We start from the raw sequence: 288,358 nt of genomic DNA on the forward strand, positions 1-288,358 counted from the left end.
TTAACATATAATCAGATGCTATATGTTGTTGAGTTTTTCTGAATTATTTTTTCCTCTTTTAAAAAATATATATTAGGTCCTAGAACTAGGAGAGAGATATTCAGAAGTGAATGGAATATAATAACAAAAAGTTCTAATAATTTTAAAATAATGTTTAATTTTTTATAAGAAAAATAACTTTGGAAAGAGAGAAAAGACTTTTTTTGGTTAACAATTCAGGGTCTGATTTGCAGAATATATTTGAGAATTGTAATTGACTCAAGAATATAGCAAAATCTCTTCAGCCAGTGAAAAGAAGATAAATTATAACAGAGACTTAAGACAAGAGGATCAATTAGAAAGCAATTATAATAGTGAAGACAAGAGGGCTGAAGGATTGATAGTGGCCATGAGAGGAGAAAGAAGGCAGTGGGATGATAACTAGTAGAGATGATCAAACCAAGTGAAAAGGTTTGTTTGTTTGTTTGTTTGTTTATTAAGAATGAGGAGACTTGCTTGTGCTTTCAGACAAAAGGAAGACCCCATTGATAAAGAGAGACTAAAGTTAAAGAGAATGAGGACAGTGGAAGCAATCTATTTGAAAAAAAAAAAGAATAGATGGGATTAAGAAATGGGCAATGAGATATGGAGGGGTAGGCAAAAAAATGTCATGGAGGTAAGTAGGAGGCAGATATGTATAAAAACTGGTCTTGACAAAGAAAAGGGTAACCTCTTTTTATCCAAGTCTGGGGTAAAGGAGGAAATAGTGGGAAAAGATATCTGAGTGGTATGAGATGAGAAAAACAGAACTTTCAATGAATGATCTCAGTTTTTTTAGCGAAGTATGAGATATGCAGAAATGATTCAAGGAAGGATGCTGTAAGGGGCTTGAGGAGAGACCAAAGATTTAGAACAACCTCTGTGGAGAGTGTCATGATGAATTGACTAGGGAGGAGTATGATTACCTTTCTACAATGATGGTTCAATTGGGATAAGATAAGATAAAATTGTAGTGGACCTAGTTAGCATAGCTTCATGATTTTCTCTGGCTTTTTTCAGCAGCATATGAATGAGTAAAGGAGGAGATGGTAGGATAATATGCCCTTGGAGTTTAGGAAGATATGATCAGCAATAGCAAAAGGGATGAAAGAATTCTAGAACTGAAGATGGTACAAGTTGAACTGATTCAAAAAAAGGTTGAAATAAGGGAAAAAAGGAGAATATAATCAGTGCAGACATGAAAGTACTGAGAAGTGGAGGGAACAGAAGTCATCGTGAGGTCAGTGACCAGGGTCTTAAGGAAAGGTAGATTGATAGCATATTCTTGAACATATAAAGAAAATTTTAAGTTCAGGAATAGAAGGCATCTCTCTTATAGATAATATATATTTATTGTATGCTATGTACATATGTGTGTGTGCATATAAGGAGAATACTATGCTAGAATGGTTGAATCTATTTGTCATTATCTCTCCAAAAGTTTATAGTTCCTTATGGGAAAAAATTTAACTCTCCTAAAGAGGATAGATTAGAATTTTACATGGTCAAGGTCAAATATTCCTCATATGCTCTCCATTGTTTGCAATTCAGAGAGGCCAAGACCCAAAGTAAGCAGAGTCCTAATGTAACTTACCATTAAAAGTTCTTTCTCTCTCTCTCTCTCTCTTTTTAAAACTAGTGTCTAAATGACGTTGTAGGAATCCATACTGTTCTTTTCTGCTAGGAAACTGGAAATTCATGTTACCAGTCCATGTGTATTATACATCTTAAAATATTTCCATCTGCTTCTGAAGTTTCCATGAGGGGATGCCAAAAAGTCTTTTACAGATTAACAAGAAAGTAAATTGAGAGTTTTGATGGAGCTTTTCTCCGACCACATCTTTCCATTGCCACCACTGCCCCACCCCCTTCCTATGAACACACCTAGTAAATGTTCAGTATCGGCTCTGAAAGTTTTCTCTTGACATGCAAAAGATATTAACTGTAAATATTACAGACTTACTCTTACTATTCCATCAAAAAGGGCAGGTTCTCTACTAAACTGTGAGTCCTTGCATCCAGAACAAAGTAGGCAAATGCTTCTATGATATAATTTGAAAGATGCCAAACACCCTGTTTATCACTCACCACAATCTCCACATATCCTACTGGCTTATCAGCAGATCTAAAGATGCCCTGTTGCCTTCACTCTAGAAAGACTATTAAAATGCACTCATTCTGTTCAAGCTTGGTGAAACTTAAACCCATTAGTACCTATTGAATGAATTTAGATTAGTTTATCAGGTTACCTAACTACTTGACCTACCTAAAACAGAAAGTTCAGTCTTTAAGAAGTTTTATTCAGAAAGGTATATTTTGATAGGGCACAGGAAAGAAAAATCCCTTTAAAATATAGGGAGTTGCCTAGAGCAGATAGGCCTAGTTGGAATCATTGGTGGAAAGCCCTGGCTTTCCTGGAAATCCAAGGTGGGCATAAATCCACTCCTGGGAGGAAAAAATCAACAGAGAGAGTAGGCATTGATGAGAGGTAGAAAAGAAAAAGTATAAATTTTGTCTCTTTCACAGTTAGGGCTGGTTCTGCTTAAGTAATCATAAATTCATAACAATAATGCTTCTGAACATTTGGATAATATTTTGAGGTTTGGCTCAAAATGCCTAGGACATAAATTTCTGAGCTATTGAAATTATTTTATTTATTTATAAGGTTTTGTATACAATATGAAAAGTTCAGAAAGAGAACATACTATTTGTAATTATGCATCATGACAGAGTTTCTCATTTACCTTCAAAACAGAAATAGAACCCAAATTCTACCTTGAGTCTTGGAAATAAATTTGTGAGTGACAAAATATTAGAGGAAAGCCATTATTATACCCTGGGGACAGGATTATGATTTGCTGGAGGAGGGAATACTTCTCTGGTTGTTGTTGTTTTTCTATCTTAATAGGAGTAATTATTTCCCCAGGTTAGATTATTTTACCTACAAGATCAAAGGCCACTAGAGGTCACCAACCTAAATACCTGAATTACTATGGTTGGGAAAGATGGGGTGGAGGAAGAACACAGCATTCAGGTTACTTTTATACTAAAGGATTCTTAGTAACTTTATTGAGATACTACAGCTTCTATGGGAAAGGAAACAGCTAGATTATGCAATGGATTGATAGGAAGACCTGAATTCATAATCCAGCCTCAGGCATTCATAAACTGAAGGAACTTAGGGAAGATGCTTAACCCAGCTTGCTTGAGTTTCCTCATCTGTAGAATGAGCTAGAGAAGGAAATTACAAACCACTCCAGTATCTTTGCCAAAAAAACTTCAAATGGAATTTCAGAGTTGCACATGACTGAATAATGACAAAATTTCTATAGAGAGGTTGGAAGGGAAAATAACCAAAGGAAAGAATATCTATGCTCATGTGGAGATGACTAGAAGATCCCCTATTTTAGTCTAAATTGTGTTGCCTGACTAGGGGGACTTCATTATAGAAAAGGATACTATAAGTTTTTAAGACTAAATGAAAATCCTTGTAATTGTCAGAAGTGTCATGTATGGTTAATATTAAGCAACTTGGAATGGGGGGTAGTAATACATATCTTCTCCCTAATAATGGAGATCAAGGAATCTTTAGTTCTTAACTATATAAACTCCCTTCGTAAAAACCTTTCTTGATTCATGAAGGTGGCAGTTTCTTTCAATTGATGATATATTATTGGGAGCTGAATAGAGTCATTAGGTTGATTTCTGAGTTCATTCATGAATTTACCTCTTTGAAGGACCAGAGAGTCCACGCTTCAGGTGAGCAGTATAAGCTTTTAAATTATTTCTATGATGCCTTTTCCATTTCTGTCACTGATTCTAGTCAGCCAAAATTTGCTTTCACTTAGGAAAGAATTTAATATTCCTTCACAATCCTTCTTCAAGGTTATTAAAATATTCTTTCAGTTGCTACAGTTTACTGAGATTTAGGACCTCATGTTTTTGTTTTCTTTTTGGTGAAGAAAGTATGTTTCAATCTTCACTCAGGGTTTTTATCAGTTCTCTGTCAGGACCTTTGGAATTACCTTGTATCACTGTCTTGATCAAAGTAGTCATTTCTTTCACATTTGATCATCATTACTATATTGCTCTAACTGTGTACAATGTTCTTCTGGTTCTGTTCACTTCACTTTCCATCTTATAAGAATTTCCAAGGATCTTCTGAAACCATTCTGTTCATCATGCACAATAGCATTCCATCACAGTATACACTATATCATTTAGGTGAAAATAGAATACTTGAAAATTGACTTGGTTTTTATGTAACTTTTACATTCAAGCTTTAAAAATATTGTTCCAATATTATTCAAACAAAACACTAATGTTAATCCTAATAAGTTACATCAAATGAATTACCACTATGTCTTTATTTCTCAGAATGTGAGGTAATGACTTTGTCTCATGTCTTAGGGCATATGACCATAACAGTAACTCATATTTACTTAATGTTGTGGTTTGCAAAGTGCTTTCCCTCACATTATCTCTGTGAGGCAAGTGCCGGTAATCATCAAAATTCATGCTGTTTGACACAGTCACATATAGAAACCAGCTCCCAGGAAGGATGGAAACATCCACAGAAACCCCCTTAAGTGACTTTCCTTATCAACATCCCCTTATTATTGGAATTGCTATGATTATTATTCTTACTTAGCCTGAGGAAAAATAGATGAGAGCAACATGCTTGCAGGGTTAATACAGATATCTCACTCTGTCCCCTCACAATATTACCAGGAGATCCCACTGACAGAATTAAACCTAAGGATTCTTATATACCCACTTAGTTAGGACCCTCTTTTCTAGGCATAAAAACTTCTAGCATATCTGTGCTCAGCATTCCCCAACCTAAATCTGAGTCACATCGATTCTACCCTTTGATCCCACATTTAGCAACATTATTTTTGTTGACTATCTCCTTAGGCTTCATGCCTGTTGTTAGGCTCTATGGAAACATGTATGTTGAAAAATGATTGTACACCAGAAAAGTATGTAGTCACTGAAGTGATAAAATAAACAAACCCTGTGCAATGGCAGAATGCTGAGTGATGCCTAAGCACAGGTTTGAGCACTCAGTTGTCTCTTATCTCTTATTCACCTCACTGCTCCACCTAGTCAGAAGGGCCCTACGCTTTGGGAGACCACAGGCTTGGCTCTCAAATGGCAAGTAGGACAATATTTATTGTTATTATCTCTATTTTATGGATGAAGAACTTAGAACTTAGTGAGAACACATGAGTTGCCCAGAGACACAAAGATATTAAATGACAGTTTGCCTACTCAAGGATTCTTTTCCATATGTGTTAGATAATAAATCTCTACTCTGTAAACAGAGAATGAAGCCATAAACTTAGCCATATATATTATAAATATGTGCATACAAAAGCTCTGGGGCAAGAGAGTATATGTGGTTCAGTTCAACCTATCATTTATTTGGAAAACTTAAAATACAAGTTTAACTAACAATAGGATCAATAGGAGTATCATAGAATTTAGAGGTGATGGGCCCCTGAAAGAACATTCAATTCCAGTTTCTCATTTTTGAGGTACAAAACAGAATAGCAATTTGGTCAATATAACTTATGAAGGACAACATTTTTCCCCACTATCAAAGTCTTCTCAAGGATTTATTAATGAGACATTGAATTATTTTTCTAGGTGAACCTTCCTCCAGATTGCCTCTGAAGGAGAATTAGATTTACCAAGATCAATAAGTATTTAACAAACTAGGCCCAAAAAACAAGCAATTAAAACTTTGAGGATTATATATTAGAGCCTTTTTCCAAAGCCAATAAACCCCCAAACAAAGTCTACAACTTTGCTTCTGTTTACAATTTGGAACCTTGAGGAGTCTGGTTTCAGTGAAGCACAAGGTAAGACCACCAGAGGCTACAAATAGAAAGAAGATTCCAAAATGCAATAGATTGCTGTCAAATAACAATAGTAATAATAGTAAGCATTTATATAGAGCTTTCAGATTTGAAAAGTGCTCTACACATATCTCAAAGTATTATAGGTGATATGTTGAGCATTCTTGTCATTTCAAATGTTTTCTCTAGAGATAAATGCTCTATTTTGTGTGTGTGTGTGTACTTTCTTACCATGTCATATTGATCCTGGAGAATTTCTCTAAGAGTCAAAAAAAAAAAAGGAAATTCATAACTCCTTGATATCTATATTTTTAAAGCCTTTGAAATCTAAATAAGAGAATTTCTGAACTTAAGAGATTTAGGGGAAAGAGTAATAATTTTTTATTTTATAGTATACACAGGTCTATAATGAAAATTTTATTCAAAACAACATTGTTTTCTTCCTAGAGAATGTGTAAGCTTGTATCAGAATATTTAATCAGTTCTTTTCTCTAAATGATAATTGACTACATTCTCATTTTGTTGACTAGTCTGGTAATGTATTTTTAAAAATCAAACATAAATATTCCCCTTGATACAGATCATAACCCACCCAAGTCAGCTGAAACTATGAAACTCTTGCCTATGCTCTTATAGTTTTACCACAAGGGACACATTTGATACACAGAGGCTTTCTCATAATATCTCACATAGTTGGGGATACCAATAGAGCACACCACTGATTATAAATAAGGTATGATAGTTTTGTTTTAATTTGGTAAGCCAAGACTAGTAGAAATACAACTGAAGTTTTTACATGCTATGCCAAAGAGGTCTAAGACACTTTTTAAAAAAAAAGTGAAAAACCACCTAGTTTTCTTCTCAGGAGTATTGGTATAGAATGAATTGTCCCCTGGCTCAGCTGGTGCTTTGGTTGGCTCCTCACCAGACTGCTTTTGCTGCTAACAGCTTTCAGCTCCAGTGATCTCTGCTATCAACGCTAGTTTCTAAGGGGGACTTCTGCTGGTTCTTCTGACCTTTTAAAACTCACAAAATTGTAGACTGGCTGGTTCTGTCTCCAAATACTCATTCAGCAAAGCTCAGGAAAGAATAAACAAAAGACCAGAGAAACAAAACAAGTATTCTTGGATGGTAGTGCCCACACAATAGAATATAATTTACTGTTGCCTTTCTTCCACCTGGCAACTCACAGAAGTCTTCCCCACTCAAAAGCTACCAGGGAAGAGCAAGAGAGGTCATCCTTTCCTATGAATAATCAATTCTGACTAGGCCTCTCCTTTGTTATCAGTCCTTCCAGTTACATAGCCAATTAATCAGAAGACTTTAATTCTATGACTAAATCTTCATGGCAGAAGGCAGCTTCTGATGTTCTAAACACTGGGTTGGCCCCAGGCAGGAGGTATAGTACCACATATGAGTAAGAGCAAACTTATACATGCTTTCATGACAGCTCTTTTGGACCAGTCCTCCCATCAAATTTGCAATTATGACTCTCTTTTGATTGTTTTGATGCAACTTGTCACTTATGATTCCATTAACTTTGTAAAATCATATTTCCAAAAAGCTTATATCAAAAAGCTCTGCCATGAATCATTAGCAATTTTGTTTATGGACACAAATTAATCATACGCAAAACTGTTGTCATGTCACTTCACTCTCAACACTTCATGATCCACATTTAGGATTTTCATGGCAAAGATACTAGAGTGGTTTGTTATTTCCTTCTCCAGCTCATTTAGCAGATGAGTAAAATGAGGTAAACAGAGTTAAGTGACTTGCCCACAGCTAGTAAGTGTTTGGGCTGGATTTGAACTCAGGTCTTCCTAACTCCAGGTCCAATACTCTATCCACTCTATCCACTAGCTATCTATATGCAAAAATGCAAGTAAATAAAAGCAAGCATTACTAGACTTCCACAAAGTAATGGAATGAATGGAATAGATAGAGAGACAAATGAAATAGCAGGCCAAACAACAGACCACATTCGCTATTTAAAAAAAATTTTTCCCCATAGAATCAAGAATTTTTGCATTTGTAAGGGACTATAGAAGCAATATATTCCAATCTGTACCTGAATATTTCTGTCAATAAAAGGTTGTACAGGCATTTGTAAAATACCTCTGGTGGAGGAAAACCCAATTGTACCTTTGAATGTAGCTGATCCACCTTTGAAAAATTCTAAAAATGAAAGTTCTCTTTGCATAAAGCTTATGTAATTTCCAATCATTGTTCCTTCCTCTGGCTTCTGGGTCAAACCAAACAAATCTAAACTCTCTTTACAGTCTAGTCCTTCAAATACTTTAAGAGGAGCTGTTAAAGTCACCTCTTCCCAAGTCTTCTCTAGTATAAACGTTCAAAATTCCTTCTATAGACTTTATTTGATGGGAGGATGTCACTGACCTGAGCTGAGTCGTAAAAATGAACCCAAAAGGGTATTATGTTTTTGATAAGTAGCTATAGAGCTATTGAAAAGGTCAAGTGGTTTCCAAATTCTCATTTTTAGTTTGGTATCCCCAACAATTGTCATAAGAGTTTGTATATGGTAGGTACTTAGAAAATGCTTGTGAAATTTAATTATATTGAAGTTAGGGGCTTCAGCTTTGGCTCTAGGTGCTCTACTAACTTGCTATGTAACTTGGAACAAATAATTTCCTCTCTTTGGTACTTAACCTACTATTTCACAAAATGATAAGTTTAGAGTAGATAAACTTGAAATTTGGTTATAATGTGGTAGCATAATGGATAAAGAGGCAGGCCTGGAGTCAGGAAGATGCACATTAGAAACAATTTCAGATACTTACTACTGTGTGACCCTGGACAAATTACTTAACCACTGTCTGCCTCAGTTTCTTCAGTTATAAAATAACGATGAAAAAAATAGCATCCAATTCCCAAGGCTGTTGTGAATATCAAATGAAATAATATAAAGTACTTAGCATATAGTACCTGGAAGGTAGTAGGTGTTTAATAGGAGCTTATTTCCTTCTATCCTTCTATAGATCACCTTTTTTGTTACTATTTGTAAGTTTTAAATTAATATCCAATAACTCCAAGTATTATATTTTATAGGATTTATTAATAATAACTTGAAATAGAAGAAATAAAGAGACAAAAGTATAAGTCTGAATAAAGAAAAGTTTTCCCAGCCCCATTTGCAGGAAAAGAGAGAGAGAGGGGTGAGGTCATATACAAACTTTTTCCCCAAAATGTAAGGACATACCATGAGAATGAAAGTGGGATTCTGGGATTTAGAGTCCTGGGGAGCAAATTCAAATTACATACATTCAAGAATATATATTGGAATTTGCACTAGGCTAGTTGTTCTTGAAAGGTCACCTCTTGTTCTTTTATGGGATTAAGTGTTGGGAGATAAGAAGTCTTTCCTGAGTTGGTATCTATCTTTTAAAAAAATAAATAAAGAGGTGGTATGTGATTCCAGTAAAAACAAAAACAAACAAAAAAACTTCAACAGTTATTTCAAGCAAAGCTGATGATGGACTGACTGGGACAAATTTAGACAGTAGAGTGGAAGTAGAGAATTGTTTGGAGACTTTATAAGACCCACAATGTCACTGGTCTGAACACGGGTGCCAAAAATGATGATCCAAAATGGGTGGCATGCAGTTTCACAGCTACTGAAAAGGTCAAGTGATTTAACACATTCTCATCTAAGGACCACTCTATCTCTAACTTCCAGTGTGATCTCAAAACTAAGATATAGTCTTCTGAACTAGGCTGGCTAGTCTTAGGTGAAACTATCTTTAGTCTATGGGTCTGACCTTTTTCAGAGGTGTAGAATTGTTATTTGGTATGAAAGTGTTTAGAGTCACCCAGTAAATCACAGTAGGAGGCTTTTTATTGCACAGAAGGCCACACAAACACTAACTACTACAAAATATTGAGCTTTGGAAACTGATTATTATCTAAGTTACCATCTCCTAAATCTCCTTTTCCTAATTAACCTTCCTTGATCAAGACTATTCATTAATGTCATTTCCCTGAGGCATTTGGCAGTGTAATTTCAATTTGTATGTTATTTTGTAAATTAAGCTTATTTGGATGTTTATATTCTGCTTGTATCCCTAATGAGAATGTAGCATTTTTAAGGTTCAAAGACCAGGTCCTCATTTTCTCCTATTTCATACAATCCAATAAGTATCTGTGATATAAAGAACTACTAGGCCCTGGGAGATACCAAGACAAATTTTTAAATAGTCCCTACCCTTAAAGAGCTTTGCAATCTAGTGAAGAGTTGATCTGTCACTCAACATGAATTTTTAAAGTACATTTTATGTGCCTGGCACCATGCTAGTTTACAAAGTAGGAGGAAAAAAAAGAAAGTCTTTGTCCTCCAGGAGTATATACTCTAATTCTAATAGAGTGATAACATGCAAACAACTAGATACATATAAGATATACAATGTAGATGAAGATAGCCTTGGAGAGATATAATGAATAAATAGAAACATCTATAAACAATAATTTAAAAACAGGAGAACACTTACAAGTAAAGGCATAAGCAAAGGCTTCCTGTAGCAAGTTGCACATAAGTGGAAACAAGGGATTCTAGTAAGTAAAGGAAAGGAGAGAGTGAAGTCTAGGTGAGAGACAATCTGGGCAACAGAAGAGAGAAGATGGAATACTAAGCTGTATAAATGGAGATTTTTGAGCCTTTGGACTTCATCTCCCAGAAATCCCTTAGAATTTCCCAAATTTCCATTTTTCCTGCATCCCCACGTTTTGGGTAATGATATTTAAGTGGCTGTAACTCCTCCCTCATTTCTCTTTTGAACCTGCAACCGGGCTGAAGTCAGGCAGTTCTTTTGTTTTAGTTATTATTAATAAAACTTTATAAAATATAATAGTTATTTATTATTAATCTTAAAACCCACAAAGCTCAGGAATGAGAAAAAAAAACTTGACATAGTTGAAACATTGTGTGTGCATTTAGGACAGTCATGTAAAATTATATTGAAGGCAGATGGCCACAAATGAGTCACACAATATTAGAGTTTGAAAGAAATTTAGCTCTCTGGTATCATCCCATTTCTTTTATAAATAAGGAAACTAATATCAAGAAAGGAAAACTGACTTTCCCAAGAAATAGAGTCAGGCATAGCACCCAGTTTCCTGAATATCCGCACAATACCGTTTTCAATATACCATGGAGCCAGTATTGGACTTAGGTATACTTTTTTTTTTACTTCTTCCATCTCCTCTACTCCCCATCTCCACATAGTACCTACTATGAGATAATTCACTCAGAGGAGACATTCAGGAAGTATTCAGGACATTCAGGATTGAGTGCTGACTTATACATGATTTAAGATTAAGTTTAAGACAATATGTGTATGAGGTTAGAAGTAATAAAACTATTGATTCCCTTAATCACCTATAAAGGAGGAGAAAGGAAACAAACATTTATTAAGCAACTACTATGTGCCAGCCACCATACTAAGTACTTTATAAATATTTCTTCTAATCTATCTATAACATATAATGGCAAAGTTTATCATCTAAAGCAGGGGTTTTTAACCTGGGGTCTGTGAACCTTTTAAAAATATATTTTGATAACTCAGTGTAATTGGTCTCCTTTACTTTATACATCTAAAAATGTGATTCTGATAAGAGGTCAAGGTTAAGATCCCCTTGTCTAAATGAAGTGAGATTGTACCTAAAATAAAATTTTAATATATGTTCCCACCCTGAGGCCAGTGCTTGCTTGTATTATGCTTTTTCAGCCCAGTGCCAGTTACTGACAGGGTCATTCTTTTTTGTGATGCTAATAAAAGTGGAAAGGACTAGGTCAGTGTTGGAGGACTGCTGGTTCTAAGGCTGGAATTAATGTAGAAAGATAACTAGCATCCAATATGTGCCAGATATTGTCAAAGATAAAATTTATAAAAACATTTTTCATTGTGTTAAAATCCATTGTGCATATAAGCATTATTGTTGTGTACATTTGTTGACCTTGTTTAATTTAAACCTCAAGTTTCTAAATCATAGAATTTGAGTGTTTAATCTTCACATATTCAAAAAATGCTCTATCAAATTCTGCATGATAGGAATATCTGTTCTTCCTAGAAGGGGAAATCTACCAAGTCTCAATGCAAACATTCTACTTTTAGACCTTTCTAAATGGTGGGAAGGTTTTCCTTACATGAACCTAAAATTGACTATTTCCAATTTCCACTAACTGCTCCTAGTTTTCTCCTCTTAGGCAAAAGAGAAAGTCTAATCTTTACTCCATGTGACAATCTTTCAAATTTTTGATAGATGTCATACCCTCCTGAAATTTCTCTTATTCATACTAAATATCTCCAGTTCCTTCATCTAATCTTTTTATGACATAAATTCTGTTCATAATTCTGATTGCCCTCCTCTAAACATCCTCTAATTTACCAGTTTCTTTCTTAAACCATGCCATCTAAAACTAAATTAAATACTCCAGATGAGTCTTGGCAATGTCTGAATATATTGGGACAGTATTCTGAGACATCAGTAGATTAACTTTTTTGGTTGCCACTCACATTGATGACCTTGTAGCCCATTAACAGCCCAAGATCTTTTTTTTTTTTCAGAATGATTGATAATTATGTCTTTCTCATCTTTCCTTCTGAAAAAAATTTTTTTTGTCCAGGTATATGACTTTACATTTGTTTTTAATTAATCTAATGTAATTAGAGTCAGCTCAGGACTCAGCCTGTCAAAATCCTTTTGGATTCTGGCTCATATCCCTCTCAGCTTTGTGTCACCTTCAAGTTTGATGAGCTGTCTGTTCCTTTGACCAAGTCATTGATAAAAATCTTAAATAGCAGAAGGCCAAACACAGATCCTTGAAGCAGTAAATCTTTGGATGGTACAGATTTAATTGTGTTCTGGCCATACAGCCTCAAAACTGAAATGTAGGAAGTCTCAATAACTGAGAAACTGATAAAAATTTTCTGCCTTACCAGGGGGGAAATAATATTAAAAAAGAACTCTCCTATGGCCATCAAGTTCCCAGTTTCATGATCTTACTAGCCATAATCCCTTTGTCATTTCTGAAATTATATCCTCAAAGACTATTTATAGCTAAAGAAACTGACCTTTACCCAATAGACAATTAGAAACAAATCATGCAAGTCAGAATTTCTTCAACAGCAAGAAATTTTAAAGGATCAAATATATTAACTGAAGCCAAAATGTAATAATAATAGACATTTAGATAAGAGTTTTAAGGTTTGCTAGGCACTTTTACATATAGTTCTCATTTGTATTGTGTACTTTTGTCCTTTGGATCAATAACCACAAATTACCATTATGAATTCTCTTGCTTGCAGCCAGAGTCTTAAAGACTAATCAAAATATTCTAGACTCACACAATTCTCTTTTTCCAAAGAAATCAAACATAGATAAGAAGAAAATGTATTTTTGCAACAAAATGTCTTCTAAAATAATTCATGTACTATAAGACTACAAATACTCTTGGATTGTTGCTATCCAGTGGTCAAGTGTTGGGGGGCAAAGTTGTCCCTTTACAGTGTTTAGAGATATGAGGGAGTTGGGTAATCACTTAGCCTTCCATGATCTAATGCCTATTTACTTTTCCAACCTTATTTAATGTTGCCTCATAGGTACTCTAAATTCCAACTAAACAGTTCTATTTGTTGCTCCCCAGATTCAGCATTCCACTCCTACTTTGCACAGGATGTCTCCTATAATCTTTAATATAGATGCCACATTTTCCACTAAACTGTCCCCATCCCTGCAAAGGTTAATGTTCTTTCTTTGATTTACTATTAACTTATCCCTGACCACACTGTATTCTACCCCACTCTAATCCCCAAGCATGTAACCTCCTTGAATAGAGACTTCTTCATTTCTATCTTTGTATCTCCAAAGCCTAGCACAGAATCTTTCATGTAGCATATACTTAATATTTGCTGAACTGAAAACTAGATTCAGTTGAGGATTGAAAGAAAAACAATGAGGCCTCAATGTCACAAGATTTAAAGTTTTAAACTGCACTAAGTTTTTTGGGACACCTTGTATAAGAGAGGAGTCCTTATATAAAGGCCTATCATTCTAAAAAGGGAAATAGAACAGAGAAGCATAAGCCACAATGCAAATGTGAGATCGTGTGCGAAATCAACAGTGAAATCTATATTACTATTAATTAATACTAGGAATCATATGAATAGGGATGATTAAAGAAAATAAGGATAAAGTAGCAAAGAATGCTCTAAAGGCTATTGCACAGTTTTAGATGATTAAGGTTCCTCATGTGCTGAACTGGCAACATGGTCTATTTCTGCTTTCCAAATACTAGGAGATTTGAAGTATGTACCTCTGATTATTTCCAAGATATGTAAGCAATTGATTCAGCTTCCTAAAAATAAGGGACTTCTCCAATGATAAATGGACAAAGGATATGAAAAGGCATTTCCCAAGGGAAGAAACCTAACTTCTTTATATTATATGAAAAGAAAGTGTTCCAAATAACTAATAAGTAGAGAAATGCAAATTAAAGCAACTTGAAGTTTCATCTCACACCCATCATATTGGCAAAGGACAAAAAAAAACAGAAAATGACAGATGTTAAAGGAGTTGTGAGAAAATAGGCATATCAATGTCATATTGGTAGAGCTGTGCATTAATACAGCCATTCTGGAAAGCAATTGGGAATTGTGGCCAAAAGTTACTAACCTGTGTATATTCTATGACCCAATAATGACAACGAATAAATAAATGAACATTTGTTAAATGCCATCTATGTGTAAGGCACTGCTTTAATGATATTAGGCTTATACCCCAAGGAGTTCAGAGCCTACATTCAGTAGAACTCACCATAGAGGATGCTATTTACACATGAAAAGACAGCATCCTCTCACTGTCACAGTAGCATGTTAGAACTACAATTGTTAGGCTCTAATCTTGATGCCCAATTATACACATTTAGACACACATCTCTCTCTCTCTCTTTCTCTCTGTGTGTGTGTGTGTGTGTGTGTGTGTCTTTTGTCTCCTCGCCCTTTCTCACTTTCCTCAGGACAAGGAATTCCTAAAACCTAAATACTTGCCCTATGGCTTAGCAGATATATCTTAGAGAGTTCCCTGAGGTGCACAGGAGTAAACTGACTTGCTCAGTAGAGCAATAACCCAGACTATCAATGTCAGAGGGTGGATGTATATCACTTTTTATATAAGACAGAATAATAGAGTGGAAAAAGCACTGACTCCAGAGTCAACGGTTCTAATCCCTTCTCTGACATTTACTATCTATGTGACATTAGGCAAGACAGTATTCCTGGAAATTCATTCATCTGTAAATTGAAAGGGATAGACTTTGAATACACACAGTAAATGTGTATACACACACACACACATATACACGTATAGTAAATTGATGATTTTCAATCAAGGGTTCATAATTTAAAAGAAATCAGGTTACAACACAAAAGAATGGCAAATAACTTAAAATAAATGAAAAAGGAACTTATTCTCTTTTTTATTTTTTTTGTTCCCCTAAAAATTCTTTCATATGGCTACAAGAAGATACTTATTCTCTTAGCTTATTAAGAGAGGGAACTGCAAGAAGAATAAAAAAGACTAGGGCAATGAAATTTGGCAAATAAAGGTTGAGTCAATGTAGATTTTGTGAATCTGATAAAAGTTGCTCAAGGCCAGGAGATTGATTAAAACTCTTTGGAGGTCTTTATAAAATCATGGATATTTGGCCTTCCTGACTCATTTTAATTCTAAATAATGGGTTGAATTTTCCAGGATTTCCTTATAACATGAATGGCCAAGATTCAATTATTGGTCAAGAAATTCTAGATGGATTCACTTGTGCTACTTTGCTTTTCTATTAGAAATTTTAGATGGCCTAACATGTAAACTAAACTTTCCACTAACTTTAATGAAGGCAACATAATATAATTATAAGATAATGGATGTGGAGTCAGGAAAATTTAAGTTTCAATCTTGCCTACTATATACTATATACTAGCTATGTAAACCTGGACAAGTCACTGAATCTTTGTGTTTAAGCACTTCCTTAAAATTCCTCTAATAAGACATATATACCCAGAGTTTATGAACATTGGAGGAAGGATTTCTAAACCTTAGAATTTATTAATCTGTAAGTCTCCTACACTGATAAAATCAGAGATTCCTTATATATTATTATGTAATTCAGGATTGCCTTACTTAGGGAAATAGGAATAGGATGCAATCTCTGATTTAGGTGAGGGGAATTCTTATGCTAATAGAATAAAAATACTAAAATATAAAAAAAACATAATCTGATTTACTTTCTCTAACTCTAACTTGAAATCTCAGCAAAGATAAAAGAGGGTGCCTGCAGAAATGAACCTATGCTTTTGTTGGTATCAGAGAAGTCTTGGATAAGAAAAATTCTACCAATGAAGGACTACGCAACTTCTATTATTAAAGAATTAGCTAGAACATTGAAGAAGCAGTAGGTGCCACAGTGGATAATAGAGTACCTTGCCTGGAGTCAGGAAGACTTAGTTCAAATTTAAAAAAGTTTCCTTAGTTCAAATCTGGCCTCAGACACTTACTAGCTGCATAACCCTGGGCAACTCACCTAATCCTGTTTGCATCAGTTTTCTCATTTGTAAAATGAGCTGGAGAAGGAAATGGCAAACCACTCTGTATCTTTGCCAAGAAAACCTCAAATCAGGTCAAGAAGAGTCAGACATGGCTGAAATAAATGAACAACAAAAAAGGACATTGAAAAGTTAAGGGACTTGCCCACGATTACATAGCCATTATGTGTCAGAAAGAACACTTGAACCCAGATCTTTATGACTCTGAGACAGTTCTCTAGCCACTGTCATGTAGCTTCTCATAGGATCATAAATTTAGAGCCTGAATAAACAGGCCTTTTTAAGAAAGTTGAGTTGATGGCTAAGGCAATACTGGAAGTTTACAAAAAGGAAACTTGCTATTTGATAAAGGAAAGAAATATTTTTAAAAGATTATGAAAAGAAAGCATTAATTAAAAAAAAGTGGTGCAGAGAAAGGAAAGTTGAAAATGAAAAACATGCCAAATTTGGAATACTACCATTGTCTTCCTTTTCAATTTTTAGACTACCTAAAAAAAAAAAAGGAAGGACTCAGGGGAGCACAGGAACCTAGTCCTAAGTATAACTGTAAGCACTAATATTTGTGATATAATTTTCAAAAAGAGGTCTTTAATAATCTATAGTCACAACAAAGAAAGAAAAATAGATAAAAAAAAAGAAATTGAAAGACTCCACATAACTAAATGAGTAGGTAGAGGGAAGAAATTATGTCTGTTTGTTTTAATTTCCCTAGCTCCAGCTATAGTATGGTAGAATGCTGAACTCAAAGTCTGGAAGACCTAGTTTCAAATCCCACCTCTGAAACATAGCATATGACTTTGTAACCCTGAGCAAATCACACAAATTCCCAATGTTCTAGGCAACTCTTTAAGGCTATAAATTACAGAGAATAGGCTGAACTGTATTAATCTAGGAATTTCCTGTCAGTGAAATCACAAGTCCAGTCACTGATATTGACCCCATAGTTCTAAACTATTTATTCTGGTCAAAGAGCCCTAAGGCTCTCAGTAGAAGCTCTGAATTTCCATATTATGATCAACTTGTTCTATCTGATCAACTGGGAGTTCTATCTCAGCCTTCCCCACATGCCTTCCCACCTTCCTCTTAGCACAGATTCAGCACTTCATATTTTACAGTGACATAGCCTCTAAAACAGTGATGGTGAACCTATGATTCAGGTGCCAAAGATGGCACACAGAGCACTCTCTCTGGGCACATGGCCTCTTCTTCCCCTGCCCCCAGAGTTTGTGACTAGAAAGGCAGAGGGACTCAGGAGGAGCTGCTTCCTTCTCCCTCTCCACTGTGCCTGATGACATTTTTTTCACATCACCCACCCCTGGGAGTACACAGGTGGTAGGGTGGGCAGCTCACAGGCAGCATAGCTGAAGGGGAGCAGAGCACTGAGGTCACTCCCCTCCCCCTCTCTATACACACTGAGGACATTCCTCACTTCATCCTTCCCTCTGCTTAGGAGCCCAATGGGAGCACTTTATCCCTCCTCTACATGGGATAAAGGTGGGGGCAGGGCATACTCAACATTCAATGGGGGGAGGGGCACAGCATTTGGTCTGGGGGGTGGGCATGGCAGTTTGTCTCTAAAAGGTTTGCCATCACTGCTGTAAAGTCATTTTAAACTGACAAAGAAAAGTGATAGCTGCATCCATCAGATGGTCCTTCAAATACTTGAAGAAGGATTGCATTTGTTGCAGCCTTGAAGTGAAAAACTAGAAGCATGGGATGATATTGCATTGAAATAAATTTAGGCTTGATGTAAAAAAAAAATTCTCCTAACAATTAGAGCTATCCAATTTGGCAGGTTCAGGATATCTTCAAAGCAAAGCTACAGGACCAATTGGCAAGGATATTGCAGAATGGATTCCTATTCAGATATTGTTGGGACCAGCTAGTCTCAAAGGCCCTTTCCATTTCTGAAGCTCTGTGAACCTCATGGGCAATCCACATAAAACTTGCTTTTCTCTAGTCTTGAGTTGGATCAGGACAAGTAAGGCTAGTTAGTCAAAAACAGCTTAAATCAAAGCAATTTAGGGCCCGATATTAGTCTAACATTCTTTTGCCCTTTATCTTTCCCTCCAAGAGCATCTGGGTTGTACTGTTGTCTGAACCTACAAATAAAAATTGGTAACATTATACATATATAACCAGAGAAAACTCATTATGAACAGTTGGCCTATAGTTCAAATTGGGGAACAGCCAAAGAGAAGCAAAAGAAGGGGGTGGAAAGGCCTGGGCTCAGACTCTTCAGTTAAGTCATCTGGATACCTCCTAGCCACAAGCCATCTGATCTCAATCAAGAAATCTTGGCCTTTCCCTTCTAATATTAGATGGGAATCAGAACATTAAATCTAAAGTACATTACAGATAATACGCCTTACTAATGATTTCTCCAAGAAGTTTATTTATGGAGAAGGGGTTCTTCAGATGGTCATAGGGTAGATGTAGAAAATAGAAGGTCAATTCATATAAAGCTCATACCTGGTGGACAAAAAACAATTAGCAGCAATCGTGGTAGAAAAGATTTCTGTGGCCTCCATTTCAATTAATGCATACAGACTAAATGCTTTTTAAAACAATATTTATTTGTTTTACATTTTCTTTATGAGATCAACACACCATCACTTTAAGGACACCTTACTCTTGAATACTTAATGCAAAATTATTTTGAAAAGTATCACTCTACTTTGCCAGAAAAAAGTGGCTGAGTGTTTTGGCTGAATTTTGTTTTTCCTTTCTTATTTCAAATTTTTGTTTGAACCAGTTCACAGAGTAACATGATAATGAAATAAACACACAATGTGATTTTTAGCTTACATAACATACACATTGAGAAACCAGTTCAACTATTCAAGGTTTGAGAAATGGCGCACCATCTCATCTTCCTAAGCAGCAATATTGAACTAAAGAATATCCTGAGATATAAGATCAGAATAAAGGCTTCTTCACTAATGCCAGGAGTTACAGTGTCAATTAATCTCTTTCTACACCACCCCCCTCACCTTTCTCCCATTTTTGAGATGTGGAAAGGTGAACCAGGGAAATAGCCATGTAACCATCACTTGTTTCAAGACCACATCTATTTCTTTAGCCAACAAGAACAGCGATTCAAAGAAATATTCAATGATGATATCCCCAATGTCATGGAAAAACATTAATTCTTTCCATTGATACACTAGGTTTACATGGGGAAAAGGTGGAAGGAAATGGAATTTCTACATGATCTTCTGTTTGGGATAAGTGGCACTTTGATTTAAGTCTGTACATTTTTAGTCAAAATTGATATGCCTTTGGTAAATATCAATAGTACTTGTATAGAGATGGATTGATAAAAACAGATTGTCAAGGACAAGTGTCATTCAAAAGCAAAAAACAATCCTCTATAAGGCCAACTTCAATGGTAAGGTGAACATGTATGTGATAGGAGCCTAGAGTAGAAATATTCCCTAAATGCTAAAAAAAAAAATTGAAGGCTATATTGAAGATAATACTTCAAAAACTTTTGATTTCATTGGTGTGGGAACTCATACTGATGCAAATTGTAACACATTGATCATTTATTGTCTTATGCAGTCTGCTGGTTCTCAGAGGGGTTGTGTCTTGCCAATGGTCACATAGCCAGAAAATGACAGAGACAGGATTTCAACTCAGATTTTCCCCCCTCATGTCAGCACTCTATTTACTACATTACCCAACCTCTCTTAAAGACATTTTTTTATTTAATGTTTTTCCTGAAAATGTAGCAAGATTTGAGGATTTCTTCTGACCCATAATCCCTTGGCAACATCCTTATTTCAGAACAAGACAAAAAAAAAAATCACATTTATATTAAACAGTCTTTCAAAGCCCCACCACCTAGATAACAAACAGGAGGCATAAGCTAACAAACGGATTAATCAAGATAAGCAAAGATGGGTAGTGAAGGCAATTCAGATGTGCTTTTCATGAAGTCTCAGCTAATTTTTAATTAAAAAAAATACAATCTATTGGTTTGTTTTACTAAACTTATTTGATACTTGTTATTTCCTGTTTATTATTTATATATACATACAGATATGTACACCTACATGTGTATATGCTCATGTGCATAACACATGTGAACTGCATATCTGTATGTACTTGTATCGTGTACACATATACATATGTGTATACATGTATATATATGTACAAGTAAAGAAAGTATGCATGTGTACAAGTACAGAGTGTTCCAAAAGTTTTGGAATATCCTTTATATCCACATGTGTTTTCCTTTCTATATGATTATAAATATATGTGTATGCCATTAAAGCATATATAAACATATGTGGGTATATTCATGTACCTTTAAAAGACTTTCAGAACACCCTGAAAAGATATGTACACATACACACAAATATACACACATATTATATATATATATACATATATATATACACATATCTCATATATTTCAAGGCTGGAAGAAACAAAGTTCAGTATATATCCCATGGCTTCTCTCTCATGGCAATTGAAGAACACAAAGCCTTAAGGATATAGTTGAAATTGGACATTCACTTCAGATTTATTGAATCATCTTATCCATGTCCTATTGAGATCCTTACCTAACAAAGTTCTAATGAATTCCATATTAACGGACCCAAATACGATACTTAAGCAGAAGACAGAATAGAACATGTGAAGAAGAAAAATAACCACATCAATTGTTTTAGGTAGAAAGCATTGTTAAGTAACTCCACCAGAAAGTACTACATTACAAATGCCAAGATGATTAAAGGGGGCAAAAACCTACAAGAAGGGGTTATTTAAACATTTCAAATTTCTATCATTTCAGAGATGGTATATTTAATCTGGCTTGCATTTGGGTAATGGAGAGTCATGGCTCTTCATAAGAGAAGAGAGCATTTCAAGTACCATGGCTAAGTTTGCAGGAGTCTCTATTTATCTTATGAAATTATTACCATCTAGGCTATGGATTTTTAAAGCACTCTGACCCATAGCTTTCTTTGCATTAGATTTGGGATTAAAAATAAAATTTAGAAGAAACATGGAGAGTTAATTAATCACATATAGTAATTTTATCTTTACCTTAAAATACCAAATAATTGAAGAACATTTAGAATACATATCCATTGTGATAGCAAGCAACTCATAAAATGTTAACTAAAAAAAGTATTACCTTGTTTCTTTACTGATAAAACAAAAGGATTAGAAATCGGTCACTTCTAAGGCCCTTTCACAATTGAAAATTCTATAAATTTGTGGATTAAAAATGTATCTAAATTATGTGTCTTCTATGAAGAACAATAACTGCACTCTCCAAAATGTAATATGAAATAGCCTTAATTATATGCAGGAGAATAAGTAATATTGGTAGACAAATCTGAGATTAAAAGACATATTAAAAACAAGTGAATGGAATTGCTAGATTATCAAACCACCTGGAATTTTAATTAAACCTTGTGAAAAGATGTTGACTGTGTCTATAGAACTTAATAAAAATACCTTCTTCATATATGCATCATCTCTAAAATGCCAACATATAAATCTAATATGGTGGCAGATTACTTTTGGAGAACTGTCTATCTAGACTCTATTGATGCCAGCATGACAGGTACTGAAATGGTTCAGTTGGTATTTCATTGCCCCTTTCTCTCTACTCTACCCAATTACATAATACAGTTTGTAGTCAACACCAGCTTTGCAAACATTCCAATCCAGCTTTCCTCCTTCCCTTTTCTATTTAAACACCAGCAATGCTGGTGATGATGCAATTCTAGCACAGATAGCTGGAGATTTCAGACATCAGGTTTCCCTGTACAAAAATGATTTGAGGCAATTTCACTTTCTAATATTGTCCAATCAATAGAAGTCATAATTGCTCTGCCTACAAAAGAAGTCAATAAAAGATGTTATCCTTATCAAGTAATCAGTTTCATCATTCATAGTTCCTGATAAGGTAAAACAAGCATAATTATTTCCAAAACCAGTTCTGAAAAATCTATTCTTATAGACATTCCATTTCAAATAAGAATATATCTAAACACCTGTGTCCAGTACATATAAATTTATTTTTAGTATATATTTCTCCAAATTACTCATTCTTATAGAGCCCATTTTTTTAAAAAAGGGAAAATAAAACTTTATTTTTTAACCTGCAACCCCAACCACCCATGACCTTCCTTTCAATAACAAGGTCATTGGAATTGTTAGATTCCTTGAATTGGTAAGGGACCATATCTGGCCCAACTCCTGATCTCTAGGAAGGAAGGAAGGAAGGGGAAGAGGAAGAGAGAGACAGAGACAGAGACAGAGACAGAGACAGAGAGTCAGAGAGACAGAGTGTATTTCCTGAAATTCATTGCTGATGAACATCAAGATTGATTGAGTATTCCATCTAGAGACTGGAGGTTGTAGGTCTTCAGGTGGGGATGCGAAGTATATTTTAATTAAATATTTCTTTTAAAAAAGCAGTTCTTAATTGAGTAACTCTTCTGATTACTTGGAATACAAAATGATCCAAAGTTTATTCTACCCTCTTCCCAGCTAAATTTTTTACTACCAGCACACCAAGCCTTCTATGGTAATATGAAACAAAACGAATTCATGTTTTAACATACATGTTTTGTCAAAAGAGGAGGTTTGTGGCAGTTGGGTGCTCAGACTTATGCCTTCTTCCTTTTCCAAACAACCAGAACAATTCTTTCTCTTCACTTTTTTTGTGGTATTGTCCATCAATTCAGGGTCAAAATCAGTAAAGATACCAGAAACAAGACAACAACCCAATATGCAAATTGATGGTTATCTCTATATCACATATTGTTCTTATTAGGAATACAAAGGATATCCAAAGCTTGAATTTTCCATGTCAGCTCTGCTAGGATAGCTTCACAAATAAATGAGGCAAAGTACCAGCCCACAAACCTCTTTTAGCAGTTTCCTTTTCTGATACTGCTGTTGATTCCAACTTCTCTCTCAGCCCCCAAACAAAACATCTTATGTTCCATTTATTAAAATTCATAGAAGTCAAAAAACTGTGATTAACTTTAGGAGCACAGATGGAAAGATGAAAGGGGCCACAAAAGTCAACTCTGTTATTTTACAGATAAAAAAAGAGACTGAGAGATATTAAGTGATTCACTCAAAGTCATACAAGCAATTAATAAGTATTTATTAAGTGCTTACTATGTAGTAAACACTTAGGCAATAAACACTAGAGTTGAACAGTTATACCCACAAGTAGATTCTTAATGTCATTAGGTAATGATATTGCTAATGACTACCCTACTTTCCTCCTGGCCACAAGAATCTGGAAAAAAAAAAGAAACAAATTTAGGAAAACTAGAAATGGGGAGAGGGATTCCATCTTTATTTTTAGTAATCTCTAATTAAAATTTAGCATATCCTTCAATTGTGGTTTTAAAACACATTCTTCTAAGAAGTGATCCATAGATTCACTAGACTATCAAAGGGATACCAGAAAAGGCTAAGAATTCCCAATTTAGATGTATACAAAACTATCAAGGTCAGTGTATACCCAAGTTCCACCTTTTATTTCTGAAGTTTTTAAAAGGATTAAATCTGCTTATTTCCACTAAGAAATCAGGCCATTCCCTCTCACCTGTTTGATTCTGAGCCTGGGAGTAAAGGTGTCTGTGTTTGTTTATTTGTTTGAAGAAAGGAACTGCTGGGCCTGTGATTTTGCAAATATAGAAACTCTTCCCAGTGCAGAAACTCCTTCATTAGCCTGAATGCTGAATGGCAACTCAGTTGCAATTTATAACTTCAGAGTTGCACAGAACATGATGTTAAATGAATTGTCCATGGTGTCACAGCTAATTTGTATCAAAGGCTGGATTTGAACTCAAATTTTCATTCCTATATACTACAGCATTCTATCTAATTCTATCTAGCAAGCCATACCGCCTTTTAGGGAAAGGGAATAAGGACAGAAGTATAAAAATGCACAACATGAAGGAAGATAGACCAGGTGTTATGATCTTGTTCAAGTACCCAAGAAGGGGAATCATAAGAAAAAGTACATATCTAACCCTGCTCTGAGCCTCAGATTAGCTCCTTTACCTTCTTTCGTTTTCTATGACGCTTATGTGTGAGCTATTTGATATTATAGCCCACCCCTAAGAATAAAATCTTCAAGAGGAAGCAAGATAATTCCCTAGGAAAATATTAAGATAAAATTATTCTTAAAGTTACCACCTGCTCAGTAAATACTGGTGAGGAAGACAGAGGAGAAAGAGGATAAGAGAATGGCGAGGGAAGAAGAGGTGGTTTTGATTGCTTTGTAAAAATAAATCCACTACCAAAAAGTCCTTGACCTGGCTATCATGCTTCAATTTAGGCTTTTAGTACATTGTGAGACAAAGAAAAATAGTTCTCATTTTCATAGGAATTCTGTCTGGAAGGAGTAGGGGGGGAGGGAAGGAATCTGAAATCATGTCTCCTTGGTTAAGACCTGAAAAGTCAAACCCAGGCCAAAGTGTAATTTCTAGTTACCACATCAGAAGAGCTTCCAATTGGATTTGTGTGCTTATAAACAACAATTCTCAAAAAAAAATGTAGAAAAATATGTCTCTCTGGTATACATGAACAAGAATACATGGTGGGTAATATATTAAGTAACAATTTCCCTACATGAATAAATTTCATCTTGGTAGTTCTGGAATTCAAGGTTTGTTTTTCAGGGAAAGAAAAGCATTTTTGGTGGGGTTTTTTGTTTTTGTTTGTGTGGTTTTTTTGTTTGTTTTTTAAGTAAATCTCAAGTCAATATGCCAAAAGGTTCACCTATGAAGCAGCTGCCAAATAATATCTATAAAAGTGCAATTTATGTTTGCTTGATGATTCAGGGACAAATTTATCAAAAAGATAATAAAGAAACTCCTGTTTTCATCAGCATCTGTTCTATTGCTCTAGGACTGAAATGATAAAAGGGGACTAGGCAAAAATAATTGTACCTAGTACAGTTATTAGCAGGGTATTTATGTTAAGTAGACAAAAGAGAACAGAGAGACCAAAATAAGGCAAGCAAGATGTCCAATGCTACTTATTTTCTCCCACAATGAGAGAACAAAGTCCAATAGAGAGGAACCAACTTTATATAAAATTGTCCTGTATTGTACTTCCCTAAGTAATTCCCCAAGTAGATGAGATATAGAAGTCAGAAGATTTTCCTCATAACATCTATCTTCCACTTTTGAGGTAGTGGCAGCCTCACAAATTCACATACTAAGGGAGAAGAAGCAGAACCACACACAAAATAGTAAATTATCTAATTTTGTTTGTTTTGTCTTGCTTTTTTTAAAGTCAAAGAGGCAGTGAACTTTTGATAAAAAAAAAGATGTATTTCTAAGGTAAAATAAGTTACTGCATAGAAAAGAGAGAATGAAATTGCCTGTGCAAAAACTCCAGGTACATTTTTTTTCCTTCAAGGACTTTTTATTCCTTGACAACTTAATTACTTATTTGAGAGAAATGAAAGGAAAATATGATGGAATTGAGAAATCTCCAACATTGTCAAGTTCAAATATTTCTAATTCTATGGAATTCATCTGTCTCAAGAACTGATGAATTAAATCATCTTCCTGCATCTTCCTGAAGTGAGAAACTATTTCAATCATTATTATACCTGAAGATAAAGTGTAATTATAGATTCATTTTCTATAAAATATCCCATTCTGCAAGCTAAATAGTATACTGATTTATCTTCTATCCAATTTGGAATATATTCTTCCAGTACATTTGGTTCTGGCATATTTTCTTTTGAATATATTAAGATGTGGGACTAGAAAAGAATAATAGAAAAAAATAGCATTTCCATTTTGAAACAAAAGAACTGAAGGTGAATTTAACTATCAAATTACTATCTGCCTGCCATACATAAATAGAAGAAGAAGATTCACTAAATCATCAAAGCATTAGCTGTGGCAAACTAATTACTACTATGGAATTTTCATTTATCTCACTAACTTTGTCCCACTGGTTCTGAAGAGCTCTATGGATACCCTGATATGACTTCTGAAGTCCAATGAGAGTTTATAAAGCTATGAAAATCTAACTCAAATCTTGGGTATGATAGATGTCAAAATCATTGGATTATTATACAATGCATTTCCAAACCCAAGATAAGGGGTTTTATTATATTCTCTTAGCCCACTGTCTTAGCAAAACTAATAAGCCTCTTCTATCATAAAAAGACATTTTCAGGGTTGTTTTAAAATATAAAAAACATATCCTTCTCCTCCTTGGTGGTTATGCTGCAATGATACTAAATCAAATGCATTTAGAGAAACCAGGATCTACTTTATTGTGTGTACCCTGCTTCCTCCAATTCTGTGACCTGTGGGTTGTTTCATTTTCTAGACCACAACATCTGGTAACACAATATTGACAGTAGTAAAGGAGGTTGTGACCTCAATTAAAAAGATAAATGGCAAGAATCAAGGGGGAAGAAAAAAGAGCAAAGCTGTATGTAGTTTCAAACCACAAAGAATTCAGTTTTTAGGGTTACTAACTACAAACAATACAAACATTAGTATTTCACTGTAATGAAGTCAATAATATTAATATTCTCCAATTAAACTGATAATTAGCAGTATCATATAAAGCCATCCCAATAGTTGCCATGGCACCTAAATAAAGGTGTTCTGAGGTCAAAGGGATATGGTGTCCAAGTGAGGCATGTATTCCAGGAGGAAAGACACAAAAACAATCTTTAACAAAACCATCAGATCCATATGTAGAAAAACCAAAGGCTGGTTTTAAATGTCATGTTTTTCAAAGTGAGAATTGATGCTGGAACTAGGTCTATAAACCGGCTGGCTGGCCTTCAGCTGCAGCTGAAGACAATCAATCAGAACAGTTCAGGCTCTGTGAGAAAAAGAAAAAGAAAACACACACATACAAACATTTGTGGAAAAGAAGAGGGGGCTAAAAATGAGCCCTGTAAGGCCTTTAAAATTACATTTAAGGATGCAGGAAAAAAGGGAGTTTTCATCTCTAACAAAACTGTTCTTAGTCTCCTCAGGGAAGTATGTCAGTTGATACATGGTATATGATGTTAAATTTGGATTCGAGCCAAGAAATAAGGAGGTGCCTGACACATTTCCCCAAAGAAAATCTATGTAGTGTTATGTTTTTCAAGACACATTACTGTAATTAAGCCTAGCTGATGAGAGCATTATCTAGTCTCCTTCATAAATTAGACTGACAATACAAAAGGAAAAGTAATTCCAACCTGGTGTCAAAGCCTACTGAATTCTCAGCAACCAGGAAAAAAAACAGTTTCAGATCTGTACATGTGCACTTAGATATGCATAGCATTGTGTGTGCTAAAAATCCCCCATAAAGTCTGGTGAGAGTTTAGTGAATGATTAGGGAGACAAAACCAGCTGCAGGGACTGAAGCTTTGAAAAAGGACCATTACTATTGCAGATGTCAAGACACCTAACCAGAGCTAAAAAGAACAAAACAAATAATCCATTAGGATGCAAGATATGCAAGTTTCCAAAACTTTTCTTTGATCACTTTGGAATGAAAAAGACAACCAAATTAGTATTCACTTAGACATGTTTATTCTACTTGACTCAAATAAAAATGAATGACTGATGGTTTTGAACAGCTCCATGTAAATCCTACAGATTCAGGCAAAAGCTTGTTGGTTAATGGGGAGACATTACATATGGTCTGATTAAATGTCCCCTATACATGTGTATGTTTGTGTACCTTTTATGTCCAAGCACATATTTCAACAGGAAAGAACAAAGAGCTTATTCATTGTGTAAACATTTATATTTTTAACTATTAAGAAAAATTATTTAATTAAAATTTCTTGCTTTGATCAGATGTGTTAGTTTGGATCCCTTCTGTGAAATGAGGAAATAGTTAAAGACAAACACATTTTCATTTTCTAATAGTTTAACTATGGTAGTCACTCAAAATAAGTTTTCTTGAGGCATATAATCATAAATCAATGTACAATCTATCCATGATAAGGATAAAGACTGAAGTTGTTATTTCAAAAGTAGCAGCTCTCAAAGCACAGTCCAGGACCTATCTTGGGGTCTCTGAGACCCTTTCAGGAAGTCAATAAAGATAAAAATAATTTTCATAATAATACAAAATATTTTCATTTGTAATATGGAAGATATTGATAGATATAAATCACATAAACAAACCTTTTTTGGAAGTCCTCAATATTTTTTAATAGAGTAAAGTGGTCCTGAGACCAAAACGTTTGAGAACTACTAAGACAGAAAATTATGGGATGAATTGTCTAATAATTCAAGCCAGCACCTTCTCTGCAACTAAGGAGTCTAAACAGAATTACTAAGAGAATAGAGTTTAAGTGATTTGCACAAAATCATAGCCAGTATGTGTCAGAAGCTGGACTTCTCAGAGTTTTTTGCCTCCACAGCTAGCTATCTAACACCTCATGCTGTTTCTAATGAATCACAATTCATAATGTTACTATTTTGTAAGATATCATCTATGAAGTTTGAGCCCAGACTCCTATAACTACAACAATTAACTTGTGTAAGTTTGATCAGATCACTTACTCTCACTGAACTTATATTCTCATCTGTAAAATGAAGATAACACCACTTATCTATCTCACAAGCCACAGTGTTATAAAGATCAAATGAAATATTTATGAAAGCAATCTGAAAATTACAAGGTGTCATACAAACTTAAAGCACTGTTTTTAAGGCCTTACACATGTTTAGACATTCAATATTTACTGAACTGGAAAATGACATATGACCAATTGCAATGAGTCATTTTTTAAACCTTTATCAACAGTAGGGATTGATTCCAAGCAGAAGAATAAGGACTAGGCAAAAGGGGTTAAGTAACTTGCTAGGGTCACACAGCTAGAAAGTGTCTGAAGTCAATTTTGAACCCAAGACCTCTAGTTTCTAGGCTTGGCTCTCAATCCACTGAGCCACCTATCTGCCCCCATGAATCATTTTTAAGTAAGCAGACTAGGTAGTATATATCAGAATAAGTACTGTCCCTTTCAAAGTAGTTGCCTTAGAAGATTAGCCACATTTCAATAAAGCTATTTACCTTACTCAAATCATTCATTAAATTTCTATTTCAGAATCTACAGCATATTCTTTTGAAATACCTCAATAGTAACAAATCATTTTTCTTTGAAAATAAAGTTTGCTTTTGGGGGAAATAGTCAAATGTCATTTTGGAGAGAAGTTCTAGAAATACCAGGGATAGGACAGGTCAAATAAAATCAAATCCCACTCAAAAACAAGAGCTGATTATAAAAAATGCTTGAGAATGCTTTTCTTCTGACTCTGCAGGCTTTTCTACAAGAAAGTCCCAACAATAGAAGTAGCATCATAGCATGTGTATAACCTCCCAAAGTAAAAAAAATTGGAGGGAATCTCTCATTTGAATATCAAGTTCATCAATCTTGATTTTTTAAGCCACACATCATGAATCAAATAAGATATCTCATTTTACCTAGATATGACACTGACTTAAATTATGAACACTTTCTTTTGATTTCATAATCTGTATACTGAGAATTATGCAGGGATATAGCTATCTGTACGCATACATATACATTTATGTACTTGGGGAGGAGGGTTGCTTATATCTATACATATGTGATTAAAGTCAAAATATCTAACATCAGGACATTAAATATATGACTATGTGTATTATGTGTATGTAGAGAATGTGTGTGTGTTACAAGCAGTCTCCAGCTTATTAGCAATTTGTGATTCAAATTTTATATGTAGTTAAAAGGCTGGAATTTGGAACATATTTCCCAATGAAAATAATTTAATACATGGTGGTTAGGTTGCCAGGCTGACCTACAAATACCTATTTAACTAATAACATGATGGAAACATGGTGCTTTTCATCTACACCTAATCACCACTCATAACATTGTTTCTCAGGGTAAATACATTTCATGTTCTAATTTAGAATGCTAGGAACATAGCTGCCCAATAGCAGTAGTATCCAAGACTCCTACTTAGAGGGCACAGAGGGTAAATGGTAATTGACTATTAGTCTCTTAAGTCTATGTATCTGGATTAGAAATGGCATCTTAAAAAGCAAAGAATTTTAAAAAAAGACTAGAAAGGGCAGAGCTAAAATGGATAAATGGAAGCTGATACTCAAGATAAATGAGGTGGTACCCAATGAAATACACCCTAGAAACTGTCTCAATTTTATATGCACCTTCAGTACTTTAACAAAGTCTCATATATAAGTGTCTAATAAAGGATTCTATTATTTGATTCATTCACTTAGACAACTAGACCACATAAACTGCCAAACTCCTGGCAGTGACCAACCAGTCAAAGGTCATGGACCTAAAGGCTACAAATATTGTGATGATTTTAATTAAATGGAAGAAAATTGACTCTACAAACCATTGTCAAATTAGCAAACTTTCATTCCTGACAAGATAATAGAAATCTTAAAAAAGAAGCAGGTATAATGAATAACCTGCATGTTCTTATCCAGAACAGATCATGAAACATTAATCTTATTTCCTCTTTTAATAGGATTTGCTATACTAGTAGATCTAATGAATGCAAGAGATAGTTTACCCAGATCTCTCCCTCATTAGATTATAAGATCATTGAGGGTAAAGTCTATCCTTTGTCTCTTTTTATATTCTAACCACAGCACAGTATCTGACATATTCTAGATATTTAAATGTTTACTAATGGATTAAATGAAGGTATTTAACAAAGTATATCATGCTCTTCTTGTGGCAAAGATAGAATGATATGGCTTAGGATTAGACTATATTACAGTTACACAGATTTGGCACTACTTTAATGGCTAGACCGAGTTGGGAATGGTTTGAATTCCATTTGAAAGAAAAGTGTAAGTGAACTGACCAAGGTATTTATGCTTGGATATATTCTTAACATTTTTACCAAAGACATCCTTAACATTTTTACCAATGACCTCATAAAGATCTAGAAAGTATATCACATTTGTAGAAGTCATGAAAACTAAGAGGAATAGCTAATGCATTGTAGGACAGAATCAAGATTTTAAAAGATACTGACAAGTTAGGACATTGGTTCAAATTTACTAATATGCAATTTAATAGAATTTTTTAAGAAGTCAAAAGGGTTAAAAAAATCAACATTTTAAGTATAATGTATGGGGAGACATGGCTAGATAAAAGAAAAAGGTTGAAGGAAGTTTAGTTGGCTTTAGCTTCAATGTAGGAATCAATATATATATAGCTATGAAAGGTAATAAAAGCTTTAAGAGAATCATAATGTCTAGTGAAAGTAAAGTGATAGTACTACATCATTCTCCCTTTGCTAGACCACTTCTAGAGTGTCAAGCTACTTCTAAATGCCATATTTTAGGAAGTTTATCAACAACCTAGTTTATCAACAACCTTACTGAAGACAACAATCAAAATGGTGAAGGGTCTCAAGATTGTGTCATATGAGCATCAACTGAATGAATTAGAGATAACTAGATGCAAAAAAAATATTTGGGGAGAAACAATGGCTATCTTTTATGTAAGAGTCATCTGTGCATCTGGATTAGAAATGGCACCTAAAAAGCTAAGAATTAAAAAAAAGGAGTAGGGTAGATAGTTGGGAAAAAGAAAAAAGATGAAAGTGGAGCTAGGATGCTTCTAAAGATGGTCATCATTTAGAAGAGAAATTTGTCTTGTTTTTCCTGGTCCCAAAAGGAGGACCTAGGAGCAAAGGGCAGAAGTTGCTAATAGGAAAATGTAGAATTAACATAAGGCAAAACCTCCTTATAATTAGATCAATATGAAAGCAGAATGGGCTACTTCATGAGGTAGTGAAATATCCTTTCACTGGACATCTTTAGGCAAAAACCATGTGACCATTCACCACGTAGAAAGGATTCTAGGTCAGAAATGAAATGGACTAAATGGTCTCTGAGTTCCTTTTAGCTTTAGCATTCTATGATTCAATATTTGTTGAAGGTACCTCTCAGATGTCAATTATTCTGAAGTGTTCTGAATTTACAGGAAAGGGGAAGTTGTGTTCATCAAGGGGCTGAGCCCACATGCTCTCCTATTGCCCCTTTGTATGAATGGGTAATTCACAAATCAAGTGCTTATATAGCAGGGACTATACATGTAAAGGTATGTATTTCATACATGTATGTATACATATGTGTATATATCAACATATGGAAAATCAGAACTGTAGAGAACTGTTGGTAAAAGTTGTTTGACTCAGATCTTTTATGAGTTGATGTTTTATTTTAAAAAGAAAACCTTCACACTTTACCTAAAGATGTAATCAAAACTGTTTCTAGTCAAGCCCTCTGTTTCCCACCCACCCTCCAATAATTTTTATTCTCACAAGGCAGAAAACATTACAAGCCATAGTAAACATTGACAAGTATTTTTTTTCTGACCATATGCTTCAGCCTCTTGTTTTATTAGAAGGCATTTGCCCCTTCTAGCAGAACCATTTAAGGCTATTCAAAGCCATAAGGGTTGATAGCTCTGTTTTAAACTAAGCAGAATAAACAGTCCTCTGTCTAAATAAAAACTTGCAGAGCTAGGTGCATGGTGATATTTTGTCTTTTTTCTCCATATATCTTCTCAAGGTACCACAGATATAACTTCTCAAATTGGGGAGACAGAGAAAGTTTTATATACTCATTGGCCCGATGTTCCTCTTCCAAATGTGGAAAAGTATATTGGCAACAATAATATATGCAATAAAAGCAGAAGGAAACACAGATCTTCTTTCACATGAAGTAGACACAAAGAAAGATGGCCCTTGCATGCACCAAACACTACTGCACTTAGAAGGCAACAAGTGAAAGAGATCAAAGAAACAACAGCAACTTCCAAATGTGTAGTAGAGCTAATCATTGCCTCCTAGTGCTTCTCCCTGTTGAAGATCAGCATTGTGAGAAATCGTAATCAATACTTTTCATTAAAACCCCAGATGTCCTCATACTTCAGGAGCATGCTCTGAGCATGAATTATGTCCAAGGCCAATAAGTGTTCCTGGGTTATAGCAGATCTGAAATTTACCTGGAACCTTTGACCATTCTTGGTCTTATGACCACCCAGAGTCCAACATCACAGAGTCTAAATCCAGAGGCAGCCACAGGAAAGAATTAGATTCGTTGAATCAGACTGTGTACCCTCCTTAGAGTTCCAATGGAACTAGCCGCCTGTGTCCAATGATAATGAATTGCCAGCGGGAAACTTCTTCCTGTTTGCAGCCTGTGGAAACTTGGAGTCAGCACAAGGGCACTAACTTATCTTCCTGATTCTCCTCATCTTATCCAAGAAACCACAAGCTTCCCCTAATTTTTTCCTGATAGAGCTCCTCCATTAAGAAGAAAAATGATTAATGGTGAAACTCCTTCACTGAGTAGGGGGTTGAGAAGAAGAATAAACACTCCATTAGCCACAAAGATAAAGAAATAATACCTGTGGTATTTCAGAACACACTTCAGAACAGATAGAACCAGAAGAAGGCACCAGTTCCCTGATTGGTTGGATATATAATATCCCTCCATGACCCCCTAAGACATTGATAAGGAATCATCCTTACTGAATACAGAATAATATAAATAGAAGACCCTTGGCAAGACTCACAGCTTACCAAAAACAAATACACATACACACACATACACACATGTACATATATGCCCTCCTTCTGTAGGGGGGTAGGTATATATCACAATCAAGTTAAAAGTGTCATAAATGCCATGAGAAGCAAGCTGTGTCTCCACTTTGAGCCATGATAAAGTGATTTTACTTCTTCCAAAGTCAGAAAAGTAGTACTAGGATGCCTTATCACATCACACCAAATAGTTAATGAATACCCAGTATTGGACAAGGTATTTGGGAAGGTGGCAGCAGCAGCAACAATGGTTGGAATAGGCTCTTGGGAAGAAAAGATTGTTATCATTCTTAAAGATGCATATTAAATTGTTCCTTTTAGAGCCCAAAAGTTCTTTAACCCTTTCCCCTGCAAAGCCCCATAAATATTGCCATCATAGCCTTCTCGTTCACAAGGTCTCCCTCACATAAAACAGAATCTATTCAAATCAAGCATTTAAACATAAATATTAAAATAATAGGAGGAACAAAATATAAATCTACATAGGACTTCATAACTACCATAGCACCTATTAACCCAGACAAATGTATTCTCCTTGGAAAGGAACAGGAAAAGGCTGAGAAGGTTAAGGAGTCTTGTGACATGTCATTAAATATTTAATCACCTTTTCAAAGTTGTAAAGTCTGAGCCTTATATTTCATCTGACTAGACAGTTCATTCTATACACTATAGATTCCAAGACCCTTTTAGGAAAAAAAATAAAAATAAACAAACAAACAACCTTCGGAGAGGCAGGGTTAAAAAATAGCATCATCTCAATGCCAAGTTTCTATTGATGCTTTAGTGAAGAAGATCCACCCCCTAAACCCACCAATCCACAGGAGGGTCAAGTGATTGAGTCCAATGGTTTTTAGTCTCCAAGAATCAGTTTTACAAAAGATGCTGCATCTGTTGCTTTGGATTCATGCAGAGTGAAAAACTGATGTTGCTGGGGGGAAAAAAAAACAGAAATACACATTAATATAAGCCACCTTTACAGCAGGTTAACAAAACTGCAGATTTGGAGAGGAAGCTGATTATGTGGGTCTATTAGGGGTAGATATTTATATTTCTACCATTACTATACAATGCCCAACACATAATAGAACTTCATAAGTAATAATAGCTTATTATTTTTCTTTATCAAATTTTTTATTTTAACAACAAATTCCCACTTAAGTTTTCCAAAGTCATAAGATCCATTTTGTTTCCTTCCCTTTTTCTCTCCCCCCCTCCCAGAGCTGACAAGCAATTCGATCTGGGTTATTATGTATCACCACACAAAACATATTTCCATAGAATAACCTTAATAATAAAAGCTAATATGTATATAATTCTGTAAGATGGGCAAAGCAATGTACAAATATTATCTTGATTTTTTACTAATAATAGTCATGGAAGGTAGGTGCTGTTATTAGCCACCCTTTTACAAATGAAGAAATTGAGATAGGGCAAAGTTAAATGACATACCCAGGGTTAAACAGCTAGTAATGTCCCTGAGGCTGGTTTTGAACGTGGGACTTCCTAACTCTTACTATTCGTTAACTTACTGATATACGATATATTTTTAAGTTTAAGGCATTATCCCGTTAAAGTACTATTCTTTCATGGGGGGCAGGTTGGGTACTGAAAGTGGTAGAAAAAATACTTCTGCATAAAGAAAAAAATTAAGACAATTGGTAAAGGATGTAAGGTATAGCCTCTTTCCTAAGTGAAAAGTTTGGTGCCTGAAAAGAGTAGAAAACAGTTGTAGTTTAATTTTTTTAACTGCTAAAATAAGTATGTAATGAGAGTGAATGATGACAGAAATTATGTAGGTATCCACACACCTGTATGAGAAATGCATCCTGCCTGCATTGGGTGTGGGGTGGGGAGTTAGTCTGGATCTAGCTATGTAGAATCATTGAGGGTATATACTTCACCAGTTTCAAAATATTCAGATTCCAATGTGCTTCATTTAGAACAATAAAAGTGTACCATTTTGTGACACAGATCTCACCTACATTTAACAATTGTGGAGTGGGGTAACAATTAGAGAGGTACAAACACTCCAGTTTGTCCTGCTTATCCTATTATTGATTTATTATTTACATGGATTTCCCAATATAAAACCCCATTCTCTTCCAATCAATTGCTAAGCTCTGCCCATTCTACTTTCAGAACAAATCTCACAGATTCCCTTTTCTCTCCTCTGACACTGCTACTAGCCTTCATCACTTCAAGCCTAGACTATTATAATAGCCTACTAGTTGCTCTGCCTGCTTAAGTCTCTCCCTAGTCTATCCTCCAGTTCACTATTAAAATCATTTTCCTAAAGAGCAGGTCCAAATATTTATATCTCCTTTTAAAAATAATATCCAGCATTTTCCCTCAACTATAAAATGAAGATAATAAGAAAGAACACCTACCCCTCAGGGTTGTTGTAAAGATCAAATGAGATACTATTTCTAAAAGCACTTAGGACAGTGTCTGACACAAAAAGTACTAAGTGTTTAATATATTTTCCCTTTTTCTTCCCTTCCTTTCCCTTTAGACTTCCTCTGGGAAAAGGTGATAGAAGAGAAAAATGATTCAATAAATTATTAAATTTATGACACTGCCATTAATATTTGACAGTGAGGCAATCTAGATTGCCTTGAAATTGGTAAAGCTTTTGGCTTTATAGTAATGTTAAAATACAGGTCAAATCCCATCAATAGTCATTATTTGTATTCATGTCTGTGAAGGGCTGTTCCTTCCAGGAAGAAATGTATTTTGCCTATATACTGGGTGTGTTTGAGGTTAAAACAACTTTAGAGGTTAGAGATGGAAAAAGAAAAATAAATATTCAGGCATTTCATATCAAATTAACTGAACTTAGAAAAACATCTAGTCTAGCTCCTCTACCAAGAAAAATCACAAAGAGACTTCAGAACAATTCTGAATTAAAGTTAAGCATTTTTCCATGTACATGAATTCTACAATTCTCTGATTCCTTCAGTTATATTCCTGATAAGTGCACTGCTTTCAAAGTGTGAGTACTGCATCTCTACACAGAAGAAATATTTGTTCCTATCCTATTTCAAATGAAATAATACCCAGACAAGGAACAGAGTCCATTACTTTTCAGGTGTATCAAAACCACTTCTGATCCTCACTACTCTCTATCCTGAATGTCTGCTAATATTATTTTAAATAACAAGTCAAGGAGCTAAAAATGTTCTCCTTTTACTTCATGGCATAGCTGAGTCACTTCATGTTTCCCTTACTTTTGAGATTTTGGTTTTCAATTTTCACGTAGCCTGGTAGGATGTTTTTCCCATTATACTTATTTTAAACCTGACAGCAAAGGGTAGAGTGAGTCACCTTATGTAGAACCCAAAGTTTGCCCAAGGAAGTCTTTATAAAGAGCATAAAGATCAGGTGAAGGAAAAACAAAACAAAACAAGAAGTAGGTTGTCCCCCAATGGTCTCCCAATAACATTCCCTTCAAGTTACTCTTTCAGAATCAGCCTGGGCATTGTTAGCTTACAAACCAAAGGGGAATAATTAATCTGTGTTAACATCTAGCTGAGTCTTAAAATTTCTATATGTCATCAAGAGAAGTCATTCTTCTGTGAAGCTAAGAAGCAGGGTTGATTCTTAGGTTCCAAGCCACCTCATTTCCATCCCTAGGTATGACATACAGTGCTGCTCTCTGGACTGAAAAGCACTCAAATGTCAATTTACACTGACCAAATTATTTAAAATTATTTTATTACATTTATTTAGGTTTTCCCCTGCATTTCCTAGATACTTAGGAAATTTCTCAAAGTAGTTAAGATGGAGGGGAACAGAAAGTTATATCCTGAAGCAAATCTACACCTTCCAGCCCCCACCTCTTTGCCCAGTCTCTTTGTTCAGGAGATCTGGGCATGAAATCCAACAAATGCCTTGAAGTCATTCTTCCAAAATCAGTTTGGGTGTGTTTTCCTCCCTACTTACTTTTTTTTTTAAAATTAACCAGCTAGAAAAGTGTTGTAGGAACCACAGGGGGAGAGGGAAACCAAGGAAGTCAGTCATGGGTAGTCACTGTCAAAATAGAAAGTCTGGCTCACCCTCTTGTGTGGGATTTGAGGCTATAAAAGGTTGGGAAGGAACCCATTTCTTTTGCAAGCAATGGGCTAAGAATAACAGAGACAGCAATGCATTCTGAAAATTCACCAGCTTACAGTTTGAAATTAAGACTTTGAGATATGGAGTGCTAGAAGCAAGATGGAGATTTGCATCCACCTTTTAGGAGGCCCCACAGTACACAGGATGCAACAGACCTAGCAAAACGGTGTGAGATTATGCCATCATGAATATGGGGTGTCCTACACAATAAATTACCCATCATGTGCTATATGAACTCAATAGCTACACAATCTACCTTCTTTTTCCAACCACCACCACTACCTCTTTGCATTACTTCTAAATCAAGGCACCATGTCACAACTATGCATATGCACATGGCCTGCCAATCATATATAAGATATACAGGCACATATGTGTAGGTGTACATATATGCATACATATATACATATGTGTATATCTATATAGCTATATTTCTCAGTATATAACTATATATATGTATATATATATATATATATATATATATATATATATATATATATATATATATATATAATCAGTGACAGTCTGTCAACACAAACCACTGAAGCACCTGTTGTGGTAGGAGCACCACCTGGTTTCTGTGGGTTAGACTTAAAATGGGAAAATGTCCTCTGGATTTGGTTGGCCTAGAAGACTTGGGCTTGAATTATAGGTTTGACTTCCCTTCCCCCTAAAGCATAAAAGGCACAGTCTATGGGGAATAGGCACTGGTGAGGTTTTAATGAAACTTCTACTGCATTATGCAGATGCTTTTATGACTTAGCATTTTGTTTTGTCCTGCTCAAGTGGCTGAAGAGTTCTTTAGATTTGGACATGCAGAAGACCAATTATTTCTACAGTTAGTTCCCCAATAGGAGACAGTAAGGAAGGGGTAAATTTTTTAAAAGAGATCTGTTTGATAGACTGGATGTATTATCTCTAATAAGAACCCTCAATTTCCTCTGATCTAGCTGCTTCAAGTGCAATTAGAGCTTGACTTTTGGGTAGTATCCCACCTGAATGGCATCGCCCTTCCCTGGCACCATTATGCCAGACAAAGGCAGATCAAATGATGAGATTTGATCAGGATAATGGTACAGCTCTAGCAGACAAATAGGGTTGGTCCACACAAATAGGTGCTCAAGGAATAAGCATTGTGTTCATTGCCACATTAGGTAGATTGAAAGATTCTTTCCCAGGAAGACATTGGAGTATAGCTTTTGAAACAGGGTAGATCAGAAGATTCTAGCCTATGGAAATGGTGAGGGGAGGTTAGTAAAGTTGTATCTGGTCTGGAACAATATGAATTCCTCCTGCCCCAGATAAAATCAGGATAGCCTTGAAAGTCCCTGTCCTACTTGGTTATTGCCCCCACCACTGATCTTTCAAAACTCCTTTGTCTTAGTATGAATGAGTCTCCGTCACCATCCTCAAGGGATAAAGGCCAAAGATCTCCTCTAGGCTCAGGTTGTTGGCATTGTAGGGCCACAAGGAGATGAGAAAACATATCCATGGGTTACTATGGCTTGGACCTTTCCAATATCAAATATATGAGTCTGCTAAATACTGGCAACCAAATTACTATGAGGTCTCTGTTTCAGAGAGGAAACGATCACTGGAAGGACCACCATTATTCAAACACCCTATTGTTGCTTCAGTTATGGTAGTCAACTGGGAGAGTGCACTAAAAGCATAGATATTAATTGTTCTTGCAAGATTATCTATACAAGAAGCTTCCAGGAGTGCTCAGGAAAGGTACATTAAAGATCATGCTTACTCCGGGATCAGGCAGAGTCTCTGGCAGCTTGGACTCCTATTTTCCCAACCCCAGTACTTTGTTTTCTCTGGTAACTCAGTGAGCATTCACCTAAAAAAACTTAGCTCTTAAGGAATACTATTTTGTCTGGGCCACTGATGGCTCTGTTTAATGAGAGAGGAATATTCAACTGGAACTTAGTGGCCACTATTCTAGTAATGGGGGGCATCCTGAGTTATAGATGATGGACGTTCCTAGCAAGTGTTTATGGTGGACACATTGTGATAGTATATGAGCAAGTCCTAAGAGGTGATATACACACACTTTTAATTTTTATTGACTCCTGGGTAGTTGCTATAGATCTGACAAGGTAGTATGAGGCTCAGAGAAAACAGAATTGCTTAATTGAAGACTCTTCACTTTGGGGGCAAGACCAAAGGAGGAATTTTGCTGATGACTCACTACATATAGTTGCTTGTGGGGCATATTACTGCTCAGTGGAGACTTCCTATACCCTCTGTTAAAAGGAATAATCATGTTGGTGCCCTTATTAGAGCAAGAGAGATTAGAAATTGGGCTCATCATCAATCTAGTTATGGGAGCCATGATGCTATGTTGCATTGGGCATAGACACATATAACCCCCTTAATAAGAGATGATGCAGTTATGCTCAGTGATACTTTATGCTCACCAGTGCCCACCTTTAAAAGATAGGTATGGTAGGATCCCATGTGATACTTGACCTGCCTCTGATGGGTAAATTGATTATCTTGGCCATATTCTACCATTTCAGGGCAAGATGTCTGCCTTCTCTGCAATTGATATTTATTTGTCAAATGGGATTACAGTGCCAATTCACTCCCTTGGAAACCACTATAAAGGCTCCTTTAGAATGTGTTCTTTTTCAATATGGGTTCACTCCAAAATTGCCTCTGATCAGGGAATCCATTTTATCATGTAGAAGGTCCAAGACTTTGCCCGTCACCAACACATTCTTCGGATTTTCTATCACCCATATTATTCACAGGCAGTTGGAATTGCTAAATACTGGTATGGGCTTTTAAAAAAGAGATTCCCTCTTTACATTCTAGATTTATGAGGTTGGGTTTTCTGGTCTCTCAGAAGCTGTGTCTTTGGTAAGTCAATATTCCCCAAAGAAGGGGGAGGAATCTCTGGTCCAGCCTTAGATCTGGCCTTTAGGAAGACTCATGCCATCAGGCTTGATTAATTAAAAATATAATCCTAATTAGCCCTCTCCAGCCCTCCCTATTCCATTTTCTATTCAGAGTCACCAAGGCCTTGAGATTTTTGCCTGAACAGCAAGGAGGAACAGGTTCCCCTTAATCAGTAGTTTTACTTTCCCCCAAGATGACTCAGACAACTCCTTCCTAAAAAGTATTTGAAAGACCAAAAGTAGAATTGGAGAAATTGAGGCTCTCAGATATAGTGAACTTGCCCAAAGTTACACAATTGGCAAGTATCTGAGACAGGATTTGAAGCCAGTCTTTCCTGACCTTGAACCAATTCTAACTGGTGTACCATAACATCTTTTTTAAACCCTTCCCTTCCTTCTTGGAATCATTTCTGTGTATTGGTTCCAATATTAATAGAATTTTTTTGAGGCAGTTAGATGATATATTGGAACTGGAACAAGGAAGACCTGAATTCAAATCTGGTCTTAGAAACTTATTAGCTGTGTGACCCTAAGGAAGGCACTTAACCTCTATTTATCCTAATCCACAAAAGAAGGAAAAGCCAAAGAACTCCAATATCTTTGCTTAGAAAGCCCCATGGTCAATATTGAAATGCTATGGTCCATGGGTCATGAAGAGTCAGATATGATTGAAGAACAATTTCACTTTTTAATTATGCCAGGGAGTTGAAATTGTCTTTTTATACTCTTAGAGGCAAGAATTTGCCTTGAGAAAAAGGAACTTTTAACTGACTGATTGGTAACATTGAGCCCCTGTAATAGGGTGAGGGAGAATCTCCAAACAATCCTGGACATAAAAAGGAAGTAGTATTAAAGAACTTATGAAGGGCTTCAAATTTAGTGCCAGTGCCATTTGTTGGAGTTCCTAGGAAGAAGGACGTTTTGGTTACTGGGATAGGAACCATAAGTGGATAGTGCTATGGGATAAGTAGTATGGGCTTAGTCTCTGGGAGAAATAGCATGTAAATGGCTTAAAATCTTTTAAATACTTTGATAATATACTTATGGTGGGTTTTGGTGAGGGTGTTGGAGATATATCAGTTGTGCTTTGATTCTGATATTCCTGGTGTTATCACTGGTTATCACTACATCAGGAGGCTTATGCTGAGCAACGGTTGCCATTACCCTTACTATACCCAGTTTATACTTTTTAGAAGATTGTATGGGAATCTAGGTAGCTTAGTGGATAGAGTGCCAGGTCTGGAGAGGTAAGGACCTGGGTTCAAATATGACCTCACACACTTTTCAGCTGTGTGATCCTGAACAAGTCACTTAACCCTGCTTGTCTAGCCTTGGCTCTTCTGTCTTAGAGCTGTTACTAAAACAGAAATTAAAGGTTAAAAAAAAAAGACTGCATTATTTTGTTTTTATTATTTGTTTATATTTGTGAAGTTTTATAAAGTCAGATGTTTTATTAGTAGCAAATCACCTAAATTTGGGGACTTGACTACAAAAATGTGATAGGAACATCATCTACTTTGTATGAGAAAAACTGGTTACAAAGTAAGCATAAGGTTAGCACAATGGATAGAGTTCTGGGCCAGGAGTCAGGAAACCTGAGTTCAAATCTAACTTCAGACATTTACTAGCACCAGGCAAGTCACCTAACCCTGCTTGCCTCAGTTTCCTCATCTGTAAAATAAGTTTAAGAAGGAAATGACAAAACACTCTTGTATCTTTGCATCTATAAAATGGGGACAACATCCTTGGGATTTGGTTGGCCTGAGACTAAGGCTTGAATAATTGATTTGACTTCCCTGCCTCCAAAAGTGTAAATGGACTCACATATGGTCAGTGGATGACTGAGAGGTTTTAGTGACATGCCTACCACCTTGTGAGGATGTCTTTCTGATCCAGCTCTGATTCTGGTGGTGAATGTGGAAGCGGAAGGGTGTAGTGTTTTATTGTTTTATTTAAATGAGTAACCTTGAGAACAGTAAACTCTTTATCCTTTGTGATTAATAAAGTTATTTTATTCTGTTTTATGGTCCACAAGGATTTCACTGCATTCTAACCCCAGGCTTAAATCATTATTGATTTAGATCTACCCCTCATTACTGATCAGCATGATCTCTTTGAGGCAAACCCTACTGAATCATGTGAACTGATGATAGTTTGAAAGTGTAGATAATTTATCTTAGAGGTCTTATGGAGCATGACTTATTTGTTCATCCTTGAGTTCAACCTAAATAAAGAAGAAAGGAACTTGGGAGTCTTCTAGAAGTCAAAAACAGACCATCTCAGCACCCTACTTTCCCTGCATCAGACAGAAAAAGCAAACTGTGGGTAGTGCTTTCTGTTCGTGCTCCATTTCATCTGGAATGGGATTCTTCCCTTCAGACCCTCCAGTCTTCAAACGTGAACAATAGTATCTCAGCATCTGTTTTCCCAATGCTAGAGTCAGGGAGTTCGGACTCAGATTTTCCATTAAAAACCTCAACTCCACAGGAAAGCAGGGAGCAGTTATGGTCTTAAAAGAGAAGTCCATTCCAGTACCGCAAAGACTAAAGCCATAAGAAAAAGAAGAAAAAAAACCACAAGACCTCACAACATTAATATGTCAGCCATAAAATACCACAGTGTTAAGATATTCTGGAAAGGTAGCTTAATAGAAATGAACACAGCTGCCAGTGGGTATTAAGTTGGAAACAAACATCTTTCCTCAAATGTGCTCCAGTGAACCTTTATGATAAGAGGCCACTTGGAAGGAAAATGCATTGCTCTTTAAAAACACCCAGACACATAGGAATAAACTAGAGCCTTTTGCCTGACAACTGGTGTCAGAGCAAAATCATATTCAAATTGTATTTCAGAGTCCAAAAGAACCCCCTAGAGCCTACTCCTACTGTCAAAATTAATTTTTAATCAATATTAGGTCTTATACGTCTCTGGCACTTAAATATTTGTTGAACTAAAACTTTTGCTGAATACATAAAATAAGATATGAAGAATAACAAGGACCTTCCAAACAGGTAATTAAACTGCCCATAAATGGAGTAAGGAAAGAAGGCCATATACAGAATGAAACTTTTTCATGAATCAACCCATCTCTTGGACCATATCAGAAACCTTAAGCCCTAATGTAAAACTGCTCTTAGAGTTCTGGAATATTGGGAACTACCTCATTAATGGGGATGGCAAAAATTCTACACGGACTAAATCACTGAGAGAAAAAGGGCCCAGACTACCTTCAGGGCCAGGAAAAAATGAATAAATGATGAAGGAACACAAAGAGAAAAGTTAAGGTCAATCAGGGCTAGAGTAAGACCATTTATCCCTTCTCAGGTCACAATGCTACCATGAATTCTTCCCTGTTTTCTTTTGGGGTCATCCAGCTGAAGAGAATACAATTCAATTGCTACAGTAGAGTTGGATCTCTAGCCAGGATATAAATCTTAGGTTTAAACCACAGAAACTGAAAGGTGCCCCATGATTTCTTGCCAATCTGAAACATCTCCCTCATCAGTTTCCTGTATCTAAAATAAGGAGATTAAGTTCAAACCTGGTTGACCCACTTCCTAGCTATGCTCTGAGACTAGGGTTCCCCATCTGTAAAATGGGGATGACACTTTCACTATCTACCTTTTGGAAGGAAAGTGCTTTGTAATATTTTGTTGTTCAATTGTTTTAGTCATGTTGAAATCCTTGAGACCCCACTTGGGGTTCTCTTTGAAAAAATACTAGAGAGGTTTTCTATTTCCTTCTCTAGATCATTTTATAGATAAGGAAATGGAGGCAAACAGGATTAAGTGACTTCCCCAAGGTCACACAGTTAGTCAATATCTGAGGTCAGATTTGAAATCAGATTTCTTAACTTCTGGTCTAGGATTCTATCCATTGTGCCAACTAGCTGCTTATTCTGTAAGAAATTTGCTATAAAAATGAGTTATTATCATCATTAGTATCTGAACTTTTTTTTTAATCACCAAGTAATCTTATTTTTCATTTGGTTAAAGTTCTCTAGAACACTGTCTTTAGAACTACACTAGGGAAGACTTTGGAGAATGTGGTAGATTCAGTGTAAGAGAAAGTGGCAAAGATGGAAAATCTCATTTCTTACTTATAAACTGGGATATTGGCAAGAAATTGGGTCATTTTTTTCTTAGTCTGTCTAAATAGCTGAACCTAATGGAAAAATTTTAGGAAAGTCATGTCTGAATTAGTGAACAGTTTGAAATATAGAATGTTTTTAAAGAAAAGCATTTCTGTTATTAAATGTATACAGCTACAAAAGCTGACTGCCAAATGTTGCAAAGAAGTTCTCCTAAATTTTTTGTGATTAAAATATGGTTATGAATGTATTCCTAATAAATCATTAAAGTTATCTAAATAAGCTAACCATTTGTAATAGGATTTTTCTTACCTTGTGGATTAACTAAGAAATGACTTTATTTTATGGTGAGTGCAAAAGGTAACATGAATTCTTATCGAATGGGATGCAAACTAATGAAGTTTTACCAAACTTTTTTAGGCTAATAGTATTCTAGAAGAGGGGCTATATTCTTAACCAAGAAAAGAATAAATATTTTTCCAGACATAAAAAAAACAGGATTTTTATCAACAAAATTGACTAATGCTGGATATTTTGTCTAAAATAATTAATCCATGCCCATTTTTCTGAATCTCTTTTATCATTTTTTTCTAGATTTTTTTATTCTATAAATACATTTTGCAATAGATATGTAGGGTCCTAAACACCTCTTCATTTGAGGATAACAAAGATCTCAAAGCACTTTACAAATACAACAGTGTGCTGCATAACTCTGTTAGTTTTCCATAAAAGTAGTCAGGAATGGTAATTAAGTGATCTTTAACAAGATTATAGTATTAATATCAGTACTCAGACTAGAAATAAAACATAGTCCCATGAATTCTTCATTTAAAAAAATCAATCATTCATGTCTTGGTGTATTCACTATTTCAATAATATTGTTTGATGACAATTTATATTTGACTCATTTAACCTTCACTACATGTTAGTTTGAATATGTTTATATTAGTAACAATACTTACCATAAGTTCTGCATATGTTGGCCGTTCTTTGGAATTCTTCTTCAAGCTTAAAAAAGGGAAGAATTAAACACATTAAAATCAAGAAACCATCTGACCTTTCACTAGAGTAGGATTGCAGAACTTGCAGAAGTCTAAACATAACCAATTTGAAAAATAATATTGAAAATATAAGATTTCCAATGTTGACTTGCCTCTTCCATTCCACTTCTAAATCAACTTTTAAATCAACAATGGACATAAATTCATGGAAAGAAAGTATATATACTTTCCTTGGAGATGCCATACCTATGACATAAAAGCTTACCCTTCAAATTTATAGTCATTATAAATCAAAATATATCTACTTCCCTTTTTCAATCCACCTCCGACAGTTCTCTGCAACAAGTAAAGTTTGGCAGCGAGATCTTAAAATTATATTTGCTATGGAACAATCTGAAGACTCTGGAGTCACTACATCTCAACTAATCTGTTCACTCTTCTGCTTTCTTCTGTTTTCCTAGAAATGTTTCTTTTTTGCCTGTCATTAATATGAGTTATGAGCAAAAAATTTCTAAGGCAGTGCAACTTATATATGGTAGATTAATTTCTCAATTAAAGGGTATATTCATTCAATATTATAGTAATTATTCTTAGTCATACTGAATAGGAATACATTAGTTTATGATATGCACAGCCATGTCTAGCCATTGCTCAGTCCATAATAATGACTCCTGTGAAAAGAGGGGGAAAAGAATGGTTAATGAAAGACCTATCAATTTAATCAGTCCATGTTGTGATATCAGAGACAAATGCTAACTATATTTCAAGAATGAGTATAGCAATAGTTCTATCATTTTCTGCCTGTATCAGAACTTCTTGGGGCCTTTGTGTGAAGTTCTAGCTGAGACATGTTAGGAAGAATATTGACAAGATAAAGAATGACTGGAGGACTATGAATGGGGATGGTAAAGGAATTGGAAACCATAATATAAAGAATCACCTAAAAGAACTAGGGAAGGATAGTCTGAAAAAGAGAAGAGTTAGGGGAGGTATGTGAGAGCCAGTCTCGAGAATATAAAGGGCTATCATGTAGAAGAGAGATTAGTCTTGTTCATAGGACAGAACCAGGTACAATGAGTGGAAGTTGTTAAAAAAAAAAAAAGTAGAACAAAGTCTAATATAAGTTGACACTTCATAAGAATTAACACTCTCCAAAGGTGGGGTGTTGCCTGGAGAGGTTTCCTCTCTCTGGATGCATTCAAATAGATATCACATGACTACCTGTTGAGTATTATGTAAAAGATATTTTCATTCCACTAAGGGTTGAACTAGATGTCCTCCAATTTCCCTTCTAACTCAGGTTCTGTTGCTTAAACTAAGCACATTTTAGCAAAATTTGGTTTCTGGATTAAAGAGGACAATATAAAGAGACAAAAAATTTTAAAGAACTCATAGAATCAGTCAAAAAGCACTTATTAAACACCTTTATAAGCCAGACATTGTGCTAAGCTCTCATAGACAAAGAAAGGCAAAACAGTCTCTCCTCTCAAAGAAAGAAAAGATATAGAAAATTTTCTATTTGGACATAAAAGTTTTGAATTACAAAACAAAGAGAAAGAACTTATATAACCATATGCAGAGCAGCTAGTAGTGACACCATTTCCTCTACCTCTCAAAAGCCTATAGTGCATGGTTTGAAAACAGATCCTCTGGCTAAGACCAGAGGAACCAGGACGTAACTGAACTTTAATTATAGCCAATATATGTTCTAACAGCAGCAAGACACCTAAAAATCTGGAAATAACACCAAAACCACTTAAGTGGCCTGGTAACAACAAAGGAAAATGTAGTTAGTTATGAAGAAACTTTGTTCATTTTAAAGATTCTTTTTTTAAACCCTTACCTTCCATCTTAGAATCCATACTGTGTATTTATTCTAAGACAGAATAGTTGTAAGGACTAGGCAATGAGTGTCAAGTGACTTGCCCAGGGTCACACAATTAGGAAGTCTCTGAGGCCAGATTTAAACTCATGACTTCCCGTCACTGGGCCTGGCTCTCAATCCACTGAGCCAACCAGCTGCCCCCCCCCACCCATTTTAAAGATTCTAGACTCTAAATATAAGATAATTTAGAGTACTGAATAGCAATGGAAACTGTAAAGTCAAATTTGACCCCAAATTTGATGGTGTGGATTACTGAATCTAGAGTAGAAAGAGATCTTAGAAATAATTAGTGTAGCCAATCCCCTTCATATTTCAGGGGAAGAAATTGAGGTTCAGAAATGTGAGATATTTTGCCCAAAGTCACATGTAGCAACCATAAGATTTTCTACCTAGTTTTATTGTTAAGTAACTTTCTTCCTTCTCCTCTTCTTTTCTTTTTCCCACCCTCACTTTGAGATCAGTACAACTTCCTCAAAGGCCAGTGTACAAAAAATATTTTGATTCCAGAATGTATTCCAATGTATGAATGTTATAGCTATGATCCAATCAGGTCGGAAACATAAGTATCATGGAGTAGATTATTCACACAAGAGAGTCTAGGAAGAGGGAGCCCAAGTCAATGAGGAAAAATACAATCACAAATACAAAGGCTGCATTCAAACTTCAATTGGGAGTTCTATGAGGTTTCTGTTTCCATTGAATATTTACAAATTTTTCAGGCTCATTTCTCTTATAATACTCTTCCATGTATGTAGAATCCTCCTATTTATGGCAAGACACTTTTCTATTCTTGACTTTCCTGCATGGTAAACAGTCTAACAAAATTATGACTCCAAACTAGGTAAATCACACTTCAAAATGAGCTACAAAATGGTATCATTTCAACAAAAAAAGTCCCTTTTAATTTCTTGTGTGTTTTTTTTTTACATATTTAACAATGAAAAAATAAGCAAGTTTCTCCTCAGACTTATTAGGAGTACTTAATGATTTTTCTTAGTAAAAGGAATTGTTTTTTTAAAAAAAGAAGTTATTTACTCACTTCCTGTGTAGACAATTTATGGGAAAATTCCCATATGAACTTTAAACTGACCTTGAAATTAATACATTGTGGAAAGATTCCAAAGAGTGACTCAAAGAAAAGTGCCATCATGAACTGCAACAGACATGTCATGTAAAGGGATGCTTGAAAAATCAGGAAATACAGGATGTTGGCCAACCGGATATTTTCTGTTTTCTTGTCCCTCATTAGCAAGTTCAATTTTACTGTAAGTGTAAGCCTTGGTAATATAGAAAATACTCACACAGCAAACCAACATTGTTTGGGGTATCAACATAGTCCATTCTTTATCTTTTAAATCTATAAGACTTCAAAACATGGACTGAGAATAGCACAGTACTCAGGGGGATAGGAAACAAACTTTCCATCTTTAATGGGAAGCACTTGAAATTCAATATAAAATAACAACTGTCAAGTTCAAAGCTACATCAATTTCTTGTTGGGATTGATTCAGGCTTTTGAGTTTTCAAGTGGCTTGCCATTTCCAAGCGTGCAATTAGTTAACTGCTCTAATTCCTCTTCCAAATGCCACAACACATGCTCCTGACCGTAGCTGACACTAAAAAACGGCTTCCTGCTGCCTTAAGAATTGCTAGTTTGGTGTTTGTGCTGACCAGAGGATTTCTGCCTATTTGAACTCACCCTAACTGATTCCAAGGCGGACTATTTGGTGCATCCGCAGAATAAAAACATATTACGCCTTTGTAACCATGCATTTGTCATAAGCAAAATAAATATGCCCTGTCTCTACTCACTGCCTGCCAAGATGGAGAACGTGATTGACTCCATTTGGTACCATTCACCTACTGCTGGAAAGCATATGCACCTGTGGAGGCTTCCAAAAACCAGCCTAACGTATAGTATATCAAGATGTGTAGGATCAAAGTCCATCTGACGTGTTTCTAATATTATAAGAGACTCTAGGAAGCAGAAAAATAATCTAGTTTTTTTCCCTTTTTTTGCAGCCTTAGATCTGATTTCAGTGGTACTATTTCATACATTAGGTTTATATCCTAATGAATTATGCAGAAAAAGAAACCCCCTCCCCATACTGCCATTATTGAGAAACTTCATTTGTTGGTCTCTTGACAAAATTTCCCATTTTTGAGGTTTCTTTCCTCTTCCATTAACCAACACACCCAAGTTACAATTCTTGAAGCCACCATCTAAATAGAGCTCCCAACCCCAAGGAGTCTGTACTTTTAAAAAAAAATGATAGGCCTAAAATTAAAAGAAAAAGTTTAAAGTTGTTCAGAATTCAAAATTTTAAAACAAGTTTAGAAAAGTGGTTATGGATTTACTTTTGTAAAAAATGATAAAAGTAGTCATTAAAAGAAGCTTCAAAAGTATAATGTCAAATGATCCCCATCTTTACCACTATTACCATTCACCTTAAAACAAACACAAAATAATAATTAACTCATTCAAATTGGTAAAAATCAGGTCTTGGAAATGGAACAAAACAGGTTACATTTTGAGTCAACAGATCTGGCTTTGAGGCATAACTTTGTTTTCCTTTAGCATTATATTCCAAGTGCTACCTTCTGTATCTCCCAAATATTCACAGACTGAGGCAACATAGCAATGATTGTACTTATCAGCTAAGAAAGAAGAGCTCTCAAGGAGATGCAAAGGATATAAATATAAGGTGTGTAACAGCCCTAGAATGCCAGTAAAATATCCCAACAAAATGTTTTCCACAAAATAAAGAGACAAATACTGAAATAGGCCACCAAGGACTCTTCCTTCTCCCAGGCTAGATCCTCCTCCCACAACCTATACTCACACTTAAGAGTTCTCCATGGTTAGGAAAATAATATGTAGCTATATCAATTACAGCAATAAAAAGATTAGAGCTGCTAATCAACAATGTAAACTTTTAATTTTCCCAGATTTTGTTCTCTTTTTGCTCAACCGCAAAGGATTGCATGAATTCCTAAGAAATCTAAAGGGTTTTTAGGTAATCATAGCCTGGTATATCCTGGAAAACACAGGAAGTAGGCATTCTTGAGTTGTCCTTGAAACTCCATAAACTCATCACTGGATCTTGCATGCCAGTTCTATTCAAATATAGCTTTCTATTGAAGAAAAAGGGCTTAGCAATTAATGTGAAGGTTGTTAGAAGGTCGTATAGCTTATACCCCTCTGAGGATAAAGATTATAAAGCAACTACTATTTAGAAACATCTCTCCCAGCCTAAATTCCACACTACTAACCCTTTTTGAAATGGATCCATTTTGGAAAACACAAGTAAGTCTACAAAGTCATAAACCTAGAAGCTATTTCTAAACAATGTTTAGTGCAATGCTGGATCATTAATGAGGCAGAGAAGTCTGGGTGTCCACATCTTATACCTATAAACAAGTAAATACTAGAGAAAATTAGATTATCTCCATAAAAAGACAAGTCAAGAAAAGATTTAGGATTTTCCTTTAAAGCATGAAGGCCCATTAAATAATTATATGAGTAGAAAAGGAGATAGGATTGTCAAAGAACAAGAACCAAGACTAACAGATGAGAAGCCCAAGTTGTGCTGATATCAACAATATATTTTAAAAGATGTAGGAGAAGGCCTCTAGTAAATTGGCTAAATATTCTATAGAATATTTGTTAAATGATATGGAAAAAAAGAACTATGCAGAATAATAAGGAATGAACAAATGATGATCTATATGCACCTTCGCGGTACCCACAGAGAAGAGAGCACAGATTTAATGATGAATGAAATTGGCCTCACTTTATATTTTATCCATGTTAAGACCATCATTGTCTTTTTTTTTCAAATTACTCATGACATATAGCATCAGATTTATCATTGTTATGACATTTGAAATTTCAGGAAAGCCTAGGAAACATTTTATGATTGAGTAAAAATGTATGCAAAGTTGGCAATCTTTTCCCTCATATCTAGGAAGCTCTAAGAGTTCTTATGCCTAGGAATCATTTCCAAGGAACACAAAAAATCCACTTCAGTGAAGTAGACATGAGTGTGTAAATTAATGTATGGAACATGAATTTTCTGAAGGAGTCATGATCAGTTCAAAGTGATTTTTCTTTAAACCATTCATATGATCATGAATTTAGGGTTGAGAAGAATATTTGAGATCACTTAGTTCTTAACTATACAAGATAGGAAATTGAGGTCCAAAGAGATAGTTATTTGCCCAAGGACACAAAGGCAATAAATAACAGAGGTAGGATTTGACCCATGTCTTGTAAGACTCCAAATCAATGTTTTTCATAGTACACCAAACTGAAGAACCAAAATTAGGGCAGGACAACAGGGTCTTTCCTTAGGGAACCAAATTTGAGGGTTCTGATAGCAGCACAGAAAAATCAGAAGTTAGTATATAGTTAGCAAGAATAATTCATTAAGTCAAGTGAATCAATATTTATTAAGTACTTAATACATACTAAGAACTGGAGATACAAAAAAAGGCAAAAACTAACAAACCCCAAACAAGGAACTGATAGTCCAGAGGAAGAGGCAGCATGCAAACTACTACATATCAATAAGATATAAACAAGATAAATTGTGAGAAAGTCTCAGGGAGAAGGCACTAATATTATGGAGCACTGAGAATGGCCTCTTGTACAAAGAAAGGATTTCAGACTACTAGACAGCAGGTTGGAGTGAGCTCATTCCCCACTGTAGTTATAAGCAGTGAACAGGGAACTTAGGATTCCTCCAAAGGACCAGTCCTTCCTTTAATTAAGGGCGAGACTGTCCTAGGGACAAAAATTCCTAATACCGAGCTTCAAACAGTTTAGGACAAGAATCCAGAACACCAACATATTCTCAATCCAAAGTTCTCTTATCTTGGAAGAAAAAACAGAACATACTACCTATTATTTCAGCATCAGCACAATAGAATAACACACTGAATATACAGAGAATGTCTCATAAGGAAGGCCTGGAAAGAATAATTTACTGTGAGAATGGATCTTCGTGGTTGTGGTAGGATCAGCACAGTTTTTATGTAAGCAGAACTGTCTTTCTTTTAAGAGGGAAGAGAGGTTATCCTCAGGATTTGGTTGGCCTGGGAGATTAGAGCATGAAATATTGGTTTGGCTTCCTTTCTCCTAAAAGCCCAAAAGGCCCAGTCTATGATCAGTTGTTGTTCAGGAGGGTGTTGCAAAACTCCTACAGACAGACAAGAATGCCCTTCTGATTTATCATTGCAGAATGCCATGGCAAATATGGAAGCAGAGGAGAAAAGCATCTTTTAAACATCAGGAATTTTGTCTTTCTTAGCCTTTGTTGTTATTAAATTTTTTAAATTAGTAATTAAATATTTTAATTCTAAGATAAGAGAACTTTGGATTGAGAATATGTCGGTGTTTTGGATTCTTGTCCTAAACTGTTTGAAGCTTAGTAGGATTGAAAAATTAACCTTTTCAATTTGGCAAAATCAGACATAGGAATTAATTAATAAATTAAATATTTTATTGGATGGTCAGTTGCAGTCTAATCTTGATGTTGAATCACTGGGGTTGCCTATGCTAGGCCTACTATAGAATAGTGATTAACTAGTCCACTGTCTTCAGCAAAAACTGAGGAAACTTTGGTAAAAAGTTTAAATAGATTTTTCAGATATACAGGTTTCTAGCTGTTCTTCATCCTTATTCAAGAGAAATTCACTAAGGTGATCCTCACTTACTAACAGTATAATCAAGTATCTAAGTAGTATCCTTAAAGTAAAATCAGTCAGAAAGGCCTCTTTTTACAATTAGTCTCACATCATTACATATCAAGAAAGTTACATACAAAGGCACAATTAATTGGATTTAGGAGAACAAAGTACCTAAAGTCTTTCCAATAGTATCCTTTAAATAATATTTTGTGTTCTACTCCCTACCATAGTCTTGTCAATTATTCCTTTAATTTCAGAAACAACAGCATCCCTCCAGACTTCTTATTTTTTTTACACACACAAAATTTTTCTTCTTATGCAATGTTCCACTTCTCTCCACTCTCCACTCTCTCACAGTAACAATCCTAAGTATCCAAGATACTGTTGCAATGATAACTTGCCACAAGCCATATCAGAAACAATCCAATATATGTTATTTTGTGGAGACTCCCAGTGATGATATGCCTGAACTTTCCAGCAAATTATCTAAACCCATTCTTTACCTCAAAACAGCAAGAAATACAGGTGGGGGGAAAACAACTACCCCCCCAAAAAGACAAAGGCAATAAATATAAGTAGAGGGGAGGAAACATGCAAAAATATTAAGTAAGCAATGAAAAGGGGGAAAAGCCCCCAAAATTAATAAATATAAGAGATCAAAAGAAAGAAAAATCTCATGAGGAAGAGCAAAATGTTATAGTAAAAAGAATTACAATTCTCAAAAGAGAATTAGCACTAGAGTTTCCAGAAATTAGAATCTCAATTAAAGAATTAAAGAAAATATTTGAAATTTGAAATTTGAGTGCTTAAGGAATAATACAGCTAGGTACCAATTAGTGTGAACAATGCATCCCATTCACATTGCATATTTGACATTGGGCTGGAATAAATTACCATACTCTACACCATTATAACTTCAAATAGTACAAATTTAAACACATGGGATCCCTTCATAGGATTTATTATTTGAAATAATCAGGACCTAGCTGTAAAAAAAACAAAAACAAAAGTCAAGAGAGTCAACTGCTAAGAAGAGATGATAAAAATGTTAATAAAGCATTAGACTGAAAAAAAAAAAGAATGGTAGAAAGAACACAAATATGTAATGATAGAAAAAAATGGAGCAAAATGATATGACAGCAACACTGTAAGAACTGGAATAAGATCTGTGCAAATGTAAACAACTGAACTCGAAGCCAGAGCTATTTGTTTCTCTCTAAAAACTGCTGTCCTGGTAGGAGGAAAAATATTTTTTTAAATGATAAAATAGTCTAAATATATTTCAAGAAATTTCAAAAGAGAATTGTCCAGAAGTATTGGGAACAGAGAAGAAAATGTAGACCAAACAAACAGAATTCATAAGCTGGAGTCTGAGAAGAAACCCAAAATTAACTCACCCATAAATGTAGTGACCAAGTTCCAGAATGGCAGTATCAAAGAGAATCTTGCAAGCATCCAGGAAAAAGGAAATTCACATATGAAAAACCAGTAGGTTCAAGTCGCATAACATTAATTAGCATTAAAGAGGGAAAAGGCCAGAATATGTTTTATTGAAAAATAAATCTCTTTGCACCCCCAAAATAACACAGCCACTAAAGCTGAGCATGCTGTATTTCATGATAAAAGATGAATCTTCAACAGGATCAAAGACTTTCAGTCATTGTTCTTGAAGAAATGAGACTTGGGCAGGGCCTCTGACATGCAAATCCAAGGAAGGGGCAGGAGAGAGATTGAACAAGGTAGGCCCATAGAGCATGAAATGAAGACTTAATGAAGAGTTAATGTTTACATGTTATAAGAAGAAGCTTTTGCAACACATTGAAGTTCTTTATTGAGATAAGTTCTTTGAGAAAACAAAGAACATACATTTGAGGAGACAATATCATATATAGGGATAAAACAGAAGTAAAATGTAAGAAAGAGGAAGGAATTTGGAGGGGGAAGGAAAGAAAATGAATTATTATTTCTTAGAATGGGAAGTCATAGATGAAAGTGGAATTAAGTGGGGAAGAGACTAACTCACATTTTAAAAATCTGGGCTAGGTTAGGAAAGAACAAAGCATATTATACCAATAAAAGTAGAATCTAAATCTCATATGGGCAGTGAAAGGGAGGTGACTATGGTTTGTAGACAGCAAGGTTGGCTTATTTTAAGCAAAATAAGCTACATGGTATTTTATGATGACTTTATTAAGTTACAATAACAGGAGTAGATGGAAGTAAAAGCAAATAATTATAATCTTAAATATTAAAGGATTGAACTCACCTATAAAATGGGATAGAGTTGCAGAATAAAAATAAAAGAGAGAATACAGATTTGAATAAAATGTTGCCAAAAAAATGAAGTAAAAGACATGACAATTATTGAATGGGAATCTGTAGTAATATTATTTTTCAGGATCTCAGTATCTTCATATAAATTATCTAATTCAGTGGCATTAAGGATTCATGAATAAAAAAAGAATTCATGAATAAATAGAGAAAGGGAAGATATTTAAAAACATTATTTACTTGCAAGCTATACTATATATTACTATATCTATTATAAAATTATAATTCATATAGAAAAAAATGCTGATCCTAATTGACCAAATAATAGTGTTAAAGATCATCAGTATAGTAAAGAACAAACCACTGAAAAAAATTAAATTATATCAAAAAGATTAATGACAATAAAGTAATAGAGTAAATGTATTGTTTATAATAACAAAAAAGAAAAAGACAAGTGGTGAATTGAATCTATATTTGAAAGAACTATCATATTAATAATCTAATATAAGAACAAGAGAAATTTTGAAAATCAGTGAAATAAAACTGTACAGAAACAACTGAATTAATAAACAAATAAAAGAATTGTATTTTAGGGAGAAAAGAGTCTAAAAAGTAGAGAAAGGAAACACAATTGTCAAAATCAAAAATAAATTATTAATAAAATTCATAATGAATAAAAAGTAAATAAAGTTTTCACAAACAAAGGTAGGTGTAAGTGAATTCTAGAAAATATCTAAAGATGAACATAAACTCTTCTCAAAAATACATTTAAAATGTATAAAACTCTTTCTATGAGGCATTTATTATTCTCAAACTAATGCCAGAGAAGGATAACGTGGAGAAAAAGAAATATAGACAAGAATCACTAATGAATATTAATGCAAAAACTTAAAATGCTGACAAATGTAAGGGTTAAAATGGGGGTTTTGACAAAATAATAGAGCAGTTTTTAATAATTTGAGTTTTAACAAGAATATAGTAGAGTTGTAAATTAATATTATCCCTTTAAGCCAGAGAAAACTTCTAGCAGCTTTTAACAATTAACAATTTAGTTTTATTAAAATAGGGATAGTAAAAGAACATAGTAAAATGAATATAGTAAAGGAGAGAAATATAGGAAAGAAGCAGAGAAAGGAATTGCCAAATACCTAACTAGCTATCCTATAACTATCTATAACTGCCTATAATTACTATCTAAAACTGCCTATATTTACCTATAACTAACTATAACTACTGCTAATAACAACCATCCCACAAAGTTCCTACCCAATCAAAACCAACCCAATCAGTGTTTAATCCGACCCCAATTAGGTCCGTCGGTGAAGACCAGCAACCTTCCCAAAAATTCAACAAAGGGGAAAAAACCCTAACAGCCCAAACCAAGAGCCCAAAACCCAAAAGCCAAAAAGCCATTGTAAAGGCTAAAGCCAAAAGTCCTCTCAGTAAACTCAGACCCATCTTTATATTCCAGCAACTAAAAACCAACCACCAACTAATCAGCAATCCACACCACCAGCAGCCAACACCCAACATCCAACTCACGCCCAGCAGCCAACTTCCCTACAACTGCCAGCTCTAACTCTCAGCAACTCACTGATCTGTCTCTCAGCATTTAAGCTCCTGACCAACTGAAGCTGGCCCCTTTTCTAACATCCTCCTACTTCACTTCCTGTCTCTATGGTTCCTCCTTCCTATCTTTCTGATTTCTTCTTACTGTTTTTATGGTTTCTACTTCCTGTCACTGTGCATTGGTTAATCCCTACACATCTCTATGGTAAGAGGACCTCCAGGTTCCTCCTCAAATTAAAAAAGGAATGAAGAATTCCTTTTTACACAAAGAAATCACATATCAAAAACTTACCTATTATACTCAGTATAACAAAGCAATAAAAATGAAAATATAACAATAATAGATGCAGGAAAAGTCTGAAAAAAACATAGCATTTACATTTCTAAATGCCAAAAAAGAATAGGAATGAAAGGTCTTTTCTTTAATATGAAAAAAAAGTATTTATTTAGTTAAGAGGTAATATTTAGGAAAAAATTTTCTATAAAAAATATTTGTAGCAAATTACTCTCAGAAATGTCTTATTTCCAAGCTATATGAGGAAATGGTTGTAAATTAAAGATAAAAAATGTGACCTAATTTATGAATGGGTAAAGATAGACAATTCTCAAAGGAAGAAATCCAAGGTATCTATAGCTATGTGAATATTTTTAAGTGCTCAAAGTTACTAATAATCAGAGAAATGCACATTAAAAGTACTCTGAGATTCCAATGCATACTCATTAGATTAGTAAAGTTGATCAAAAAAAGGGAAAATTATACATTTTGGAGGAGCTATCAGACAACAGGTATGTTGATATACTCTTTGTGGAGCCATGAACTGATATTGTTATTCTTGAAAGTAATTTAGAACTATGTACAAAATTGGGCACACCCTTAGGCCCAGCAATACTACAACTTGGCCAATACCCCAAGAAGATGAAGGAAATAGAAAAAGGACCCATATGTGCAAAAATATTCATAGTAGCTCTTTTTGTAATTTTGGAAAAAAAGTTGAACAAATTATGGAATATAAATTTAATGAAATATTATTTGGCTGTACAATATGAAGAAAGATAAGTTTTTATGGAAATTTTAGAAAACTTTTATGAACGGATGCAGAATGAAGTAAGCAGAAACAGGAGAATGATTTGCACAGTAACAACACTGTAAAAGCAAACAAATTTGAAAGACTGAAGAACTCTGATCAATGCAATGATCAATCATAGTTTCAGATGACAAATGATGAAGAAATATACCCATATCATGGCAGAGAGGTATTTTGACAGGGAGATATTATAAACAGTATGAAGAATGAGACATTTTTTAGACATGAATTGTATGGCAATTTCTTTTGTTGACAATGTTTATTTTTTTAAGCATTGATTTAATTTTTTTCTAGTGGTAGGAAGAGAGAATGAGAGAAAATATACATTATGCTTAATAAATAAAAAATAACAATTTAAAAAGCAAGAGCTGGTATTATTTTTTTATTATGATGAAATGATGAAAGCCTGGGTGAAGCAAGGTTTATACAGTGTCTTATCAAGTATTTGGCATAATACTAAAAATGGTAATTATAGCAATAGGACAAGAAAATAAGTTAATGAAATATGCATTCATAAAATGGTAGCAAAATTATCTCTGTATATAATATAGAAGGATTTATTTGGAAAACCCTAGAGAATCAACAAAAATAGGGGATATGGACAACTAAGAGCTTTAGGAATGTAGCAGGATACAAATTAATTCACAAATCATTAACATTTCTCTTTATTATTATAAAAATACAGGAACAAAAGACATAAAGATGTATAAAATAACAAAAAAATTCATTAAATATTTGGGATTTAACCTACCAAGACATGTCTGTGTTTTATATAATTTCAATTCATTTTCACAGTAATAATTAAAGCAATTATTGTATTCAAGGCTAGGCCATGGTAATATAGTAAATATTTATATATTTATAATTTAATTAAATCTACATAAATTTAACATTATGCCAACCAACTGCCAAGAGAATACAGAAGTAGAGAAGAAAATAGAATTCATATGGGGAAGGACAAAATTGTCATTAGGGTTTAAGAGATTAGATGGTTATAACATTGAAATTATGGGGCAACTAGGTGGTTGAGTGGATAGACAGCTGGACCTGAATTTGAGAGGTCCTGGGCTCAAATCTGACCTCAGACACTTCCTAGCTGTGTGACCCTAGGCAAATCACAACTCCAATTGCCCAACTCTTATTGCTTTTCTGCCTTGGAACTGATACTTAATATTAATTATAAGAGGGAAGGTAAGGGTTTTAAAAAATAACATATTGTAATTACTAGATCTACAGTTCTATTATAAAGTAGTAATCACCAAAACTATCTAGATCAGTGAAAGAGATTAGATAGGAAATACCTAAGAACAAATATAGAAGTGTAATGTTTAAGAAATCCATGATTAAAATCTATTGGGAAAGAGACATTATAATAAAAACTGCTGGTTGGATGACAGTTTAGTAGAAAATGGATTAGACACAACTTATACCATAAACAGAACTATATACCATATAACCATATAACAGAAAAAAAAAAACTATTTCTAATGAGAGACCTATGAATTTTTTCTTTCTCCAACCAATCCTCATTCCCCCAAGTTTCCACCAAGGAGAGAATATCCACTCCTAGATGGATGTTGACCCCTGGATCTCTCTACCTATGCTGAAAAGATCCCATAGCCTTACTCTGCTCTACCCTTTATTCTATCTTCTCATGAGGAGACTGACCATCAGCCCTACCATTATACCTTTCCACCCCTCTGGGCTTTGTTACTTTCTATGCCTATGGATCTTCCCATCTTTTATGAACTCACCCTAAACATGCCCCCTGTACTGTTGTCTCCTCCAATTCTTTGCAGGCCATGACTGTTTCCATTTTCTATTTGATTCTCTAGTTGCATAGTGGTTGATACATTATACAAATGTAATACTTTTCTGCTCCATTTCATTAGAGGAAAATAAGTTATATCTCCCACAACTGTGAATAGGGGGTAAGGCTAATTAAAGAAAAAAGAGGCATATTGTCCCATATAAAATTTTAAAACTTTTGAGCCCTCAAAGTAATTGAATTAGAAGAAAAGATATCAGTGGGAACAAAACTTTACATTAAAGTCTCTCTGACATCAAACATTTAGAGGAAATTGGCCCAAATGCATAAATTCTTAAGAATTCTTATGATTATTCATCAGTAATCAAACAATATAGTTTTCACTAAAAATGTAATTTGTAAACTATGTGAAAAATGTTCAAAATCAGTAACAAATCAGAGAATTCTATCATGTGGGGTTATTATAGCCTCATAAGGCAAAAATGTAATATTAAATGAGAAGAGCAACTATAGGAAAACAAGTATGCCAAATCACTCCTAGTAATGTCAAACTTTTCTGGCAAAATGATCTGGATTCATATAGGAAATGCTAGTGTTTATACCTTTGATCTAGAGAATCCATTACTAGGGAGACCCAAAAGGGGTGATGCCCTCTATGGGACAGCAAGAAAGGATCCATATATATGAAAATAGTAATGGCTTGATTATTTAAAATAGCAAAAAGCTGAAACAAATTATGTACCCAATGAGAAATAGATGCAAAAAACTGTGACATATGGATGTAATAGAATATTATTCAACTGTAAGGACTAAAACATGAAAAATTCAGAAAATATGGGAAGACATATGATACATAGTGAAGAAAGCATAAGCAAAGTAAATATATACAAGAACTATAATAATAAACATGAAGAAAACACTAAAAGGCAGCAAAACTCAAGATTAATATAATGGACAGTGTTAGTAACAAATTAAAGTGCATGTTGTTCTTTTCTGTTAATTAACATCAAAATACCAAATGTAAAACAACATGTACTATCAGTTTCAGTCACTCTGTTAGGTGCTTAATTATTTGGAGTAAATGCGCTGGCAGCTTAGGGAAATAAAGGGGGAGAGGAGTGTTGGTTGTCATGACAACTTGAAAAACAGAGAGAACATACCCGCTGTAGAGGTAATAGGGGAGAAGGGGAGGAGAAGGAATTCATACAGAACATCTTATTCTCAGAAGTCTGACAATCCTTAAGCAAATCAGAGTCAAATGAAGTTATGTTGACAGGAATGACCAGATTTCCTGGGATAAATGCCACTTTGCTAAGATTACCTCATTTTCTGAGTTCTTTGACACTGATGAGGATTTTTAGGAAAACCAGAAGATAGTACCACCATTGTATGGACCAAATTTCTTCCTATTTTCTATTCCCATTTGTTGTTTCCCTTCTCTGATCCCTAAAACTGTCCATAGCACTAACTGGGCATATATCCCAATTTATATACATTTAGTATAACAGCGTAAATATTGACTTTCCGGTAGAACTTCTAGATTTACAAATAGTGCTCTAATCAATAGAAACATTAATCAGACCAAAAATAATCTGCCTTCCTTCTATTAATAGAAGATCATTCACTTCATCTATAGACATTACAGTGGTATGATCAAGATTCAACCCTTTGTCCAAACCTGAAAGAACCGTCCTCCTCCCTGGGGATGGAACCTAAGAAGAGAAGTTGCTTACCACTGTGAGGTAAAGTCGACAAACTCTGCTGAGAACTTGTCTGCTGGAAGTTGAGGTGATGGTTCTTCCACCACCTGCTTGAGCTGCTGAAATGGTGTCCCCCAGGAATCATAGGGGAACCTAAGGATTGCCAGTTCAATCTAAGAGGAGAAAGAAGAAAACAATATATTGATTTAATTATGGAAGCAATTGCTTTTCACTTTGAAGAACTAGAGGAAATTCTAGTGCTGGAGAAAGAACGGCATTTGATTCCCTCATTCTCTCACCATGACCGTCAATGACATTTATCTATCTGATATTGGCTCCTATTCGGTAGTGCAAAGTTCCTAGTTTTTTTTTTTTTAATTAACTGTATTACACACTACATTTGAAAGATTCATAATTTAGAATAGCCAGTCTCAAACAACTATTATCAAAAGGAATTCTTCATTCACTAAATTCTTTATAAATATGTATATTTGCTGCCATCTACTGGTTCTTTGCAGATTAACTCAGGACCAAATAAGGCCACTTTTGCCATTATAGTGGCTGGCATGTGCTGCCTGGACAAAAGAAATGAAAAGAACTAAACTATAATACTTGAGATGCTTTTAGGAATAGCCATACAGATTATCTCAGACTCTGTATGTTTTGTAAGAAGATTATGGAATATTCCATTTTCTATAGGAATTATAGATTCCTAGTATGTTTCAGATGTGAGACATCATATCAATTCATAAGCCCATATGAGACCTGGAGATGATCTAAGAGATAACAGAACTTGTTTTCAAGATGATTTAGGCAAGTCAACGGCAAAACTAGAAACTCAAATCCAGTTCTTCATATGCCTGGCTAATGCAGTCTGATTATTGTCTCAAAAACATCCAGAGAAATATTTTTAACCAGTCTCAATGACATGACCCTACTGGAATATCCCAATAGAGCTACATATTTTAGATTAAATCTAGTTACCAGGGTTGTCAGAGCTAGAAAAGATTTAAGAACTCCCTCTAATTTAATCCCTCAATTTACAGATGAGGAGAATGGATCAAAATTGTACACTTAGTTAATGGAAGAGCAAGAAATAAAATACAATGTCTCCTTCTTTTGGTCCAATGTTTTTTCCACTACCCAAACAAATATTCAGTTCACCTATTCACCTTTTTCATGCCCTCTGTGTCAATCTTCATGATTTCTAGGTTAAAAGTAAAGAACGTACAGTATCGCCTCAAAGACTGGAGGAAACTGGCCAAAATCAACCAAGAATATTGTGCTTCAATTCTAGTGCTAGCTCAATCCACCAACTTCAGTCTCAGGCACTGAACCTTCAGGTATGTGAATAATATCATACAGTACCATTGTGATGCCCAGGCTCCAAATGTCAGATTTCACATTGTACCCCTTCTGATTTAGTTCTGGATTTATTCTTTCAGGCTAGAAAGAAAAACAGAAGTGGGAAAGTCATTATTACCAGGAAAGCCTTCATACAAATGCCCCACTGAACAAAAGAGCTCATTAGTAACTATAAGCATCAACATCTCAATATGGGATCATCTGATAGTTTTCTTTAAATGATTTCACTGATTCAGGAAAAATGCTTATGGATGTATTCACTCAATGAGTTCAGAGAGTGAAGTATCACAGAGCCAGTGTGTCCATTCATAGCCTAAATTCCAAAAGGATAATATGATTCAACATGGCCCACTGAAGCTGTCATCTTGATGTAGGACTTTAATTTTATTAAGCCTTGATGAACTACTTTTTCAAGATATTGTGCAAATTCATTTATTTAAAAAAATTTAAACCCTTACCTTCTGTTTTAGAATTGATATTAAGTATTGGTTCCAAAGCAGTGGTAAGGGTGGTAAGGGAGGCAATTGGAGCTAAGTGATTTGCCCAGGTTCACAGCTAGGAAGTATCTGAGGCCACTTTTGAACCTAGGTCTTCCCAATTCCAGCCTTCGTTCTCAATCCACTAAGCTTCCTATCAGCTCCACAAATTCATTTTAAAGAGAAGCAAATGACAAGTCATTTAACTTAGAAAGGATCTAAGGATCCTGATTATAGAAATTAAACCTCACAACCAGGAGGTTCTTTAATGTCTAATCCTTATTTCTTATTGTGATGTCACTTCAATTCATTCCTTCCTGCTCAGTACTCAGCATGGGAAACAGTTCCAAGAACTCATCTTGGAAGACTGTCAAGGCTTTGCTATTCTAAGCTAGTATTTAAAAACATCATTGTTCTGTCCATTTAACTTTTAATTATTTTTGATAACTTGATGAACTTAACTTTTCTAAGTGTTAACACATTGGCTAAAACTCATAGCAAAATAGAAAGTCAGAGGGCTATGAGTGACAAATGCATGCATTCACTGTGCTGATTTGCTTTAACTGTTTTCTTTGTTTTAAGAGAGGATTATATAGAGAACAATATTGGGAAATTACTATAGTGTAAAAGTAAGAATAAAATGATAAAATTTTTAAAATAAACTTAAAAGTTTAAAATAACAAGTCAAGTCATAAGAAGAGAAGAGATTTAGGAGAATGAATTAGTAAGTGATTCAATGAGCCTCAGGAAACATTAATAACTTAGTGGAAATAAAAGCCAATTCTCCCTGTGATGGGATCCTTTCCTATTTTTTGGAGAATTTTATAGCCCTTTTTCCTGTAGAGGAAAAATTTCAGATATGAGACTTACAGCCATGTAGGGTTTACATCCTGCATCCATAGTTTTGGCCACAGAGTCCACCAGGTAACCACTAATACCAAAATCACACATCTTCACTTGACCCAGTGTATTGATCAATACATTAGATGGCTTCACATCTGAAAGAAAAAAATAGACCATGTTCCACTACTGCTAGTCTACCTTCCTAGTTTATCTCAATTGCATTAAAGAAAACTAACAGAAAATAAAGTGATATATATACACAAATATTTATCCTATATTGGCTTTCACAAATTCATACATTCTCATCCCCAGTGAGCTTACCTACACCAGTGGATGTAGCACCATTGCAGCTTCCTCCTCTGAAATATCATACTCTACACTAACCTTTAACTCAACTAAATTCCCTTAGTATTTATGCATGGTTTTTCCTTTCATGTCCTATCTTTCTGTTCTTGATAAGATTATAAGCAACTCAAGGTCTTTATTTTCTACATATTCTTTATAGCTCAAGGCAAATAATAAATATTTAATAAGCACTTGCAGAATTTACAAATTCACCACAACTTAAAGATAAAATGGATCATTTAGTGGAAAACCCTATTTTACAGAAGAGAAAATTAAGACCTGGAGAGACAAGGGAGTTATCCAAAATCACAATCATCTCTGAGGCCCAACTTGAAAGAATTTAAAATACTTAATATAAGAACAGAATGTTAAGAACTTTGTAAGTTGCTGGAACCAAATTTAATTGAGTAAAAGTATTAAATACTTATTGAAAAGTCTTAAATTATGAATAAAAGTTGCAACAGTGGTGAATCCTCGTGCTGGAATAAATAAATCTCAAATTCAGATTCTCACTATTGCATGATCAGAGATGTTTGAGCTAAAACAGATCAGGGATCACATTTTGCAGATGCAGAACCCATGATCCAGTCTGTGTGACTTGCTCAAATTCACAAAGATGACTAACATCATAGGTGAGATTTGAATCCAAGTTCTTTGATGCTATAGGCAGGGCTCTTTCTACTGTACCATGCCATGACCTTTCTTAAAATTTACATTTGGACAGAAATGGACCATTATTTAACATTTTAACAAGGAGCCTTTGCTCCAATAAGGCTAGGGTCCTGCCTTGTTCATCCTCCCCTCCATGCCTTTACTCATGCCATACTCCCAGCCTGCTATGTACTAATAGCTACTCTCTTGTCTTTTCAATGTCTATGATTTTCTTTATGATTCAGTTTTGAAATGCATCTTTTTCAAAGGATCTTCTCTTACTAATCTTATATGTGTCTTGGCCAGTCCATTTCTCTAATTTCTACAGAACTTGTTTTATACAATTCAGCTTAACATATATGTTTTCTAGTTGTTTCTTGTATTTACATCTTAGGTTCCCAAATAGTCTAGAAATTTCTTGAATGTAAAAACTATTTCTTCAATTAATATGAAGAATACTTGGAATAGCGCCTTTACCAAAGTAGTCTAATCGACTTATACGTACTGAATGAAGGAACTAGGACTACTCGGACTTAATGTTACTCCCAGAATCATCTTGTTCCATTTCTTTCGTCTTGGGAAAACTATATGTATATTGATGGATTTCTACCCTGTTTTTAAAGTAGAAATTCCAACCACCTGATGGAGTTATTGGTCTTCATTCTCTTCATTAATTTATTCCTACCCTAAATCCTTCCCACTTTAATTTAGGCCTATCTCTTATTGTTCTATTTTTGTCCCAGACAAAAAAAGTTGTTTAAATAGGCTGCTAGCCAATCCCAAAGAAAGCTTCTCCATTCCTTTATCTGGCTTAATCCCACGTCTACCACAGACAACAACTCATGTGTACTGGCTAATAATCTGGTACAGGGTGTACAGCAGAAAAGACACATGCTTACCTCGATGAATGACAGAAAGTTTACTGTGTAAATGTTCTAGGGCTTTTACAATCTACAAAGGAAAAACAACAGAAACTGATTACACAGCTATTGGAGAGAAACAGAACCTGAAATAATTCAGCACCTTCCTACACATTCTTTCTTCCTAACATGAGATTCCTATGGATTTGCCCAAGTAGACAATATTCCAGGAAAAGTAACATTGCAATACAGAAAAGGTTATATGAACTGTATTCCAAAACTTTTAGAGGGCCAAATCCAATATTGCTAAGACTTTGATTATTATATTAATTTTCCTCTCTCATCAATCCTCCATAATCTTAGCATCTTTCCTCTGAGATTATTTCCATTTTATTTTATATATATGTTGCTTACATGTAGTCTCCCCCCATTAGAATATAAGTGCCTTGAAAGAAGGGACTGTTTTTTTTTAAATTTCTTTGTATCCTCAGTACTAAGTACAGTATCTGGCAAAGAGCAGGTACTTAACAATTGCTTATTGGCTTGACTTTTCTTGATTAACTTTCTGGATTTTCCCAGTTTTTGGTGCTGCCCAACACATCACTCCATTAGTACATTTATATAAAAGTATGCATATATATATATATATACATTCTCTATCAATAACCATACATGTTACTCCCCACCCCCACTAGTAGAATGAAAGGTTCTTGAAGGCAGAGATTCTTTTTTTTCTTTTTTTTTCTCAGTATCTAGCCTGGTTCTTTGGAAGGCATTAGAATGTGTTTTTTTTTAATTGAATTGAATCTAATTCTATATTTTTGCTCTTTCTCTTGTCTATATTTCGCCCTCCAGAATTTTTGTCTTCTCTTCAGTCCTGTTGTCACTCTTCTTGATTCTCACTTTTAAACCCTCCATGCCCTTATTTCCAGAGAAATGATGGTAGAAGAGTGAGAAAGGGAAAAGGAAGATAGTATCACAATGCCAAACGTGGTCTTGACAAACAAATGCACTTCTAATAAGCACTGTATTATGGGCAAAACCAATCAAGTCAGTGGTATAATAATTATCTCTTTTGCACTAACACTAAAAGTAGAAAATAAAACCAGGCCAAGACTGAGCTACCTTTTCACTCCTTCCTTTCAATGACTTTCCATTACATAAATTTTCTACTCACAGAAACTGCAATTTTCCCTAAGATGTCCTCTGGGATTGTTAAACCCTTATCAATGACTTGTTTGTAGAACTTATCCAGTGAGGTATCCATGAGTTCCATACAGATCCACACATCACCCTGGAAAAGAGAAAGAGAGAAATAACTTCTTAAATCCATCCAGGGATGGGCAGTAAACATGTTGTTACTTGATCCTTCCAGTTGATGGTGCTCTCTATCTCCTTTAATATTCCTAGAACATTTTTGGTTGTTCTTTGCTTTCTTTAGTCCCTATTGTATAAAATGTAGAATTCTGCTCATCCCCAGGAGAATATTTATTGAGAAATCTGAAATACTTGGGGCAAGGATTGTTTCATTGTCATTGTTTGTCTACCTCTCTCTAGTTCCTATGATAATATTATATATAGAGTAGGTATTTAATTCACATTCATGGAATTAAGTTTTATTAGATTCAATTCTAAGTACCATCTCTCAGGATATTAGAGACTTATAACAAGGTAGAATTATTTATAAGGTCCAAACCCATAAGAAGCAAAGTTGGAAGTCACAGGAGAATTTATATACCACCTATAGTGTAATGTATAGAAGAGCTTAATCATTAAAAGTTGTAATCAGAAAATCAATAATCAAAACTTAATCAATGCTTGGAGTGTGATCAAAATATAATAGTAGAGGCAATCTTTCAAACCGTGGATATCTCTACTTCTAACCTCAGCAAATGAGTATGTGTTTGGGGGGAAGATATATTTTCATATCTCTTCTTTTAGGTCAAGCTTAATTTTTATCATTTTACAATATTCAGTTTCAGCTTACATTTAATTCTAGTATAAGCTTGAAGTTCAAGTCTGAGATATTCCTTCCAGGGTTGCCATCTGTATCTGAGGATCAGAGATGTCCACTTAACCAAAATAACTGGCATAAAGAATGATATATTGTAACCAAAAATTATATTACGCCTACCTTTTAGAATAAAAAAAAGAGGAACAATTTAAAAAAAAAGAAGGGTGGGGGCAATTAGGTGTCTAAGTTTCAAATAGATTATTTAGACTGCCAGTAAAATGATGACAACATCAGGGAGTCTAAAGTTGTCTAAAGTTTCATTTTGGCAGCCTGGCTAAATCAGACTCTGCAGTAAAGTAATATAGCTAGAAAAGGCCAAGCCTAGAAGAGGGTGTATCATCAGTAACTACAGTAATTATCCAGGCTAACACTGGAGCTTGGCCACAAAAATAAAAATATATTTACTGAAAAAAATGATAATGGTTATGAGTGTTCTCTCTATGTAGACAAATTTCTGGCTATCTACTCCTTTAATCCCTGACATCAAAACTCCAACAGGTAGATTACTCACCTCCCGAAAGAGTGCACCATAAAAGGTGACTGTGAAAGGGCAATCCACTGTCCTCATGGAGATATCCAGGTCCATCAGTAGCCTCTTCTGTTCCTGGCTATTCACAGTTGCTCGGATTCGCTTAATGAAAACATATAGGGAAAACTCAAAATTATTCTTCTTGGTGACAATTGAGGCATGCAACTTGAGTTTTTTCCATTCTAAAATAACAGATGGATGAGCTTTCTAAACACAGGCTTGCAAGGAGCTCCTCATTCTAAGTTACTTATGATGACATAGAATTGAGTCATATACTCTGTCATTCATTTGTCTCACTGGAGTAACTCATTATGGAAAAACTGGCTGGTAATATCTTTTGTAGAACTGACTAGTAAGTAGTAGTTTGTATTTCCATCTAAAGGTTTTTTTTTTAATTGTTCCAAAAACTGGGAAAACATTTGTGTTGTGCCTCAAAAACTTTAAGAATTTTTAAAAGGGTTAATGCTTTCTAAGTAAGCAATTGTCATTGTAATTGTAAAGTAATTGTAAAGACAATTATAAAAGGGGAAATAGAGTTTAAATCAAATTAGGGTTCTAGGAGGCTATATATTTTTTCTACAATTTATCCCTTACATGGAAAAAATTTATCTATGTAATGAATATAGGGAGGGATTCAGTCAGCACTCGAATTTTTATAGACATCAAAAACCTCTGATTTCTGAGGTGCTAATGAAAAAAAAACAGATCTTTCATATATTAGATACAAGAAAATGTGTAAAATGTGTAAAAAATGTGTAAAAAGATTCAAAAGTTAGGTAAGGAATCAGTCTAATATTAAAGAAATGACAAAAATAAGCATAAGCATCCATGTTTTTCAGAGACTTTGGACCTCATATTCTTTTGAATATTTAGTCAAAACAGTCATAGTCTGTAGGCTGAAGCCCTTGTTATAATAAAGAATTCTGTCACTTTTCATAACTTGGGTGAAGACAAATGGATTGTCTGACTATAGACAATTTTTTATGATATCTCTATAATATTATATACTAGATGCACTGTTCTCAAATTTTCCTGATTTCCTGATCTTAAGTTAAATGGAAAAATAAACATACACAATCTCACTTTATCTTCATTATCATTATCAATGAACATATCAGTGATTCTAAAAACTACATTTTTAGGGGGCAGTTGGGTGGCTCAGTGGATTGAGAGCCAGGCCTAGACACAGGAAGTCTTGGGTTCAAATCTAGCCCCAGACACTTCCTAGCTGGGTGACCCTGGGCAAGTCACTTAACTCCCATTGCCTAGCCTTTACCACTCTTTTACCTTGGAAAGGAACTACAGGCCCCCTGAAGTATGCCAGTAGTCATGTAATCACCTACCCTTCATGTTTGTCCAAGAGCCCACCTGATATGCCCACCTTTCATGTCTGTCCAACATCACCCACCTGTTATGCTACACTAGCCAATATCATTAACAGAATGTTCCAGGTGTCCCCCATCAAGTAACTCAACTATGACTGCTTTAACCAATATAAACTCCACTCTGCCTCTGCCTCTTTGGAACCCCTTGATTGGGCTCCCCCTAGCATTGCTAGTAATAAACTTCCCCTTGCCTGAATTGCATTGTCTCTGTATGCTCCTTGGGGTGGTCTTCCACTCAGACCCTAACATAATGACCTACTCTGCCATCTTCCCATCCTCCCATTTCTTTTTTCATAAAGTGGCAGGTAGGTTGCACAGTGAATAGAGCCCTGGTTCCACAGACACTAATTGCATGACTGGACAAGTAATTCAGCCTCAAGTAACAACACTTAGTTGGCAGGATTGTTGTGAGGATCAAATGAGATTTTTTAATATATATGTATATTTGTTTGTGTGATTATCCTTTGACTATATGGGGGTCGCCATCCGGTCCTCGACCCCTGGTGAACCAGGGCCTTGCTCACCCAGCATGTGAAGACTGCTTCGGCGGAACAGACGGAAGAAACCAATAAGAAGCTTCAACGGCTGAGAGGGCGACGCAGCAAGGCACTGTGGAGTGCTTAGGGCATGTTGGAGCACAAAAGACAACACAGCCATCCAATGCAGCTGAGGAAGTCTCCAGGTGTAATGACTTTTCGTGCCACTGGACCCAGGCTTCCAACGCCGAGAGAGTGGGACTGTCTCTGTGCATTGACTCTTTCACTTAAATCTCCTTCACGCACAAGTGTCTTTGTGCACACTCATCTATCATAGATGAAAACGCACAAAGACAATCGTCATCCTCGGTTACCGAGAGACTACCACTACTACCTTGGAACCAATACACAGTAATGATTCTAAGATGGAAGGTAAGGGTTTAAAAAAAAACCCTACATTTTAAGAAGAATTTTTTACATTTGAATTTTACATTTTAAAAGATAATTGTCTGCATAAAATTTCTACAAATTATGGTCTCCTTCCACACCATGCCCACCTTTTCTTCATCACTTTTAGTACTAAATTTTATAATAATGACATAACTAAGATTTATAAATTGCTTTGTGTACATTTCAAATGAGAATTTTTTACAAATGAGAATTTGATTCTCACAACAATCTGTGAAGTAGATACCATTATTATTCTCATTTTACAAATGAGGAAACTAAGACTTGGACAAATGACTTGCCCAGGATCACTCAGCTTCATAACTCCAAGAGCAGTAGTGTATCCTCTATCCATTACACCATAATACCTTTCATATTACATTCTACCCTGCCAAGTGATTGTTGTTTTGTTTTTTCAAGTCCAATAATTGCTGAAACCCAGTTCAAAGATGATTGAAGACACATTTTCTAAACATATGCCAGTCCTCTTGAGAAGTCAAAGATTCTTTGTTTTAAACATTCTCAAGGCACAATTATTCCTGTAAAACGAATAGATTTTTAGTTAAATGGAAAAGTAAGTATACATAAATCATCTAGGTAATCTCATGCTACCTTCACTGCCATGATCTGCCCACTAGGCATGTGTCGCATCTTCTCCACCACCCCATATGCACCTCGTCCCAGTTCTGCTATAGGCTCCAAGTCATCAGCCTTCACTTCAAAATTCTAGAAGAGAAGAAAAGCAAACTGTAATGAAAAATGGACTGGAGAAAAGAAGATTCCCTTCTGTCCAATTTCTTCAAGAATGGAAGAAAAGACTCCTGAACAGAATGTTTTCTAGGAGAATGAAAAAGCAGCTGAGATAGCCTCAAGCAAGAAGCACCAAATGAGAATTTGGTTACAGATCATTTCAGGACCTATCACAGGGACCACCATACTCCACAGAATATTCAGATTATCTAATTTTACTTAGTTAATTCTAGAAAAAGGAAGGGGATGAGGGGTTTCTCATCCCCTCCCCCTAACACACAACTACAATTTTCTGACAGCACTATAATTGCTGTGTTCTGACTCACCGTACATAGTATAAACATTTCTTTATATACTGCTTCTCTTCCCACACAAGCCTCTCAGGATCTGGTCTGCTATTGTTATTGTTCAGTTGTTTTAATCATATCCAACTCTTCTTGACCTCATTTGAATTTTTTTTACAAAGATATTGGGGTGGTTTGCCATTTCCTTCTCCACATTTTTTACAGATGAGGAAACTGAGGAAAGCAGGGTTAAGTGACTTGGCCAGGGTCACATTGCTAGTAAATGCCTAAGGCCAGATTTAAATTTAGAAAGATGAATCTTCCTGACTTCAGGCCTGCTACTCTCTATCCATTGCATCATCTAGTTGTCCCTCCAGTGTGTTATAGTTTTCAATGAAAAACTTTCAATTTCAATCAAAAGCTAGACCTACTAGCTATTCTCCATACTCCAACATTCTCCTAATTCTATGCCTTTATATAAGGGGTAACCCATATCTAAAACACACCCTCTTTTCACCTCTGCCTTGTAGATCCTATCTCCCTTCAAAGTATGGCTCAGGTGCCACCTTCTCTTTGAGTTCTCTCTTCATCCTCCCTGCTCCAAGTCCTTCAGTTATGGGAGCTCTTCCTTACTTGGTAAAGACTTTGTTCTTGCTTATGTAGATGCTGCATCTCCCAACAGAAGCTAAATTTCTTGAGGGTGTGTATTGTTTTGTTTCAATCTTTGTATCCTCAGCATCTAGCACGGTGCTTAATAAATGTTTGTGGAATTGAAATTCTCATTTGGAAAGTATACATGTTTTCCCACACATCCACATTTTTCCACCTAAGTCCAGGAATTACCTGGACTATATGACTTCCTCTCACCTTATCTCCAATTGAGATGCAAGCCTTGGAATCTAAATCCCGAGGAGGTCTATGAAAAAAAGAACATAAAATGTTAAAAGTCTTCACAACATACATAATTCCTAAAAAGGAGAAACATTGTGTCATCAAAGCAAAAGAGGACAAACAACAATGAAGAGTTTTAAGTCCATTCCATAAAAGGAAAGTTGAAGGAATGAGGTTGTTTAGTCTAAAGAAGAAAAGATTCAGGAGGTACACAATAATTGTTTTCAAATATTAAAAAGCATCACTGTGGAAAATGAAATAACCTTATTTTATTTGATCCAAAAAAGAAGAACAAAAAGTGATGGGTGGAAATGGCAAATAGGCATATGGAATCTTTATGCTAGGAAAAAAATTCCTAACCAATACAGCTGTGCCAAAGTGAAATAGGTACCTCTAGAAAGCAGATAACTGGAAATCTTCAAGTAAAAGCTAGCTAACCACTTGCTAGATATGTTGCATAGTGCAAACTCTTCTTCTAAGAGTTCTTCTTGGAGTACAGAGCCAATGAAGTCATCCATTCCAAATCTGAAATTCTGTGATTATTCGAAATTCTGGCTTCCAGATTTCTCATGATACATAAAACATCTGTGTTAATATTTTCTGAGAATAAGTTGTATGCCTATGGTAATTAATAATCAAAATAGATAGATAACTTCCAATCTTCCTACCAAGAGCACCAATGTTCCCTCCAAGGATGGTTATAAAAAAAAGATTTAGGCCAAGAAACTTGGGTTTCATTTAGTCTAATTTCCATATTTTCAAGATGAGGAAACTAAGGCCTTGGAGCTGACTTGTTTTCCCAAGGTCATACAAATGACATATGGCAAATGTTGGATTAGAATGTTGGAAATAACTACCTGAAATTAAGTATGAAAAAAGAAAGAAATGAGCAGAACCAAAAGAACATCACATACAGCATAATTTGCATATGTCCACCTCCAGAGACAGAACTGATAAATAGAAATAAGTAAGAAAAAGTTTTATATATATATATATGTTATATATATCTATAAATCTCTCTCTCTCTCTCTCTCTCTCTATCTCTCTCTCTCTCTCTCTCTCTCTCTCTATATATATATATATAGTCAAATGCTGTATTCTTTAGTGTGGGGAAGGGATAAAAGGGACAGAGTCATCTGAGAATTTTAATGTAACACAAATAAATAATTTTAAAATAAGAAAAGGATTGTTAGTTTTCTGATTTCCAGAACAGTACTTTGTCTAGTTGTGGAGCTTGCTGCCTCAAATCTAATCAAAAGGCATTTAAGATTTTGGATTTGGAAGTGTAGATCATTTGAATCCAACATCATTAATTTACAAATGAGAAAAGTGACTCTTGGTGATGTTAAATTACTTGATAAGGTCTCCAACTTTCTCCAAACTCAGCATCCTATTTATTCAATACCTACTGTGAGAATTTATTTTTCATATAACTGAACCAATTCCTATATTTCAGGAAGAATTATTATGTATTTCTGAGTATGGGATCTAGATCAGAGATATCATCCAGTGTATTTTCTTTTTTTCTTTAACAGAATTTGGTTAACAAATGAAGGGGGCAAGTTTTTTTTTTTTCTGAGTATGTGTTCCCCATGATGTAGGCTGATGGACCATCTCTTAATTAGCTATCACCAATTAAAGATATCTTGAGATGTTCAAGGGAAGTGCTGAATAATGAACTAATAAAATCTATTTATTAAGCTATCTGATCCAGCTCAAGTTTTCCTTGGTCCTGAAAGAGCCATGGAGACCTATATCACTTTATCGGTTATGATGTTGGCCTAATCAATAAATCTGATATGATCAATAAACATATTCTCATCCAAAAATCAGTCTCTCAAGAGAATTTTAATTGTAACACTACCATCCAAGAAATTTACCCAAGCTAAAAAACACCTGCTAGTTTCTTTAATTTTCTCCATTACAGATAACATGAAACCTCCATCATCCCTTCAAGTCCTTTTCCACTAACTAAAAAGTACTTATCTAAGATAACTATAACTATCTTTCAACCTCAAAACTCACATCTATAGGTTAACATTTCTCTATTTATAAAGAAAATAAACTGATTTTCAGTATCCTCATAATTAACTAAAAAATATGGGTGTATGTTTGGATTCAGAGACACACAGGTTTGTAACAGATATAATTTGAAAATTATGGGAATTCTTTAGAAGATTTTGATGTATGGCTTACATTTTTTAAAATTTAAATAGTCAATTTATAACATTATTTCTTGGTTATAAGAATCATATTATTTCCCTCCCTCCCCTGCACCCACTCTTCCTATAGCTGATGTGCAATTTCATTGCATATTACATGTGTCCTTGGTCAAAACCTATTTCCATGTTGTTGATATTTGCACCAGGGTGATCATTTAGAGTCTACATCCCCAACTATATCCCTTCAACCCATGTATTCAAGCAGTTGTTTTTCTTCTGTGTTTCTACTCCCATAGTTTTTCCTCTGAATGTGGATAGTGTTTTTTCTCATAGATCCCTCCAAGTTGTTCAGGATCACTGCATTGCCACTAATGGAGAAGTCCATTACATTTGATTGTACCACAGTGTATCAGTCTCTGTGTACAATGTTCTCTCCTTTCACTCTGCATCAATTCCTGGAGGTCATTCTAGTTCACATGGAATTCCTCCAGTTCATTATTCCTTTTAGCATAATAGTATTCCATCACCAACATATACCACAATTTGTCCAGTCATTCCCCAATTGGAGGGCATCCCCTCGTTTTCCAAATTTTTATAGAACAAAGCTATGAATATTCTTGTACAAGTTTTCCTTATTATCTCTTTGGGGTGCAAACCCAGCAGTGCTATGACTGGATCAAAGGGCAGACAGTCTTTTAGTGCTCTTTGGACATAGTTCCAAATTGCCCTCCAGAATGGTTGGATTAATTCATAACTCCACCAGCAATGCATTAATGTCCTGACTTTGTCACATCCCCTCCAGCATTCATTATTTTCCTTTGCTGTAATGTTAGCCAATCTGCTAGGTGTGAGGTGATACCTCAGAGTTGTTTTGATTTGCATCTCTCTGATTATAAGAGATTTAGAACATTTTTATGTGTTTATTGATAGTTTTGATTTCTTTATCTGAAAATTGCCTATTCATGTTCCTTACCCATTTATCAATTAGGGAATGGCTTGATTTTTGTGGTGATAAGACTCTTAAAATCTTTTTTCCAAGTAATAGTCTGGCCAATTCTAGATAGAATCATTACCAGTTTTTCCCTGAAGTGATAACATTTTTTGTGTGTATAGTAGCCCTTTAACACTATATACAAATAAAAAAACGCTATCTACATTTAGAGAAAGAACTGTGGGAATAGAAATACAGAAGAAAAACTCTAAACGATCACCCTAGTACAAATATCATAATATGGAAATAGGTCTTGATCAATGACACAAGTAAAACCCAGTAGAATTGCATGTCAGCTATGGGGGTGGGGGAGTGGAGGGAAAGAATATGAATCATGTAACCATGGAAAAATATTCTAAATTAATTAAATAAAAATTTTCATTAAAAAAAAAGAACCATGGAAGTAGAAACACTGAAGAAAAACATTTGCTTGATCACATGGCTTGTTGGGGATATGATTGGCGATGTAGACTCTAAAGAATCACCTTAGTGCAAATATAATAATATGGAAATAGGTCTTGATCAATGATACATGTAAAGCCCAGTGGAATTGCTCTTTGGCTATGGGAGGGGGTGGGAGGAGGGCAAGTAAAGAACAGGAATCATGTAACCATGGAAAAATATTCTAAATCAATTAATTAAATAAAAATTTTCAAATAAAAAAAAACACTATATACTAATAACATCACTCAATCCATACTGGCAAAAGAAGTTCTTCACTGATTGAATCACATGGATTTGAAATAGTGAAGTAACCAGTTGAGCACCCAATACACTCTGTAGTAGAATAAACCTTTCTAAGAGCAATCTAGTGTCAGCAGATCACCCATAAATGCACAAATTATCCATTTATCTCTAGGTACTTGTGACCTGTAAGGAACGGGTTCTAAAGACTTACGCTGAGCTGGTCTGAGGTTGTTCAAATGCTTCCTTTGGAATCTTCAACCCAGGGTTCCGCTTCCTGCCTATGGGGAAGAAAACAAGGAGACAGTGAAGACATTGGAAAATAAGAGAAATAGGGGCAAAAGTAGGTGGAGGAGAAGCAAGACAACCTCTTTATAAAAACTGCTTTGGCTGGCTACCCCCATGGTAAGAGAATCATCACCTTTCCTCTATTTTGACTATTGAATTCCTAACCCAACCAAGAAGCCTTCCTCCTTCCATCCTCAGTCCACAGCTGATAACAATCTTTCCTTGTCCTGTAGATCTAATATAGTATGTGGTTCATTATGTGGTTTTTTTGGAATTTAATTATTTGTTTCTGATTCACCTCTGCCCCCTATGCTGTATTCTCCCAAGAGTGAAGGAAACATGTCTTATCTAGACTCATGATCTCACCCAGGGTTTAGCAGAGTCTTCTATATACAGGAGGCTCTTATTAATGTTAGTCTAATTCAATTGTTAGCTTTGTCCTCCTCTTATAGCTGCTATGGGTAAGGCAGGCAAGTTTACACACACACACACACACACACACACACACACACACACACACCCCTACCTCTGCCCCCCACCCCTGAATTTGAAGTATTTTGTAGAACATTGGATTTCACATCAGGAAAAGTAGGTTCAAATCATAGCTCTCCTACTTAATATGTTATTTTAGGCATTGTTATCTTAGGAACATTTTCCTGCTGCCATTCTCAACCTCTTCCATAAAAGAGCAAACCCATTGAAAAGTGTGATGTAGAAGTCCCAGCCAAGATGGCAGAGTAAAAGAGAGAATTCAGTGAGCATCTCTTTATAAATTCCTTCTAATGATACAGAAAATGCACCAGGCTGAATCCTGATGGGGAAACCCAGAAAAAAAGTCACCATGAGCCCTTAATCCAGGCCATCTCAGCCTGATAGAAATGGAGTCCTACAGCAATTTATTCCTTTTTTTATTCTTTAATAAACTGTACCTTCCATCTTATAATTAATAATAAGTAGGGGTTCTGAGGCAGAAGAGTGGGAAGGACTAGGCAATTAGGATTATTTGATTTGTCCAGGGTCATACGACTAGGCAATGTCTGAGGTCAATTTGAACCCAAGACCTCCTGTCTCTGGGCATGGCTCTCAATCAACTAGGTCACCTAGCTGCCCCACTAATCTACTTTTACATAGACCCAAATGAGTCAGTAACTTGAAGAATTAGGACCAGAGGTGCAGCAATCAGATTTTGCCCTAGATCAGACCACTTTGGGAAGACAGAAATTTTGCAGTTCTCTAATCCGGTATAAGGCAAAACCCCCAAGAAAGTTGTAACAGGCCCAGGCCATACCCTTCTGAAGTGCTACAGAAAGAAGGAAAATCAAAAGAAGGAAGAAAACACACATACACAAAGTTGGATACAGAAATACATTTCACTCAATAATGAAATAGAAAGGGTAGGGCAAATAAAAGGAGGGATTCATTGTTCAACACATTCAGTCATATACAACTTTTTGTTATCCTATTTGGGATTTTCTTGGCAGAGATCCTGGAGTTGTTTGCCATTTCCTTTTCTAATTCATTTTGCAGATAAGGAAATTGAGGCAAACAGAGATAAGTGACTTGCTCAGGGTCACACAGCTATTAAGTGTCTGAGACCAGATTTGAACTCAGGAAGATGAGTCTTCCTGACTCCAAGCCTGGCACTTTATCACAACTATGCCACATAGTTGCCCCAAAAGGGGGGTTATTCCTAAACAAAACAAATTCTAAGGATGTACAAAAATATTGAAAACTCTTTTTGAGGTGGCAAAGAATGGAAATTAGAGGGGTTGCCCATAAGTTAGGGAATGGATAAACACGTTATGGCATTATAAATAAGATGGACTCTTATTGTCATAAACTCTTATCAGCATGATAACCAATTAAGATTCCAGAGAACTAATGAAAAATACATTACCCATCTCCTATTTGAGAGGTGAAAGACTTGGAATGCAAAATAAGAAAAATTGTTTTTTTAGAATATAGTTAATGAGGAAATTTGTTCTAATTGACTATACCAATGTGTGTGTGACCAACCAATTTACTATCTGTATGACTTTGGATACCACTTAGCTTCTCTCAATCTAAGTTTCCTCCTCTGTAAAATGACAGAACTGGACTAGATAAACTCTGAGATCTTTTCCAATTCAAAATCGATACTATTATGATCCCTGTGACTTCTCAAGCTTGAAAACACCCTTCCCTGGCTTCCACTTCCCTATATGTTGACTTCCCATATTACAAAAAGTTCCCTGAAAACAAGGACTCTTGCTTTTTTGTATTTATATCCAAAATTACTAACATATTCCATCTTTAATAAATGTTTTTTCATAATTCATCCATTAAAGAAAAGGAAAAAAGTGTTGCCTATGAAAAGAAACACAACTACCTCTTAGAAAGTTACATGCTATTATTTTTTTATCTTTTGTTTTAATACCAAACTCATTTTTAAGTATTGTTAGGTTGAAAAAGTCGAAGGGGGGACTAAAAGGGAGTACTGGGAGTAATGATGATGGATGGAGAGACCTAGGTTGTGGGATAGAGATGAACAGTGGCTAGTAAAATCCTATTTAGTTCTCCCTCCCCCTCACTAATGGATTCACAATGTGAATGACTTTACAAACAGGGATGGACAGGGACCAATATCCAGGTAAGGGGCTTCTATGGGTGAGGTACAGATTTTTCACCAGGGCTTTGCATAATGCCTGGGTCTCTAGAAGCCTCTTCTGGACACAGTCCTTGTTGGGAAAGACTGAATGACTTTCAGCTTTGGATTTGACATGACCAAAGCTTTCTAGACAGTCTTTCTCCAGTTCCCTCTTTCTGATCTTATTTCTCTTCTTAATCCTCCAAAAGAAAATCCTTTTCTGACTGCATTTTCTCATAAACAGGAACAGGGAAGGTTAGGATGGAGGGATTAGGCGTCCCTGAGAGACACACACAATCAGTTTGTGTCTTCTCTGCTCAGCTGAGTCAAACAGCTGTAGCTTCTGTGATCTTCCTCCTTTTCCCTAAAGTAACTGCTTGTCTAATCTAAAAGCAAGTTGCTAGTGTCTTTCTTGGGAAGGCACCGATTGGGACAGGTCTTCGGAGTGACCCCGGGAGGTTTCGGGGTTGAACACCCCTCACATGGCAAATGATGCTCACTCTGCCCCTTTGCTAAATGTTCAGGTAAATTCAGGAATGATGTCTGATCCTCCAATATACGGGGAAGATAAGGAAATCCTGAGGTATCCCAGAGTTGGGTCCTGAGCTCAGGTCTCTATTTCCCCTCTCTCACAGAGACCAGCAAGCCAAGACCTTCTTCTCCATTCTACTTCCCACAAGCTCCTTTGCTCCTCCCAAATGTCACACTCCTGTCCTTCAAACTTGCTTGCAATGTTCCCCAAAGGGTCTCTTTTTGCTCCAAGCTTATTCCTACAGTATAATACATACAAGCCTAGAATTGAACCCTCTCTTATACCAAAAAAGCAAATAGTTAAGAAAAAATAATTAATACAGTTATTATAGCTAACAATCTGTGTGATATTCTGTCCTTGTAGTCTGCTACTTGGGAATGGATGGCTTTACATTACTCAGTCTGGCTTCCTTTTAATAATTTCTTCATTTACATTTTTACAGTCATTGTGCACATTGTTCTTTTGATTATGTTTATTTATTTAAAACACTGCATTTTTCTCAACTCCTCATTAATCATTTTTATATTTCAGTTATATTGTCACATCCACATGCCAAAATTTCTTCAGTCATTCTCCAACTGAGGGCACTCACTTTGTTTCCAGCTCTTTGCTATCACAAAGAGAACTGCTATCCATGTTTTTATATATATGGTACCTCTCTTTTTGGGGATCAGATATTATTTAAGCAGAGATAAGCTACTCTGGGGAGGGAATTTACTAAAGACATACAACTGAAGTCCTTTCTCTTTCCCCAATTCAATTTGTGATCTATCTAAACTCCTGACTAAAGAGAAAAAGTCACTTACTGAGCAAATGTGTTGATAAACTCTTTCTTACAGAACAATTAGTCCCTTCACTATGTCAAATAAATGAAAATCCAACACAAGGGAACATTCACCAAAGGGCAATTTTTTGGCAGACAGCTGAAGTACATACAACCAAAACACCAATGACTTGTACAACTGGTATGCGTGACATCTCATTTCTCTTTTCCTTTTCCTTTTCACTTCCCAACTAACTCTAACACCATCTTCCTTTGCCTATTTCACTTTCCTTCCTTTCAGTTTATAAACATTTATCAAGACCCTATTATGCACCAGGCACTGTGCCAAGTCCTGGAGATAGAAAGATTAAAAGACAGTCTCTGCTTTTAAAGAGCTCAACAGTATAATGAGAGAGACAACATTCAAACAACTACATACAAACAAGATATAGGCAGGAGAAATTGGAGATAATTAATCTCCAGAGAGAAGGCAAAAGACTGCATGGAATAGTAGATAGAGTGCTCATCTGGTAGTTAAGATCTAAGTTCATATCTAACCCATGACAAATAATTATGTAGCATCTCTAACCTCAGGTTCCTTAACTGTCAAGTGGGAATATCATACCTGTGTTATGTATCTCAAAGAGATGCAAAATGGTACCATTTACATTCTTTAATTTTAAAGTGTTAACATTTTAAACACCTTGAAATTATAACTAGGGTTTCATAACATCTCAAATCTGGCAATCAGCCCTGACTTATATATTCTTATTTAAAAAGAAAAAAAAAAAAAGCTTGCAAAGAAAGCCAATACAGCACAAATATCTAACCCCACATCATTTACTTATTAGTTGCCTATTCTATCCTATATCTTAAGAAATCAGAAGTGACAACAGCTCTACTGGCGTTTGGAAGATGCAAAAAGACTAAGCAAAGGGAATTCAAAAAAGTGATTATTTATCTCTCTCCAGACACTGTGCCTCAGAAGGTGGTACTGAAAAATCAGTTAAGAAGCACATATCGCCTGCCTCCTATGCTCCAGGCATGTAAATTCAGAAGTGAGATAGTCCCTGACTTAAAATCTATTGCCTATCCAGAGAAGATAATATGAACATATATAGGTAGATTCAAAATAAACACAGGATCATATTGGAGAGAGGGCACCAGTAGCATTATCAAGAAGCATCAGGAAAGGCTTTAGGTAAAAGGCTGTGTTGAGCTGAACCAGGAAAGGGACTAGTTTCCTAGAGTTGGAAGAAAAGAGGAAGAGCATTCCAGACATGAGGAGAAACCAGAGTAAAAACTCAAAGAGGAGAGATCAAGTGAATTTTAAAAGGAACAGTGAGGCCATTTTCGCTGAACTGTAGAGTGTGTAAGGGGGAATAAATTGCAAAAGACTGGAAAGATAAATTAAAGCCAAGATGTGAAGAGCTTTAAACACCAGAGGAGATTGCATTTTATAACAAAAGAAAAAGGGAGAAACTGCAGTTTATTGAATAGGAGAATAATATGATCAGACCTGGACTTAAGGGAAATCAGTTTGGCCGTTGTAGAGAGCATGGATTAGAATGAGCCAAGACTTGAGGACCAATTAGAAGTCTATCATAATTGGCCAGGACTGAAATAGAGTGATGGTTAGGTGAGTAGAGAGAAGGGCATGAATAGGAGAGAGATTTTGGAGGCCAAATTAGCAAGAATTTGCCACTGATTGGTTAAGTGGCATCAATCATAGTCAAGAGCCATGGATTGACACACTGAGGTTGCAAAGATGGGTGACTGACTGGAAAGATGGTGATGCTATATTTCCAGTTTGAAAAAGAGACAGTCTTGGGGCTGGGAGGAAGTAATAATTTCTTCTTAGGATACTTTGAATTTGGGATGTCTAAGAGACACTGAGTTTGAGATATCCAAATGGGCATTGATGATGCAGGATTGGAGCTAGGAAAGATATAGGATAGCTCAATAGATTTTAAAAAGAATGTGTCTGGAGAAAGCAGGAGACGTTCTGGGACAATACCCACAGTTAGATTGTGGGATATGGATGATTACCCAGCAATAGAGACTGAGTAGGAGCAGTCAGATATGTAGAAAAAACAAGAGAAAATATTGTCACGAAAACCCAGAGAAAAGAAAATATCCAGGAAGAAAAGCATGGTCAAGATACCACATGCTTCACAGGAATGGAATGAATGTGTTTTGAGGAAAAATCCATCAGATTTGGCAACTGGTAAATTTAGAGGTCAGTAATTTCATTTGACAATGAATTTGAAAGCCAGATTATAAATGTCTGAAAAGTGAAAAGATTGGAAGGAGGGGCACTGAGAGTAGACAGCTTTTGTTTTCTTTTTCCTTAAAACTCAGGATATCAGGGGGCAGCTGGGTAGCTCAGTGGATTGAAAGCCAGGCCTAGAGATGGGAGGTCCTAGGTTTAAATCTAGCCTCATACACTTCCCAGCTGTGTGACCCTGGGTAAGTCACTTGACCCCCATTGCCTAGCCCTTACCACTCTTCTACCTTGCAACCAATACACAGTATTGACTCCAAGATGGAAGGTAAGGGTTTTAAATAAAAAATAAAAAAAAGTCAGGATATGAACATGAGGAGAGATAAGGGATGTCAACTTGAGGAGGAGGTAAAGTCAAGTGACTTTTCCCCCAGCATGAGAGAGAGTTGAGCATATTGGTAGGTAGTGGAGAATGTTAATAAATAGAGAGAGGCTGAAGATTTGAGAAAGACTGGGGGTCAATCAATTAGAAGAGATTCTACCTGCTATGTACCTGAGGGTACATTCCCTAGCTGTTGCTGAAAAATGTACAGACTTGGTCATCCCTACATAAAATCAAATACTCTCCCACCCTCTCTCATCTGCCCAGTATTTCTGAATTTAACAGTTTTTCTCCTTCTTTTCCATAGCTAAAATTCTTTTTATAAGAAAGAAAAGTAATAAGCTGTCCACCTTTCAGCTAAGTTAATTTCAAAGCAATCTGTTTTCCAGGAAGAGTGCCAAAAACTGATTTCCTAGCATTTAATGTTGGATTTAAAGAACATATGCACATGCCTGTGCACATATGAACACATGCACACACATGTGCATGAGACAGAACAATATCATTTAAAAGCCAAGTGACCAAAATAAGTCACTCCTTATGTTCTCTTTCTAGTCATTTCCAAAAGGCAGAAAAAAAAGAATGTGAAAAATTTAGGCACTAAACTCTATATGCAACTCTATGTACCTTCTATGTGCAACTATGTTGTATCATGTGTTCTCCTACTTCAGAAGATGATGACAAGCCTCTTTGAAAGGATGAATTCTAGGCTTTTCAGTGAATCTTTACTTTCTGTCCAAAACTGCACAATGGGGATATTTGTTAGGTGTCTGAACAGAGCCATAAATACAGTGATATGTGAGTCATTTGGGACCTGAATAATTTTGATCCTCTCATTTTGTTACACATGTTATGGTCATACATGTGTGCTTCTATTAATTTAAGGCCAACTCAGAATATCTAATCTTAACCAGATGAAAACAGTTTTCCCCACCTTTTAGTTAATTCAAAGTTGGTTGTGTTGGAGTGATGCTATACACTTGCGATAAAGTTGTTGCTGTCTTTTATTGTTTTTAATTCTGTGGTTTTTAAGAATGAATTGTACTTGTGCACATTTCATTGACCTGCTTTCATTGTTCAAGGGATGAGTGTTAATTTTTGATGTGCTATATAATTTATACATGGTTAATTAGCAGCAGAACTTGATATAATGCTGCTAGTTCTTTCAAACAAACGCAGTACCTAGAAGTAGGGGAAAAAAACAAAAAAAACATTTCTTATCCCAGTTTTTTCTAAAACCGGTGAAAATGCAACTATAAAAGTTTCTTCTGTTAAGGTTTTGTGGAAGCAAAATGAAAAAAAAAAGAATGAATTTTACTCAAGAAAGGAAATGTTCAAAATCTATATCTCTAGGACATTTAAAGATATTGCAGTAATTATTGGTCTGTGGAAGTTAAACATTTCAAGGATCATTCAAACTGAAAACAGTATTAGTTTCACTAACACACAAACTAAGATAAAAAATGAAAAAGAACACTAAGAACTTATATACCTTTGCTTTGAAATAGCCTAATTAATCCTCAGAACTACAACAACAAAAGACCTTCAGAGGGTCCTGACATCTAGAGGGGTTAATAATACTCCTCTTAAGCTAAAAGAACAGCAAAAACATCAGCATAGTTCCAGAGTATCTGAAAATTTATAAGCTCTTGCTAATTCCAGTAGACCATGCAGAAGATTGGAGGGAGTCCTAGTCACGTGTGACATAGAAGCTTGCAATGGAAGCTCAAATTGGTAATTGAAGCAGTATAAGAGATGGACATGGACCTTTTAGTTTGATTTTATTCTTTGAGTGCTGCCAGCATGCTGTGGGGAGGAGCCCAAAGAAGGACCCCTCTCCCTGTGTTTCTATGTGGGTCGGTGAGGACGAGGAAGGGAGGGATTGATGACCTGACCAGCCTCCCACTCCCACCCCAGACCTCTGCAACTCTTCTTCCTTCCTAAACTCTTTCTCTGTCCCCTCCCAAAATGGTGTGGAGAGGGTGGTAGCTAATTTGGGTCATCTTGGGCATATTTTTTGGGTAGCCAGATAGGATTCAAGTAATGGCAGCAGAAAGAGAAATTCTTTCCCTCTCCCAATATCATGATGATTCCTCCCACCAGCTGCTAAAATCAGGTAATTATTCAGGAAATTTTGTGACAGGGACCCCTTTACCTCACTTTAGGTTCTTTCCTGATTTTAGGTGAACAAGTAGCCCGAAGATGGGAATCTCCATATTTAGAAGCGATCTTTTGAGTTTAAAAGGCCATGAGGCCCTTCAATTGGGGAATGGCTGAACAAATTGTGGTATATGTTGGTGATGGAATACTATTGTGCCGAAAGGAATGATAAAGTGGAAGAATTCCATGGGAACTGGAACAACCTCCAGGAAGAAGAGCGAAAGGAGCAGAACCAGTATAGAACATTATACACAGAGACTGATACACTGTGGTACAGTCGAATGTAATGGACTTCTCCATTAGTGGCAATGCAGTGATCCTGAATAACTTGGAGGAACCTATGAGAAAAACCACTATCCACATTCAGAGGAAAAACTGTGCGAGTAAAAAGACCGAAGAAAAACAACTGCTTAACTACAGGGATAAAGGTTATATGATTGGGGAGGTAGACTCTAATTGAACATCCTAGTGCAAATACCAATAACATGGAAATGGATTTGGATCAAGGACACATGTAATACCCAGTGGAATTGTGCATCGGCTATGGGAGGAGGGATGGCAGGAAGGGAGGAATAGAAAATGATTTTTGTATCCAAGGAATAACGTTTGAAATGGACCAAATAAAAATTTTATTCATTTAAAAAATAAATAAATAAAAGGCCATGAGGTTTGCAAGTAGCATAGTATCACAGTGGGGTACACCTGAACTGTTGGTTTCAGAAAATGTCCTTAAATGAAGAAAATGAGGAAACTTCCAGAAAACAGACCAAAGGCTGATCCACTTTACCAGCCAAAAGATCAAGTGAACTATAGATAAAAAAGTAAAATGGCTAATGAGCAGCCTCAGACTGCTTTATATGCAGACTGGAATTAACTAACAATTTTCCAGGAGATTGTAACAATGATAAGAAATCTTTGAATTCAGTTTATATTGTTCTATTACTGTGAATTGTGATCCTTTCCATGCTTAATATTTCCTTCTCTGTAAGAATAAACTATTAATACCATACTTGATTCATGTTACATGTTAGGTACATATTTTTTTCCCTTTTTGACAGAAACTCCAGATGTTTGAACCCTAACTTTTACTATCATTAGCATCATCTACAGGGTAAAAATGTGATAAGCTAAGAGGTGTATAATATGAAACCTCAACCTCCATAAGTTGAGGCCAAACTTCTTCAGCACTGAACCTAGTCGAGGACCATATGTCCAAATAGAGAACAGGGAGTGAGTAGTACAGGACTTCAACCCCAAAGACTCCTAGGAGTGGTACCTCTAATTTACCAGTAAGTTTTTTGTTATTGCTATTCTGTTTGGTTTTAGAGTTTTTGTCATTAGTTATTGCTATGGAGTGGGGGGGGGACTTGTCAAGGGCAGGACAAAAAGACTAGATTATTAAAAATTGGACAAGCATAATCTTTACTGAAGATAATGACTTTTTCATTCATGATTATACCAAAGCCATTCTCAGTAAAAGTCTAGGTGAGACTATGAGATCTGAGTATCTTCATTAAACTACAAAACATCCACCTAAAAACATTTTAGGGAACTTTTTTACTTCCATTGAGCTAGGAAGTTTTGTCCCCACTGAAGAACTGATGAATATACCAAGAAGCAAAGTTATTTTGGAATTGCAGAAATTCCCACATGGATCTTACACCATGCTAAATTTCATAAATGGTTAGGAAATTCATCTAAGAGATAAGGCATGCCTCCATAGCTTAAGTTGCTTGAAACTCAAATCCCTATGAGCTATAATCAAGGATAAAATTGAAAAAATGGACTGTTCTTCAAAGGTACATTTAATATCCAATGTAATTAAATATAGTTTCATGTGAAGAATTAAAATTCAAAATCATATTTAATAAGTAACTGCAAGAAAAGATGTTACATGTTAAAATGTTTTTGAGATGTAAATAGTTATAAAGCTTATTGTATAATATATTTATGTTATATATGTATTTAATTAATTACTTGATTTTGTCTCAGTTCATTTGTATTTTATTATATCATGAGGCAACCAGGAATTTCCAAGATGCCAATATGCCAGAGTAGAGTATACTTGTACTATAGCCCTCTGATGAATTGTTCTCAGCTTTGCAAAGTCTCACACCACTTGGTCAGACCCCTACTCTCTCATCTTCCCTCAGTAAAGCCCAGGAATCTAAGAATCTGAGGACCATAATTTTCCAGTATGCTTCTAGGGTACTCACCTCCACCTCATATGCTTATGGAACTGGGAGGGTTGGGTAGAATTTGGCTGTGAGCAACATCACATTTTCTGAGGAATAGGTTTTCCCTTTTCCTAGAATGTCTCTCCCCATCCTCTATACACAAAATCAACTGAATTTGTCCTAAATATAAACATTCCTAGTTATGGTTCTTCTCTTTCAAATTGACCCATCTAGGACAATAATGGAAAAATTCTATTCTATTCAATAAATATTTATTATGTGCCTACTATGTGCCAGGCATTATGCAAAGCAGTAAGAAAGAAAAGATAGTCCCTGTCCATGAGGGGGAATATATACATAATACATAAAGGGGGAAAGGGAGAAGACAACACACAAAACAGAGACTTTGGAGCTCTAAGTATAGGATTCTATAAAGTTATTTTTAAAACACTTACACATTAGTATGAGGTGTGAAAGCCCCAAATAAATAAATGTATTGTGTTTTGTTTTGTTTTTTGCCCTATGTCTTATGAAGTATTCTTGGCATGTGTGTGTGTGTATGTGTGTGTATGTGTGTGTGTGTGTGTGTGTGTGTGTGTGTGTGTTCAGGTACATGTGCATTTAGTCTATTCTCACTGCTCAAACCATCAACCAAAAAAACATCCTGAGAGGCACATCTAAAAGGTCAGTTAGTGAATCCTTGAACCACAAACCTTAATAATCTCCTTAGTAACAATCTCCCTGGGAATTTATTGGTAGGTAAGGTCTCAATCGTGCTATATGATCCTAGGCTATATCTTATGCCTCAGAAATACTTGCTTTAATTAGAAACATTAGCTTCCCACAGAAGACAACTAATGTTAACATGGATTTGTAAAAACAGGAGTCAAACAAGAGTGGAGTTGTGATAACCCTAGATGGGAATAAAACAGCTTTGAAACAGTTGTTTGAATAGCTTAGGAATATCAACCATCCTAGCCAACAGAATGCTAACCAGTTTTTTTTTTCTCTGCTAGAAATGATGGCAGGCAAGACTATATACCCCAACCCACCAATATGTTCAGCATGCATTGAAAGATGGCATATTCTTTTTTTTTAATAAAATCAAGAAATTATATAACGAAGCAGCAAAAGCCACCACAGAATTCCACAGTAGGTACTGGGAAGGTCACATCATATTAAGAGGCTTAAATATTTATCAGACTGGCTTAGTTTTTCAGATACCTAGATCATTCAAGTACTAGATTATTTATGTCTGCCCTCACTACAGCCTCACAAAGGATGGTGAACATTTCTGATGCCAAACTTATTCAAATATCCATTTCCCACTGTGAATGGTAGTCCCAGCCAAGTAACCAGCAAATTGAAGGGCTTGGCAGCCATCTTCATAGCACTCATGTTTATGCTTGAGCACCAGCAATTTGGGGCATTGAATCCCACAGAGGCAAGTTATTTAATCACTCTAATAAGAAAAGAAATGAAAGAGCAAAATAGTTTTAGCTTTATAATTTCATTAGAAAGAAAAAGAAGATGGTCCTGAGATGAAGGCATTTTAAGTGTCTGACAGAACAGATGCCAGAGAAGAAAACTAATGGTTCTGTACATTACAGGCTTCATGTTAGACACATAATCTCAAAATGCAATACCATGTTACATATTATCATAGCTTAGAGGTCATCTGGTCTAACTCTCCCATTTTGCAGATGAAAGAACAAGGGCCCTGAGAGGTTAGGAAATTAAGTCATGGTCACAAAGGGAGAAACCAGTAGAATAATCTTGATGCTTCCACTCTCCACTGAATCATTATACAGAATAACTCAAATTTATTTTGTAATCCAATAAAACAGTCACATTTTTTCAAATGAACTGCTATCTAGCCACACTTACTCCATCTTGTGAGTTTAATACTGAGTTTTTAATACAAATGTAGGATTTATTTCAAATTACTATTATTAATAATAATAGTTAACATCTATGTAGCATCTTAAGGGTTACAAAGCATTTTACAAATAATATCTCATTTTATTCTCATGACATTCCTGGAGTTATAACTATTCCCTCTTTACCAAAACCGTGGCAAATAGTCTAGGGTCACACAATTAGTGAGCTTCTGGAGCTAGATTTGAACTTAGGTCTTCCTGTCTCTAGAGTCAATCCTCTACCCATTGTGTCATGGATATTGTCTCATGATAAGTTTCATTTGAACAGACTCAACATAGCATTCTTTTATTTAAAAAAAAAATTTTTTTAAGGCGGCAGCTAACTGTCATGGTGAGTAAAGCATTGGAACCGGAACCAGGAAACATGTTAAGTTTCATTTGAAAAGGCTCAACACAGCATCCTTTTATTTTTAGATTTTTTTTTTAAGAGGAAGCTAACCAGGATGGTAGGTAAAGCATTGGAACAAGAATCAGTGTGGAAAGGAAAACGTAATCAAGCTTTGGGTCTTTCTGTCACTGAGGTTGAACTGACAGCAGTTGGAATGTTGGAGTGAAGATACTGACAACAATGACAGTTGGTGGGAGGAGGGACAACTGGGAGAGTGACAGTTGCTCTTGAGGACTCTCTTTCTTGGCCCTCGGACTGGAAGGAACGCTCTCTTCCTGTCTCTGGATAGAAGTACGTCTATTCCTGGATTTTCCCAACAGTGTGCTCTACCTGGATTTCTGTGATCGGGTCATTTAACAAAATGATTTAAGGGGAGCAGTTTGAACTGTAAGGCCAGTCTTTAGGGGCACTAGCCCAAAGAGACAGGCTCAACCAGCTCTGAAGGTCAGAACCTTTTCTTCCTCTTGCTGTCAACTGCTAAGACTCTGAACTTAAGAAAGCTAGCATAGATTAGCATAGACAGGAATAAAAGAAACCCTCCACCAGCCTGTGAAGTCTGGCCTCAGTGCAAAAGCTGAGACTCAACCCAATCTGGGGAAAAGTATAGGGAACCCCTCTTCCCTCTACCCTGATATCTTCCCAATCTAAACTTGTTATTCAATTAAATTAGTGGTAGTCTCTCAGTAACCGAGGATGACGATTGTCTTTGTGCGTTTTCATCTATGGTGTATAGATGAGTGTGCACAAAGACACTTGTGCGTGAAGGAGATTTAAGTGGAAAAGTCGATGCACAGAGACAGTCCCACTCTCGTGGCATTCGAAGCCTGGGTCCAGTGGCATGAAAGGTTGTTACACCTGGAGACTTCCTCAGTTGCATTGGATGGCCATGTTGTCCTTTGTGCTCCAAAACGACCTACTCTGCCATCTTCCCATCCTCCCATTTCTTTTTTCATAAAGTGGCAGGTAGGTTGCACAGTGAATAGAGCCCTGGTTCCACAGACACTAATTGTATGACTGGACAAGTAATTCAGCCTCAAGTAACAACACTTAGTTGGCACGATTGTTGTGAGGATCAAATGAGATTTTTTAATATATATGTATATGTATATTTGTTTGTGTGATTATCCTTTGAATATATGAGGGTAGCCATCCGGTTGTCGACCCCTGGTGAACCAGGGCTTTGCTCACCCAGCATGTGAAGACTGCTTTGGGGGAACAGATGGAATAAACCAATAAATTAAATTAATTAAAGTATTAAATTCATCTTCAGTTAAATAACCCACCATCTCATTTCAGGGGAACAAAAGAAGCAGAACCTAAGGACAGCCATTCAACCATAAATGGTCCTTATTGGACCCCTACTGGGTAACCTTGGTCCAGGGGGGGAAGGCTTATCCCTCCGGAGGGTCCATGCTTACCTGCCCTGGGGTACCTTCAACATCAATCAATAGAGAAGACATCCCCTCAGGCTATCATAGTTGGCCCATTTCTCAGGAATCCCATTTTTCAAAGCCAGCCTCTCAGCAGGGGGTATCTCTCTCCTTTTACCTTACCAGAATCCATATTCCCTCTATCCCTTCAACTACTCCATTCCATATTATAAAACATTCTTTATTACCTGGACCTCTTCAATCTTCTACATTTCCTTTAACTATTACATCAGGAAGCCATGAATTAAAATAGCTTCACGTACTGTGTGACCTTGGGTAAGTCATTTAATCTCCACTGTATTTCATCTCTCAGTACTCAAAATAAGTCTATGATCTTATCAGTGTGAGAGCCTTCTCCAAGGATAACACAATCCTTCCCCTCCTGCCCATCCTTTGTGACTCTTCTCCACATGCCCCTATAGGTTTACCAAAGGATGTGGTGAACAACCATCATCCAAGAGGTCTTCCTTGCTATCCCTTGCCATTGGGAAGCTATGAATGGGGAACTCTTTCCATTTGTCATCTTTAATCCTCACCACATGACAATTCCATCTTCTCTTCCTATCAAACATTTCCTTAATACCTTTTACAAATATTCTTTGAGGTTCCTCATTTTTTTTTCTATTTTTTACTCTGCTCACACTTACTGCTATGCACTTTTCAATGTCCTCTGTGTCATATTAATTTCACTGCCATAAAGCAACATTGGTAGGATATAGAATGTTTGTATTAAGCATATTGGGGTGTATGGGGTGCTCAGGGAGGGGTAGTATCTCTGGTATGGAGGGCTAGTCGTGCCCTCCTAGGGCAGCTCTCCAGCCTCTGACCCCCACCTGACACCCAGCTCTCACTTGTGGCTCCCAGTAGCTGCTAGCATGTGGCAGCGTCCACACCCCGCCCAAAGGCTTCTACAGGCCGACTAAACCTTGTGAGGGTAGCCATCAGGTCGTAGACCCCTGGTGAACCAGGGCTTTGTTCACCCAGCATGTGAAGACTGCTTTGGCCAAACAGACGGAAGAAACCAATAAGAAGGTTCAACAGCTGAGAGGGCGACACAGCAAAGCACTGTGGAGTGCTTAGGGCATGTTGGAGCACAAAAGACAACATGGCCATCCAATGCCACTGAGGAAGTCTCCAGGTGTAACGATTTTTCTTGCCACTGGACCCAGGCTTCCAACGCCGAGAGAGTGGGACTGTCTCTGTGCATCGACTTTTCCACTTAAATCTCCTTCACACACAAGTGTCTTTGTGCACACTCATCTATCATAGATGAAAACGCACAAAGACAATCATCATCCTTGGTTACCGAGAGCCTACTACTAATTAGACATATTAGACTTTATTTCCATTAGTAGCTTGGAGTCATTAAAAAAAGCTTTTAAATTTCCCAAAGGCAACCCACTCTACTTTCTACCTCCTGTTAAATTCTAGGACCAGGTCATTGTTTATTTATACTGTCTGTTCATATATATATATATATATATATATATGTATATGTATATATATATTCATAGACAAATTCTATAATTCTTCCATCAAAATGTATTCCATAATGCAAGCAGAAGACATTCTTCTTTCACTTGTTCTTTCCTGTGTAGATGGTCAGGTCAAACTCTTTGGATTAATTATCAATCTTTTCCTAGAAGTGTTATGGTGTTCCTGGACTTGATCCAATCATCACAGGGTTATAAATAGTATTATTTGATCAATCTCATTATCCATAAATAAACAAATTCTTTACTACTTGGCTTTGTGCTGGATCTCCTCTATCACAAGAGTGAATAATTGGGGCAAGAATATATCTTTCTGGTTTTTGTTTTACTTAAACTGTATTATCAAAGATGACCATTGAATAGGGTTATTTCTAGTGTTGCCTCTTTCAAGGAATCTTGAATAACTTTGATATATGGATGGGGGGGCAAATTGGAGGAGAATCTTTAAAACTCTACTGAATGAAATACTTTTTCATAATCAATAAATAAAGAGCACAGTGGGCGAATTATAGACTCTATATATTTCATTCAATTGCAAAATGGAAAAGACATTATCCACTATTGAGTATTATTTATAAAAATCTGCTTGTTCCCCATTAACCCCTAATATCTTCCCTTCCTTGACATACTTTGCTTATCAATGCCACAATTCTCTTACAGCTGTGTCTTTTCTGTCATGGATCTCTTCTAAATACATATGGTTTGATCCAGCCATTTTTCTCCTTCTTATTTCTGTTTATTGCTATTTCTACCTTCCCTATAGTGTATTTAGTTCTCTGATATTAGGATACAAGTTTGGTCATTCCATTGTCCTATAACAATATAATTATCTTTATAGATATTTTTTGTGTCTGATTATTTCTTTCAATTTTCATTCTTAAATACCTTTGAAATGACTTTGGTTATCTCTCTTGTGAAATTTTCTTTAAACTGGTTTAAACTTCCACTGCATCTTTCTACTTTATAAGATGATTTTGCCCATAATTAGTCATTATTTTTTTAAGATCCTACAAATAAGCTTATGTTCCAAACCAATTTTGCCTTCAGTCACCATATCTCTCCCTTTTTTCAAGTAAATCCAATTTTGCTCATGAATTTCTGAGCTCTTTTGGTTTAGACATAGTTAAAATAGCCAATGGTACAACTTTTATGTGAATTATTATAATTAGTGTTTATCTGGTTCCATTTCCTATTTATTATTGCTTATTATTTGCTTAAATAGTTCAAGACTCCGTTTTTTAAAATGTAGGGCATATTTTTTTCTCATCATTATGTCTCAGTGTCCTACTTATCATTTATGTTGCCCAGGGTAAATCATAGTCTGATGGAGGAGAATAGCAACAAATATATACAAACAAGTTAAATACAGGAAAAATAGGAAATAATTACCAGAGGAAATACACTCGATATGCAATTGGTAAGGAAGGACTTCCTGCAGAAAGTGGGTTGTTAGTTGAGACTGGCAGGAATCCAGGACACTTAGGAGGTAGAAATGAGAAAGAAGAGTATTACAGACATGATGTGGGGGGCATGGGGGCAGCCAGAGAAAATGCCCAGACCCAAAAGACGGAAGATCTTATTTGTGGAACAGCCAGGAGGTCAGTCCCATTAGATTGAAGAGTATGCAACAGGGAATAAAGTATAAGAAAATGGAAAAATAGGGGTAGGGCTCAGTTATGAAGGGCTCTGAATGCCAAACAGTGAACATTTTTCACTTTTTTTCAGTATTTCATTCTGAAGTTATGAGGGAGCTACTGGAGTTTACTGATTAAGAATATGATTAGACTAGTGCTTTAATCAAAATCACTTTGGCAGCTAAATGGAGGATGGATTAGAGTGAGGAGACGCTTGTTACACACAGACCCTTCAGTAGGCAGGAGTCCAAAAATGAAGTGACAAGAGCCTGTTCCAAAGTTGTGGCAAAATCAGAGAAGAAAAGGGGGCATATCCAAGAGATGTTTCAAAGGTGAAACTGATAGATCTTTGCAATATGTAGGCTATATTGAGGGGAAGGGAATGAGAGACTGCAAGGAGTTGAGGATGACTACCTTGCAAGCCTGGGCAACTTAGGAAGAAAATGGTAACCTCAAAAATAATACCCTCTATGATTCTATTTCTTCACGTACAAAAGGAAGGTGTTTGACTTGAAATAATTCAATTCTACAAATATTCATTAAGTTATAAACACTATTCCTGTCAAATTTATCAATTATACAAAGCTAGAAGAGATAATTAGTACTTTATATGTCAGTTTCTAAAAGCATCTTAAAAAGTTACAGAAGTGATATATGAAAATTGAAAAAGGCTAAATTTAATTAGGATAATTGTTAAGTTCAACACACATTAAACAAATCAGCTCCCCAATACAGAATATTGGATCTGTGGTTATGCAACAGTTCCTATGGGGGGAATAAATTGGTGTTTTTATGAACTTCAAGCTCAATATAATTCAATAGTGCAGCAAGGCAGTGAAAGGATTAGTAATGTTAGTCTACCTTGCTTTGAAAGACATAGTATCTAGAAGGAGGGAAGTAAGAATTATTTTATATCCTCTTTTAGATCAAATCTGTAGTACAATCTAGGTTCAATTCTAGGTAACACATTTTAAGAAAGATAGAAACAAATTAGAAAAAGTTAAGAAGTGATGAATCAAGATGGTGATAGGAATAGAGAACATGCAATATGAGCTAAAGAAAATAAAATAAAGAAAATTTTGGAATAGAAAAAATGCTTTAAAATAGCATTTTTCTGCTATTTGAAGGGCTATTATGTATCAGTCAAATTAGGTTTTCTTTGGGTTTATTTTTTTTCCATTTGGCGCATCAAGTAAAAGCTTGCAATGGGTGGAATTCTTAGCAAGAAAGATAAAATCCTGATGTGAGGAAAAACGTCCAGACAATTAACATTATTTCCAAAGTGGAAGTATAGGCTGCATAAAGGAGCAGTGGTATTCAAGCAGACATTAAATAATCACTTGTTAATGATGTTGTAGAAAGGATTCATGCTGAGGTACAGGTTCAACCAGATGGCCTCTGAGATCCCTTTAGATTCTTGGAGTCAATTCTATTTTTTTGTGTGTAAGTAGGAAAACAGTATAATAATGACTGTGTCCTGGGCAAGCAAGAAACAAGAAATGTCAGGCAAGTGTTTGAAGAAACTGGGTGTGAAAAAAGGTTTAAGCAAGAGCAAAGACTTCATATACAATTTGTTTCACTAAATGTGGAATATATATCAGTGTTCTAAACACTGAAATATGAATTCTTCATTCTTTATTTCTCTGAACAAGATATAATGTTATTTTAATAGCTTAAGCTATATTTATCACCAAGAGGTCACCATTATTATTTCCCACATATGAAACAGCCATGTCAAAGCAATAATTCACAGTCAGGAAAGATAGGTTTTAAGGGAAATATGATTAATTTAGCTTCAAACATGTTAAATTTAAGATGCTGGCAATATATCTCAATAGTGATATCCAAAAGACAATTGGAAATATGAGTATAGAGCTTGGGAGGGACATTGAATTCCAACTGCAATTCTTACTAGCTGCATTTCCATGATCAAGTCATTAAACCAATCTGAGCTTATATATATGTACTTATATATATATATATGAATTCATAAAATGGGAGTAATAATTCTTGAGGTAACTACCTCACAGAGTTGGTATGAAAAAAGTATTTTCAAGATATTACTGTTCAATATAAGTTATAATTATAAATCATACTGTTCTGACTTCAATTTGGTTAAACATTTATTAAAAACTTCTAGTATGTGGAAAAGATGTTGCTAAGCATGGATATACCAAATAAAGTCCTACTATTTTGTCCTCAAGGAATTTACAGTTTAATATATAAAATTATTCTAAAAATAGAATTTTTAAATGAATTTATTAATATAAAGATGACCAAAATGCCATAAATCAACACTGTAACATTATTCTTCAATAATTAACCCTTTTATTGATATGAAACTAAGTATACTCAATAAGGTCCTTTAACCTGACATCTTATTGTTATTATGTACTGTTAAATGTAAGGAGTTGAAGATGGTATCTTGAAAGAAGGAGCAAATTCCAAAAGAGAGATATGGGAAAGGGATGAGTCAATTCTAGACTATGTGAACAAAGACATAGAAATGAGGGGTGAGTGAGGCATATGATAGGGACAAGAAATAGTTGATAGACCAGTTTGATTAAAAAGTAAAATATGTGAAAGAGAAGCATGCTGGAGCCAGATTGTGGATGGTTCAAAATGAGATCATACTGTTGGCTGAGTTCATATGCCTATCAATCAGGGAGGGTCTTTTGATCACACTCTTGAATCATAGTCATTTCACAAACTCCAACCAGAGATAAAACTACTTACAGTTACATTCCAAAAATCCAGTGGCATACACCTGTTACTAGCCTTACTACACACAAAGCATGAAGTGAGGTCTTTCTGTTCTAAAAGTAGTAGTAGTCTCTCAGTAACCGAGGATGAGGATTGTCTTTGTGCGTTTTCATCTATGATAGATGAGTGTGCACAAAGACACTTGTGCGTGAAGGAGATTTAAGTGGAAAAGTCGATGCACAGAGACAGTCCCACTCTCTCGGCATTGGAAGCCTGGGTCCAGTGGCACGAAAAGTCGTTACACCTGGAGACTTCCTCAGCTGCCTTGGATGGCCGTGTTGTCTTTTGTGCTCCAACATGCCCTAAGCACTCCACAGTGCTTTGCTGTGTCTCCATCTCAGCCATTAAACCTTCTTTTAGCAGTACTCAGGGGGAAATTTATATCCTTGAGTTCATATATAAACAAATTAAGAAGGGCAGAGGTCAATGAATTGGGCATGGAAATTAAAAAACTAGAAAGTGAACAAGGATACAATTATGAAAATAAACAGTCCTTTTGTCTAATAGGCATTTATAGATATCCAAAACAAGATCATCCCCCAAAAGAAGAAGCTTGGTGCAAAGGAATGGAGAGCTAATGATTTAGCTCTTCCTACACATGGTTTCTAGAGGTCCAGTTTGGAAGATGGAACAACAGCAGAAGAAGAATTGAGTTACATCTGCACCAATATATTTTCCCAGAAAAAAAATGTCCTTGAGTAGTCTATTATTGAAATCTACTCCTAAGTTGCTCCACTGGATGAATCCCTCACTGTGATATAACCCTAGGGCTCTTTTATTATTACCACAGCTAACGGAATATTGGACCAAGTAGTAAATTTATTGCATCTTTTTTCATCTCGAGGCTTTTGTGCTGGTAAAGGCTAATATTTATTTGGAAGCTGATTTATTTTATTATCCTCAAACATTTTGTTTTCTTCTGGTTATATTTTTGTACAAACCTAAAACAGTATCTCAGTTCAAGCATATTTCATGTTCAAACATTTTTTTGTCCTTTATTGAATATATAAAACAAGGTTTCTTAACCTGGAGTTCTCAGACTTCCCAGGAATTCCATGGATAGATTTTAAGAGGGCCATAAACTTGGACAAAACACACACACACACACACACACACACACACACATATATATATATGTTTATATATATATATCTTTATTTTCACTAAACTTATTAAAATTTAGCATTTCCTTTAGTTTAAAAAACTCACCATTCTGAAAAGGATCCATATGCTTCACTAAATGGTTAAAAGAGGTTAAAAAAGGTTAAGAACCACTGATAAAGAATGCATAGTATTGTACCAGACTAGTAGGCAACCCATTGAGAGGAAACTCCTTATTCTACAATTTATAATATTAGAAAATTATCTGGGTCACCAAAGCATTAAGTGACTCAGTAAAAGCTCCAAAGACAGTATGTGTTAGAGGTAGATGTGTTCACCATGCTGCAGATTATAGACATGTTTTGTATGTGTATGTGTATTTCTGAGATGGAATTAGAAGTCTTTTTCCTGACTCAAGATGATGAACTTGAATTCTACCCTCATTATGTTTTGTCAAAATTGATGGAAAAGTCACTGAACATCTCCAGATAGCAGTTTCTTCATCAGTAAAATAATACCAATAATATTATCTAACTGGCTTAGGTCACAGAATTGTTGTGAAGTTCAAATGACATAATATGTAATCAGTACTATTTGGTCACTTAAAGGATTTTCCATTAAATTTGACTCAGCAGATGTTGATTAAGTCCTGATAAATAAGTGTTGATGACCATTCAAAGATGAATAAAATAAAGTTCTGGCATCAAGAAGGTCACAGTATAATAGGGGAATAGGAAAGCAAAAAAAAAATGAATAAAATAAAGAGATCCAATGAATGAATCCAAAAAATGTTTTTAAAACAAAATTAATGACACATACCAAGGTAACGTCAAAATGGATTCATAATTTAGAAATAAAGGATGATACTCTAAACAAATTAGGGGATGACAAAATAGTTTACCTGTCAGACCTATTTATAAGGGAAGAATTTAGGTCAAAACAATAATAGAGAATTATAAGGTTGTCAAATAAATAACTTAGACTCCATTCATTTGAAAAGTTTCTGCATAAGCAAAAGCAATGCAACCAAGACTAAAAGGCAAACAACTGGGGGGGGGGGGGATCCTTACAAAATCCAACTAACCTTCCATGTTGTGAGGTGTGGGTAATAGCAAAGAAAGAGATTGTCAGAAGTTGATATAGAGCAGGTTCATTACATGTCATGAGACTACTTGAGGAAATGGGAAGTTTCACTGGAAGGAACCCTAAAACTGTGCTCTGGTGATATCACTGATTGAGTTAAGATCCTCATCAGTAGATAGCTTCAGTTCTTAAGCAAGTCTCTTTGACTCAAACCTATAGAGAATTGAGTCAAATCTACAAGAATACAAAGCATTTCTCAATTGACCATTGGTCAAAGGATATGAATGGGTAATTCTCAGGTGAAGAAATTAAAACTATCTTTTTTTTTTACTTGTTTTTTTTTTAAATTTTAATATTATTTTATTTGGTCGTTTTCATACATTATTAACTGGAAACAAAGATTGTTTTCTTTTCCTCCCCTCCCCTCCCCCCCCCCCCCCCCCCCCCGCCTTTCCCTCTCCCATAGCCGATGCATGATTCCACTGGTTATCATATGTGTTCTTGACTCGAACCCATTTCCCTGTTGTTGGAGTTTGCATTATAGTGTTCATTTAGAGTCTCTCCTCAGTCTTATCTCCTCCAACCCTGTAGTCAAGCAGTTGCTTTTCAGCGGTGTTTTTACTCCCACAGTTTATCCTCTGCTTGTGGGTAGTATTTTTTTTTAGATCCCTGCAGATTGTTCAGGGATTGCATTGATACTAATGGAGAAGTCCATCACCTTGGATTGTACCACAATGTATCAGTCTCTGTGTACAATGTTCTCCTGGTTCTGCTCCTCTCGCTCTGCATTACTTCCTGGAGGTTGTTCCAGTCTCCATGGAACTTCTCCACTTTATTATTCCTTTTAGCACAATAGTATTCCATCACCAACATATACCACAATTTGTTCAGCCATTCCCCAATTGAGGGGCATCCCCTCATTTTCCAATTTTTGGCCACCACAAAGAGCACAGCTATGAATATTCTTGTACAAGTCTTTTTGTCCATTATCTCTTTGGGGTACAAGCCCAGCAGTGCTATGGCTGGATCAAAGGGCAGACAGTCTTTTATCGCCCTTTGGACATAGTTCCATATTGCCCTCCAGAATGGTTGGATCAATTCATAACTCCACCAGCAATGAATTAATGTCCCCACTTTGCCACATCCCCTCCAGCATTCATTACTTTGCATAGCTGTCATGTTAGCCAATCTGCTAGGTGTGAGATGATACCTCAGAGTTGTTTTGATTTGCATCTCTCTGATTATAAGAGATGTAGAGCACTTTTTCATGTGCTTATTAATAGTTTTGATTTCTTTGGCTGAGAATTGCCTGTTCATGTCCCTTGCCCATTTGTCAATTGGAGAATGGCTTGATTTTTTGTACAATTGATTTAGTTCTTTATAAATTTTAGTAATTAAACCCTTGTCAGAGGTTTTTATGAAGATTGTTTCCCAATTTGTTGCTACCCTTCTGATTTTGGTTACATTGGTTTTGTTTGTACAAAAACTTTTTAATTTGATGTAATCCAGATTATTTATTTTGCATTTTGTAATTCTTTCTAATTCTTGCTTGGTTTTGAAGTATTTCCCTTCCCAAAGGTCTGACATGTATACTATTCTGTGTTCGCCTAATTTTCTTATAGTTTCCTTCTTTATGTTCAAGTCATTCATCCATTTTGAATTTATCTTGGTGTAGGGTGTGAGGTGTTGATCTAAGCCTAATCTTTCCCACACTGTCCTCCAATTTTCCCAACAGTTTTTATGAAATAGTGGATTTTTGTCCCAAAAGCTGGGATCTTTGGGTTTGTCATATACTGTCTTGCTGAGGTTGCTTGCCCCCAATCTATTCCACTGATCCTCCTTTCTGTCTCTTAGCCAGTACCAAATTGTTTTGATGACCGCTGCTTTATAATATAGTCTGAGATCTGGGACTGCAAGACCCCCTTCCTTTGTATTTTTTTTCATTAATTCCCTGGATATCCTTGGTCTTTTGTTCTTCCAAATGAACTTTGTTATGTTTTTTTCTAAATCAGTAAAAAAAATTTTTGGAAGTTCCATGGGTATGGCACTAAATAGATAGATGAGTTTGGGTAGGATGGTCATTTTTATTATATTGGCTCGTCCTACCCATGAGCAGTTAATGTTCTTCCAATTGTTCAAGTCTAGTTTTAGTTGTGTGGAAAGTGTTTTGAAGTTGTGTTCATATAGATCCTGTGTTTGTCTCAGGAGATAGATTCCTAAGTATTTTATTTTGTCTTGGGTAATTTTGAATGGGATTTCTCTTTCTAGTTCTTGCTGCTGAGCTGTGTTGGAATTATATAGAAATGCTGATGACTTATGTGGGTTTATTTTGTATCCTGCAACTTTGCTAAAGTTGTTGATTATTTCAATTAGCTTTTTGGTTGAGTCTCTAGGATTCTTTAAGTAGACCATCATGTCATCTGCAAAGAGTGATAATTTGGTCTCCTCCTTGCCTATTTTGATGCCTTCAATTTCTAATTGCTTAAAACTATCTTTAGTCATGTGAAAACAATGGTCCAAATCACTATTGATTAAAGAAATGAAAATTAAAACAACTTTGAGGTACCACCTCACACCCATCAGGCTGGCTAAGATAACAACAACAAAAAAAAGAAATAATGAAGGCTGAAGGGATGTAGGAAATTTAGGACACTAACACACTGCTGGCGGAGCTGCAAACTGATAAAAGCATTCTGGAGAGAAGTCTGGAATCCTGGCCAAAGGACTATCAAACTATGCATATACTCTTTTGACCCAGCAAATACTACTACTATATCTGTATTCCAAAGAGATTAAAGATAGGGGGAAAGAACCTACCAGTACAAAAATGTTTATAGCAACTCTTTTTGTGGTATCAAAGAATTGGAAAGTGAAGGAATGTCCATTGATTCGGTAATGGCTGAACAAGTTGTAGTATATGATTGTAATGGATTACTATTATAACTTAAGAAATGACAAAAGCCTGGAAATGCTTATAAGTGAGCAGAACCAAGAGAACATTGTACACAGTAATAATAATAATAATAATAATAATATATGATGATCAGCTATGAATGACTTAACTATTATCCATAAGGCAAGGATCCAGAATAACTGAAAGGGGCTCATGACAAAAAACAAAAAAAACAAACAAAAAAAAGGATATCTACCACCATAGAAGTAACAGATGGAGTACAAATGGAAATTGAAATATATTATTCTTTATTTCCTCTATGCCTTTTTGTCTAGTGTAAACAATATGTGTCTTATTCCACAACATGATGAACATGGAAATATCTATTATATGATAATATATGTACAAGCTATATCACATTACCTGACTTCTTTGGGAGGGGAGAGAGAACACATTGCAAAATATCAGAAAATAAATATTAAGAAATTGTATTGACATGTAATCTGGAAAAATAAAATTTCTAATCAAAAGAAATTAGTGCATCCAAAGTTTAAAACAGCATTATTGTTAATGCTGATTCAAGCAAATCTTTCCTATAAAAATGTATCACTGAATGGTTTTCACTTGCCCATTTGGGAAAGATTCTTCATTACAGAAGTTGAAACTTTATGAGAATGGAGGTAGAAACGCACATTCCCTAAAATCTTGGCACTTACAGTTCTCTGCCACTATCATCTCATTTGTTCCTCTCTTTCCTTTTATCTCACCTAAACAGGAAAAAAAAAGCCAACTTAAATAAGAGAATCCCAGAGAGGTTCTAAAGATCTACCCAGTTATGAAGAAGATAAATTTGTGGTAGGTTTTGATTGCTAGATATTTCTTTCCTCTTCTCCAAAGAACAACTATGGAAACATTCTGGGTTTAGAATCACAAAAGCTATCTCTGTCACTTAAGAGTGATGTGTCCTTAGGTATGTCACTAAGTTTATGATCCTATTATCTAATCCTGGCACAAGTCTGAAATATTATGGGGGCAGAATAAGGTGGTACTTGCTAGGTCAATGATGGAAAACCCATGGATTGGGTGCCAAAGACGGCACACAGCCACCCCTCCCCTGTTCATTACTAGAAAGGCAGAGGGACTCTGATAGAAGTTCTCCCCTCCCCGTCTTCACCATGTCTGATGACATTTTTTCACATCCCCCACCCCTCTGCCCAGCAGCCAATGGGAGCACACAGGGGGTAAGGTGGGTGGCTCACAGGTGGCAGAGCTGGAGGGGATTGGAGCACTTGGGCCACTCCCCTACCCCTCTCTATTTGATGAGGACACTCCTCACTTCACCCATCCCTCCACCCAGGAGCCCAATGAAAGCACTTCCTCCTTCCCCTGTGTGTATGTGTGTGTGGGGGGAGGAAGGTGGCACACCCAGGACTGGGTAGGGGGAGGGGCATGGGCACTCAGTAGGGGAGGGTGGAGCCTGGCACTCCTCTAAAAGGTTCACCATCACTGAGCTAGGTAGAATATTGTCTAAAGTACAGGATTTATTAGGGAGACCTTAATTCAAATACTGCCTTAGACACTTTACAGCTCTGTGACTCTGAGCAAGTCACATAACCTCCCTGCCTTAGTTTCCTCATCTAGAAATTAGAAATCATAAGAATAGCACCTACTGTATCAGTTTATTACAAGGACAAACTTTTGTTTGAAGACAAAATGAGTTAACAAATATAAAGTACTTCACAAACTTTAAAGAGCTATGTAGATGGGAGCTGTTTATTATTCTCCCTCATTTCCTCTGTTTCTTAGCATCTCTAATTATTCTTAAGGCTCAACTCAGATATCACCATTTTATACAAAGTCTTTCCTAAACACTCCAGTTGTGAGTACCTCCCCTTCATTCCAACTAAAATGTATTTCCATATAATATATCCTTCCCCACTAACCCCCAGGCATTTGTAAGCTTCATGGGTGAGATTATTTTGTTTTTATCTTTATATCCCCAGAATCTATCCAGCACAGTGCCTGGCACATAGCAGGAACTTATTAATCAATGCTTATTGAATTAGATTGAATTGTTATGAGTATGCATCCTAAAAATACTTTTTAACATGAATCATATAAAATTACACAGGGCCCCAAAGTTTTTCCCATGGCACAAACATTCTGCCTTTGCAACATCAAGGATTTTTGATTCTCTACTTACTATCACAATATAGGCTAGACCAGAAGTAGACAGCTTAAAGAACAAGGCCCTAAATGAATGATCTGGCTCTACTATAGTTAATTTTTTGTTTTTCCTTTTTGGCCTTTTCTGATCTTGCCTCGTCGTTTTTTTTCTTGGTTTCTCTTCCTGTCACTCTCTTCCTTTGTCTTCCTTTCTTTTCTTTTCTGCCTCAATGAGTTACTTAGGCCAGTTGATATTAACTTAAAATTGATGGCCTCCTGATGGTATCTAAGAAAGGGAAAAACAAGATACAAACTGAACAAAAGCACAAAGTAGTGATTCTTCTTATCATTTTTTAACACTCCCCATTTGAAGCTATATTGGAGAAAACAATGTTGATCTAATTCTTTGTGTTTCAAATCAATCTCTAAAGAAACCTTTAAAGAAGAATATGGTAATTTACTTCTTGACCCATAGTCATTCCAAAATACTTATTCTTTAACAGCAGGAATGAAGTGTAAAGAAACATGGCCAAAAAATGCAAAGAAATGGTCACAACTGAAGAATTCTTTACCATGAAAACAAAGCTTCTCAACTGCAAAAATCACAACCTACTTTATTCCCTTGGAGATTCCACCAATATTTAGTCACTTGATATGCATTAGAGAGGGACAACCCTAAAAGCCTTACCTCCCTCCCAATAATGTTTCCCTGATTAGGAAGAGATGAGATTACAAAGAAGGAAGTGGTTCTTATTATGAAGCAATGCAAGGAGCTCAAAATTATCAGCTGAGTAGTTCTGTCTAGAACTTAGCACAGTCTGGATTGTCATTAAGCAAAAGCACAACATTTAAAAACAAATTTTCCCTCTCTCTCTCTCTTCCCCTCCCCCAGAAAGCAGGTAATATGGTATAGATTGTATACATATTATTGTAAAATACATATTTCTGTGTTTATCATGTTGTGAAAGAAGACACATGGCTTACAGAATGAAGCTTGGTAGAGAGAAAAATCATGGAGGAGATAAAGTGAAGAACAATATGTTTCAATCTGTAGTCAGTCTCTGTCTCCTCTTTCTTTACTGGTGGATATCCATTTTTGAAATGAATGAGTCCTTTGGAGTTTCCTGCATCCTTGTCTTGTTGATAATAAAGTCATTCACAGTTGATCATCATAATTGTTGTTGTTACTATGTTCTGCTCACTTCACTTTGCATCATTTCACATAAGTTTTTCCATATTTTTGTGATTATCTTTTTTTAAATGATCTTAAAATCTACCCTTGGAAGTACCTCTTTTTAACTTTGGAGTTAACTTTGGAAACGTACATATTTTCCCTTTGGAAAAGCAATTTAATGATCAGAATAGCATTCTAGTTTGAAAATTAGGAAGAGCTAAGTTCAAGTCTTTTCTCTGACTTTTGCTAGCTATGAGACCATAGGCAAGCCTTTAATATCAAAGTATCCATTCCTTGAACTTTCAAAGACTATAAATTTTAAAAAGTGTTGTTCATTTGTATTGAGAGAAGGAATTCCTTAAAACTGATCAATTCACAGCTCCTGATAGGGGAAAAAAAAAAACCTTGATGCTAACTGGCTGCAAATCACAGTGTTCTACAATTTCAGAAAAACAGAATTAGAAGGTGACCCAAAGGACAAAGAACAGATGGATGGATGATAAGTGTAAATATGCTGTAGTGTATTAGCAACAATGATTTATATGCAAGAAATATATTAAGTAGCATTAAATTGCTTCTCAAAAGGGAAAATATGTACTTTTCTAAAGTTAACTCCAAAGTTAATTAAATGGGAAATAGTGGAAAGAGCCACAGAAGAGACTTGGGTTTGAATCCAGCCTCTGAGACTCAGTAGTTGCCTATGGACAAGTCAATTAACTCCTCTGCCTCCCAGGATTCTCTTATATAAAATGGACATAATTATACATATATAGTACACTTAATGGGGTCTGAGACTGAAATAAGTCTACAAAAACCTTGTAAACTTTAGAATTCTATTCAATTACTGGCTGTTATTATAAATTACCAAGCATTCACATGACTGGAAAAAAGAGATGAATTGGTCACATAGCAAGAGCAAGAGAGACACTGATTCCCAAGTGCCATCCACTCCTAGATTTTAAAAGCCCTCGAGTAGATTCTTAACCTGTTTTATATCCTAGACTATTCTGGCAGTTTGGGGATACCTATTGACCCCTTCTCAGAATAAAATATTTAAATGCACGAAATGGAATATATCAGTTACAAAGGAAATTGATTATATTGAAATAGTCATCAAAAATATTGTGGGAAAAATTCATAAACCTCCAGAAATACATCCACACATTCCCCAGATCAAGACATCCTGTCCTAAAAGGCAGTCTTGAATAGCTCTCCTATGGAGGATTTTGAAAGGGTGCAAATAAGAATCACATAGCATGAAAAGGATTGATCTTCTCCCCTGACCTCACTGGTGGAATCATGGATCCATTCAAGGATCAAAATAAGCATCATCAAAGGATAACATAAAGATCATTGGTCTATAGATTTCAGAAACCATATCTTTTTCCAAAACTGGGATTCTTGCCAATCTCTAATTCTATGGAATCTTTGCAGTTCTCTGAAATGTTTCAAAGTGCATTAACATCTTGTAAGGTTAGGATATTGTATTATCCCTAGTACCTCCCCCTAACACTAGACAGAGGTAGGACTGAAGAATTATACTCAGACATATGCCTATATAGCCTAGACAGATGAATCTTTTCAATAGCCACTTCACATGGTCATTTGGCTAGTTTCAACCCTATTCTTAAGTCCTTACTGCTCCCCTGGATACAGGCAGATTCCCCACCAAGACATCCCCCACTTCATCTCAGGAGCACAAAAATCAAAACCTACCACCCATGTTATAGGACTTCAAATATAAGTCTAAAGCACTTGGTACATGAAGGAGAGAGGAAGTTTGCTACCAATCTCTGTTTCTGCAAGGCAAAATTTTTAGGTTGAATAGATAGATATAAAATGAGATAACCAGCACTTTTTCATTCTGGGGCATTTATCTAATTAATGAAGCAAAAGAATGAATCATGTAAGAACAATCACAGAATAACCTTCTGTTCCTTCCAGATGGGAAATCTAGTTCCCCTGCAACATTATGTAGGGCATAGAGTTTTTTCAGTCTCCACAGAAGTCTCTTGAGGTATATAATAAAAATAATAATAATAACAACAACAATATTTAGCAAACTTTTTTTGTATCCACTCACTCATTTGATCCTATTATACTTATTTCACAAATGAAGAAACAAAGACCAACAAGTTAAGTGAATTGATATGGGTCACACAGCTAGCTAGTATTCAAGGAAGGATATGAATTCAGGTCTTTCTAACTTCAGGTTCAACACTATTTATTATACTACCTCAGACTCCCAAGTGGAAATTAGAAATGAGGTTACAGCTTTAAGACATAGTCACAATGGCTCAACAATCACATATTTTCAGGACTTTAAAATATAGTACATCTGCATCAAGTGAAGTGAATTCTGTAAAACAGAGCCTATTTGTTTTAGGTGGTATAAATGCCAGTTGGAAGTTGGTCTCTATTAGAGTGCCACAAGGAAGTGTTCATGTTCTCATGCTATTCAACCATTTTGCCAGTGGTTCAAGTCAAAGATAAAATGCTTTTCAAATTTGCTGGAATAAAAAACATGGAGGTATAGAAAACATAGTGAATGGCCCAAGTAAAGATCCCCAAAGATCTCAACGGTTTGGAATAAGATTACATGTCCCAAAGACCTCTATATTCCTTGTTCCTCTTCAACTAGTCAAAAAATATTTAGGAAGTATTTACTATGTGCTTGGCACTATGCTAAGCACAAAAGGCAGTCCTTGTTCTTAAGGAGATCACAGTGAATTAAACATAAAATATACTATCTTTTTGCTGTCCTTATCAAATGTTTGCTCAGTTCATTCTGCACTCAAGACTTCCTGACACAAATCATATAAATACGTTTAATTCTTTTAAGATGATCTTTAGTCCCAAACCTTTACATTTTTGTAAATTTCCTTTTAAAATCTTAGTTCATAGGAAAGCTCTTTATACAGTCATGATAATTCCAAAAATGACTCCTACTTGTCTCTACTGAAGAAAAAATTTCAGTCTATAATGAATTTAAGGTTCACCAGTTTCCCCCTTGAATACAAAAACTTCACAATCATGCTGACAACCAGAAAGAAAATATCTGTCATTTATTGGATGCAAGACACACCATCTTTCAAGGTACCAACCAAAGCAGTCCAAGAGGGAAAAACATATAGACTGTCACTAAAACTCTAACAAGGACTCAGCTTAAAAGACTAGAATCAATCATTCTACAAGAAAGAAGTCTTAAGATGACCAAAATCCAAAAAGAATGAGTGATCCTGCAAAGTAAAACATAAGAAGGAAACAAATAGCTGAACTTCACAATGAAAACTGCCAAGAGAGCACTCCTTTACCTTTGCAAGCTTACCTATAGGACAAGGAGTTATGTGCATAAATATGACTCCCACCAGCTTCCTATAGCTGGTTGGTCTGTGGCCTAAAAGGCTACTTCTGGCCCAAGTACTTTTGCAATTGGCTTTTAGAAAAGTGAAAATTTAGCTGTGGCAAGACTAGAGTACAAATTACTAGTGACTTGTACTCTGCACAGATTTTTCTATTGATATCTTCTGCCATTTATGGATAAATGATTGCAAATGTATACAATAAAGTTAGTGATAAAGAGGTACAAAGGATTCTGTTAGGTAGTCAGTGTTCTATTCTCAAGCCTGATGACCTTTAATCTCTCTGCATTCCTCAAATGGGGAAGTCTTAATAAAATGTTTTTCTTCCTTATGAGGAAATGGTAGTACAAATAGATGATAACAATGGAAAAAATTGCCAGAGGACCCAAGTTCAAATTCACCCTCTGCCACTTACTTCTTCTGTGATCTTTGACAAGTCATTTAATCTCCTTTCATCTCAGTTTTCCATTTGTAAAATGAGTGGATTAGATTTACTGGCTTCTAAAGTTCCCCTTTTGTTCTGAATTTATGATCCTATAATCCCACATGCAAGATGTTTGGGAAGAACACTTAGTAAGTTATGCAAATAATTCAAACAATAATTAAAGTTAACTAATAGCCAAATAATTCACATAGACATTTAAGGTTTATAATATGCTTTACTGTCATTATTCTTTCTATTCTTATATTTGCCCTGTAAAGTAATGTGGAATTGAGATTCTAGGATTAAGATCCTAGACCTATTAATTTCCCTTTTTCCCTCCTGAATTCTCTATTACTATTAAGGAAATCATCATCTTATCAATCGTCCAGGCTTGCAACCTAGATGTCAACCTCAAATCCTCTTATTCATTCCCTCTATCTAGTCTGTTGCCCAGGCTGATCATTTTTTAACCTTCTTACCATCTCTAATATGTTTGCCTTCTGTCCTCTGACACTGTAACAATTGTGGTGCAAGCCCTCTTTACCTCATCCCCAGACTTCAGCAATTGCTTGCTGGTGATTCTGTTGCCAGAAGTTTCTACTCACTGTAATCCATCCTCTATTCAACTGTCAAAGTGATCATACTAAAGGGCAGGTCTGCCTTCTATTCAACAAACTCCAGTTGCTTCCTGTTTTCTCCAGGATCAAATATAAAATCCTTCATTTGGCACAGAAAGTCCTTCATAACTTGTCTACCTCTTACTTCTCCAATCTCATGCCCACCCAAATCATCTATGGTTCAGTGACTTTGGCCTCTTTGCTCTTTAACCAATACACTCTGTTTCCAGAATTCAGGCATTGTCATTGCTTTTCCCTCTTCTGAGAATTCTCCCTCTTCTCATCTCTGCCCCAGGCTTCCCTGGTTTCCTTAAATCCTTAAAATTCCATATTCTATGAGAAGCTTTTTCCTGATCTTCCTTTATTCTAGTCTCTTCCCTCTGTTGATTATCTCCATTTTACTTCATATACATATTGTTTTTACATAGATGTTTCTGTGTTGTCTGCTCTGGTTGACTGAATGGTAGTTGTCTTTTGTCTTTTTTTTTTGTATCTCCAGCCCTTGGCACAGTATCTGTCACAGAGCAGGTACTTAATAATGTTAATTGACTGACTGATTTCTCTGTTATGCCATGGAATGAACTTCACTCTGGAAGCTTACTTCTCTATTCACTGGAATCTCACTCCAGAACTGAGACTAATTCTCATATTGGAAGTATCCATTGTCCCTTTAGCATCTCCCTTTGAGGTTCCTCCCAGAATTTATCACCACTTTAATGAGAATGTCCAGGCCAGTCATGTACTCATACCTCTCCAGGTTGCACTCCTAGCTGTCCAGAGTATTTTCTCTAATACACATTCATACACCTTGTACCTTCATCTCTCTCTTCACCTCCATCCCTCATAACTGTTTTCCACTTCCTTTCATGTGCTGTCTCCCTTAGCTCCCAGTACAGAGTGGAGTAAATGATCAATAAATATTGTTGACTTTGGTCTTGATTTGTCCTTCTAGAAGCTTGACATTACAACAAAGGGCTAATAATAGATTAAAATTTGCTATCTTGAAGGATTATGAGACCAGGCTTTTTTGTGGTAATCTTTGCTTTCTTCAGAAGAATGGAAGTACCTATATTACTTCCTGTAATCAATGATCCATTGATATTTTTCCACTTCCTAAGAACATGCCAAGAGTTTCCCCCACCCCCAAATTGTTCATTCTTAGTGATTACATTTGCTTTATTTTACTTTTTCCTTCAAATATTGTTAAACTTTTCAACTGGATGCTTTTCACTAAATAAACTACTTCTCTCTCATAGTCTTAAGTAATAAAGCTGAGTCTTGATTAAGCTGGAAATTGTTGTGTTGGATTAATTTTAGATTGAAAGTTCTACAAATCCTGTTACCTTCATTTTACAGATGAGCCTCATTGAAGTTGTGTAATTTACCCTAAAGTGAAAAAGTTTATGTTATGTTAGATATTACAGCTAAATCCAAATCTCTTCAAACTCTTCATTCAGTGCTCTTTCTGTCACAATGTTGCTACCTACCAAAGGTCTCCCCCTACAACAGCTTTGCACTTTGTTTTCAAAACCAGCTCAGTCTTTCTTCCCCAGAATAGAATGTTGGCAAAACTATTAGAATTTTTAACTGTATGCATAGATCTCTTAAGATTGCATACATTCCAACAAAGCACATCACCTGTCCATCAGTTAACCTCTATTCTCACTAGAAAACTGATCTATTTTTTTTTCTTTTCTAGACATACGTTTCTCTAATAATATGCCTCTTCTACAAAATTCTTCACTCAAGCCCTTCCACTTGCTTTTTGGGTGACCCACAACTTTAATTCTCCAGAAATAATGGTATTCCAACAGCACCAAAAGAATATCAATATTAGCAAAATGAGCCTTTGTTTAAGGGAGAGACTTGGGGTCATTAAAAGTTCCATAAAACTTCTCAAAAACAATAATTCTGGTCCTACTTCACTGTCTATTTGTTGGGCCAAGTAAAGATAACTCTATCCATACAACTTCAAATCACAGCTGGGAACAACAGGCATTCTTCATCCCCTTGGTTTGGAAAATTAGGGAAAATTATTTGAGTGATTATTCATGTTATTTCTGAAGTTCTTTAATGTTAATAAAGCTAGAAGAAATTCTCCAGTATTTGGACCCCTCTTTAAAGACAGTTTTATGGGGAGAATGAGACAAAAATCTGCAGCAGATAAGGTTAGGACAAAGTGTGATCTGTAGCCCTGGAGTGTGTACCTAAATTAATGGGATCACAGAACTAAGACAGTAAAAATGTATATCAGGTATAAACTATTACTTATGAGTTTGCAAGGCAGTGGTCAAATGGCTATCTACAAGACTATTTTCTATGCCCCATTCTTTAAACTAAGAACACTTATAAAATGACTCTTAGTTATATTGTCTCAATCCCAAGGTCAGAGGCAACTAATTCACTAATAGTTTAATTGACCATTTTATTCTGATTAATGTTTTTACCCTCCAGCTATAGTATTTTCTACTCCCTTCCCTAGACTAAACATTCAAAAGCCAACAGAGGACTAGGATGGGCTCCGTGCCAGATCTTTGTACACTGAGAGTAAAATAAATGGAAACAACAAAAATAGATGTCAAGGATCCTCTAGGTAGAAAAAATTTACCAGCGCCTGGATCAACTGAAAAGAGGGATTTCCCTTCCATATTATATTTTTTATTATGACTTTGAGATGATAAGCTGAGTCACCACCACTTCTCTCCCCAGTACTGACTGGCTGCCTGGATGATATGTTCTGTCTGTCTGTCTGTCTGTCTATCTCTCTCATTCTCTCTCTCTCTCTCTCTCTCTCTCTCTCTCTCTCTCTCTCTCTCTCTCTCTCTCACACACACACACACACACACACACACACAAACAGACACACATCTGCTGTGCCCACCCACGAATAGCTTTGCTATATAAAATGTTGTCTGAGCAGTTCATATGCATACTATGGCTATTTCTCTCTGGCTATCTCCCTTGGGCAAGCAGTCTGCAAAATTTTCTCTCACTTTCCATTCGTTACAGTTCTTCATCACTGATTGCAACCATCTGCCTCTTTCACATTTATAATTCAACAAGGGTCATTAAGTGAGGCTACCTCCTGTTAAATGTCTTCACTTCCTAATCTCAATTTCATCACTAAAAGGTTATTCTTTAAATATCATCACCTAACATGGTATTTGGCATCCCAGACTTGGTCTTCTAGTGTAACACTATTCTGTAACAGGTGTTTATTATCTACCATGAGCAACAAATTTTCAATAAACATGTAGGAGGCATCAAGGGAAGAACATAAATTGTAACTAGTTCTAGTTTGTAGGTATCTTTTTTAAGGAATTTTTTCTCCAATTCAAGATTTACTAAGAACCTATTCTGTTCAGATAATTTTGTTAGATGCTGGGGGACATATAAAAAGGCATATGCAAAATATGACAGTCTCTGACTAAAGGACAGCCTTTCAATGATGAGATAAGTTACAAATTAGGTACAAATTACAAATGTTTAACAAGAAAAAACTAGCACAATTAAAGTCAGTCAGTCAACAAGTCCTATTGCACTAATGGTTTTTAATTTGCAGAATTACTGATTAATAGGCATGGAAACTTTGTTTGAGAAGATGACAATTAAGTCAAATAAACTGGCAATCATATGGGAGAGAAAGATTTCTGGTTCCAGCACCAATGAAGATAGACTGAGTATTGATAGTTCATAATAATGTCTTTTCCAAGTTTTACTTAAGACTTCTGAAGACAAAAAGCCAGGAGCCATCAGAAGTAATTACTAATTAATCAATAATTGAACTCTTATGATAATCATATTCTTTCTTGAATTTCTGTATTTCCAGAGCAAAAGCTAAGTTCCAGGGAAAAAAAAACCTGACCACCTTTTCCCAGAAATCCCAAACTCTCCTAGAAGTATTCCATGGCATAGGAAATCAAGATTTTAGTCAAGCAAAGAATGGTTGTATAAATGAGGATGCAAAATTGGTATCATGCAGAGCTTTCTTGTTCCTTCTGAGATACTCGTGTATTTCTTACCCATACAAATCACTAAAATTGACAAGTGGTTCAGAGCTCAAATTATCCATTTATACTGATGTATAACTCTAAACTGTAATGTATAACTCTAATGTTATACATTATATATGTTATATATATGTTATAAAGGTATAACTCTAAACTCTAGAATGTAATAATGTTTCAGTAATCTGGAAATTCTGAAAGCTCTCCAATATAGATTAGAATTTTCAGCTTCTAGGGATATGTGTAAATATCAAGACATAAGATATGAACTAATATCTCATTTTTACCTCCAATTTTGCCAAAAGTCTTGTCATCCCTTCACACAAAATTAAAAGTCTGAAAAATTCAGGTTAGATTGAGTCAAATCATTTGAGATGATAGTTTCTCCTCTAACCTTAAGATACCATAAAATTAACAATTATTAACAAAATGACAGAAAACTTTGTGAGTTTTGGAAGAAAAGCACTTGCTAAGCATATAACTAACAGTGTATTTAGATCACATCTTCCTAAGCTTTTTTTGTGTCACTGTCCCCTTTATCAGTCCAGTGAAACCTATAACCCTTTCTGAGAATAATGTTTTTAAATAATTGAAAGAATTATTAAATCCAATTAGAGGATAATGAAAAAAAATTAAATATATATATATATATATTCTACCTAAGTTCATGGAACCTCTAAAATCTACATATTTATACATTTTAATCTATGAATCCTAGGTTAAGAACCTCTTGTTTAGATAATAATGAAGATGATGATGAACCCAAAACTCATACATCAATGCCTTTTGAACCCCACTATGTTTATTTTTACCAAATTTAATTCAGCAACTAATCATTGAAAACCAGGACAGTGCAGTAGATAGAGGACAAGTCTTGGATTCAATTTCAGTCTCCTAATACCTACTCACCTAAGAAACTCTGACACCTACTTTGACCCTGGGCGAGGCACTAAAATCTCAGTGATTCCATATAACTCATCAAAGCCATTTAGGTCCAATACCATCTCTGCAACTAGAGAGCAGGGTTTCCCATTTAGTAGTGACAGTCCACAGGATTCCCAATAAAAATTCCTTAATGGCATCTTGAACAGCAAAAATTTCAGAATGTTATTAGTTGCATGATAAATTATCCTCAGAGTTCATAACACATTCTTTTGTTGTTGAAAAGAGTTTGAGGAACAAAAAATTGCTGGGAACCATTCACGTATAATCCTGAGAGGTTAAGTAACTTGCCCAGGGTCATATGATCTTGTAAATGCCTAAAGATATTTAAATCCACACTCTCTTGGTTTCAAGAGCATTACACTCCACTGAAGGAAAAAAAAATACTCATTAAATGCCGGCTACATACATGACATTGCACTAGGTGCTAGAAATACAAAGCAAAAACAAAACTGGCCCTGTCCTCAAGGAGTTTACATTTTACTGAAATATAAGCTTCTAAGAGGTTTTTCTTATTTTCTAATAATGGTTTCCCAAAAAGCATCTTATTTATTTAGCTAGTCTAGAAACTGAACTAAAGTTCCTATATTAACCTAATTCATTTGCTTTTCCCTGAAGGTCTCTACTACTAAGACATTTATCATGTCTAAGAGACTCAAATGAACTTCTCCAAAGATACTAAAACAGATAAGCTTAGAGGCCTGGAAATCTACAGCAAATGCTCCATTTTACTGATGAGGAAACCAAGAATCACAGAAATTCAGTGATTTGCCTAAGCTTCATTATAAATAAAAATCCGTTATAATAAACTCTAGAGAAGTGTTTAAACTCTTTTGTTGTACTGGGGCCTTGTATGGAATGTTACTGGAAAGAGATAAGCTGTCAGCTGAGGTTTAAACATATTTTATTACATAGATATTGTTGTCATAGAATTTTTAAAAATGGGATTCAACATGTACTGGGGATTTCAGCAATAGGAACACTGACTGGAACATCAAGCTTCCTTCTGGGGACTTAATAACCAGACTATTTTTTTTTTTTACTAAAGTAAAAGTTTATTTGAAAGTACAAACTGAAATTCACTCTGTGTCAAATCAAGCTGAAAATGGAAATATAAACATTCTACATTTTCTCCAACATTTCAACTCCCCTTGAGGAGTTTTTCTCAAGGATTAATAATAGCATGCCTCTATGGCATCTAAGGAAGTAGATGGGGATAGGGATTGGGCCTGTGATTTCATTGCTAAAGTAATCTCCCAGTGGGCAGCTGGGTAGCCCAGTGGGCTGAGAGCCAGGCCTAGAGATGGGAGGTCCAAGTTCAAATCTGGCCTCAGACACTTCCCAGCTGTGTGACCCTGGGCAAGTCACAACTCCCATTGCGTAGCCCTTACCACTCTTCTGCCTTAGAGCCAATACATAGTATTGACTCCAAGACGGAAGGTAAGGGTTTTTATTTAAAAAAAAAAATAAAGTGATCTCCCAAATGAGGAAATTCATCTACATAATGAAGAATCTATCTTCTCTCCAGTTTACAGTCTGAGAGAATTACTTGGGCTACTGAGAGTTTAAGTGATTTGCTCAGGGCCATGTTGCCAGTAGGTGTCAGAGGTAAAATGAGCTGGAAAAGGAAATGATAAACCCCTTCACTATCTATTCCCAAAAAAACCACCAAAAACCAAAACACAAAAAAACAAAAAACAAATGGGGTCACAAAGAGTTTTTCGACCTAACTTAAATGATTAAACAACACCTATTAGGAAGATTTTGTTCATGTTGAATCTAACTGCCTTTCAGTAAATTCTAGCTATTGAACCAGTGTTGGTAATTTTGTACTCCAAGGAAAAGCAGAACAAGTATATATTTCCTTTTCAACATAAAAGTCCTACAAATACTTGAATACTGCTATCTGTCCTCCATCAGTCAAATAAGTGGCATAGTGGATAAAGCTGACCCCAAGGATAGGAAAATTCAAGTTCAAGTCCACAAGGAAAGAATAAAAGGATATTGGGCTAGGAGTCAGATGATGAGTTCATATTCTTGCCCTGTATACTTTCTAGCTAAGTGATGCCAAATTAGTGACCTCCATAATAGATGGGGCTAAGCATTCCATCAGGCCACCTTCTGTCATACATGCTCTGAACTCTTGCTAAAGGAACACTTTCTTCCCCTCCTCCACAAAAAAGTTTAAAAATATGTTTAAATGCTAAATAACATGTCTATGAATGTATCCATATAAAAAGAAGAGTAGAAAAAAAGAGGATTGTATATGAAACTGTAAATATCTTTTAGATATCAACTGTTTGGTTTTTTACTGAGGCAACTAAGTGGTTCATTTGATTAAAAGCCTGACCTAGAGATGGGAGGTCCTGGGCTCAAAACTGGCCTAAGACACTTCCCAGCTGAATAATCCTGGGCAAATCACTTAACCTTGACTCTCTAGACTTCACTGCTCTTCTGTCCTGGAACCATTATTTAGTATTGATTTCACAGTAGAAGGTAAGAGTTTAAAAAAAACCCACAAGCTAGAAGCAGCTAGATCACTTAGTGAATAGAGAGTTAGACCTGGAGAAGGGCTGCTCCCACACAGGGAGGGAGGAAGCGCTCCCATTGGGCTGCTGGGCAGTGGGTGAGTGAAGTAAGGAATGTCCTTAGTGAATGTAGAGAGGGAGAGGGGAGTGGTCCAAGCCCTCTGCTCTCCTCCAGCTCTGCTGCCTATGAGTCACCCACCTTAGCCACTGTGCACTCCCATTGGTCTCCTGTGTGTTGAGTTAATTTTAGATTGAAAATTCTACAACAAATTCAGGAGTGACCCAGGGATCTGTGATTGGCTATTTAATAATCTTGTCAATGACTTCAACAGAAACACTGTGTGCCAAATCAAAATCTACAGATGACAAAATTGGGAGTAATAGCTGAATGATAGTGTTGGAATCTAAAAAAATCTTGACAAGGAACCAAGACAATTCCAAGGGATGACGAAAAGGCAGAGGAGGAACTGATGGAGTCTGAATGAAGATTGAAGCATATCATTTTTCTTCTTCATTTCTTTCATTAGTTTTTTTCTAGGTAAAATGATGTGTGTCTTCTTTCACAATATGACAAACATGGAAAACCCACAGTACATTTATAAACTATATCAAATATACCATCATGGAAAGGTGGAAAAAATGGATCACAAAATGTCAGAAAACAATTATTAAAAACAAACTACATGCAATCTGAAAAAATGTAAGAAAATACATTTTTTAAAAGTCGGATCTAAAAAATAAAAGCAAAAAAAAAATCCTGGCAGTCTAGAGCATTGAGTTGAATATAATAAGATAAAATTAAATAGGGATAGATATAAAGTCTTACCCTTTGGAGGGAAAAATCAACTTCACATCGGTGCCAGGAGAGGCAATTGTCTGAATGTTTCAGTAGACTTTAGTGTCAATATAAGTCAGAAATAGCACTAAAGAAAGCTTTGATCTCTGACTGCATTAGGAGGGGCACAGATAGATTCCAGAAAAGAGAGAGTAATAGTCCCTCTCTACACTATCTATTTGAAGTATTATGTTCCATTCTTGGCACTATAATTTAAGAACACTGATAAGCTGGAGAGTTCAGAAGCAAGCAGGATAATGATAGATCTGAATCCATGTTACAGGTCAACTGACTGAAAGAACTGTGGATGTTTAGGCTGAAAAGGAGAAGACTCAAGGGACACAATAACTGTACTCAACTAGTCAAAGAACTATCATGTAGAAGAGAGATTAGATGTGTTTGGTTTGACCTGAGAGGACATAACCAAGAGCAGTGGGTAGAAGTGGCCAAAAAAAAAAAAGAAAAAAAAGACTTGCTGTTAAGAGAAACATCCTAACAATTAGAGCTGGACAGAATTAGAACAGATCACTTGGGAAGTAGTGCAGACCTTCAAGCAGAGGCCAACTGTTGGTATATCATAATAGCACTTCCTTTTCAGGTATGGGTTGGACTAGATGTCCACAAATATTCCTTTAACTCTACCATAGTGTAACATGGCACAAAGAAAAAAGGATGCAATATTGTCTCCTGCCCTTATCTTACCATACTATGTCCACCAGTGGACATAACATTTCAAAAAGGACATTGACAAGCCCCTCCATAAGCAGACCTAGAATGAGGGCATCAGAATTTATGCCCCTTACCCAAACTCATACTCATATTGGGTCTTCAACTACCTTAATCAACAGAGTTTGTGGGTCTGTACTCCTAGAATTATAGATTACAAGTTCCCACCAGTATATTTATATTTACTTAAAGTCATTTGGTTGATACAATTATTTCAAGGCAAAGGAATTTTCTAATATGCCACAGTAAGTACTACCCACATAATCCTGGGGAAATTATCACAAATACATCTTCAATGAGAAAAGTGAGCATGCACTATTAGAGTCATAGACTTTGAATCAAAAAGGACTTTATAGACCATCTAGTTTATCAGACTCATTTAATAAGTGAAGAAACTGACACTCAAAGAGGTTGTCACATCGTTATAAAGTGTAAGAAATATGATTTTAATTCTAGTTTTTCTGATTCCATGTATAGCACTATACCACACAGAGGGAATCTATATGGTTTAGGCTACTTACAACATTTGGTGCTACAGAGTACCTTTGATATCCTATGATGATATCTTCATGGAGCAAAGCGCCTCTGCTGGGAGTTCCATACCATTGGGCTTCCTAGACATGCTCCTGAACCAATTAAGTAGGTCTTGTTAGCTCTCTATTCCAGCTTTGAATTCAGCAGCAATTCTGGCTCAGAAAACTTTTGAACTCTTTCATACAATCCTAGAGCCCATATTTTAGTGCCAACCAAACAGCAAGTACTTAGATGTGCCAGGCACTGTACTAATCTTGAATACAAAGACAACAACAACATGGTTAACTGTCCTCAAGAACCCTACAATATAATGAAGAGAGACAAATACAAAATATATACATTTACACAATACATGTGGAAAATAGAAAAAAGGTAATTTGATTGGGGAAGGCATTAGAAAGAGGGAACTAGGAAATACTTCGTATCTTTCTTGTCTGGGAATGCTTAAGCTAAGACTTGAAGGAAATTAGGGATTCTAAGAAAGGGAATTAAGGAGAGAGTACATTCCAGGAATGCCAATGCAAGGCACAGATATAGGCAATAGTGTTGTTTATGAAGGACAGTTAAGTTGGACCACAGTGTATATAAAGGTAAATAATATATAATAAGACTGGAAAGTCAAGTAAGAGTTTTAAATGATAAATACAGAGCTTATATTTGCTTTTTGAAGGAGCAGACTGGTATTTCCTGAATAAGAGAAATGATATAGTCTGGGCTGAAAATTGGGGGAAACACTTCAGCAAGTTTGTAGAGGATGGGAAATCAATTCAATGGTCTAGGCAAGAGATAATAAAGAACTGGGTGGGGGGAGTCCTAAGGGAGGAACTGTGTCAAGTGAAGAAAAAGGACCAAATTCAAGAGATGTTGTGGAGGTAAAAATGACAAGATTTGGCAGTCTATGAGATATGTGGGCTAAGGAAGAGTGAAGAATTGAGGATGACACCAAGAAAGGAAAAGTAGGCAGTTGAAAAGACTGTATGTAGTCTTACCGGAAACAAGGAAATTAGGGAAAAAGCTGATTTTTGGAGGTAGAGGAGGTGGGAAGATCTTTTGGACGAGTTGAATTGAAGATTCTTATAGTACAAGCAATATTCTCAGTTCTGAGCTGGACCCCAACTTCAGGCACCAGATTTTCCAGTTCTTTCCAAGCCCCTCAAACTGGCCTCTAATAAGCACAGCATCTCTTATGGCCATGTGCTTCTGCTATAAGACAGTCTAACTGATGGACCTGGAGAAAGAAGGTTCTCCCAATCCCTAATCTTGCTACTCTCTCAAATAGGTACAAGAGAAAATGAAAAGAGCCAAATCCTCCCTCAGGAATTGATAGTCTTCTCACTGTCTCAGCCAAAGGCTAAATTATTGTCTCTGAAAATCCAAAACTGAGGTGTCTAGTTTCTTTATATATAAATGGAGCAATAAAAGTCTGAAAGGGGTACACCATTTATAAGATCCAAATGGGCCAAAGTTTCACATCCTCTAAAAGACTTGAATGTTACCCTTACATTTTTGTCTCTATTACTTATTTCCTTACCTCTTGTGGATTGGGAGGTGGAGCTTGATTGATCCCCTAATCAACTTCTTAACTAAAATTCTAATAGTTTTTATGGATTAAAGATGGAATTGAATCTAGATTTATCTGTCTGTGTATTATCCAAGAAAAATTAAATTACAGGTAAACATCACTATCAACCTAACTTGAGAAGTTGTAATTGAAAAAAAAGAGTAAGTATATAGATAAGACCAGAGGCCCAGGCAGCCCCTTCTCCCAAAGAGTGGCAGTCCCAAGCTCATTTAGTTAAAATTCATCTTGCCTGAGACCGACTCCCATCTCAAAGCAAAACTCCAGGGAAATATCTAGGTATGGTTCACATTTAGAGTCTTTTCAAAATGTGGATAAGTCACTCCTAGAAAAAGTATAATTTGAGTATCAAATATAAGACAGATCTTTATTTCTTCCACCACAGAAAATTCTTATGACTAAAAGAATTCAAGGATATCCACCAAAAAAATAAAGGAAACACTCTTTATACCACCTCTAAAAAATAAAGAACTTTTTTTTAAATAGCTGAATAGACATCTCTCATTCACTTTAAAGGACTCACCAGGTAACTCCCACAATCCAGATCTGCTGGCCAGCCAAGGTATGGTTTGGGCTTTCTTTATTCTTTTACTACAGGATGATGCTGGTGATGCCCATCTTCTCTTCCCAGAAGTTTTCCTCCCTCTGGCTGGTACAGATCTCAAGTGTAAGAACTCTCAACCCACAAGGTAGTTGCCAATGCTGGCAAAATTCATTTTTCAGGTTCATTAATTCCTGGCCTGAGATGAGGAAAGAAAACATCGGGGCAGAAGAAATATGTCAAGAACTCTGGTTCACTTAGGCATGTGCTCTCCACTGCCATGTGCTTATAGGAAGAAAAATTATTTTATCCCCTTACTGGGAATTCAAAGGAGAAAAGGTATGAAACAAGAGAAAAAACAAGAGGGGGGAGGGAATTGAAGAAATATAAAGTCTCACTCTTACAGACTATCAAGCAGGAGGTTCCTGAATAAAGACTCCATCCCCCTGAAAATCAGTGAATCATTTGTCTTCACTATAAACCCCAAGTCAGAAGGAACTCATTGGGGACCAATCAGGAGTTTCTGTCTCATTTCAATAAGGTGCATGTACCTCAGCAAATAGCCAAACTCACAGTTTTAGTCCTCCAAGGCCCTGCTGCATGCTATTTTTGTGTATCTATCAGGAAGAACTTAGTATGAGGCAAAGACTGTTCTATGTTTATGTGTGTTAGGGGAAGGGAGGTTGAAAAGAACTTATACCGTTGGGTATGGGTCCTAAGTTTCTGTCAAAATATGAACATCTACTGACAGCAATAAAATCAGATAATCCAGAATGTTTTTTAGATCCTTCTTCCTGCAATTGATTGTCTTGAAAATCTTTTCATCTGCTTCTTGTCTCAACCCACCAACAAGTCTTTATTACTAAAAATAAAATATTTAAAGTACTTTTCAAATTTTAAAAAGATATATAAATGAAGGCTATTATTCTTATCTTAAGTTACTGATGGGAGCAGGAGCTTGATGTCCAGGTGATTCTGGTAGCTTTTCTGTATTAAAATAATCTAAAGGTAACTAAGGGCTAAAGGGATCAGACTATTTACATAATCTGATTTTAAAATCTTTGCTTCAGAATATATCCAAATGACTCACACCTCTATTTCTGTTTGGGGAAATGAGCTGTATTCAGCAAGCCTGTTGCAAAATATGTCAGCATTAAAAAAAAAAATCTAGAATAAAGAATCATTTGGGGGAAAAAATAAAAACAATGGAATAGGAGAGGGGGAAATGAGAAACCTATAAAATAGGATTAAATTGGACCTGAGTGAGAAGTTAAGAAAATTTTCACTTAAAGGACTCACATAATGAATTACTTATGTAAATCCAATTATGTAAACACATGTAAATTAAACAACATTTTTTTTGCCTCATTTTTTTGGACCATAGACAAGGTTTGTTTCGTTTTTTCCTAGACCTAGGACCCATAATTTAAGTTTGGGACTTTGGGGCTAATTGTGATTACTAAGTCTTTTATGAATCAAGAGCATCAAAATAATCTTCTAAAAGACAAGCAATTCTGGGCAAGATAGATTTCTTTTATTTAACTATGAAGAAATAAATTTGCTTATAACTGTTAAGTAGATAATCTTGTAGAAGAAACATTGGCTACCCAATGCCACACTGTGGCATGGAGGTGACCCTGGGTTCTCAGAGGCTATGCCAGTGGAGCATAAGATCTAGCAGATTACACAATATTGAAAAAGCTTCCAAAATGGTCTTGGCAACAGACAGAGTCTGTTTTCCAAAGACCAAAATGAGGTAACTGTGGAGCGGCACAATGCTAGTAGTATAGCCACCTGGTGATGATTTTACAGGGGAGTGGCAGGGGGGAGGTGGCCATGGCAACCCAAGCAGCACAGATAAAATTTAAATGAGCCTCAGACTTGTGCAGGTTGCAGTGACCATGAAGAGTGATGAAAAATTGAAGCAAAAGGAGCACATAGTTTTTAGACCATCAGTAAACTTCAATTTAATTATTTGTATTGTAAAGGTGGGGCAGCTAAGTGGATGGAGTGCTTTTAGGGTCTAGAGTTAGGAGGACTCATCTTCCAGAGTTCAAATCTGGCCTCAAACACTTACTAGCTGTGTGACCCTGGACAAATCCCTTAATCCTATTTTCTTCAGTTTCCTTATCTATAAAATGAACTGGAGAAAGAAGTATGGAGCTACTCTAGTATCTTTGCCAAGAAAACCCCAAATGAGGTCATGAAGAGTTAGACACAACCGGAAAAAAAAATGACTGAAAAACCCCGAGAAAGTGAGATCCTCATTTAGTGATGGACAATTACATCCATCTTGACCCTACTACTAGCAATTAGACCAAAAGAAAAAAGGAATTTGGAGCTAAATTAAAGGCTAGTTCACAGGTGAACTAGAACTCAGTGAAATAGATTTTATCATTTGCTTAGGTACTACAGAAAAATAATGGAGAATTTTGCATCAACATTAACTGCTGAGAATACTATAAAAATTCTAAAAAGAACTTGATATGATGGTCCAGATTAAATCAGCATACCTACTCAAACTTGGTAACTTCAGTACAAATATGGAGAAAGATAAAGGCAAGGGGAAATATATGGGAAAATAAGGTTGGGGAAAATAATAAAAAATTTCAAAGATTTGTAGATTACACAGAAGTCTCCAAAATAATGTCTACTGTCTTCAAAAGAAGACCCTGAAGACTGGAAGACCCTGGGTATGGTTAATAAAAAATAATATAAAAAAAGAAGAAGAAAGATTTATTTTAATGGACAGACTAAGTCTTGTTAATGTCATGGAAGTTATCTCTAAGAGACCTATCTAAATACAGTAAGATCAAAGTTAAGATAACAATTAATTGGTTCTTAAAAAGTACTAATAATGAGCATAAGGTATGGCACCCAATTTTAACACAATATGATCCAGAACTATTAATATTGTCACTAACTAGAATTATTTTATTACAAGTTTAACCAATGAAAATTAATTAATGAAGCAAGTTGACAAAAGGAGCCCAGGAAGCATCACAGCCAGCAAACATATAATTTGTCAACTGGAAAGATATGGTTGCCAAAGGCAACCACTAACTAGAATAAGGGTGCTTTTAAAATCTTCCTTTCTAATTTTCTTTTTCTTTCTTCCATTCTTTCCTTCTTCCTCCCCTCCTTTCTTTCTTCCCCACTTTCTTTCTTTCTTTCTTTCTTTCTTTCTTCCCTGCTTTCTTTTTCTTTCTTTCTTTCTTTCTTTCTTTCTTTCTTTCTTTCTTTCTTTCTTTCTTTCTTTCTTTCTTTCTTTCTTTCTTTCTTTCTTTCTTTTAATTTAATTTATTTAGTCAATTTAGAACATTATTCCTTGGTTACAAGAATTATATTATTTCCTTCCCTCCCCTCCACCCTTCCCACAGCCGACATGCAATTTCATTGGGTATTACATGTGTCCTTGATCAAAACCTATTTCCATGTTGTTGGTGTTTACATTAGGATGTTCATTTAGAGTCTACATCCCTGACCATATCCCCTCGACCCATGTATTGAAGCAGTTGTTTTTCTCCTGTGTTTCTACTCCCAACCGTTTTTCCTCTGAATGTGGATAGTGTTTTTTCTCGTAGATTCCTCCACGTTGTTCAGGATCACTGCACTGCCACTAATGGAGAAGCCCCATTACATTCGATTGTAACACAGTGTATCAGTCTCTGTGAACAATGTTCTCCTGGCTCTGCTCCTTTCCCTCTGTATCAATTACTGAAGATCATTCCAGTTCCCATGGAATTCCTCCACTTTATTATTCCTTTGAGCACAATAGTATTCCATCACCAACATATACCACAATTTGTTCAGCCATTCCCCAACTGAAGGGCATCCCCTCATTTTCCAATTTTTTTTCCACCACTAAGAGAGCAGCTATGAATATTCTTGTACATGTCTTTTTCCTTATTATCTCTTTGGGATACAAACCCAGGAGTGCTATGGCTGGATCAAAGGGAAGACAGTCTTTTAGCATCCTTTGGGCATAGTTCCAAATTGCCCTCCAGAATGGTTGGATCAATTCACAACTCCACCAGCAGTGCATTAATGTCCCAATTTTGCCACTCCCCCCCCCCCTCAAACATTCATTACTTTCCATTGCTGTCATGTTAGCTAATCTGCTAGGTGCAAGGTGACACCTCACAGTTGTTTTGATTCGCATCTCTCTAATTATAAGAGATTTAGAACACTTTTTCATGTGCTTATTAATAGTTTTGATTTCTTTAACTGAAAATTGCCTATTCGTGTCCTTTGCCCATTGATCAATTGGAGAATGGCTTGATATTTTGTACAATTGGTTTAGCTCTTTATAAATTTGAGTAATTAGACCTTTGTAGGGGTTTTTGTTATGAAGATTGTTTCCCAATTGGTTGCTTCCCTTCTAATTTTGGTTGCAATGGTTTTGTTTGTACAAAACTTTTTAATTTGATGAATTCAAAATTATTGATTTCACATTTTATGATTTTTTCTAGCTTTTGATTGGTTTTATAGTCTTTTCTTTCCCAAAGATCTGACATGTATACTATTCTGTGTTCACGTAATTTGCTTATACTTACCTTCTTTATATTCAGGTCATTCACCCATTCTGTGTTTATCTTGGTGTAGAGTGTGAGATGTTGATCCAAACCTAATCTCTCCCATACTGTCTTCCAATTTTCCCAGCAGTTTTTATCAAATAGTGGGTTTTGGTCCAAAAAGCTGGGATCTTTCAGCTTATCATAGACTGTCTTGCTGAGGTCACTTACCCCAAGTCTATTCCACTGATCCTCCTTTCTGTCTCTTAGACAGTACCAAATTGTTTTGATGACCACTGTTTTATAATATAGTTTGAGATCTGGTACTGCAAGTCTTCCTTCCTTCACATTTTTTTTTCATAATTTCCCTGGATATCCTTGATCTTTTGTTCTTCCAAATGAACTTTGTTATGTTTTTTTCTAATTCAGTAAAAAAGTTTTTTTGGTAGTTCAATGGGTATGGCACTAAATAAATAAATTAATTTGGGCAGGATTGTCATTTTTATTATGTTAGCTTGTTCTACCCATGAGCAATCAATGTTTTTCCAGTTGTTTCTATCTAGTTTTAACTGTGTGGAGTGTTTTATAGTTGTGTTCATATAGTTCCTGTGTTTGTCTTGGTACATACTAAGTATTTTATATTGTCTAAGGTGATTATGAATGGAATTTCTCTTTCTAATTCCTGCTACTGAGATGTGTTGAAGATATATAGAAATGCTGATGACATATGTGGTTTTATTTTGTATCCTGCAACTTTGTCCTTGATTATTTCCACTAACTAGTCGTTGATTATTTCCACTAACTTTTTAGTTGATTATCTAGGATTCTATAAGTAGACCATCATATCATCTGCAAAGAGTGACAACTTGTTCTCTTCATTGCCAATTTTAATACCTTCAATTTCTTTTTCTTCTCTAATTGCTATAGCTAGTGTTTCTAGTACAATGTAAAATAATAGAGGTGATAATGGGCATCCGTGTCTCACTCCTGATCTTACTGGGAAGGCTTCTAGTTTATTCCCATTGCAGACAATGTTGGCTGATGATTTTAGATATATACTGTTTAGTATTTTTAGGAAAGGCCCTTCTATTCCTATACTTTCTAGTTTTTTTCAATAGGAATGGGTGTTGTATTTTGTCAAAGACTTTTTCTGCATCTATTGAGATAATCATGTGATTTCTGTCAGTTTACTTGTTAATAAATATGGTCAATTATGTGGATGGTTTTCCTAATATTGAACCATCCTTGTATTCCTAGTATGAATCCTACCTGGTCATAGTGAATAGCCCTCGTAATCACTTGCTGGAGTCTTTTCTTTCTGATCATTTCTGATGTTCTTAATGCATCAAATCCTAGCAATCACAATTAATACACAGATCCCTTTGTTTATTAAAATAAAGCAAAACAAGACACAATGCTTACTATTTGTTAGCCACAGTGGCAAGAGCTAGAACTGCAAATACAAACAAAAATAATGGCATTTCCTTACAGCACAGGACATGGTAATACTAAGTCAGAAGCACAGGTAAAAAAGGAATGAAATTTGGCCAGCTTCGATACCTCTACAAAATGGAAGACCCAAAAAGAAACTCATCAAAGGGAGAATTATGAGCAGTATCATCTCATGAAGCCAAGAGAAGCAGCAAAGAATGAAACTATTTAAAAAAAGCTCAGCAAGAAAACCGAGTAAGAAAGATGATTTCAAGTATGGCCCAAGGATTTTCCAGGATAAAAATGAAAGGAGAACTTACAAAAGAAAAATGAAAAGATTTGCTAGAATCATGATAATAAACTATTTCTTCTATCAAGGACAGTGGAACCACTACATTTAATCCTTATAGCATAATCTTGATGCATTCATGTGAGAAGAAGAATATAGAAGAAGCAAGGCCAAGGATGGGAAAAGCAATTGAATCAAGTATATATGGAGGTCATGGTGGGTATGAAACAGCTAAAACATATTAGCCAAGTCAACAAGCAGTTATTAAGCTCTTTGTGCCAGACACTGTTAACAGGCTGCTGATACAAATACAAGCAGAAAGAGAGTCCCTGCCCTCAAGGAGGTTATATTTTATGGCAAAAGATAACAAATATGTAAAGTTTCAACCACAAGTAAGATGGAAAAGCTGGTGGGGTGGGAGGGAGAGGAGGTAGGAAGAGATGAAGGCATCTTGCATTGGGATAGTATAAAGAAAACTAGAAAATCAGTACATTCCTAGGGAGGAATGAAGACATCACTGGCTTAGGTGCCTTCCTCAGTAGTTTTGAAGTTCTGAGTGGAATCAGCTAATCAGAGGGAGAGGATACAAGGGTGGAGGGTGCTTCCTATGTCTCCAAAGGAAAATGGGAGTAAAGGCATCATGAGGGAAATGTATGCTAGGAAAAGGAAATGGGCTGGCCAAATCTGTATGAAGAAGGAAAGACATGTGGTAGGAAATCAATTTTTATATAGTACCTACTATGTGCTAGGAACTATGGTAGGCATCTTGCAGATGTTATCTCATTTGATCATTACAATAACCTTGAGAAATAGATACAATCATTATCCCCATTTTCAGTTGAGAAAACTGAAGCAAAAAAAGGTTAAGCAACTTGTCCAGGGTCATACATCTCATATAGGTACCTGAGGTGTGATTAGGACTTGGGTCTTCCTGACTATAGGTCCAGTGCTCTATGTACTTCACCACCTACCTGCCAACCCTGATGGTCAGCCTAAATGTTCACTAGTTCACTAGTAAGTACTCCTACAATTTCAAGAGAAAGCCAGAAAGGCTTCCAGCATTTTCCATGAACTACTTTTGGTGAAGCTAAGGGAGGGCATAGACAAAAGGATGGACATACATCAATAAGCTTCAATGAAATAACATCCATTTGAGCTTTTTGTTTTCTGTCAAATGGAGTTTGTCCCTTTAAAAAAATACTAAAAGATTTACTTTTGACTAATGGGTTTAATAAATATTAACAACAATAACTTTATATTTGAATAATGTTTTATGTATCTCTCACAATAGCTCTGTGAGGTAGATAATGCAATCTTACTGTCCCTATTTCACAGATAAGAAACCTAACAGTAAGAGTTCAGGGACTTAGCATGCTGACATAAGCAGTCAGTCACATGGATTGAAATAAGCATCTGCACTGAGATCTAGGTCTTTGGATTCCAAGGGTAGGAACGCTTCTCATTGGCATAAGTGAAGGCATAGTAACATGACCACATAATAACAATTCCAAAAAGGAGCCAAAAGTTGACTAGAACTAATTCAGAGTTTCAAACCAGAAATGACTGACAGTTTTAGGAAGAGGTTAAAACAAAAGTTCATGGAGTAATTGGGTGGTAAGGAAGTAGAGGAAATAGAGGCGTTGTTTTTTGTTGTTGTTGTTGTTGTTGTTTTAAGAAATCTAAAGGCAAAAGGAAGTAAGTTTGAGGAAGTAGCAAATCAGGCAATCTTTTTTCTTACACTAGAGGAACACATTTTCAGGCACAGGGGAAAGACACGGTAGAGAGAGAGACTGAAGATACAAGATATAGAAGAATATTGAGAAATCCAAGTTCCTCCATGGAGGTAGGAGGGAATGGTATCATGAATGGAAATGGAGAGTTATAAGAATGAACACTTCTGTTTTTGAGAGGGAAGGGAGGAAAGTATGAGTAAAAATTCAGAAGCTGGTTTTTTTTTTTTTAAAGAGGATTTAAGCAAGAAAGCATTTATCCTTTTGGGAACAGATATCATCCCAAAATGAAGATAAATACAATGAGGAAAATGAATAGTATACAAGTCAAATTGGGGGTCTTGAAAAGAATGGAAAAGGTTTGGAATAGAAGTTATAATGAATATAAAAGTAAATATGAATTTTTTTATTGTGTAACAATTTTGTTAATATGACTCCAGTAAATTCAACCTATAGAACAGTGATGGTGAACTTTTTAGAGAACAAGTGCCTAAACTGTAACTCTCTAGCTGAATGTGAGCCACCCACCTTACCCCAAACAGGGGAGGGAGGAAGCTCTCCCATTGGGCTGCTGCACAGAGGGGCAGGTGATGAGAGACATGACCTCAGGTGTACATGGATAGGGGAAAGGAAGCAGAGTATGGAGCCAACCCCACTAAAACATTCTGATGTAAAGGCCTTACCTTAATAGTCTGTATACTGAAATCCCAAGTATATTTTCATATCTAAACTTCAACTGCTATGTTCAGTCATAACATTAAAAATAACTAGCTTTTATATAGCATAAGGTTTACAAAGTATCATATGAATATCTTTTTCATGTTCTCCCATAGATTTGCCAAAAGGATTTGCCATTCAACAGGTCTTCCTGGCTTTCTCTTAACACTGTAAGGATGCTAGTGGTTGAAGCACTTTAGCAGTTTATCCTCTTTTAAAATAACTAGCTTATTTTAAGCCTTTGAGCAATATAATAGATCCTCACTTCCACATGGTTGCTTCCTTTAGAAAGTTGATATTGTTGGTGAAGTTGTGAACTGATACAACCATTCAGCAGAGCAATTTGGAATCATGCCTAAACAGCCATCAAACTGTGCCAAACTTTGACCCAACAATACCACCACTAGTCTGTATCTTGAAATGATCAGTGTTATTGGGAAAGGACCTACTTGTACCAAAGTATTTATAGTAGCTCTTTTGTGTAATCAAAGAACTGGAAACTGAAGGGATGTGCATCAAATCACAAATACTTGAACAAGTTGTGGTATATGACTGTAATTGAATACCATTGTGCCATAAGAAATGAAAACTAAGATAATCACAAAAAAATCTGGAAAGATATATGAAGTGATACAAAGTGAAGTGAGCAGAACCAAAAGAAAATTCTACATAATAACAGCATACTGTATACAGATCAACTGTAAATGACAACTATTATAAGCAAGGCAAAGATCCAAGACAACCCCAAGAGATTCATGACCAAAAAGGCTATCTATCATCATAAAAGGAATTGATGAAGTCTGAATGCAAATTGAAGCATACAATTTCCTGACTTTATTTCCTCTATGAATTTTTCTCTAGTGTAAGCAGTGTATCTTCTTGCAAAACATGATGAACATGGAAATATGTATTTTATAATAGCACATGTAAAACCCATATCATTTTAATTGCCTTCTTTAGGAAAGGGGAGAGATGGGAAGGAGGGAGACAATATGGATTACCCTCTGTCTTAATTTAAGTTTGTATGTATCTAGTAAATTCTAATGGTAAAGAGGTTAAAAGTTAGAAATCAGAACATTCCTCTGTCCATGAAGAGACTGCTATAACTGGTGGCTTATGACTAAATCTTCTGCTCTAAGATACCTGTAGGTCCTTCTCTGCCACAACTCAGTCTTACTTTTTCTATCCTTATGCCAGTAATCTATCCAACTCAGCTTTTTTTTTTAAGCCTTTACCTTGGAATTGATATAAGCATCAGTTCCAAAGCAGAAGAGCAGTAAGGGATAGGTGATGGGGGTTAAGTGACTTGCCAAGGGTCACACAGGTCGGTAATGTCTGAGGTCACATTTGAATCCAAATGCCCCCAATTTCAGGCTTGGTGCTATAGCCACTGAGCCACCTAACTGCCCCTCAGCTTAGTTCTTAAGGTTCTGCCCCACTCCTTCCTCTTTGATGCCAGCCCTTTGCATCTCTAGGTTCCAAACTGGTCTGCTATATTTTTTTAAACCTGAACAGCAATGCTGTTCCCTAACCATTACTAACACACTTCCTATATGATGTTTCTCTTCATACAAAAGTTTAAAATGACTTCTAAATTAATCAAGGACTTTTTATACCTAGTATAAAGCAGTCAATGACTTGGTTGATTCTGTAGATTCAAGAAAGGTGTCTAATCCTTGCTCACCTCTCATTAACTGATTCAATCAACTGAATTTTTTATAATTACTAAGGCAAATGCATGGAACATACTTCTTAAAATAGTTGTAGCTAGCCCCTGACCCCCCCACCCTTTTGCTACACTTAGAGAATCCTTATTCCACTAAGATCCTCAGCCCCTCTCTTCTCCCAATGGCATTAAGGCAGGTTCCCTTTCATCTCCCAGCTGCATGGATTGCTCATCCATGAGCTCATGACTCATGATGACTCATAAGGAGTTACCAGCTACAGTCCTTCTGATAAGATGAAGGCCCTTCTAGCCTAATCATTCACCCTAAAATTTTCCAGGTGTTACATTGTGCCTGGCTTCTATTCTTCCAGATATTGCTATCTCCCTCAGCCTTGCCATCTGTCCCAGTGCCACATCCAAAAGACTTCTGGGTCTTGCCATTCACCCTGAAGCTAAATTCTCTTTTATGCATTTTCCCTTCCAAATAGAATGTGAGCTCCCTTAGAGCAAAGACTGTTTTTGTTTGTTTGTTTTTTGAACCTATAGTACCACAGTACTTAGCCTAATACTTGGCAAATGTTAAAGACATTAAATGCTTTTTCATTCATTAATTTATTCATTCATTCTAGAGCACCTCAAAAGAAAATGTAAAATAACATTCAAGAGACTATGGGACCCCCTGCCCACCCATGGTTCTTCAGCCTACCTTATTTCCTAGTCATGATCCTTGCCATTCAACCCCTACTACTCCTAAACAAATGCACCATAGGACAATTGAGAATTACAGAGAAACATAATGGCCAAATAATTCCTCACAATTCAAATATCACCCACACATTAGTCAGCTCCTGATATTTGTGGCCATCCCATATGATCCAAAGATACAATCCTGCATCAACAGTCTTCAAGGGTTCTTCTAAGTGTCCTGGGAAGGGAGGCTGGGAATGGGGAGAAATAGCATCCCATGCCAAAATGACCACTAAAGATGAGGCACTTTCTGTTTCTCCTCTGCAGTCCACACAAGTTCCAGTCACCAAGTTAGTGAATTCTGAGACATTATCTGCTATTTACTTTCAAGTCTAGGATCTGTATAAATACCTAGGCAGCAAGATGGCCAAGAAGGACAATATACAGATAGGCTTTATCAGTGATTGATAAGATTCCAGTCTTTTTCAACCCAGCCCTCTCTCTTATTCCAGACACACATCATATATACATTCAAAAAGCAGTGAGAATGTAGATTAGAAGAAAGGGAAAGTGACTCTAACCTACTAGCTTTTGCCTCAACTTATACTTCTGACTTAGGAACATTTTCTGCAGTTGTGTTGGCAATCCCCAAATAACCTACAGCTGACATAGATGTTCATGTAAGAATTATCATACAAAGAAAGCATACTAAACAGGTATTTCTCTTCTTTCTTCCTTTTTTACTTACCCTTCCCTTTCCTCTCCCCACAACCACCAAAAGCAAGCAAACTCCTTCCATCTAGCCCTAGGTCCTGTTTCTTACCTCCCCCAAATTTGACAGCTTTCATATGGCAGCTCCATTTCCTCCATCAAATTGAAATCCCTCATCCATCATTCCCAGTCTGCACCCAAACATTTTCCTTCAATGGTCACTGAAGTAGTAGCTTCACAACCCCAAGGTCCCCTACAGGCTAGTATCAGAACAGCTTAGTGCTCTTTGTTCTAGGTTTTGCAGTTGTCTGACACCCCAATCCCCAGAGACTTCAAAAGAAGCTATAGGCCACTCTGTCCACCCATGATTCCCCAGTCTACCTCATTTCCTAACCATGGTCCCTGTTCTTTACCCCTACCACTCCAAGTCAAGAAATCTCTAGACTCCTAGAGTCTATTAAATTAAATATTGTTAAATTAATTAATTTATTTTTATTTTATTTACTATATTGACATGCTTCTGCCTCATTCTCTCTTTGTAAAAAGTACATGGGACAAGGGGTGAGTGGAGCAAAGAAGAAAAAAACAAGAAAGATGAAAATAATCTCTACTTCTCCCATCAAAGCTACTACATTTCAGGAAGATACAACACTGGCATCCTATGATGGAGCTTTCAATAATCAAATATATTATAATTGGATGTCAAGTACTATTCATTAGGTAGGGATATAAGATCATAGATTCAGAGAGGAAGGTGCATCAACTCCAACTCCTTTATTTTACAGATGAAGCCTCTAGAAAATTAAGAGTCTTGCCTAGGGACATAAGGCTAGTATCCCCCTGAATTCCCATCTTCCTAATCTAAACGCAGTATTCAAACTACTGAGCTAAGAAACAACAACAACAAAAAAAAAGGTTGAAAAAGGAGCTCTCTGAGGGAATCCATTCCCTATACTACTACTATCCCACTGTCCTTGGAAAAAGTAATTATATGTCAATGGTCTCATTTTCTTCCTTAATGATAAAATGATAAACATGGATGGAATGAAGCCCAAAGTGTCTTTTAGCTCTAGTATAAGATTAATTAATTCAGAACTGCACTTCAGTACATTGTGGGTTAAATGGGTTTTTATGGGCTAATATCCTAATATCCATGCATAATTATGAAAATATATTTGGAATTCCAAACAACCAAATGAATTTTTGAAAACAACTTCTGTGGAGGTTGTTTGTACTAATATACAAACCATTAAGCATATAATTATTTTTTTCTACAGATATCAGAAGGAGGCCAAGGAGACTTGGGGAGACCCAGAAATTTCTTTAATCCATTTATACCAAATTGCCTAAATATTACATGCTATATTGTGAATTGGATTCAGAAGTCCCGGGTTCAAATTCTGCATCTTGAACTTACTATATGACTTTCAACAAGTCTCCCTTGATATCTCATTTTCCTATTTATAAAACAGGGACAATATACCTCACGGGGAAGGTATAAGGATAAAAAAACACATTCTGTAGACATTAAGAAACCATATAAATTCAACTATTATTATCCTCATTATCCCAGGAGAATGTAAATTCCTTGAGAAGTGACAATTTTTTTTATTTTTATCTTTACATTCCTACTGCCTAACACAGTGCTATGCATTGATGTTTTTTAATAGGTGCTTGCTGGATTGGAATTCAAAATGTGTATTTAAAACTTCACTAACAACATTTTCTTCTCAAATTGGCTTGATATAAGACTACTCCATACAGTGGTGTGCTGGAGCCAACTTTAATTAGCTCCAGTTGAACAGCCAACAGTTAAATTTTCAGCATGAGTATTTGCAACTGTAAATCAGAAGAGAGTATAAATATTATTGTTTTTTTAATATTATTTTTTATTTGGTCCATTTCAAACGTTATTCCTTGGATACAAAAAATAATTTTCTTCTCCTCTGCCCCCCTCCTGCCACTCCTTCCATAGCCGATGTTCAATACCACTGGGTATTACATATGTCCTTGATCAGAAACCCATTTCCATGTTGTTGGTGTTTGCTCTAGGATGTTCATTTAGAGTCTATATGCCTAATCATATTCCCTAGACCCCTGTAGTCAAACAGTTGCTTTTCTTCGGTGTTTTTACTACCACAGTTTTTCCTCTGAATGTGGATAGTGGTTTTTTTCTCATAGATCTGTACGGGTTGTTCAGGATCACTGCATTGCCACTAATGGAGAAGTCCATTACATTCAATTGTTCCACAGTGTATCAGTCTCTGTGTACAATGTTCTCCTAGTTCTACTCCTTTCACTCTGCATCACTTCCTGGAGGTTGTTCCAGTCCCCATGGAATTCCTCCACTTTATTATCCCTTTGAGTACACTAGTATTCCATCACCAACAGATACCACAATTTGTTCAGCCATTCCCTAATTGAAGGACATCCCCTCATTTTCCAATTTTTTGCCACCACAAAGAGTGCACCTATAAGAATATTCTTGTACAAGTCTTTTTCAATATTGTCTCTTTGGGGTACAAGCCCAGCAGTGCTATGGCTGGGTCAGTCTTTTAGCGCCTTTTGGGCATAGTCCCAGATTGCCCTACAGAATGGTTGGATCAATTCACAACTCCACCAGCAGTGCATTAATGTCCCAATTTTGCCACATCCCCTCCAGCATTCATTACTTTCCTTTACTGTCATGTTAGCCAATTTGCTAGGTGTGATACCTCAGAGTTGTTTTGATTTGCATCTCTCTGATTATAAGAGATTTAGAACATTTTTTTCATGTGCTTATTAATGGTTTTGATTTCATTGACTGAGAATTGCCTATGCACGTCCCTTCCCCATTTATCAATTGGGGATTGGCTTGATTTTTTGGACAACTGATTAAGCTCTTTGTAAATTTGAGTAATTAGACCTTTCGTAGTGATTTTTGTTATGAATATTATTTCCCAGTTTGTTATTTTCCTTCTGATTTTGGTTATATTGGTTTTGTTTGTACAAAAACTTTTTAAATTTGATGTAATCAAAATTATTGATTTTACATTTTGTGACTCTAAGTCTTGCTTGCTTTTAAAATGTTTCCCATTCCAAAGGTATGACATGTATATTATTCTGTGTTCACCTAAATTACTTATAGTTTCCTTCTTTATATTCAAGTCATTCACCCATTCTGAGTTTATCTTGGTGTAGTGTGTGAGGTGTTGATCCAAACCTAAGCTCTCCCATACTGTCTTCCAATTTTTCCAGCAGTTTTTTATCAAATAGTGGATTTTTGGTCCCCAAAGGTGGGATCTTTGGGCTTCTCAAAGACTGTCTTGCTGAGGTCATTTACCCCAAGTCTGTTCCACTGATCCTCCTTTCTCTCTATTAGCCAGTACCAAATTGTTTTGATGAACACTGTTTTATAATATAGTTTGAGATCTGGTACTGCAAGGCCAACTTCCTTTATATATATTTTTATTATTATTTCCCTGGATATTCTTGATCTTTTGTTCTTCCAAATGAACTTTGTTATGGTTTCTTCTAATTCAGTAAAAAATGTTTTTTTGGAAGTTCAATGGTAAGGCACTAAATAGATAGATAAGTTTGGGTAGGTTGGTTATTTTTATTATGTCAACTTGACCTACACATGAGCAGTTAAATTTTTTCCAATTATTCAGATCTAGTTTTAGTTGTGTGGAAAGTGTTTTGTAGTTATGTTCATATGGTTCCTGTTTTTGTCTCAGTATATAGATTCCTAAATATTTTATATTGTCTAAGGTGATTATGAATGGAATTTCTCTTTCTAATTCCTGCAACTGAGATGTGTCAGAGATATATAGAAATGTTGATGACTTATGTGGGTTTATTTTATATCCTGCAAATTTGCTAAAGTTGTTGATTATTTCCACTAGCTTTTTAGTTGATTCTCTAGGATTCTATAAGTAGACCATCATATCATCCACAAAGAGTGATAGCTTGGTTTCTTCATTGCCCATTTTAATACCTTCGATTTCTTTTTCTTCTCTAATTGCTACTGCTAGTGTTTCTAGTACAATGTTAAATAATAGAGGTGATAATAGGCATCATTGTTTCACTCCTGATCTTATTGGGAATGCATCTAGTTTAACCCCATTGCAGATGATGTTGGCTGATGATTTTATATATATACTGTTTATTATTTTTAGGAAAGACCCTTTTATTCCTATACTTTCTAGTGTTTTCAATAGGAATGAGTGTTGTATTTTGTCAAAGGCTTTTTCTGTGCCTATTGAGATAATCATGTAACTTTTGTTGGTTTGCTTGTTGATATGGTCAATTATGTGGATGGTTTTCCTGATATTGAACCATCCTTGCATTCCTGGTATAAATCCCACCTGTTCATAGTGAATAACCCTCGTGATGACTTGCTGGAGTCTTTTTGCTAATATCCTGTTTAGATTTTTACATCTATATTCATTAAGGAGATTGGTCTGTAGTTTTCTTTCTCAGTTTTTGGCCTGCCTGGCTTTGGAATCAGTACCATGTTTGTGTCATAAAAGGAATTTGGTAGAACTCCCTCTTTGCTTGTGATGTCAAATAGTTTGTATAGTATTGGGATTAGCTGTTATTTGAATGTATGATAGAATTCACTTGTGAATCCATCTGGCCCTGGGGATTTTTTCTTAGGGAGTTCTTTGATGACCTGTTGGATTTCTTTTTCTGATATGGGATTATGTAAGAATTCTATTTCTTCTTCTGTTAATCTAGGCAGTTTATATTTTTGTAAATATTCATCCATATGACCTAGATAGTCATATTTATTGCCATATAATTGGGCAAGGTAATTTTTAATGATTGCCTTAATTTCCTCTTCATTGGAGGTGAGTTCTCCCTTTCCATCCATATTACTGTTAATTTGTTTTTTTTCTTTCCTCTTTTTTATTAGATTGACCAATACTTTGTCTATTTTGTTTGTTTTATCAAAATACCAGCTTCTAATCTTATTTATTAGTTTAATAGTTCTATCACTTTTGGTTTTATTAATTTCTTCCTTAATTTTTAGGACCTCTAATTTGGTTTTCTTCTGGGGGGGTTTAATTTGTTCGCTTTCAAGTTTTTCAATTTGCATGTCAAATTCATTGACCTCTGCCCTCCCTAATTTCTTAATATATGAACTCAAGGATATAAAATTTCCCCTGAATATTGCTTTGGCTGCATCCCATAGCATTTGAAAGGATGTCTCATCATTGTCATTTTCTTCAATGAAATTATTAATTGTGTCTATGAATTGTTCTCTAGCTGATTTTGGAGAATCATATTATTTAATTTCCAATTAATTTTTGATTTGGCTCTCCATGTAACCTTACTGATCATTATTTTTATTGCCTTATGATCTGAAAAGGTTGCATTTATTTTTTCTGCATTTGTATGCCATGTTTTTATGACCTAGTATATAGTCAATCTTTTTGAATGTACCATGTGCTGCTGAAAAGAAAGAGTATTCCTTTTGGTCCCTATTTATTTTTCTCCACATTTCTATTAACTCTATTTTTTTTAAGATTTCATTCACCTCTTTTACCTCTTTCTCATTTATTTTTTTATTTGATTTATCTAAATTTGATAGTGGTAGGTTCAGGTCTCCCACTAGTATAGTTTTACTAGCTATTTCTTCCTTCAATTCTCCTAGTTTCTCCATTAGAAATTTGGGTGGTATACCATTTGGTCCATACATGTTGACTAGTGATATTTCCTCATGATCTATACTCCCTTTTATCAGGATGCATTTACCTTTCCTATCCCTTTTAATCAAGTCTATTTTTACTTTGTCTTTGTAAGATATCATGATTGCAACTCCTGCCTTCTTTCTGTCAGTTGAGGCCCAATAAGTCTTATTGCAACCTTTAATTCTGACTTGTGAGTATCTATCTGCCTCAGGTGTGTTTCTTGTAGACAACATATGGTAGAATTCTGGATTCTAATTCATTCTCCTATTCGTCTTCATTTTATGGGTGAGTTCATCCCATTTACATTCAAAGTTTAGATTGTCACTTGTGAATTCCCCAGCATTTTATATCCTCTCCTAGTTCTGTCCTTTCTTCTTTTGCTATATCCTTTTAAACCAATGGTTTACTTTCAGTCATTCCCCCTATTCCCCTCTATTAATATGCTTCCCTTTCTAGCCCATCCCTTTTTATTCCCTTCTTGTTTTTTTAGGGTCTGTCAAGTTCCCTCCCCCCTCTCCTTCCCTCCCTTTTTTATACTCCCTTCCCCCAACCCCCTTAGTTTTCCCTTCTTCCTTACCCTCTAGGATAAGATAGACTTCAAGATCCCAATGGATCTAGATGTTCTTCCCTCTCAGAATTGATTTCACTGTTATGTTCAATTATTACCTATTAGCACTCTCTTCCTCTCCCTATTATAAGAGTATTCTTTCCCCTCCCCTTCCCATGTATATCTTTATGCAACAAAGATTATTCTATTTATTTTATTTCTTCAAGTATCTCTTGGTACCATCATAGATCCCCCCACACCCTTTCTCTCTTTTTATTTTGCATATCATTTTATAGCCCTTAATGCCCCAATCTTTTCCTATGAATGATTCTTCTATTTACAATAATAATGAAAACAATTTTTGAGTTACAAATAAGATTTTCCCCATATATTGATGTATATAATTTGATCTAATTATAGCCCTTATAGAAGAGAGTTTGAATTAAAAAAAAAACTTTTTTTTCCATTTCCCTCTCTTTCATATTTACTTTTTCAGGTTTCTCTTGATCTTTGTGTTTGGATTCCAAACTTTCCACTTAGTTCTGGTCTTTTCTTTATAAATACTTGGAAATCTTCTATTTTGTTGAATGTCCATACTTTCCCCTGGAAGTATATAGTCAGTTTTGATGGATAGGTGATTCTTAGAGGAAGACCGAGTTCTCTTGCCTTTCTGAATATCGTGTTCCAAGACTTGTGGTTCTTTAGTGTGGAAGCTGCCAAGTCTTGTGTGATCCTGATTGGTGTTCCTTGGTACCTGAATTTCCTCTTTTTGGCTTCTTGTAGAATTTTCTTCTTAGCTTGAAAGCTCTGGCAATACATTCCTGGGAGTTGTTTTTTTTTTGGGGGGGGGGGAGGATTTAATGTTCTGTGAACTCTTTCAATGTCTATTTTTCCCCCTTGTTCAAGAACTTCAGGGCAGTTTTCTTGGATGATTTCTTGTAGTATGGTTTCAAAGTTTCTGTTTATTTCTGGCTTTTCAGGAAGACCAATGACTCTCAAATTCTCTCTCCTTCCTCTGTTTTCCTGATCTGTCACCATGTTAGTGAGATATTTTGTTTTCTTCTATTTTGTCCATCTTTTCGCTTTGCTTTATTAATTCTTGCTGTTTTGCAAGGTTTTTTTTTTTGTTTGTTTGTTTGTTTGTTTTGCAAGGTTTCCAGTTGCTCAATTCTGGTCCTTAAGAGCTGGTTTTCTCCTTTAACCTTTTGGTATTCAGGTAGGATTTCTTCATTTTTTTTTTGGAACCATTTCCCACTTCTCTTTCCAAAATGTTTCCATATTTTTGATGAGCTCCAACTGAAATTCTTTCAGGGCTTGTGGACAATTTCCGTTTTTTTTAGAAGGTTTTGCCTTTGTTTGAATTTCACCCAGTATTTCCTCTGTAGCCTATGTTTTTCCTCATTAAAAATTCTCGAGGGTCACTGTCTTTTTGGGGGGTTTTTTTGGAAGGATTTTGAGGCTCCTGTGTATAATTATCCATCTCCATGGATTTTTTCCTCCCCTTTTTAGTCAAAAATCTTAGTGAGCTGGGCAGGTTCTCTGTGTATGGAGTTAAGGAACAAAGATTTTGCCTGAGGCAGGCTCTTGAATCTTCGTGGTCCTTTGCAGCTCTTCTCTGTGCTACCTTCCCAGGGCTGCCCAAGGTCTGTGCTCCTCTGCCCACCTAGGTTTCCTGTCTAGCTGCTTTCAGGGGTAAGTCCCCGGCCATCCTAGTCAGCTGCCAAGGACCTAGAAATGCCCCTTGCTCACTCTAGAGGTGCCCCTCGCTTGCTCGCTGGTTCTAGCATGCGCTGGCTCTGGCTCTGACTCTGTAGGTTGGGTGGGGGAGGGTGGATCATCTCGTGTTTGGGTGTAAGCTTTTTTCACCCTCTTATATTGTGGAAATGCCCAAATCCCAGGTACCTTCAATGCTGTGCCCTACTGTACCATTCCTCCATTCTTCTGAAAAATGATTTTTAAGTTCTTTTGAGGTAGTCTTTGTCAGTGTATGCTGGGGAGAGGACGTGTCCCGCATCTAGACTGCCACCAAACTTACCCAGAAGACCCTAAATATTATTGTTTTAATGCCAACTCCTAGGGTTAAGAAAATGATGATGGAAATTTTTACAATGCAGATTAAATTTTAAAGGGTGTCCTGCAAGTATTTTTCTAAGATCTGGTTGTTAAACATATACCAAAAGTCTGGCTCCATGTATATTTAAAAAACAAAAACAAAACCTAGTACATTGAGAGTTTACTTGCCAAACATGGAAAGAGATGTGCCAAAAATCAAGTAGAAGTGCTATTAATGTGAGATTAGCTATTAGTCTCCTAAATTATAATTAACTATTAGTCCTCAACACCTTCCTGCCTGGTAGAAAAACTGACCAAGATTGTCTATCCTATTGACAAAGACTGGTAATATTGGCAACCCTTTTTCTTTAAGTATTGAAGTTGGATGTAAAACAGAGATGTCAAGGCTTCAAGAGACCTTTTCTGAGTGAGGGTCAATCTCAGTATCTTCCATTATAATTTCCTTAGGAGCTTCCTATTAACAGCTCTAAAAGGAATAGTAGCTCTAAAACAAAATCTTTAAACACCCTTTCTCCAGAATAAAAAGATCCTGTTAGCAACCATAAAATTCGGCATTAAAAAAAGGCAGTCAGACAAAGCTGGACTATTCATCTAGTCCTAAGGCTTTCTCCACCCTTTATGCCAATAGGGATAATTTAAAAAGAATATACTCTTCTGTGAAAGGAGTAAGAAAGCATGTACAAAGAGAGAAGGAAAATATGGGGGAAGGAAGGAAGGACAGAGGGAGGAAGCACCTTTCTATCTGATTTTCTCTTGGCCTGCCTGAAATAACAGAATACTGACTATGTTTATGTCTCTCAGTGGATAAAAAGGGTCTAGGAACCATACCATATGAAAAAGAGTTAAAGAGTTAAAAAGCCCAAAGAAAATATTTCAAATATTTGAGGGCTAATATGTGAGGGGGGAAGATTTTCAGTATATTTTTTTGATGGCAGAACTAGGACTAAGAGATGATATGTGAAGAAAGACTGATTCAATGCAAGGAGTTCAATTTTAGCTGGGTAGAACTTTCTAGCAATGAGAGCAGTTTTTAATGCTAGTGACTTCCCTCTGAGATTGACTTCCATTTATCCTGTCTATGTCTTATTTGTACATAATTGTTAGGCTATTTCTCTTGTTAGACCATGAACTCCTTAAGGCCAGGGACTATCGTTTGCCATTCTTTGTATCCCCAGCACTTAACAGTGCCTGGCACATTTATTGTCCCTGTGCAGTTATTTTAGTTGTGTCTAATTTCTGTGATCCAATTTTTTATATGTAGATGCAATTGTTAATATCCTCTTTCTGACATTTTAAAATCCATGTTCTCTCCCATTCCTTTTATTTAACCATATAGATCCTATAGAGGTCTGAGAGTTCCTGAGACATCTAATATCTTGCAGATATTATTTATGATCAAATACAAAACAACTGACAACAGAATCTAATTGTTCTACCCTTCTGGGATCTGATGGACATTAATTCCCACTGAGTCCCTGCAGAAAATCCCCACCCCAAAAAAGCAGGTTAAATAATATAGGTTTTATATATATATATATATATATATATATATATATAATCATATAAAATCTATTCCACATCCATGATGTTGGGAAACAAGACACATATTAGACTAGAGAAAAATTCCTAAAGGAAAAAGTGAAGAATAATATGTTTCAGTCTGCATTCAGACTCCATCTGTTCATTCTATGGTGGTGGATATCCTTTTTGGTCATGAGTCTTTTGCAATTGTCTTGTGAATTTTAAAACTATTCCACCCTAATCAGACCATTCTTTAGAAGATCTGATTTAATTATTTTTCTGATCAATAGCAATGGAGATACATGGAATAACAGAATCAGGTCTTGGAAACCCACATTCTCTACCCTACTCAGTTTAATAAGATTAGGAAAGTCTGCATCAAACTCAAGATTTAATTATCTGAGAAAATGGCCTTCTACAGACATGTGCAAAAAAAGGGCAGACCTCTGGGCTGTCCTAAGTCAAGCTTGAGTCACCACTGGCACATGTGAGATGCAGGAAGTGAGGTAGAGAACAGCCTCTGGAGTTCTCATGACTTCCTGTGGAGAGGGCTGGAGGGCAATTTGATCCTGGAGCTCGAGCTTGGAGGAGCCCCACAGACAGCTTTCCTTCAGATCGGTCATGTGAGTGATAAGGACTGACCCCTTTCTCTGCCTTGGCTCTCCAGGGCCTTAAAATTCCGTTTTGGCTCAGCCTGAGCCAGAGTGGGTTTTGAGTTAAACTCCTTTCCTTCTCTCCCTCTCTCTCTCTCCCTCTAATATTTTCTTCTTCCTGTTGTAATTAAATCACCATAAAATTTGGCAGCTTACTTGGGTATTTTATTATTTGGGATTTCCCTTTGCGACCACTTAAATTTTGATTTTTTCAATCTCAACCATAATTTCACCCTTTACAGTCTGAGATTTTTGCCTTGTTAATAACAGTTAAGTCATTCACAGCTGATCATCATACATTATTGTTGCTATTCATTTGAGATTTTCTTGACAAAGACACTGGAGTGGTTTGCTATGTCCTTATTCAGATCATTTTACAGATGAGGAAACCAAGGCAAATAAAGTTAAGTGACTTGTCCAGGGTCACACTGCTAGTAAGTGTCTGAGGCCAGATGTGAACTCAGGGAGATAAGTCTTGCTGACTCCAGGCCTGGCACTCTATCCATTGTGCCACCTAGCTGTCTCCTGACAGAAACATAACAGGCATATCATAAATATGCTTGTTAATTGATTTTCTAACTCAAATGTATGAAACAGGGAAAATCCTTGATGATGTGTGATCACAGGAACTCAGTGAAAAAATAATGGCCTTGAAATCCCAAAAAGATGGGATGACCAGGTTCTGATGTCAATTGGCTTTTTTTTTAATTTGGTATTCAAACAGAAATAACCATTTACAACATATTAAATGTCTCAGGAACTCTGAGATATAGAAGCTATATGGTCGAATGAAAATAACCTTCACTTTCATTAGGGTACCTTCCCCTCCTTGTGGTTTTAAAAGTTTAATTCTAGCTATGCAATTTAAAAAATCACCTCCCACATTCTGGACACTATATTTCTTGATAATGAAAATTATTATATTAGTTCTTTCAGCTGCTATAACATACTGTTGACTCACATAGTCCAGTAAAAGCAACAAAGGATGTGTATCATATTGGCATCTAACCATTAATCTTTTCACACAGTCAGCCTCAGTTTTACAAGTTCCCAGAGTTGCCAAAGATTTATAAAAGACTCTAAAGGGCTATAGGAAATATATGAAAAGAAGTGGGGGAAAATAGCACAACAAAAGTAATGAACACATCAAGCAAGTCTGACAGTATTTCAGTGTTCCTAACCCATTGTCTTCCACCTCTGCAAAAAAGGGATTGTGGTACATTCTCATAACTCTTCTTCAATTAGATCAATTCCAGCCAATCTTTTTGATCATAATTTCACAGCATTCAGATTTGACTTCTTGTCACTGCCTATATTCTTTGTTTTGCTTTTTTCACTTTATATCACTTCATATAAAGATTCTCTTAGCTTTCTATTGTCAAGGGTATATAGTTAGGAATCTTGAACCCCTAAAATATAAATATAAATATATATATAAATAAATATAAAAAAATAAAATATAAAAAATGATCTTTCCCAAAATTCCTTTTAATCTCTCCTGTGTATTTACATTTGCGTGATTACATGATGGTATTTAACTTTGCTGTGATTCCTCCCATGCTTTTTTTTTTCCTGTGACCGAACTGAGTTCAAGCAGTTCTTTAGCTTTAGTTATTATTAATAAAACTTTTAAAATATAATACTTATTTATTATATATTAATTTTAATCTTTACAAGGGGAAAAGTGTTGATATCATATTCTTCATTTTAGGCAGTTTAGTTATTTAATCTAACATTAATCTAATATTCAAGACATTTTTAGTTTAGGGATAGAGAGATGTCCAAATTGACATAGTCCCTCGTTTCCTTTAATGCTTTAGGGTAGGATAGGGACCAAGACAGGCAAGGTAGATGAAATATGAATATTGATCAGTTGACCAAACAAAAAGTACTTAAGGAGAACCTACTTTTATCAGTGCTCTTCTGGGCAATAAAAGTAGTCTAAGGTATGACTCCTGTCCTTAAGAAGCTTAAAGAAATTAGATTAAGTTAGGGATGACAATGGAGAAAATTACTGAACATCACAAGGCAATACAAGATCAAGGCCTGAATTATGTGGTAGATACTTAAGTACTACTGTAATTTTTACACTACAGAGTTTAGAAGAGATGAGACACTGAAATCTCAAGCAGTTAAGAGGGCAAGGGCTTCCTAGACTTACAAAAAAGAATATTATCCATCTCTAAAGAAGAATCAAAGCATTCTATTTTTCACTTAACCCCAATTGCTTAGCCCTTACTCTTCTGTTTTGGAACCAATGTTTAGTATTGATTCTAAGACTAAGGGTTCAAAGAAAAAAAGAATTCTATTGCTATCAGATGATAAAAATATTGGAATAGTCAATGTTAGAGGAGTTATAGAAAGACCATTATACTAATAAATGATTGTTGGAGCTGAGAATTTATCCAAAGACTCCTAAGAGCAATATACAATTAAGCTAAATAACAAAAATATCACTTTGATCTAGATATTCCCCTACTATACACACATACACGCACATACATACACACAAACATCTATGCATATTTATATGTAAGTCACTCTCGCAGAGATAGAAAAATTTCATTTATACACAAGTAACACTTCTTATAATAACAAAACTAGAAATTAAGTAGATGTCTATTAATTGGAGAATAGCTAAACATATCTCAGTTCAAGTATTCAATGGAATATTATAAAACCATAAGAAATAATGAATATAAAAATATGATGTAGAAACACACTATAAGTTTCCTTTTAAGTTCAACTGAAAATATTAAGCAATAATGTTTTTTTCTAGTTAAAAAGGTTTACAGTCTTATTCTTGATACTCTACTTCAGATACTGAATCTTGAACAAAAATGGACTCTACTTTTAAGTTCCTTGCTTTTGTCATCTCCTGAAGCAAATGGTTTATAATCTACTTTTTTCCCACAGAATATAGTTCATAAGGAAGAGACTTTTTTCTTTCCTTAAAGGAAATTACTAAAGAAGAACTGGAACACTATCTTTTTAATCAACTGTTTTAAAATGTTGACTCCAAACTATATTTTAGCATGCTATAATTTATCTCCAAGATTCCTATAAATATTACCTTGAAAATCATCTTGCAATAATGCCATGAAATATGTCCTAGACCATGAGAGGAAGTAGGGGACTATGTAACTTTGGATATCTTTCTATCTCTAACCAAAAAATGGCTTGGATATTGGATTAATGTTAAATTAAATAAAAAATTGCCTAAAATACAGAATAAAAAATCAATACTTTCCCCACCCTCCTTTGACAAAAGAAAGTTAGGAGAATGTTTATATGAAGTAATATAAAGTGAAATAAGCAAAACAAAGAAAAGAACATAGGCAAGGACAACCAAAATATAAGAGAAAAGAGTAACTATCAACAAAGTCTAATCTGAATGCTGTCAAATTATGATCAAAAAGTTTGGAATCAACCTAACTGAAGAAGACTGATGAGAATGGACTATCATCCCTTTTTTGCAGAGGTGGAGGTATAGGTTAGTAACAGAGAAATGCTGTTAGACTTGTTTGGTGTGTTCATTACTTTTGTTGGACTATTTTTTCCCTTCTTTTCAAATATTTCTTATAGCAATGGCTGTCTAGATGAAAGAATGGAAAGAAATATACTGGTAAATGAAAGTGATGTAAAATTAAAAGCTATCAGGATATTGTGCTATAAGAAATGATGTCCTAGAGGATTTCAGGAAAACCTGCAAACCTGATACATAATCTGATGAAGTGAACAGAAGAACTAGGAGAACATTGTACATAATAACAACAATTTACTGTGTGAACTTTGCTTATCCTTTACAGCTCTTCTGTCTTGGAACCAGTATTTAGTACTGATTCTTAGAAAGAAGGAAAAGGTTAAAAAAAAGAAATCTATTGCTATATGATGATGAAAATATGGAGACTGCTAGCTTCATTCAGGAAAAAGCTTAAATTTAGATCAAAGCATAACATTTTTTCACTTTATTTTCTTCATTTTCTTAATATGTGTCCTCTATCATAAGATGAGGGATATGAAAATATGTTTTGTGTGATAACACATGTATAATCAATATAAAATTGCTTACTGTATCAGGGAGGGGAGAAGGAAAGGACAGAAATTAGGACTTAAAATGTTAGAAGATAAATGCCAAAATTGTTTTCTTTTTCTGTAATTGGGAAAAAAATAAGACATTACTTGCTGACAAAAAATGAATTAACACATTTAAATATTTAATCTCAATTATTCTTTTAAAAAGAAACCTAATGCTTTGATCTAGAGAGATCCTCAATTATATGACATTAGCAGTAGAAGGGAAGATGAACAATTCAAGTAACATTTTTTAAGAATAAGATTTTGCCTCTATTTGGCTGTTGAGGGACAAAGGACTACTACAGAAATAAATGAGAAAATAGAAAAGGGAACCAGCTGTGGTAAGGGAAGGTAAGAAGAAGGAGAAAAATGAGTCCATTTTGGGTGTCTTGGTTTTGAAATATAAAACTTCTCAAAATTGTGACAGATTTCAGAGTCAGCATTAGTAATAAGAGTCATAGGTCAGCATATGAGGCATAAAGAGCAACATTGGACTGACAGGAAGAAAGCCAGAAGAGTAGAGTTCCATGGAAATCTGGAAAGTAAAGTATCAATAAGAAAGAAAGGAAATAAGCATTTATTAAGTGCCTACTCTCTGACAGGCACTGTGCTCAACTCTTTACAAATATTATCTCATTTGATCCTCAAAACAACCCTGGGAAATAGATATTACTATTATTCCCATTTTACCATTAAAGAGACTATGACAAACAGAGTTTAAGTTCCTTGGCCAGAGTAACAAGACTAGTGTCTGATACCAGATGAATGGATAGTCAGCAACTGAACTGAACTAAATAAAATCAAACAAAAATGACAAAGAGGAAGAAAAAGGTCTTTAGATTTGGTGACTGGATCATTTTGATCTCTGAGAGATGTTTTAATTGAAGGGTTAGGGTGAAAGTAACCTATCCATTGGTCCCCTAAATATTTGTCCAAAGAGCAGGCAATCTATTTGAAGAAATGAGTTATAAAATCTGATATTTTCATCATAAATGGAGTCAAAGATTCAAGAAAGTTGCAGCTGAGTCTAAATATGTCTCAAAATTTTTTTTCCTGGGGGAGCTGGGTAGCACAGTGGATTGAGAGTCAGGCCTAGAGATGGGAGGTCCTAGGTTCAAATCTGACCTCAGACACTTCCCAGTCATGTGACCCTGGGCAAGTCACTTGACCCCCATTGCCTAGCCCTTACCACTCTTCTGCCTTGGAACCAATACACAGTATTGACTCCAAGATGGCAGGTAAGGGTTTTTAAAAAATTAATTTTTTTTTTCCCTTGGAGAAATAAGGAAGCTGATTTGATGCTCCACCTAAAGGTAACACTGTTTAGGAAGAACATTGATAAGTGGGAAAAACTCCATTGGAGGGAAACAGGATGGCTAAGGAATTCTAATCCATGATATATGACAATAGGCTTAAGAGACTGGGAGTGTTTAATGTAAAGGAGACATGGTTGTGCAGTACATAACAGTTGTTTTTAAGTACTATATTGTACTTGAAAGGCTGTCATGTGAAAGAGAGATTAAATTGTTCTGTTTGCCCTCAGAAAGCACAACTAAGAGCAAGGGATAGAAGCAGCAAAAAAGGACAAATTTAAACTTGACTTCCTAACAATAACTGTGATCAAAAAGAGAATAGATTGCCTCAGGGGTAGGGGGGTTATTCTGGGTCAGGCCTAAACCAGGCCAAGCCAATGATTCAGGTTCCAGGGTTCACAAAAAATGGCAACAAGACAACCATAGACCTTAAAATGCAATAAAACCCACTTTACTAATTAAGAGATTAAAAGAATAAACTTCAAAGTTAAAAAAAAAAAGATGCTGTCTGCCTACACAGTCACCAAGTCAAAAACTCTGCTCCTGCAGGGTATAGGAGTTCAGGTATTCTTTGACACTAATTTCCATTATGCTGGTTCTTTTGAAGCTATGAGCTGCAAGGAAGGCACAGGGTCTTCTTCCATCCCTTAAAGGACTTGATGAAGCCACAGAAAAAGTGCCTTCAGGTCTACAGGAAGCAGGAGAAGGGGGAGAGAGAGGGGAGGAAAGAAAAAGGAGGAGATGGGAGGCTCTGAGCCATGATCACAGCAGCGACTGGGATCTGAGCATGGTGAGATATAATGATCCAGCAGTGCCTTCTCAGCAATGACCTTCCCACCTACAAAGGAGGAGCTCCAAGGACAACTTTCTTCCTTATTAGAGATCTTCAAGCAAAAGCTTAATGACTACATGTCGGGTAGGTTGTAGAGTGTATTCCTAATGAGGAAACTGAAGCCCAGAGAGGAAAATGGACTTATCTAAGTTTATACAAATAGTTCATTGGAAAAGTGGAAATAAAAATTAGGGGGTGGGAGGAGGAGTTCCATTTTTAAACAACAGTAGAAAACAGTTGTAGGCCAGGGGAAAGAGTCAATGAAGAAAGAGAAATTTAAGATTCATGATGCAGAAAATAGAAAAAACTTATAGAACAAGGTCTGGAAGAAAGGGGTAGAGATGGGACAAGTAGACTAATAATAATAACTAGAACTTAAAGTGTTAAGTTAAAGTTAAGTACTATAAAACACTGTGTTCAATACACTGACTAGTGGCACTGTATACCATCTCATTTGAACTTACAACAACCCTGTGAGGAAGGTGCTATTACTATCATCCCCATTTTACAAAAAATGGATCTGAGGCTGGGAGAGGTAAAGTGACTTGCCCAGAATCACTCAGCTAGTGTCTTTGGCTAACTTTTTTTACTCCAGGCTCTGTGCTTTATTCACTGATTCACCTATCTACCTCAAGATTTCCAGGCCAGTGTTCTTTTTTCTACTCTATATTAGTTTCTTCAGTTGAAGAAATACTTTGTTTTTAACTTGTTGAGTTAATGATTCTTTCCTCTTGTACAATGAAGGACCTGAATTTCTTTCCCTTAATTCACATGCTCCTGAAAAATGAATACGTTTCAAAAATAACACTTTGCTACGCAAAAAATATTAATAACTGTTCTAATTGTAGCATATGTCCAACAACTGGAGAATGGCACAATAAATTATGGTATAGTAACATAATGGAGGGTCATGATGCTGTTAAAATAAGATTATGAGAGGCATGACAGGTATTGCATTATGACCCAAAGAAGACCTGGATTTAAATCCTACTTCTGACACAAACCAGTTGTATGACCACAGGCAAGTCACTTACCCTTTTAGCTTCCAAGGAAACTTCATAAGACATGTTGGTGTATAATTATGAATAGATTTAAAGATGGAGAAGACTTTGAGGACATTGAGTCCAATTCCCTTATTTTACTAAGTCCCAAAGACATTAAATGACTTTTCAGGATCCAGAATCTAATAAATGTCTGAGGCAGGAACCCAGTCTACATCTTTTGACTCCAAGTCTAATACTCTATCCACACCAAACTGCCACTAAAGTTTGGAGACATTGACCTAGAGAACTGAAAGGCTAATTAATTTGCAATCACTAGCATCAGAGGAAAGATAGGGCCCCAGGCCACTCTTTAAAATTAAATTATGGATGAGTTTCTAATCTGCATTGAATTATAGGTCTGAACCAAAAGAAAAAAATTTTGATATATTAGGTCCTCACAGTGAAGAATTCACAAGTTCAAATACATGAATTATAGCAATTACACACACACACACACACACACACACGCACACACACGCACAATATACTGGGAAATATGGAGATTCCAATGTGGGCTCGATGACCACTAAGAGCTAGATCGATGGTGTCCAACTCAAATAGAAATACAGGCCACTAAACTATACATAAAGATCTCTTTGGAGGCAGACTCAGAAAACAACACAAGTTTATATATTCATTTTAAAGTAAATCTATCCACACACTAAGATCAGAGAGAAAACAATAGTTGAATCTGGTTTAAGCCACACTTGGGAATGTTGTAGGCCACTTGTGAGAGCTCTGTGTCTGATGCCTTTGATGGACACTATAATCCTAGGGTTCAGAGCAGAATGAACTCTGAGTTCAGAGCACCCCAACTTCAAGGATAGAAAAGGAGGGAAGGATATAGAGAAGGAAATTGGGAAGGAAGGAAATATTTAAGTACTGTTATGATTAAAATTCTCAGGAAACTGTACATTAATTTATAAATATTTATTAAATGGTAAAAAGCAGGTTGGAGAAAAAAAAAGCACATAATCATATGGCTGGTCACCTAGCTAACCCTAGCTCACTGTTCACTCCTCTACTTGAGCAGAACCAACAGAGATCCATAATTTATGACATCACTTTTTCTGAGTTTACTTAGTAGACTGGACAGACTTGCTCTCAGAACATGTCAGAGGCTGGTCTTATGGACCCCAGGAGTCATGTGGGACAAGAGGCAAGCATTCCCCTTATACAGATATGCCTCAGGCCTTGTTCTTAACCCAATTAAGAGGTGTGAGGCTGAATGGAAGCCCAATTCACTAAAGAATGGGTTTTCAAATTCAATATGAAACTTTCCTTTTACCACCTAAGACTGGTCTTGGGATTCCAAGAAAAGGTGTGCAAAAAAAGTTTAATTTTCACAGTACCCACTATGAGCCAGATGATATGTTAAAGCATTTTAAGATATTATCTCATTTTAAAGGATAGAAGAGAGAAAGGAGCCATAAATAGCATAACTTCAAGCAGGTCAGAAAGGAGACATAGAACAAAAATATTTGTTTGATAATCCTTTTGATTCTTCCTTGTGAAAGGCAGCAAGTAGTAGTGAATAAAGCCATAAGTCTGGAGTTAAGAAGTCCTAAGTCAAAACCTGTCTCATATATTTACAAGCGGTGTGACCCCCCATTCTTAACTTCTATTTGCCTCAGTTTCCTCATCTGTATTAATGCCTACTTCTCATGGCTGCTGTGAAGAGATAATAATTATAAAGTACCTGGCACAAAAGAGCTATATAAATGTTAGCTATTCTAAATTTTTGAGGTAATTTTTTTCTTTTTTTTTCTTTTCTTTTTTTTTGTATAGGTAATGTAACAGTTAAAATTTATCGAGTCTATTTTTTACAGTAAGGAGGAGTTGATGAGGAAAATTCCAAATCAGTGTGATGAATTTCCAATCACCTTGATGGTCTAGCCCTTGGGGTCATTACTCAATCTAAAAAGACTTTCAAATCTTTCAAAGGTCCCAAGTTCAAATAATTTTGCTCTTCAGAGTATAGTTACAGAACACGCAAATAACTTGTGATAATGTCCTGGTTAAAGAGTCAAAACTTACCAACAATGAGCTAGGGGTGGAGGTGGTGCTTCCTTACAAGGTGATTGGCAACCTAATATTCAAGAAAACAGACTCAATTTTGGCTATCTCAGAGGACTCTAAAAACTGGTTGTAGGACCAAACCAGCCTTTCTTTTGAATTTTCTTTTTTTACCTTCCCTCTATCAGAAGACAATTAGTATGTAGCAAAACAGGTCTGGTCCTGGGGAGAAGGGAGGGGAGGGAATCTCATGCCCCAAAGTGTTTCTTCCTCCAGGATCAGTAAATAGCTGCCTTGGGGGAGTGCCATTAGAGTTGCATGCATGTGTTAGCAAGTAGTAGCCTGAGAGGAGAGATTCTGAGAATGAACTCTCCCAACTCAAGAGGTGGCAGCAACCAGGATGCTTACAGATTTCTTGCAGAAGCACATGCTCATTGGACCCAAATTCCTATATAGAGGAAGGTGGATTCTAGGCAGTATGATTCTAGAAAGGCAGAAAGGAGACTTCATGACAGTGCCAGGCTTGTGATAGTCCCAAGTTGAACAGTTCTAAAGTTAATTTGGAGATAGGGCTTTCTAGAGGGGGAAAAAAAGAATCTTCTAACATGACATGTTATTGGGAGGAAAAAGGAGATTATCACTCCCACAAAGTTCCTGCAGTGTCAGACCTAGAGAGCAAAGCTGGTTATTGGGATAATATAGGCTTTATGGGAAGGAGGATTGCTAATTCAGTAGTCTACAGGGAACTTGCAATGTAAGACAAGAAGACAAAGCAAGCAGGGGTAGTACCAACTCCTGTGGAGGGCTAGCTAGAGATCAACACAACCATCAAAGTGGTGGCTCAGTGGAAACCCCTAAATCACTTCCCTAAGGAAAGGAGGGAGGATGATGGATTATCTGGATGCTTTAGCAATCAATCAACACACAATTTTTTTAAGCACCCACTATGTGCCAAACAATGTACTAGGCACTGGGCTGTTGTTTCACATTTGTTTCCCTGAGGACCTATACAGACAGGATCCATTACCCATATTTGGGGAAATGCAGACACGAGGCAAACATAAGCCATATTATAGAAACTTCCCTGTGGTAAATCCTGGTGGGTGCAAACCAAAGAGAGAAGATAATTTTCTATTGGCTAAATTCTTAGTAGCAGACAAAATACATATAACCTCAGGTCCCTGGGTCTAAGGGGCAGGATAAGATTATCTGAGATAATTATATCTGTTTATCTGATAGTTTGGTTTTCATGATCATTCTTTAATTTATAATATTTTAAATGGTTTTCGATTGAATCTCTCATGTTCCATTACTTCCATTTACATCAAATTTAGACACCAATTTAGCCATCTTTTCTTATTTATAATACTCTCTAATTGCTTCCGTGTGAATCTAAAACCTTTTATATTAGCTATGCAACTCTACATGATATGTGGAAAAGAATGCTTGCATAAATTGTTTCAATGGGAAAAATCAGTAGGTCATCTGATGCTCAAAATTAAGCTTGGAACTTAGTTGCAATAAAGGGCAATTGTCAAATAATGTGACCAAAAATTGTTGATTCTCAACAAATTTAAGAAAATAATCTACTTAAGAATCAGCCCAAACTAGAAAGTCTTTCTTCGGGGCTAAAATACATTTCCTGAGGAATCTACTTTTACACTGATAGAATCTGTGAATACTTAGTCCCAAGATAGGGTCATATAAGTTTACCATAGGTGTCAATTCATTTTCTTTTCACTTTGAAGGCATTTCTAGAAAAGCTCTCTAGGAAAGGAAGAGAAGGGAGAAAATGGAAAAAGGAGTGAGCCCTGGAGGGAAACCTACACCAGACAGAGAAATGCACCAGGAAGGGCTAAAGGCTGGCAACCAGGACCCAGCCCTGTGCTTACTGCACAAGGCAGAGAAGCTCTACCCATCCCCAACGCCCAGAGGGAATAAGAAAACTAAAGCTAAAGAGGTACTTCTTGAAGCAATTATGAAAAATGGATGCACAGCTGCAAATGGCCCATAGGAAAAGTAACTTGGTGGTGATCATAACAGACCCAACAGTACGAAGGACAGTACTGGTGACCCATAGCAAAGATGAAGTATATGGAGTCCTTAGATCACAGAAGAGACCTCAGGAGCCATCAGGAATCCCCACTGTGACTTATTCACAAATGGCTTCTAGCCTCTCTGTCTGAAGAATTCCAAGGAAGAGGGGATCTATGGCCTGCAGAGGCAGCCTGCTCTGCTTTGGGGCAGCCCTGATCTTGAGGTTTTCCTCACATCAGTTCTAAATTGGCCTCTTTGTAACTTCCATTTGGTGTCTGGATTCTTCCCTATGGAGCCATATGAAACAAGTTTACTCCCCTCTACACATCACAGTCCTTCAGATGCTTAAAGACCAGCAACTATCATGGCTGTCATCCGCATCCCCAAGTCTTCTCTTCTCCAAGCTAAGCACTCATTCCTAGTTCCTTAAATCAATCCTTCCATGACAAATTTGTTCAACAAATCCTCATGATATATATTGTCAACATGAAATCTGGATACCTCAATTTTACCCTTGCCCTTTGAGAAACCCTAGTACCAGGCACACCTGTTTGGGGCTGAACTATAGACCTTAAACTATTTGGGAACTCTAGTGTGAGTGGGATCTGTGGGCAGAGTCAAAATGTGGAATGTCTTTATTTATTTTAGAAGCTTCTTCTTTATTAAAGTATTAAAATCCTCTCTCAGGAAATCGAGCTCTTAGTTTGACCTTTTCCTTTGTAATTGTCATAGTTGATCGCTCCCTGATACTCCTGAGGCTGGCTGCAGACCTCTTTGCAGCCTGCTTGAAGTTTGTCTATGCAGGCTTGACATATCAAGTTCTCCAGAGGGTATAAAAGACTCCCAAATTTGTTCTTTCTTTCTTTCTTTATTCCCTGCTTCCATCCCTTCATCCCTTCCTTTCTTTCTCCTTACCTTCCATCTTGGAATCAATACTGTGTATTGGTTCCAAGGCAGAAGAGTGGTAAAGGCTAAGCAATGGGGGTTAAGTGACTTGTCCATTGTCACACAGCTGGGAAGTGTCTGAGGCTAGATTTGAACCTAGGACCACCTGTCTCTAGGTCTGGCTCTCAATCCACTGAGCTACTCAGCTGACCCCTTGGGTTTTTGTGACTATCTAATAGTTCTGTGTTTATTCCAAGTTAACAATATGGATAGCACATAGTAAAGTATTCTTTAAAAGCTTTAAGTTTTGAGCACAGGCAGAAATTTTCAAATTTAAGAATGCTACTGATAGGAGCAATCTCTTTTCTTAAAAAAAAAAAAGGTTTTTATGCTCTTTATAATAACATGAGCCATTTTCAGACATGTGACACCTTCCCAACTTTCCCTCCATCCCCCCTTTCCTTTCATTCTTCTTTGTAAACCAAGAAAAACTACTGAGTAAACCCAGATGACAAGTGACTTTTCCCACATCCTCCCAATTCTTTATTCCTTACCTCTACAAAAAGGAAGGATATCCATTTCCTCATTTCTTCTCCAGACCCAATAGTTCATCATAGCTACTTCATTATAGTGTTTTTTTATTCACATTACTGTAATGATTGCTATCAGCCTCCTTTTTCTCATTGATTTATTCTGCATCATTTCTTGTAAATTTTCTCTTGATTTCTTCCTCATTTGAATTAGTTTATTTAGTTAATTTAGTACAATAGTCCTTGGTTACAATAATCACGTTATTTCCCTCCCTCCCCTGGACCCACCCTTCCCATAGCTGACATGCAATTTCTTGGGTATTAGTTGTGTCCTTGATTAGAACCTATTTCCATGTTGTTGATGTTTATACCAGGATGTTCATTCAGAGTCTACATCCCCAACAATATCCCCTTCGACCCATGTAATCAAGCAGTTGTTTTTCTTTGGTGTTTTTACTCCCACAGTGTTTCCTCTGAATGTGGATAGTGGTTTTTCTCATAGATTCCTCCAAGCTGTTCAGGATCACTGCAGTGTCACTTACAGAGAAGTCCATTACATTCAATTGTACCACAGTGTGTTGGTCTCTGTGTACAATGTTCTCCTAGTTCTGCTCCTCTCACTCTGCATTAATTCCTGGAGGTTGTTCCAGTCCCCATGGAATTCCTCCACTTTATTATTCCTTTGAGCACAATAGTATTCCATCATCAAACATATATCACAATTTGTTCAGCCATTCCCCAATTGAAGGGCATCCCCTCATTTTCCAATTTTTTGCCACCACAAAGAGTGCAGATATGAATATTCTTGTACATGTCTTTTTCCTTATTATCTCTTTGGGGTACAAACCCAGCAGTGCTATGGCTGGATCAAAGGGCAGACAGTCTTTTATCGCCCTTTTGGCATAGTTCCAAATTACCCTCCAGAATGGTTGGATCAATTCACAACTCCACCAGCAATGAATTCATGTCCCAACTTTGTCACATCCCCTCCAGCATTCATTACTTTCCTTTGCTGTCATGTTAGTCAATCTGCTAGGTGTGAGGTGATACCTCAGAGTTGTTTTGATTTGCATTTCTCTGATTATGAGAGATTTAACACACTTTTTCATGTGCTTTTTAATAGTTTTGATTTCTTTAACTGAAAATTGCCTATTCATATCCATTGCCCATTGATCAATTGGAGAATGGCTTGATTTTTTTGTACAATTGGTTTAGCTATTTATAAATTTGAGTAATTAGACCTTTGTCAGAGGATTTGGTAATGAAGATTGTTTCCTAATTGGTTGCTTTCCTTCTAATTTTGGATGCATTCATTTTGTTGGTACAAAACTTTTTAATTTGATGTAATAAAAATTATTGATTTTACATTTTGTGATTTTTTTTCTACCTCTTGTTTGGTTTTAAAAATTTTCCCTTCCCAAAGATCTGACCGGTATACTATTCTGTGTTCTCCTAATTTGCTTATAGTTTCCTTCTTTATATTCAGGTCATTCAACCATTCTGAGTTTATCTTGGTGTAGGATGTGAGATATTGATCCAAACCTAATCTCTCCCATACTGTCTTCTAATTTCCCCACCAGTTTTTTATCAAATAGTGGGTTTTGGCCCCCAAAACTGGGATCTTTGGGCTTATCATAGACTGTCTTGCTGAGGTCACTTACCCCACTGATCCTCCTTTCTGTCTCTTAGCCAGTACCAAATTGTTTTGATGACCACAGCTTTATAGTATAGTTTGAGACCTGGGACTACAAGTCCTCCTTCCTTTGCATTTTTTTTTATTATTTCCCTGGATATCCTTGATTTTTTGTTCTTCCAAATTAAATTTGTTATGGTTTTTTCTAATTCAGTAAAGAAAAAGGTTTTTGGTAGTTCAATGGGTATGGCACTAAATAGTGCCATATTAATTGGGCAGGATTGTCATTTTTATTATGTTAGCTCATCCCACCCATGAGCAATCAATGTTTTTCCAATTGTTTAGATCTAGTTTTAATTTTGTGGAGAGTGTTTTGTAGTTGTGTTCATATAGTTCCTGTGTTTGTCTTGGCAGATAGATTCCTAAGTATTTTATATTGTCTAGGGTGGTTTTAAATGGAATTTCTCTTTCTAATTCTTGCTGCTGAAATGGGTTGGAGATGTATAGAAATGTTGATGATTTATGCGGGTTTATTTTGTATCCTGCAAATTTGCTAAAGTTGTTGATTATTTCAACTAGCTTTTTGGTTGATTCTCTAGGATTCTTTAAGCAGACCATCATATCATCCGAAAAGAGTGATAGCTTGGTCTCCTCATTGCCAATTTTAATACCTTCAATTTCTTTTTCTTCTCTATTTGCTATTGCTAGTGTTTCTAGTACAATGTTAAGTAATAGAGGTGATAATGGGCATCCTTTTTTCCATTCCTGATCTTATTGGGAATGCTTCTGGTTTATCCCCATTGCTGAAGATGTTTGCTGATGGTTTTAGATATACACTGTTTATTATTTTTAGGAAAGGCCCTTCTATTCCTATACTTTCTAGTGTTTTCAATTGGAATGGGTGTTGTATTTTATCAAAGGCTTTTTCTGCATCTATTGAGATAATCATATGATTTTTGTTGGTTTGCTTGTTAATATGGTCGATTATGTGGATGGTTTTCCTAATATTGAACATCCTCACATTCCTGGTATGAATCCTGCCTGGTCAGAGTGAATAATCCTTGTGATGACTTGCTGGAGTCTTTTTGCTAGTATCCTATTGAAGATTTTTGTATCTATATTCATTAAGGAAATTGGTCTATAGTTTTCTGTTTTTGACCTGTCTGGATTTGGGATCAGTACCATATTTGTGTTGTAAAATGAATTTGGTAGAACTCCTTCTTTGCTTATTCTGTCAAATAGTTTGTATAATATTGGGATTATCTTCTCTTGATTTTCTAAATTATTCTTTTTGCTATTTCTTATAATATAATATTTGATTACATTCCTATATCACAGTTTGTTCAGATGTTCCCCATTTGAAAGCCATTAACTTTTGGACTTTATTTTGCTATTATAAAAAGTTAGGTTATGAATTTTTATCATACATGGAACTTTTCTATTTATTTATGTACATTTATTGACTAGTCTTCCATAATTCCAAATTATTTCCCAGAATATTTTGACCAAGTCATATATATACAGTAGTCCATATCTCATTTGTAGAAATCCTTACACTTTTAATTGGTGAAGAGTAAAACCTAAGAGTTGTTTTAAGTTGCATTTGTCTTATTGTTAGTTATTTTAAAAACATGCTATTGGTATATTTCATTAAAAAAAAGAAAATGAAGATATTTCAGATGCTAATGGTGGAAGTGACTAAAACAGGGATTGGAAATAGCATCTCTGAAATTCCCAACATGCATAGACAATAAATTAAAGCTTGCCTATCAACTTCCAAACTGTTGGGTTCTGCTACCATACTGCTACCATACCATACCATACCATACCATACCATACCATACCATACCATACCATACCATACCAATACAAAATTAGAGATTTGCCTGTGTTACTAATAATCAAGTGACTTGCTCAATTGAGGTCACACAGCTAATATTATCAAAGAAAGTAAAATTTCAACCCAGTTAGGAATTCTTGACAACCTTAATTCTCTAACTCCTAAGTCATGCTGATTTTCAAAATATTATCGAACATTTATGTCATAGCTCACTCATATTTCAAATTCAAATACTTAACCTAATGAACTTTTTAAAAAGGAAAAAATCAAGGGGAAGGAAGATTATTGATGCATTTCATCTTTACACTATAATAATTTCACATACACAGACCACCAGTACCACTACCACTACATTAAACCCTCCCTTGAGATAGACATATAAGAAAATAAAGATAACAGAGATCATGACACTTTTTAAGCAAAATTTTATTCTCATAGTACTTTGTGTTTTTTCTATATTGAGCTTATGTTTTTTTGACTTCTTTTGAACCTTCCTTAACAGTTAATTCAAAGTTCAGCATTCTTATAAGGATCTTTTAATTTGTTCTATATATTCATTATATATTGAATTCTCTTCACACTCGGCTTATTTGATTCTTCATCAAGTCATAAACACCTACCCAAATTTCTTTAAATTCCTTAAAATTCGTCATTTCTTACTACAAAAATATATTAGTAAAAATGTAACATTATTACATACAAATTACTTGTTACTTATATACATGTAACTATATTATATACATTTAGGTTGTTCAGCTGTTTTCAGTCATGACCAACTCTTTTTGACTCCATTTTGGATTTTCTATGCAAGGATACTTGAGTGTTTTGCCATTTCTGTTTCCAGTCCAATTAGAGATGAGAAAACTGAGACAAATAGGATAAAGTGACTTTCTCAGGGTCACTCACCTAGTAAGCTTCTGGGGCCAGATTTGAACTCATGAAGATGAGTCTTCCTCATTTTAAACCCACTGTACCACTTACCTGCCCCTATGTCTAGCACTTAGTAGTTGCTTCATAAGTGTTTGCTGAATTGAAATAAATGAAGCATCTACTCAGTACTAGACAAAGTGCTAGGTTCTGGGGATGATACAAAAATAAATAAGACATGGGTATTCATGCCCTCAAGAAACATTTAATCTAATATAAGAGATAAGATGCAACAGAGTAGTAAGAAGTATCATGCATGTAAAAGCAAAGAAGTTTTTATCTTCTTAATATATAAAAATAAGAAGAAGAATTATCAGGAAATGGTAAGAAAAGGTGACAGAAAAGGCAGAAAAGCAGAAAATACAAAGCAATAGAATACTATGAACAGCAGAACAATGGAAGTGAACAGAGAGGAGGTTAAGCTACAAGGAAACAAAACAAAACTAGGAACAAGGCTACAGCACAGAAGCAAATATCCCTATATATGTTGATAACCCATTTGAATTTATCCCATTACAACATAATACAATTCAAATTTATAATGATGACCTTCAGTCAATTAGAAAATGTTAAATCATTTTTAACCCCATTTTTGGAAAAGACATGGAACTCTGTATCTACTTTAGAGAGACTTCTACCAAAAGGGTAGCTATTGAATCTTTCACTTAAAAAGTTAAATTTCCATTTTTCCAAAAGTTTGATTTTTGTAACATAGTTACAATTCTCAATAACTGCAGTGTTTTTAGACTTATAGTTAAAACATTTGATTCTCATCACAGTTCCTTCACTTCCCAATGATAGAAATCACGCATTTGTAATCTCTCAATGCCTCAGTTTCCTTATCTGTAAAATGAAAGGATTATATTAAATAAACTTGAAGTTACCTTCCAGTTATGCCTGGAATGACTATGTGATGGCAATGATTCTGCAAGAAAAGGTTTTGGAATGCAAACTATATATAGGTAAGAAAGCTACATGCCTTTCTTAAACCAACTTGACATGACAAGGCAAAAATGTGGTGTTTACAGTTGCTGCTGTTTTACTCCCAGGATGGCTGGTACTATTCACCCCCAGTCTAAAACACTATGTTCTTTTCCCCCCTCTTCATTCCAGATATAACCCATCAGTTTCAAGTTAAAACCGTACATTCTGAGCCCCAATCTAGCAATTCAATCTTTCTCTGGATTCTGTCCATTGGCAAGTAACTTTTCCCTAGGCCCTCTCTCTCTCTGCCTGGACAAATTTTTCTAAGTAATTATTGCTTTCAAATAAGACTTCCCTGGGCCCAGGACACAGGACAAAGATTAACCCATAAAGACCTTATATAACAATTTTCCCCATGTTTGTTTGAATTCCTTATTTTGGTCATTTCCTTGTGACACAATAAAACCCCATTATAATGGTAAACAACAATTATTTCTACCATTGTCCAATCTTTGAATGCATAATCTGTTTCCAGGGATTTTGGGGGGCTATGAATATTTTCACACATATAGGCCCTTTCTTTATGATGGTCTTCTTGTATACTGCATAAATAGTGAGTTTGAAAATTTCAGTAATTCTGCTTACATAATTTGAATATAAACAGTTTTGTAACTCTTAGAGTATAATTCCAGATTGCTTTCCAAAATGGCTGGATTAGTTCAGAGTTCTACCAACAGTGTTTCAATATACTCATTTCTCTACATTTCCTGCAACATTTGTCATTTTCCTCCTTTTATCATTTTATCTAATCTGATAGGAGAGATACAATATCACAGTTGTTTTGATTTTCATTTTCTAATCAACAGTGATTTATAGCATTTTTACATAGTTATATGTAGCTTTGATTTTTTCATACAAAAATTTAATTTTTTTAACCATTTATCAATTGGAGAATGACTCACATTCTTACAAATTAGACAAAGTTTTCCATATATTTTAGATATGAGACTTCTAAATGAGAAACTATACATTTTTCCCCAACTTACTGCTTTACTTCTAATCTTGGCTACATTAGTTTTATTCATTTATTCAATGGTTTATAATTTAATGTATTCAAAATTTATTCATTTATTCAATAGTTTATAATTTAATGCTTTCAAAATTATCTATTTTACTCCTCCCAATGCTATCTCTTCTTCATTCATAAATTCTTCTCCTATCCATAAATCTGGTAGATAATATGTTCCTCTTTCTTCTAATATCCCTTTATGCCTATGTGGTGTATCCATTTTGATCTTATCTTGGTAAATGGTATAAGATATTGGTCTATATCACATTTATTTCATACTGTTTTCCAGTTTTCCTAGCAATCTCTTAAAGAATGAGTGTGTTAAGGAACAAGTCAAAATTGTCAAAAATAAATAATTTTACTGAATAAAATTATAATAATGAGACAATATAGCAAAACCTATGGAATACAGAAAAAAGTAGTAGAGAAAAATTTAAATTTGTATCTCTTGTGACAGCGTAAACATCCCTCCCAGCTTTGTGGCATCTGCAAATCTAATAGAGTATCAACTATGCCTTCATCTAAGTGATAGATTATCTTCATATATATGTATATTATACATACACATACACAAATTTCTGTATAATAATACAAGGTCAAGAAAAGATTCCCTTGAGTGCCCTACTAAAAATCACCTTCCAAGGAGATTTCATATCATTGACTACACTTTTTGACCATACTCTCAATAGTTTGCTTAGATCAACTATTATCTATTCTAATAGTCCAGTCTGGGGACACCAGAAAGCCCACCAACACTGTTTTAGGGGGTCTTCAAGGTCAAACTATTTTCATAATAATACTGAGATGTTTTTATTTCTATAGTAGCAAATATTAATAAATATAACCCACATGTAGAGAAGCTCTTTGGAGCATTCTCAATAACTTTTAAGACTATAATGGGGTCTATATGACCAAAAAGCATGAGAACAACTGGTCTAGTTTATTTCTCCATTATTCCCTCAAGAATAACAAAGAAGGGGAGAAGTGGAGTCAAGATGGCAGCTTATGAGCAGCAATAGTTCAGACCTCTGAAAACCCTTACTTACCAGTCACAAACTAAATGCTCCTAGGGTACTGAAAATAAAACATAACAACAAGAGAGAGCAGGGGGAACCCTCCTGCTGGACTCAATTCAAAAGGTATGCCCCCCCAAAAGCCAGAATCCAAGAATACTTGGGCTTAGGGGGAAGTAAGAGGGAAGGTCCCAGGACGCCTCCACTTCCCACCTAGAGTGTTAAGCCTCCAGCGGCAGCAGGAATATCTGGGTGAGCAAAGCCACTGGTCTGGAGGGTATACTTTGCAGGAAGAGCTGTGCCAAGCTCAGAGCATCGAACACAGGTGGAGGGGAAGCAGGTGGAGAAAGAGCAAAGAGCTGGAAGCCTAGACAGGATGGCTCACACCCTCCATATTGCTCCAGTCTTCCAGGAGGTTTTGGCCTCAGAGCACATCCAGCCCAACCCAGCTGAACTTGATCCCATCAAAAGTCTTCAGAGCTCAGGGAAGCCAGGACACCCCCCTAGCCCTCACCCAGAGTGCTAAGCCTCCAGTGGCAGCGGGAACCTCTTGGCGGGCAAGGGCACTGGTCTAGAGGGTGTACCTTGTGGGCAGGGCTATGCCAGGCTCAGAGCCTCAAACACAGACGTTGGTGAAGCAGCTGGAAAGAGAGTGAAGAGCTGGCAGCCTAGCAAGAACAGCTGACACCCTCCATATTGCTCCAGCCTTCCAGGAGGTTTTGGCCTCAAGGGCACATCCAGCCCAACCCAGCTGAACTTAATCCCATCAAAAGTCTTCAGAGCTCAGGGAAGCCCAAGGTCCAACACCCCTCCCTCACTGACTGCTGGACTTTAATCCAATGAAAAACCTCCAGAGGACAGGGAAGCTCAAACTCCAATACTCCTCCCCAACAGACTGCACTGAGAGATCTGACAAAGCTCCAAGAGGGGAGACTGACAGAAAGCCCCAAAACAAAAAAAAATGAGAGGAGCAAGATCACAGGCAAATATGAGAAGCAAAGAAGGGATAAATATGAGCAAACAACAGAAAAAAGAAGAAAGAAATTACAATTGACAGCTTCTGTACAGGCAACAAACCAAGAACACACAATACACAGGAAGAGGCAAGGAATAAAAGAAATCCCAGCGAATACTGGATACAGGCTTTGGAAGAACTCAAAATGAAATTCAAAACACAATTAAGAGAGGGTGAAGACAATTGGGAAAAGAATTTAAAAACTAAAATAAGTCATCTGGAAACAGAAAATAGTGTCTTGAAAGCCAAAATCAACCAGCTGGAAAATGGGGCAAAGGAGATGAAAGATGAGGCAAAGAAGATGAAAGATGAGGCAAAGGAGATGAGAGATGAGGTAAAGAGAATGAAAGATGACCTTCAAAGAAAATCAGACCAGAAGGAGAAGGATGACCAAAAAGTCAGGGATGAAATCTAGTCTTTAAGAACCAGATAAAACAACTAGAATTAAATGACCTCACAAGGCAGCAGGATACTATAAAACAAAACCAAAAGAATGAAAAAATTGAGGAAAATATAAAGCATCTCATTCACAAAACAGAGGATTTAGAAAATCATTTGAGGAGAGACAATTTAAGAATCATTGGTCTACCAGAAAACCATGACAAAAGAAAAATCCTGGACATCATACTACAGGAAATTATTTAAGAAAACTACCCCAATATTCTAGAACAAGAGGGAAAAGTGGAGATTGAAAGAATCCACAGATCACCTCCTGTGCTTAATCCCCAACTGACAACACCCAGGAATGTTATAGCCAAATTCAAGAAGTATCAGACTAAAGAAAAGATATTACAAGCTGCCAAGAAGAAGTCATTCAGATACCATGGAACCACAGTGAGGATAACGCAGGATCTGGCTGCATCCACAATGAAGGACCAAAAGGCATAAAATATGATGTTCCGGAAAGCAAGGGAACTAGGGCTACAACCAAGAATCAACTACCCAGCCAAACTGACTACATTCTTACAGGGGAAAGTATGGTCATTCAACAAAATAGAAGAATTCCAAGAATTTGTAAAGAAAAGACCAGACCTGAATAGAAAATTTGATGCCCAAACACAGATCACAAGAGAATCATCAAAAGGTCATCATAAAGGGGTGGTGGGGGAAGAGGAAAACAAAACAAAACAAAACAACTTTTTTTTTTGGTTTGTTTTTTCAAAGTACCAGCTTCTTGTCTCATTTATTAAATCAATAGTTCTATCACTTTCGATTTTATTAATTTCTCCCTTAATTTTTAGGATTTCTAATTTGGTTTTCTGCTGGGGGTTTTTAATTTGATCGCTTTCCAGTTTTTTCATTTGCATTTCCAATTGATTGATCTCTGCTCTCCCTTGTTTGTTAATATAAGCATTCAGGGATATGAATTTACCTCTGATTACTGCTTTGGCTGCATCCCAAAAGGTTTGAAAGGATGTTTCGCCATTGTCATTTTCCTCGATGAAATTATTAATTGTTTCTATGATTTCTTCTTTAACTAAACGGTTTTGGAGTATCATATTGTTTAATTTCCAATTGGTTTTAGATTTGGTTTTCCATGTACCATTACTAATCATTATTTTTATTGCCTTGTGATCTGAGAAGGCTGCATTCATTATTTCTGCTTTTCTGCATTTGTGTGCTATGTTTCTGTGACCTAATGTATGGTCAATTTTTGTGAATGTGCCATGTGGTGCTGAGAAGAAGGTGTATTCCTTTTTATCCCTATTTATTTTTCTCCATATGTCTATTAATTCTAATTTTTCTAAGATTTCATTCACTTCTTTTACCTCTTTCTTATTTATTTTTTGATTTGATTTATCTAAATTTGATAATGGTTGGTTTAAGTCTCCCACTAGTATGGTTTTATTGTCTATTTCTTCCTTCAATTCTCCTAGTTTCTCCATTAGAAATTTGGGTGCTATATTATTTGGTGCATACATATTGATTAATGATATTTCCTCATTGTCTAGAGTCCCTTTTAACAAAATATAATTACCTTCCCTATCCCTTTTGATCAGATCTATTTTTGCATTGGCTTTATCGGATATCATGATTACCACTCCTGCCTTCTTTCTATCAGTTGAAGCCCAGAAGGTCTTACTCCATCCTTTAATTCTGACCTTGTGGGTGTCAACCCGCCTCATGTATGTTTCTTGAAGACAACATATGGTAGGGTTTTGGATTCTAATCCATTCTGCTATTCGTCTACGTTTTATGGGTGAGTTCATCCCATTCACGTTCAAAGTTATGATTGTCATTTGTGGACTCCCTGGCATTTTGATTGCCTTCCCTAATTCTAACCTATTCTTCTTCGGCTCTACCTTTTAGTCCAGTGATTTACTTTGAAACAGTCCCCCTTGTCCCCTCCCTTGATGTTTCCCTTTTTAGTCCCTCCCTTTTTGTTCCCTCCCCTTTCCCCCTCTGTTTCCCTCCCTTTTTGTTCTCCCTCTCCCCCTCCCCCCCTTGGTTTTCCCTTCTCCTTACCCTTGTTGGGTAAGATAGAATTCAAGATCCCAATGGATCTGGATGTTTTTCCCTCTCAGAGTTGATTTCCCTGAGATTGAGGTTTAAGTAAATCCCCCCCCCCTCTCTTCCTCTCCTTCTTATAGGAGTTTTCTTCCCCTCCCCTTCCCATATGAATCTTTGTGTGAGAATGATTATTCTATTTGGTCTTTCTTTACCCCCTATTTATACATTACATTTTCCCCACATATTAGTATACATAGGTTGATATAAATGTAGTCCTTATAGAAGAGAGTTTGAGTAAAAGAAGAAGATAACATTTTCCCCTTTCCTTAATATTTACCTTTTCAGGTATTCCTTGCTCTTTGATTTTCGGTATCAAACTTTCCACAGAGCTCTGGTCTTTTCTTTGCAAAAAGTTGGAAGTCTTCTATTTTGTTGAATGCCCATACTTTCCCTTGGAAGTATATAGTCAGTTTTGCTGGGTAGCTGATTCTTGGTTGGAGACCCAGCTCTCTTGCCTTTCTGAAGATCATGTTCCATGCCTTGCGATCATTCAGAGTAGAACTTGCAAGGTCTTGTGTGACCCTGATTGGCATTCCTTTATATCTAAATTGTCTTTTTCTGGCTTCCTGTAGGATTTTTTCTTTTGTTTGATAGCTTTGGAATTTGGCAATTACATTCCTGGGAGTTGTCTTTTGGGGGTTTAGTGTAGAAGGTGTTCTGTGAGCTCTGTCAGTGGCTGTATTGCCCCCTTGTTCTAGAATCTCTGGGCAATTTTCTTTGATTATATCTTGTATCACCATGTCCAGTTTGGTGTTTATTTCTGGCTTTTCTGGGAGTCCAATTATTCTTAAATTATCCCTTCTCCCCCTATTTTCCAGATCTATCACCTTGTCGGTGAGATATTTTATGTTCTCTTCTAATTTCTTGGTATTTTGGCTTTGCTTTATTGATTCTTGCTCTTTTACACGATCGTTGTCTTCCAGCTGCCTGATTCTGGCCTTTAAAGCCTGGTTTTCTTTTACAGTTTGGTCAAACTGGTTTTGTAGATGCATGAATTTCTTTTGCATTATTTCCAACTTTTCCTCCCAGAAGGCTTCCATCTTTTTGGTCATTTCTGATTCAAATTCTTCATAGGTTTGTGGAGAGTTTCCATTTCCTTTGGAAGGTTTTGGAGCATTTTCTTTTATATTATCTTCTATCTGCTCTGTATTTTGTATTTTGGCTCCATAGAATGTGTCCAAAGTCGCCCCTTTCTTCTTATTTTTCTTGGTATTTTGGGGCTTCTGTGCTTCTGTGGAGTTTTCCATCTCTGAATGTGGAGGATTGGCTTTTCTTGTCTCTGTCTGGTGTTCAGAGGCTTTAGTCCTGGGCAGATGGTTCTATGACTTTCCCTGGGTTAAACTGAATATGCCTCACTGGAACTGGAATGGAAGGGTCGGACCACGTTGCTTTCAGGAAGTTGCCTTCAGAATCGCTGGCCGTGAGGCTGTTTCGTCGGCCTGCGGGGGGATGGGCTGCAGCTAACCCAAGCTCCGAGAGCAAGGACTTTCACTGAGACTTGGATAGCAGGATCCAGCCCGTGAGGCTGTCTTGCCCGCCCTGAGGGTTGCTGTTGTTTCGACCAGCTCTCTGCAGCGGAAGCCCCAGTCAGTAACTTTCACCGGGACTGTAGAAGGCCCTGAGGGTTCTGCTCTCTGAGCCCAGCCGGCAGGGCTGCGGCTTCCGGGAGCCTTGGACTCTGCGCTCCTACCCCTGAGGTCCGAGGGATCTCGGGTTCTGGCTTTTGAGGGGAGCCGTACCTTTTGAACCGGGTCCAGGTCCAGGAGGAGGGTTCCCAGGGTCTGTGCTGTTGATCGTTTTGAATTTCGGCGCCTTAGGAGCTTATAGTTTGAGATCGGTCGGGAAGGTTTTTCCGGAGATCTGAACTTGAGCTTTCTCTAAGCCGCCATCTTAACCGGAAGTCAAAACAACTTTTTTTTAAGAGACTCAATAAGTTAAAATGATATGTATCCCTATAAGAAAAGAGGTTATTGGTAACCCTTTAAAATTGTTATTTTCAACTGGTCAGCTAGAAGAATTACACTTAGAGGGAACAGTGACAAACTGTATAGGATGATATGACAAGACATAGATATACGTATGCATAAATACACACAAACACACATATATATGTATACAATTAGAGTTTTAAAAAGAGGTTAATACTAAAAGAAATGAGAAAAGAAACAAAAGAGAGTAAATTTATTTCACAAAGAAGCTCATGGAAGAAGGGGGGGAGAACATCAATACACTGGAAGGGTAAAGAGGTTGGAGATAGGAAATACTCAACTCTTACATGCATTGAAATTGATCCAAAGAGAGAAGACAATCCAATTAATTGGGGCAGAGAATAGATTTGCACCTTATAGGGGAGTAGAAGGGTAACAAACAGACTGGTGGGGAGGGAAGCAGTATAAGAAAGGGAGAGGGTGGTGATAGTTTTAAGAAATAAGAAAGAAGGGGGTAGAAAGGGAAGTAAAATAAGGGTGGGAAATAGCGGGATTGACTAAAAAGAAACATTGGTGTAGAAGGAAATAGTGAAAGAAGAAAATGCAGGACCAGGAGCAGAAATCAAAATGCTGGGAAATACACAGCTAGTGTAATATTTAATGGGAAAGGATGGGGAGGATAGTCACAAGACCCAACTGCCACTCCCAGTTGCCCCTTCCCCCACCGACTGTCAGTCTTGTTTCCTTTCCACACTAGTAATCATAACTCTGAATGTGAATGGAATGAACTCACCCATAAAATGCAAGCGAATACCAGAGTGGATTATAATCCCAAACCCTACCATACGCTGTCTACAAGAAACACACATAAGGAAGGTAGATAAGCATAGGGTGAAAATAAGAGGATAGAGCCAAATCTATTGGGCATCAATGGATAAAAAGAAGCCAGGAGTCGCAATCATGATATCTGACAAAGCCAAAGTAAAAATAAATCTAATTAAAAGAGATAGGGAAGATAATTATATCCTGATAAAGGGCAGTATAGACAATGAGGAAATAGTACTCAACATGTAATCACCAAATGGCATAGCATCCACATTTCTAAAGAAGAAACTAGTGAAGTTCGAGGATGAAATAAATAGAAAAACTATACTAGTGGGACACCTGAACCTTCCTCTATCAGAACTAGATAAATCAAACCAAAAAATAAATAAGAAAGAGGTAAGAAAAATATATGAAATCTTGGAAAAATTAGAGTTAGTAGATATGTGGAGAAAAATAAACAGGGACACAAAGGAATACACCTTCTTTTCAGCAGCATATGGTACATTCACAAAAATTGACCATGTATTAGGGCATAAAAACATTGCAAACAAGTGCAAAAGAGCAAAAATAATAAATGCAACCATCTCAGATCACAATGCAATGAAAATAATAATTAGTAAGGGCACATGGAGAGGTAAATCAAAACTTAATTGGAAATTAAACAATATGATTCTCTAAAACCAGTTAGTTAAAATACAAATCATAGAAACAATTAATAACTTCATTGAAGAAAATGACAATGATGAGACATCCTTTCAAAACCTATGGGATGCAGCCAAAGTAGTACTCAGAGGGAAATTTATATCCTTGAGTTCATATATTAACAAATTAAGGAGGGCAGAAGTCAATGAATTGAGTATGCAAATTAAAAAAACTAGAAAGTGAACAAATTAAAAATCCTCAGATGAAGACTAAATTGGAGATCCTAAAAATCAAAGGAGAAATTAATAAAATTGAAAGTCAAAGAACAATTAAGTTAATAAATAAGACTAGAAGCTGGTACTTTGAAAAAAAAAACAAATAAAATAGACAGAGTACTGGTAAGTCTAATTAAAAGTAGGAAAGAAGATAACCAAATTGAGAGTATCCAAGATGAAAAGGGAGAACTTACCTCTAATGAAGAGGAAATTAAGGCAATCATTAAAAACTATTATGTCCAATTATATGGCAACAAATATGGCAATCTAGGTGATATGAATGAATACTTACAAAAATATAAATTGCCTAGATTAACAGAGGAAGAAATAGGTTACCTAAACAATCCCATATCAGAAAAAGAAACTGAACAAGCCATCAAAGGACTCCATAAGAAAAAATCCCCAACTCCTGATGGATTCAAAAATGAATTCTATCAAACAATCAAAGAACAACTAATCCCAATATTATACAAACTATTTGACATAATAAGCCAAGAAGAAGTTCTACCAAATTCATTTTACAACACAAATATGGTACTGATCCCAAATCCAGACAGGTCAAAAACAGAGAAAGAAAACTGTAGACCAATCTCCCTAATGAATATAGATGCAAAAATCTTAAATAGGATACTAGCAAAAAGACTCAGGCAAGTCATCACAATAGTTATTCACTATGACCAGGTAGGATTCATACCAGGAATACAAGCATGGTTCAATATTAGGAAAACCATCCACATAATTGACCATATTAATAAGCAAACCAACAAAAATCATATGATTATCTCAATAGATGCAGAAAAAGCCTTTGATAAAATACAACACCCATTCCAATTGAAAACACTAGAAAGTATAGGAATAGAAGGGCCTTTCCTAAAAATAATAAACAGTGTATATCTAAAACCATCAGCAAACATCTTCAGCAATGGGGATAAACCAGAAGCATTCCCAATAAGATCAGGAGTGGAAAAAAGGATGCTCATTATCACCTCTATTATTTAACATTGTACTAGAAACGCTAGCAGTAGCAATTAGAGAAGAAAAAGAAATCGAAGGTATTAAAATTGGCAATGAGGACACCAAGCTATCACTCTTTGCAGATGATATGATGGTCTACTTAAAGAATCCTAGAGAATCAACCAAAAAGCTAGTTGAAATAATCAACAACTTTGGCAAATTTGCAGGATACAAAAATAAACCCGCATAAGTCATCAGCCTTTCTATATATCTCCAACCCATTTCAGCAGCAAAAATTAGAAAGAGAAATTCCATTTAAAATCACCCTAGACAATATAAAATACTTAGGAATCTGTCTGCCAAGACAAACACAGGAACTATATGAACACAACTACAATACACTCTCCACACAATTAAAACTAGATCTAAACAATTGGAAGAATATTGATTGCTCATGGGTGGGATGAGCTAACATAATAAAAATAACAATCCTACCCAAATTAATTCACCTATTTAGTGCCATACCCATTGAACTACCAAAAAAACCTTTTTACTGAATTAGAAGAAAACATAACAAAGTTCATTTGGAAGAACAAAACATTAAAGATATCCAAGGAAATCATGAAAAAAATGCAAAGGAAGGAGGACTTGTAGTCCCAGATCTCAAACTCTACTATAAAGCAGTGGTCATCAAAACAATTTGGTACTGGCTAAGAGACAGAAAGGAGGATCAGTGGAATAGACTTGGGGTAAATGACCTCAGCAAGACAGTCAGTGATAAGTCCAAAGATCCCAGTTTTGGGGACCAAAACCCACTATTTGATAAAAACTGCTGGGAAAATTGGAAGACAGTATGGGAGAGATTAGGTTTGGATCAATATCTCACATCCTACACCAAGATAAACTCAGAATAAGTGAATGACCTGAATATAAAGAAGGAAACTATAAGCAAATTAGGAGAACACAGAATAGTATAACTTTCAGACCTTTGGGAAGGTAAAGACTTTAAAACCAAGCGAGACTTAGAAAGAGTCACAAAATGCAAAATAAATAATTCTGACTACATCAAATTAAAGGTTTTGTAGAAACAAAACCAATGTAACCAAAATTAGAAGGGAAGCAACAAATTGGGAAACAATCTTCATTACAAAACCTCTGACAAAGATCTAATTACTCAAATTTATAAAGTGCTAAACCAATTGTACAAAAAATTAAGCCATTCTCCAATTGATCAATGGGCAATGGACATGAATAGGCAATTTTCAGTTAAAGAAATCAAAACTATTAAAAAGCACATGAAAAAGTGTGTTAAATCTCTCATAATCAGAGAAATGCAAATCAAAACAACTCTGAGGTATCACCTCACACCTAGCAGATTGACTAACATGACAGCAAAGGAAAGTAATGAATGCTGGAGGGGATGTGACAAAGTTGGGACATGAATTCATTGCTGGTGGAGTTGTGAATTGATCCAACCATTCTGGAGGGCAATTTGGAACTATGCCAAAAGGGCGATAAAAGACTGTCTGCCCTTTGATCCAGCCATAGCACTGCTGGGTTTGTACCCCAAAGAGATAATAAGGAAAAAGGCATGTACAAGAATATTCATAGCTGCGCTCTTTGTGGTGGCCAAAAATTGGAAAATGAGGGGATGCCCTTCAATTGGGGAATGGCTGAACAAATTGTGGTATATGTTGGTGATGGAATACTATTGCGCTCAATGGAATAATAAAGTGGAGGAATTCCATGGGGACTGGAACAACCTCCAGGAATTGTTGCAGAGTGAGAGGAGCAGAACCAGGATAACATTATACAAAGAGACTGGGGTACAATCGATTGTAATGGACTTCTCCATTAGTGGCACTACAGTGATCCTGAACAGCTAGGAGGAATCTAGAGAAAACCACTATCCACATTCAGACAAAACACTGTGGGAGTAAAAACACCAGAGGAAAACAAGTGCTTGAATACATGGATGGAAGGGATATGGTTGGGGATGTAGACTAAATGAACATCCTGGTATAAACATCAACAATATGGAAATAGGTTCTGATTAAGGACACAAGTAATACCCAATGAAATTGCTTGGGCTTTTGTGAAGGGTGGGTGGAGGGGAGGGAGGGAAACAATGTGATTATTGTAACCAAGGAATAATGTTCTAAATTGACTAAATAAACTAATTCAAATGGGAAAAAAAACTATATTAGGATGCAAAAAAAAGAATAACAAAGAAGGTTTTGGTAAATACCTAGTTAAATCTAAAGTATAATCTAAGTAAATTATATCAGTAGCATTCCATAGACTAGAAACCCTGTCAAAGAGGGAAATTAGGTTGGTCTACTATGAACTATTTTTGATGAAACCATATTTGTTTCCTGTAATGACTTTTTTCTTTCCTTTAATAGTTATTAAATATATCTTTAATGATACATTCTAGCATTTTACTCACAATAAAAAGCCTAAACTAATCTCTGCCCTTTCAAAAAAAACAAAAACCAGCACATTTGCCCTTCTCCAATTCTGTAATAATGCTTCAATTATCTGCAACCCTCCAAATATCCTCGAGAGGACTCAGCAATACATATATTTGCTTTTTCTATCTCATCTCTCTTCACTTCAATCTATCTTCTACACAGCCAAAGTAATTTTCTTTAAGTGTTTGCAGTCTTCTGATATACTATCCCTTCATGTACCGTACATTTCAGCCATCCTTGCCTACCTGCTATTCCACACATGATACTCAATGCCTTGTTTCCATATTTTTACAATAGCTATCCCCCACACCTAAAATACACTCCCTCTTAATCTACTATTCTTAGAATCTGTTTTCCTTCAAAATTCAGTTCTACGATCTTCTACATAAGGCATTTCCTCAGCCCCTCGGCTATTAGTATCATCCCTCCCAAAATTAACTTTTGCAAGAATGGGACTCTCAAAAGATTTCCCATGTATAATAAATATTCAAACTAGAGGAGGGGAGAAAAGGGCAAAGGTAGGACTTCATTAATTATCCCACTCCATTTAAAAATACTGCCTTTGTTAGGTAAAACTATTTCTATATTGAACCATTGGAAACTGAGTGTGAGCTCTTGGAATCACTAAAAGCTAGGAGCTATCACACAATGGGAGCAGCTAAGTGGCACAGTGGATAGAATGCTAGGGCTGAAGTTAGGCAGTCTCATCTTCCTGAGTTCAAATCTGCTCACAGACACTTACTGGCTATGTGACCCTGGCAAGTCATTTAACTTTGTTTGTCTCAGTTTCCTCATCTGTAAAAAGAACTGGAAAAGAGTCATGAAACGTCCAACATGACTGAAATGACTGAATAAAAACAATCTCACAGTAAGATAAGAGTTTCTGACTATCTAAAAACTAAGCGGAAAGAAGATGGTCATACAGAGATGAGCTAGAAAGGACCAGCAGTCAAGGGGCAACTAGCAAAAGGAAAAAGAGATAGTACAACCAAGTGGAGATAGAACAGAAAGATAATGAGAAAAGTTATAATTCTTATAGGTATCTTGGTGCAGAAGACTCAGGTTCATGCCACTGGTGGCTCAAGGACTGAGGGAAGTCCCAAGAAAAGATTCTTCTGTTAGGGTCTATCTATCTATAGATGTTATAATGTAATTCTGCTGCTTCTTTACACAACCATTTCCACTAACCTGAATTTTGTCTCAATCCCAAAAAGGATTAACCAAAGCTAGATATAAATGGAAAGTAAGGCAGTGTCCACTCTCTATCAAAATGTCAGGAATTCTCCTAACTAAAAGTTCCAAGTGATTTAAATTGAACTTAGAACTTTTCCTCTATGAGGAAGGGAAGCATTGTTTTAGGGAATATTCTATCATTTATAAGCTTAAAATGGGCTAACAAAATATTACACATGTAACACTTGTGTATATCCTTAATATATTAATATATTCTGTATATACTCATATATATATATAATTCTGTATATATTTTTATACGTACATATTGTTACTCTGGTTAGAATGTAAGTATGCTGAGATGAGAGACTATCTCATTTGGTCTGTATACTAGGGTTTAACAAAGTGCTTGGCATATAGTAGGTACTAAATAATTGTTTGTTGATTAGTTACAGATTTTCAATAACCTAAAATGCAGAAACTGATGGTAAAGAAAGGAGAAAGATTAGATTCTTGTGAGGGGTGAAGAATGTGGCTCAATCAGCCCAAACTCTGCCCTTGGTAGTTCTTACAATGTATAGATTACATCACTGCTGTTATTGTTGCCAAGTTGTTTCATTTGTACCTGACTCTTAGTCCTTCTGATTCCTTGGCCTCGTGGTTATTGAGTTTTTTTTATTATTGCTTTTGTTACTATTGCTGGTTTATTTTGTTTTATTTTTACTCACTCATCAATTTCTTTTTCTCACTACCTAAATATGAAAATGGCCAATTAGTATTCAATTTTGTATTTCAAAATTCAACTTTAGAACAGATATTCACTTAATCTATAACAAAACAAAGGATATAATGAAATATATAGTATTTAAAAAATAGGGAAATAGTCACTTACAGTCTTGCAAGTATCTTTTTACCAACTTGTGAACATATATCCAATAAAAAATTAACCAAAATGAATAACAAGTCACTTCATAATTCATTGTTGGCTCTAACACATCACACCTCCATGCCTCTATGTTACTAAATTCTAAGAAGTTTGTAATAAATCATTAATTTAATCAAATAGGACAGAAACCAAACCATAGATACATCTGTAATCTTGGTTCTTAAATGGAGAATCCAATGTACAAAAAGTTTAAGTGACAACTAATCAGTAGTAACAGCTGAGTTTAGAATACAGGTAACTTGATTCTTAATCCAGAAACTCAATCTATTAACCCAGAAACTTGTTAATTTGACACAAGGCCCTACTTCCTTACACTATGCTGCAACTGCTTAGCTAAATGCTGGATTGCTGTCATTTATTGATAAAATCAGGGATGGTAGCACAATGAGAGATTATAAAAACCAATATTCTTATGCAAAGTGGCAAGTCCAACTTTCTTACATTAATTACCAGAACTGATTTAAGCAATGTAAGCTAATACAAACAGATGAGGAAACAATTTATGAGATGTATTACCCAGCCAAAATATCTTCCTTGCAACAAAACATAAAATTAGTTTTAACCTGATCCATGATTCCTATAACTTAAGCATGGAAAGAGGAAAGTGAGGAAGAGAGGTAAAATTTTTTAAAACATATCTAAATAAAATAGCATTAAGAAGTCTGGATCATTTTAAAATGAAGCTAATAGAGAAAATTTTATAAAATTTGATAATATAGAAATCAGATTTCTAATGTAATATTCTCTGGTTCTTCATTATAGTATTTTCTCCTGGTTCTGTTCCTCTGACCCCTCCTTCTTAGTCTCCTTTGCTTGATTCATATCACATTTCCTTACTATGGGAATTCCCCAAAGTTCTTTCCTGGTCTCTATCTCTGTTGCTATCCCTCTTTCTCTCTATCCCTCTCCCCCACCCTACAATGCCAGCTTCCATAGATTTAATTATCAGTCCTGTACCAAAGACTCCCAGATTTATATATCCAAGCCTAATCTCTTCCATAATCCTTAGTTCCACATCACCAATATAACAGATATATCACACTGGACATCTAAAACTCAACATATCTAAAACACAACTCAGTTGTCTTCCCTAAATTGTTCTCTCTACAGAAGTTATCTAATTCTCTTAAAAGCATGATTATACTTTGTCTTCCAGGTTGAACTTCTTTATCCTCAAATTCTCACTCTCATAAACACCATATAACAACTCTCTTACTATATGCTGCTATTCATTGGTCACTTGCCTGACCATTCAGTCTTCTTTTTGTTCCTCTGTATACCAAGAGCACCTTTTATCTTTGCCCCCAGGTATGCTTAAGTTTTAACACCCAAGTTCCCCATGTACATTTTCACAAAGTCAAGAATTTGGAAAAATGGAAATTAGAAACATTTTACAACATTAGTATATATTGATTACAAGTCCCACATGCCCCTGATGAGAAGTGTTAGTTTTCAGTTAGAAATTTTGAAGAACTGTAATGAGAACAGAAACTCTAGAGCATAAATGTGAGTTTAGAAATCAACCTAAGAAATATGAAATTGGCCATTAGAACATTGCATTTTTATCAGGTAATAAGATATAGGAGAAAGAGTACTAGTTTGAGGATATAGAATTCAGAGTAGTATGGTAGAATCAGTGCTGGAGATGAAGGAAATAGGTTCAAATACATGCTCCACTATTGTGAAACCATAGAAAAGTCAGATATCCTCCCTGGGTCTCAGTTTCTTCATTTATAAAATGAGGGAATTTGACAAGATATCCTTTCCAGTTTCTTTTAGTTTGAATCCTTTGGTGTCTATATCTCTCTATCTCTACATAATAATAACCATGAGGCCTTAAGTAAGTTTACTCAACTGCTGAGCCTCAGTTTCTTCATGTAAAAATAAGAATCATATATTTTTTTTTATTTTTGATTTACCATCAAGCTTACAGAGTCTCAGGAACATCATTCTCTCTCAAACAGGAATGGCACCATTTTGGAGAAAATAAGAATAAGAGGACAACTTCCCAAACCTTAGCTTTCATGGACGTCAAACCCTTGAAAATTATTTTTAAAGCTATCTAATTATTTTGTTTATTTGTATTCTAAGTTTAACAAATATCAAATTAAATTAGTATTTCCACATACATAGAAGAATAAAAAGAGGATTTTATATAAATTATGTATCTCCATGATATACAATAATTTTCTCTTAAAATATAGTAAATTCAACATCTAAGTTTCAAAGCTGCCCTCATCGTCTATGATTCTATACTAACTTTTCTTTGTCTCTCTTTTGTGTATTAAAAAAATGTTATAATGACTTTTTTTTCTTACACTGCCCTAGTTCCCATCTTCCAGGAAGGAAGGAAGGAAGGAAGGAAGGAAGGAAGGAAGGAAGGAAGGAAGGAAGGAAGGAAGGAAGGAAGGAAGGAAGGAAGAAAGGAACGAAGGAACGAAGGAAGAAAGGAACGAAGGAACGAAGGAACGAAGGAAGGAAGGAAGGAAGGAAGGAAGGAAGGAAGGAAGGAAGGAAGGAACAAAGGAAGGAACGAAGGAACGAAGGAACGAAGGAACGAAGGAAGGAAGGAAGCATCTTTAACAAATATGCATTTACTCATGGTCAAACAAAACAAAAATACCCTCATTCTGGAATCATGATTGGTAAATTCATTGATCAAAGTTTCCAAATTTTTCCAAATTGTTTTCCTTTATAATGTTATTGTTAGTATGTAACTATTCTCCTTGTTCTGTTCACTTTACTCTGCATCAGTTCGTATAAGTTTCCCTAGATTTAATGGAAATTACCCCTACTGTCATATTCCATTGCATTCATATACCCTAACTTGTTGAGTCATTCCTAATTAATGGGTACCCCCTTGTTTTCCAGTTCTTTGTTATAACAAAAAGAGCCTAAGCCACTGACATTTTTTTTAAATAAAGAGGCAGTCCTACTGGGGAAAAAAAACAACAATAACCTTGCAGCCAAGCCCACCTTTAGTAAAAAAAAAATTATTACATTCCATACTGTAAACTATTGGCTAGAGAGATAAAAATGCCAAAAAATGCCAAACTGTTGTCATTAACAATTGAGTCTAACTACTACATAAAGGTGAAGAAAATGGAATGTTTCAGCACCAATTATTCTAGGAAAGTCCCTCTGGTATAATAGTTGTTTCTATTTTCCCTAAATGGATGGTGGGAGAATATAGTCAAAGAGTGAATTACTTCCTAAACTAAAGCCACTGAGAGGCAATTTAACCCTTTTAACTCTCTTCCACCCCACCCACCCCCATCCAGATCAGCATATGTTAGCTTATCTGGATATTATCGATAAAAGTTCTCCAATATCCCATATACACTGTGACTTTGTTAGCTTGGGGATTCCAATATGCGAACTACCCCCACCAAGGCAAAGGAAAATCATTTAGGATTTAGTATAAATAAACACTAGGGAGTTATGGGGTGTAACACACAAATTGGGTGGCTCAGAATCACCTAACTCAGCTCCTAAGTGTCAAAGGTAATAATAATAATAGTAACATTTATATTGTACCTACTATGTACCAAGCACTATGCTAAGTGATCTGATCCTTACAACAATTCTGGCGCTATCATTATAATAGCATTAGGTTATTTAATATATGTTATGTTATTTAATATAATGATAGCAACAGATGCTACCAAATCTGAGCCAGACAAAAGTTAAATATCTTACTAAGGGTCAAATAATTTAAAAAGCATGTGAGGCTGGATTTGAACTCAAATTTTCTCGCCTCCAGACTCGGTGTCAAAGCCACTGTGCCACCTCAGTACCTTAAGTACAGCAGGCAAAGTATGAAATGTACAATTTCAGTATATTATATAAAGGAATTGACTAGTAGTAGTTAATAGAAAATACCACCCACCTACTTCCCCTTCCATCTAGGTAGTCCCATCTATTTCTACCTGGAAGCCAAGGGATAAGTTCTTAACTTCACAGATAGTATATAAAACTTACTGATTTATGACAAATGATTAACTTTGCCTTCTTTAACATGGCATTAAGAAACAACCTAGTAATAATATAAATAAAGCAGGTCTAAGAGTCAAGAGACCTGCGTTATAATTCTAATTCTACCATTTACTGCATGTGTCATTGGGCAAGTAACTTTTCCTTCTTAAGCTTCAGTGTCCTCAGTTGTAAAATGAAGGATCTGGACTAACTAGTATGTGGTGTCAAGCTGAAAATTCCTAGTCTAAGCTTCTTTCTTGTGACTCTGCCCCATTCCTGTGGTCTGACACTTTGCCTGGTTTCTGACCCCTTGTTGCTAAGGTTCTTTATAGAGGACCAGTGCCATACTGTCCAAGGCAGTTGAGAAGAAGCAAATATGAGAGAGAGCAGGTGTCAAACACATGGCCAGCTATATTACCCTAGCATTCCTGAGTACAACTTGAACCAAATTAAAATGGGAAACATTTAAAATTTAAAATGAATAAATATACAATAAAACACAGATAATATGAAGATGAAGTTTTCTAGTTAAAATGCAGCCCATTGGGATCTTTAATATGTAGTTTAGTGGTCTCTATTTCTATTTGAGATTGACACCACTGGCTTAATAGATAGTGTTCAAGTCAATTCAGTTCAACAAGCTCTATAAAGGAGTTATTAGGCAAAATGGATCAGATACTTGACTTGGAGTCAGGAAGACTAGGGTTCAAATTTCACCTCTGATAGTTAGTGGTGTGATCAGGAAGAAGTCAATATGCCAATCTGTCATTAAATTTCCCTGTCTAAAAAATGAGAATCCTATAATGCTTATATCACAGGGTTATCATGAAATTCAAATATGATCATGCATGTAAAGTTCTAAACAAATATTAAATGCTATAAACATATTTGTTATTTCCATGAAACTTTCTTTATGTGCTTTATTTTTTCCCTAAACAATGACAGGGCACTCCTGATATTTTGACTTTATCCCAGTTCAAGAGCATATACCTCTAGGTGAATTTAGCCTCTAGATGGCGCCTATGCTTTCTACCAAAGAGAATAACTCCTTAAAGATACTGCCAATTGATAGTCTTAACTTTTGTTTTCCATAGCAGAAAATGTGAAAAAACAAAACAAAACAAAAACACTTATTTAGGGAAACCACTTGTTTCTAAAAGTTCTTTAGTGTTCAGTCTTTTTTTTTTTTAACCATGGACTATCTCATGAGCTCTTATAAAATCAAAATTGTGCTCAATTATGAGCCTGAATGTCTCCTACTTTCTAAACATTTGCTAATAATTATTGAATATTCCTGCAGAATAAAACACAGTTTCTATAGGAAGTTTTCCATACCAGTTATAAAAAAGTCTCTAAGATAAATCTGCTGCATTGGCAGTTGTTCCTTGCTGTTATTCAGTCAGTTGTGCCCAACTGTTCATGATTCCATTTGGGGTTTTCTTGGCAAAGAAACTGAAGTGGTTTTCTATTTCCTTCTCTAACTCCTTTTTATATATGAGGAAGCTGAAGCAAAAAGGGGTAAGTGGCTGGCCCAGGGTTTCCCAGCTAATAAGCTAATAAGATTTGAAGTTAGATTTTTCTGACTTCAGGCCTGGAATTCTATTCAGCGTGACAACTAACAGCCCTTGCTCCTTTCTACCTCTACCCTGTTAGGTCTCTAGGACAAGATTCTTAACTATTCAGTAACAATAAAATGTTAATTCTTCAAATTATGATTTGTGCACTTGGGCAGGAGAAAACCAGCAGTTTTGTATCTCTTGTCATTTTCCATTTGTTCCACCTGGTCTATATCCCCAGTGCCTACCAACATTACTGCCCAACACATAGAAGGTACTTAATAAATGCTTGAGGATTGACTAATTGAATCAAACAATCTAATAGCATGGACAATTTATAACTATTCTATTTTCTGACTTTATTTGTTTCATTTTAACAGCTTTGGTTAGGTTCTCTCCATCTAGACAAATCTAGGCTACTTTCATAACACAAGAAATTATTTCTCTGCTGCCTCTCTCAAGATCTCCTTGCACATCAGTAGGATTTTACTTGAGGTAGATATTGGTCTTATTAGAGAGTATATGACTCAATTCCTTCATTTTAAAAATGAAAAAGTAGAGGTTCACATAGGTTATTTGACTTGCCTAGGATCATAAGGTAATACTAATAATGATAATAGTTAGAATTTAAATGGCACTTTTATCTCAGTTGTTTCTCATAACAACCCTATCAAGTAGGTACTATTTTGATTTCCATTTTACAGATGATGTAACAGGATAAGTAGTTATGTGATTTATGAAGGGTGACATGTCTAAGGATGGATTTAAATTCTGAGATTAAATAACTTGATTAGAAACTTCTCAATTCTAAATAATTTGCTCAGAAACTTCCAGTAGTCTTTCTACAGTCAACTACTTGCATAATTTTTTTTGAAATCCCAGAAGTAACTAGGATAAAAGACCAGCTTAGTCTTGGGTAAGTAAGGAAATGTATATAAAGCATACATTTCCCAGAAACTTCAAGTAGCAGTTTCTTATTTATGCTTGGAGAAACTTCTACCCATATTTTCATGCCCATCCAAATTAATTTTTTCTTCTGAGAGAGGGAAAAGGGTATTATACATGCTTCTTTTCTAAAAGAAAAGTGAGATGGCAAGAATGGATATGAACACTGTGAAATTCTGCAAAGAAGTCTGTGAAGCTTTGAACATAGAATAGACTGGAAGGATCAGAAGTGGGTCAGAGTGGATGAAATTTGAAACTGATCAGGAAGAAGATATACCAAGAAACACAAGGGACATGAGATCATCTAGATAACATAAGTAAAGAGATTTTTTAAAACCTTAAATCACTATTTTAAAGCTATTACCATCCTAGGAAACTCAGCTCCAACACTTTTCCCACCCCTTCTTCCTTTGGAATACCTGGAGAAGATACTTCCATGAATTTCAAAACCAGTCTAAAATACCACAAACCTGTAGCTTACTATTTGAAAGGAAGTCTTGTTCTGAACTGATTTATTGTATTTCAATAGATTGCATTCATCATTGAGAATGAATTGTTAAATCCTATAAGATTTAACATAATAATCCTATGTTAAATCATTGAGAAATTGTTATTGTTTAGTCGTTTTCAGTCATGTCTGACTCTTCATGACCCCATTTGGGGTTTTCCTGGCAAATATAATAGTGTGGTTTGCCATTTCCTTCTCCAGTTCATTTTACATATAAGGAAACTAAAAACAAACAAACAAACAAACAAGGTTAAGTGACTTGCTCAGGGTCCCACAGCTGGTAAGTCTCTGAAGTCTAATTTGAACCCAAATCTTCCTGACAATGGGCTTAGCATTCTATCCATAGCTGCTCCATGATGGAGAAGGAAAGAATTCAAACCATAGAATGGAGGCTGAAAGAATAGCATTAAAAGGGATTTCATGTTTTTCGTAATTTAGGAACACATTCCAGATCACTCCTAGACATTTACTGAATATGAGATCCATTTCAGCCACTTACAGGCTCAAGAGAGAGGCCAGAGTATTGCTATGCAATGATAGTCTCAACACCATTTGGTGGCTGAGTAATATACCATTCTTCAAGCCATACTCTACCACCACCACCACCACTCAAAGCTGGTAAATTGTCTAATGTGACAGCCTGGTGTTCTCTGTAATAGAAGGCAGAAGAACTAGCCAGGTGTAGGTGGTGATAGCTTTGGCAACATTACTATGGGTATCTCTAACACCTACCACCCACACCAGCTGCCATACTTTCAAATCTCTTTACATTATATATCTCATTTGAGCCCAACAACAACCCTGTGATGTTGGAACTATAGGATTTGGGCTTGTTTTTCCTTTCTTACTTCCTTCCTTTCTTATGTCCAGACATATTTTATCAAAGTGAGGAACTCTCAGTGTGGAAAGTCCCTTTATCAATGTAAATCAGCATTTTTTTTGACCCTTATCTTTTGTCTTAATATCAATTCTAGCAGCAAAGGTCAGGCAATTGGGATTAAAATGATTTGCCCAGGTTCACCTAAGTAGGGGATGTCCAAGGACAAATCTGCACCCAAATCTTCCCAATTCCAGGCTTAGAGCTCTACAAACTGTGCTATCTAGTTGCCCCCAGCACTTCATTTCTGACAGAAGCAGAATTCAAACCTAGAACTTTTTTTTACTCCAGTCAGTATCTTATCCACAATTGTTATCCTGTTTAAGCCCTAATTTTGCCCTCTAAAACTCACTGGCAAATAAACAAAATAATTCAATGATTTCTTACAAACATTCATTTTTATAATAGCCATAAAATACAATAATAGGAAGCATCAATATGGTATAGTGGCTAAAGTATTGGATCTGGGGTCAGGAAGACTTAGATTCAAATTCTACTTCTGCCATTTAGTAGTTGTGTAATCATGGACAAATCAATTGTCTCCCTATAAGACTATAAATTATTGATGGGCAGGCACATATCATGAAGTGTTAATACATACCCTATATTTGTCCCTCTTCTAACCCAAACCCTTAATCTACCTCTCTCCTATCAACTGTTTCTTTTGTCTTCATCCTGTCCTATCTCCCTCACGTTTACACACCTAATTCTAGATCCAGATGGCTTTATCTCACATATTTATTGATAGTATGACAGTCTGTTCCTAATCCATTTACCCAGTTCTGACCAATGATTTATACTAACCTTACAAATTATCTTACTGTAGCTTCCCTAACCTCTCCTACCTGCCTTTCACTGATAATTGCCTATACCTTGGCTGGACAAAGGAAAGTGATGAGTTTAAATTCAAGTCAACATTTACTAAATACATATACTACATACAAGATAATGCAGCAGGCTCAGATACACCAATGGTTGCAGGATATCTTCAAAGGAGTATTCAGTTGGTGCTTTATTGTACCTTCCCTCCATGCCTTTGTATTCCATGTGATCCTCATTTATATCCTGTAGATGCCCTTCCATCCCATATGCCTATGTTGACAGAATCTCTTTATATTTCCTGATTACTACTGGGACAGTCTATCATTATTTATAGATTTAGGGTTTCTTCTAACCTTAGAAGTCATCTAGTCCAGGGGTTTTAAATGTGCCCCCCAGCCACCTCCAAAACCAGATTGAAATTTAATTCAGTAACATTTAGCAATAAATATTAAAAAATACAAAAGAACATAGATAATATTAATATACCATTTTCTGAGTCAATATGTTGCCTGCAGAACTCCTTATGTAAAGTTTTGTGGCCTCCATTTCTGTTTGAGTTTGACAGCACTAATCTAGTTCAAATCTCTCATTTTCCAGATGAAAAAAAAAATGAGGTCCAAAGACATCAAATGACTTGCTCTGCAAGTAGCAGAGGCAGGATTTATAACCAAGTCCTCTGTCTCCAAATACTTCAGTACTTTTTCCACTTCACCACACATCAAAGAGCTATCCATTGTTTAATCCCTGGCTCTCACCATAAAGCTAGTTTATCTCTTTTTCTGATCTTACATCTTATCTTTACCCCACTTTTAATCCTGGGGATGCAAAAATGGAAAACAATACAATCCTGTCCCCTCAAGAAACCTACAGTCTAATAAAATTATTAATGTAAGCTAACAATTCTTTCCTACTAACATCACCCACTACCATCTTACACAATATGCCTTGATATCTCCTCTTATTATCTTTTCTTCCTCTGATTCACTTGGCTGAAAGGATTTTGTACATACAGCTTTGTTCTAGATATGCATAGACCTCAATAAAAAAATTATACAGAAAGTCTAATAAAAATGGCAACATAAAAGATTACAGAGTCAAATTGATTTCCCCCATAAAATATCACAGAAACAATGAAGATAAGCATTAGAAGAAACAATTATTTAGGTGGTTTTTTTTAAGTCAAAATGTCACTACACTTCTTTTTCCTAACCAAGGACTGTACCTAAAGCCAGCACTATCTCTAATTATGTCCTACCAGAGGAGGTCTAACTAGGGAAAAGAGGCCTAAAGCTCTGGATCTCCCTGTAGGTGATTGATTACTCAGAGTGGGAGAACCAAAACTGGAATTACCAGGAAACAGACCTTTCATGTCCAAGGGCTGGGCAGGGGTTTTGTGTCAGAAGGACAAGGCTTAGAGAAAGGGGTAGGAAATGTATAAATTATCTGAAGAAAAACTGGTCTAAAGCCCTGGAAGATGGTGGGGAAGACATTGAATGCTAAGAGGTGGGTCTGAGGTGAAAAGAGACAACATCCTCCACACCAGAGAACAAGCCAGGGTCATGCATGGCTGGAGATCCTTACATTTGGGAGATAGTCCATATATGAAAAAAAAAAAAGAAGAAGAAGAAAAAGAGGGATCCTCAAACTGACCCACCTGGATCTATTGTGAGAGAGTCCTAGGACCTGTACAATCCTAAATCCTTGTTACCTTAAGGCCCTCTGATGCCTCTCCTTCCCCTTCGAAAAAGTGCCCTGATACTGTGACACTGGCCTTCCTACTGTTGCTCAAACAAGACACTCCATTCTCTCAATTCTAGGCATTTTCACTGGCTGTTTCCTATGATTAGACATGTCTCCCTCTTCATCTCCACCTTTTGGCTTTACTGGCTTCTTCAAGTTCAGCTAAAATCTCATCTTTTATAGGAAGTGATTCCCAATCCCCCCTTTAATTCTAATGCCTTTCTTCTATTGATTATTTGAAATTAATCCTATATCTAGACAGCCTATATATAGTTGTTTGTATGTTGTCTCCTCAAATATTTGGAAATCCCTTAGCACAGTGCCTGGAACTTAGTAGGAGCTTAACAAATGCAGGTGTCCTTCCTTCTCTACTCGTCTGTGAGCTCTTTCTGAGGAGGGCTGTCTTTTGTCTTCTGTGCTTAGCCCAGAGCCTGGCATATAGAAAGGGTTGAATAAATGTTTATTGATTGACATCCAGGAAGACAATAGGCTAGAGACTGTTACAGGTAGGGAGCCTGGGTCCTTTTCCCCTAATAGATAGGCTTTGGGTGGGAATGGGGAGATGACAGAGGAATAACAGAGGTATGGTTGAAAGAGAGTCCTGAAGGAAGGAAAAAAAGAAAGCTTAAATCTGAAACCTCTGTGACAAAGGTTAAGATCTTATCTGCCTATCCAGGTTACTCCAAGAGAGGCCAGAGACAGTCAACATAGTGGTCTCAGACCCAGAGAAGATTGTGGCAATAAGTTGGATCTAGGCTTGGCTCCAGGACCTGGAAGCCCAAGATCCCAAAGTAAATTTATGTGTTTATTATCATTTTATATATGTACATATATAATACACATATGTATATATACAAATATACAATATTATAAATACTTATCCATTATATTATCAATATTATATATGTTTATTAGCATTTTTCCTTCTTCCTTTTGCAAGGAGTTCAGCAATTGGCTCACTCATTTCTTCAACTGAGCTCCTGTCCCCATGGTAGAGGATTTTGTTATTCACATTTTAATGTTCACTCCCTTTCCTAGGGGCAGGTAGGTGGCACAGTAGATAGAGCATCAGTTCAGAATCAGAAAGCTTCCTGAGTACAAATATGGTGTCAGATACTTTGAGGCTGTGTGACCCTGGGCAAGTCATTTAACCCTGTTTGCTTCAGTTTCCTCATCTGTAAAATAAGCTAGAAATGGCAAACCTCACTATTATCTTTGCCCCAAATTAATACCTCAAATGAGGTTGCAAAGAATCAGGTGCAACTGAAATGTCTGAACAACAATTAACTTCCTAACTTACCAAGTCCTCAGTCTCTTTAAATCCTGTAAGACTTACTTCTTTACTCCACCTTACATAGGAATGATTATACATTGGATCTCATCATTACCCACAAGTGTTCCACTTCCTTAATTAGAAACTCTGACATTCCTCTATCTGACCATAACTCCTTATCATTCCTTCTTTCCCTCACCCTCCCTCCTATATTATTCTTCACCCTCCCTGAGACTTTACAATCCCTCTATCCCTCAATACTTTTTCAGGCTATTATCCTTGCCCTGACTTCTCTTTCTTCCTTTATGATCTTGACCTTATAAAAGGTCATTTCAGCTCTACACTGCAATCTGTTCTCAAATCCTTTACCTCCTTATCCCGCTGTAGTTCATGTTTTTCTAAACCTCAGTGTTGGATTATTCTCATATCTGTCTTCAACTCCTTTAAATGTATTCAGTTTCAATACTTCAACAACTCATTCTGGTTGTTGACAAAACTCACTGAAATCACAAATTGTGCTGAATGAGTAGTTATAAATTCATGTTATACAACTTCACCTGGGTCTTCACTGCAGCAAGATGACTATCTTTTATTCTTCCCTATTTGATGCCCTAACTCACTGCCTACAGAAGCTAACCCAAACTGTCTCTTCCCTTCTAAATCCCTTCACTTCCCATAAATCACCCTCCAACCTCTCTTTCAGCTAGACTTTGTCTTATACTTTGCTAAAAAAAATCAAGGCTATTAGATACAAGTACCCTCTTCTCCCATTATCTATCTCAAAACTCCTTGTCCTCCTCCTTGCCAAAGCTAAGCCCTTTACCTATATGTTTGATCCCAAATCATCCCTTCTTCTCCAGCATAATTTCACCCTTGATCATCCTCATAATCTCTCTCTAATCTTCATCCTCTTTCTTGCTAGTGTTTTTTTCCACTGCTGCCTTCAAATATTCATAAATCTCCCCTATTCTTAAAAACAAAAACAAATGAGTGAACAAACAAAAATTTTCACTAGATACTAAAATATCCTCAAGTTATCATCTTTCCATGGTATACTGATAACAACCACTTTGAGAGGGGGGAAAGGAACAACTGTGTGCTTGACACTTTAAAGTTTATTCCATGTTATTAATGTTTTATCCATCATTTTCCAAAATCTGGATCATTAATAGAACAATAAATCAAGCCCTTTTTTGTAGAGTTTGCTGATTTCTGAGATGAAGATGATAACACCACGTCCCTGAATATCTCTCTTCTCTTTGTCAGCCAATCTCCTAGAAAAAGCTGTCTACGTTTGCTGCCTATTCTTCCTCTCCTCTCACTGATTCCTAAATCCTTTGCAATCTGACTTTCAACCTTATTCAACTGAAACTGCTCTCAACGAAAGTTATCAAGGATTTCTTAACTGTCAGATCTGATTTCTTCTTGACCTGAGTGCTTCATTTGACACCATTGAATACTCTGTTCTCCTAGGTATTCCCCCCTTCTGTATTCTCTCTCCTCATCAGCTTCTATAGGTTATCAACCTTAAGCAGATAACTCACAGCCTATATATCCATCCCCAGTCTTTCCCCTAAATTTCAGCCTTGCATCTCTAATTGCCAATTGGACATTTCCAACTAGATGTACTAGAAACACTAAAATTAGCATGCCTCAAACTGAAAACATTCACTTTCCTCCAAAACCATGCCCTTCAAAACTTTCCCATTTCTATCAAACACCACCATTGTTCTAGTCATCCAGATTCAGAACCTCAGCATTGTCCTTGACTCTTCACTTTCTTTCATTTCACATGGACAACCAAAGAGTGTGGCACAGCAGTATATTCCAAGCTCGGGTTTTGTAAGTGAAATTTTTTTAAGTCTGTGAAAAATTATTGATAATTATGTTTCATTTATTATATGTACTTATTATCTATTAAATAAAATGTCTCTGAAAACTGGAATGATACAAAATTTCAAACATTTTCCTGCCAATAACTAAAACTGTATGCTTGAGAGAATAATTTGGATATGTGATCTCTACTGACTCTTAACACCAATAAGGGAAATAATGGGTAATAATGTTTTTAAAATAAAGTGTTACAAGAAACTTTAGTTCTTTTTTAGTTGTGCCCAAATCTTCATGGCTCTATTTGGGATTTTTTGGGCAAAGATATTGAAGTGGTTTGCCATTTTCTTCTCCAGCTCATTTTACAGATAAGGAAAGTAAAGTAAACAGGGTTAAGTGGCTTACCCAGAGTTACACAGCTTTACTAGCTAGCTTTTACTAGTGTCTGAGGCTAGATTTGAACCAAGGAAGAAGAGTCTTCCTGACCCCAGGACTAGTATTTTATCCATTATGCCACCTACCTGCACTGTGATCTGGGGAAAGAAACATAATATAGTAATGACTAATTTAATTTTTTTTAATAAAATGATATAAGAAATATTATTAAGGAAATTAAGACTGGAAAAGGGGGTCATGGCATATTAATGGGTAATTATACCTTTTAAAAAATAAAATGTTTAAGGGATATAATTAAGGAAATATTTGACTCAAAAAAGGATCACAGTATGAGCGCAGTATGGCATGATAGAAAGACCACTGGTTTCAGAAATGGGGGACCTGGATTCAAATTCCAGCTCACCAACTTGCTACTTATATGAATTTGGAAAAGTCCCTTCACTTTTCCAGATATAGGTAAATAAATACAACTAACATAGATATTAAATACAATTTTAGTAAATAACTCAGGCTGTGTATATATAAATTATGAATACAACAGAAGTACACTAGAAGTACTCTCAAATATGAAAATAAAAGTCCTAGAAGGAAGATCTTAGTGCAATGGAGGTGTCCTATATGAAGGTATTATGAAAAAATATGGACAAAAATTGCATAAAATGATAAGGCATAAATGAGTTTAAATCTACACTAACAATGAAGTCACCTATTCTGAAGAGATCACAAAACCACTAAAGTATTGATGCAGAAATAATTCCTAGGAAATATGATTTCCCAGTTTATGAAGCTCTACTCTTAGGATGCTGAAAAGGTGAATTAGAACTATGTTGTTAAACTTTAGTTTTTCCATTTTTGTTTCCCTTAAACAGAGAAAGGAATAGTTGGGATGAGGAGGCAAAAAGACATCTTTCAGATGACAAAATGTTTAAAAATTGCAACTCTAGGCATGTTTTTGAAAAAATTTCCCCTAATTTAGCCAGTCATTGGATTGTTTCAGCAATGCACTCCCAAAATTACAAAGCTTTCAAAAACTTCATTGATATCATGTATTTGTTAACTATTAACCTTTAAATTTCTGGGAATTTCCAGAATTCAAAACATATATGAGAAAACAAGGATTAGCATATATACTGTTCTTAACATATTTTGGTCATGAGCAACACATTAAATATGTTTCACTGAGAAAAAGGAAGCCCTTGAAAAACAAAGGCCTCCTGAGACAATTTTCTTTTTATAGATCTGGTCTCCTCGTACCTAAAGACTATTTTACTTGACATTTTATTATGCCACTATAAGAAATAATTTCAGTTAAGTTTTTCTCCTCCTAAACCCACACTGCATCTGAAACAATCTGATAATCAACTAAACCCCCACTCTACTATTTTTTAAAGTATGCATGTATTTCTTTGGAAGTTCTTAATGATTTTAATGCTAACAAACCAATGTGAAAAATTATTCAGGAGGAGGGGTATACGGCAGTTTTCAAACTCACTGCCCTACACACCATAAGTGGCCTGCAAAACTCCCATAATGTTCCTGAACAGATTTAAAAGTAATGGGAAAATGTTTAACAAAATGATAAACATAATACAACAGAAATAATGTTAACTTATGGTTTTCCAAGTCAATTCAATACTCAATAATTAGTTCCTATTCTGAATTTGACTTCACTGGCATAAAGGATTTTATCAAGGAAATTTATAACTAAAATAGAGAAAGGAGTAGTCATATAGAAAAAGTGAGAGAAAGCCAATGGACAAATCATGTATGCATGCATGCAATATCAAGAGAATTCAAAGATGTCCACAGACCATTGTTTGAACATGCTATGGCAAACTCATGAGAAGATATAGATGAGAATCTCACAGGATGGGGAGTCATAAAATAGTTATAATCTAGATTATTGGCAGGACTATTCACACCAGTAAGATTATAGATCCATTGAAGTATTTAGAATAAGATATATAAGGGTAAGTTATAATAATAATATCAAGATTTATGAATTATCTCAGAAATTCATTATCAGTGATATATAAATATTAAGAATAAAACTCTTTCCTATTTATTCTTCTCCTTTACCTTGGAGCTTTTATCTTCCAAATCTATACTCCTTTCTATTCTGTTTTTTCCTCTAAAGTCCTCATCTCATTTTTTTTAAACTGGCATATGGAGGGTAACAAAAAAGAGGACAGAGACCTGTTAATCACCTTTCCAAAGGAAAGAAGGAACTAAATTGTGCCAAGGATATGTAGGTGATGATGTTATATCACTGGATAGGAAAAAGGCTAAAGAATCACTTATTTGCATTGCTGAGGGGAACCCTGACAGAATCATCTTCATAACCGTCCTTCTTAGAAGAAGGCTATTGTCTTTAAGCAGTGTCCATTCCAAGGAGACAAAAAGTAGGAAGATGATTTTATTCATAATTTAAGATTTCAGAAATCATACTTTAGAGATACAACCAGCTGTTTTCTGCAAACAAAACAAAACAAGCCCAGGGCAAGCTATACCAAATGCCTTTCAAATCAACTATGAAAGGTAAATTCATTTGAAAAGAAAGGAAAATACTCTCTAAGACATGATGATGCCTCTGTTTGAGAAACTATTATGGAAAAATGGGGGAAGGGGAAATTGTGGAAGCCAGCCATAGGAGGTGTTCACCTGGAGTAGCTTGTTATTTTAACTAATTTTTTCATGCTAATTAATTACTAGATTCAATTGTTTCAAACTGCTAGAGTATTGCAAGTCCTTAACATACACTTTGAATTTTATCACTAGAGCAAAAGAAAGCTTTAGTTACATGATCAGAGCTCTGATAATATTTGTATCTAAGTAACAGTTTCATAGTGGATACCAACCTGTACTCTAGCTCAAGACAATCTGAATCCAGGTCCCTCCTTGGGACCCTGGGACTCAAGATGTAACACTTGAGCTGATCTTTGAAGGGGATCTGAGTTTGAAAGGCACCAAGAGATGGGGGGGTTCAGGATAGCTAGGTGATGCCATGTGGACAGTGCCTGGTCTAGAGTCAGGAAGACTCATGTTCCTGAGTTCAAATATGGCCTCAGACTTTTACTAGCTGTGTGATCCTGAGCAAGTCACTTAACTCTGTTTGCCTCAGTTTCCTTATCTTTAAATTGAGTTGGAGAAGGAAATAGCAAACCACTCCAATATCTTTGCCATGAAAATCCCAAATAGAGTCATGAAGAACTGGGCATAACTGAAAAGCAAATGAAAAAAAGATGAAGGTAAGAATGAAATACCTTCCAAGCACGAGAGATTCACAAAGATGTGAAATGGAATCCCATAGTCAAAGAATACTACTTTGGCTGTAACAAAAGCATGTGGAAAAGTAGTAATATGATAAACCTTGAAAAGTAGGCTGAAGCAAAATTGTGAAGGATTTTAAAGGCCAAACAGAGACATGTGTATTTTAATTTAAAAGGGTAAAATGTGAAAGATATGGAAAATATTTCAGGAATAGAGATTAGCATGAACAAAGGCACAGAAACAGGAAAATATAGGCTATGCTTAGGGATTTGTAAATTGTTCAAATAATTTACTTAGCTCACAGGGCAGGCATGTAACAGGGAAATGTCATATAAAATAAGAAAGGAAAAGTAACTTAAGGTTAGATTTTAGGAGGCTTTAAATGGTTCCATCTTCTTTGCTACTGTTAGATAAATAATGTCTTATATATATTTATATAGACATCAGTAGGTATGAGCACATAAGTTTTCTATAGTAGAAATTGTGGCATAGTTTAGAGTAGAAGGCCTTGAAGGCAGAGCCTTTATTTTGCCTTTTTTGTATCCCTAGCACTTAGCGCACTGCCTGGCACCCAGTAAGTGCTTAATAAATGTGTATTTAATTGATTAATTGACCTGAAATCAGGAAAGACCTGTATTGAATTCCTATCTCTGACACTTATTAGCTATTTTATTATAGTCATTTAATATTCACTGACCTTTGATTTTCTCATCTGTAAAATAATGATAACAATACCTATAACACCTGCTTTTTAACCTTTTATTTATTTTTACTGATAGCTTTGACTTTTGTGTCACTTTCATTTTCTAATATTTCCCCTTATTCCACCTGGAGGGCCATACTTCATTTAAAAAAAATTTAAAGGAAAAGGATAAAAATCAGTTTCACAAAGTCCAACACTGTATGGAGTTTCACATTCATAGTTCTTCACATCTGCAACAAATGAAGGAATAAGCATTTTCATATTTCTTATTCAGAAACAAGTCTGATTATTATAATCACAAAGTATTCCATCTTGATTTCTTTGTGTAGAGGTTATTTGTTCCACTTGTATTACTAACGTCTTTGAATGGATTGTTTCTTCTAGTTTTGTTTACTTTATGATACATCATTTCGTACATATTTTCCTCTCCTCTCTATTCTTCAGTCAGTGTGTTTATGGCACAGCAATATTCAATTACATTTATGCATCACAACTCTGTTTTAAGCACTCTAATTTGAATGGGGCAGCTAGGTGGTGAAGTGGATAGAGTGCCAGGCCTAGAGTCAGAAAGATTCATTTTCCTGAGTACAAAAATGGCTATAGTTACTACCTGTGTGACCTTGGACAAGTCACTTACTACTATTTATTTTCTGTAAAATGAGCTGCAGAAGGAAATGGCACACCACTCAAATATCTTTGCCAAGAAAACTCGAAATGGAGTCAAGAAAAGCTGAGCCTAATTGAAACAAATGAACAACAAAAAGTTTTATGGGCATCTCCTTTGTTCCTAGGTCCTTGCTATTACAAAAAAAAATGTTGCTAAAAATAATTCTTTTAGTCTTTGACCTCTTTAAATAATAGCATTTACAATCTCTCAATCCCTCAGTACTTTATCAGAAGGTTAGCCATGACTTCACTTTTGTCCTTTTCTGATCTTGATCTTAAAACTACCATGGGTTCTCATGGATGAGCTATAAAGTATGGAAAAACATGTTGGAACCCTTTAAGCACTATATCAATGTCTATTATTATCCAAATAAAACTTAGAACAAAGGATTTGTATCCTTTGTTCATTATTCATACATTTATTAAGTGCCTACTGTATATAGAATACTCCTGAAAACTAAAATAGTGAGGAATTTACCATGGTTTTGTCTAGCCCTTGCTGCTCAGCAACCATTTATGACTCTTTAACCCATGAATTTCTCCAAACTACTTCTGAATCTTTTTATATTATCTGCCTCTCCCACATCTTAGGACAATAAGAGCCCTCTTATAAACTGTCCTTTTGGACTATAACATAGTTAGACTGCAGAAGAGAAAAATTAGGGAAGATGATAGCTATCTTCAAATATTTTAAAAGATGTTATGAAGAAGAAAGACTAGTCTTGTTTTGTTTGATTTCAGAAGATGACAATAGTCGAAGTTACAGAGGGGTAATTTCAACTCTCTAAAAGAAGAAAATTTTTTTCCTAAGACTAAAAAATGTCCAGAAGGAAGTAAGCAGCTTAGGAGTAGCAAGTTCCACATCACCTTCAAGTAAAGACCAGATGACACCTTATTACTTTATAAGAGATGTAGAAAGAATTTCTGTTTAGGTATAAATTAAACTAAATGACCTTAGAAGTCCCTTCTGACTCATATTTAAAGACAATATAATTTTAATTAGGGAAGCTATGGCATAGTCAATACAAAGCTAGGCTTGGTGTTCAGAAGAACTGAGTTCAAAATTTGGACTCAGACACATACTAGCTGTGTGATCCTAGACAAGTCACTTAACCATTTGCCTCAGTTACCTCATCTGTAAAATAAGCTGGAGAAGGAAATTGCAAAACACTCCAGTATCTCTGCCAAGAATACCCCCAAATTAATTCACAAAGAGTCAAACATGACATAAGTGACTAAATAACAAAAACTTTAAGTTGCAAATGTTAGCCAATAGTTCAACTTCAAACAAAGAATTATATCTAACTTCCATCTCAGACCCATCCAAACTCAAAATCCAACTAGCAATTTGCAGTTTGCACAGGATTGGATAAAAGGAATAAGGAGGTAGTTGTGAGATATCTCAGAATTATTTTGATTTGCATTTATTTAATTAATGATTTAGAGCATTTTTTCCATATACCAATATGTTTTGATTCTTCATCTGACAACAATTCATATATTTTGGCCATTTATCAACTGGGAGATGACTCTTATTCTTATAAATTTGACAATATTATTAGATATAAGATTTCTATCTGAAAAACTGTCTATAAAAATTTCCCCAGAGTTTTGCTTTCCTTCTAAATCTTGTTTATATTAGTTTTATTTGTAGAGAAATTTTTTATTTAATATACTCAAAATTATCCCTTTATATCTCACAATGCTTTCAACTGTTTACTCATAAATTCCTCTCCTATCCATAAATCTAAAAGGTAACATATATTCTCTGTTCTAATTTGTTTTATGATATCTCCTTTTTGTCTAAGTCATATATCCATTCTGATCTGATCTTAGTGAGTGGTATAAGATACTGGCCTATCCATAGTTTCTGCTAAACTACTTTCTAGCTGTACAAACAATTTTTACCAAATTGTGAGATATTCTCCATAAAACTGAGGTCTATACTTTTGTCAAATACAAGGTTATCATACTCTTTTACTACAATTTGTTGTATGTATGCTCTATTCTACAGATCTACTTTTCTTAACCAGTATTAGTTTTGATTGTTACTACTTGTAATACAGTTTAAAATTTGGTATTGCTAGACCTTCTTCCTTTGAATTTTTTATTATTAATTCTGTCGGTATTCTTGATCTTTTGTTCTTCCAAATGAATTTTAACATTTTTTTCAGCTTAATAAAATATTTTAGGTAATTTAATAGGGATAGCATTGAATAAGTAGTTTAGTTTATGTATAATTGTCATTTTAATTATATTGGCTCTGGCAATGTATGGCCAATTAAAATCTCTTCGATTCTTTATATCTTATTTTATTTGTGTAAAAAGCACTTATAGTTGTGTTTGAGTAATTCCTTTGTTAATTTTGGGAGGCATACTTCCAGGTAGTTTATTCTGTCTGTGGTTATGTGAAATATGTTAAATTTCTATCTCTTCTTGCAGGGCTTTGAATGCTAATAATTTATGTGGGTTTATTTTAAATACTGCTACTTTGTTAAAATTATTGATAATTTTAAGCAACTTCTTAGTTGAATCTCTCGGATTTTCCATATGTACCATAATATTGTCTGCAAAAAGAGAGTTTTGTTACCTCTTTGCCCATTCTGATTCCCTCTATTTCTTTTTCTTCTCACATTGCTATTGATAGCAATTTGAATATAATATTTAATAATTTAATAATATTGATGATCCTCATTTCACTCCTTATCTTATTGGAAAGATTGCTAGCTTCTCCCTATTACAAATAATACTTGATGATGGTTTAGGTAGATATTTCAAATAATTATAAGAAAAAACTGTTTATACCGACACTTTACAGGTTTTTTTTATAAGAATGTTTTATTTCATCAAAGGCTTTTTCTACAACTACTGATATAATCATGTCAATTTTTATTATTAATATAATCAATTATATTCATTTTCCTTATATTAAATCATTCTTGCATTCCTGTTATAAATCCTGTTTAGTTACAATGTATAATCTTTGTGATACATTGTTGTAGTCTTCTAGCTAATTTTTCTTTTTCTGCTTTTTATTTTCCTGGTTTAAGTATCAGTACCATGTTTGTTTCATAAAAGAAGTTTGATAGTACTCCTTTCTTATTTCAATATTTTATTTCAATATTTCAATAATTTAATATTGGAATTGGTTTATCTTTAAATATTTGGTAGATTTCACTTGTTAATCCATCTTGTCCTGATACTTTTTTCTTAGGAAGTTCATTTATGATTTGTTCACTTTCTTTTTCTAAAATAGTTTTTTTTAATATTCTATTTCTTCCTCTGATAGAGTAGGCAGTTTATATTTTTTGTAGATATTCTTCTATTTCACTTCCTTCGTTAAATTTATTGGCATATAATTAAGGAAATTATTCCTATCTACCATTGTTTTTAAAACTAAAGAAGCTATTTATTCTCTTGCCTACTTTTCTCCTGTTTTAATTCTTAAGATCTATTTTGACTCTTAGGGAGGTGCTTAGAAAACCTTAAAGTACTATATAAATGTGAGTTGTTATTAGTATTACTTGTTAGAACTCTTACTATCCCCACCCACCGACCCCCACCCTAGTAATTATGCCTTCCTGAACAACTGTTAGTTTAACTGGATCTGAGACACCATTGGCCTGACCCTCAAATTTCATGTTTGCCTGGCTTGAGCCATCCATCCTTTCCATTGCCTCTATCCCACTAATCCCCATGACCCAGCATAACACATATCAGCAAAAACTATTGGAGAAATGCCATCCAGAACCAGTAATTTGACACATATAATTGTGTCAGTTTGGCATGAGATAGTCTTAGTATTGATGGCTATTTGATCCAGTACCTCCACTCTGTCCACTTAAAGACACAAATGTGAAAAGGGAATCTCCCTAATATCTTTCTCTGGAAAAGCTGCTGGCAGAGAAGAAAGAGGAAATGAAATTCCTTTCTGCCAGTAAAAAAAAAAATTTCCCAGTTCAACTAAAATTCTACCAAGAAGAAAGAATAAGTATTTATAGTACCTACAATGTGCCAGCCACTATATTAAATGCTTTTTACAAATACTAGCTCATCTGATGCTCACAACAATTCTAATAAGTAGGTACTATTAATATTCCCATTTTACAGTTTAGGAAACTGAAGCAAAAAGCACTTAAGTGACTTGTCCAAGATCAAAGAACTTGTAAGCATCTGATGTCAGATTTGAAATCAGGTCTTCCTAACTCCAAGCTCAGAACTCGACCAACTATAACACTACTGCTATTACTATTGCTACTGCTATTGCTGCTGCTGCTTTTGCTACTACTACTACTACTACAAGTACTATTACTACTACTACAACTACCGCTACTACTACCATTACTACTACTAGTAGCACTAATACTACTCTACTACCACTACCAAAAGTAATAGTATTTATATATTTTTTAAGTTTTTCAAAGCATTATACATGTTATCTCACTTGATCCTCACAGTAACCCACTAAGGTAAGTGCTATTATAATTCACATTTTACAGATGAGGAAACTGAGGCTGAGAGGTTAATCATTTGCTCCAGATCACACAGAAAAGTAAATGCCTATCACAGAATTTTAATTCAGATCTCCAGGTCCAGCACTCCATCTGGAATGTCTTATGAGAAACAAATATATCAAAAATAAAACTAGAAATGATAGCAAGATATATATATATATTATATATATATATAACAATATCAGCATATTACAAGGAAACAAAAATTTCTTAGTAAAAATACAGATGGTAAACTACTACATTGTCAATCATTTCCCTGAATCCTTAAGTCAAAAACCTGCCCTACAAAGTAGAAATATAAATACAATTATAGCCACAAAAGTTAGCCCATTGCTAACTGCGTCAAAGCTATTCATACTGCAAAGTTCAGGGACAGGAGGAAAAATTAACAATGTACACTTAATATAAAAAAACTCACACTAATATAGTACTGAAAAGTTTACAAAGCACTTTCCTTACAACAATTCTGTGAGTTAAGTAGTGTAAGGATTTTTATTCTCAAAATTAGATAAGGAAATTGAGACTCACAAAAGTATAGTGAGTTGAGAATGGTCATGCAGATAATAAGTGGTGGAATCAAGACTCAAACCCAGATCCCCCAATTCTAACTGAGCCAATACAATAGACAATGAATGAGTTAGAGCCAAGATTCAACAGGAGGAGGGAAATGGACTGGATTGCTTTCAGGAAACTGCAAGGCTTCTTTAATGACCCCAAACTTCTTCCAGAAACAATAGCCCATCTTTTTATACCAATACCCCATCCAGGATTCTATGTTTGCAAGAAATAAAACGGAGCAATCTTTGAAGGACTGAAAATTAATATCATGTAGAAAACAACAGATAGGCACATTGTGGCATGAGAGCAGGCTGCAACATAAAATCAATGAAGAAAAAAGGATATCATCAGGGAAATGTATGATAGACAAAGATGGGGTGGTCATGTAAGTAAAACAAGGGCTGGCAGGTGGTCACTTCAAGTGTCATGTTGATAAATTGATACTAGGAGAAAGTGAAGGGCTCTACCATAGCAAATAACCTTTAGGAGATGTTTTGCAAAATCCACATATCATGAGAAGACAAGATGGAAATATTAATGGAAGGAAAGATACAGAGGGAACAGAAAATATGCATTTTATATGATTATCCCAATAGTCTCTATACTTCTTGAGAGAGACAAATTGTCCCCACTGATACTTACTTTCTCTGTTTCAACCAGTTGTTGATGACACTGTACTTAGCACTGGAACTACAAAATATTATAAAATATGCACCTTATTTTTACGGACTTTAAAAAGTAAATGAAACAAGTCCCTAAAAACCATCATAGTAAGGAAAAATTTGGAGCTGTAAGAAGTTGAGTAATAAATATCAAAACAAGAAGATTTTAAAAAATATTCTCAGGTAGGTACAAGAAGGTTCCTTGTCATGATGACTCATGTATGACCAGTTTCTTATGAGTAGTTTTATATCTATTGTTAGTTGTAACCTGAAACTGACCCTGCCCAAATCTTACTGAAATATGTCAACAACTCTAGAAGCTTTAATTTTCTTTTTAAAATGTGGACTTAGAATTCATAGCATGATAGAGTGAAAAGAAAAATACAAAGAATCAGATGATATGATTACTGGTACTGGATTTACTATTTGTTGAATCATTGAGCTTATTATTTTTCCTCTTTGATCTCTATTTCCAGTATTTCCTCATTCCTTATTTACTGATTTCCAATAAGAACTAAAATAGATGCTCTGTAGGTCTACCTTTCAAATTAAATTGAAACAATTATTAAATATCTTGTGCTGGACTACACCCTGGAGCAACAAAGAAAAAAAATGAAATAATCCTTCCTCTCAAGGAACCCACATTCTATAGGAAAAATACAAGTATACAAGTAAATAAAGACAAAGTATATACAAAATAATTTCAAGGAGAAAGTACTGATCACTAAATGTATCAGTAAAAGAATTGTGCATCTGAGCTATACACTGAAAGAAGATAATAATTCTATTAAGGTAGAAAATGATGAATGCTTTACAGACATGGAGGACCAGTTATGAAAAAGAACAAAGGGAAGAGGAACGTCATGTTATAAGGAAGAGCCTAGCAGGTCACTTTCATTGGAACAGTGGGTGCATGAAGGGGAGTCATAAAATAACACTGGAAAGGTTAATTAGAGTTATGTGTAAAGGATTACAAGTTTATATTTTATCCTAGAGGAAATAGAATACCAAAGACAACTCCTATACTCCTGTCCTGTCCCAACTCCCTGGACTTCTTCATCAGCCCACCCTTTAAATTCCTTTGGCTTTCTCACCATAGAACGTACCTTTTCCCCCACAGCCTCTTAAACCTTGAAGACTCATCTGCCCTTACGATCTACTGTTCTTCTTGGTGAGTTCTGCATAGCAATGTCCGTTTCAGAAAGTACCCAAGTCAACCATGCTCTTCACTCTTCTTGTTCCACTCCTGGCTCTTTAAATTTCTCAACCAATCCCCAGTGGATACCTTCTCCGCCTTTTCCCTGCTGACTTTCCAGATCTCATCTAGGTATTGTCTTCCTTAAGAGTACTGATTTACTTGAGGATAAGGACTATCTTTCTTTTTTGGTATATTTGCATTCACAGTGTTTAGCCTAATATGAGACACATAGTAAACACTTAATAAATACTTTATCTACCAATCAATCAATCATATTATAGCAGGGACAAGATATGGTCAGATTGGTGTTATAGAAATATTAATCTGGCAGCTATATAGAAGATGAATAACAAAAATAACTAACATTTATAAAGCAGTTTAGTAGTTTCATCATGATTGATATCTATGCACTTGTAAAATCTCATTTAATATTCAGAACCCATCAAAGGAACTAGAGCTAAGAGAGATTAAGTGATTTGTCCAGAGTCACACATCTGGTAAGAATCTGAATTCTGGACTTCCTGACAAATCTAGTAATCTATTAACTACACCACACTGAATTCTTGAATTATTGCCATTGAAGGCAAAGAAACTGATTAGAGATTTTTGCAAATGGTTCAGCTGAGAACTGATGAAGGTAAAAATTACCTTGCAGGCTATGTGAGTAGAGAAATAAGAGATAGGTGAAAAAAATAATGTGGAGGAGAGATCAATTTGTAAGATCTAAAAGTTAAGTGACGTAGAAGAGTCAAAGTAGACTTCAGGGTTGTGAACTTGGATGTTTAGGAAGTTGGTGGTACTTTTAATAAACTTAGAGGTATAGAAGAAAAGGTTAAGGGAGAATACAATTCTAGGTCTGAAAATAATAAGTTTGGGATATGTGCAGAACCACCAGCTAGTGATATTCAGCAGGTAGGTGGTAAAATTATAGATCTGAGTTTAGTAGAGAAACTATAACTTAATATATAGACATATGTAATACCATAGTTTTTAAAGGACAATTGGTTTACATCTATAGATACAGATATAACATGGGCATTAATTACAAATGCCCATAAAAAACAAACAAACTTATTTTTCCCTGAGACAAATTAAATTACAGAGACCTAGAAAAGAGCTTTTGACCTTATTATATAGATCTAACTATGAAGCAAGCCATTTTAGTTTCATATAAATGATGTTTATGTGAACAAATGAAAATTAAGACAAAATCAAGGGTACAAGTGGATTCTGACCCATATATTATCAGATAGGAAGGTACTTCTCAAGTAGGAATGACAATTCAGCCATGGATTCAATCAGTTACTTAGACACTGAAGTTCCATCATTTCCTCATGGTTACTTATGCTGTGAAATGCCTAGTATTTTAGAGCCTGAACTGGGAAATCATTTGATCATTATCTAAAAATTTAAAATGTATCTTGGAAATCATTCAAATTTTATAATTCTTTTAAAAATATTGCCTAACAGTGATGAGGGACATATTTTGCTTACTTCCTCAATACTAACACCTTACATTTGTGTCCTTATGGTTTATTACTATAGTTAATGACTATGTTATGAAATGACCTTAGAGTTACAAAGGAGCTCAGCTCAAACTGGAAGTAATCCTTCTGATTTCTAGAACACAGGAGTGTTATAAAACATAATAGCTCAAATTTCAGGTTAAATGAGAAACTAGTGTAGGGCTATATAGTAAGGAATTTGTACACATTAAGGAATGCAATTGACAGTATTTAATAAATTACCAAAAAAAAAAAGGAAGTTGGTTTTACATTTTACATTAGGCATAGGCTCCTTTCTATCATTATATTGTAGTTTTCCAATTTATGCACTTCAGTTAGCTCTCACGATTATTCTGTGTACTACTCCTCTAAGTTCTGATTAGCTAATATTTTTGGAAGGGAAGAAGGAAGGGGGAGTGGAAGAGGAGGAGGAGGAGGAGGCAGTAGTGCTGGTAGAGGAAAGCAAGTACATTTTAATACGGGCAAACTTTATTGTATCTTTCCAGATGAACAAGGGACTTTTCCCTGTAGATTGTTAGATTGATAACAATACTAATACTTTCCTGGATCAGTTAGATGAAATACTTTTCCTGTAGCTGTTCTTCCTGTAATATGCAGGAATTCCAGCACTTTCTGGGTATCCTTCCTGTCAACTTGAATTTCAAATTTCCTCAAAGGAGTTCCAAATCTAAATTTTGAAAAAATGTCCCCATGGTCCTAAATTTCTAAGGGGAAAAAACTGAAGTTACTGCCTCCAGTTATTATTGTGGAAAGTGACATTTCTCAAGATATCCTCCTCCCTTAGAAGCCTATAAAGCATATAGTAAGACAGGGAAATAATTGTCCTATTATTATTTATGTTATATATTATTATTATCTATGTCTTGTACCGACCTTCCTAGATCCCATGAAACCTACAATTCACTTTCATGCAAAATGGTCTGCAAATTTTTGAATCATAATGATCCTAAATGGTTTTTGAATGGGACATGCTTAAATGTCATGATGCTTTCTTCCGTCTCTCCTATCATCCAACTTTTGGCTATAAGCAGTAGAAAGTATAATGGTATGATAGAGAAACCATTTTATGGGCCCTTTGGGAACAAACATAGTAGCTAGTGTGCCAATCTCACAGAGAAAATATAGACCAAGACTCATTTCAGAAGTGTTTTTCTCCTTGGCAGGAATGTTCTTCGACTTCCTCCCATCATTGCATTTTCTTAATTTTTTAACAGGGTCCATAAGTTCATACCTAGTACACATTCCAAACAGGACTTAGAATTCTGAAATGGCATTTTTGGAGCTAGATACTGATATGAAAGGCATCTGCAATGAGGATGTAAAAAAGTAGATACTTCCTTTAATCTCCTTATTGAATAACTTGCTATATTGTACAAAAATTCCAATTTCCCACGGAGGTGAGTTTTCAGGTAGGTAACTAGAAAGTAACTAGGATGAAAAGTTCTGCTTTTCAATGGATGGTCCTACAGCTCATGTGAAATATCATCTTCTTAATATCTTCCCTGATTACTCAAATAAGAAATTATCACATCTTTTTTCCAATGTTCACATATTTTCTTTATCCTTCTGCTAAAGCCCTTGACAAATAGAAAGTAAGATCCTTGGTAGCAGAGACTGCTTCAGATTCTATCTCTGTAGGTAGCACAGTGCCAGTCTGGAGTCAGGAAGACATCTTCCTGACTTTAAATCCAGCCCCAGACACTTTCTAGCTTGTTGACCCTGGGAAAGTCACTTAACTCTGTTTGCCTCAGGTACTCATCTGTAAAATAAGCTGGAAAAGAAGGCAAACCACACGCTATCTTTGGCAAGAAAACCCCAAATGGGACCGTGGAGAGTCAGAGAGAGAAAATTGCTGAACAACAACAACAAAAATCTCCATTCTCCTATAGTGTCTTAAATACAGTTGGTATTTTAGAAATGATTGTTATGCTGAAGTACAGTTTTGTGCATCTGGGTTCCTAACAAATAGTAAGTTTTGAGGGCAAAGACTGTAGGTGCAATATTCCCTCAAGTATCAGAATGTCTTACATAATTTAAACTCAAGAAGCACCATACTCTAGCCAGAAAACCTATATTTGAGTTTTGCCTCTGATATATTAGGCATTTACTTCACCTTTTCAGGCAGTTCTCTAAAAATATAACTAGCTAAGAAGGTACAAGTCTGCATTAGTGGTCAGAGTTTACCCCTCTGGGAGTTTCCTATATTGATGAAATCACAGATCCAATAATCTCTGTCCCTATATCTATATTGAACTTTATCACTGTATATCCATTGAATAAATGATCACTAAATCTAAAATGATATATTATTAAATGATTTAGCAAGCATTTATTAAGAATCTACTATGTGCCAGCCACTGGAAAATCAAAGACTAAATGAAAAGATTCTTGCCCATATAGAGTTTACACTCAGTATAGCTAACTCTATGTGCACAAATAGATAAAAACATATCTTGGCAGAAGAGCAGTAAGGGCCAGGCAATGGGGTTTAAGTGACTTCCCCAGGCCCACACAGCTAGGAAGTGTCTGGGGACACATTTGAATCTAGGACCTCCCATCTCTAGACCTGGCTACCAATCCACTGAATCAGACTTTAAATGCCAAAGAATGGAGTTCATATTTGATCTTATACATAATAGGTAACCAAGGGAATTCACAAAGCAAGCAAGAAACCCACACTTCAGGAAAAAGGCTTTAACAGCTTTGTAAAGGAATGACTAGAGTAGAGAAAGCTTTAATAAAGCCTGGAGACCAAGCTATTATGATAGTCCAAATAAGAAATTATAAGGGATTGAACCAATGTAATCATGTAAGTGTGGAGAGAAGGCAACAGATAAAAAGGAGACAGAGAATCAACTTTGTTTGGGGCATTTTGAGTTTGGGGTGTCTATGGAATAGCCATTTAAAAAATCCAGGCCAAGGCTGAAGATGTAGCAATGTGGTTCAGTAGAGAATAGGGGAAAAAGAGAGAGAATAGAGATGATAACCCAAGGTAAACTGCTGGAGCTATCAAGACACTATAGATAGATAAGAGACAGCCCAGCCCAGGGCTTTATAGGAACACTGAATTAGGAAATTGGGGAGAGTAATATGCAAGGCAAATCAGCAAAGGAGACTGAGAGGTCAGTCTGATAAGTGGAAGACAAGAGACTTCAATTTATGACCCTAAAATGAGCATTCAAAAAAAAAAAACCCTATCAATGCATCTCTCACTCAGGTCTGATTCTTCTAGTTTTCTCTGGTTATAACTTCTCCCCCTTGAAAAATATTTACATCATCCTAAATTTATAAAAGTTAGAGTGAAATTAAGATACTCCTTGTTAAGATGTTGATATAAAAGATTGTAGCAAAGTCTAACTCTGCTACATATAATCCTAGCAAATACCCAAACAGAGACCCAGAAAAATAAAGATAAGAAATTGAAAAGAAGCAAAAATAATCTCCTCTATCAGGTCAAGAACTATACAAAAAGGAGGCAGCTTGAGAGGCAGGCCCAGAGATGGGAGGTCCTGGGTTTAAATCTGGCTTCAGATACTTCCTAGCTGTGTGACCCTGGGAAAGTCACTTGACCCCCCATTGCCTAGCCCTTAGCATTCTTCTGTCTTGGAACCAATACTAAGTATTGGTTCCAAGACAGAAGGTAAGGGTTTAAAATAAATCAATTAACTAAAATTTTAAAATGTTTAAAAGAACTATACAAAAAGATTGCCTAGAAGAAAGACAAAGTGAGGTCTCACCAGAAAAATGAGAGTAAATAAACCCAGAAGCCAAGCAGGAGGGAAGAAGAGTTGTACCAGGGAAACAAACAGGAACTACTGTAAACTAAATATGTTGGTGGGAGCCCTTATTGGCTTACCAGGTGGGGCTCCTCTTATCACCTCTGCTGGCTTCTGGCCCAGTTCTTAGCAAGTATGGCAAACCATTACCAGCCCCAGTAATCATGAGCCTGAGGCCATATCTCAGTCTTGGCCTGAAAGAACACAAGTTGAGATCAGAATCAATTTCCACAGGGACTTACCATGTAGAGAGAGCCCTACTGTGTGTGCTTCTCAGAACAGTGGGAGCCACAAAAGGAGAAAAGGGCAATCCAATGTCTAGACACCAAGGCAGAGAGGACTGGGAAAGAGACGAGAACAATATTATCTCCAACTAGGGCCTCTCAGGCCATAGCAAATGACTGAAGCAATTCCCAATTAAAGGTCCAGAAAACAGAAAAGAAAAGAAAGTAGATGAGGCTAGAATCCACAGAAGACGAAAATAGAAACAGAGACTAAGGCAGAGTGTTGGGTCCAGTGCCAACAAAATCATTCAGACCAGCAGCAGCAATGGTGATCAAAATAACAGCAAATCTGACCAAACAAAGCCGACTCAGACCAACAAAAAGGCACTACCTTGAGAACAAAATCAAAAAACAAGAACTGAGGCTGAAAATATGAATTAAAAAGAAAAAACTAAACACAATTAAGAAATACTATGAATTTAGAGACACCAAGAGAAAAACTAAAAATGAAGGCAGTATCCCCTCAGTAACTATTAAAAAAAACCTAGGTGTGGCATGAAGTAGTTGGGGTTGAAGGGGAGGGGTCTAGGCCATGAGGAATAAGAGCTTGGATAAAAGAGGGAAAGTAGAGTATTTTTAAATGAATTAATTATATGAAAGTTGTAGAGGGGAAAAAATTGAAAGAAAATAAATGGGATTTATACAATAGAAGTTCTTCCTCAAATACTGAACTCCCTGCAAAACAGAACTCACTCTATGAGACAACAAGAAATATTAGAACAAAGTCAAAAAAGAATGAAAAAAAAACAGAAGTCTCTATAATGAAAAACATCTGCCTAGAAAACAAGTCAAGGAGAGAATTTAATCACTATATTCCCTGAAAACTATGAACATGCAAAAAACCTGGTCATGATATTTCAACAAAATTAAAAAGAAAATTTCTTATATGTATTAGAAGCAGAAAGTAAAGTGAAAATAAGAAGAAATATCATTAGCTTGGAAACATCCAGAAATATCATAGCCAAAATCTAGGTTTTTTTCCAAAAAATTTTTAAAAGGTACTACATGGAGCCATAATAAATAGTTCAAAAGACAGGTGGTTTAGTTAAGAGAGGATCAGGCCTAAAGATGAGAGCTCCTAAGGATCTCAGACATTTCCTAGTCATGTGACCCTGGGAAAGTCATTTAGTCCCAATCACCTAGTTTTTACCACTCTTTAGCAATTCACATTGGCTTATCACCTCTATACTTCTATCCACACTAGATTCTAAGACAGAAGGTTAAAAATAAAAAAAGAAATACATAAGGGTGCCTCTTTCATAGCATGACTTTCCCCATGATGGTTTTGATACAACCCTAGTCAGCATAGGAAATTAAATGGCAATTTTGAGGGAGTTTTGCGGACACTGTGGATGAGATGCAAAGACTAACAGACAATATAGAAAAAATTTAATAACTCCAAAATGCATAAAATGTATGTACTGTCCAAAATCAACATATTTAATCTTTTAATGCCATAAATATGCACTTTCTTAAGTTAAAATAAGTAAAATGTTAAAAGTTTATGAAAAGTATACAAAAGCCAGTAGATGACACACAAATGCTAGAAATGTTAATGTTGACATATATATGTATATATATATATATATATATATATATATGACCAATTACTTAACCTAAATTTTACAATAAGATACTATAAATATCCCATAGTAGAAAAAAAAATTTAAACTTTTTAGGTATGGAAGGAGGACCAAAATTTTTTACTCATACTTTCTAGATCTTGTGGGTGCCACTCCCCAACTTGGTGATGTAGAAGAGATACCTGTATGTACCAAGGAACAACAGTCAGGATTATGAGAAACTTGGCAGAAACTACTACAAAAGAGATAGTATGTTAGAATATAAAATTGCAAATGGCAAAGAATAAAAACTTATAATAAAGAAGTTGTGAGGCAACTAAGTGCCCAATCTTTAGAGCATTAATCCTGGTGTAAGGAGGACCTGAGGACAAACACAGCCTGGGACACTAGTTCTGTAACTATGGTAAAATCACTTAAACTCTTTTGGCTGCTACTCTCTACCTCCCAGGGTTTTGAGGATCCAATGAGATAACATCTTCAAAGGACTTAGCACAGTACCCAGCACATAATAGGTTCTATATAAAGTATTATTGTTAATAATAAAGATATAAGAAAAGTGACTTCTAGTAAAATAAAAGACTTTCAAAGATGAAAAGACCAAAGCTGAAAAGAAACTTTGAAATATAAACACAGGAGTCAAGAGAAACCTAGAAAGATACAATTGGAACAATGTAAAAGTTTTATTTCTTAATATGGGAAGAAGAGGTAATGTCCCTCTAGAAGCCCAGGGTTTTTTAAGATACACCAATAGAATTCAATAAGATAAGCTTATACTTAAGCTGGGTATCATTTTATTCTGTTTTGTTGGTATTTTTAAAAGGAGAGAATTTTAAAAGGGGAGAGTAAAGGAATACAATAGAGAAGAAATTTAAAAAAGAATTTATTATTTCATATAAATAAAATTATAAAAATGTAGAAGAAGGATGAGGGAAGCATGCATCTCACACTACTCGCTATTATCTGAATCATAAAAGAAGGATCAAACACAGAGAATTTAATATAGATTGCATGTTTTGACATTTTTAATCTACTTAAGAAACTGGGGAAAACAGCTTAAAGTGTTAGCTTGAGAGAAGCTGAAGAGGACACAGAAAATTTAAAAAAATTAAGAGATTTTTCGGGGGGAAGTTGTTTTCAGTGTTATCTTATAAAGAGGATTTTAGAGAATAGATTTTATTTCATATCTTGAGAAGCACTGAATGGTCTAAAACTGTTTCCAAGAAAGGAAAAAGGAATCAACTTCTAATATTTAAAAGTTTGGTCATAGGCACTGGTCATAGACTATAAAAAAATTTTTTTTTTAAGTCAAAGCACTTGTTATCTAAAGCTCTACTTAAACAGTGGGGACTATAAAAAGACAACTAAAGAAAAGTTACCTGTCATTGCTGGTCCTATGCCTAAAGTTTTAGTGCTGTTTTGAGTTTTAAATGGCTAAAGACACTCTGAAGCTTATTGTGTGTGTGTGTGTGTGTGTGTGTGTGTGTGTGTGTGTATACATGTGCTTATTGTTTTCATTTTTAACAAATTATGTCCATTTAGCCATTTTTATATTTATTGAAATGTAAATAAATAAAGGTAATTACTAAAGGAATATCACCTCCCTATAGGATTATCTCTAGACTCATGAAAGTAGCTGTAAGAGAGAGAGACAGAGACAGAGACATACAGAGACACAGATAGAGAGTCTGGCTAGTTTGGGAAAAAAGATGAGACCTTGATACTGTGGTGGGTCATCTAGGATTGAGTCCCTTCCCAGATATAGCCTTACATAAGGTTCCTAGTTAAATGAGTGTCACATGACTTTAGAGAAAAAGGTATTTGGAACATTTTTGCAAGATGCTATTTGGTCTTTGAGGAGATGAAATCCTCAATAAGCAATATAAGAAAGAAAACCCCTTATTTATTTTGTGTAAGTTACCTGAGAATGTAAAACCTTCTCCAATTTCTGTTATTAAAAAAGTCTCATTAAGTATTTGGAATTCAGTTATCACGCAGGCCTCTCACAGATGATGAAAGAATAATGCAAAGGGTTAAATCTCTGATAATTCTATATGTTTAAATCTCTGTATTCACAGCTGTTTTCCCCAAAGCAAAATTGGAGGGGTGATAATTTCTTGGAAATGGGTGAGGTTCTTTTCTCAGTCTTCCACAGTAGCAAAAGGTCAGACAAGTTTATTATTACCAACCTCACAGCACTCCTGTCCCCAGGTATAAGCTCCTGTTTTCTACTCTTCTGGGTAACAACCTTTACCTCTCTATTTTCCTGTGCCCACACTGGAGAAGGCTTTCCTTAGTAAAGAATTAGAATCACATGAGAAAGTTTAGTATAGACCAGTGATGGTGAACCTTTTACACACACACACACACACACACACACACACACACACACACACACACACACACACACACACACACTACCTCTTATCTCTTACCCTACTTAGGAGAGGGGCCAAGGGGCAGGTGAAGTGAGGAATGTCCTCAGCAAGTATGGGGGTGGGGGGAGAGTGGTCTGAGGGCTCTGCCTGTGAGCCTTCCACCTTACCGGCTGTGTTCTCCCATTGGGTTGCTGGGCAGAGGGGCAGGTGATGTGAAAAAATGTCATCAGGCATGCTGGAAAGGGGAAAGGGAGCACTCTGCCTAAGTCCCTCTGCCTTTCTAGTAACAAATCTGAGGGAGGAAAGGAGGGGAGTGGCACAGGTATCTACAGAGAGCTCTCTGCATGCCATCTTTGTGTCATAGGTTCACCATTGCTGGTATAGACCATTGCAAATAATAAGTGGGTGCCCAATTACATCATAAACAATGAGCAATAGTGGATATCTAGAGACTATCAGGGCTGACTAGGAAGAAAAAGCCATAGGAATCACCAAGAATAACTACTAGGGCTGATAGGCCACCCAAATTCGGAAATGGGGAACAATGTGCAATGGATTATTATACTTAGGAATCACAGACCTAGGTTAAGACTTTGTTCAAGAAAGGATCCATGTACTTCTTTAGAAGAAACAAAGATTATCTGCATCATAAACAGGACCAAAGCTTTCCAGTACTACTTCATTACTGTAACTAAAATGAAAAAAAGAAAGTCTTAAAGGCACATTTTGGGGAAATCTAGAATTTGCAGACTACAAAACTATGGATTCATACTACAAGGATGCATGCAGAGATCAGCAAGACAATTTGGTGGCGGTAAGACACAATATCAAGACTATATTAAATTTATTCATTATTCAACAGAAAAGGAAAAAACGAGTCTCACATTTGTAACTTGGATAATCAATCAAGTACAGAGACTGAAAGAGAGATAAGTAATAAAATCTGAGGAAGCAGATGCTTCATATTGGAGCCAGTATGCCAAGGGTATGTTATATCCTTAAAAGCTAAAGGAATACCTCATTGCTCTTGATTATGAACAAAGGATGCCAAATTTTGATCAATTGGCAGAGAAAAACCAATTTGAATGTTCTATCCCAGCTACAAGATATCATTTAACTTGGGAAAACTCAACTCGGCCAACCTCTAAGACATCTTCCTATGGATGAACCATAGAAATCAAACAGGCAAAAAAAAAAAAACCCTCTGGTTTCTCAGACTCAAGGAAAAAAATACCTATAAGATGAAAGAATAGCAGATAGGACCATTCCACCTGGACTAGGCAGCATGACCCTCTGGTAAAAAATCATCCTAGCACAATTCAAGTGAAGAAGTGGCAAAAACATTTGTTTTTGTTACAACTAGATGGACAGGTAACTGACATGAGCAAGGGAAAGAATAATTGATATTGTTTTAAGAAGCTTCTGAAAATGGAGATGAAAACAAGTATTGAGAATATTCTGTATCCCTAAATTAATAAGAATAACTTCATCAGGGAGCAGCTGGGTGGCTCAGTGGATTGAGAGCCAGGCCTAGAGACAGGAGGTCCTAGGTTCAAATCTGGCCTCAGATACTTCCCAGCTGTGTGACCCTGGGCAAGTCACTGGACCCTCTTTGCCTAGCCCTTACCACTCTTCTGCCTTGGAGCCAATACACAGTATTGACTCCAAGATGGAAGGTAAGAGTTTAAAAAAAAAAAGAATAACTTCATCAGTTAAAATACAAATTAATAAAGGAACACTACTGTCAAGGATAAAATCATAAAAGCAATACTATATATTCTGTTAAAACTGTAGACTAAATGATCAATAATATTTCAAGTGCACTTGAGAAGTTCAGAAGAATCTGATGCCCAAGGAGCCATGTTGAAAAACAAAGTATGTGGGCAACAGAACTAAGCCCATGATTGTTTTCAAGAAATAGGGAGAAACTGGTATTCTAAGAATATTGGGGGGGGGGGGGTAGAACTGATAACCAGATAGAAATGCTTGACTATGATCTATCTCCACTGAAATTACAGATATTAAACAAAAACTTACCTTTAAAAAATGTAACAAGCAATCTGCTTGACACAAAAAACTACTGAAAGGTGCTCAAGGAAAAAAAAAACTGTTAGATTGAAAAAGCAACTCAAGAAGGTTGAAGAACAGCTTGTTTCTAAATCAGCAAAGAGATCTGTTGAGAAACGTTTCTGGGAGTAAAGCAGACACTACATGCAAAATTGCCTAGAAAGAGAACTTCATTTCAGATAAAGAGGAAAACTAAAATCAAACAACCACAACCCTGGTCATTTGGTGATTTTGTTTTGTTTTTACCTAATATTCCAGATGTAGAGACCTAGGGAACAGCGTGCACAAAGGGCTACCATACCAAAACTGAGCCATCTACTAAATAAGAACTAGGACCACAGGATATTGATAATCAACTCTCTCTAAACTTAAAAGGTTATGGTAGAAGTATCAGAACTGTGAATCCATTGATCAGAAATACTTTTGTACCAGGAAAATCAAGAAAGTGATTACTCATATTGGCAGATAGTTCCTTGATAGAATATATGCAAAGGGTGTTTTGTTTACTGCTACATTTTATTATATTTTTCACTGTATCATTCATTGTCACTATAGAGCTATTTGATTGTTACTGGAAAAATGATGCTATATATATACATATATACACTAGTATTTAATATTTTCATATGATGCTAATATATCTATTGCCAAATGTGTATACCATGTTGCTTCATATAATCTATACATTTAGTTGATATATATGGCTAGACAATTCTATATGCCATTTATAAGAAACATTTTAATTTGTACTGAATTTATTTTAAATTAACTAATTATGTGAAAAAGCAATACCTCTATGTTGTTTTTGCATACCTCTATGCTGTTTTTGTTTACCTCTAAATATCTTGGTTTCTCCTAAATACTTTGCAGGAACTGCATATTGTTTAATAAAGATTGCATATAATGGGCAAACCCTTACATAAGTACTTTTTTAAAAAGTTAATCAAATAAATGTGAGAAATAGATAGTAAAACTATAATATTTTGGGACTTCAATATTCTCCTTTCAAGCCTAGACAAATCTAACAAAAACAATAAACAGGAAAGAAATTAACAACTTGAATAGAATTTGAGAAAAGTTAGAGAAAATCTCTGATGTTTACTGAGAAGGCCTGGAAATAAATATGTATGTCTTAGCTATATATGGCAGCTTTACAGAAATTGACCATGTACTAGACCATAAACTCAAATGCAAAAGAGCATTATTAAACTTATCTTTATTGACTATAATGCAATGAAAAATACAATTAATAAATGACCTTTGAAGTAAGGATTCAAACTTAAATGGAAATTTAATCATTTAATCCTATGTAAATAATTTAATCAAAGAAAATTTATAATAACTAGACATCATCCCCAAATTTTTGGGATGTTAACTAAAGCAGTTCTATAGAGAAATTTTATCTCTCTAAATGCATTCACTAACAACCCGAAATGCATTAGAAAAATATATGCTTGATCATATAGTGCAATAGGGATATGGTTAGGGTTTTGATGTTAAAGGATATGGCATATATGAATAACATAGAAATATCTTTTGAACAATGAAATATACAAAACCCAGTGGAACTACTTGTTGGCTTTGGGAGGGGGGAGGAAAGAGAGGGGGAGAAGGGATTATGAATCATGTAATCATATAGAGAATTATATTCTCTATATAAATAAAGTAAAGTAAATAATTGGAGTGGAATTAGTTGCTCATTGTTGGGTTGTACTAACACAATAAAACTCCCAAGACCACCCCCAATTAATTTATGAATGACATGTCATCCCACACTGCTACAAGATTGCTTTGTAGAACTATACAAAATTATAACAAAATCCATCTGAAAGGACAAAAGGCCAAAAACCTCAGGGAAATGATGGGGGGGGGGGGGAAGAAAAGAAGTCAAGTCATACCAAATCTCAAACTATACATGTCAGTAACTATCAAAACTATTTAGAACTGATTTTAAAATAGAAAATTTGAAATTAGACATATGATGCAGAAGCATCTAACACAGTATCACAATATTCAGTAAGCATAAGGACACAAACTTCTTAGGCAGGAACTCATTCAACAAAAAGTGATGGAATAATTGGAAAACAATGTGGGAAAAATTAAGTATAGCTAAACATCTTATATCATATACTATAATAAGTAGTCATATGACCTTTTATATCTAGGTCACATCATAAACAAATTAGAGGATAATGAAAGAAGAAAGTTTTTATGACTATGGATAGGAAAAAATTCTCATCCAAAGAAAGGAGACAAAAGAAATGGACAATTGGGATTCCATGAAGTTAGATATTTTTAAAACAAACAAAATTCACATCATTAGAATTAGAAGAGAATCAGTGAATTGGGGAAAAATCCTGGCAGCAAATTTCTCTGATAAATGTCCAATATCCAAGAAAGTGGAAATAGATAGAACTCTATTAGTAGAAATCATTTCCCAAAGAGATAAATGGTCACAGACTGTAAACAGGCAGTTCTCAAAAGAAGAAATAGAAGCTATCAACAACTAAATGAAAAAAAAATGCTCAAAATAATTAACGACAAGAAAATTCAAATTTAAATGATTCTGAGATTCCAATTCGTTACCCTCAGACTAGAAAGGATGACAGGCATACTAATATATTGTTGGTAGAACTATGAAATGATCCAACTACTCTCTAAAGTAGAGATCGTTAACCTTTTCTGTGTTATGGGCTCTACTGGCATTCTGATGCAACCTAATACTATTTTGATTTATTGTCTTCATTCATAATGAAAGAAATACTATGTTTCAGTTAGAGGTTAGTAAAAATAAAGATGTAGTTTTTGCCCCTATCCAAGCTCATGAATCCAGGAAATATATCCATGAACCTCTGGACCCTTAGGTTAAGAACGTCTCTAAAGCAATCTGGACTTTAGAGTTCCAAAAAGTCACTAAACAATGTATACTCTGACCAAGCAATACCTCTACTAGGCATATACTCCAGAGAAATTTAAGAAAGGCTCATATATACAAAATTATTTATAGCAGAACTTTTTTGTTGTAGTAAAAAATTGAGAACAAATTAATTGCAAATCACCTGGGGAATAGCTGAACAAAGTATGTTGAATCTAATATTATCATACCATAAGAAATGATAAAAATCTCAGATTCAGAGAAACTCAGGAAGATTTTGTGAACTGATGCAGAGTAAATTGAGCATTATTGGAAGAACAATTGATAGAACATCTATAACATTATAAAGGAAAAGAACTTTGAAATACTTAAGAATGGTGATTTATACCATGACCAATCATAAAGCCAAAGTCTGATGATGAGGTATGATTCTAATCATTTGTCAGAGGTGTCTTGTCAGTGAGGTGATGTACTACAGGTACAGAATGAGACATTTATTTTCTGCATGACCATTACAACAAAAAATTGTTTTGTTTGACTAGCCTTTTGTTAGAAGGGAGGTCATCAATACTTAAAGAATGTACCAAAGAAAACTGAAGGAAGTTCCAAAGAGACACAGATAAGCAGAGAAATGTTTGGTACTACCACATTGAGTTTTAAGTTTGTTTGTTTGTTTGTTTTAAACAAACTATTTAATACATTCACATCCAGTTTCATATACATTTCCAATTTTCTGACTTTCTTTGCATATGGAAATCTTAATGTTTATTGATTTTCTAATTCAGAAACAAACTTTTTAAATAAGAAAATTAATCTTAGTGATCATTTGTTCCAAAATTCCTTTAGATTTGGAGTCATACAACCTCGGTTCAAACTCCACTCCAAGAAATAGACATTCATCCTATACTTCAATATTTACAAAGATTACAATTGCAACTCACTACAAGACAGCCTATTCCATTTTCATATAATTCAAATTAGTAGACTGTTTCCTGTTGGTTTGAGCAGAAATAGAATTCCCTATGATTTTTAACACCTCTGTCTTTGTTTATAATATCATAGATTTAGGACTGGAAAAGAATTCAGAGGTCACTTAATCCAACTCCCTCTTTTTAATAATGAAGGAACGGAGACTCAGAGAGGTTAACTAGTTTGCCCAAGTTCATTCAGGCAGAAGAAATAGAATTCAAACTCAGATCCTCTGACTCCAAATCCAGTGTTCTTTCCACTGTAGTTACTAAAAATAAATCTAATCCTATAACTACTCAAATTCGGGAAGGAACATTTTTTCAGTTGTTTTTTTTTCCTCTCTCTCCTAATCTTCATCAAGTCTTCAAAGTCTTGCAAGAGAAGTGATAGTACTTTTGCATTCATATCTTTAGATGCTTGAAGTTAAAACTGATTTTTTGTAACAACTTCATAACCTTTTGCCATGTTAAGCCTGAAGAGAGATGAACAAATTCTTAATTTTTATTGCTGTCATCAAATAATACTTATTCTGTACTCATAAGTGGCAGACATTATGGTTGCCAGGATGCCTAACTTATTGTCCCTTATTCTTTACCTTTTCATAAGGCATGTGCTTTCTGTGTGGTTCAATAATATTTGCTTAACGAAAAAAAAAGACTCAAAATCCTGGGGGCAACTTACAAGTACCTCCTTGGTCTTCTGATGCAGTGCCAGATATTTTATTCTAATACCCCCCAGATGCCATTTAAAGGCTGAAAAATACAAGTGCAACAGCTGTATGAAATAAAAAACCTGAAGTATTAAGTGCACAAACCCTGAACTTCTGCATCTAATAACATGTCTAAAGACTATATATGTATATTCCACTTTCATGTGCTTAGGAGATCTCATTTTGGTTATTAATGAAATAGTATAACTCCCCATTCTTGCAAAATACTGAAAGTATAGAATTTACCCCCTTTACTTTCTACTCAGAGAGGAAAATTTATCTCCCAAAGGGTCAGACTTCTCAAGCTTTATTTCCTTAGTGCTCAACTTCTGAAGACTGCTCAAAAAGTTTCATGGTAAAATGCAAAATCTCAAAAGAACAGGATCTCTTGCATGCTTTCAGTAACCTGATGTTATCCAAATTCTACCTTTAAAAAGCAAAAGTTGTCTAACATTCAGCCAGAAATCAATGGAAAATTAACTAAAGATTGATGCCAGAAAAATTCTTCCCCATGGAAACATAGGTATATACTCAATTCCTCACAATTTAACTCCTTGTGTCTTTCATCTGAGAAATAGACTCTTTTAAAAGTTTACAATTCTCTAGTATTTGAATCAATTCACAAGTGGATGCATTCTACAGAATTTTCCAAAGACAGAAAGCACTGCATATTTAGACACTTTCAACCTGCTTTATCTGTCCTGACTATGCAAAAGGCAAAAAGAGCTCAGTAATCCTAGCAGAAGAATGCAAATAACATCAACGCACAGCTGAACTGCAAGCCCTGCCTTACAGGAACTCTCTGTGTCTGCAAAAAAAAAAAAAAAAAAAGACACATACTAAACAGGAAATACAACTGAGCTTCGGAAAGCCTCAAACTTTAAAATGCAATTGCCTGGCAAAAAATGCATCCATGCATTTGCAAATGCATGCACGACTTTTTGCATTTTTTGCAAGCAATGAAAATATGCTCTTACCTTTTGGCTGAGACATTTTCCCCTTTCCTTTGATGGGGGAGGGGAGCACAAAAGACTTTGCCTTGCCTCTCTTCTGTAGCTAGTTTTGCAATAAAGATTCAAGCTGCAGACCCGCAGTCTTCATGCAAGTGAAGTTTTTCTTGATCGATGCAGCAGATGATCCTTCAGGAAATCAAAGTGGAAATGCACACCTTGCAAAACAGATTGGAAAGTGATTTTTTCCAATTGCAATGGTAGGGAAGGCTGTGCTGCAGCTACATGATGGGCCAGGGCTGGCAGCTAAAAGCTCCAAACTTGGAACTGAGTGTCTTAGTGCGCAGACGTCCTTCCTGCAAAGAACGCAGGGGCAGGTGGGTAATGTAGTTCCTAGAAGTTAATGGAGCGTTCTTTTAAGGAACCTGGGTTTCTCAAGTCGCCTGGTTCTTTGTGTAGTTGTTATAAAAATCTCATGCAGCCTATCAAGCCAATCTATTGCGGATGGTCAAAGTAAGCCGTGTCTAAAGAAACACAGAAGTCTAACTACGACACCTGAAGGGCAGGCAAGAGGCAAGCATTTGACTCTTTGTAGAATGTCAGTTTGGGTATTCAAGGTGCCAGTAGGAGTACTGGAGCAAACACCTGTTGGGCAATTATTTTCTTTTTTGTTTTCCGCCTTGAACCTCCGTTCTTTCTCTTTCAAACAGGTAATTGTGGTAAATGTGACGAGGAAAAAAACCAAGATTAATATTGTGAAATGGAAGAGAAATGTGTCATCAAGACACTTTAAATATAAAATAGATCTATCTCTCCAGGTAGGAAGGTTAGTATCAAGGAACTGAAGTTTGAACACCTGGGGATGGTTGTGGGAATTTTACTGCAGGATTAGACAGAACATTCGTAGAGATTAAAACTACATATCAAAATTTAAACGATTCTACTGAGCAGCAGGCCATATCTTGCAAAACCCAGCAGATTCAAATGGGAGGTAATGGAGTTTGTAAAAAGAACACTGGACCAGGAATCAGACGACATGGGTTCGAAACATAGATCTACTTAAAAAAAAAATTTTTTTTTTAATTTTTAGCATGTCGTTTGACCACAGTTCAGAAAGCTGGACTAGAATTAGATGGGGATTTTTAACCTTTTTGGTGTCATGAGCTAGGAAGCATATGAATATATTCTCTGAATAATGTTGTGTCACTACATTTATAATGGAAGGAGATGCTAAATTTCACTTAGCCATTTGTAAAAATAGAGTAATTTTTTTCCCCTATCCAAGGTCATGGATTGTCTGAATTCTATCCATGAAGGCTCTGGATCCCAGATTAAAAACTCTAGGCTAGATGATTTTTTATATCCCTCTATCTTTATAATTGGTCCTAAGGTACTTGCTAGGATGGGGTAAGTTGAACTTTGTTCAGCCTCAGTTTCCTAATCTGTTAAAATATTAATGAGGAATATTAATAAATATAGCACCTCCAGTGCAGGTTGTTATGTGTGAGATAAAAGATAAAAATATGTGATAGATGTGTAAACCTAACATTATGGAGTTATATCTAAATAATTTTTAGGCAAAAGATGCACCCTCCTTCTCCCTCTGCCCTCAAATTAATTGGAGTTCGCTCCTAAAAGTCCACTACTGGCTTGGAGGGGTGGCATGGAAGTGACTGAAGGCTTTGCCAGGAGAGCAGCTTTAAAAACTGGTGTAGTAAATAGACTATTGGACTTTGTGGCATCAGATATATCTGGACTGCTATGATCTTGGGCAATTTACCTATACATTTTCAGCCTCGGTTTTCTCATCCATAAAATGGGGATGATAAATGACAGCAGCGCCCACCTCATAGGATCTTTGTAAAGATCAAATGAGATAAAGTGCTTTGAAAGCTTGAGAGTGCCATGTTAGCTACTAGTAGCAGATCCACCCCCAAAGACTAGCCTAACCAAATTCAGAAACTTCACCAGATTGTCAGTAGGTTAATGAATTCTTCAACCATAGCAACCCTTTGAGACATTTTACTAATTAAAAAAGGGATTCTGTGAAGTAGAGGGAATTCCCACGCAGATGAAATTGCAGGTCATTGAATCACTAAAGTAATAAATATTGGTGGTTGCTCACTTCTTTACTTGCAGGATGTCTGTCAAACCAAAACACTAACTAGACTGAAACTCAATCTATTTGCCTTCCCACTTTTAAAATCTATAGTTCTGACATCCTGAAGTGATACAGTATAAGGGAAATTAGATACATATACTGTGGCTGGTATTGGAGGCATTTAGCTAACACTCTATTCCCTCTATTCAACCCCTACTCTCTTTTGGGCAAAACTATTCTTCTTTATTCTCATGACTCTGGTTTCAGCCTCACCCAGGGAAGTGAAGGTGTTTCTTTGGATTTTGAGTAGGAAAATAGAATAATAGGAAGGAAAAGTTGCCTGAGGACATTGCATGTAAGGATTAGGGGAGAAAATGGTTCCTTCCCTTGCCTCCTAACACTGCTAACTCATTTATGCCAAGGAGAATCCAGGATAGTCCTGATTTATGTGGCTTTCTTGTTTTCCTTCTTTGGGAGTGTTACAATAAAAAATATTTATTAATAAAAATGGTTTTTGTTCATTTTGAAGAGCCATGAAGACATCCCAGAGATTACGAAAGTTCCCTCACTTTCTATATAGCTACCATTAACCTCTCTTTCAAACCCCTTTGTGAAAAAGAAATAGAGACAGACCCATAATGCACCTCAGCTTTATCTTAATACCAGCTTCCACAGATTGGATGAACAACAGTATAATATGAATGTAACATGGGACTCATCCATTTGCTTAAGACTCCATTCACTGATAGAGAATAATTACTTGATGCTCTGTGCCTGTGTGAGGGGTAGAGTTGTTGAGTTTAGGAAAGGAGAGATCCTAGTTCTTCTGGCTTTTCGTTTCAACATAGGGGACTTGAGTTTCCAGATTCTCTTCAGGAAGAGGTCCCTGGAGGCAGAAAGAGACTGCAGGAAGAAGATGACATGTTACATAAAAACTTTAAAGAAACAAAGATAAGCTTTGGAGTGGACCTGCATTCTTCCCAGGAAGCAGAGAGGAGACAAAATTTCACAATTGATAAAATTCCCCACATATGAAGACAGCAACAATATTTGCTGCAGTAGCTCTGAGAGGTCCTGTATCTCATCTCTGGCAACAGCAGTGACCATACTCAGTCCCAGGAATTTATCCATTTATTTTCTTAGTCACACCGTGGAGAAGCTGACTCAACCTCTGGTTACTGCCATGGCAGAAGCCATTTAAAGTAGGGAGATGGTGGGTTTGGCAGTAACACCCTTACCTCTATACATTGTTGTGGGAGTGATCTCTCATTTACTTTTGTGGTAGCACACTCTGTGGTCCTCAACCTACCCTACATATTGCCTCTAGGAGAGTTAAAAGAAGGAACTCTTTTCAGGTATAGTAACAGCCCATGGATCCCAAGGTTTCATATTGAAAGAACTTTGTGTCAGCCAGCAGACTTTGATCCCCAATGCTCTGCTATATAAATATGAAGTAAACAAACATTTGTTGAACACATATTTTTACTGAGGAGAGGGGAAAAGAGGTGCATAAAGAGGAAAATGACAAGATCTCTGTCCTAAACGGACCTTACAGACTCTTTAACAAAATGATATGCCATAAAGTAATAATAGAAAAAGTAAGTGATAAAATTTAAATAATGAGGATCCAGGCCAGTGTTGGGAATTCCTATGTAGATCAGCAACTCAGAATTTAGAGAGTTGCCAGGAACACTGAGAGGTTACATCTCTTGCCCACAGTCACAAAGCTAATATATGTCAAAGGCAATACTTAATCCCAAGTTCCCTTAAAGACTCGCTTGTGATTTACTATATTAGTCTGTCTTGCAAGAATAAATTACATGAGATGCACAGACTTTTTTGAGATAACTTCAACCCTCAAACTCCCCTCCTGTCCCTGGACCCCACCAAAATCACCAAAAAGATATGAGATGATTTCAGCTAAATCCACAGTATAAAAAATATAGAACTCCCACATGCTAAATCTTCAAAATGATACCAAAGTATAAATTGAATTTATAATATTTTGAAGTTACAATATATTAATTATATGAATTGAATTTGATTGATTGGTTGAATATTAATTTGAATTTTGAATTTGTAATAAATTAAATACTTATTATGCTTACTCAGTGAATGTTCCAATTAGCCTTCACTCTACTGTTACAGGAATATGAATTAACTGAAAGATTGTAAGGAGTGCTATCTAAGGAACCCTTGACAATAATGCCTCATCACAAACACCTATTTACCTTATTCACATCCCATCAGAAGTGGCAGATGCTAATTTTCTGCCCAGCAAAGTGAATTACAAATAGAGAAGGAATGTGAAAATTTAAAAATAGGCTGCCTTTTGATTCAGGACAAGGATCCAGGGTAGCCCAGCATATATCCTGTAATTCAGAGAATCTGAGGTTGCCATATCATCAAGCCTTCATGATATATCCATTAGCTAAAAGAAAAGATCCAGAAAGTGAGTGACAGAGAATAAGAGGCTGAAATAGCAAAGGTCATGAAGAAAAAGCCTCTATAAAAGCCAGATAACTCAACAGAAAGGATCTTAAAACCAGAAAAAAAGAGTAAAAAAAGTAAGAGAATACAGAGCTCTCCAAGAGATAGAATACAAGTGAAATGAACCCTGATGAAAGAAAGGAATCTGTCTTCTCAGAAAGCAAAGAACAAGAAGAAATTATAAAATAGTTCAAAATAGAAATGAATCTCATAAGAGAAAAAAATTAAGAATACAGCTCAGAAATTGAAATTTCAATGAAAATAGTTTGATTTATATTACAAAATATATTTTGGAAAACCACTAAAGAAATTAATTAAAGCCACTAAAGAGATTAATAGATGTAGAATTAAAAATATTAAGATGGAAATAACTAGAAGAGAAACAAAGAGCAGAAATATAAAAGGAAAACATTAATTCTATAAAAGCCAAGGTAACTGACCTTGAAGATATAATGTGCAGAGAAAACTTACAGATTATAGATCTCTGAGAAAAACATGACAATTCAAAAAATCTAAACACCATAATGTACAAAATAAATGGGAAAATTATTGAGAATTTCTGAATATTGGCAATAAATTATCAACTTAAAAAATCTATGGATCACAAATATAGAAAATAACTTACATTTCGTATCCCAACTCATGCATCAATCAAGTTTAACAGTTTCAATGACAAACTCCAGGAGGAAGATATTCAAATATGAAAGAAAATAAATTCAAATGAAACAAAATAATTTCTGAGCCAAGAAAAATCACAGAAGAGAAAGGAATAGTATATCATGAAAAGAAAGTAAAAGCCAAAAACTGTTATATACAAAAAAAACTTCTAAAAAAGTAAAAACATATACAAAATCAAAGTAAGACTAGAAGCAAATTTACTATGCATAAGATACCTTGTAAAAAGGAATTGTTATTATGATATTTCATAAAGCAAAATTATACATTCAATTTGCCAATAGAGATAAATGAGCATATTATTTTATGCTAAATAATAAGTCAATATCAAATCTAAATATATACAGTATGAACTAAATGTTACTCTACATTTGTAAAGGGAAAAAAACTGGAATTGAAAAAAGTATATTGGGAAAAAAGTTCCTCTCTCATAGAACTGAACAAACTATTAGATAATTTAGAGATGAAAGATTTGTGATATCCTGTTCATGAGAAAATTAGAAAACATATGTAATTTGCACAACCATATAGTACTTTTGTAAAAATAGAATGTTATCATATACAGAATAAATATAAATTTTTAAAAACCAAACCATTAAGTACCTTTATAGATTAAACTGAAATAAAATAGCAGTTTAAATAGAAAGAACAAGCAAAATATATAGACTTATATGGAAGCCTAATAATGACATCTTTTTTAAAAATAAATCTTTTATTCTGTCTTTGAATCCATACTAATATTGGTTCCAAGGCTGAAGAGCAATAAGGACTAGGCAATTGAAGTTAAGTAACTTGTACACAGCTAAGAAGTGTCTGAGGCCAGATTTGAATCTAGGACCTCCTACCTCCAGGCCCAGCTCTCCATCCACTAAGCCTCTTAAGTTTCCCCATTAATAACATACTGACTAATGAATGGGTCAAGTAATAATAAAAATAATGAATCGCTATGTGAAAGGCAATGATGATGATACAACATATCAAAATATCTGGAATGGAACTAATATTGTTTTCCATGGAAAATTTATATCCCTGAAAACATATATTAACAAACAAGAAAAGGAAAGCATTAATAAATAATAAAATACACAATTTTTATAAATTAGAAAATTGGCAAAAAAAAAAAAATCTACCTGAAAGCCAATTGAACAAATAAGCACCCTCTTGAGTGAAAAGCTGGCTGAGTTTGTCCGTATTGCCCAGAGTCAACATTAGGAGTTTTTCTGTGAACTCTACCGTACTATAAGAAGTTACTAGAAGGAATTCCAGGTGCAGAGCCCAGATGATAGAGTAGAAGCAGAGAGAGCATGAACCACCATGAGAATCCTCCCCATTTAACCATAAAATAAAGCCTTGAAATGAATACTGGAGTCAAAGAACCAAAAGGGGAAAGAGTGAAGCAACTTTAATGCAGAGAACAATTTGAAAGGTAGGCAAAAAGAGTCTAGTTCACTTGGAGAGAGGGGAGCATAGCCAGCAGAAGGCTACACCAAGGAGTAACAGCTCTTTTTGTAGTGGCAAAGAATTGGAAATTGGGGGAGGGAGGCTGTCTATCAATTGGGGAATGGCTGAACATATTGTGATACATGTTGGTGATGGAATACTATTGTGCTATAAGAAATGATAAGCAAGCAGATTTCAGAATAAGCTGGGAATATCCATATGAACTGATGCAGAGGGGAATAAGCAGAACCAGGATAACATTGTACATAGTAATGGCAATATTTTATGATGATCAACTGTGAAAACTTGGCTACTTTCAGATAGGCAATGATCTGGGACAATCTTAAACAATTTATGATGGGGAATATTATTCACCTCCAGAGAAAGAACTGCTGAAGTCAGACAAGGATCAAAGCATGCTATCTTTCTCATCAGTATAATTATTATTTTGGGGGGGATTTTGGTTATGAGTGTGCTCTTATGACAATGGGCAGTATGGAAGTGTGTTTTGCATGATAATAAAAATAATTTTAATTAAAAAAAGAAGATACGGAGAGCTGAATAGACAAAAGAAATTTCTGTTAAGTGAAGGGTTGGATGGGCCCAGTGAGCCAAACTGGTGTTTTGCTGGGAGCTCTGCTGTACAGTAAAAAAAAAAAAGTCTTGGAGATGATTAAGTGAGGCAATATCATCTTCTTTTTACAAATCTGAGGAGGCTATTTGGAGTTCTCTGGCTTAAGGGAAATGATTATCATTGAATATATGTGGTACCTTTCTCAGCAATCTGTTTGGGGGGTGGGTATAAATGAAAAGTGATTCTCATTGCTTAATTGGTTCAAGAGCATAAAAGGAGTTTTGCTTCAGACAAAAGTTAGGCAGAAGAACTAGCAGAAAGGTACTTTTGTGCATTCAAAATTTCACCTGAATAGCTAACAGACATGAAAGTCTATAAACTAAAGTTGTGTTTTGCCTATACACATGCTCCTTCCTACTAAGTTTCTATAACTGTTTGCCTATCCCTCCCCAACTCTTGCCCCTGACACTGGGAGAGATTGTATCTCACCGTGGGGTAGATTGTATCTTTTCACAGATACATGGGTAGACTATGGTATTTTTATTATTCTTTTGTCTCATATTGAATAACTAAGATGTTATAACTTTTCTTGCTCTAGCTTTATTATTAATTCAATATTTTATGTTTAATCATTAAGAGTAACAGGGTAACCAATTCTATACATATAAAAGCACACTGGTAGGGGCTCAAGAGCTATAGAAACAAGTAAGAGCATATTCATCTCCCTGAAAAATAAATAAACAAGAATGTTCTTAAAATCCTGATAGAATTGTGAGTCATATCCATATGGTAGTGAACTCTCTCTGGAAAGCTCATTCCTCCTAAAATAAGAACAAGTTGAGGTGAGAGAGTAGTGTTTGCAAGAATAAGCCCTAAGATCTGAAATAGTTTTAGAAAGAAATTTATTTGGCTATTTGATAAAGGAGAAAGAATCATAAAAGAGATCAGTCTATCTCTTTACAGATTCTGGAAGATCTACATTATATAGGATTTTGTAAAGGTTTCCCACACGGAAACCCTACCTACCTCAGAGTTTTAAGTTTGCTGTGATGTCAGCCTGAAAACAGGTAAATTGACATAGGTATAAGTAATTGTAAACATTTAAAAGGATGAAACCAAAACACCAGAGAACCCAAGATAGAAGCTCTGGGTTGATTCCTCAGGAGTTCCTGGTTGTAGTAACCCGAAAACAAGACTACTTTGGGTAGATGAGGAGACTAGAGCAGTCAGAAATACCTTGTAACCATCTTTGGCATTCCTAGAGAATTACTGAGGTCAAACAACATGCTGCATGTGGACAACCTTTAGTCACATAAAATTAGATTTAAACAGTGTAATAATTTTTTCCTGAACTATATAATAAATCATTTCCCCAACAAAAGCCAGCCCAAAAAGCAAGAATTGGTATGTCCACTCTTCAAGAAAACTACAGATACAAAGTTAAGTAAACAGAACCAGAAAAACAATTTACACAATGACTAAAATAATGTAAATAAAAAGTACAAAAACAAAACAAATAAAACTAAATGCTGTGAAATTGTAAAGACAAAAGTTGATCCCAAAGAATAGATATGAGAATGTACCTCCCTCCCTTTTATACAGGGGGTTGAATTGGAGTATGAGTGTGCAACTCTGAATACCATGTCACACTTGGTTGATAGGTTGCTTAGTTTTGTTGAAGTGTTTTTTCTTTTAAAAAAAGTCTTTGTTATAAGAAATGTTTGTTTTGGAAGAGGAGCAGAAGAGATAAATGGAAGATATTAGTAGTAGTAGTAGTCTCTCAGTAACCGAGGATGATGATTGTCTTTGTGCGCTTTCATCTGTGATGTAGATGAGTGTGCACAAAAAACACTTGTGCGTGAAGGAGATTTAAGTGGAAAAGTCGATGCACAGACAGTCCCACTCTCTCTGCGTTGGAAGCCTGGGTCCAGTGGCACGAAAAGTCGTTACACTTGGAGACTTCCTCAGCTGCGTTGGATGGCCATGTTGTCTTTTGTGCTCCGACATGCCCTAAGCACTCCACAGTGCTTTGCTGCATCGCCCTCTCAGCTGTGGAACCTTTTTGTTGGTTTCTTCCGTCTGTTCGGCCAAAGCAGCCTTCACATGCTGGGTGAGCAAAGCCCTGGTTCACCAGGGGTCGACGACCCGATGGCTACGCTCACAAGGTTTAGCCGGCCTGTCAAAGCCGTTGCCCGGGATGTGGCCGCTGCCGCATACTAGCAGCTACTAGGAGCCACAAGTGAGAGCTGGGTGTCAGGTGAGGGTCAGAGGCTGGAGAGTTGCCCTAGGAGGGCACAACAAGCCCTCCATACCAGAGATATTACCCCTCCCTGGACACCCCATAAACCCCAGAAGATATTAGGTGTTATAAAAAAACAAAGCTGCCAAAATGTTTAAAGTAAATTACATAGACCATAAAATCTGTATGAGTTTGGAGTAAGGAAAGGTTTCAGTGGTCTGCTGTGATAAAAGTAGAACTTGATCTGGATTTTCATACATGGGTAGGAGTCAAATAGGCAAAGAGGAGAAGGATGATCTTTCTAGATTAGTGAGATGTTGAATTAAAGTATAGAGGTTAGACGCTACATAATTTGTTGGGGTTGGAATAAGAAGAATGATCTCACTGGAACAAAGTGAGAGCAAGAAATTAAGTTGCAATCAGAAAGTAGAGTGCATTTAATGTTGATAAGGATTTTATATGTAAAAATGACTTAATCAAAACTCTCTCACAAGATTAATGCCCACCCCTCTTCAAAATTGCATTCAAAATCCAGCAATGCCACTACTAGGTTCAGTACACCAAAGGGATTTTTTAAAATAGGAAAGGACCTGTTTGTATGAAAATATTGACAGCTGTACTTTTTTGGTAACAAAAAATTGGAAAATGAGGGGTTGTCCATCAATTAGGGAATAGTTGAACAAATTGTGGTATATGCTGATGATGGAATACTATTGTGCTATAAGGAATGCTTGATTTCTATAAGAACTGGGAAGACCTTCATGAACTGATGTGGAATGAAATGAGCAGAACCAGAATAATGTCATAAACAGTAACTGAAACATTGTGGGATGATCAAATGTAATTGACTTGGCTATTAATACCAGTGCATTGATTCAAGATAATTCTGAGAGACTTATGAAAAAGAATGCTATCCATAGCTAGAGAAAGAACTCTTGGAGTAGAAATGCAGAAGAAAACATATGATTTATCATTTGTTTATATGGATATGTGATTTGGGATTTTGGTTTTAAAAGATTATTACAAAAAAGAATAATATAGAAATAGATTTTGAGTGATAATACATGTATAACCCAGTGACACTTCTTGTCAACACCAGGAGTGGGGAGGGAAGCAAGAAGGGAGACAACATGAATCATGTAACCATGGGGAAAAAATTAAAATTGTAAAAAAATTCATTCAAGGTAACTCCCCAGTAAAAGGGATTCTGCTGGCTGTGGTGGTGGCAGTGGCAGCAGCAGGATCTACAGAGCCCACAGTCTTCAGCAACTGAACTGGGAAATATTGAAGAGATCAAGTCAATATGGTGAAATAAGAAACACTAAAAACCCTCCAGTCACCTTTCAAATGAAAAACAAAAACTCCTCAAAAAGAATACTGGAGCTGTAGAAGTAACAGAAGAAGGAGCAAAACGGTACTCAGAGAGACAGCAATGAGGATTCATCTCACTAGAGTACAAGGAAAGAGTGCTGAGCAAGCCTCAGTGGAACTTGGATGAAATGCAGTGTAAATGGCAGGGGAAAGAGCACAGCTCACTTGGTCCAGCCTCAACAGAGTAAGAGTAGTAACCAATGCAATACTGTGAATCTTAAAACTACTCAGACTCTACTTCAGAAGATTTGATTAAGCTATTCCCCATTTTTAACAATGGAGGTACTTCATCAGGTATGTATTGAGAACTTTTAAAATTATTCCACTCTACTCAGTGCCTTAGGGAAAGATAAAGTTGCAAACTCCTGTAAAGGTGCTAACTACCTATAAAGGTTAAATTAATCACTAAAAGGTCAAGCAACTTACAAAAGGCAAGCTTAACAAAAGAGGTATGAAGTACTCAGAAGATATAATCTACCCAGAGAAGGTGAGAACTAAAGAGTGGTGAGAACTAAGAATGGGCAGTCCTGGGTTGGTAGATATGAAAATTTAGGGGAGGTGACATAAGAGAAAATTCTCTTTAAAAGGAGGTCAATTGAATTCAGTTGGGTCTCTGAACTCAGTTCAGGAGTTCAGGAGTTCAGTGGAGGACTGGAGCTTGCTTAAGGCGATCTTGTAGTGAATGATAAAGACTGACTGGCTCTCCCTTAACCTCAGGCCTAGGCCATTTTGGCCTAGGCCCTTTCCTACTGCTTGGCTACTCTCTCTCTCTTTCTCTCTCTCTCTCTCTCCTTCCCTTAATTCCTTCATTTATATTAATTAAAATCTCCATAAAACCCAGCTGACTTGGGTGTTTTCATATTTGGGAATTTTCCCATGGCAACCACTTATTTTTTATTTAAATCAAGACACTAAAAATTATCTTTACAGTTTGGCCAAAACCTTTACAGTTTTTGCAATTCATAGTCTTGGCAAACCACATTTTCACGGTTACAATACAGAATAGGTAGCAGTATAAGGAAAGTGGCCCAGCATTTACTTTAGCTAGAAGAAAGGCAGTGGAATGTCTTAGCACAGGCAACAGTGAAAGGAAAGCAGCCTAACAAGGTCCAACATCAGTGGTATTGGGCAGATCTTACTTCAACCATCTGAACTGAACAGGCCACCTCTGTAGAGTGATAGTCTGAAATCATGACAGCTGAACCAATACCAGGCACAGTCAAAGTAAGGGGCAATACTGCCTCCACAAAGGAACAGAAATAAGCTTCAAAATATAGACAAAATCAAGAGGGAAAAAATCCCCAACTGAGCAAAAGACAGAAAAAAACCCCAATACCTGAAAAATATTTCAACAAGAGAGATGACCAAAATATAAGCTAGAATAGGACAGCAATACAAAAAATGAAAATGTGTGAAACCTCAAAGGAAAATATGAAAGTTTGTCAAACCCAAAATGAACTCCTAGAAGAGCTAAAAAAAGACCAAAAAAAAGAAACTTAGAAGAAAAATGAGAAAAGGAAATGACAGAAAAAACCAAAAGCTTAGAAAAAAAATCTAATTGAAAAAAACAGTTCCATAAAAGGAAAATACATTACCTCAAAGGGGAAAATAACTTTCTAAAAAAGGAAGTACAAATCCTTAAAGAAGAAAATGGCTTCCTAAAAATTATAATTAGACAAATAGAAGCTAATAATTTCATAATATAGCAGAAAACAATAAAATACCATTCTGGAGCTCTCTTTTTTCCACCTTATTTTCGATTGGTTGCTTCTTCTTGTATGCATTCTCTCACTGTACATGCTTCCTTCAGAAATACCTGTAACCAAGAGCCATTATTTAAGCAGTACATAGACTTCTTTAATTCAGTAAAAGATTGAACTAGATTCTTATCCTAACATATTTTTCATGTAGCACTAGTCATGAGTCACCATTTTGGTAGATTTGGATAGAAAGACTATTCAAAATTTATGTAGAAGTGTTGGTTGTTGTCTTCTGTACATGAAGAAGGTCAAAATGACATCACTATGTCAATGTACAGTGTGTCTGATGGTGGTCGATCAGATGAATATGATCTTTGAGTGGCACAAACAGCTAGTATGAACATGTAAGACAGTCCTGTGTCAATGTCTGCCCTTTCTCACAATCAATACTTAAAATTCTTCAGAGAATCCTTTAGAGTGTCTATATATCACTTCTTCTGACATCTGTGTGAACTCTTATCTTGTATGAATTCTCCCTAAAAAAGTCTTTTAGACAAATGTAAGTATGGCATTCAAACAATGTGGCCAGTCCATCAGTGTTGTGCTGGCTACAATGGAGTCTAAATGCTTGTCAGGTCAACTCAAGAAAGTACCTTTGTGTCTGGTACCTTATCTTCCCAAACTTTCCTTTGGAGTCTCCCAAATACTCAGGTATCTCTGAGAATGCATGAATCAACCTCATCATCTATGTGGACATTCCTGGAATGTATACTGCCAAGGTAAATAAACTTATCCACAGCATTCAGAATTTTTCCATTTGCTATAAGCCATGTATGAATGACACAGTGCTGACTGGTGGAGCATGGTTAAAATACTATTGTAATTTATGGCCCCATCTTCTGTGTTTAATCCAAATTCAGTCTTTCATATTCCCTCATTATATATATAGATAGCTAAGCGAAGTGTATACACACACACACATACACACACATATATAAATTTATAAATAGAGCTACATTATCTGCCTTGTTATTCCTTCATCCAAAATGTATTCTGGGAAAACATTTGTCTCTCAAGGTTTCCACTGTAAATTAAAAGGGGTTCCTACATTTTTGTGTCATAGTTTAGTGAATCCTATGGATCTCTTCTCAGAATGTTTTCAAATATATAACATAAAATAACTAGAATTACAAAGGAAATCAATTATATTGAAGTATTCTTATGAAAATTAAAAAATATAAAAATGAAAAGTTCACAGATTAAAGGTTAAGAATTCCTGCTTTGAATCCTATAAAATTCTTATGGTGCTAGCTTAATGAATATCTAGGAAATATTGTATTCTAGCCCATACAAAATGCAAACATAAAGGGAATTATATTCCACAAACAAACAATACAATTTCTTTCTTTTTCTAAAAACCCACACTTTTCTTCAGTGTCCTACTCTGACACAGCACTGCCCCTTAATTTGGATATCTATGGGAAGGTAAAGTAACTTGGTGTTACTAGCAGAGCTGTATCCCTCTTCCTATTCCACTGAATATCACTTTTCCCAGGATCCAATTTTTATTCCCCCAATTAAAGTACAACACTGTAGTTTGAATTCCCATGGGCAAGGGATATACAAGTACCTCCAAATTCTGGGGAGTTCCCATTTACTTCAGTTATATAAATTCTTTTTAGCTATATAATATTTTCCCAAAGGCTTGGACTTCCTAATAAGGAAAGAAATCTTGGTAATCCCCTTCCCATTATACCCACCCCATCTGACAGACTCACAGTAATAATAGAGTATGAAATCCACATCTCTCATTCCCTAGTAATGTAGCTTTCATTCTTTCCCTTTAGGGGTCAACTGCTAAATTCTCTTTTTCTAAGGGGCTAAAGGAACTCCCCTTCTAGCAAACCTAGGTGAGATTATAGGACACTCAATGCTTAAAGTTACTAGAGAAGTAACCTCTGAGACAGATAGTACCAGGGAAATCCCCTTTCTTTATAAAAATAATAGACTCAGTTCTGGGGTTAGCTGCTGCCATGATTTTCAAAAGCACAAGAATAGTGGAAATGCTCAAAATTTTACTTCATTAAATTTTATTTTCTAATTTTTTTTATTCTGAATTTAATGAGACACACAAAAAAATTTCCATGTACAAAGTAGAACAGAAAAGGAAAATTACCTGTGAAACATCAAATGGCTATTAATCATAGCTCACTTTAAATAATACATGTGTGTATATATCTATACATATATATATATATATAATAAATTCAACATATTTTCAGAGCTATCTTTCTTGTCTATATTCCCTTCAGAAAAAGTCGGTGCTCAAATCTGGCCTGAGACACTTATTATTTGTGTGACAGCTATGTTTCCTAGGTAAATTACTTAACTTCTATGCCTCAGTTTTCTCAATTGTAAAATGGGAATAATATGAGTACTTACCTCATCAAGTTGTTTCAAGGATGAAATGAGAATTGTAAAGTGTCTAGCGTAAGGTCTGGCACAAAGTGGACACTTAGTAAATATTTCCTTTTTTCTTTTCTTCTTTCCTCCCTCTCTTGTATGCTTCTCTCATTTTCAAAAATTCTTTAACAACCCTATTTTCTTTCTTTTCTTCTTTATTTGGTTAAACCATTGCTAGCTCTCCTCTCTCCCTTCAAATCACTCAGACAAACACACACACACACAAATAACAATAATTATAGCACATGGGCATAAAACAAATTGACATATTTGTCATGTCCAAAAATGTATGTCTCATTCTATATAGTTAGCCCATTTCCCTTCTCTCAGGGGGTGGATAATATGCCTCATCATCAGTGCCATTTACATTGATCAGTTATTGACTCTTTAATAGATGTTTTTCTTTACACAATTATTGATAGTTTATAAATTGTTCTCCTTTCTCTGGTTATTTTTCTCTGTATTAGTTCATACAAGTCTTCCCAGATTCCTCTGAAAGCATCCCTTTTGTCATTTCTTCCTTTATTTTATTTATGTATTTATTTATTTACCTTACCTTCCATCTTGGAATCAATACTGTGTATTGGTTTCAAGGCAGAAAACTGGTAAGGGCTAGGTAGTGGGGATTAAGTGACTTGCCCAGGGTCACACAGCTGGGAAGTATTTGAGGCCAGATTTGAACTAGGACCTCCCATATCTAGGCCTGGCTCTCAACCCACTAAACCCAACTGCCCTCCCCTTTATTTTATTTTTTTAAATACATTACCTTCTGTCTAAGTATCAGTTCCTAGCAGAGAAGTAATAAGGGCTAGGCAATTGGAGTTAAATGACTCGTCCATGGTTGCACAGCTAGAAGTGTCTGAGGCCAGATTTGAACTCAGGTCCTCCTGACTCTAGATCTAGTGCTATATCCATTGTGTTACCTAGCTATACCTCATTCATCATTTCTTATGATGCAATATTACATTAAATTAATCTACTATAATTCAGTTATTTCCTAAATAGTGGTTACCCCCTTCATTTCTAGTTCTCTACTACAATAAAAAATGCTACTAAATATTTTATTTAGGGGACTTTTTTCTCTTTAATTTCTTTGGTGGTATATAGAAAGAGTAGTGTTATCACAGAATCAAAGAGTATTTACAATTTAGTGACTGTGGGGACATGATTCCACATTTCTTTTCACAATGATTATGTCAGCTCAGAAATCTGCCAACAGTGTACCTGTATGCCTAATATTCCTATAGTATTTCCAATAACTGTTTTCCTTTTATGTCATTTTTTCTAATTATTAGTTTGGAAATTTTTTTTTTATTCCATGGATTTCTTTATCCAAGAGAGAGCTGCCGGTTCATATCCTTTCGTGATTTTTCTATTGGGGAAAGGTTGTCATTCTAATACATTTGAAGCTGTTCCTAACCTGTCTTAATTATCAGACCTTTTAAAAATAAATATTTATTTGTTTGTTGCATTGGAATTCCCAGGTATCTTCCTCCTTCCATCCTCTCCCTGCTATAAAAAAGACCCTTTATTAGAAAACCTCACTGTTAAGATTTTTCCCCAGTTAATCATTTTTCTTCTAAAAATTTTATCTGCACTGGTTTTGTTTGTATAACCCTTTTCAATTTAGGTAATTAAAATTGTTCATTTTATCTCCTATGAGCTACTCCATCCTCCTCTGATCTAGAACTCTTCCACTAACCATAATTGTCAAAGGCATTTTGTTCATTACTCCTGTAATTTGTTTATAATGTGTCTATTATATCTTGACTGTGTATACATATACATTTAGCCTGTTGTAGCATATGGAATGAGATCTTCCTTTAAGCCTAATTTCTACGAGTCTTCTTTTGAGTTTTTCCCAGCAGTTTTTGTCAAGTGAGTCCTTACCTGAATAGTTATGTTTTACGTTTTTATGGGGTGGCGGGGTTGCTTCTGAATGCTGGGTTCCTAGTTACTTAAAATTCTTGAACTTTTCTAGAAAGCTTGATGTTATTAACCTAGATTAGGCAGAACATGTGTTTGCCCTCTTTGTGGTTAGCATATGGTTAAAAATAGGGGCGATACTGCCATTGACCCCCTAAAGCTGGATCTGGGCGTTCTGGGTACTCCTGTTCTATCATGACTGCTTCTCTCTCTAAAGCTAAATTTCTGGAGCACTGGGCAACATGGTTCCTCTCTCTACAGTTACTACATGGTGGGGAGCATATAATTCTCACATAGCTTGCCTTAAAGCTTCCAATAATAGCTCCTTGAGGAAAGGAGGAGAGGAATACACCTGGAGTCAATCTTAGCTCTGCTGCATTATCTCAATCTTGCAGACAAGATGAAATGAGTAAACAGAGACTCAAATCTTCCATGAGATGACTTTATATAGGAAATGCAAGGAAGAAGCCCATCCCATAATATTTATCTCATAGGGGTCTGTGGTAACCAATTCCTTTGGTCTCTAAAGCATTAGAGATATCCTTTAGGAAGTACCAACTGATGTGGGGTTATTCTCCATAGGAGAGTTCAATCAGCATCATAAACAAAAGTTCATCTCCGTATGAGCTCACTAAGTTGATCAGTGAACTTCACTGATCAGTCTCCTACCTACATTGTGATATTTTTGCTACATATATAACCATAGATTCAACTTAATTAAAGATATGTTCCAAATATTAATTTGCATATAGAGAAGGCAACCATTTTGTTGCCGTTAAGAAAAAAGAACAAAACGTGGCCATCCTTAGCCTTTTACTCTTGCTAAATGAAGCTCTCAGAGTAATTCAGATGGACCAAGAAGAGGAATTGAAGGTTTACTCACAAGTCAAATAGTGAACTGGGAAAAAGTAGGAGTAGCTGAAGCAAAATCAGAGGAGAATATATTTTTAAAACACAGTTAAGGTTTGAAGGTTTCTGCTATTATTATTTTTATATGTTTTTTCGGTTGGGTCCTGCGTGGGCCTAAAATTACCAATAGAGCCTTAGACTATGTGTTCTAGACCCTTTGCTACAAGAAAGAAGCCACATATAGCATGAGTTTCTTAGAAGACCAGAAACTGGCAGCACAAAGCACCTGAATACATATCTTGTCTTTTTAAGTCCAGAGCTTAGCACTAGTCCATAGCAGACACTTAACAAAAGTCAACACTTTTTCCTATAATCACCACCGTGTCAACTTTCAGGTTTGCAATATGGAGCTCAAGGATATCACTGGAGTAGCTAATGACATAAACAGCTTGGCAAACAGTAGACATATGAAGGAGAGAGTAAACAGCAACATCAGAAGCAAAGATGAGTTTCAAAAGGAACACTACTCTAAGCTTGTGACCTGCCTGGCTATGCATGCTTCCAGGACACAATGTTCCCTGTGCTTATGTCATTTTTATGTACATTCCCTAGCTACACACATTCTGTCTCTCATCAGTAATGTGTTCGTCTGTGGGAAAGCATAGAATTATTCATATGGGATGAATTCTACTTGTCATTTATTTTGTTGTGGTCTTTAATTAAATATATTTTATTTTGCAATAATGTGTCTTCTGGGTGGTCTGGTTAAGGAAATACCAGTAGGGGCTTATATCTAATGGTTTTGTGTGGGATGACCCAAAATGGGCCTTGAACCTCAGATAATTTCCAGATATATGTATAAATATATATATATACATATATATATATATTAGAGAGAGCTGATCAAGATATGAATATTTTGCCACTTAAATAAATTTTACCATATAAATAATGATATAAAGTTAAATGCATTTTGAGTTCCAGTTAGAAAATGGAAAAAAAATGCATCATACATATACAAACTCCAATCTCCATAGAGTCATATTTGTAACCTCGAAATAATACTCAACGCCTCACCCTTCCTATCTCTTCAATTACTTGCTCAATCTTTTCATTTCTACCTCCATAACATCTCTAATATGACTCTTCCCAACTGACATCATGACCATATTTATTTTGTATTAATGACCTTATAGCAAAGGGTTTTTTCTGCTTTCTCTACTTATACAAGCAGAAGAGCTTTTTTCTTCTTCATGCAAGGATTAAAAAGGCTTTTAAAGGGTTAACTCTTCCCTCATTCCCTGCTACTCAGAGGATATTATTTCCATAATTTTTCTTTTTTTAACCTTGCCTCATAGCAACATCAATGAGAGGAAGATCTCTTCATCATAGTAAGATTGTGGAGCAGCAGGATCAATGATATCAGAAAGCAGAGACTGGAGACTTTTATAAAAGTAGTTCATAGGATAATAAATTTAGAGGTGAGTGTGACCTTAGAGGCCATATAGACCAAATCTGGGATAATGATGGCATTCCTGACAGAAGATATTTGTTTGGATATCCAGTATTTTGAAGTGCAGTAATTTATCAAACTTGCCTAATAAATGATAAGATCTATTTTAAAAATAGTCATTTATAGAGGTTATGACAATCACCTTTGAGAGTTTGCTTGCTTAAGTACAAGAATGTCCTTACTCTTTAATTTCACATCCAAAACCCTTTAAAAATCTATCTTGAAACTATATTTCAAGTCTTATCTCCCATTCTCTTTCTACATGAGTAAATTCAGCCATACTTTTTTCTCATATTTTGTCTCATTTTACCCTTGAGATAGGTAATTATGTATATGTCCCTAGACCAGTCACTTAACTGAAGCTCACTTTCCTTATTTGTAAAATAAAGGCTTGTATATAATCTCTAAAGTTCAAAATAGCTCTGAATCTTTTATTTTAATGCAACCAAAATTAGAAGTAAAGTAGAAAGCTGGGGAAAAAATATTACAGCAAGTATCTCTGATGAAGGCCACGTTTCTCAAATATATAGAGAACTGAGTCAAATTTATAAGTCATTCTCCAACTGACAAGTGGACAGAGGACATAAACAGGCAGTTTTTAGTCAAATCTAGCTATCATCATGAAAAAATGTTCTAAATCACTTTTTCCATTTCTTTATTGTCATGCAAAACACATTTCCAGATTAGTCATTGTTGTTGAAAAGTCATATATAACCAAAATCCCAAAATAAAAACATATACACTGATACAAAAGACAACTCCAACAATTCTTTCTCTGGCAGTGGATAGCATTCCCCATCATAAGGCTTTCAGGATTGTCTTAGATAGTTGCATTGCTGAGAGTAGCCAGGTTTTCAGAGATAATCATCATCCAGAATTGCTGTTATTCTGTACAATGTTCTCCCAGGTCTGCTTATTTCACTCTGTATCAGTTCCTGCAGATCTTTCCAGATTTTTCTGAAATCAGTATTCCATTACCACAAGATACCACAATATGTTCAGTTATTTCCCAACTGATGAACATCCCCTCTATTTCCTTTCTTTGCCACCACAAAAGGAGCAGCTATAAATAATTTTGTACAAGTAGGCCCTTTCCACTTTTTTAATATCTCTTTGGATCACAGACCCAGTAGTGGTATTACTGGATCAAAGAGTAAAGAGTATGCACAGTTTTATAGACTTTTGGGTATAGTTCTAAATTGTCCTCCAGAATGGTTGGATTAGTTCACAACTCCACCAACAATGCATTAGTGTCCCAAATTTGTGACATCTGCTCTACTATTTACCACTTTCCTTTACTGCCATATTGTTCAATCTTACATGTGAGAGGTGGTACCTCAGGTTTGTTTTAATTTGCATATGTCTAATCAAGAGTGATTTAGAACATTTTTTTTCATATGATTACTGATGGCTTTGATTTCACATCTGAAAATTGCTTGTTCATATCCTTTGACCATTTATCAATTGGGGAATGGCTTGTATTCTTATAAATTTGACTTAGTTCTTTATACATTTGAGAAATTAGGCCTTTATCGGAGACATTTGTTACAAACTTTTTCCCAGTTTTTTCCCTTTTAATCTTAAGTAGATTAGTTTTGTTTGTACAAAAGCCTTTTAATTTAATTGTAATCAAAATTATTCATTTTATATTTTATAATACTCTATTTCTCTTATTTAGTCATAAATTCTTCCCATCTCCAAAGATCTGCAAGGTAAATTATTCTGTGTTCCCCTAATTTAGTTATGGTATCATTCTTTATATCTAAATCAGATATCCATTTTGACTTTATCTTGGTATAGGGCATGAGATATTGGTCTATACCCATGCTGACAAAGATGCAGCAGACATACCCCAGTGTACTGGAGGGGGATGCTCCATTCTCTGTCTCCAGTGAGCCTGAGGACATTTTTCACATGCCCCATCCTTCCACACAGCAGCCCAATGCAAGCACTTCCTCCTTCTGCTCTCTGAGATAATGCAAGGGAACTCACAGGCAACTCGAAGCTCGAAGGTGCAGTTTGGGCATGCTATTTCTAAAAGGCTGCTGGTCTATACCTAGCTTCTTCCATACTGTTTTCCAATTTTCCCAGAAGAGTTAGTTCTTGTTCAAAAGCTGGGATCTTTGGGTTTATCGAACACTAGGCTGCTAAGGCCATTTACCCTTATAAATTCTGTCTCTAATCTCCTCCATTGAACTACCATTCTGTTGCTTAGCCAGTTCATGGTACAGTTTGAGATCTGGTACTACTGGGCCTCCTTCCTTAACATTTTTTTTCATTAGTTCCCTGGATATTCTTGACCTTTTGTTCTTCCAGATGAATTTTGTTATTGTTTCTTTTTCTATAAAATAATTATTTGATAGTTTGATTGATATGGCACTGAATGAACAAATTAATTTAGATATAATTTTCATTTTTATTATATTAACTCAGCCTATCCATGAACAATTAATACTTCTCCAATTTTTTTAGATCTGACTTTATTTGTATGAAAAGTGTTTTGTAATTGTGCTCGTATAATTCCTGTGTTTGCATTGGCAAGTGGATTCTCAGTTATTTTATATTTTATATTGCTTAGGGTGATTTTAAATGGAGTTTCTCTTGCTAATTTTAGCTGTTGGACTTGTTGGTAACCTACAGAAATCTAATGCTTTATATGGATTTATTTTGTATCCTGCGACTTTGCTAAAGTTATTAATTATGTCAACTAGTTTTTCATTTGATTCTCTAGGATCTCTAATTATACCATCATGTCACCTGCAAAGAGTGATAATTTCATTTCCTCACTGCCTACTTTAATTTCTTCAATTTATTTTTTTTCCTTAGTGCTAAAACTAGCATTTCTAATACAATATTAAGTAATAGTGGTGATAATGGGCATCCTTGCTTCATCCCTATTCTTATTGGGAAGGTTTCTAACTTATCCCCATTGCAGATATTATTTGCTAATCTAAATCACTTTTGATGAGAGAAATTCAAATTAAAACAACTCTGAGGTATCAACTCATACCTCTCAGATAGACTAATATGACGGAAAAAGAAAATTATAAATGTTGGAGTAGAATGTGGGAAAATTGGGAGACTAATGCATTGTGTTGATGTGAACTGATCCAACCATTCTGGAGAGCAATTTTAAACTATGCCTAAAGTATTTAAAACTGTACATGCCCTTTGATCCAGAAATATCACTATTAGATCCATATCCCAGAGACAATAAAAGGGGAGACAGGGAGAAGGACCTATTTGTACAAAAATATTTATACTAGCTCTTTTTGTAGTTGCAAATAATCTGAAATTGAGTGTTATCCATTAATTGGAGAAAGGCTGAACAAGTTGTGGTGTAGTATTCTAATGGAATACTATAATGCTATAAGAAATTATGAGCAGGATGATTTCATAAAAACCTAGAAGTACTTACATGAACTGATGCATAGTGAAGTGTGTAGAACAAGAACATTGTACATAGTAAAAGCAATGTTGCATGAACAACTATGAATGAATTGGGTATTCTTAGCAATTCAGTAATTCAAGATGATCCCAGAGGACTCATAATGAAAAATGCCATCTGCTTCTAGAGAAAGGAGTGATCAAATCTCAATATAGACTAAAATATATTATATTTCACTTTCTTCGTTCTTTTTGTTCAAGTTTCTTCTACAAAAAAAAAAAAACTAAAACGGAAAATGTTTTCCATGATTGCACATGTAAGATCTATATTATACTGTGTACTGTCTCCTGTAGTGGGGAAGGCTAGGATGGGAAGAAGGGAGTGAAGGAAAGAATTTGGAACTCAAAAAAATTTTAAATGAATTTTAAGAATTGTTTTTAAGGTAATTAAGGAATAAAGTATAATAGAAACAAAAAAAAAACACATTCAGTTTTCCTCCTACCATGTTTTTTCTCATGCCATTCTCTATTCTAGTACCCGTCCCCCTGACAATTCTTTCTAGGATTCTGACAAATAAAGGAGAGAAAAGCTAGGAGATAATACCCTAAGAGTAAGATAGAATCAAGTTAAAATATTTTAAGGATGAGAAAGATGATAGGGACTGTCTAAAAATGATCTGGGACTTGGAGGAGAAAGACAGAGACAGAGAGAAGGAATGTATTCAAAGATACAAGTAAAGTTCATGTTAATTAAGAGCTAAGCTGGTCCAGGGGGTCATGCAGCTAGGAAGTGTCTAAGGCTAGATTTGAACCCAGGTCCTCCTGACTCCAGGCCTGGCATTCTATTCACTGTGCTATTAAATATCCCAACATAATCTTATTGTTAGGCTTAGGCAAGCACAAGGCTCTTTCCGTATTGTTCTTTCTATATTCTTTCTATACTCCATTCTAAGGTAACCTCTTTTATTCCTGTGGCATTGATTGTTAGCTTTATAAAAACAATGCTCAAATTTATAAATTTATATTTCTAATGCCAGTTTCTTCCTTGGATTCCAGTTCTATAGTTTCATCATCTCTACTTGACTTGCAAACACCTCAAATTCAATGTATCTAAAACAGTCTGCCATACTTGGAATAAACTTTTTTTTTTAACTACAAAAAAACCCCAACACTTTTTATTCATCCTTTAGTTCTTCCAAAGTTGGAAGTATTAAGTCCTACAGCTAAGGAGAAAAAACAAATAAAACAAAAATTTCCCCTTTCTCTCCTAAAGTCACAGGGCACATAATAATCTGTTTGGGGGCAGGTGAGTACAGAGGACTAGGAGGAGAGATGGCAAGCAAAACCCCATCCCAAATACTTAAAAACCAAAAAATCTGTTCAACAGAAACTGATAAATACAGGACAATGCAAGACAAGTAAAAATAAAGAACAGTGACCAGTGGCAGTGTTCTTTCTTCCCCTTTCCTTTCTTTCCCTGATAGAATCTTCTAGGATACTGATAACTTCTCATCTAGAATTGTTGTTGCTTCAAAATAACCTTCTTAATTTCATTAGGAATTTAATGAAGCACAACTATTCCTTCTTGATTAAGAAGTTGGTACAGAAAAATGATATTTTTCTCTCCTGCCCACCTTGTCATTTATGAACTATGGAAAAAATGTGATAGTGAGACAGGAAAGCAAGGCTTTTCTCAACTTTGGAGAGAAGAGGAGGACTTTGCATGAGTTGAGAAGGGAGAAAGACTGATAATTATTGATTTAATTTGTTGCATGAAGCCTATGGAAGATGATAGCCTTTAGAAACTGATCACTCTCAAAAAGAACATTTTCTGAGTTCTGCAAGAACTGGGGGTGTGGGTGAGGTTATGGCAACAGGCTGGGACAGGAGAGATTGACCCTGCTAGTTAGGATTCAGGGTGCAGGCAATGCCCTATATATGCCACTCTATAAAAAGGATACCTTTGAGCTGTCAGAGAATTCATTTGACTCAGAACCCAAGTCCCTTAGAAATGGGTTACATATAGTTATCATAATCAGAAGCCAACAAGGTCTTCCTGTAAGGGCATGGCAGATAAAAAGAGAGGAAGGAAAGTATATTAATAGCTGATGCCTCTGATCTTCTGCAAGAATACGTATTCTCATGGAATATGTGTGGGAACATTGATGAAAATGTCATGGTCTCAGGAAATGTAGGCTGGTGGGGTCTGGAATTCACTGAGTAGATTGGACCACACAAAATGGCCCCAAAACCCATGAACACAAATGGCAAAAAAGTCAAAGAAAATAAAGGGGAAATATGTAGTTTCTATGTCATGTAAAATATTCATTGCTTGGCTGGAGGAAAAGAGATCATAGGGTGAAAGTTCCAATCTACTTCCTCTTTTTCTTGGGTGGTGCAGAGCGGTGTCTGGAGCCACCACTGGATCCACAACCTCAGCTATGCACAGAACCCTTTCTTTTCCAGCTCATTCTCCAGCTTTGTTCCTCTTCTTCCTCATATTAGCTCTCATGATCAGCTTTTCTTGCTTCTTCCTCCAATTCATCTCAATCTTTTCCACTTTCCTCTTCACTACCCAGTGACTCCTTGAAATAGTGAGATTCCTCTGCTTCTGAGGAATAATCTTCATCACTATCCTTCTCTTTATATTCATCCTCGGGAGGATTAAAAGGAAATAAACTCTTAATACATTTGTGGTCAGCATCATTTCTTCCTTTAAGTCCCAGCTCAGGTGCCACATTCCCCATGTTGTCTCTTTTCTCTTGTCTCCCAATGTATAATAATGGCTCCTCCAATCTCATATGCCACTGTTTGACCTCCCATATTCACTTAATTATATTCTGTCTTGGATAATAGTGATTTCTAGACATAACACCATAATATCATGGACTTTAAATCTAAAGGGAACTTTAGTGATTATGTAGTTGAACCCCCTTCCTTTACAAATGAGGAATCTAAGACCATAGAGTGTTAGCAACTTGGACAAGGCTGAACAAAATAGGAATAGAAGTGGAACATGACCCCTAGTCTTTTGCCTCCAAACTCAGGTCTCTTTCTGCTATATCATGCTATACATATTCCCCCAGTAAATTTAATTATTTTTTGTCTGCCAAGGATAATGATCTTTTGACTAGAAAATATCAGATATTATTTATATTTACATATAAAATTAAAAAACCTATCTAATAAGTAACATTAAGAAAAATATCTACTAAGAAATAGATAGCAAAGATAGGAACTAGTAAGAAAATGCCTGACTTGCCTTTCTTAAGTTCAAGTGATCCCACACTGAAGAATTACATTAATCAATCAATCAATAAGCAATTATTAAGCACTTACTATGTTCTGGGGACAAAAGTGAAAAATAGTCTCTGACCTTGAGGAGTTTATAATCTGTCCAGGAGAGATAACATGTATACAAAATGTATACAAGATATTTGGGGGAGGTAGCACTTCAAACTAAGAGGAATCAAGAATGATTTTGTGTAAAAGATGGTTCCTGGAAATGAATTTGTAACTATTCCCCTAAAAAAATCACTATACTATGCATACCCTTTGATCTAGCAATACCTCTGCTAGAACTATATACCCTAAAAGGCCAAAAAAGAAGAAAAGGAACTATTTGTAAGGTAACCAGCAAAAAGATGAAATGACTGAGGAAACAAATAAAATTGATTTATTAATCAATGCATGCCAATTGCCCAACAAATTAGAACTGAGCCCCTTCCTCAGTTTAGATCTGGGCCCCAAAAACAGAAGGACCCAGACTTTTGTACAGTAAAAACAATTAATTAAAGAAGACCAACTAATTTAAAGGAAATTGATGCTTGAGATGAACCTTGAAAGAAGCTCGGGACTCTAAGAGATAGAGATGAGAATGAATTGCATCCTAGCCACAGGAACCAGTCAGCACAAAGGAAAATGGAATATGAAGTTCCATAAATGAGGAACAAGAAACTATGAGAAAATTGCCTTGTATGGAACGTAAAAAGAAACAAAAATGTTTCTTTCTAAGGACAATTTTGCTAGACCATGATATTCATGAAAGGGAGTGATATAATAAGGCTAGGAAAATAAGTTGGGTCCAGATTGTTAAAGGATTTACATGTCAATGGAATTTAATTTTGGTCCTAGATATAATAGAAGTATAATATGATACTATAATATAAGAGATATATATTGGAGAATTTTGAGTAGGGGAGTAACATGTTGTAGTCTATTTTTTAGGAAGAATTTCTTTTGGCATTTGTGAAGCACGGATAACAATAAGGAGAGTTTAGACTCTAAACTTTAGAGTCAGGGAGGCCAGTGTGCAGATTTATTGCATTAGTCCAAGCAAGAGCGGATAAGGGCCTAAACAACTATTGTTGAAGTATGTACCACTTCCCAGGGTTTTGAATTAATTGCCAGATTGATTGCTGAGCCAGTGCCAATGATCATTAGAGATCAAGAAGAATAGGAAAGATGCCATAAAACTACAGAAAGGCAAATATTGAACAATTTTCAAAAATGGGAAAGAAAATTGAATTTTCAAACTGTAAGTCAATGAGCTTGACTTTAATTCTAGGCAAAATTTTAGAATGCATTGAAGGTACAGTTGCTAAACATTTTGAAGAGGAACCAGTAATTGCAGAGAGTACAGGGTGTTCAGGGATGACTGGACCTCTGCTGTGAAAGTTTGCCAAGCCATTTTTTCATAGTTGCTTTCCTTCTTTGGTGTCCACCTGCCACCCAGCTCTCATCTATGGTTTCAAGAAGCTGTAACATGCACAGCAACCACATGTCAGTAAAATCCTCTTGGCAGATTGAGGGTAAGTAACAGGCCTTAAACTGGTCAGTGAGTTGGGGGGGATGTATCTACCCCAAGCATCTTAAGACTACCTCTACAACCTTGGTAGAAAGAGCTGGCAAAAACAATTTGTTCCAATAGCCACTGGAAAGGCAGTGGAAGCAGGTGCTATGGGGGTGCTTAGAGCTTAGTTAGATAGCGAAGAAGTCAAGGTCACTCACTGCATCCTGAACTATTGTCTTTTGTCTTGCCAGAGGGTTTTAATGACTCTTGAAGAGAAAGTGAGGCTGACAAATTTGCACAACTTTGTCACATTTAAATTCAATTTATGTGCATCAAAAGATACAGTCATACCATTTTACCATTTGCCATTTTATTGTTTTACTATCTTATTAGTTTAGACCTTTACTTCTACTTCAAAAGTCCTATTGTAATATACAGATGACAAAATAGCAGTATTTTGAGAACTGTAGTCACAACTCTGCACAAAGGTAGCTCAGGGTATAAGGTCATCTCACTGGAAATAGCAGTGGGATTTGGCAGCTCCCTGTGTATTTAAGTAAGCTTTTTAAAGAACTATACTACTTCCTGGCATGAGGAAGAGCTAGAAAAAATGCCTTAAAAATTGTATGTTTCTTTCCTTGATCACATGGTTCGATGGGGATATGATTGGGGATGTTGACTTTAAATGATCACTCTATTGCAAATATTAATAATGTAGAAATAGGTCTTGATCAATGATACATGTAAAACCCAGATGAATTGCTCATTGGCTATGGGAAGGGGGAGAGAAAGAATACAAATCACATAACCATGGAAAAATATTCTAAATTAATTAATTAAATAAAAATTTATATATATATATATATATATATATATATATATATATATATGTTTCACTTAGCCCTGGTTTACTTATCATGGAAGACAGAGATCATACCTTGCATTTGAAAAAATACACAAAAAAATAAAAATACTTTTGCAAAGATGAATTCACTCCCATTGATACATGGAATGTTAATACACTTATTGATAACATGAAATCTCGTAAACCTGAAAGACAAATAGCTCTTATTGTGAGAGAACTCAGGGGAGATCCCATCCAAATAGCAGCCTTGACTGAAACAAGATTGGCAGATGAAGGTCAGTTTACTAAAGTCACAGCTGGATACATGTTTTTCTGAAGTGGTCACTGTGATAGAGAACACCATGAAACTGGCATAGGTTTCACAATCAGATCTGATCTAGTCAACCAGCTTATATGCCTCCCCAAAAGAGTGAACAACAGGCTCTTGATAATGAGATCACCACTGTAGGAAAGTAGCAAGTCACCATCATGACAAACCCTAACAAGGTCAAAGAAGATTTTTTATGAAGACCTAGAGACTCCCATCAATAATGTGACAAAAGAGGATAAATTTGTAATTCTGGGCAACTTTAATGTCAGAGTAGGCATAAACTATCAGGCATGGTAAGGAATTAGAAACAGCAACAGCAGTAGTCACTTAGTACTGAAAATTTTGTCTCAGGACCTTCTCATCACCTACACTGTCTTCCATTTACCTAAATACAATAAAACTTCATGGACATGTCCTTGAAGCAAACATTGGCATTTCATAGACTATATCATAGGGGCAGGTAGGTAGCACAGCAAATAGAGCACCACGCCTGGAGTCAGGAGGAGCTGATTTCAAATCTGTCCTCAGACACTTCCCAGTTGTGCAATTCTGGACAAGTCACTAAACCCCAATTGCCTAGGCCTGACCACTCTTCTGCCTTAGCCAATACTTCTAGTATTGATTCCAAGACAGAATGTAGGCTTAAAAAATAAAGATATATAAGGAGAAGAGACAGGATGTGAGAGTGAAGAAGGTAATGTGTGGAAAAGTATTCTGGACTGTTCATAGAGACTTTATGCTTTCCAAGCTAAACTTCTTAATTCAACAAAAGCTGTAGCTCCAAGGCAAGATGACTTAATGTCAATAGATTAGAGTGCTTCTCAGTGGGAGAACATTTTGTTGCTGACTTGGAGGGAAGCTGAGCCAATATATGACTGGCAACAGTGGAGCAGAAAAGGAGTGGGCAGCTTTCAAGAGTTGGTGTAGAGCATCACATTTACTCACCTGGACCAGAATATTGACAAATATCAATACCATCTTGAAAAGGATAGGGAAATTCAGAATATAAAATGAAAAACGAAGACTCCACAGCATTTACCAGAAGATAGCTTATACGTTTTTAAGAAAACAGCATGTAACTTCAACAAAAATAAAGTGCAAATGATGCTTATTGGAAACATGCAGGATTCTTTGCTGAGTAAGAAGGCAGATGATATTCAGTGTTCACTTATTATAACAACTCACAATACCTCTATGATGCCCTGAAGGCTATTTATGGGCCAAAGATTGTGGTGTATCTCAACTATAGTGTTGATGGTACCATACTGATCAGGGTTAACAGTATGATACTGGAGAGATAGGCTGAATGATTCCATAGGGTTCTTTTTTTTCTTTTTTTTTCTTTTTATTTAGTGAATTTAGAACATTATTCCTTGGCTACAAGAATCACATTATTTCCCTCCCCTCCCCCACCCTTCCCGTAGCCGACATGCAATTCCATGGGTATTACATGTGTCTGCGATCAGAACCTATTTCCATGTTGTTGATGTTTGCACTAGGATGTTCACCCAGAGTCTACATTCCCAATCATATCCCCCACGACTGATGTAATCAAGTAGTTGTTTTTCTTCAGTGTTTCTACTCCCACAGTTTTTCCTCTGTATGTGGATAGTGTTCTTTCTTATAGATCCCTCCAGGTTATTCATTATTACTGCATTGCCACTAATGGAGAAATTCATTACACTTGATTGTACCACAGTGTATCAGTCTCTGTGTACATTGTTCTCCTGGCTCTGCTCCTTTCACTCTGCATCAATTCCTGGAGGTCATTCCTGGTCACATGGAATTCCTCCAGTTCATTATTCCTTTGAGCACAATAGTATTCCATCACCAACAGATACCACAATTTGTTCAGCCATTCCCCAATTGAAAGGTATCCCCTCATTTTCCAATTTTTGCCACCACAAAAAGCAAAGCTATGAATATTCTATTTTTTGAAACATTATTTTATTTTGTCAATTTCAAACATTATTCATTGGACACAAAAATCATTTTCTTTTCCTCCATCCCCTCCTGCCATGCCTCCCATAGCCGATGCATGATTCCACTGGGTATCATATGTGTCCTTGATCCGAACCCATTTCTGTGTTGTTGGTATTTGCACTAGGATGTTCATTTAGAGTCTCTCCTCTGTCATGTCCCCTCAACCGCTGTATTCAGGCAGTTGCTTTTCCTCGGTGTTTCTACTACCACAGTTTATCCTCTGCTTATGAATGATGTTTTTTTCTCCTAGATCCCTGCAAATTGTTCAGGGACATTACACCGCCACTAATGGAGAAGTCCATTACGTTCGATTGTACCACAGTGTATCAGTGTCTGTGTACAATGTTCTCCTGGTTCTGCTCCTTTCACTCTGCATCACTTCCTGGAGGTTGTTCCAGTCCCCATGGAATTCTTCCACTTTATTATTCCTTTGAGTACAATAGTATTCCATCACCAACACATACCACAATTTGTTCAGCCATTCCCCAAGTGAAAGGCATCCCCTCATTTTCCAGTGTTTGCCACCACAAAGAGCACAGCTATGAATATTCTTATACAAGTCTTTTTCCTTATTAACTGTTTGGGGTACAAACCCAGCAATGCTATGGCTGGGTCATAAGGTAGGCAGTCTTTTATTGCCCTTTGGGCATAGTTCAAAATTGCCCTCCAGAATGGTTGGATCAATTCACAACTCCACCAGCAGTACATTAATGTCCAAACTTTGCCACATCCCTTCAAACATTCATTACTTTCCTTTGTTGTCATGTTAGCCAAAACTAGGCGTGCTGTGATACCTCAGAGTTGTTTTGATTTGCATCTCTCTGATTATAAGAGGTTTAGAACACTTTTTCATGTGCTTATTAATAGTTTTGATTTCTTTAACTGAAAACTGCCTTTTCATGTCCCTTCCCCATTTATCAGTTTGAGAATGGCTTGATTTTTTTGTACAATTGATTTAGCTCTTTATAAATTTGAGTAATTAGACCTTTCTCAGAGGTTTTTGTTATGAAGATTGTTCCCCAATTTGCTTCTTCCCTTCTAATTTTGGTTGCATTGCCTTTGTTTGTAAAAAAAATTTTTAATTTGAAGTAATCAAAATTATTTATTTTAAATTTTGTGATTTTTTTCTAGCTCTTGCTTGGTCTTAAAGTCTTTTTTTCCCCCCAAAGATCTGACATGTATCCTATTCTGTGTTCACCTAATTTACTTATAGTTTCCTTCTTTATATTCAAGTCATTCACCCATTCTGAGTTTATCTTGGTGTAGGGTATGAGATGTTGATCTCTCCCATACCGTCTTCCAATTTTCCCAGCAGTTTTTATCAAATAGTGGATTTTTGTCCCAAAAGCTGGGATCTTTGGGCTTATCATAGACTATCTTGCTGAGGTCACTTTCCTCAAGTCTATTCCACTGATCCTCCTAGTTCTGTATTTTAGCCAGTTCCATATTGTTTTGATGACCACTGCTATATAGTATAGTTTGAGATATGGGACTGCAAGTCCTCCTTCCTTCACATTTTTTTTTCATCATTTCCCTGCATGTCCTTGATATTTTGTTCTTCCAAATGAACTTTGTTATGTTTTTATTCTAATTCATTAAAAAAGTTTTTTGGTAGTTCAATGGGTATGGCACTAAATAAGTAAGTTAATTTGGGTAGGATTGTCATTTTTATTATGTTAGCTGGTCCTACCCATGTGCAATCAATGTTTTTCCAATTGTTTAGATCTAGTTTCAGTTGTGTGGAGAGTGTTTTGTAGTTGTGCTCATATAGTTCCTGTGTTTGTCTCTGCAGATAGATTCCTATGTATTTTATATTGTCTAGGATGATTTTCAATGGAATTTCTACTTCTAATTCTTGCTGCTGGGATGTGTTGGAAATATACAGAAGTGCTGATGACTTATGTGGGTTTATTTTGTATCTTGCAACTTTGCTAAAGTTGTTGATTATTTCCACTAGCTTTTTAGTTGATGCTCTAGGATTCTTCAAGTACAGCATCATATCATCTGAAAAGAGTTGTAAAAATGGAGATTTGAACTCTGGACTTCAAACCCCAGGAGTCCTTGCTAGCTCCCAGAATGCCCTCTAATCTCACTGAATTCTCACCTGGGCCGAGAACAAATTATTATTTAAAGGGTCTCCGCCTAGGGCAGGGTCTCTTCTCTTTCCTGTTACCACTTCCAAGCAGATATGTCTCCTTTCATAATGTAGATGAGGTTGTCTAGGCCTCTCTGGGCCTAGACACATGCTTTCTTATTCTGTATTTTCTTTAATCCTTAACCTTTAATAAACCTCTAAAAATATAATACTCCTTACAGGGCGAAACTAATTTCTACCTGCCTCAGTTTCCCCAAAATTTTAATCTTTACAGTTTGGCTTACCACGTTGGAAAAACAAAATACTCTCAATCTTCTAATTCTTTTATTTACTTATCAGCCTTTAATAGTTAGGGTTTTTTGATCCACGTTTCTCTGGCCGAGGTTTTGACTCTCTCAAAGTTGCTGCTCATTCCAGTTATTAGATAGCTCACTGGCTCCTGGCCTGGCCCTTCCCTGCCTGCCTGCCTGCCTGCCACCATCCACTTAGGACAGCCACTTCTCACTGCCTGCCTGCAGCCATCTGCTCCAGACCAGTTTGCTATTTGACCCAGATTGCAGCTCACCTGCCCACCCCAGCTGCCCACCCCAGTGCTCTCTCTCGATCACCTGGTCCCTGTTCAACCCAGATCCTTGGAGCAGGTCACCCAGGACTCATTTCTACCAGCTGGTAAAGACAGGGTAATTTTCCCTTAGGCTAAGATTAGCCACGTGGACTGGGGCAGGTGATGGTATCTAAAGGTAGAGAGAAAAAGGGAGAGAAGAGACTTTCAAAACAGGAACTTAAAAGCATGGCTATTTTACAAGAATATCTTTTAATTGCATTGATCCTTTTATTGACTTCACCTGCCTGTCAGGGAAAATATTCAGCTCTGTACAACCTTTTAGCTAACTTTGGGGAGGCAGCTGGGTGTCTCAGTGGACTGAGAGCCAGGCCTAGAGATGGGAGGTCTTTGGTTGGAATCTGGCCTGAGACACTTCATGGCCGTGTGGCCCTGAGCAGATCGCTTGGACCTCATTGCTTACCACTTATCAATTTGCCTTTGGACAATAGACATCTAAATGGATAAAAAACCCAAGGAACTTTAAAAAGACTGGAAGTTATATATTTTAAGAGATTTCAGACTCAAATGGTTTATAAAAAATCTCTCTGCTCTATTGTATTTTACGGTTTGTTTTGTTTAAGGTTTAACTTTGTGATTTTAAATTCATATACTACTGCATTCAATATTATTCTGTTACACTGAATCATTTTAATGTACTGAGTTTAACTGTTAAATTCTGTTGCTTTTCCCCTATAACCATATTGAACAAATATCACTGCAATTACAGCCTTTGTATTTTTGCCTTTGTAAATTGTCACATAGAGGATAGATGGACTTCAGAACCAGTTATAATTGTATAATGTGAACCTTAAAAATTCTCAGACCCTACTTCATAAGGTTTGGTTAAGACCATTCCCCACTTTAAACAATGAAGGAACTTAGATCAGGAATGTGAAGACCTCTACTCCACCCCTACTTAAGCCTGCTTTAGGGGAAGAAACTCCTTGCTGAACAATGAAAAATACTTAAACCCATACTTATAGTAAGGCAAAAGTTCTTAAGCTGTGCCTGTTTTTAGATCTAATACAAAAGGGTGCTAAGTACCTATAAAGGTCAGGCAACTTGTGAATTTACAAGGAACAAAGAGGTGAGAAACTTACTCAGAGGTTTTTCAGGTGTGAACTTAATCAAAAGTTCAAGCCTTCTTAAGTGTGAATTAAGAATGGTCTGTCCTTTGGAAAATGTCTACTGTGATTGGTAGATGTGAGAACTTAGGGGAGGTGACATAGGAGAAAATTCCCTTTAAAAGGAAAGGCTCAAGACAGTCTCAGGGTGGTCAGAAGAATCTCTCTCTTGGGATGGAGCTGGCTGAACTGGGGTCTCTCTGAACACTAGAATCTTTGCTTGGAAAAATATTGTGGTGAGTGGATAAAAGACTGACTAATCTTTCTCTTAGGGTTTGGGCCTAGGTTGGCCAGGGCTGGCCTGGGCCGGCCTATCTTTTTTCTCATTATTTCCTTTTTTTCTCTCTCTCCCCTTTCTTTAATTCCTCATTTGTATGAATTAAAATCTCTATAAAACCCAGCTGACTTGGGTATATGTAATAATTGGGAATTTTTCCCTGGTGACCACCTTATATATTGATTTAAAACAAGACACTTTCTTGAAACCATATTTTTTGAGGTCACAATTTTAACAACCACTCTTATATCTGCCACAGTTTAGGTCTTCCACTATTTTAATTATTACAATAACAACCTCTGTAAAATTTAATGTGCTAAATATCTCAATTGATTTTAAGGGTTTTTTAAACATGATTTTTGGAATTTTTTTAAACAATCTCTGATTATTTTGCCTGCCCCTACCACAAGGTATAAGGCCCATTCTAGTAGCTGAAGTGAAATACATTTTATAACCCCCAACCTTCCCATATTTCTAAATATGTGAATGGAAGTTGGGGCAGTTAATCTCAGGGCATTTGTATCCCTAAAAAGCCTCCAAAAAAGGAGGACCTCTCATAAACTCTTCAGCTCACTACTTTACTTCCACCAGAATGATATCTAGATTTCTTGATTATCTAAACCCAAAATGAGTTTTACCTTTTTTAAAATATATTCACCAAGGTTGAAAGATTGCTACGTTTGTAAAAACTTGTGACAAATATCCATCAATTCATAGGCTTTTAAAAATGCCATACAGCAACTTATGTGAAATATGATAGTGTTTGTTTGCTATTGTAATTAATTGGACTATTGAGAATTTTGGGGATGTTGATAACTATATATTTGTATTACTGTTCTTTAAAAATGAAAAATGTTACCTTGCTCAATTCATTTGCTTATACTCACAGAGGATCATGGCATAGAGGCAATGGATCTCATTTTTGATGAGAAAGCCTTGCATTCTATATTTTCTTAGCTGACACAATGTGTCAATGATTATAAGCTACATTTTTTAATTTTTAAGACTCTTTTATTACATTTTCTTACATGTGCAATATACTATTTCAGTTTTTTAATTTTATTTTTTCTCTCCTTTTTTATATATGAAACACGTCACAAGCATTTAGATTTTCTTTAACTTTTTTATTTTTCAGTACTATAAGTTTAAAATACATTTGCTAATGTATGTCCCCAAAAAGCTTGACTATAAAAATGATGCCACTAATTATTTAAAAAATTATTAGACTTTACTTAATGATTCTATCTGATTCCAGGAGAAGATATACACAGAAGATCCATTGCACAGGGCCAAAGAAAACCCAATCCAGGATGGATTGATGCACATCTAGGCCAATGCTAAGATTTTGAACCTAGTGTGAAGACTCGAGGTTACTGTGTTTAACATTGTTAGACATAGGCTTTCCTTGTGTCCACACACTTAGAAAATGCTCACAGAGGAGTATCCCCAAAACCTTGGCATTGTGTTTCCATGGTATCTGAATGACTTCTTTTTATCAGCTTGTAATATGTTTTCTTTGGTCTGGTAGTTCTTGAATTTGGCTATAACATTTTTGGGTATTGTCAGTTGGGGATTAAGTACAGGAGGTGATTTGTGGATTCTTTCAATCTTCACTTTTCCCTCTTGTTCTAGAATGTTGGGACAGTTTTCTTGGATAGTTTCCTGTAATATGATGTGCAGGCTTTTCCTTTTGTCATGGTATTCTGATAGACCAATGATTCTTAACTTGTTTCTCCTGGAATGATTTTCTAGAACTTCTGTTTTGTGAATGTGTTGTTTCATATTTCCTCAATATTTTCATTCTTTTGGTTTTGTTTTATAGTTTCCTGCTGCCTTGTGAGGTCACTTGCTTCTAAGTGTTGTATTCTGGTTTTAAAGACTGAATTTCATCCCTGGCTTTTTCTGTTTTTGGTTTGATTTTCTTTGTAGGTCATCTTTCATCTTCTTTGCCTCATCTTTCATCTCCTTTGCCTAATTTTTAAGCTGATTAATTTTGGCTTTAAAGACACTTTTCTCATTTTAGTTCAAGTGCCTCTGTTTCCAGATGACTTATCTTGGTTTTTAAGTTCTTTTCCCAGTTGTTTTTAGCCTCTATTAATTGTGTTTTGAATTGTATTTTGAGTTTTTCCAAAGCCTATGTCCAATTTTCTGGAGTTTCTGTGTTTTTGCTTGATGTTCCTTGATCTTACTCTGTTACATTTGCTCTTTGTTCATTGCTTGGATAGAAACTGTCGATTGTCATTTCTTTTTTCTTTTTCTTTTGTTTGCTCATATTTCATCCCTTCTGTCCCCCCTGTAGTTGCCTGCACTCTTGCTCCTCTCGTTGTGCAATGGATCTGTGGATTTGGGCTTTTCTGTCAGCCTTCACCCTTGGAGCTTAGTAAGTCACTCAGAGCAGTCTGTGGGGTAGGGGTGTTGGAGCTTGAGCTTCCCAGCCCTCAGAAAGCTTGATGAGATTAAGCCCAGCTGAGTTGAACTTGCAGAGCTGGATGTTCCCTGAGGCCAAAACCTTAGGAATGGGAGGGGTGCAATATGGAGGGTCTCTGCTGCTGTGACTAGGCTGTGTCCTCTGTGCTTCTCCTCAAGCTGCCTCCCAGCAACCCGTATTCAGAGCCCTGATCCTGGCACAGCTTTGCTCACAAGGTACTCCCTCCAGACGAGCACCCTTGCCTGCCCAGAGATTCCACCCACTGCTGGAGGCTCAGTACTGTGGGTATGGGAGAGGTCCTGGGACATTCCTTCTTCCTTCCCCTTAAACCTGAGTGTTCTGGAATTCATACTTTTTCTTGGTGGAGCATACCTTTTAAGTTGAGTCCATCAGGAGGGTCCCTTAGTTCTGTCCTGTTCTTAGATTTGGTTTTCAATCCCCTAGGAGCATTTGATTTTTAATTGGTGAGGAAGGATTTTCAGAGGCCGGAACTTTTGCTGCCTCTACACTGCCATCTTAACTCTGCCTCTTCCATAGTGTTCTTAGCAGAGCTTCATAAATTAATGATGAATCCATTTACTACATACCTAGGTTGAAGTCAATCCCTCTCTAAACAAGCTTCCAACTGAAGAAAAGGTTTTAAATGCCATTATTCCAGCAAAGATTTACAAGGCAGGAGATCCATTGCTCAAAAAAATTCTGACTGAGTGTGAAGATAAAAATTGACTCTCCCCTGATTGTGAAGATTAAATATGTAACCCCTGCCTATTTTTAGATTTAATCACCAAAAGTGTAAATATTGTACTTAAATGTTGAGGATGGAGATCTCCCCATTTTTAGATCTAATAACCAAAATTGTAAACATCCTACTTAATTATTAAGTGGGAGGTCTGTGACCCACGTGTGCAATAGTGGGTGATGAATCAGAATTAAACAGACCCTGGGCAATTTTAAAGCAAAGCTTCAATTGTAATTGGTAGACATAAAATTAGGTGAAGACACAGGAAGTGACAAAAAAAGGTGTCTTTAACAGGAGTTGTCACTTCCTGTGAGGGACAGTTCTTCATTCTTTGCAGTAGAGATTGGAGAGACTTCTTCATTCTTTAGAGTGGAGATTGAAGAAGAAATCTGCTGACTGGACCTAAGATCCTGTTCCTGATGAGATTATTGGACTGACATGTAGTAAGTGAAAGAACTGGCTCCTTTCCTAGATATTTTCTGAAGAAATTAGCTTCAGGAGAGAATAGCCTTTGGGAGAGTTTTCCCCCAGGTCCACAGCTTTGCCAAGGCCAGCTAAGAACCAACTCTCCCTGCCCAGGTTAGGCCAGGGGACCTAAAGTATATTACTTAGTGCTTAAACTAGATATCTTACCCCATCCTCTCTCTAATTTTCTTACTTCACTCTTTCTACATTTTGTAAATAAATTGTAAAATAAATCTATTTGGAATTAATTAAATTCCTGGCAACCACTCTTAAATAATCAAGTCCAACCCTTTTAAAAATTAACCCAGTTCTCCCCTCACATGGATTATATGGCAAGAGGAAGTTATCTTCCAGGAGATCAAGAAGGCCTCTACTGTCCACCTTTATAAAGTAAAAGGAAATAGATTATCATGTAACAATCACAATGAGATCTCTCTCTTTTAGTCATTACTGGCAATATTCTTGCTGTAGTTCTCCTTAATAGACTAATCATTCACCTGGAAGATGGTTACCTACCTGAGAGTTAGTATGGCTTCAGAAAGGTCAGAGGAACATTTGATATGGCATTTGCTGCTTCGTGACTCTAAGATAAATGACAGGAACAGAACAGAGGTCTGTATACAACATTTATAGATCTGACCAATGATTTTAATACTTTTAGTCATAAGATCCTGTGAAATATCATGGCAAAATTTTATTTCCCAGAGAAGTTTATCAGTATTGTACACCATACATATGCTTATCCAGTTTCTGAATGATGGACAACGCCCTCATGCTTTCCTAGTCACCAACAGAGTGGAGAAGGACTATATGCTTGCTCCTATGTTTTTTAGCAGGATGTTTTTAGTGATGTTTCTGGACACCTTCAATGAGAATGAAAATAGTGTCAAAATTGGCTGTCACATTGGCAGTATGGGATTTAACTTAAAAAGGCTATAAACCAAGACTAAAGTAGAGGGACAGATGGTGCACAGTTTTCTGCTTGAAGATGGATTGTGCCCTCAGTGCAGCATCTGAGTTGGAGATACAGATCATCAGAAAAGAAGTAAGCAACTTTTGAGAGTTTACACACATTTATTGACCTGGGCCAGAATACTCACATACAGCAAGACTGTCTTGATGAAAAGAATAGGGAAATTCAGAAGCTAAAATGAAAAACAAGAACTCCACAGCATTTACCAGTAGATAGCTCATTAACCTCTAAGAAAGCAGCATGATACTTTATCAAAAGTAAAATGCAAATGAAGTTAATAGATATAGAATTCTTGATTGAGTAAGAAGGTAGATGATATTAGTTCTGCTAACAGAGCATGCTTCAGTTCTCTGCCATTTGCACTAATTTTGGTCTGACAATCAACACAAAGAAAACAGAGGTTCTCTACCAGCCAGTACCACACCATTCATATGTGGAAATCCTGGTTAGAAGTGGGTACAAGAAATGGAAAAAATTTGACTTCTGTGGATAAGTTCATTTATCTTGACAGTATACATTCCAGTATACATAAAGAAGATGAGATTGACACCTCCATTGCCAGAACTAGCTCAGTGTTTGGGAGGTTCCACAGGAATTTATGGAAGAAAAGAGGTTTTAGACTGAATACCAAACTGAAGGTCTAAAGAGCCATTGTGTTGATCTCATTGTCGAATGCCTATGAAACCTGGGCAACAGAGCCATAACAGGAAAATGAATTGTTTCCATTTCAATTATCTAAGGAAGAGTCTGAAGGTCACTTAGCAATATAAAGCACCAGACACTGAGGTCCTTTCTTGAGCTGAACTGCCAAGCATTGAGACTCTACTTAGAGAGCACAACTGTAATGAACTTGCCACATTTTTTGAATGCCAAACTTAAATTTGCCTAAAAAACAATTGTAGGGAGAACTCACATAAGGCAGCTGCTCACAGAGAGGTCAGAAGAAGTGATACAAGGATACTCTCAAGGTCTCTCTGAAGAACTTTAATATTGATTTTGAGACATGTGAAACACTGGAAATGTAAGGATTAAAATTGGGGAAACCGAGGCAGGGTAGAAATTTATTTCTCTCTGCAAGGAGTATTATATTTTTAGAGGTTTATTAAAGGTTAAGGATTAAAGAAAATTACAGAATAAGAAAGCACGTGTCTAGGCCCAGAGAGGCCTAGACACAACCTCACCTATATTATGAAAAGAAATGTGTCTGCTTGGAAGCTGCAACAGGAAAGAGAAGAGACCCCACCTACAGTGGAGACCCTTTAAATCATAATTTGCTCTCGGCCCAGGTGAAAATTCGGTGAGATCACAAAGCATTCTGGGGAAGTGGAGCAAGGACTTCTGGGGATTGAAGTCCTGGATTTAAGTCTCCATTTTTACAGTACCTGACCATGCTGCATGACATACCCACTTTAAAGAAGACACTGTGCTCTAAGAGCATAGCAAAATTTCAACAGCTCTAAAGTAATGTGAGATGCACAAATTTAGAAATATTTCCATCCCAAATGATCTTATATGCTATTTGTGACATACATTCAACTCATTTCTCTATGTATTTAAGAAATGAAGTCTTTATCAAGAGCCTTGTAGAACTTTTTTGTATCATTATGATTACTTTCCATCCTATTTCCCCCTATAGTTTCTGATCACCACCTCTCCCAATTTGCCTTCTTTTCTATCAGCTTCACCTCTCTTTTCTTATCCCTTTCCCATCCTACTTTCCTGTAGGGTAAGATAGATTTCTATACCCATTTAATTGTGTATTGTCTTCCCTCATTGAGTCAGTTCCAATGAGTAATGAAAGTAATAAAAGTTCATGTGCTCTTTTCCCTACTTCCCTCAAACCCCCTCCACTATAAAAGCTCTTTCTTACTTCCTTTTAGTGTGATAATTTACCTCCTTCTATTTTTCCCCCTTCCCTCTCCTTCCAATGAATTCCTCTTTCTGATGACTTAGTTTTATTTTTTTTTATTATCCCATCTACATCCTTGACCTCTGTCTATGTATATTCCTTCTAACTACTATAATAATGATTACAGTTACAGGAGTCACCTTCTCCTGGAGAAATTTAAATAGTTTAACCTTATTGAATGTCTTTTGAATTTTCTTTCCTGTTTTCCTTTTTATGCTTCTCATTGGTCCTGTATGTGAGAGTCAAAAGTGCCATTCTGCTTGGGTTTTTTATCAGGAATATTTGAAAGTTCTCTATTTCATTGAATACCCATTTCCCCCCTGAAGGATTATGCTCAGTTTTGCTGGGTAAGTGATTCTTAGTTGAAGTCCTAGCTCCTTTGCCCTCTAAAATATCATATTCTAGGCCCTCCAATTCTTTAATGTAGAATCTTTTATTATCCTGACTGTGGATCCACAGTATTTGAATCATTTCTTTTTAGCTGCTAGCAATATATATTCTTCTTGACCTGGGGAGTTCTGGAATTTGCCTATAATAGGCTTGGCAGTTATTCATTTGAGAACTCTTTCAGGAGGTGTTTGATGGATTCTTACAATTTCTATTTTACCCTCTGTTTCTAGAATATCAGTGCCATTTTCTTTGATTTCTTGAAAGACAATGTACAAGTTCTTTTTATTGATCATGGATTTCAGAAGGTCCAATAATTCTTAGATGAACTCTCTTGGGTTTATTTTTTAGGTCAGTTGTTTTTCCAATGAGATATTTTACATTTTCTTCTTTTTTAATATATTTTTGACTTTAATTGTTTGTTGATGTCTCAGGGAGTCATTATCTTCCACTTGCTCAATTCATTCTGGGTTATACATGCATTATCATTCAAAACATATTTCCAAATAATTTATTTTTGTAAGTGAATAATCTTATGAAGCTCAAACCCCAAAACATATACCCAAATAAACAAGTTATAAATATATGCTTTCATCTGCATTCCTACTCTAACAGTTCATTATCTGGAGGCAGATAACATTCTTTGTCATAAGTCCCTCAGAATTGTTCTGGATCATTGCATTGCTGTTAGTAGTTAAGTCTATTGCATTTGATGTTCTACAATATTGCTGTTACTGTGTACATTTTCTTGGTTCTGCTTATTCCAGTCTGTATTAGTTCATGTAGGTCTTTCTAGATCTTTCTGAAATCATCTTGTTCATCATTCCTTATAGCACAATAATATTATATCATTATCATATGCCACAATTTGTTCATTCATTCCCCCAATTGAAGGATATCCCTTTAGTTTCCAATTCTTTACTACTATAAAAAGAAGTGCTAAATATGTTTGTACAAGCAGGTCCTGTCCCATTTTTCTGTTATCTTTTTGGGATATAGACCTAGTAGTGCTATTACTAGGTCAAAGGGTATGCATTCTTTTATAACCCTTTCAGCATAATTCTAAAATGTCCTCTAGAATGGTTGGATCAGTTTACAATTCTACCAACAATGCATTAGTGTCCTAAATTTCCAACATCCTCTCCAACTTTTTTTTTTAATTACAAATCACAAATTTACTTCCTTTGACATCTTAAAAAATCTAGAATTGGGGGCAGCTGAGTGGCTCAGTGGATTGAGAATCAGGCTCAGAGGCAGGAGGTTCTCGATTCAAATCTGGCCTCAGACACTTCCTAGCTGTGTGACCCAGAGCAAGTCACTTGACCCCCATTGCCTAGCCCTTACTGCTCTTCTGCCTTGGAACCAATACATAGTATTGGTTCCAAGACAGAAGGTGAGGGTTTCTAAAAGAAAGAAAGAAAGGAAGGAAGGAAGGAAGGAAGGAAGGAAGGAAGGAAGGAAGGAAGGAAGGAAGGAAGGAAGAAAGAAAGAAAGAAAGAAAGAAAGAAAGAAAGGAAGGAAGGAAGGAAGGAAGGAAGGAAGGAAGGAAGGAAGGAAGGAAGGAAGGAAGGAAGGAAGGAAGGAAGAAAGAAAGAAAGAAAGAAAGAAAGAAAGAAAGAAAGAAAGAAAGAAAGAAAGAAAGAAAGAAAGAAAGAAAGAAAGAAAGAAAGAAAGAAAGAAAGAAAATTCAGAATTGCTTTCCCAACATTTATACATTGACTTTAAACATTTAACTTGCTCTTTACCTTCTGGAACACTAGGTATTGTCATCTGCCCTTCACTAAAGGCTATTTTATCCTCCATCTAAAGTTCTAAACTTTTTTTTTGGCTTTTTAAACATTATTGTATTTGGTTATTTACAAACATTACTCATTGGAAACAATGATCATTATCCTTGCCTCCCCCTGCCCCCTCCCACCACTTCTCCCATAGCCCATGTGCAATTCCACTGGGTTTCACGTGTGTTCTTGGTTCAAACCCATTTCCATGTTGTTGGTATTTGCACTAGAGTGTTCATTTAGAGTCTATCCTCTGTCATTTCCTCTCAGCCCCTGTAGTCAAGCAGTAGCTTTTCATCGGTGTTTTTACTCCCACAGTTTGTCCTCTGCTTGTGGATAGTGTTTTTTTAGATCCCTGCAGATTGTTCAGAGACATTGCATTGTCCCTAGTGGAGGAGTCCATTACCTTTGATTGTACCACAATGTATCAGTCTCTGTGTACAGTGTTTTCCTGGTTCTGCTCCTTTCGCTCTGCATCACTTCCTGGAGGTTGTTCCAGTCTCCGTGGAATTCCTCCACTTTATTATTCCTTTTGGCACAATAGTATTCCATCACCAACATATACCACAATTTCTTCAGCCATTTCCCAATCGAGGGCATCCCCTCATTTTCCAATTTTTGGCCACCACAAAGAGCATAACTATGAATATTCTTGTACAAGTCTTTTTCCTTATTATCTCTTTGGGGTACAAACCCAGCAGTGCTATGGCTGGATCAAAGGGCAGACAGTCTTTTATCGCCCTTTGGGAATAGGTCCAAATTGCCCTCCAGAATGGTTGGATCAATTCACAACTCCACCAGCAATGAATTAGTGTCCCTACTTTGCCACATCCCCTCCAGCATTCATTACTTTCCATAGCTGTCATGTTAGCCAATCTGCTAGGTGTGAGGTGATACCTCAGAGTTGTTTTGATTTGCATCTCTCTGATTATAAGAGATATAGAGCACTTTTTCATGTGCTTATTAATAGTTTTGATTTCTTTGGCTGAGAACTGCCTGTTTATGTCCCTTGCCCATTTATCAATTGGAGAATGGCTTGATTTTTTGTACAATTGATTTAGTTCATTGTAAATTTGAGTAATTAAACCTTTGTCAGAGGTTTTGATGAAGATTGCTTCCCAATTTGTTGCTTTCCTTCTGATTTTAGTTATATTGGTTTTGTTTGTACAAAAGCTTTTTAATTTGACGTAGTCGAAATTATTTATTTTCCATTTTGTGACTCTTTCTATGTCTTGCTTGGTTTTAAAGTTTTTCCCCTCCCAAAAGTCTGATATGTATACTATTCTGTGTTTACCTAATTTACTTATAGTTTCCTTCTTTATATTCATGTCAGTGACCCATTTTGAATTTATCTTGGTGTAGGGTGTGAGGTGTTGACCTAATCCTAATCTCTCCCACACTGTCTGCCAGTTTTCCCAGCAGTTTTTATTGAATAGTGGATTTTTGACCCAAAAGCTGAGATCTTTGGGTTTATCATATATTGTCTTGCTGAGGTCACTTGCCCCAGGTCTATTCCACTGATCCTCCTTTCTGTCTCTTAGCCAGTACCAAATTGTTTTGATGACTGCTGCTTTGTAATATAGTTTGAGATCTGGGACTGCAAGGACCCCTTCCTTTGTATTTTTTTTTTTCATTATTTCCATGGATATCCTTGATCCTTTGTTATTCCAAATGAACTTTGTTATGTTTTTTTCTAAATAAGTAAAGAAATTTTTTGGAAGTTCTATGGGTATGGCACTAAATAGATAGATAAGTTTGGGTAGGATGGTCATTTTTACTATATTGGCTCGCCCTACCCATAAGCAGTTAATGTTTTTCCAGTTGCTCACATCTAGTTTTAGTTTTGTGGAGAGTGTTTTGTAGTTGTGTTCATATAGTTCCTGTGTTTGTCTTGGGAGATAGATTCCTAGGTATTTTATTTTGTCTAAGGTGATTTTGAATGTAAAGCTTCCTCAGAGGGGAGAGAGAAGCTTTAAGGTACGAAGATAGAGAAATGATAGAAGTTTTAGATACCATGGGGGGGATGATGGAGTCGAAGTAGAGATATGAGGTGGCAGGAATGAGTCTTTATTAATTATCAATGAGCCACAGCCAAGCTCTGATCAAAGGACCCTTACGAACACTTTTACCAGTCAAGAGATCCAGATTTAATACCACATAGGTCGGAGAGATGATAGAGAAAGATTAGAGATGGAGCCTGGCCAAAGGCTCCATCTCTAATCTTTGGCTCCAGCAAGGATAGGTATCAGTGCAAGCTGGAAGGGAGGAAGAACAGAAGAGAGAAAGGCAGAGCTGGCTGAGGCATATTTAATCTCTTTGATATGCAAATATACACAGTACACAGGGATGATCATCATTGGTTAATGACAAGGTATAGGTGTGGTTTCTCTTAACCAGGTGAGCACAAAGAAACCTGTGTTCCTGCCTAACCTGGGGGAAGCTGGGGTCAAGGGTCAGAGGCTTTCCCAGCCAAGTGCAATACTGAGCATGCTCAAGACTGAGTGTGCTCTCTTCTAAGACAATCTGTACATACCACTGTTTCCCTTGCCCATAGCTAGGGGTGGACTGCTACAGAATGGGATTTCTCTTTCTAGTTTTTGCTGCTGAACTATGTTGGAGATGTATAGAAATGCTGATGACTTATGTGGGTTTATTTTGTGTCCTGCAACTTTGCTAAAGTTGTTGATTATTTCAATTAGCTTTCTGGTTGAATCTCTAGGATTCTTTAAGTAGACCATCATGTCATCCGCAAAGAGTGATAACTTGGGCTCCTCCTTGCCTATTTTAATGCCTTCAATTTCTTTTTCTTCTCTAATTGCAACTGCTAGTGTTTCTAGTACAATGTCAAATAGTAGAGGTGATAATGGGCATCCTTGTTTCACTCCTGATCTTATTGGAAATGCATCTAGTTCATCCAAATTGCAGATGATATTGGCTGATGGTTTTAGATATATACTGTTTATTATTTTTAGGAATGACCCTCCTATTCCTATGCTTTCTAGTGTTTTTCAATAGGAATGGATGTTGTATTTTATCAAAGGCTTTTTCTGCGTCTGTTGAAATAATCATGTGATTTTTGTTGGTTTGCTTGTTGATATGGTCGATTATGTGGATGGTTTTCCTAATATTGAACCATCCCTGCATCCCTGGTATAAATCCTACTTGATCATGGTGGATGACCCTTCTGATCACTTGCTGGAGTCTTTTTGCTAGTATCCTATTTAAGATTTTTGCACCTATATTCATTAGGGAGATTGGTCTATAATTTTCTTTCTCTGTTTTTGATCTACCTGGTTTTGGAATCAGTACTATGTTTGTGTCATGAAAGGAGTTTGGTAGAATTCCCTCTTTGCTTATTATGTCAAATAGTTTGTATAGTATTGGGATTAACTGTTCTCTGAATATTTGATAGAATTCACTTGTGAATCCATCAGGCCCTGGGGATTTTTTCTTAGGGAGTTCTTTGATGGCCTGTTGGATTTCATTTTCTGATATGGGATTATTTAAGAAATCTATTTCTTCTTCTGTTAGTCTAGGTAGTTTGTATTTTTTTATATATTCATCCATATCGCCTAGATTGCTGTATTTATTGCCATATAATTGGGCAAAGTAATTTTTAATGATTACCTTGATTTTCTCTTCATTGGAGGTTATGTCCCCCTTTTCATCTTTGATGCTTTTAATTTGCTTTTCTTCTTTCCTTTTTTTTTAATTAGATTGACCAGTACTTGGTCTATTTTGTTTGTTTTTTCAAAGTACCAGCTTCTTGTCTTATTTATTAAATAAATAGTTATATCACTTTCTATTTTATTAATTTCTCCCTTAATTTTTAGGATTTCTAGTTTGGTTTTTCTGCTGGGTGTTTTTAATTTAATCTCTTTCGAGTTTTTTTATTTGCATTTCCAATTGATTGATTTCTGCTCTACCTAGTTTGTTAACATATGCACTCAGGGATATGAATTTACCTCTGATTACTACTTTGGCTGCATCCCAAAAGGTTTGAAAGTATGTCTTGCCTTTGTCATTTTCCTTGATGAAATTATTAATTGTTTTTCTGATTTCTTCTCTAAACGATTTTGGATTATCATATTGTTTAATTTCCTAATTAATTTTTGATTTGGTTTTCCATGTACCATTACTGATCATTATTTTTATTGCCTTGTGATCTGAAAAGGCTGCATTCATTATTTCTGCTTTTCTGCATTTGTATGCCATGTTTCTGTGACCTAGTGTATGGTCAATCTTTGTGAATGTGCCATGTGGTGCTGAGAAGAAGGTGTATTCCTTTTTGTCCCTATTTATTTTTCTCCATATGTCTATTAACTCTAATTTTTCTAAGATTTCATTCACTTCTTTTACCTCTTTCTTATTTATTTTTTTATTTGAGTTATCTAAATTTGATAATGGTTGGTTTAAATCTCCCACTAATATTGTTTTACTGTCTATTTCTTCCTTCAATTCTCCTAGTTTCTCCATTAGAAATTTGGGTGCTATATTATTTCGTGCATACATGTAGATTAGTGATATTTCCTCATTATCTAAAGTCCCTTTTAACAAAATATAATTACCTTCCCTATCCCTTTTAATCAGGTCTATTTTTACTTTGGCTTTATCAGATATCATGATTGCAACTCCTGCCTTCTTTCTATCAGTTGAGGCCCAGAAGGTCTTACTCCATCCTTTAATTCTGACCTTGTGGGTGTCAACCCACCTCATGTGTGTTTCTTGAAGACAATATATGGTAGGGTTTTGGATTCTAACCCATTCTGCGATTCGTTTACATTTTATGGGTGAGTTCATCCCATTCACGTTCAAAGTTATTATTGTGACTTTTGAATTCTCTGGCATTTTGATATCCTTCCCTAATTCTAACCTTTCTTCTTTAGCTCTAACCTTTTAATCTAGTGATTTACTTTAAATCAGTCCCCCTTGTCCCCTCCCTTGATATGTTTCCCTTTCTAGCCCCTCCCTTTTTGTTCCCTCCCCCTCCCCCTCTCCTTCCCTCCCCTTTTGTTTTCCCTCCCCCCCATTGGTTTTCCCTTCTCCCTACCCTTGTTAGGTAAGATAGAATTCAAGATCCAAATGTATCTGGATGTTTTTCCCTCTCAGAGTTGATTTCCCTGAGAGTAAGGTTTAAGTAAAAACTCTCTTCCTCTCCTTCTTATTGGAGTTTTCTTCCCCTCCCCTTTCCATGTGAATCTTTGTGTGAGAAAGATTATTCTACTTGATTTTTCTTTTACCCCTATTTACACATTACATTTTCCATATATTAATATATATATATATATATATTGATATAAATGTAGTCCTTATAGAAGAGAGTTTGAATAAATGAAAAGATAACAATTTTCTCCTTTTCCCTTTCCATCATATTAACTTTTTCAGGTATTCCATGCTCTTTGTTTTTCGATATCAATCTTTCCACAGAGCTCTGGTCTTTTCTTTGCAAAAACTTGGAAATCTTCTATTTTGTTGAATGCCCATACTTTCACTTGGAAATATATAGTCAGTTTTGCTGGATAGCTGATTCTTCGTTGAAGACCCAGCTGTCTTGCCTTTCTGAAAATCATGTTCCATACCTTACGATCATTCAGAGTGGAACTTGCAAGGTCTTGTGTGACCCTGTTTGGCATTCCTTTGTATCTAAATTGTCTTTTTCTGGCTTCTTGCAGGATTTTTTCTTCTGCTTGAAAGCTTTGGAATTTGGCAATTACATTCCTGGGAGTTGTCTTTTGGGATTTAGTGTAGAGGGTGTTCTGTGAGCTCTTTCAGTGGCTGTATTGCCCCCTTGTTCTAGGATCTCTGGGTAATTTTCTTTGATTATATCTTGTATTACGATGTTGAGTTTGCTGTTTATTTCTGGCTTTTCTGGTAGTCCAATTATTCTTTTTTTTATGCTTTTATGCTTTTATTTTTTTTATTTTTTATTTTTTTAAAATATATTTTATTTGATCATTTCCAAGCATTATTCGTTAAAGACATAGATCATTTTCTTTTCTTCCCCCCCACCCCCCATAGCCGACGCGTAAGTCCACTGGGCATTAGATGTTTTCTTGATTTGAACCCATTGCTTTGTTGATAGTATTTGCATTAGAGTGTTCATTTCGAGTCTATCCTCTGTCATGTCCCCTCAACCTCTGTATTCAGGCAGTTGCTTTTTCTCAGTGTTTCCACTCCCATAGTTTATCCTTTGCTAATGAATGGTGTTTTTTTCTCCTGGGTCCCTGCAAGTTGTTCAGGGACATTACACCGCCACTAATGGAGAAGTCCATTACGTTCGATTATACCACAGTGTATTAGTCTCTGTGTACAATGTTCTCCTGGTTCTGCTCCTCTCGCTCTGCATCACTTCCTGGAGGTTGTTCCAAGTCTCCATGGAACTTCTCCACTTTATTATTCCTTTTAGCACAATAGTACTCCATCACCAACATATACCACAGTTTGTTCAGCCATTCCCCAATTGATGGGCATCCCCTCGTTTTCCAGTTTTGGGCCACCACAAAGAGTGCAGCTATGAATATTTTTGTACAAGTCTTTGTGTCCATTATCTCTTTGGGGTACAGACCCAGCAGTGCTATGGCTGGGTCAAAGGGTAGATATTCTTTTGTTGCCCTTTGGGCATAGTTCCAAATTGCCCTCCAGAATGGTTGAATCAATTCACAACTCCACCAGCAATGAATTAATGTCCCTACTTTGCCACATCCCCTCAAGCATTCATTACTTTCCTTTGCTGTTATGTTAGCCAATCTGCTAGGTGTGAGGTGATACCTCAGAGTTGTTTTGATTTGCATCTCTCTGATTATAAGAGATGTAGAACACTTCTTCATGTGCTTGTTAATAGTTTTGATTTCTTTATCTGAGAACTGCCTATCCATTTCCCTTGCCCATTTATCAATTGGAGAATGGCTTGATTTTTTGTACAATTGATTTAGCTCATTATAAATATGAGTAATTAAACCTTTGTCAGAGGTTTCTATGAAGTTTTTTTCCCAATTTGTTGTTTCCCTTCTGATTTTAGTTATATTGGTTTTGTTTGTACAAAAGCTTTTTAGTTTGATGTAGTCAAAATTATTTATTTTACATTTTGTGATTCTTTCTATATCTTGCTTGGTTTTAAAGCCTTTCCCCTCCCAAAGGTCTGGCATGTATACTATTCTGTGTTTACCCAATTTACTTATGGTTTCCTTCTTTCTGTTTAAGTCACTCACCCATTTTGAATTTATCTTGGTGTAGGGTGTGAGGTGTTGATCTATTCCTAGTCTCTCCCACAATGTCTTCCAATTTTCCCAGCAGTTTTTATCGAATAGTGGATTTTTGTCCCAAAAGCTGGGATCTTTGGGTTTATCGTATACTGTCTTGCTGAGGTCGCTTTCCCCCAGTCTATTCCACTGATCTTCCTTTCTGTTTCTTAGCCAGTACCAAATTGTTTTGATGACTGCTGCTTTGTAATATAGTTTTAGGTCAGGGACTGCAAGGCCCCCATCATATGTGTTTTTTTTTCATTATTTCCCTGGATATCCTTGATCTTTTGTTCTTCCAAATGAACTTTGTTATGGTTTTTTCTAAATCAGTGGAGAGGTATTTTGGTAGTTCAATGGGTATGGCACTAAATAGATAAATAATTTTGGGTAGGATGGTCATTTTTATTATATTGGCTCGTCCTATCCATGAGCAGTTAATGTTTTTCCATTTGTTCAAGTCTAGTTTTAGTTGTGTGGCGAGTGTTTTGTAGTTGTGTTCATATAGTTCCTGTGTTTGTCTTGGGAGATAGATTCCTAGGTATTTTATTTTGTCTAAGGTGATTTTGAATGGGATTTCTCTTTCTAGTTCTTGCTGCTGAGCTGTGTTGGAGATATATAGAAAAGCTGATGATTTATGTGGGTTTATTTTGTATCCTGCAACTTTGCTAAAGTTGTTGATTATTTCAATTAGCTTTTTGGTTGAATCTCTAAGATTCTTTAAGTAGACCATCATGTCATCCGCAAAGAGTGATAACTTGGTCTCCTCCTTGCCTATTTTGATGCCTTCAATTCCTTTATCTTCTCTAATTGCTACTGCCAGTGTTTCTAGTACAATGTCAAATAGTAGAGGTGATAATGGGCATCCTTGTTTCACTCCTGATCTTATTGGGAATGCATCTAGTTTATCCCCATTGCAGATGATATTAGCTGTTGGTTTTAGATATATACTGTTTATTATTTTTAGGAATGACCCTTCTATTCCTATGCTTTCTAGTGTTTTTAATAGGAATGGGTGTTGTATTTTATCAAAGGCTTTTTCTGCATCTATTGAGATAATCATGTGGTTCTTGCTAGTTTGCTTGTTGATGTGGTCAATTATATGGATGGTTTTCCTAATGTTGAACCAGTCCTGCATCCCTGGTATGAATCCTACTTGATCATGGTGAATGATCCTTCTGATCACTTGCTGGAGTCTTTTTGCTAGTATCCTATTTAAGATTTTTGCATCTATATTCATTAGGGAGATTGGCCTATAGTTTTCTTTCTCTGTTTTTGACCTGCCTGGTTTTGGAATCAGTACCATGTTTGTGCTGTAAAAGGAGTTTGGTAGAACTCCCTCTTTGCTTATTATGTCAAATAGTTTGTATAGTATTGGGATTAACTGTTCTCTGAATGTTTGATGGAATTCACAGGTGAATCCATCAGGCCCTGGGGATTTTTTCTTAGGATTTCTTTGATGGCTTGATGGATTTCAATTTCTGATATGGGATTATTTAAGAATTCTAATTCCTCTTCTGTTAGTCTAGGCAGTTTGTATTTTTGTATATATTCATCCATTTCTCCTAAATTGGTGTATTTATTGCCATATAATTGGGCAAAGTAATTTCTAATGATTGCCTTAATTTCCTCCTCATTGGAGGTGCTGTCCCCCTTTTCATCTTTAATGCTGTGAATTTGCTTTTCTTCCTTCCTTTTTTTAATTAGATTGACCAGTACTTTGTCTATTTTGTTTGTTTTTTCAAAGTACCAGCTTCTTGTCTTATTTATTAAATCAATAGTTCTATCACTTTCGATTTTATTAATTTCTCCCTTAATTTTTAGGATTTCTAATTTGGTTTTCTGCTGGGGGTTTTTAATTTGATCGCTTTCGAGTTTTTTCAATTGCATTTCCAATTGATTGATCTCTGCTCTCCCTTGTTTGTTAATATAAGCTTTCAGGGATATGAATTTGCCTCTGATTACCGCTTTGGCTGCATCCCAAAAGGTTTGAAAGGATGTTTCGCCATTGTCATTTTCCTTGATGAAATTATTAATTGTTTTTATGATTTCTTCTTTAACTAAACGGTTTTGGAGTATCATATTGTTTAATTTCCAATTGGTTTTAGATTTGGTTTTCCATGTACCATTACTAATCATTATTTTTATTGCCTTGTGATCTGAGAAGGCTGCATTCATTATTTCTGCTTTTTTGCATTTGTGTGCTATGTTTCTGTGACCTAATGTATGGTCAATTTTTGTGAATGTGCCATGTGGTGCTGAGAAGAAGGTGTATTCCTTTTTATCCCTATTTATTTTTCTCCATATGTCTATTAATTCTAATTTTTCTAAGATTTCATTCACTTCTTTTACCTCTTTCTTATTTATTTTTTGATTTGATTTATCTAAATTTGATAATGGTTGGTTTAAGTCTCCCACTAGTATGGTTTTATTGTCTATTTCTTCCTTCAATTCTCCTAGTTTCTCCATTAGAAATTTGGGTGCTATATTATTTGGTGCATACATGTTGATTAATGATATTTCCTCGTTGTCTAGAGTCCCTTTTAACAAAATATAATTACCTTCCCTGTCCCTTTTGATCAGGTCTATTTTTGCATTGGCTTTATCAGATATCATGATTACCACTCCTGCCTTCTTTCTATCAGTTGAGGCCCAGAAGGTCTTACTCCATCCTTTAATTCTGACCTTGTGGGTGTCAACCCGCCTCATGTGTGTTTCTTGAAGACAACATATGGTAGGGTTTTGGATTCTAATCCATTCTGCTATTCGTCTACGTTTTATGGGTGAGTTCATCCCATTCACGTTCAAAGTTATGATTGTCATTTGTGGACTCCCTGGCATTTTGATTGCCTTCCCTAATTCTAACCTTTTCTTCTTCGGCTCTACCTTTTAGTCCAGTGATTTACTTTGAATAAGTCCCCCTTGTCCCCTCCCTTGATGTTTCCCTTTTTAGTCCCTCCCTTTTTGTTCCCTCCCCCTCCCCCCTCTCTTTCCCTCCCTTTTTGTTCTCCCTCTCCCCCTCCCCCCCTTTGTTTTCCCTTCTCCTTACCCTTGTTGGGTAAGATAGAATTCAAGATCCCAATGGATCTGGATGTTTTTCCCTCTCAGAGTTGATTTCCCTGAGATTGAGGTTTAAGTAAACCCCCCCCCCCTCTCTTCCTCTCCTTCTTATAGGAGTTTTCTTCCCCTCCCCTTCCCATGTGAATCTTTGTGTGAGAACCATTATTCTATTTGGTCTTTCTTTACCCCCTATTTATACATTACATTTTCCCCACATGTTAGTATACATAGATTGATATAAATGTAGTCCTTATAGAAGAGAGTTTGAGTAAAAGAAGAAGATAACATTTTTCCCCTTTCCTTAATATTTACCTTTTCAGGTATTCTTTGCTCTTTGATTTTCGGTATCAAACTTTCCACAGAGCTCTGGTCTTTTCTTTGCAAAAAGTTGGAAGTCTTCTATTTTGTTGAATGCCCATACTTTCCCTTGGAAATATATAGTCAGTTTTGCTGGGTAGCTGATTCTTGGTTGGAGACCCAGCTCTCTTGCCTTTCTGAAGATCATGTTCCATGCCTTACGGTCATTCAGAGTAGAACTTGCAAGGTCTTGTGTGACCCTGATTGGTATTCCTTTATATCTAAATTGTCTTTTTCTGGCCTCCTGTAGGATTTTTTCTTTTGTTTGATAGCTTTGGAATTTGGCAATTACATTCCTGGGAGTTGTCTTTTGGGGGTTTAGTGTAGAAGGTGTTCTGTGAGCTCTGTCAGTGGCTGTATTGCCCCCTTGTTCTAGAAACTCTGGGCAATTTTCTTTGATTATATCTTGTATCACCATGTCCAGTTTGGTGTTTATTTCTGGCTTTTCTGGAAGTCCAATTATTCTTAAATTTTCTCTTCTCCCTCTATTTTCCAGATCTATCACCTTGTCAGTGAGATATTTTATGTTCTCTTCTAATTTCTTGGTGTTTTGGCTTTGCTTTATTAGTTCTTGCTTTAAAGCCTGGTTTTCTTTTACAGTTTGGTCAAACTGGTTTTGTAGATGCGTGAATTTCTTTTGCATTATTTCCCACTTTTCCTCCCAGAGGGCTTCCATCTTTTTGGTCATTTCTGATTCAAATTCTTCATGGGTTTGTGGAGAGTTTCTATTTCCTTTGGAAGATTTTGGATAATTTTCTTGTATATCGTCTTCTATCTGCTCTGTATTTTGTGTTTTGTCTCCATAGAATGTGTCCAAAGTCGCCCCTTTCTTCTTATTTTTCTTGGTATTTTGGGGCTTCTGTGCTTCTGTGGAGTTTGCCATCTCTGAATGTGGAGGATTAGCTTTTCTTATCTCTGTCTGGTGTTCAGAGGCTTTAGTCCTGGGCAGATGTTGGTTCTATGAGCGTTCCCTGGGTTAAACTGAATATGCCTCACTGGAACTGGAGTGGAAGGGTCGGACCACGAGGCCACACTCTCCCCCCGGCTCGCTTTCCAGAAGTTGCCTTCAGAATCGCTGGCTGTGAGGCTGTTTCGTTGGCCTGTGGTGGGATGGGCTGCAGCTTCCCCAAGCTCCGAGGGCAAGGACTTTCACTGAGACTTGGATAGCAGGATCCAGCCCATGAGGCTGTCTTGCCCTCCCTGAGGGTTGCTGTTGTTTCGACCAGCTCTCTGCAGTGGGAGCCCCAGGCAGTAACTTTCACCGGGACTCGGGTAGAAGGCCCTGAGGGTTGTTGTTCCGAGGACCCTGCTCTCTGAGCCCGGCCGGGCTGCGGCTTCCGGGAGCCTTGGACTCTGCGTTCCTACCCCTGAGGTCCGAGTGATCTCGGGTTCTGGCTTTTACCTTTTGAACCGGTTCCAGGTCCAGGAGGAGGGTTCCCAGGGTCTGTGCTGTTGATCGTTTTGAATTTCGGCACCGTAGGAGCTTATGGTTTGAGATCGGTTGGGAAGGGTTTTCCGGAGATCTGAACTTTAGCTTTCTCTAAGCCGCCATCTTAACCAGAAGTCCCTGTAGTCCAATTATTCTTAAATTATCTCTTCTTCCTCTATTTTCCAAGTCTGTCACCTTGTCAGTGAGATATTTTATGTTCTCTTCTAATTTCTTGATCTTTTGGCTTTGCTTTATTGATTCTTGCTCTTTTACCTGCTCGTTGTCTTCCAGTTGCCTAATTCTGACCTTTAAAGCCTGGTTTTCCTTTTCAGTTTGGTCTAACCGGTTTTGTAGTTGCATGAAATTCTTTTGCATTAATTCCCACTTTTCCTGCCAGAAGGCTTCCACCTTTTTGATCATTTTCAATTCAAATTCTTCAAAAGTTTTTGGAGAGTTTCCATTTCCTTTGGAAGGTTTCAGTGCATTTGCTTGTGTTTCCTCTTCTATCTCCTCTGTATTTTGTATTTTTGCTCCATAAAATGTGTCCAAAGTTGCCCCCTTCTTGTTTTTCCTGTTGTTTTTAGGCTTTTTTGCTTCTATTCTGTTTGCCATCTCTATCTGAGTGAGGGGGGATGGCTCTTCTGTTATCTGTCTGGTGTTCAGTGGCTTTAGCCCCAGGCAAATTGTCTGTCTTCCCCAGGAAGCCCGGAATTGCTGGTGTTTCGGTGTATTGGTGTTACTACCTTCCTCAGTTCCCTTCTGATGCTTCTCTGTTGCCTTACTTCTATGCTCTGCACCTGGCTTGACACTCTCAGATGTATTTCAATGCCTTTGCTGGCCAGAGGAGCCAGCACTCTGAGGGGGAGGGGCCTTGGCTTCCTGGAGCTCCAAGGGCTGGTGATAGGATTAACCTCGGACTGATTATGCCCTGAGGCAGGGACCTTAGGTGAGACTCAGATGGAAGGATCTGGTCAGGGGGCTACAGGCTTCCCCCGTCTCTCTCTGTTTCCCTGATATCTGGGTGTCCCTGCAACTGGCTCAGGTTGTTTTCAGGGTGTGGCCTTCATAATAGCCGGCTCCTGAGGCCCTTTTACCTGCCTTGAGGTTCCTGCTACTGCCTCGGATTCAGAGCTCTGGGTTGGGGGGGGGATGGGTCCTGGGACCTTCTTTTTGCCTACCCCTTAGATCCGAGTGATCTCGGGTTCTGAGTTTTGGGGGGCCATACCTTTTGATCCAGGTCCAGGAGGAGTGTTCCCGGGGTCTATTCTGTTGTTTATTTTGAATTTCTGTTCCCTAGGAGCACAGTTTGAGATCCATTCAGTTTGAGATCGGTAAGAAAGGGTTTCTGGAGCTCTGAACTTTAGCTTTCTCTAAGCTGCCATCTTGACCGAAAGTCCTAAACTTTCTTATATGTATTGTCTTCCTCTTAGAATCTAAGCTCCTTGAGAATAGGATTTTCTTTTTCTTTTTTAAAATCAATTAATTTAGAATATTTTTTCCATGGTTACATAATTCATGATTTTTCTCAACTTTCTTCCCTCTCCCCTCCCAGAACTGACAAGCAATTCCACTGGGTTATACATGTATCATTATTCAAAATCTATTTACATATTATTCATATTTGCAATAGAGTGATCTTTTAACCCAATATAATTTTTTAAAATATTTTTATTTAATAACCCAATCATATCCCCATCAAACCACGTGATTTATCATATGTTTTTCTTCTGCATTTCTACTCCCACAGTTCTTTTTTTCTGGATGGGGCATCCTCTCCAACTTTTATCATTTTCTTTTACTGTTAAATTGGTCAATCTGATAGGTGTGAGGTGATACCTCAGAGTTGTCTTAATTTGCATTTCTCTAAGCAAGAATGCTTTAGGACATTTTTTATATGATTATTGATAGCTTTGATTTCTTCATTTGAAAATAGCTATTCATATCCTTTGACCATTTATCAATTGGGGAATGACTTAGATTCTTATAAATTTGACTTAATTCTTTATGTATTCGAGAAATGAGATATTTATCAGAGAAATTTATTATAAAATTTCCCCCAGTTTGTTTTTTTCCTTTTAATCTTCATTACATTGGTTTTGTTTGTACAAAACCTTTTAAATTTAATATAATCACAATTATTCATTTTACATTTACATACATCATCTTATAATGTTCTCTCTCTTATTTGATCATAAATTTTTCCCTTCTCCATAGATTTGGCAGTTAAACTATTCTATGTTTCCTTAACTTATAATATCACTCTTTACATTTAAATCATATATCCATTTTGACCTTACTGGTACAGAATATGAGATATTGAACTAAACCTAACTTTAAAACATGATTTTCTTGAGTGAGCTTTTCTACCTCTGTTTCCATTTGGCCAATTCTACTTTTTAAAGAGTTCTTATCCTTAGTGAATTTTTATACCTCCCCTCCCCCATATAGCAAATTCTGTCTCTTAAGAAGTTCTCTCTAGTGCATTTTTGTGTATCTTTTACCATTTGTCCACTTCTTTTTAAAAAGTAATTTTCTTCTTTGGATTTTTCTGCCTCTTTTACCAATTGGTCTATTCTGTTTTTTAAGGTATTAATGTATTTAATATTTTTCCATGTCTCTTTCCCTAGGTTGTTGACTCCTTTTTCCTGATTTTCTTGTATCACTCTCATTTCTTTTCCCAACTTTTCTTCTATCTCTCTTATTTGGTTTTTTAAAATTATTTTTTGAGCCCCTCCATTCATTGTTTTTGGGCATGAGAGCAATTAATCTTTTTCTTGGAGACTTTGGCAGCCACAAAATTGATTTTGTCAGCTTCTTATGAGTTAGTGTTTTTGTCTTTCCTGTCACCAAAATAACTTTCTATGTTGAATTTATTTTTTTAATTTGTTCTCTTTCCAGTCTTTTTTATTTTCCTTTAATTAAAAAAATGTTATTGTTGGACTCAGTACCTGTGGTAATGGGAGAATTATTCCAAGCTTCATGTTCTTTGTGTAACTGCTTTCCAGAGCTAGCTCTGTTGATCTATAAGTTTTCATTTCTTCCAAGAGTATAAGACCTAAGGAGAGGTGTATTTAATATTCTCTTTGCCTTGTGTTATGGTCTGAGAGTAATCACAATCACTTTTCTGTTTTGGAACTGTGACCAAGTTCCCCTGCTCCCTTGTGATCCCTAGTGCTGGTGTGTACTAGTGGACCTCCTTAACCTGCGAATATGCCTATTGACTGTGATCAGATTCTGCATATGGGTACTATGATAAGAGTCTTACAACTATAGCTAGCAAAGAGATCTCTGTAATTTTCTGAGTAGTTGTCTGACCTCCATTACTATCTATGGCTAAAAGCTCTGGAAGCCTTTGTTGCTGATTCAATTGCCCCAAAGTGGGTTGCTCTAATGAGACCTGCCTTCATGTGCTTTTTTGTGCTCCACTTATACCCTGATATACTATATCTTTCATACTGGCCTTCTAATTTATTTCTAATTTATTTATTTAATTATTAAAAATTATTTCACCCTTTATTTTTGTGGATTATGCTGCTCCAGAATTCATTTTGAAGCATTGTAGTATAGATTTTTGTAGGATAATTTGGAAGATACTAGATGGGTCTATGTAATTTCTCTGCCATCTTGGCTCCCTCCCCTCATTTCCTTTTTTTGATGTAGTTATTATACTGGGTTAGGAGGATTACTGAAAAAATAATGTATTTGGGTATACCACAGCATTTGAAAAAGTCTTTAATGCTATTGTTGTGAGCAAAAAGGAAATGTGGGTTTGATGATATTAACTAACTTTGGAACTGTTTGAATGTTAGAGACAACAAATAATCATTAATGGGTTCATTTTAACTTGAGAGTATAAAAGAGAGAATCTACAGGGCAAGCCAAGCATGCAACACAAAGCAAAAGGACATCATCTGTCAATCAAAAAAAATTGGAATGTTCCCAGGAAGAGGCAGTTGGAAGCTAACCCCACAGTGGAACTGAACTTCTCTCTTCGTTTTGGGAGATTGGAGGAAAGGAAAGACTTTCTTTTGGGGTTAGGTGGAAAGGTTTGTGACTAGACCCCTCTTAGCTTCTGTCCTAAGTTGTGTAGGCTTGCTTTTGAGCCAGGCTGAATGGGGAAGAAGCTCTGAACAGGACCCCTGTTAGCTTCTGTTCTAGGCTGAAGGACCAGTGTGGCTTTGGAGCTGAGGGAGAAATTTGTGAATTAACTTTTGCTGGTGGCTGAGTGTGGTGAAGAAGATATTGGTGACTCTGAGACTTGAATTTGGAAAAGAAGAAAGAATAAAACAATTGTCCCTGCTAGTGACTCCCTGACAGACTTGTGTCACAGTTATGACTGAACTGCCCTTTTACCAATACCCTCCTAATTCCTTGTATAGATTAGGGAAAACCTCATCCCTCTCACCTTGTCCTCCATCCTGTCTTATCTTCTTCAATAAACCTCCTTACTTGAGAAAGAGAACAAGAATATCTTCTCTAAACCCCACAGTTCACCTTTGAGTTACATAGAAAGGTGGCTGACTAACAGGGGGGAGGGGAAGAGAGGCAGGAGGGAGTGGGTGGAAAACTGAGAGGTGAAGGGTGGAAGGTAGGCAATATCTTGATCTATTAGCCATCAGTAGTGATCAATAGGCACCCTCTGATAGGATCTTTGGTAGTATCTCTCTATCTCTCAGAAATATCTCTATCTCTGAGTATATCCTTTATTACTATAGGTAACCCCAGTATCTCCTTATTACAACTAAAAATAGCTCTAGATTATCCTTTTATTACAATTCTATTTCAGGAACAAGTCTCTAGGGGAGTGCCCCAGGGCTCTGTGATTGGCTTCATTTTCTTTAATTGAGGGAGGGAACATAGTACTAATTTACAGTGTCTTTGTCAGACTACACATAGGCAATAGCAAATGTAGTTTGCACACTTTTAAGGAAGGAAATTGATCATCTAGAGAGCATTGAAAGGAGAAAATTGAAGTTATTTGATTATCATTTGAAAGAATTGAGAACATTTATCCAAGAGAAGGCTTGAGGAAAGGAAGGATATGACCGTTATCTTCCAATATTTGAAGGGTTTCTATCAGTGTATTCAGTATATGTAATAGATGATGTTGGTAGTAGGTGCCAAGTGTACATGTGGTGGTATCAGAGCTATATGTTTTTGAACCTGACTCATTCTCCTGCTTTCTACTATTCACAGCGAACAGCCATCTGTCATATGATTAATTAATTAATTGACCAGCTGAGTGGGTATTATTTGGCCAACAGATGGTACACCAATTACCTACAAGCTCCATTTCTCTGGAGCCTTTTGATGGCTACAGTCAGCTGCCAAGTTCAAAATAATCTAAAATATGCCCCAAATTAGGTAATACTTTTTATCCTTGCTTTTTGAGTTCTCTCCTATTTGTCATCCCACCTTAATTCTTAATTCCTCATTCATAGGATTTGACAATTCACTCAATGTTCAAGAGAATTATTTAGACATAGGAAGTTATAGCAATTGAATAGAAAACTTTTGAGCATCAAAGCTGCAGAATTCATTGCATCAGTTTTGGTTCCTTTATCCCTATACTTCTCACTTAAAAGAAGAAGGATAGATAATCAAAAAGTTTATAAGGTTTTAAAAACTAAATAAGCCTTGTTTCAGTAAGTGCTGTGAGGAACCTAGGGAATAAGCTCTCTGGAGTACTGTTGCACCTCCTGCTGGCCTTACTATACCTACAGTTCTCTGCAGCTGCCCCTCCCATTCAATGTGGTCTGTACCTCAGTGTCTGATCCCATCTGTTCTTAATCCCCAGGCCACCACCACAATTCTCAGGATCAACCCAGGGTTTACTTTGCTCCACCCAATTCAAGCTGAAACTGCAAGATTACTTTATTCTCTGCTGGTACCCAGTCTGCAAAAAATTTCTTCACTACTAACTGCCTGGAAAGACCCACCTGGAGTTCTAGGCCAACATTTCTAGGGGACTCTAGCACTCCAGTGTTGCTACTTGGAAGTACCACAGTAGAAGAGCTGAACAATTCTGCATAATAAGATAAAACAACAATAACTAAACTTTTCATTCTCACATATCCTCATGTTATTTTTAATCTATTAGGGAATGGGGTGTAGTAAGGGTCACAATAAATCTTGCTACAAGAAATAGATTGAATTTATATAAAGACAAAATTAGATTTAAGATCAAAGGATCAAAGGACCACTGGCTGTGAGTTCCTTTTTCTCTGTACCTCAAACCTCCTTGAACTCATCCTGTATTCTTCTCTTTAATCTTGGATGAAGAAGTAGCCTTTCTTACTAAAGCCAACAGCTGTACATGTTCTCTTGATTCCTTTTCCTTCCATTTCCTCCAACTCTTACAATCATCCTCTCTAATCTTCAAATTCTTCCTTCCTATCCTTTCTTTCATTGGCTACCTACAGACACACCTGAGTTTCCCTCTCTTGAAATTCCTCTTTGGCCCTATCATACCCTGACACTATTATCCTAGAGCTCTCCTCTTCCCTTTCATAGCCAAACTTCTGAGAAAGCTGTCCACACTCTACCTTTACTTCCTCTCCTCGTACATTTCAAATTTTTGCAATGTGGCTTCTGATCTCATCACTTAACTGAATCTCTACACAGATACTATGATCTCCTTATTGCCAGCCTAATTTCCTTTTCTCAGGCCTCAACTTTCTTGACTTCACTGTAGCATTTGACATAGTGAACCACCTTTTTCTCCCAGACAATCTTTCTTCTTTGTTCTTTTGTAATATTGCACTCATATCTCTTCCTAGCTGTTTGACCACTCCTTATTAGACTCATTTTTCTGGCTTATCATTCTCATAATTTCCCTTAACAGGGTATATACCACAAGACCCTGTCTTGAGATTTCTTATCTCCATTCTCTCTTATTTGGTGATTCCATCTCTATACAGAATTATCATCTTTATGTAGATTAATTCCAAATCTGTACTTCCATCCTTGGACCCTTTCCTGAGCTCCAGTCATTTATCTTCATCTTTTACTAACTAAATTACTAATCAAATGTCCAAATCATATTCCTCTAGGCCCCCTAAAACCAATCCAGCTTCCCTATTTATTTTTTTTTCTGAAAGCACTACTAACATTTCAGTCTTCTAGGTTCACAATCTCTGTACTATCCTGAATTTTTCATTCTCCCTCCCCCCATATATCCAAACAGTAGCTGAACATTATCATTTCCACCTCCACAAATCATAGCCATCTTCTTTTCTCCATTTTCATGTCCACCAACAACCCTAATCTAAATCTGTTTAACTTCTTGCCTGGTCTATTTCAATATCCTCTTAATTGGCTCTCTGCCTCAAGAATATTCTCTCCAATCCATCTTTCACAAAACTACCAAAACAATTTTCATAAAATATAGGTCTGACCATGTTATTCTCCTACTCAATAGTGGTTCACGAATAGAAACTCCTATATTTGGCTTTTAAAGCCTTTCATTATCTATCCCTAATTTACCTTTCCAACATTATTTATTATACAGTACTAATACTCCGCCCTCATGCACTCCACAGTCATTTCAAACTGATGATTCTCATATCTCTAATCCCTGTGACCCTGTATAATGTCTGTCCTCCATACTTGGAATCTATTCCATCCTTGAATCCCTAATTTCCTTCAAGTCTCAACTCAAGTATTGCTAGATACCTGGAGCCTTTCCCAATTCCCCCTTGCTAATAGTAGTAATATTTATATTTTTATTATTGTTACATTATTATACATTACTATATAATATATATAGTCAATACACATATGGAAAAATAATGTTTTATATATGTGTGTTTATATATATATATATATATATATATATATAAATATATATCCCTACCTCCTCAATCATGATAGAATGCATTAGGATAGGAATTGCTTCATTTTTCTCTTTGCATGCCCAGATCCTAACACTATAATAGTAGATACTACAGAAATGTTTATTAATTAAATGACTGATCATAGATTCCTAACAAGAGATATCTAAAATTGGAATGGGCTGACTTAGAAAGTATTTTATTTCCCCTCATTAGAGGTTTTAAACAGAGGCTGAATGATTCTTTTTTTTTTTTTTTAATACTTTTAAAGATATGGAATAGGTGGTTTCTGAAATCCTTTCCAACTTTGAAATTGCTTGGTGAAAATCATTATGCTGGGTTTCCCCCTCAGCCTTTAGTACCATGTCTTTTACATTTAAAACATTCTATAACTATTCATAGATTTTTGTTAAATTGTCTATAACAAAAATGGAGATTTGACAGATTCTCTGTCACTAAACAACTGAAGTGGAAACACTGGTATAACACAAAATGTTATACCCTTCAGGCCTCCTTGATCTGTTTACTTTGATATTAATAGTAAGTCTTGTGCTTCATTCAGACATACTTGAATAATTCAGGGAAGACTGACCCCATGAACTTTAAATATTAGAACAAATGCTGAAACATATTTTGGGTCAAGTCTCAGTTCAAACCTAAAATCCACAGAAAGTCAAAAAACTAATATCTAAGCCCTAAATAGATGAAAGTCACTAGATATTCAATATAATGAAAACACATATTTAGAAAAATGTCCAAATGGAATCATCCAGAATATTCTATAGCTCTCAATAGAATGTAAAGGCTAACTTCTCTTAGTCATGGTTCACCCCTCTATACCTCTATTGAAAGAGAACAGATGGGTTATTTTTACTTTTTTGTGGGATAAAACTTCTTAAAAGATTTGAGTTCAAGTCCTAACCTTGTTTCTTCATAGCTGTTGTGACCTTGAATGAATTTCTGTGTCCTCATCTATAAAATATAGATAAAAAGTGCTTTCTTTTATCTATCAATAGTTGTGATAATCAACATATCTGAAAAGACTTTGAAAATTATAAAGTTCTATACAAATATAAGGTATACTTTAATTTTTTAAAATAGATACTCATTTCATTTTTTCTGTTCTGATTCATCCAGAAACAATCCCTTCTTCCTGGGAATTCACAATATATATATTCCTTTCACATCTCACATCACAGTTTCCATATATTGAGAGTTGGAATGAGAACTTAAGTGGGAATTTTAGGGGGAATTTCGAGGTAGCCAAAGAAAACATGTGAAGGCCATAAGATGATACAAAAAAAGTTTAGAAACACAGAAATGCATAAAATAATATAAACAAACATATTTTGTTTTAAAATAATGAATGCATACAATTTCTTATTTAATTTTAAAATAAGTAAAATGTTAAAGTTTGCAAAAAGACTGCAAAGGCCAAAAATTTTATGTGGATTCTCTAGATTGTGAGGCCACCATATCTGTAACCCCCATGATATGGAAGGGATATCTGTACTTTGTTACTTCCCAATGTATTTTTATACTCTAATTTGTATAATGTTTGTTGGGCTACTTTCTCTAACCTAATAAACAAAATACAACTTGGGTACCCAGAGAGACAACTGCTACTCTATTTTTTAGAGGTAATCCTGTCAATCTAGATTCCTAATACTGAAGTTCATGAGCCCCAAGTAGTGTGCTTCCCATTAATAATCTGTCAGTAGACTCAATTAGCACCAAACAAAGCCATTTATTTAGACTTCATTGTAAGAATAGTAAATATAATACATTCCCTCTCTAAACCTGAGATGAACTTTCCACATATACATAATATGCATTAGAAGAGGGGACTCAAGATTAGAGTACAATGGTAGGCTATATGCATGCCAAACAGAATTCATAGCTTCTGATTCTGAAATCTTTTCTTAATAGAGCCCTCACACTGAGTTACCAAGATCTACTTCTTTCCCTAGACTTACTTTTGATTTCTGGGGGTCACATGCTTTGAAACCATTTCTTCCCTTAAGTAACTGTCTCCATTTGTATCTGTCTGAAGTATATATATATCTGTCTGAAGTATGATGGATCCTGCTGGATACAGTCTCTTCTCCTGATCTGATAGTTTGTGTGTGAAAGTAGCATAAAAATATAACCCTTTACTCATACAGGTGCATTAATTGAGGGCAATGTGGCAATCCAGTATCTGACCAGTAGAAATTCCAAGAGGTGATGTGTCTACTAAGAAGGGGACAGAAATAAACCCTGGCCAGTTAGAAACTGGGAGTAGGAGGGATTGGACTAGCTTTAATAAGCCAGCCTGAGAAGCATGGCAAATGGGAACCTGGAATAAAAGGGGCAAGGCATAGCTTAGAGACTTTTAAGCTGACTACTCGTACTTCCCCTCACTTTTGCTAATAAATAATTATAATTCAATATATAGTCTCTAAGATTAATTTTAATCATTGCATATGTCTGAAAAGTTATAGAATCTATAAGAGGAGGATTGGGAAGAGATAGGAAGAGAAATTTCTACTTCTCTCCCTACAGGGGATCTCTTCAACAGGCAACTATCAACTTGCAACTTCTGAGAACCCTTAAACTAGAAATGATGAAAAGAGTGTTTTCTATTCTAGTGCTAGATGCCAAAACATATTAGATAAGGGAAGAGGTGGAAGAGAAAAATCCCCTCTTTCATCTTAGCCAAGGTCTTACTTCTCTGCTCTGAATCTAACCTTCTTAGGACTTAATTATTTAACACTTCCAGAAATATTAGTTATTTTTTCTCAATCAATTGCATCAATCCCTTATACCAATAACAAAGCCCCTCTAATTGAAAGATCATCTGCCAAACAGAATTGGAAAATGCTTCTCTTTTTACTATGTTACTTCCCAGAATGCCATTATTTTTCTTCAGTATACTATGGAGACTCCACTCGGGAAACACCTAAATATTGGATCCAGTTCTATCCATAAACCTCTCTGTACATAAAGTACTTACATTTTCTTTGTCAAACTATTTTGATAGGCCCAGGGTCTCATTTTTGTAAATGTTCTTTCCACAGTGTAGATTGCCACCCATACATACCTTCTCATCCTATGCAGTTCATGTCCAAATCTTTTTATAAATTCTCTTTAGAAGATTCCAATATTTTAGGACCCTTCTTCCAGGTTTCTTTTTATTTTTAAAACCCCTTTCTTCTACGTTTTTTTTAACCCTTAACTTCTATCCTAATAACAACTCTAAGACTGGTATAAACTTAGGACAGCATAAACATCTCATATTTATATAGTGCGTTTTTTGGAAAAAAAAAAGGGACTTGCCTTCTGCCTTAGAATCAATATTAATGATCAATTCCAAGGCCAAAGAGTGGTGAGTACTAGGCAGTTGGGATTAAGTGATTTGCCTAGGGTCAGAAAGCTAGGAAATATCAGAGGACAGATTTTAACCCAGGTCCTACCAACTCCAGGACTGAAACTCTATCCTATACCAACTAGCTACCCTTTCTTCTGGTTTTCTTTTTTTTTTAATTTTAAACATTATTTTATTTGGTCATTTTCATACATTATTCATTGGAAACAGATCATTTTCTTCCTGCTGCCTTCTGAGGTCACTTAATTCCATTTGTTGTATTCTGGTTCTTAAAGATTGGATTTCATCTCTGGCTTTTTGGTCATCCTTTTCCTTCTGGTCTGATTTTCTTTGAAGATTGTCTTTCATCCTCTTTACCTCATCTTTCATCTCCTTTGCCTCATTTTCCAGCTGGTTGATTTTGGCTTTCAAGACACTATTTTCTCGTTTTAGTTCAAGTGCCTCTGTTTCCAGATGGCTTATCTTAATTGTTAAGTTCTTTTCCCAATTGTCTTCAGCCTCTCTTAGGTGTGTTTTGAGTTCTTCCACAGCCTGTATCCAATTCGCTGGGATTTCTGGTTTATCGTTTGCTGATCTCTCCCCCTCTGTTCCATTCGCTAGGTAGAAGCTGTCTATTGTAGTTTCTTTCTTCTTTTTCTGTTGTTTGCTCAAATTCACCTTTTCTTTACTCCCTGTATTTGTCTATGCTCTTGTTCCTCTCATTTTTTTGTTTTTTGGGCACTTCTATCAGTCTCCCCTCTTGGAGCTTTAACAGAAGATCTCTTGGTGTAGTCTCTGGGGGAGGGTTATTGGGGGTTTGAGCTTCCCTGTCCTCTGGAGGCTTTTGATTGGCTTAAAGTTCAGCAGTCAATGAGGGTGGGTAGGGAGCCTGGGCTTCCCTTAGTTCTGGACACTTTTGATGGGATTAAGTTCAGCTGCATTGGACTGGGTTTGCTCTGAGTTCTAAACTTCCTGGACGGCTGGAGCAAATATGGAGGATCTCCAAAGCTCTGGCCAGGCTTCCAGGTCTATGCTCCTTCTAGGCTGCCATCTTGACTCTGCCTCTAGGTTTCTGTTCTCTAAGAAGACCCTGCTCTCTAAGGGGGGAGGGGTTGTGGCCTCCCTGGGCTCTGAGGGCTCCTGATGGGATTAGGTTCAGCTGGTTTGGGCCAAATGAGCCCTGAAGCAAAAAAACAAAAAAACAAAACATTTCTTCTCTACAGTCTGTGTTGAGTGCCCTGAGACTAGCCCAGGTTACTTTCAAGGAATGCCCTTT

At 35.9% G+C, this 288,358-nt stretch overlaps 1 protein-coding gene across 1 annotated transcript; it reads right to left on the reverse strand.

The window, feature by feature from the left end:
- Positions 1 to 28,027: 28,027 nt before the first annotated feature.
- On the reverse strand, positions 28,028 to 220,687 carry MAP2K6 (mitogen-activated protein kinase kinase 6). Its single transcript, XM_056817223.1, has 12 exons — positions 220,391 to 220,687; positions 77,563 to 77,629; positions 73,488 to 73,536; positions 72,199 to 72,312; positions 69,261 to 69,380; positions 67,913 to 68,029; positions 66,775 to 66,826; positions 64,907 to 65,034; positions 63,564 to 63,641; positions 62,229 to 62,368; positions 46,188 to 46,233; positions 28,028 to 35,041 (listed from the first exon to the last, which is right to left on the reverse strand). The coding sequence occupies exons 1-12, from the start codon at positions 220,404 to 220,406 to the stop codon at positions 34,964 to 34,966; spliced, it is 1,005 nt and encodes a 334-aa protein (XP_056673201.1). The 5' UTR covers positions 220,407 to 220,687; the 3' UTR covers positions 28,028 to 34,963.
- Positions 220,688 to 288,358: the final 67,671 nt, after the last annotated feature.

This window comes from Monodelphis domestica, chromosome 2 (genome assembly GCF_027887165.1).
Source record: "Monodelphis domestica isolate mMonDom1 chromosome 2, mMonDom1.pri, whole genome shotgun sequence".
NCBI lineage: Eukaryota > Metazoa > Chordata > Mammalia > Didelphimorphia > Didelphidae > Monodelphis > Monodelphis domestica.

Bases quoted from the DNA above. Each gene is read 5' to 3' on its own strand.
- MAP2K6 (XM_056817223.1), bottom strand. The intron at 68,030-69,260 runs GTGAGTAATCTA...TCTCTTTTCCAG, and splicing joins ATGGTGCACTCTTTCGGGAG to GGTGATGTGTGGATCTGTAT. The intron at 65,035-66,774 runs GTAAGCATGTGT...TTTTTCTTTCAG, and splicing joins ACTTTCTGTCATTCATCGAG to ATGTGAAGCCATCTAATGTA.